Source organism: Nycticebus coucang, chromosome 3, assembly GCF_027406575.1.
Source record: "Nycticebus coucang isolate mNycCou1 chromosome 3, mNycCou1.pri, whole genome shotgun sequence".
Classification (NCBI taxonomy): domain Eukaryota; kingdom Metazoa; phylum Chordata; class Mammalia; order Primates; family Lorisidae; genus Nycticebus; species Nycticebus coucang.
Window position 1 is genome coordinate 65,190,389 of NC_069782.1, and position 249,994 is coordinate 65,440,382.

At 48.5% G+C, this 249,994-nt stretch overlaps 12 protein-coding genes, 1 non-coding gene and 3 pseudogenes across 55 annotated transcripts; 6 read left to right on the plus strand and 10 right to left on the minus strand.

The window, feature by feature from the left end:
• Positions 1-1,490: 1,490 nt before the first annotated feature.
• On the plus strand, positions 1,491-3,611 carry SWSAP1 (SWIM-type zinc finger 7 associated protein 1). The gene is made up of 2 exons (XM_053586528.1): positions 1,491-1,739; positions 2,553-3,611. The coding sequence occupies exons 1-2, from the start codon at positions 1,491-1,493 to the stop codon at positions 3,069-3,071; spliced, it is 768 nt and encodes a 255-aa protein (XP_053442503.1). The 3' UTR covers positions 3,072-3,611.
• A 270-nt stretch (positions 3,612-3,881) lies between these two features.
• On the minus strand, positions 3,882-10,195 carry EPOR (erythropoietin receptor). 3 transcript variants are annotated; one of them, XM_053586506.1, is made up of 8 exons: positions 9,913-10,195; positions 8,886-9,021; positions 8,321-8,499; positions 8,079-8,236; positions 7,494-7,647; positions 7,323-7,410; positions 5,942-6,029; positions 3,882-5,847 (listed from the first exon to the last, which is right to left on the minus strand). In XM_053586506.1, exons 1-8 carry the CDS (start codon positions 10,025-10,027, stop codon positions 5,236-5,238), a joined length of 1,530 nt encoding a protein of 509 aa, XP_053442481.1. In that variant the 5' UTR covers positions 10,028-10,195; the 3' UTR covers positions 3,882-5,235. The 3 variants fall into 3 exon arrangements, with proteins under 3 accessions (XP_053442481.1, XP_053442482.1, XP_053442483.1); XM_053586507.1 differs by having other exon boundaries at positions 9,245-10,019; XM_053586508.1 differs by having other exon boundaries at positions 8,886-9,452; positions 9,913-9,943.
• A 2,884-nt stretch (positions 10,196-13,079) lies between these two features.
• On the minus strand, positions 13,080-32,688 carry RGL3 (ral guanine nucleotide dissociation stimulator like 3). Of its 9 annotated transcripts, none has more exons than XM_053586472.1 (19): positions 32,553-32,685; positions 32,005-32,118; positions 31,027-31,241; positions 30,799-30,852; positions 30,411-30,622; positions 22,815-22,957; positions 22,507-22,722; positions 21,837-21,940; positions 21,646-21,730; positions 18,609-18,659; positions 18,420-18,506; positions 18,250-18,282; positions 18,058-18,179; positions 16,826-16,921; positions 16,668-16,736; positions 16,482-16,578; positions 15,424-15,624; positions 15,222-15,336; positions 13,082-13,644 (listed from the first exon to the last, which is right to left on the minus strand). In XM_053586472.1, exons 1-19 carry the CDS (start codon positions 32,583-32,585, stop codon positions 13,526-13,528), a joined length of 2,166 nt encoding a protein of 721 aa, XP_053442447.1. In that variant the 5' UTR covers positions 32,586-32,685; the 3' UTR covers positions 13,082-13,525. The 9 variants fall into 9 exon arrangements, 8 of the variants coding, with proteins under 8 accessions (XP_053442449.1, XP_053442447.1, XP_053442448.1 ...); XM_053586473.1 differs by having other exon boundaries at positions 13,083-13,644; positions 15,424-15,576; XM_053586474.1 differs by lacking the exon at positions 32,005-32,118 and having other exon boundaries at positions 13,080-13,644; positions 32,553-32,645.
• Positions 32,689-32,909: 221 nt separating this feature from the next.
• ODAD3 (outer dynein arm docking complex subunit 3) lies at positions 32,910-43,174 on the minus strand. 10 transcript variants are annotated; one of them, XM_053586489.1, is made up of 13 exons: positions 42,684-43,174; positions 41,311-41,432; positions 41,125-41,202; positions 39,629-39,799; positions 39,442-39,543; positions 39,217-39,342; positions 38,954-39,076; positions 37,789-37,941; positions 36,737-36,897; positions 36,482-36,638; positions 34,124-34,279; positions 33,591-33,675; positions 32,910-33,403 (listed from the first exon to the last, which is right to left on the minus strand). In XM_053586489.1, exons 1-13 carry the CDS (start codon positions 42,925-42,927, stop codon positions 33,285-33,287), a joined length of 1,797 nt encoding a protein of 598 aa, XP_053442464.1. In that variant the 5' UTR covers positions 42,928-43,174; the 3' UTR covers positions 32,910-33,284. The 10 variants fall into 10 exon arrangements, 9 of the variants coding, with proteins under 9 accessions (XP_053442464.1, XP_053442463.1, XP_053442472.1 ...); XM_053586488.1 differs by having other exon boundaries at positions 32,910-33,406; XM_053586495.1 differs by having other exon boundaries at positions 33,271-33,403; positions 34,237-34,279.
• Positions 43,175-43,367: 193 nt separating this feature from the next.
• PRKCSH (protein kinase C substrate 80K-H) lies at positions 43,368-55,087 on the plus strand. 7 transcript variants are annotated; one of them, XM_053586501.1, is made up of 18 exons: positions 43,368-43,501; positions 43,924-44,081; positions 44,284-44,400; positions 44,998-45,093; positions 45,184-45,241; positions 47,450-47,567; positions 48,910-49,039; positions 50,997-51,081; positions 51,701-51,779; positions 52,321-52,407; positions 52,669-52,827; positions 52,905-53,007; positions 53,473-53,542; positions 53,789-53,878; positions 54,130-54,204; positions 54,288-54,387; positions 54,470-54,632; positions 54,757-55,087. In XM_053586501.1, the coding sequence occupies exons 2-17, from the start codon at positions 44,003-44,005 to the stop codon at positions 54,614-54,616; spliced, it is 1,593 nt and encodes a 530-aa protein (XP_053442476.1). In that variant the 5' UTR covers positions 43,368-43,501; positions 43,924-44,002; the 3' UTR covers positions 54,617-54,632; positions 54,757-55,087. The 7 variants fall into 7 exon arrangements, with proteins under 7 accessions (XP_053442476.1, XP_053442474.1, XP_053442473.1 ...); XM_053586499.1 differs by having other exon boundaries at positions 43,381-43,518; XM_053586498.1 differs by having other exon boundaries at positions 43,476-43,612.
• A 273-nt stretch (positions 55,088-55,360) lies between these two features.
• On the minus strand, positions 55,361-79,220 carry ELAVL3 (ELAV like RNA binding protein 3). Of its 3 annotated transcripts, none has more exons than XM_053586520.1 (7): positions 78,774-79,220; positions 68,561-68,780; positions 68,197-68,300; positions 62,949-63,102; positions 62,579-62,804; positions 60,321-60,359; positions 55,361-58,865 (listed from the first exon to the last, which is right to left on the minus strand). In XM_053586520.1, the coding sequence occupies exons 1-7, from the start codon at positions 78,780-78,782 to the stop codon at positions 58,535-58,537; spliced, it is 1,083 nt and encodes a 360-aa protein (XP_053442495.1). In that variant the 5' UTR covers positions 78,783-79,220; the 3' UTR covers positions 55,361-58,534. The 3 variants fall into 3 exon arrangements, with proteins under 3 accessions (XP_053442495.1, XP_053442493.1, XP_053442494.1); XM_053586518.1 differs by having other exon boundaries at positions 55,361-58,886; XM_053586519.1 differs by having other exon boundaries at positions 55,361-58,886; positions 68,561-68,777; positions 78,774-79,139.
• Positions 79,221-81,602: 2,382 nt separating this feature from the next.
• On the minus strand, positions 81,603-99,799 carry ZNF653 (zinc finger protein 653). Of its 3 annotated transcripts, none has more exons than XM_053586486.1 (9): positions 99,377-99,799; positions 92,507-92,550; positions 91,091-91,306; positions 84,723-85,343; positions 84,396-84,576; positions 84,184-84,295; positions 83,529-83,643; positions 82,205-82,304; positions 81,603-82,018 (listed from the first exon to the last, which is right to left on the minus strand). In XM_053586486.1, exons 1-9 carry the CDS (start codon positions 99,655-99,657, stop codon positions 81,841-81,843), a joined length of 1,848 nt encoding a protein of 615 aa, XP_053442461.1. In that variant the 5' UTR covers positions 99,658-99,799; the 3' UTR covers positions 81,603-81,840. The 3 variants fall into 3 exon arrangements, 2 of the variants coding, with proteins under 2 accessions (XP_053442461.1, XP_053442462.1); XM_053586487.1 differs by having other exon boundaries at positions 92,507-92,546; positions 99,377-99,511; XR_008379059.1 differs by having other exon boundaries at positions 81,972-82,018; positions 82,205-82,377.
• A 208-nt stretch (positions 99,800-100,007) lies between these two features.
• ECSIT (ECSIT signaling integrator) lies at positions 100,008-124,071 on the minus strand. 7 transcript variants are annotated; one of them, XM_053586510.1, is made up of 10 exons: positions 123,983-124,055; positions 123,607-123,779; positions 113,218-113,368; positions 112,991-113,109; positions 108,882-109,299; positions 108,190-108,413; positions 101,367-101,424; positions 101,074-101,222; positions 100,837-100,942; positions 100,008-100,365 (listed from the first exon to the last, which is right to left on the minus strand). In XM_053586510.1, exons 4-10 carry the CDS (start codon positions 113,084-113,086, stop codon positions 100,118-100,120), a joined length of 1,299 nt encoding a protein of 432 aa, XP_053442485.1. In that variant the 5' UTR covers positions 113,087-113,109; positions 113,218-113,368; positions 123,607-123,779; positions 123,983-124,055; the 3' UTR covers positions 100,008-100,117. The 7 variants fall into 7 exon arrangements, with proteins under 7 accessions (XP_053442485.1, XP_053442486.1, XP_053442490.1 ...); XM_053586511.1 differs by lacking the exon at positions 123,607-123,779 and having other exon boundaries at positions 123,983-124,070; XM_053586515.1 differs by lacking the exon at positions 113,218-113,368.
• LOC128580989 (ribosomal RNA-processing protein 7 homolog A-like) lies at positions 117,221-119,026 on the minus strand (annotated as a pseudogene).
• Positions 124,072-127,488: 3,417 nt separating the features above from the next.
• LOC128582874 (uncharacterized) lies at positions 127,489-127,643 on the plus strand (annotated as a pseudogene).
• Positions 127,644-139,984: 12,341 nt separating this feature from the next.
• Positions 139,985-147,096, plus strand: CNN1 (calponin 1). Its single transcript, XM_053586525.1, has 7 exons — positions 139,985-140,234; positions 142,186-142,307; positions 144,837-144,903; positions 144,981-145,118; positions 145,272-145,382; positions 146,093-146,239; positions 146,321-147,096. Exons 1-7 carry the CDS (start codon positions 140,172-140,174, stop codon positions 146,564-146,566), a joined length of 894 nt encoding a protein of 297 aa, XP_053442500.1. The 5' UTR covers positions 139,985-140,171; the 3' UTR covers positions 146,567-147,096.
• A 2,280-nt stretch (positions 147,097-149,376) lies between these two features.
• ELOF1 (elongation factor 1) lies at positions 149,377-155,410 on the minus strand. 5 transcript variants are annotated; one of them, XR_008379062.1, is made up of 5 exons: positions 155,257-155,410; positions 150,552-150,685; positions 150,313-150,383; positions 149,858-150,041; positions 149,377-149,702 (listed from the first exon to the last, which is right to left on the minus strand). XR_008379062.1 is itself a non-coding variant. In XM_053586529.1 (4 exons), the coding sequence occupies exons 2-4, from the start codon at positions 150,665-150,667 to the stop codon at positions 149,977-149,979; spliced, it is 252 nt and encodes an 83-aa protein (XP_053442504.1). In that variant the 5' UTR covers positions 150,668-150,685; positions 155,257-155,410; the 3' UTR covers positions 149,377-149,976. The 5 variants fall into 5 exon arrangements, 3 of the variants coding, with proteins under 3 accessions (XP_053442504.1, XP_053442506.1, XP_053442505.1); XR_008379061.1 differs by having other exon boundaries at positions 149,833-150,041; XM_053586529.1 differs by having other exon boundaries at positions 149,377-150,041.
• Positions 155,411-164,837: 9,427 nt separating this feature from the next.
• Positions 164,838-168,506, minus strand: ACP5 (acid phosphatase 5, tartrate resistant). Of its 4 annotated transcripts, XM_053586522.1 has the most exons (7): positions 168,363-168,451; positions 168,077-168,146; positions 167,108-167,193; positions 166,604-166,864; positions 166,296-166,423; positions 165,813-166,158; positions 164,838-165,431 (listed from the first exon to the last, which is right to left on the minus strand). In XM_053586522.1, exons 4-7 carry the CDS (start codon positions 166,862-166,864, stop codon positions 165,189-165,191), a joined length of 978 nt encoding a protein of 325 aa, XP_053442497.1. In that variant the 5' UTR covers positions 167,108-167,193; positions 168,077-168,146; positions 168,363-168,451; the 3' UTR covers positions 164,838-165,188. The 4 variants fall into 4 exon arrangements, with proteins under 4 accessions (XP_053442497.1, XP_053442498.1, XP_053442499.1 ...); XM_053586523.1 differs by lacking the exon at positions 168,077-168,146 and having other exon boundaries at positions 168,363-168,506; XM_053586524.1 differs by lacking the exon at positions 168,363-168,451 and having other exon boundaries at positions 168,081-168,317.
• Positions 168,507-188,849: 20,343 nt separating this feature from the next.
• On the minus strand, positions 188,850-189,844 carry LOC128582531 (40S ribosomal protein S4-like; annotated as a pseudogene).
• Positions 189,845-195,149: 5,305 nt separating this feature from the next.
• On the plus strand, positions 195,150-195,253 carry LOC128582756 (U6 spliceosomal RNA). Its single transcript, XR_008379201.1, has one exon. It is a non-coding gene; the product is annotated as a U6 spliceosomal RNA (small nuclear RNA).
• An 819-nt stretch (positions 195,254-196,072) lies between these two features.
• On the plus strand, positions 196,073-223,479 carry ZNF627 (zinc finger protein 627). Its single transcript, XM_053586509.1, has 4 exons — positions 196,073-196,194; positions 214,705-214,831; positions 215,041-215,101; positions 217,010-223,479. Exons 1-4 carry the CDS (start codon positions 196,192-196,194, stop codon positions 218,244-218,246), a joined length of 1,428 nt encoding a protein of 475 aa, XP_053442484.1. The 5' UTR covers positions 196,073-196,191; the 3' UTR covers positions 218,247-223,479.
• The last annotated feature ends 26,515 nt before the right edge of the window (positions 223,480-249,994 follow it).

The following is a 249,994-nucleotide window of genomic DNA, read 5'->3' on the forward strand; positions in this document are numbered from 1 at the left end:
CTGTATCCCAGTGTGTTCTGGTGTGTGCTGTGCAAGTGTAGGGATCTATGAGTGTGAATGCAGGACAGAGTGTGTATGGGATGCTTTTGTCACAGCAGGGTAGGGTGATGGAGATTCTGGAACTGGAATATATGAAGAGATGCCATAGCATGGGTGTGTGTGTAGAAGGGTGTGGGGATGCCCAGCTGTGTGAGTGGGTGTGCTGGGGATGTTGTGAAGCTGTTTTCTGATGCCAGAGAGAGAGAGAAAGCTCAGGAAATCTCAGTTCTGCCCTGCTTCTGGGTCTCCAGGCAACAGCACCACTTTGAAGTTACCAGGAGACAAGGTTGCCAGGGCAACACAGGCATGAGTGGCAGCGGGAGAAGTCTGGGTGAGGACAGCCATCCAGGGATTCTGATCACTCACTGTTCCTCCCTAGCTCCCAGTTCCCCATCAATCCCACTTCCTTCATTCATTGATTTAAGGAGCATATATTTGAGAAACTGCAACGTACTAGGCACTGTTCTGGGTGCCAGAGAGACAAATACGAGCAAGACAAGCAAAGTTCCTGCTGTGTCTCTTTCAGTCTTCCAGACCTCATCTCTTTGTTTCTCTTGTTCCTTTCTGTGGCCTGTGGTTCTGCCTACCTCTATACCAGTAAGATCCAAGAAGCCCCCAGGGCCAACGAGGAAGTAAAGTTGCTCTTGGAGACCGCCATTGGTGTTCTGCGGTCCCAGGTACACACTCATGTGTATCTACTTAAGTGCACAGAAAGACAAGTACTCGGGTGGCTCCTGTGGCTCAGTCGGTAAGGCGCCGGCCCCATATACCGAGGGTGGCGGGTTCAGACCCGGCCCCGGCCAAACTGCAACCAAAAAATAACCGGGCGTTGTGGCGGGCGCCTGTAGTCCCAGCTACTCGGGAGGCTGAGGCAAGAGAATCGCTTAAGCCCAGGAGTTGGAGGTTGCTGTGAGCTGTGTGAGGCCACGACACTCTACCGAGGGCCATAAAGTGAGACTCTGTCTCTACAAAAAAAAAAAGAAAGACAAGCACTCAGCTCATCCCTCCCTCTCTCTCTCAGCTGACACCAGCAGAACCACACAAGGACACATGCCCATCACTCTATTTCACAAGCGCCCTGTTTTGCAGGTGTGCAAAGTGAGGACAGGAGACTTTACAGTAATATGTCAATGGTTTGGACCTGCTCCCTCCCAAATCTCAACCTTCATATTCTTCTGATTAGTTCACAAAAACAGTGTTTGTGCTACTTTTGCCAGCAGTAGCTTCCCTCAGGAAAACGTCTCATCCATGTCAAACGCCCCCGTTTCCTCCACGCTCAGACCAGAGGCCTTTGCCCATTCGCCAAGGGAGAAATTAGCCAATCTAATTTTGATGGACAGATCCAAGGACCAATGAAGAAACTAGGTGCATTGTAACCAATGAGGCCTCCCCTTCGGCGGGATTAAGGCTAAAAATGCGCCGCCGATTGGACAGACAGAGATTCGTTGCGAATGGCGGAGACACTGAGGCGGGTGCTAAGCCGGGGTAGCGCGGCCTGTCCCGGAGAGGAGAACGCGGCTGATGCCGGACCGCCTTTGCTACTGCTTGGCGCTCCAGGTTCTGGAAAAACAGCGCTGCTGTTCGCAGCGGCCCTGGAGGCGGCGGGGGAGGGCCGAGGCCCAGTCGTCTTTCTGACCCGTAGGCCTCTTCAAAGACTTCCCTGTGGTACCGGAGCTGCGCTGGATCCAATGCGGCTCCAGGTAACCACGGAACGGGAGCAGAGGCGTACTAGCCCGTGGTGGGGCGGATCGCGGATTGAGTGACAGGCACGTAGACCAATGGTGGGGACGGGGGCAGGGAGCGGTGGAATCAGGAATGCGTGAGTGATGGGCCTATGCAGAGCTTAGATAAGATTGAGTTGGCGAAGTTAGGTAAAGGCAGTGCGGGTGGGGTTGGGGCGAACAAGGGTTACAGCTAACTAAGCTTGAGTATAGTCTATACCGAGGATGGGATCAGAGTGGGAGCGGGTTTTGCGAGGAAACATTGCCCTTGAGATTTGACAAAAGAACCGTGACTTCCCCTCAATACCTGGTAGCGAGTAGTACTGGAAAGAGGGGTGAATATAAGAATATTTGACCGCTCTGTGCTGCCTCATCCTGGAACCAGCTGCCTGGGGAGTGAGAATTTCGTCCAGGAAAGTATGCAAAGAACCAGGCTTGCCATTGCGGGGAGTTTGGCTTCTTCTGTTGACTGTATCTGGGCTCTTTTCTTTTCTTTCTTTCTTTTTTTTTTTTTTTGTAGAGACAGAGTCTCACTGTACCGCCCTCGGTAGAGTGCCGTGGCATCACACAGCTCACAGCAACCTCTAACTCTTGGGCTTACGCGATTCTCTTGTCTCAGCCTCCCGAGCAGCTGGGACTACAGGCGCCCGCCACAACGCCCGGCTATTTTTTTTTTGTTGTTGCAATTTGGCCGGGGCCGGGTTTGAACCCGCCACCCTCGGCATATGGGGCCGGCGCCCTACTCACTGAGCCACAGGCACCACCTGGGCTCTTTTCTTTTCTTCCTTCTAGAAGATACGCTTCCAGTACCCACCCTCAACTCGAGAACTTTTTCGGTTCCTGTGCTCCGCCCATGAGTCCTCAGGGCCAGCCCCCTCCCTTCTGCTTCTAGACGGCCTGGAGGAGTACCTCGCAGAAGACCCCGGGCCTGACGAATCCGCCTACCTGGCTGCCCTGCTTCTGGACACAGCTGCCCACTTCAGTGACCGGATTGGGTCTGACCGGGTCTGTGGCCTCGCGGTGGCTTTCCAAACTCAGGAGGAGGAGCCCGATAGTGGGGATTCCCTGCATCTGGCGCTTCTGCAGCGGTATTTTCCTGCCAGGTGCTGGTTACAGCCAGATGCATCAGGTCCAGGAGAGCACCGCATCCGGGCCTGCCTGGAGCCAAGCAGGCTGGGCCCCAGAACAGAGTGGTGGGTGACTTTTCCACCACGTGGAGAGATGACAGTCACCCCCTGGCACATGCGGGCTGGTGATCCCAGCTCAGACGAAGGTTCACTCTGGAGGGTACCTCTGAGCTTTGGTGTGTGACAACTTTTACATGCCCTAGTTTCCCATGGCTGGAATATTTACCTCAGAGACGTGTACAAATTCAAACACCTAAAGAATGTAAAGTACTTTTTCTCTTTAAAACAGTGTTACCGGGTGACGCCTGTGGCTCAAGGAGTAGGGCGCCAGTCCCATATGCCAGAGGTGGCGGGTTCAAACCCAGCCCTGGCCAAAAACCACACACAAAAAAAAAAAAAAACCAAAACCCACAGTGTTACCATGTATATATAATGCCCAGTGAACTTTATAAAAAGTTTTGTTATTTTAAACTTTATAAAAAAGAGTTTAATGATAAATGTAATCTTCTGAGATTTCTCTTTCTGCTCAACGTTGTTACAAAGATTCAGCCACATTTTTTCCATTCATTCCTTTTCCCTTATTGCATAGTATTCCACGAATGATTATACCCCAATTTATTCATCAGATTAAACTGTTTACTGCTGTGAACATTCTTGCACACATGTCCTGGTACATGTGTGTTTTCAAGGCACATACCTAGAAGTGGAACTGGTAAAGAATAAGGCATGCTGGGCGGCGCCTGTGGCTCAGTGAGTAGGGCGCCGGCCCCATATGCCGAGGGTGGCGGGTTCAAACCCAGCCCCGGCCAAACTGCAACAAAAAAATAGCCGGGTGCTGTGGCGGGCACCTGTAGTCCCAGCTACTCGGGAGGCTGAGGCAAGAGAATTGCTTAAGCCCAGGAGCTGGAGGTTGCTGTGAGCTGTGATGCCACGGCACTCTACCAAGGGGCATAAAGTGAGACTTTGTCTCTACAAAAAAAAAAAAAAAAGAATAAGGCATGCGTATGTTCAGCTTTCTTAGGTTATGCCAAACTTTTGCCGGGAGTAGTGGAGACAGGGTCTTCCTCTGTCCCCCAGGCTGTAGTGCAGGGACCTAATTATAACTGCAGGGACCTACAGTTCACTGTAGCCTTGAACTCATGAGCTTGGATAATCCTTCTGCCTTAGCATCTCAAGTAGCTGGGATTATGGGTGTGCACCACTATGCCTGGCTAATTTTATTTTTAGTTTTTTGTAGAGATAGGGTCTTGCTATATTGCTTAGCCTGATCTTGAACTTACTGTGACCTTAAGTAATCCTCTGGGCTTGGCCTCCCAAAGTACTGAGATTACAGGTATAAGCCACACGTCTGTCCATATGCCATACTTTTTCAAAGTAGTTTAAGCTAGAATTCCCACTCAGTCACTTGATGACACTCAGTGTCATCAGAGTGTTTACTTTAAACGATCTGAATCAGAGTAATGCCCTATGAATTGTTATTAGTGGCAAAGACTAGCTAGAGACTAGCTTTCTTTTCCCTGGGTGTACAAGTAAATGACATTTCCCAGGCTTTCATGATGCTAGGTGGGGTCATGTGACTTTCTGGCCAATGAAATTTGAGAAAAAGTGATAAAAACCATTTCTAGGCCAAATCCCTAAAATGGCCTGTGGAATATTTGTTTTCTCTTTGCTTGTTGACTGGCAGAATGTAGAAGTTTCATCTAAGGATGCCAAGGTGACCTTAAAGGAAGATGTAGCTACAGACTGGAAGAATCTGGATCTCTGACTCATCTCAGAGATGGCTGCCCATCTGTTTGACTTGAGATGAGAGAGAGGGAGACTACTTAATGTCTTAAGCCACTAACATTTAGGGCTATTTGTTATGGCAGCTATTGTAATTTACATAGATTAGTTTACTTTATTACTGTTTAGTATTTAGATTGCAGTTTAGTATTTAGACTGAGCTCAATGACTTTAACTGCTGTCCTATGGCCTAGGCCCAGGGAAAGGTGGAGCTAAAAGGGTATTTATAGAAGTAATGGTAGAGGGTGGTGTCTGTGGCTCAAGGAGTAGAGCACCAGCCCCATATATTGGAGGTGGTGGGTTTAAACCTGTCCCTGTCCAAAAACTGGGCGGGGATGGGGTGGGGGGTAGATAGAAGTACTGGTTAAAAAAAAAACTTACATATACGCGTGTGTGTGTATTTTTTTTCTTTAGAAACTATACATATTTATAAATACTGCAAGTTTGTGACTACTTGAACAGGGCTCTAGCCCTGAGGGAGGCCTTGCTGTCATGTTCAGTAAGTCTTGAGCTTGCACTGGCACTTAGGGTCATATTTAATACCCAATGGTCTGCATGCTGGTGTCCTAAGAGCAGGTCACATAGCCAGGGTGTAGAGCCTCAGGGGCTGAAACAAGGCTGTTCTCATAAGGATTAGAGCAGGAGCCATCCAATGAGTCCCCTTGTACTCCCTGGGAGCTCCCTGAGCTGTAGTCAGTTGAGATGCCAGAGTCAGACACCACAAGATACAGGTACTTTAGGTGGGGTGGGCTGGGGGGCAGCTCAGAGGGCAGTACCCGAGGGCGCAAAAGCTGAGAGCTAGGGTCCAGGATGGTATACTCAAAGCTGGCAGCTGAGGCCCCTTCAGGGTTGGGCTTTAAGGCCAAGGCAGATGAGCAGGAGGATGCTTCTGAGCCTTCATCCATGGCTACCGTGTCCACACTGGCACCAGGACCTGGGAGGTCTTCACTGGGTGGGGTCTGCGGCAGCAGCCACTTGTCCAGTACCAGGTAGGTGTCGTGGGCATGCTTACTGCCCACATGCTTCAGCAGGAGCCCCTCATCGTCTGCCCCTGGCTCCACTGCCTGTGTCACCCCCCAGGACCGCTCAGAGAGGATTTCCAAGGGGGCAGGTGGATCCTCTGTAAAGGGGGTGCAGGGACTCCACCACACGCAGCCATCATTCTGATACAGCCACAGCTGAAGAAACAGCACCAGCCTTCTCAGAGGCCTGGGGTTTGGCCACAAGAAGCAGGGCAGCCCCAGGCCCTGAGGAGACAACCAGGCCACATACCTGGAAGTTACCCTTGTGGGTGGTGAAGAGGCCCTCAAACTCACTTTCGGGGCTTGGGATACCAGGCCAGAACTTCTGCTTCAGAGCCCTGTTGAAGCCAATAGATACAGGCACATAGACATGAGTCACTGAACACGTACCCATACGTGTACCCCCTTAGCACCCAATCACAGCAGCCCAGGAACTCCTGGTCCCTGAGATCACAACAGAGGAAGAAGGGTGCATCAGGCTGGGAAGTAGGTGCTTGGGCTGAAACATCAGCAAGGCCCCATAGAAGGGTAATTGGAACAGGGTTTTGAAGGGTGCATAGAAATTCAATATATTCTGACCCATACTCCCTCTAAGCCTGGCCTATGCTTTGTCTGTAGGTCTGTGATGAGTTCCCTCATCACCCCTTTCTATGATTCCCCAAGGCATTCAGAATAAAATCCAAACTCTGCTGCACAACCTTGCAGAATGCCCTGTCATCTCCATCACTTTATAATCTGCCACTCTCTACGACACACTGCTCTAGCCATATGACTATTCTTGCTTGAATGTTCCAAACTCATTCCCACCTCAGGGCCTTTGCACTTGCTATTTCTTCTCACTTTTCATATGACTGCTTCCTTCCAACCTCAGGTTTCTGTTCTGATGTCACTTCCTTCCAGGGAACTTCCCTGACCATCCAGTTCTGTTCCCACCCCCTGTTTGCTTTTGTGATGTCACTCATCACAATATGTAATCAAATATTTATTGGTTCCTTGCTTGTTGACTTGACTATGAGATCCACAAGGTCAGGGACTTATGGTCAAGGTCTGGCTTGTTCTCCACTTCCTTTCCAGTGCCTAGCACGTACCTGGCACTCAATGTATTTTCCAGGCAAGTAAATGAATAGGGTCACTAGAAACAACTAGAAGATTGCTTAGTGGACAAGGGAGGAAGGGCATTCCAGGAAGAAGGAACAATAGGTGCAGAGGCTTTGGGGTGGGAAACAAATAGTATGTACTTGGAAATACAGCTACTGTCAAATGGCTGATCAGATCATAAAGTGTCTGAGGAACTTAACAAAGGGGTAGGGCGGTATTCAGGGGCTTCAATCTTTCCATTAAATCCATCTGGTTGATTTTACAAAGTTGATGACATTGGGTAAAGGAACTACCCAAGAAACCCAAAAAGTGGCAGCTGCTAATGTAGAAGGAAAACCAAGTGAATGACCCCAAGGGCTGAAAATTTTAAGAGGAGTCTGGGTCTGTTCTGGCATGCATCCCTGCCCAGCCACTGACTCTTCACTGTGTGAACTTGAGCAAGTGCTGGCCCCTCTCTGAGCCTAGGTTTCCATGGTAAAAGAAGGTCGTCCGTGGGGAGGAGTCTGAGACAGGTGCCCGAATAGGGGGCTCACCGGTGGTGTGAGCGCAGGGCGAGCACGGCCAGCAGCAGCAGGATGAGTACGAGGATGAGCGAGAGAGTCAGGATGAGGGGGTCCAGGTCTGGGAGACGGGGAGGAGATCAGGGCGGTAGGTTTGCCCAGTCTTTCTCCCCAGCCCCTCCGGCACCCTGCCTGGGACCTCACCACTAGCTGTCAGCAGCGACGCAGGCTCTGACCAGGCGCTCCAGAAGCCCCCGAATGTCGGTTCGGCCATGCGCGCACGGACAGCGAAGGTATAGCGTGTCTGGCCCCGCAGGTTGCTCAACACGCACTCAGTGCGGCCTTCCAGAATCTCGACCTAGGAGCAGGACCCAGTTGAGGGCGGGGACGGAGGCGGGGCGGGGGAAGTAGAGACTAGCACTTGAGGGCGGGCTCTGTCAGGACCAAGCCAATCAGGGAGAGGAAGGACAAGGGGAAGGCCAAGCGTTGCATTGAGACCAACGAGAAAAGGGGCTTGGTTCGTGAAGGCTCAGGGCCCACCAGGGCAAGAATCCCAGGTAGCAGGTGGCCGGACCTGGACTATTTAAACGCCGGGCCAGGGCACACAGGAGCCGGATCTTGGAGAGTGAGAGGGGTTGGGGCTCCGGCGGATTGAGGAGGCGTTGGGAAAGAGGCTATGTGGATGGGCGTGGAGCTGCTTTGGGCGTCAGAACAATGAGACAATGCGATATGGGCCGTCAGGGGCGGGATCTCGAGGGGCGAGGCCATGGGGACTAACTTGGGCCTCACCCTCTGAGCACCCCCAGCGCCTTTGCCAGCGGAGACGTCCACCTCGTAGCGGATGTGGGTTGTCATAGGTGCCCCAGGCGGCGGGAGCCAGCGCAGCACCACGTGGCCGCCCTCGGCGGCCAGCCGCGCTAGCAGTCCCACGGGGGCGTCCAGGAGCACTGCCGAGGTGAAGGGAGGTTGGTCTGGTGGGCGAAGACTTAGACTCCCTACCATGACCACTCTCCAATTCCCCACGCGCTTACCCACTTCATTGACATGGATGGTACGGCGATAGCGCGGAGTGACCGAGGAGGCTGCTGTGACGAGCAACTCCAGGGGCACGAAGCTCGACGTGTCTGCCGTAGGCAGCGAGCACCAGAAGCGCACCATGCCACCACCCGTGGGCGCCTGGTGCAGGCGACACGGCTTCCATGGCTCACCTCTGTGTGCCCAGGGACCCGGGAAGGAAGGGAGCAAGTTGGGAGAGGAAACCCGGGAGAGTTCGCTTTGCCTGGATCCTGGGGGCTTAGATACTACCACGAGGGGGCACCCCAGTCCCGACGTAGTGATGCCTCAGCTTCGATTTGGAAGGGTTGTTGTCCCAGCCCTGAAGTTTGGGTTCACGTTCCAGTGGTGATCAAGGGAGTGTAGCAGCCCCGGCCAATAGTGGGCGTGTCAGTCCTGGCCCGGTGGGCTTCCCACCAGTGACCACGACTGGACGCGCTGTCTGGCCTTAAGCACCAGGCGACATCCAGGGCTACGACCCTCGGGAAATTGTACCCCGCCCGCCCCCTCCACACGTGGGGGTGCCTGTCCCGTCAGACTTACTCGACCTGGTAGGAGAAACTGTAGTTGTTGGGGCCCACCCCAGCGCTTGCAACTTCCTCCCAGAAGCACACCAAGTCCTCCAACCGCTCGGTGAAGCACAGAAGCTCTTCGGGCCTGCGGGTAGCCAGCAAGGCCGCTGGGGAGGAGGACAAAGGGACAGGGTCGGGGACCGGGCCCTTCCTCTGGCCACAGCCCCTTCCCCCGCCTCCGGCCGTCTGTGCGGACTCGATAAGAAAAAGCCCAGCTCCGCCCTCGCCCCACCCCCTAGATGGGCCCCTCAAGGGGTCACAGAGGTGATGTCCCCCAACTCCCAAGGGCAGATCGCTCGCCTTATTGTCACCACCACCACCCTCACGCACACACACACTCCCACCCCGCGGCGGGCTGAGCTGGGCGCAGCCCTCAGGACCTTGGAGTCGGGGTGCTAGCCCCGCCCCAGCCCTGGACAGGCACTCCCAGGGGTGTGCGCAGAGGAGGCGTGCCCCCTATCCGCCCCAGCAGGCTCCCAGCCACCCGATAGCGCCAACCGTGTTCTGCTCCCTTCCTCCACAGAGCGAAGCAAGGCATCTGGGGACGCATACAAACCGTGTTTATAAGTCACTTTATGCCCGACCCCTCTAACTGGGACCCTGGCTTTATCCTCTCATTGGAGGGTCTGCTAGATCCCATCTCCTCAGGGACATGAGCCCCATGCGTGCTCTGTTAGGATTTAGTAGGTCCCAGACCCTCTGAAAGGATTAAAAGAGGAACTTTAAGCCCCTCTCTAGCTTCTCCAGGAGGAGATTTAGACCCCAGCATACCCGACGAGGACCCATTTCTTGGGGTTCAGATGCCGGCTCTGCCCCCCACGATCCAGTTAGATGCCGGCTATGACCCCAGCATACCCGACGAGGACCCATTTCTTGAGGTTCAGATGCCGGCTCTGCCCCCTCCGGGTACGGTCCCCAGGATCCAGGCTGGGAGTTCAGGCCCCAAGAATTGTCCTTCAGGCTTTAGTGTGGGTGTCCACACAGAGCTGCATCCTTACCTTTGCTCCCAAACTTAGGGTCTGGGAGGGTGGGTGGAGGTGCCCAGGCGGCCCCCGCCAGCAGGAGCCAGAGGGAGCCCATCCGGGGCCAGAGGAGCTTCCAACGGTGGTCCATGACGCAGCCCCTGCTGCTAGGGGTCCAGGGCTCCAGCCCCTCCGTCCCCGCCCTTGGCACGGTCCACAGCTGGGTCAGCAGCTGCCTCGGCCGGACACAGCTGACCTGACCCTTCCCGACCTGGAGCCTCCTAGTGGCAGCTCCCTCCAGTGGGCGGGGCCGGTACCCCGCTTGGGCAGAGATAAGCGCTTGGCGGGAGGGGGCAGGGGATCTTATGGGCCTAGAGGACACTTGGCGCGGGAGCAGGGGAGCGAGAACATCCCCAGTTCTGCCGTCAGACACACTCTTTTGTTATGTGACCTTGGACAGGTGACTTACCTTATCTGAGCTTCAACCTTCTCATCTGTAAAAATCTAGCCTGGCACATAACAAATATTCCAAAAACATGTAAACTACTGATATTATCATGCTGATCAGCATCACTTCCCACTTTGGAAATAAGTAAATAATTCTTGTAACGACTAGCATGTGAGTGTTTGCACAGTGCAAGGGCTGGGCTGCCGTACAGAATGTACAATAGAGTCCTGTGTTTGTATAAATTACTCATCCTGGAGTATGAGATTTCATTTATTAACTTTTGAAACAAAATTTTTATATTGCTTATATTTTTATACTCTTGGTATTTTATTTTATTTTATTAATACAAGGAACCTGAAATTCTTTTCTAATCCAGAAAGTAGTAATGAAAAAAAACAAACATAAAAACAGCCAGGCAGGCTTGGCGCCTGTAGCTCAAGCAGCTAAGGCGCCAGCCACATACACCTGAGCTGGTGGGTTCGAATCCAGCCCGGGCCTGCCAAACAACAATGACAACTACAACCAAAATATGGCCAGGCGTTGTGGCGGGCGCCTGTAGTCCCAGCTACTTGGGAGACTGAAGCAAGAGAATCGCTTAAGCCCAGGAGTTGGACCTTGAGCTGTAATCCCACAGCACTCTACCCAGGGTGGCAGGTTGAGGCTCTGTCTCAAAAAAAAAAAAAAAAAATGGCCGGGCACAATGGCTCACATCTGTAACTCTAGCACTCTGAAAGGCGGAGGCGGAAGGATTGCTTGAGCTCTGGAGTTCGGATCCTCAGCAAGAACTAAACCCCCGTCTCTACTAAAAATAGAAAAATTAGCCAGGTGTTGTGGCTGGCGCCTGTAGTCCCAGCTACTAGTGAGGCTGAGGCAGGAGGATCTCTAGAACCCAGGAGTCTGAGGTTACTATGAGCTGCATTGACGCCATGCACTCTAGCTTGAGCATGGGAGAGACTCTATCTCAAAGAAAAAAAAAGTGAAATTGGCTCAGCGCCTGTGGCTCAAGCGGCTAGGGCGCCAGCCACATACACCTGAGCTGGCGGGTTCGAATCCAGCCCGGCCCGCCAAACAACAATTTCGGCTGCAACCAAAAAAAAAAACATAGCCGGGAGTTGCGGTGGGCGCCTGTAGTCCCAGCTACTTGGGAGGCGGAGGCAGGAGAATCGCTTGAGCCCAAGAGTTGGAGGTTGCTGTGAGCTGTGAAGCCATGGCACTCTACCCAGGGCGACAGTTTGAGACTCTGTCTCAAAAAAAAATAAATAAATAAAAGTGAAATTATTCACTTGGGCTAAGCTTATCAAACTATGGTAATCACCTACACCTCTGTATGTGTCCTAGGGGAGGAGGCAGGTCCCTCTTTGGGCTTGCCTGTGTCAGACTAGCAAATCATAGCATTCCATTCTCTGGTGGACTGTGATTGGTTCAGGCTGGACATGTGATCCAAATGGCTCCAATGAACCTCAATCCTGGGACTTTAGTTGCAGTTACCCGAAAAAGGATGCTTCATTCTATTCCCTACTGAGGTGGGCAGGTGGAAGAGCTGGGAGTGTCTGCCACCAGGAGGGAAGAAATTGCCTGATGGTGAAGCTAACATGGGCTCTTACACTGTTCTTTCCCTGTAAGCACTTCCTCTACAAGTACTGTGCTCATTACCTCACTTCAGTTGGGCATGCACCCAAATGTCACCTCCACAATGAAGCCCGCCCTCATCACTCTGTTAAAAATGGCAACCTTCCACTCCACACTTTCTGGGGCTATTAAACAGATTTTTTTTTTTTTTTGTAGCGAAAGAGTTTCATTTTATTGCCCTCAGAGAGTGCTGTGGTATCACAGCTCACAGCAACCTCCATCTCTTGGGCTTAGGTGATTCTCTTGCCTCAGCCTCCTGAGTAGCTGGGACTACAGGTGCCTGCCACAACCCCCAGCTTTTTTTGCTGCAGTTTGGCCAGGGCAGGGTTTGAACCTGCCACCCTCAGTATATGGGGCTGGCGCCCTACCCACTGAGCCACAGGTGCCGCCCTTAAACAGATTTTTAATTTCAAATTAATATGTGGGTATGAATTTTAGGTTACATTGTTTTCGATTCTAAGGTAAAGTTGAAATTGTAGTTGAGCCCCTTCACCCAGGGGGCGAGCTGAACACCCTCACACTGTGCAAACTGGCTTTCCTCCTACCCCCTTCTCTCCTCTCCCTTGCTAGACTATATTTGTGTTTTTTTCTTTCATGTGGGCATGTAATTGTTTATATATTGGTTTCATATTAGTATTGAGTATACTGGATACTTAATTTTTTTTTTTGAGACAGAGTGTTACTTGTCGCCCTCAGTAGAGCGCTGTGACATCACAGCTCACAGCAACATCAACCTCTTGGGCTTAAGCGATTCTCTTGCCTCAGCCTCCCAAGTAGCTGGGACCACAGACACCTGCCATTATGCCTGGCTAGTTTTTCTATTTTTCGTAGAGACGGGGTCTCACTTTGCTCAGGCTTCAGGCTGGTCTTGAACTCCTGAGCTCAGGTGATCCACCTGCCTTGGCCTCCCAGAGTGCTAGGATTATAGTCACAAGCCACTACATCTGGCCCAGGACAAGAATTTTTGATCCTTTCATCTATGGTTGTATCCCAGCACCTGGAATGGGCCTGGCACATAATAGAAGCTCCAGAACTATTTTGTGGAGTAAAAGATGAAAGGAAAAGCAAGCTGGGAGACTGTAGAGAAACAGTTGATCTTGAGTTAGCCACTAGGTCCAACTGTGCCTGAATAACCCTGCATTTACAAAAAACTGAAGTCAATGAAAATCTCTTCAGGAAATTGGCCTTTGGACTGTGTGTTCCTGAGTGGGGCAGAGCCATGCCTCACCATGCCCTCTCTTAGGGCTTTTAATTTTTCTGTTTTTGGTCATTGTTTTCTATTTTGATAAAAGATGAACATGGCACACAGATATAGAACAAACAAGACTGATTCATGTTTGATAACTTTGGTTACTATTTTCTTCCACAACTGTCAGTTTTGATGTCTCCAACAGTTATAGGATTTCTCTGGGGAAAGATGCCCCAGTCCCTTCTATGAGATGGAGTTCTCCACCATGGCTTCTACTGTGGATAGAAGGTTTCCAGTTGAACAGCTCCTCACCCCCATAGTGATAGAAGCCAGGTCCCAAGCTGCCCATGGGGTCTGTGTTCTGGAGTGAGGAGAAGCCTGCCTCAGGTTGGGGAGAGAGATGGGGTATGCCTTCTCCCATCTTTCTGCCGCAGTATGAAGTCTCCGGGGGCAGCTGGACTCATTGCATAGAAGACATTGGCATTGTCAGGGATCAGGAGTTCTGGTCAGAGATGGAGGCGATGGTGATAAGACAGCCCAATTTTGTGTCGTCTTCTATTATTCATCCTAAGGCCTGAAAAGCCTTAGTTCCCCTTTCAGCCAGTGCTGAGCAAACCTTATTCTCTTATCCTAGGGAACCTGAACACCTCCCCACTCGAAGGCTGTACAACGTCATGTTTTTCCCCACCATAAACCTAGGCAAACTCCTACCATTCCCCAACTCCATGGAGTCTAGACAACCTGCAAGACTACAAGTTTGGATAAACTCAGGCCCCCACCCCAAACAACTTCCTGTCCACCCCACTCCTCCTCCACAACCACTTCCCAGCCACACTTATGCTTCTCTCACCATGAACTTGGACCACTTCCCACTTCCAGCCTGCACAAACTTGTGGCCCTCACGCTTGACACTGGAACAGCCTCAAGTATTCTTACTTAATGTCCATGCCCTTCAGTATGAACAACAATCAACCTCTGTGTGTGTGTGTGTGTGTGTGTATGTGTGTGTGTGTGATAGAGTTTCACTTTGTCACCCTGGGTAGAGTGCTGTGGCATTACAGCTCACAGCAACCTCAAACTCCTGGGCTCAAACGATTCACTTCCTCAGCCTCCCTAGTAGATAAGACTACAGGCATCTGCCACAACGCCCGGCTATTTTTAGAGACAGGATCTCGCTCTTGCTCAGGCTGGTCTCGAACCCGTGAGCTCAGGCAATCCACCCGCCTCAGCCTCCCAGAGTGCTAGGATTGCAGGCATGAGGCACCATGCCCAGCCCAAGAATCAACCTCTTGCTTCTCTCTATCAAAGACTGGAAAACTGGGCGGCGCCTGTGGCTCAGTGAGCAGGGTGCCGGCCCCATATACCGAGGGTGGCGGGTTCAAACCCAGCCCCGGCCAAACTGCAACAAAAAAATAGCCGGGCGTTGTGGCGGGCGCCTGTAGTCCCAGCTACTCGGGAGGCTGAGGCAGGAGAATCGCCTAAGCCCAGGAGTTGGAGGTTGCTGTGAGCTATGTGATGCCACGGCACTCTACCAAGGGCAATAAAGTGAAACTCTGTCTCTACAAAAAAAAACAAAAACAAACAAACAAAAAAAAAAAGACTGGAAAACTTCATGCTGCCTTATGCTGAGTTTAATGTGATTTGATCCGTTCCTAGCTCAAGTTCTGGTAACCTCAGGGTCATCATGGAGAGCCTGGACAAACTCCTCATAAATCCCAGCCCAGACCCCACTCAGGCTGACCATGAACAACCTCATGAGCTTACAAACTTAAGGTCAGATAATCTTCTATGCTCCCTTCTCTCATTTGATCCTGCTTAATCTCATTGCACCATAAATCCTAGGAAGACAACTTTCAATGACTCTGTCACACTGAGCCAGGATAACCTGCTGGCCCTACATAATTGAGCCACAGATATTTTAAGTCCTCTTTTCTCCACTTTGCATCTTACCTCTACTCTCTTCCTAAACCACCTCATGGCCCTGTAAGCCCAGGTAACCGTGGGCTCCATCCTTGATACTGGTCCATCTGCCACCCTCCCAGCAGCCCCCAACCTGAACTCCAAGCTGTCCCTGCTCACCCTTGTCCCCAGGAAGGACTTGGAAGAGCTGGTAGTCATGGGCCCAGGGCTGAGACACATTGTGCTTCTGCAAGGCCCGCAGTACCACACAGGGGGCTTTGTCCTGACTAGTAAGCTGGAAGAGAGGGTGGGAGTTGAGGTGTCAGGGTCCTAGCTCCCAGGGCAAGGCAGTCCCCAGCAGCCCCTGGGATGAGCCCCTCACCAAGATGCTCCGATACAGGTTTCCATGGTCGTTGTCAATGCTGACACGGATGACACGGGCTTCCAAGCTCTGCTGACCCAGGAGAGGGATTCGAGGGCTACTCAGGGGCAAGGCCAAGGGTCGAGAATCTGGAAGGTCCAGGCTCAGGGGAAGCTGCAGGCAGTGGGGGTGGAGGGGTGCAGCCTTGCTCATCTGCAGATGCTGAGATGTGGGAGGGCAAAAGCATCCACCCAACTGATGTATTTATTTTAATTTTTTTAGAGACAGGATCTTGCTCTGTTGCCCAGGGTAGAGTACAGTGGTACCATCATAGCTCACTGCAGCCTTGAGCTCCTGGGCTCAATTGATCCTCCCAGAAATTTGCTGGGATTATAGGCATGAGTCACCATGCCTGGCTTCCAATGGTGTATTTATTTATTTGAGACAGAGTCTCACTATGTCATCCTTGGTAGAGTGCTGTGGCATCACAGCTCACAGAAACCTCAAACTCTTGGGCTGAAGTGATTCTCTTGCCTCAGCCTCCCAAGTAGCTGGGACTACAGGTGCCAGCCACAATGCCTGGCTATTTTTCTGTTGCAGTTGTCATTGTTGCTTTAGCTGACGCAAGCCAGATTCAAATCCGCCAGCCTTGGTGTACATGGCCAGCGCCCTACCCACTGAGCTACAAGTGCCGTCCAGTCCCTGTTGTGAAAACAAACATGTATATGGCCCATATACACACAAACCCACATTCACATGCAAGGATTCCTGTATACAATCATATAACCACAATTGTTGTATACCTACAGTGTGTGTCAACAAACAACTACCCCCAGTCCCATGGACACACTCAGGTCCACATTCCTCCTACAGGTGTGCAGATTTCTAAGAACACATAGCCTCAAAAAAGTGTGTGATTGTACCCAGGCAGTGGGGATATGCACCCAGTTGCATGGACACCTGGAGTAATTAGCCAGTCTCATGGAGACACGCTTGGCCTTGCACTCCTGTGTGCACATGCACACACACATACACACACAGCCCATCAACCCACATGCACAGACAGGCAGTCTTGGTACCTTGGTGCTGGGGCTCTGGGGCCCTGGGGAGGCTGGAGGACTGCCAGGAGGAGGATCCTTGGTTCTAGGACTCGATGGGAGGGATGCTGGGGACAGACTGAGGGGAAACGCAGAGCCCAAAGTGGAGTGGCCACCCTGACCCCTGATCTCCCTGTATATAGTCTCTTCACCAACCAGGAGGCTCACCTAGAGGTGGGTGATGATGGATCCCCAGGACTCCCACCAGGGGATGAGCCTTTCTCTCGGGACAGCTTCCTGAGGGTGGATGCAGGGGATGAGGTGGTGGCAGAAGCAGCCGCCCCTAATAACTGCCCACATCACCCTACGCATGCCCCAAGACTCACGCACTGAGGCGCTTAGTGAGGCTGATCCGCTGCCGGACACGTGGGGAGCTGGGGCAGGAAGCGGCCGGAGGCTCAATGACACGGGAGACTCGGTAGCTGAGGGGTGGAAGTGGGAATGAGGGTGGGTAAGGCCGGGAAGCACAGGAGATGAAGAGATAAGGGTGAGAATCAGTCAGGAGATACGTTTTTTTTTTATTTATTTTTATTTTTTATTTTTTTATTTTTATTTTATTTTATTTATTTTATTTTTTTGTAGAGACAGAGTCTCACTGTACCGCCCTTGGTAGAGTGCCGTGGCGTCACGCGGCTCACAGCAACCTCTAAGTCTTGGGCTTACGCGATTCTCTTGCCTCAGCTTCCCGAGCAGCTGGGACTACAGGCGCCCGCCACAACGCCCGGCTATTTTTTTGTTGCAGTTTGGCCGGGGCTGGGTTTGAACCCGCCACCCTCGGTATATGGGGCCGGTGCCCTACTCACTGAGCCACAGGCGCCGCCCAGGAGATATGTTTTGGGTGTAAGAAGGGAACAGCTGGGTGGCGCCTGTGGCTCAAGGAGTAGGGCACTTGTCCCATATGCTGGAGTGGTGGGTTCAAACCCAGCCCCGGCCAAAAACCACACACACACACAAAAAGAAAGGAACAGCCAAAGGTAGAGCCCCAATGTCAGGGTCAAAGTAGTAAATGAAGGTTGTTGAGCCAATGGGTTTTGGGGGGATGAGACAGGATGGCTAGACAGCAGGTCATACAGGGATTTGAGGTGGGGAGAGAGATAGGCATCCAATCAGGTCAAGGTGAAAGTTCAGGGTCAAATTGGGATCAGGTCATCTTTGGTTAGAATGAAAGGTTGAAGTACATAGAGAAATAAACATCAAGTTGGACTCAGTGACTCAGAACTTAAGGTCAATGATTAGGGTCAGAAAGCCAGATGAGGGGTCACAAATGGGGTCTGGATCAGACAGGATCAAAGCTGAGGAAGAGAATACATGGGACAGTTAACTGGAATGCCCAGCTGATCAAAGCCAGAAACTCACATGCAGTCAAAGTTGAAGGTCACAGTCAAATCCGGGCCCTTGACTGGGCTACAACTAATGCAAAGTCACAAATTGTCTGAGAGGAAAGCAAGACTCAGTAGAGGGTCCTGAGAAAAACTGGAGACGTGCATGGGATGAGTAGACCCTGTATGTGACTGAGGTTCAGCTGGGATGAGGCTGGGGCAGGTCACAGGGGTGTTACCTCTGCTCCTCACTGAGCTGGCGCTGGGCATGCAGGGTGGCCACGATAGTCGGGCAGGGACTCAAGCTGTAGCTGCGACAGCGCCTCTGCAGCTGCTGTATGCGGGCCAAGATCTCCCACTCCTGGGGAGGTGGCCTCTGAGATCCTGCCCCTGCCCTTTCCCCCCTCAAACCCCTCCACCCCTCCACTCACCTTTCTCCTCTTCTCAAAGTTAATTAGATCCCCCTGGAGGCAAAATTTGTCTGAACTGCAGCCTCCAGCATCAAGGGTTAAGGGTCAAGGTCAGGGGTTGGGATGTGGGGAGCCCAGGGTGCTGGGGGCAAGTGGAGCTGAGGTCAGGAGTCAAGGGTCAGGGATCAGACCTCTAACATGTCCGGCAGAGCTGTGTCCAGCATGACCAGGTCCGTGAGGAAGGTGCCAAGGTAGGGAACAGGGCCTGGGGGTGTCCCCTTTGGACAGGGCCCCCAAAGGTCCGGTCACTGTGTGCCATCATCCTCCACACCCTACCCTGAGGGTCCCGTTTGTCCCCTTCCCCAAACCATGTCACTCACTGAGGTTCCTTTGGGGGTGTCCTCCTCTCGGGGTCCCTCGCTGGTTTCTTCCTGGAGGAAAGAGAAGGGCTGAGCAGCCCTGGGTCACCTTTGGCCCTTTCTCAAGGAAGATGCCTAGAGACCTGTCATATGTACCCATCAGGCTTTCAGCAATCACAAGCCAGTGGTGATGGTCCAACCCAAAGAGTTGGACCACTCTGGGTGGGAGGGAGACAGGGAAGGAGGAGATAAACAGCATGGGCAGGCCCCATGGGAGCTGGAGTTTGTGGGTGCTATTTCTGCTGGGCCAGACTTAACACAGAAGAGAATTGTTATATGCACTGGGCATCCCCTGGGAACATCCTGAATTTGTCTTCATAGTGTCACTCTGCTGCATAAATATACATTCATTGGGCAGTCCTTCGTGTCTCCCCTTTGGATGTTGAATACCCCTGGAGCAGGAACTGTGTCTGTCTGACTCATAGCAGAGCATGAACAATGCCCAGCGCATAGTAGGGGCTTCAGGCAGTACACCTTGTTTCTGAGCCCTCATTATTTCAGACATTCCTTCACTAACAAGATATTTATTAGCCAGGAACAGTGACTCATGCCTGTAATCTTAGGCCTTTAGGAGGCTGAGGCAGGAGAATCTTGAGGACAGGAGTTCAAGACCAGCCTAGGCAACATAGCAAGACCCCATCTCTTAAAAAATGAGATATATGAGCTCAGGAGTTCAAGACCAGTCTGAGCAAGCATGAGATCCCATCTCTACTAAAACTAGAAAAAATAGCCAGTCATCATGGTGGGTCCCTATAATCCCAGCTACTTGGGAGGCTGAGGCAAGAGCATCTCTTGAGCCCAAGAGTTTGAAGTTGCTGTGAGCTATGACACCAAGGCACTCTACCAAGAGTAACAGAGTGGGGCGGCGCCTGTGGCTCAGTCGGTGGGGCGCCGACCCCATATACCGAGGGTGGCGGGTTCAAACCCAGCCCCGGCCAAACTGCAACCAAAAAATGCCGGGCGTTGTGGCGGGTGCCTGTAGTCCCAGCTACTCGGGAGGCTGAGGCAAGAGAATCGCTTAAGCCCAGGAGTTGGAGGTTGCTGTGAGCTGGGTGAGGCCACGGCACTCTACCGAGGGCCATAAAGTGAGACTCTGTCTCTACAAAAAAAAAAAAAAAAGAGTAACAGAGTGAGATTCTCTCTAAAAAATAGAGGGTGGCGCCTGTGGTTCAGTGGGTAGGGCACTAGCCCCATATACCAAGGGTGGCGGGTTCAAACCCAGCCCTGTCCAACTAAAACAGCAGTGACAACTGCAACAAAAATAGCTGGCGTTGTGGCAGGCACCTATAGTCCCAGCTACTCAGGAGGCTGAGGCAAGAGAATCACTTAAGCCCAAAAGTTGGAGGTTGCTGTGAGCTGTGATACCACAGCACTCTACTGAGGGTGACAAAGCGAGATTCTGTCTCAAAAAATATATATATATAATATTAATATAATATTTGTATGTGCATATATATTAGCCTGGCTTGGTGGCATACCAAGCTAATCCTATTAGCTGCTCAGGAGGCTGAGGTAGGAAGATCCTTTGTGTTTGAGACTGCAGTGAGCTATGCCCAGAGTTTGAGGCTGCAGTCACCTATGATCACTGCCCTCTAGCCTGGGTGACAGAGCAAGACTCCGTCTTTAAAAGAAATGTTAAAAATAAAAATACAGGGTGGCGCCTGTGGCTCAGTTGGTAAGGCGCCGGCCCCATATTCCGAGGGTGGTGGGTTCAAACCCAGCCCTGGCCACGCTGCAACCAAAAAATAGCTGGCATTGTGGCGGGCGCCTGTAGTCCCAGCTACTCGAGAGGCTGAGGCAAGAGAATCGCTTAAGCCCGGGAGTTGGAGGTTGCTGTGAGCTGTGTGAGGCCACGGCACTCTACCGAGGGCCATAAAAGTGAGACTCTGTCTCTACAAAAAAATAAATAAATAAATAAAAATACATATATATCTTTAGATAACCTGTTGTATGCCATGAGCTATTCTAGGTGCTGGGTAAGTAACAGTGAACAAAAGAGACAAAATTCTAGCCTCATGGTATGACCAGCAGTGAGGGAGCAATAGCAACAACTAAGGTAAACACATAATATGACAGACAGAGCCATAAACCTGGAGCCAGAGTGGGGAGTGTGGGGATGATAAGGATGCACGGAGGGACTCTAGGAGGTAGGGGCATTGGGGCAGAGACTTAAAGTTTTGTTTTTGTTTTCAGAGATGACCTCTCTCGCTGTTACCCAGGCTGAAGTGCAGCGGCAGCATCATATCTCAACTGCATCAAACTCCTGAGATCAGGGTATCCTCCTGTCACAGCCTCCTAAGTAGTTGGGACTATCGAAGCATTCTACCATGAACAACGAATTTTCCTTTTTTTAATTTTTTCTTATTTTTCTTTCTTTCTTTTTTTTTTTAGAGTGGGGATCTGACTGTGTTGTCCAAGGTCATCTTGGACTCCTGGTCTCAAATGACCCTCCTGCTTCAGTTTCCCAAAGTGCTACAGTTACATGCATGAGCCACTGAACCCAGCCACCTGTGGGAGTTCATTGATCAAGTTGCATACACAGTTTGAGGGGTTGAGAATGTTCTAGGGGGAGGGAACAGCCTCCTTTCCTCCTCCCCTCCATCTATTCTACATTCAGTTTAAGAACCAGAATCTGATTGCCTATAAATAAACTAGACTTGCTGGCACACAGTTTTTAGTTTTGCTTATCAAGGTAAAGCCCCCAGTGCAAATTTCTTTTTTGTTTTCCATTGTGTGCTATGATTCTGGCCTTAAGTAACCTTTTCCTTGTGATTTATTCTGTTTTGTTGAATGAATAAATAAGGCAGCCACTGTGAACTATAACGCAGGAAGAAGAGGAAATTAAAACGTGAGGCTATCCACGGACAAGGGAAAGGTTATTGCTGAGGTGCAGAGAAAGAAGACTGAATGTTTTGACATCAAGAAGGTGGTTCCCCCTGACTGACCCCAAGTCCTTCTTCCTAGATCTGGAATCTGCTGGGTCCGCATTTGTCTATACCTGGGAAAGAATCTCTCTGCTGCTGAGGTGGTTGTTCTCATCTGAAAAAATCTGGGAAAGTTTCCTGAAAGTGGACAACGGTTCCCTGTGGGTGGAGGGGGAGAGACAGGAAAGGAGAGTGTCAGGGGTCAGCAGCTGGGAGGGTCAGAGATGCTGGGGTGGCGTGTGGGAGGAGATCCAGGCCTGCTCACCGGCTCACGGCCCCCCAACTGCGCTTGAGCCGGTAGATAGGGTTAGACTGCAGGGCGGACAGGATGGCTCGCAAGGAGGAGAAGTTCCGCAGCTCTCGGCAGCGCTGGGCGAACAGAGGGGCGCTGGTCAGACCTCGTGTCTGGCCTTTGATCCCATGACTTGGGATGCCAGAACAGACACCGATGTCACCCGCCGTCTGACAAGCTACGGAGGATTCTCCCTCCTCCCTGGGTGTCCTGTCCTCTCTCCCTCGGGCCCCAGCTGCCCCTCCAGCCCCTTACTCGACCTTGGCTTCTCCCGTACCGACTAGCTTCTTACTTCTCCCAGGCTTGCCCACAGCATCTGTCCCAGACCCAGAGAGCTCTTCCCTGAACCCAAGTCACACCCCCAGGTGTCAATTTTCTACCCTGTTCCCCTCCTACTCCTGGGCGCGCACCCATTCTTCCTCTGGAGCCCCCACTTCTCCCTCTTCTTCCAAGTCTGAGGCTCCTGCCCTTCTCTCCCCAGTCTCTTTCTGCTCCAGCCCCACGTCCTTTCCCTTAGACACCTCCCTCTAGCCCTACCCATCTCTCGTTCCTGGGCCCAGTCCTTCCACTTTCTGTCCACCCAGTGACTCCATAAGGCGGCTAAAGGCTCCGCCCCGAGTCCAGGCCCCGCCCCTCAACGCACCTGGGCAATGCGGATCCACTTCTCCAGCCGCTGCGCCCTCTGTGGGGCGGCCAGGCCTGGCTCCCCAAGCACCGAACCCAGCACACAGCCAATGACCTTGTTGAACTGGGTTACGGTGGCGCGCACAGTGGGGCAGACGCCGGCGGCCCCAGGCCGATCCCGCTGGGACCACACGGAGCCCAGGCACTCACAGGGCCTCACCCGCGAGAAGAGCTCCTGGAACAGGGGTAGGGTTAATAGAATTGGTGCCCAGTGGGATCTGCCCTCAACCCATTGCACCATATCCTGCCCCAGGCCCTGGTCCTCACCACGTCCAAAAGAGTCAGCTGCTCAGCCACCTCATCTATGCTGAAGTCCAGGAGCTCAGGACCGTCCTGCACAAGGCCTTCCTCTTCCTCCAGGAAGCCCTCCTGGGAGGCTGGGCCAGGGCTTTGGGCAGCTCTAGGAGGTTCTAGGGGTGAAAAAACTCAAGTTTTGAATCCAAGACTGGCTGTCTGACCTTGGGCTAGAATTTTCCAGCCTCTGAGCCTCACTTCCTTGTAAAATAAAGATTTCCCTGGATGTTTTTTAGTTTTGTTTTGTTTTTGGACAGAGTTTCACTTTGTTGCACTTGGTAGAGTGCAGTGGTGTCATAGCTCACAGCAATCTCAAACTCTTGAGCTCAAGCGATTCTCTTGCCTCAGCCTCCTGAGTAGCTGAAACTATAGGCATCCACCACAACACACAGCTATTTTTAGAGCCTTGCTCTTGGTCAGGCTGGTCTTGAACTCCTGAGCTCAAGCAATCCACTTGCCTCGGCCTCCCAGAGTGCTAGGATTACAAGAGTGAGCCATCGCACCCAGCTTCTGGGTTTTTTTTTTTTTTTTTGTAGTTTTTGGCCGGGGCTGGGTTTGAACCTGCCACCTCTGGCATATGGGGCCGGTGCCCTACCCCTCTGAGCCACAGGCGCTGCCCGCTTCTGGGTGTTTTTAAGGATAACATGCATTGAGCACCTAGCATAGATTGACTTGGTAACTCAGCACACTACCCCAGTGAGGAAGGTAATATTATTTATCCACTTTTTACAGGTAAGGAAATTGAGGCATGGAACAATTTGCCTTAAGTTAGACTTTCAATAAAAAACAGGGCAGGGCGGCAGCGCCTATGGCTCAGTGAGTAGGGCCCCGACCCCATATACCAAGGGTGGCAGGTTGGAACTTGGCCTCAGTCAAACTGCAACAAAAAAATAGCCGGGTGGGGCAGCACCTGTGGCTCAGTGGGTAGGATGCCAGCCCCATATATCGAGGGTGGCAAGTTCGAGCCTGGCCTTGGCCAAACTGCAACAAAAAGCCGGGCATTGTGGTGGGCACCTGTAGTCCCAGCCACTCTGGAGGCTGAGGCAGGAGAATCACCTAAGCCCAAGAGTTTGAAGTTGCTGTGAGCTGTGATGCTATAGCACTCTACCAAAGGCACAAAAGTGAGACTCTGTCTCTAAAAAAAAAAAAGAAGAAACCAAATTCCTTGACAGATCGTTTTTTGGGGTTTCATTTGAAGAAACAACTGTTTTAAAAAAAAAAGAGAGAGAGGCTCCACACCCATAGCACAGAGGTTCCATCACCAGCCACGTACACCAAGAGTGGTGGGTTCAAACCCATCCCAGGACAGCTAAACAATGACAACTGCAACAACAAAAAAAATGCTGGGCGTTGTGGTGGGTGCTTGTAGTCCCAGCTACTCAGGAGGCTGAGGCAGGAGAATTGCTTAAGCCCAAGAGTTTGAGGTTGCTGTGAACTGTGACACCACCGCACTCTACTGAGGGCGACATAGTGAAACTCGTCTCAAAAAAAAAAAAAAAATTAGAGAATGTGGAGGATTTGAATATGGACTGGATTTTTTGTTTTTCTTTTCTTTTTTCTCTCTCTTTTTGTTTTAGAAACAGAGTCTTATTTTGTCACCTCGGTAGAGTGCTGTGACGTCACAGCTCACAGTAACCTCCTGCTCTTGGGCTTAGGTGATTCTCTTGCTTCAGCCTCCTGAGTAGCTGGGACTACAGACACCCGCCACAACGCCCGGCTATTTTTTGTTGCAGTTTGGCCGGGGCTGGGTTTGAACCTGCCACCCTCGGTGTTATAGGGCCGGCACATACTCACTGAGCCACAGGCGCTGCCCACTCTCTCTTTTTTTTTCTTTGAGACAGAGCCTCACTTCGTCACCCTCAGTAGAGGGCCATGGTGTCATAGTTCATAGCAACCTCAAACTTTTGGGCTCTTGCTTCAGCATCCCAAATAACTGGGAGTGCAGTCGCCAGTCACAATGCCCAGCTATTTTTAGAGATGGGGTCTAGCTCTAGCTCAGGCTGGTCATGAACTCCTCAGCTCAAGCAATCCACCTGCCTCGACCTCCCAGAGTGCTAGGAGTACAGGCATGAGCCACTGCGCTTGGCCTTGGCCTGGCTAATTTTTTCAATTTTTAGTAGAGTTGGGATCTCACTCTTGCTCAGTCTTGTCTCAAACTCCTGACCTCAGAAATTTCCCCACCTTAGTCTCCTAAAGTGCTAGGATTACAAGCTTGTATCACCATACCTAGATATATTTTAATATTAAGTATTGATGATTTTACTGGAAATGATTATGGCCATGAAGGTTATGTTAAAAAATATCCTTGTCAGGGAGGCGCCTGTGGCTCAGTGAGTAGGGCGCCGGCCCCATATGCCGAGGGTGGCGGGTTCAAACCCAGCCCCGGCCAAACTGCAACAGCAAAAAAAATAGCCGGGCGTTGTGGTGGGCGCCTGTAGTCCCAGCTGCTTGGGAGGCTGAGGTAAGAGATCGCGTAAGCCCAAGAGTTAGAGGTTGCTGTGAGCCGTGTGACGCCACAGCACTCTACCCGAGGGTGGTACAGTGAGACTCTGTCTCTACCCAAAAAAAAAAAAAAAAAAAAAAAATTATATAAAAAAAAATCCTTGTCAAATCTTTGTCCAAGGTGCATACCCAAAATATTTATGTAGGGTGCCAGCCCCATATGCTGGAGGTGGTGGGTTCAAGCCCAGCCCTGGCCAAAAACTGCAAAAAAAAAAAAAAAAAAAAAACAACCAAAATATTTATGTATGAAATGACATAAACCTGAGATTGTTTTATTTTATTAATTTTTTGAGACAGTCTCACTTTGTAACCCTTGGTAGTGTGCTGTGGTGTCATAGCTCACAGCAACCTCAAACTCTTAGGCTCAATCAATCCTTTTGCCTCAGCCTCTCTAGTAGCTGGGACTACAGGTGCCTGGCTTTTTTTTTTTTTTTTTTTTTTTGTGGAGACAGAGTTCCACTTTATCGCCCACGGTAGAGTGCTGTGGCGTCACACAGCTCACAGCAACCTCCAACTCCTGGGCTTAGGCGATTCTCCTGCCTCAGCCTCCCGAGTAGCTGGGACTACAGGCACCTGCCACAGTGCCCAGCTATTTTTTTTGTTGCAGTTTGGCCGGGGCCGGGTTTGAACCCGCCACCCTCGGTATATGGGGCCGGCGCCCTGCTCACTGAGCCACAGGCGCCGCAGTGCCTGGCTTTTTATAGGGACTGGGTCTCGATTTTGCTTTTGAACTCCTGAACTCAGGCAATCCACAGAAATCAACCTCCCTGAGTGCTAGGATTACAAGCATTGTGCCACTGAGCCTGGCCTGAGATTTGTTTTAAATTCATCCCGGGCCAGACATGGTGGCTCAGGCCTGGGAGGCCAAGATGGGTGGATTGCTCTGAGCTCACAGGTTTGCAACCAGCCTGAGCCAGAGCAAGACCCCTTCTCTAAAAATAGCCAGGTGTTGTGGTGGGTGCCTGTAGTCCCAGCAACTTGGGAGGCTGAGGCAAGAGAATCGCTTGAGCCCAAGAGTTGGAGGTTGTTGTGAGCTATGATGCCACGGCACTCTACTGAGGGTGACAAAGTGAGACTCTGTTTCCAAAAAAAAAAAAAATTATCCTAAACCAGCTAGACTTGGTGGCTCACACCTGTAATCCTGGCACACTGAGAGGCTGAGGTGGAAGGATTTCCTAGACTCAGGAGTTGCAGACTGCCTGAGCAAAGGCAAAACCCTGTCTCGACTAAAATTAGAAACAATTAGTTGGGCACTGGGGTGGGCACCTGGAGTTCCAGCTGCTCTGGAGGCTGAGGCAGGAGGATTACCTGAACCCAGGAGTTTGAGACTGCTGTGTGGTAGCCTGATGCCAGGGCACTCTAGGCTGGGCAACAGAATGAGATTCTGTTTTTAAATAAATAAATAAATAAACAAACAAATAAAAAAATCAAATCATCCTGAACATTTTTCCTAGTCAAATCAATCATTGTCAAAGATGGGTGACGGGTGTCTGTCTGTTGTTTATTCCATTCTCTCTACTTTTGTATACGTCTGAATTTTTCTTTCTTTCTTTCTTTTTTTTTTTTCAGAGCCTCAAGCTGTCGCCCTGGGTAGAGTGCTGTGGCATCACAGCTCATAGCAACCTCCAACTCCTGGGCTCAAGCGAGTCTCCTGCTCTGCCTCCCAAGTAGCTGACTACAGGCACCCGCCACAATGCCTGGCTATTTTTTGGTTGCAGCCATCATTGTTGTTTGGCGGGCCCGGGCTGGATTCAAACCCACCAGCTCGGGTGTATGTGACTGGCGCCTTAGCCGCGTGAGCCACAAGCACGGAGCCTGAATTTTTTTTTTGTTTTTTTGTAGAGACAGAGTCTCACTGTACTGCCCTCGAGTAGAGTGCTGTGGCGTCACACGGCTCACAGCAACCTCTAACTCTTGGGCTTACCGATTCTCTTGCCTCAGCCTCCCGAGCAGCTGGGACTACAGACGCCCGCCATAACGCCCGGCTATTTTTTTGTTGCAGTTTGGCCGGGGCTGGGTTTGAACCCGCCACCCTCGGCATATGGGGCCGGCGCCCTACTCACTGAGCTACATGCGCCGCCAAGAGCCTGAATTTTTCTATAGGAAAAAATACACCCAAACCAAAGATGTTAAAATGAAGTAGCTGGTGAGGAGGTGTATACCTGCAGTCCCAGCTACTTGGGAGGCTGAGATGAGAGAATCATTTGAACCCAGAAGTTTGAGGCTATAGTGAGCTGTGATCTCGCCACTGTTCTCCAGCCTGAGTGACAGAGCCAAGACCCCCTCTCTAAAATAAAATATATATGGCCAAGCATGGTGGCTCATGCCTGTAATCCTAGCACTCTGGGAGGCTGAGGTGGGTGGATTGCTTGATCTCAGGAGTTTGAGATCATCCTGAGCAAGAGCAAAACCCCATCTTTACTAAAAATAGAAAAAAGATAGCTGGACGTCATTGCTGGCACTTGTAGTCCCAATCTACTCAGGAGGCTGAGGCAAGAAGATTGCTTGAGCCCAAGAGTTTGAGGTTGTATGATGCCATGGCACTCTACCCAGGGAGACAGAGTGAGACTATGTTTCAAACAAACAAACGAATAAATAAATAAGTACAGAGGGTGTCCCAGAGCCTGGTACAGAGTAGATGTTGAATAAATGTTCATTTTTCCCCCCTGCCCACAGGGAGGCTAGAGCAGCACTTTCCATAAAATATTCTGCAATGGGGGCGACGCCTGTGGCTCAGTGAGTAGGGCGCCAGCCCCATATACCGAGGGTGGCGGGTTCAAACCCGGCCCCGGCCAAACTGCAACAGAAAAATAGCCGGGCGTTGTGGCGGGCGCCTGTAGTCCCAGCTGCTCGGGAGGCTGAGGCAGGAGAATCGCGTAAGCCCAAGAGTTAGAGGTTGCTGTGAGCCGTGTGACGCCACGGCACTCTACCGAGGGCGGTACAGTGAGACTCTGTCTCTACAAAAAAAAAAAAAAAAAAAATATTCTGCAATGGTGGAAATGTATCTATCTCTACTGCCCAGTGTGGCTGCGGAGCACTTGAAATGTGGCTAGGGAGACTGAAGACCTGAATTTCTATAATATTTTTATTTAATTTAAATTAATTTTTTTTTTTTTTCGTAGAGACAGAGTCTCACTTTATGGCCCTCTGTAGAGTGCCGTGGCCTCACACAGCTCACAGCAACCTCCAACTCCTGGGCTTAAGCGATTCTCCTGCCTCAGCCTCCCGAGCAGCTGGGACTACAGAATTTAAATTAATTTTAATAGCCACAGCAGCTAGTGGTTACCACATTGGACTATGAAGTTCTATGATTTGGAATTAACTGGTGAAACCCTGAAGGCAGGAGAAGCCACTGGAGTACCCAGGAGGGAAGAAAGAGGGATAAAAACATGTAAATAACTGAGACTCTGTCACCAGAGATAGAGAAGTGGCTACTACTCTGTAAAGCAGAGAGGAATGTAGTCACTTTAATCTGGGGATTAAAGGATAAGGATTAGGGATGAGATGCTTTTGTGATATGGATCAGATCAAACACAGATGGGTGAAACATGATACTTTATAAGCAGTATACAACCGTTCAGTTGGCTAATCCATGTTGCTCCTGCCTCTGGAGACAGCTGGGGACAAGACTGACAGGCTCCCCCTCTCTTGCATTTACAGTCTATGGAGATGAGCAAAAGCCAGGAATCAAGGAAAGAGAAGTCATCGGTGCTATGAAGAAAAATAAGAGGCTAGGACAACAGTATTGCAGGAGGTCAGAGAAAGCCTCCCCAAGGAGGTGACATTTGAACAAAAGACATGAATGAGATAGTGAATATTTTTCCTTACCCCAAAAACACAGGGTTGGCAAACTTTTTCCCCAAGGGCCAGATAGTTTTCCAGACACCCTTTACAAGAAAATGTCTGTACGACTTCTTGTACACATTTTTTAAAATTATATTTTAGGGATGAGGTCTTGCTCTGTCACGTAGGCTGGAGTGCAGTGGCACCATCATAGCTCGCTATAGCCTCAAACTCCTACCACCTCTGATTCTCCTTCCTCAGCCTCACAATTAGCTAAGGACTCCAGGTGAGAAGCACCAGAGCTAGCCACTTCTTATATACATTTTAAGTAGTAGATACCTAATACGTAAAATTCAGTGATAAATAGGGCGGCGCCTGTAGCTCAGTGAGTAGGGCGCCGGCCCCATATACTGAGGGTGGTGGGTTCAAACCCAGCTCCAGCCAAACTGCAACAAAAAAATAGCCGGGCGTTGTGGCGGGCGCCTGTAGTCCCAGCTACTCAGGAGGTTGAGGCAGGAGAATCGTCTAAGCCCAGGAGTTGGAGGTTGCTGTGAGCTGTGTGACGCCACGGCACTCTACTGAGGGCGATAAAGTGAAACTCTGTCTCTACAAAAAAAAAATTAAAAAAAAAAATGATGAAAATACTGTTTGCCAAACCCTCATTGTTTGTTTACTGATCATGTTTCCTAGGGAACGGGAAACCTCTGTCCACTGTTACGTGCCCAGAGCCTGTAGCTGAATATTTGTTGAATCAATGAAGAACCCTGCAAGGTAACTACTGTCACCATCTCCATTTTGAAGCTAAAGAAACTTCGGAGAGGTGAAATGATTTGTCAAAAATCATACAATCGGGCGGCGCCTGTGGCTCAAGGAGTAGGGCGCCGGTCCCATATGCCAGAGGTGGCAGGTTCAAACCTAGCCCTGGCCAAAATAAAAAAAAAAAAAAAAAAAAATCATACAATCAAATGGCAGTACTGCGATTTGAACCCAGGTCCCTGTAGCTCCTTGGAGAAGTGGTAATGGCATAATTTGTGGCAAAAAACACAGGGCATTCTGGCCCAATGGAGTAGTATCTTTGTAGTTAGGAGGAGGTAGGGAAATACTTGACAAATTCTTATTCTTCGATAGTCTTCAGACAAAGAATTATCCATTTTACAGGTGGGAAAACTGAGGCTTAGAGTTATTTAATAAAAATCTTGTCTTAGAGTAGAGAGAAAGCCCATGGGGGAGGAAGCACGTAGGAAAAGCCTTCTCAGAGAGCTACCAGTGTTCCAAACTCCTCACCTGCCCACAATGGGAGCTGCTCCTCTTCCTGCTCTCGTTCAGCCTCCTCCAAAAAGTCTTCTAGAAGCTTCTCTGCCTCTTGGGCCTCAGCACCCCCTGGGGCTGCCCAGCCCAGAAAGGTTCGGACACTGCTCAGGTCTGAGTGGGCAGGTGGGTCTCGGAAATCCTGAGGGTGATCACGCAGCCAGGAACCCAGAACAGATACCACAGCCCTGGGCAGAGTGGCAGGGCCTCAGAGCTCTGCCTGGAATGGGGGACCTGGAAACTGACTCTTTCATTACTTGACCCACAACTCTCAAGTTACTCAACCTTCTAGCCCTCAAGACTGACCACTGACATTTGACCTCTAGGATCCCTCCACTCTCCCACCCCAATGGGGGAGACCAACCTTAGGTTCTTGTTGAAGCTTAGATCTAGTCCTTCTGTCTTCTGGATCTGTACCCTACAAAGAGGTGCCCCCTCATCAGGTGAAGAAGTGAGGGCTAAGGGGCTAGAGAGGGATTAGGAGGAAGGCTTAGGGGCAAGGGGATATTTTTTGGCTCCAAGTTTGAAATAATGGGGGGGAGCCCAGGTGGAGTCTAGGGTGGGAACATGGAAGTTTGGGGTCAGTACTGACCCAGGAGGTGGTGGTGGTGGTGTTGGTGGCAGCAGAAAGCCCAGCACCTGGGCAGTGGGCACAAAGGCCCGGTGGGTGGCCAGGAAGGCTGGCATGAAGCTTGGGTCCTGCTCAGGGTCTCCAGACACCAACTCTCCTATCAGCTTCTCCAGCCGCGCTGCCCTCAGTGTCCTCACCTTGCTGGTGCGATAGTGGAGGAAGGTGTCCGCAGTGGTCTGTGTGTATGGGGGTGGAAGGGTGGCCATGAGAGACCATGAGCTGCCCCCAGCACCTCTACTCCAGCCATGTCCAGGGCTGGCACCATTCTTGCATGGGAGTCCTCTATATCCTGGCCTCTCTATGTTAACTAGTGTGATGAAAATATGTCAAATGGTCTATAAAACCAGTGTATGGTGCCCCATGATCGCATTGATGTACACAGCTATGATTTAATAAAAAAAAAAAAAAGAAATCCTGGCCCCTGAAGTTCTTATTTCCTCCGCCCACAAATAACTCCAGCAACCTGCCCTGGAAAACTTTGTCCTCCTCAGGTTCTGCTCTGTGCCCTCCCTTCACTTGGCCAACCCCCACACTGAGACTGCTCTCAGCCCTCCAGTCGTGCTTCACTGGCCAACTCGGCCCTGCCCTCTGCGTCACCTACATTCAGCTGGCTGACTCTAAACCCCACTTCTAACTTTCCACTCCGGTCCACTAAACCTGGCTTTCTCTGTCTTGCCGTCCAGCTCTGCCCTTGCCTGGTTGTCCTGGGAACTGAGTAGCCATCGCCTGGCCACACCCCAGTCTCTGGATCTACTCCACTTACCTGGCCACCCCAGGTCCCATTCTACCCTCACCTGGTCGCCTCTAGGTCCCCCCCTTCCTGGGGCCCCCTGCACCTGGCAGCCCTAGTTCGTTGTCCAGCTCCGCCCTCGCCTGCCTTTAGCCTCACTCTCGCTGGGTCGCCTCCCATCCCTGGCCACCTTCCAACCCCTTCCTCACCTGGCTGCCCCCAGGCCCCTCTCCTGGGCTTGAGCGCTGACTGCGCTGCCGCCTCAGGGAGACACTGTACACCGCACCGTCCTCGGTCTCCTCGCCCCAGTCCTGCAGCGGCGCCTGGAGGTGGAGGCAGGCTCAGGGGCCACGCCGGGAGTAGTCCTGGGCCCTCAAATCCCTTAAGCTGCGTGGGCTCTGGCCATTTCTTCCAGCTCCTTCCCACGCCCCCTTCCCGTCCCAGACTGAAACTCAGGTCTCAGGCCTGGGTCCCAGGCTAGGCCCCTCCTCACTAAAGGTACCCTCGTCCCAGATCCTAAGGAGATGGGGTGGCATTTGGGGATGCCCTAAGGTCTAGTCTCATGGAATATGTCAGTGGTCCCTCTCCCAGACGCGCTCAGAGACCCCCCACCCCCATCCCTAAGAGGAACCAGCCTCTTCATTGGGTCAATAGCCGTGAGTCCTCAGGAGGTGATTCCAAGGGTAAGATCCGCCTGAGTTCCTGGACCTGGGGTCACCAGGGATGTCCAGGGCGCTAGGAACCCCTGTTCCCTTACCAGGGCGAGTTCCTTGCCCGCTGTCTGCTCCATGGCACTCGCCCGTTCCTTCCCGTGGCGCCGCTGAGGGAGGCGGAAGAACCGGCGGGTGGCGGGCAGTGGCCCGGCGGGGCGGGGCGGGGCGGGACTGACCGGGCCCACGGCCTTCTGATGCCTCCCGTCCGACCCCAGCGCCCAGGCCAATCCGAGAGAGCTCTGGGCTCTCCGGATAGGTGCCTATCAATCTGTCCCCCGGTGAGGGGTCTTTTCTCTACCCTCCCCCACCTTCCAATAGGATGCTAGTGTGTGTAGCTAAGTGGAAGCAGGTCTTGGTTCCTGGCGGAAAGTCCTCTGTCCTCAGGAGGGAAGGACTAGCCTGCCCCAAGTGTAGGGGTATCTCCCATTCCTCTGGAGAGAAAGGAAGGGGGAACTGTGTCACCGCTTCATGCAAGTCCTCGCGTCCCAGATTGGAGCCTGGGTTTTGAGGGGTAGCTCTTGGGCGGTACAGGGTCAAGAAGAGGCGAGTATCAGTCGGCGACCTTTATTGAGCGATTCCGAGGCCAGCGCGACCCGGCTGGGAGATTTACTGTGGGAACGTCCGGCCTGGCCCCCTCCCTCTCCTCCGGCGCTGCCGGTCTGCTCTGCTCCGGGTTCAGGCTGCATTCAGCCCATAAGGGGCCCCGTGGGGCCACGCTGGGCCCAAAGGGGACTCCCAAGGGGGCCCCCCGGCGCCAGATGAGCGGCCGGGTGAGTCTAGGACCTCCGCGAGCGACTGCGTTTCTTGATTCGGCTTTCAATTAGTTTCTGGGAACGGATCTTGAGCGCTGCACGGTTCACCACCTCGCTGTCCTCATCCTCACTCTCTTCTTCGTCTACTGGAGACATTAGGGGGTGGGGGTGATGGGCGGGATGTCGGGATACAAGTCCCCATCCCTGGCTCGGATTTCTCTTCTTAGCCTTTGTCCCCCAGCCCCCTTGCCCTGAGCCAGGCATCAGACCACCCCCTGCTCCTCAGCCTGGGGCCTCAACCCCACCTCTTCCCCGCTCCTCCATACTAACCAAAGAATTTGTCCTTAGCGCTGACAAGGGGCAAGGTGATGCGGGTGTTGTACTGGGGCAACTTTCCCTCTAAGGTGGCATAGAACTAGATGGGGAGGGGGGCAGGAGAGAGGAGTGTGAGGGGGCAGAGGCCACAAAGAAGTTCCGTTCTCCCTCCTCCGCAGCCTATTCAGAGACATCCCGACTCCAGAGAGAGACTACTGCCCACTCCTATCCTTCCTTCTCAGCTCTACCCCTCATGACTCAGGCCCATCTGTGGTGTCTGATGCCCTGTCCCTAGGCCTCTTGAGACTGACCCTTGATCCCCCAGCTGCAACCTCTGGTTTTCCAGGTCCTGCCTGCAGCTCTTCTGGCTTCTTTCTCTCCCTTGTGACTCAGGCTCACCCTCAAACTTTCCTTGTTTGTCCCTAAGGCTCCTTTCTGGCTCATCAGCCTCCATCTTGGCCTCCCAAGGGTTACTGCATCCAGCTCGCTGGTTTTTCCACTTATCTACACCCTCAGCCCCACTTCCTGGCCTCTGGCTTCAGGAACACCTCTCGGTCTGCGATGTGGCGCAGCATCTCCGGCAAGTCCTGGCTCTGGAGCTGCCCCTGCAGTTTCAGCAGCTTTTCCTCCACCAGGCATAGCAGGTTCGGCAGATAGTCACCTGCCTTGGGATCCAACTCCTTTTCTGCGAAGCTGCTCTGCTCCTGCGGCCAGAGATCCAGGGGGGGATCAGGGCCTCTGTAGGGCTCCACTCAGGGAAAGGTCTTTTCTCTTAGGGGTGGGGCATTTGAGGTAAGAGCCACCCATAGGTGTAGGTGCTAGATACTGAGGGCGGGGACTCTGGAGTCAAGGCATGCCTGTGAGGGCAGAACCTCTGAATTCAACAGAGATGTGAAAAGAGTGGGGGACTCTCTAGGTGGGGGTCGGATAGTTACTCCTGAGAGGCCATTGTGGGGATGGTCTTCTAAAACACGCGTCTCTGGGCTTGGCGCCTGTAGCTCAATGGCTAAAGCGCCAGCCACATACACTGGAGCTGGTGGGTTGGAACCCAGCCAGGGCCTGCCAAACAATGACAACTACAACCAAAAAAATAAAAATAAAATAGCCAGGTGTTGTGGTGGGTGCCTATAGTCCCAGCTACTTGGAAGGCTGAGGCAAGAGAATTGCTTAAGCCCAAGAGTTTGAGGTTGCTGTGAGCTGTGATGCCACAGCACTCTACCGAGGGTGACTCTGTCTCAAAAAAAAAAAAAAAAAAAAGTGTCTCTGGCTTGGCGCCATAGCTCAGTGGTTAGGGCGCCAGCCACATACAACGGGGCTGGTGGGTTCAAACCTGGCCTGGGCCTGCTAAAACAACAATGGCTATTACATCTAAAAAATAGCCAGGCTCCGTGGCGGGCGCCTGTAGTACCAGCTACTTGGGGGGGAAGTGAGGCAAGAGAATCGCTTAAGCCTAAGAGTTTGAGGTTGCTGTGAGCTGTGATGCCACTGCACTCTACCAAGGGCGACAAAATGAGACTCTGTCTCAAAAAAAAAACGTGTCTCTGGGTGGTGCCTGTGGCTCAAAGGAGTAGGGTACCAGCCCAATATACTGGAGGTAGCAGGTTCAAACCCAGCCCCGGCCAAAAACTGCAAAAAAAAATGTGTCTCTGCAGAGAGTAAGATGGGCTTGTCCTAACTCACCAATCCATGACTGGAGTTGGGGTCTCCGAGATTTTGTGTGGGGGCTGGGTGGCCCTCTACCATGGGGATGGGGCTTCAATCTGGGTAGTTTCATTTATTTATTTTTTTTTTTGAGACAGAGTCTCACTTATTAACCCTTGGTAGAGTGCCGTAGAATCACAGCTCACAGCAACCTCCAAATCCTTGGGTTTAGGCAATTCTCTTGCCTCAACCTCCCAAGTAGCTGGGACTACAGGTGCCCGCCACAACGCCCGGCTATTTTTTTGTTGTTGTTGCAGTTTGGCTGGGGCTGGGTTTGAACCCACCACCCTCGGTATATGGGGGCCGGCACCCTACCCACTGAGCCACAGTCGCCACCCTGGGCAGAGTTTCTGAAGTCTTTTATTTCTTTTCCTGAGAGTCTCACTCTGTTGCCTAAGCTAGAGTGCTAACTCACAACAACCTCAAACTCCTGAGTTCAAGAGATCCTCCTGCCTTAGCCTCTGGAGTAGCAGGAACTACAGGTATGTGCCACCACACCTGGTTAGTTTTTCTATTTTTTTTTTTTGAGACAGAGCCTCAAGCTGTCACCCTGGGTAGAGTGCTGTGGCATCACAGCTCACAGCAACCTCCAACTCCTAAGCTCAAGTGATTATGCTGCCTCCGCCTCCCAAGTAGCTGGGACTACAGGCGCCCGCCACAATGCCCGGCTATTTTTTAGTTGCAGCCGTCATTGTTGTTTGGCAGGCCCCGGCTGGATTTGAACCCGCCAGCTCAGGTGTATGTGGCTGGCGCCTTAGCTGCTTAAGCCACAGGCGCCGAGCCTTTTATTTTCTTTTTTGAGATAGAGTCTCATTTTTTTGCTCTGGGTAGAGTGCCACCGCATCACAGCTCACAGCAACCTCAAACTCTTGGGCTCAAGTGATTCTCTTACTTCAGCCTCCCAAGTAGCTGGGACTACAGGCACCCATCACAACGCCCGGCTATTTTTAGAGGTAGTCCTGTTCTGGCTCAGGCTGGTCTCAAACGTGTGAGCTCCGGCAATCCTTCGGCCTCCTAGAGTGCTAGGATTACAAGGCATGAGCCACTGTGGAGGGGCTCCCACTGTGGGCAGGGCCTCTGATGTCCAGGACTGAGGAGGGCTTGGACTCCCTGGGTAGGCCAATGTGGCAGGAATCCCATCTGAGTGACTGTGTCTGTTAGGTCTTGCAAGGGTCTGGTGGGGCTTCCTCAGGGCTCAGGCCTACCACGGTCACATGGCTCAGCTTGCTAGCCAGGTGCTCCAGACTCTCCTTGGCAGTTTGCATGGCCCTCAAGGCACGATCCAGCTGCTCCTGCGCCTCAGCATGCCGCTTCTTCTCCATCTTAAGGCGCTCCTCCATCTCAGTTTGCAGCTTCTGTTGGCTGTGGGGAGCAGGGAGGTCATCTGCCTGGGGATGGCTGGTGCACAATGGACCCCTGCACCTTCCACGCACCCCCCTCAGGGGACTCTAAGGCCTAACCTCACCAGCGCAGCCTCTCCAGAGTACTTGAGATCTTCAAGTTCCCGTTGTAGCCTCAGCTTCTCTTGCTTCAGCTTCACCAGTGTCTGCTCATTCTCCCTCTTGAGCGTCTCCAACTGTGCGAAGGTGTCTCCCTGGGCCAGGAACCGCCGCACCACCGACTGCAGGCCACCCAGCCCCCAGTAAGAGCTAGGGCTTAGGGAGGCAGGCACGCACTCCTCCTCTCCCTCCACCCCCCAGCACACAGGACAGGTGGTCAAAGATAGTGGCTTTGGCATAGAGATGTATGTAGACTGTGGGCTGGAGTCAGAGATGCTTCACGGTGTGCAGTCCCTTTATGTCATTTTTTGCAGGGCCCTTCCTGGTCTGTATAAGGAATTTGAGTCAGCCAAAATCAGCATGTGGGGGCAGCAATGGAGCTGAGCACAACTTCTTTTCAAAATCAACATGCCAGCAACTTCTGGTGGCAAATCTCACCCAGCCTGCCAGGCCCTACTGCTAGAAAAAGGCTGAGCCTAGGTGGTCCTCAGAGTTCAGAGTTCCACACTTCTATGAGTGGAGCCCATAGAAGAACAGGGAGTTGGAGAACACCCAAAGGGGAGAAACTGGGCTATGAGGCAGCATTTGTTGGCAGGATCCAGGCACCAGAGCAGGACATGGCCATCTTAGAATATTTCAAGGAAGAGTATAAAGTTAAGAACCCCATTTCTCCAGATCTGAATTTGGTATTGGGTTATCTACCATGTCCCAGGCCATCCTACAGGTGCTAGAGACAAAGAACAAGAGAACTACCAGTTCTCCTAGAACTGACAAGCCAAACAAGTCAGTGAGGTGTAAGAACAGAAGGTGGGGGAATGATGGCACACATAGACAAGTGAGGGTTTTACTATGAAGGGTAGCAGATGAACTAGAAAGAGAGAGAAAGGATGTCTCTGCAGATGGGAGTAGGTTTGTGTACTGAAGAACTGACCCTGCAGAGAGGGGAGGTGGGGTAAGTCTTTTTCTCCAGCTTGGGCAGGGCTGGGGCATCTAGGGCTGCAGGCAGCACTCACATGCGTTTCGGCTGTGCCAGTGGCATCCTTGACCTTGCCAAAGATCACCTCCATCTGGTACATGCTCCATCGTTTTCGTAGCTCCTCCTCCCTGGCATGCTGGGTATCCTGGGTAGTATCATCGGATTGCAGCAGCAGATGCTCGCGCTGAGTCTGCTCACAGGTTGAGGTCAGGGCCAGGGTCAGCTCAAAGACAGGGTTTAGGGCAGAGGCCGGGGAGGGATAAAGGTGGCTGGAAGGAAGGGCAAAGGCTTGGGGCCAGGGAAGGGCACCCAGTCTGGGAGATGGGACAGGGCCTTGGTACCAGCTGGGTGAGGTGCCGAGTAAAGAGGGGGCAGGGCCTTAGGTAACAGCTGGGTAGAGGCAGGATCACATTTAAGACCGGAGTCCGGGTGGCGCCTGTGGCTCAGTCAGTAAGGCGCCGGCCCCATATACCAAGGGTGGCGGATTCAAACCCGGCCCCGGCTGAACTGCAACCAAAAAATAGCTGGGTGTTGTGGCAGGAGCCTGTAGTCCCAGCTACTCAGGAGGCTGAGGCAAGGGAATCGCTTAAGCCCAGGAGTTGGAGGTTGCTGTGAGCTGTGTGATGCCATGGCACTCTACCGAGGGCCATAAAGTGAGACTCTGTCTCTACAAAAAAAAAAAAAAAAAAGACTGGAGTCCGAGGGCGCTGTCCCATATACCAAGGGTAGTGGGTTCAAACCTGGCCTCGGCCAAACTGCAACAACAACAAAAAAATAGCCAGGCGTTGTGGCAGACACCTGTAGTCCCAGCTACTCAGGAGGCTGAGGCAAGAGAATCGCCTAAGCCCAAGAGCAGGAGGTTGCTGTGAGCTGTGACGCCACAGCACTCTACCTAAGGCAACAAAGTGAGACTCTGTCTCTAAAAAAACAAAAAAGATGGTAGTCCTAGTCAGATGAGGAAGGATGGGGCTAGCTGGTGAGTAAGGGGAGGGCTGGAGGCCTCCATGGTGCCAAAATGGGGCAAACAACAAGGAGGGAGGGGAAGGCGGGTCCAGGATATGGGAGGAGTCCTTACATCAAGTGGGGGGAAGAGAACAGAGTTAGGGAGAACTCTCAAGAGTTGGGAAAAGGTCTTGGATCTGGGAAAGCCAGGTCAGGGTGGACTGGGCTGGGTTCCCAGCCTTGCCCCCTGGGTGCCGCACCTTACGTTCCATGCGCTCATTCTCCAGTTTCTTTTCCTCTGCACGCTTCTTGCACTCAGTCACGTAGCGCTCGCGCTTCCTGCGCTCTTGTAACACAGTCTCCTCCAGATACTGAAGCTGGTTCTGCAGAGGATCCAGAAAAGCAGGGGGAACGGGACCAGCTGGCATCTACCGTGGCTCGCAGCAGGGTGCTGGGAGATAGAGGGAAGGGGCTCCAGAACCATGGCAGTGGGGCAGGACACCCAGGGCAGGTGGGGCCGCACCTTGGCAATGTCCCGGGCATTGAGGGCCTCTTGGTTCACCACGTGCAGTTCCTCCAGCTCGTGTTTGGTTCGCACCACCTCAGCCTCCATGGAATCCAGCCGGTTCTCCAAGTTAAGGCTCTCCTCCTGGGGTGTAGGGTGGGGCAGGCCTGTGACTGACCGCTGTCCCCGTCCAGGCTTGCCTTCCCTCTTTGCCTTGCCTTCCCGAGCAGTCCTAGTCCCTACCTGTAGATAGGCTTTGAGATGCAGGTACACACCAGTAATGTGTTCTGCCTCCTCTGCCTTCATCCGGGCCTTCTCCAGTCGGTTCTCCAAGTTCCGCATGGTCTAGAGGGCAGCAGAGCTGGGCTGAATTCCTACTGCCCTCAAATCCTGTCCCAGGACTCTGCCTCACAGGCCTCACCAGCCATACCTTGGCTACCTCTGTGTTGCTGTCTTGCGCCTCGGCCATCTCCAGGTGGCGAAGGCGGTACTGGAGCTGCAGCTCCTCCAGCCGGCTCTGCCGCAACACAACCTGGTGCCGCAGGGCATTGAGCTGCTTCACCTTCTCACTCAGCCGGTAGTCCAGGTGCTCTAGGGCTTGCTGCAGGGAGGGAAGCGAGAGCAGGGGCAGGGCCTGAACCCCTACCTAGTCCTTCCCTCATTTTGTGACTTCCAGGATACCCAGTCTCCAGTTTTTCACCCGTATCTCCCTAGCCACCCCATTCTCCATTTGTCTTTGGGGAAAGAGCCTGGGGCTCTTCTCTCTGTCCTGGTGATTTTTTTTTTTTCCTTGGAGACAGAGTCTTACTTTGTAGCCCTTGGTAGAGTGCCGTGGTGTCATAGCGCACAGCAACCTCAGACTCGTGGGCTCAAGTGATCCTTTGGCCTCAGCCTCTCTAGTAGCTAGAACTACAAGTGCCTGCCACAATGCCTGGCCATTTTTAGGGATGAAGTCTCACTCTTCCTCAGGCCGGTTTCTAACTCCTAAGCTCAATCTACCTGCCTTGGCCTCCCTGAGTAGTAGTATTAAACGTGTGAGCCACCACACCTGGCCTCAGTTTCAGGGTTTACACTGAAGACACCCAACTCTAACCTCCCCTTTGAACTATAGGCTCATATATCCAAACATACACTGCTTTCCAGATCTCTCCACAGGTACCTCAAAATCATCACTTCCAAAATTAAGCACCTGATTGTTCTCCAAACCTTCCCTTCTCACATCTTCCCCATTGCAGATCATGGCAGCTTCCTCCTTCTCAGGATTTGAGCCCACAACCTTGATCTCATCTTCAACCCTTTTTTTTCCTCTACTAACTATATCCAATTTGTTAAGAAACTCACTGCTCTATTTCACAGGTTATCCTTGAGATCGCTTTCATTCCACTGCTATTGCTTTTATCCTAGTGTAGCCAAACACTATCTTTTCCATTTTTTTAAAGGGCCAAGTCCACTCTGTCACCTTGTGTGGAGTGCAGTGATGCAGTCATAGCTCCCTGCACCCTTGCATTCCTGGGCTCAAGCAATCTTCCCACCTCAGCCTCCTGAGAAAGCTCACACTGCCACATTTAGCTAATTAAAATTTTTTTTTGTGTGGACAGGTTCTCACTATATTTCCCTGACTGATCTGGGACTCCTGACCTCAAGTGATTGTCCTGTCTCTGCCTCCCAAGGTGTGGGATTACAGGTGTGAGCCACTTTGCACAGTGGATATGAGCTTTTTAGAAGTGGAGACTTGGTCTGTTTTTTCACCACACCTAATATCATGCCAGGTACAAGGAAAGTGTGTAGTAAAGATGTAATTGAGCACATGGATGGTGGCTTGCATGGAAAAAGGATTGGAAAAAGTGGGACTAGAGGTAGGGAGTCCAGTGGGGAGGGGACCCAGGCTGGAAATGAAGGGGTTTGTAGGATGAGAATGGAGCAAACCTGGCCTGTCCTATTCTTCAGATATGGCTTCTCTGACTTCCATTCCTGAATCACTGCCTGGACCACTTTCTCATCTCTCTGTGAAGGAGAAGATTCCAATCACTTCTCACCCAGGCCACCTCTACCTGAGGCCAAGCGCTGGCCCCATGTACCCTGGAATCCCTTCACCTGCCTCTGTACCCTCACCTTGAGCAGGTCTGTCAGCTGTAATTCAAGTGCCTTATTCTCCTCATGGAGTTGATTAATGGTTTCCTGGTTCTTCTTGATGTTCCACTGGGAGCTCTCATAAAAGGCCTTCCGGTCCCCCTCTAGGGAGCAGGTGAGGTGGGCAGACACAGCTCAGTGTCATTAGGTGGGTGCAACATCCCAGAGGGAAGATCTTTTTGCCATCGTCAACTTAACATTATAACAGTACAGTCATCCCTCAGTATATGCAGAGGATTGGTTCCAGGATCCCTAAGTACACCAAAATCCACACATACTCAAATCCTGCAGTCAGTCCTGCAGAATGTGGATATAAAAAGTCAGCCCTCTACACACTTGGGTTTTGCATCCTGAGAATACTGTATTGATCCTAGTTTGGTTGCAGATGCAGAACCCATGGATACAGAAGGGTAACTATATTTATTGGGGGGAAAAAAACCTGCATGTAATTGGACCTGCAGAGGTCAAACACATATTGTTCAATGATCAACTGTACATCACTTTGAGCATGTATTATGTGTTGGATGCTGCACTAAGAATTTTCCATGTACCATATACCCTATGCCGATATGCACATATCTGTATGCATAGCATACCCATTTCACAGATGATAAGCCTGAGGTTCAGACTGGTTAAATGGTTCAAGGTTGCATTCAACCTTGAATGCAACCCACACTTTCAACAACTATCCAAGATTGCCTCTTAAGAATAACCAAAATAATAATAATGATAATGGCTTACACCTATGGATTCCTCAACCTTGTCACCACTGACATTTGGGCTGGATAATTATTTGCTGTGCAGAGCTGTTCTGTGCCTTGTAGGATGCTGACCAGCAGCTTGCCCTCTACCCACTAAATGCTGGTAGCAGACCCTCCAACAGTATGACAACCAAAGATGTCTCTAGACATTGCCAAATGGTCCCTGAAGAGCAAAATTACCCTCATCCATTAAGAACCAATGATTTGCATTTTATAGTGTTACGCTCTACCATGTGCCAACCATTGTTCTAGGAGCATTACACATTTCAAGTACCTATTTTGTACGGTTACTATCCCCATTTAACATATGGAGAAACTGAGAGACATTAGGTTACTCTCAGTCCCTCAAGAAAATCTGGCTTTAAACTATGTTCTTTACCATCACATACATAATACAAGAGCTGAAATTACATTAAAGAATGAAATACAGTCCACTCAGTGCTGAGTTGAGGAGAAGTTTTAAAAGGCAGATGAGAAAACCATGGCCACCTAGACCAATGCTGGTGAAATGCCTTTATCACATTATGCCTGGTCAGAAGACTGCGTGGACCCAGTTGACCCCTGACCCTTCTGTGCTCCCTGGAGCCATCTTACCTAACAGTTGTATCTTTCTTTGCAACTCAGCCACCTGCAAGTGCACAGAGGGCTTCCCTATACCACGGCGGAAGGATCCGACCTTGAAATGGCGAGGAGACCAGGCCTGGACCGCGCCCTTGCTTCGGGGGTGGCTGGGCTTGGCTGAAGCCTTCTTGTGTTTGGCCTTGGAAGATGGAGTCGTAACCTGGTCCTGAGCAGGAAGGGCGTTGGCGGAGGCCGCCCTGCAGAGGGGAGACGTCATGACTGGGTTGGAGCCGAGGGCTCCTGGGAGCTAGGGGACAACTAGGAGTCTGTCGCCCCTGTCCACGATCTGTCAGCTCGGGTTCCTCAGGCTCTGGAAATGCACTTTTCGACCGCTTGGCGGGGCCTCGCAGCATCTCCCAGTTGCTAGGTAACCACTTCCCCTCCTCCCTCCAGTGTTTCCATGGAGACCACCGGCGTTCGATGCCACTACTCTCATTGGCTGACGCTACGCTGAGGGGCGGTCCCAATAGAGGGCGGGGCATACTCGAGCCCCAGGCTAGCAGCGGGTACTTTGTAGATCACGTGCTCATCCATTTTCCTTCCTTTCCTTCCTCTGCCCGGGGTTCGCAGGCACTTTTCAGGGACTTTTATTTTCCGGCTTTAGTAGCTGCCACTCCCAAAATGGAGATACGCTGCGCCGCCATTAAGAGCAAGCTTTCAGGATTATCTTCTTTTCTCTAAGGCTTTACAGTCCTGCCCAAGATGGCCGTCTGGATTCTGGCACCGCCCCTCCGCCCTGCGCTTGCCTCTCCGCGCATGGCGGCTCTGAGCCGCGGTTCCCGGTACGCGACGTAAGACCGGAAGTAACGTATGCAAGGCTTTTCCGCTTTCTTTCTACAGCAGGAACCGTGGCTGCTGGGCAAGAGGGGCGCGGTGTATACTGACCTTTGCCTCGGCCTCGTGTAGGTGAACTAGCCAGTAGGAGGGCATCTCACTTATCCTACAGTGGACAGCCAGAGGGTTCGTGTGTGTTAGGCCCTTTGGCCTATTGGCGGGAACTGGGCCGCATTGAGCACTGGGAGTGGAGGTTTTGAGGTCCCCACCATTGTTTTGAGCAAAGTAAGACTTTCCTCCGCTGGCCAGGATTGGAGAGACTAGTCTCTCGTCCTGTATCAGAAGCAAAGTGAGCCCTCATTGTCCAGAAGCCGTGGAGGAATCCAATTGGCTGGAAGTAGCCCTCTCCCACTGACCGGGCGCCCTTTTCTTGCTGCAGCGTGGAGTCACAGTGCATCTCTCCGCAGCCTGTTTCCTCCGATAGAACCCGTTTCTGGGCTCAGAGCCTCCAGTAAAAGATGTTGATGCTGCCGCTGCTGCTGCTACCCCTTAGCTGCGCAGTGGAGGTCAAGAGGCCCCGGGGCGTCTCCCTCACCAGTGAGTCTTGTTCATCTTCCCGCCAGGCTGAAGTTGGGGGTAGGGTGTGGGAGGGGCCAACCTTTGTCCTTGGGATAGGCATTTGCAGCCTTTTGCCTCAGTTTCGCAGCAGTGTTCAATTGGTGGGCTTGGGGGGAACAGAGGTGGTATTTGGTGGAGAAGGCCCCTTTCTGCCTCGGGCTGAGCTTCTTACCCCCACAAGACCATCACTTCTACGACGAGTCCAAGCCTTTCACTTGCCTGGATGGTTCGGCCACTATCCCCTTTGATCAGGTCAACGATGACTACTGTGACTGCAAGGATGGCTCAGATGAGCCAGGTGAGCTTTTTCTCTATTCATTCATCAAATATTTATTGATTGCCTGCTGAATGCCAGGCCCTGCCTTTACATGGCTCCCAGCTGAGTGGGTGGAAGCAGGCGCAAAATTCAGTGTTAATGGCTAGGGTACTTGTGGGAGCACAGAGATGCCCTTTCCCCACCAGCATGGGGGTCAGGAAAGAATTTTCAGAGGAGGTTAGGTTTCAGCTGAATCCTGAAGGTACTACAGACGGAGGGGCCAATCCCCAGAAGTGGGAGACAGCAGGGCAAAAGATCAGTCAGTCTGGAGACGGAGATGAAGGTGGGGACCAGGCGCCAGTAGCTCACACCTGTATTCCCAGCACTGTGGGAAGCTTGAGATAATACAATGACTTAAGGCCAGAAGTTTGGAGACTCTGTCTTTTGTGAGGGGAAGCAGGAGAGAGCATTGGAAGGTTATTTCAGGCCCACAGCATGCAGCTCTTTGCTTCCCTTGGTTGTTCTTATCTTTCTTTTGCTCTGTGCAAGCATATGGTTATTTGGGTTATAACTGGGTGAATGGGGACATTTCTGGCCCTGCATGGACACTGTAATCCTCCCCTTCTTTGTTCCTGACAGGTACAGCTGCCTGTCCTAATGGCAGCTTCCATTGCACCAATACTGGCTACAAGCCCCTGTATATCTCTTCCAGCCGGGTCAATGATGGAATTTGCGGTGAGCGAGGACGCATCATGGTAGGGGAACGAGAAAGTGGGCGGGGAAAGGTACTGCCAGGTCTGATTTTGGCCCTTGCTTCTGTCTCAGACTGTTGTGATGGGACAGATGAATACAACAGCGGCATCGTCTGTGAGAACACCTGCAAGTACGTGGGTGACAGTACCCCTCCCATTGCTCCATCCCCAGATTTAGCTGGGTCCTACCCAGAGAATCAGGCCTACTCTCTTCTGTTTTTGGCTTTTGAGTGCTCATTCTCTGCCAGTTGCTTTTTGAATCCTAATCACTGACTTTGCGTTTAGTGTAAAAGCAAATGTAATTATTTCCCTCATCAATAAATGAGGAAACTGTAATTTAGAAAGAGAAATGACTTCCCCAGGGTTGTCACATAGCTAGGAGATGGCAGAGCCAGGACTCAAACCCAAGTCAGTCTAACTTTTGACTCTAAACTTTTTTTCAGGTGATGCCTGTGGCTCAGCCCCATATACCGAGGGTGGCGAGTTCAAGCCCAGCCTCGGCCAAACTGCAATAAAAAATAGCCGGGTGTTATGGCGGGCGCCCACAGTCCCAGCTACTGGGGAGTTTGAGGCAAGAGAATTGCCTAAGCCCAGGAGTTGGAGGTTGCTGTGAGCTGTGACGCCACGGCCCTCTACCCAGGGCAACATAGTGAGACTCTGTCTCAATAAAAAAGAAAAATTTATTTATTTATTTATATTTATTTATTTTTTTAGAAATAGAGTCTCACTTTATCACCCTTGGTAGAGTGTTGTGGCGTCACAGCTCACAGCAACCTCCAACTCATGGGCTTAGGCTATTCTCTTGCCTCAGCTTCCTGAGTAGCTGGGACTATAGGTGCCCGCCACAATACCCGGCTATTTTTTATTGCAGTTTGGTCAGAGCCGGGTTCGACCCGCCACCCTCAGTATATGGGGCCAGCACCCTACTCACTGAGCCATAGGCACTGCCCAGTAAAAGAAACTTTTTCATTTGTTTTTGTTTTTTGAAACAGAGTTTTACCCTGTTGCTCAGGCTAGAGTGTTGTGGCATCAGCCTAGCTCACAGCAACCTCAAACTCCTGGGTTCAAGTGATCCTCCTGCCTCAGTTTCCTAAGTAGTTGGGATTACAGGTACCTACCACAATGCCCAGCTAATTTTTCTAGCTTTAGTAGAGATGGGGTCTCACTGTTGCTCAGGATGGTCTTGAACTCCGGAGTTCCAGGGATCTTCCCACTGTGGCCTCTCAGAGTGCTGGCATCATAGACATGAGCCACCACACTAGCCCTGACTCTAAACTTTTAAATGTCATGTTCTGTAGCAAGACCTGAAAACTTAAACACCCACAGGAAGGTAATGTAAACAAAAGAAGCAGGTTGAGGGCGGCTACAGCTCAGCGGGTAGGGCGCCGGCCCCATATACCGAGGGTGGCGGGTTCAAACCCTGCCCCGGCTGAACTGCAACAAAAAATAGCCGGGCGTTGTGGTGGATGCCTGTAGTCCCAGCTACTCCGGAGGCTGAGGCAGGAGAATTGCTTAAGCCCAGGAGTTGGAGGTTGCTGTGAGCTGTGTGATGCCACGGCGCTCTACCGAGGGCCATAAAGTGAGACTCTGTCTCTACAAAAAAAAAAAAAAAAGAAGCAGCAGGTTGAGTATCAGGTGGTAGGCAGTTTCTAAGGGGAATGTGGCATCTAAGGAACAGCTGTGAGGTCAGGAGTTCAAGATCAGCCTGGGCAATATCAAGACCCTGTTTCTACAAAAAAAAAATTAAAGTTGAGCCAGGTGTGGTGGCATGTATCTGTAGCTATTCAGGAGGCTGAAGCAGAAGGATCGCTTAAGCCCAGGAGTTTGAGGTTGCAGTGAGCTGTGATAACAGTACTGTACTCTATTCAGGGGAATAGCTGTTTTCAACTTCAATTGAGAGGGCTTGATTAGTTTTCAAAGGAGTCGAAAGTCCCAGTACTTAACCTAAACTTGGTCTTGATTTCAGATCTTTTAAGTAGAGAATGGATTGAGCACAATTCACTTATTGGCCAGCTTGTCTTGTTATGTAGGAGTCTGATATGTTTTTTTTCTCCATTTCTTTCTGGGAGCTGCCTTCTAGCTCCACCTCCTAACACTCCCTAGTCCCTTCCCTGACCCAGGGGTGGGCAAATCCTGGCCTCTGTTTCTGCTCCTAAGGATTGGGATGAAAGGTGCTGAGGTTGAGAGAGCCTGGAGGGTTGGGAGGAGAGTTTCTTATTTTTCCCAACATGGTTGGTGGTGGAAGGGTCAGTAGGTGGGTTGAACCCTTTTTGGAAGAGGTAGACCTGGTGGACCCTGAATGCCCACTGTTGGTACCTATGTGTCCGTCCCCAACCCAGAGAGAAGGGCCGTAAGGAGAGAGAGTCTCTACAGCAGATGGCAGAGGTCACCCGCGAGGGGTTCCGCCTAAAGAAGATCCTTATTGAGGACTGGAAGAAGGCCCGAGAGGAGAAGCAGGTGGGGGAGGGGCGGGGGCTGGAAACTGACCTAGAACCATCTGGGCATTGAGACTTCGAGACATGAGCTGGCAGGATCCGGTGGGGTTTACACCTGCCCTGACTAGCAGTGTCCTGGGGCAAGTTACAACTTGCCTGTTCCTTGCTTTCCTACGTATGCACTGGGCATTTAGTTCTTAGCTAATTAGTTCACAGGTAGGAGGCAGTCATCTCAAGTATTGATCAGGGCTTTGGACATTAGACTGAGGAGGGCTAAGGGCCACTGATACTTCCTTGGAGCAGGAGGGATGCTTCACATCCTGATTCTGTAGTTCTTTTGTCTGTAAGATAATCTGATGACCATACAATAGGGGAAGCAGGTGAATGAGACAACATCAGCAGCTGGATGAGTTCAATAGGGTGGGTATGTGGGGTCCCTAGGTGTGTGTCTCTCCTGGCGGGTGGGTGTCCTCAACACTGCACCTAAGCTTCTGCTCTACCTACCAATCTTAGGCTCCAGCTTTGTTTTCTTGTCTAAGGACGGTTTCAGATCTTTTCCACCCATGTGGCCAGTGAGGTTCTTCCCCAAATTCAGGGGATAACACAATCCCCCTGAATTTTGGAGATACAAGAGGAGCTAGGTGGTGATACAGCTCCAAGTGACTTTTGCTTTCCAGGGAGGTGGGAGGATCTTGACAGGAGGCCAGACTAAAGTGTCTGCATAGGTCTTGGGATAAAAGCAGTGCCCCAGGGGATTAGGGTAAGGCTTTACAGCTTGTGGGCCCCATCCCTGAATCAGAGCCAGTCTAGCACTTGATGTGCTGGACTGGCACAGGATGTACTGTGTCTTGGACAGGAGGCTGGAACCAGACCTGGATCTACCTCAAGCAGATTATCATCTAATGGAAGGGACAGACAGACAGAAAGCCCACCCCCCAGGGCTGTTGGGCAAAGGGAAGTTCAGGGCTGTGAGGCGGAGAAGAGGCACTTGCCTCATTCCTTTCTCTTTCTGTCTTGGGGAAGGAGGCAGGAAGGGCTTTCTGGAAGTATCTAAACTAGAATCGGGGTAATTTGCATGTAGAGTGTTCTAGGCTAAAGAAACAGCATGTTTAAAAAACTGGAGGCAGGAAAGTTTTGGTGTCAGAGCAATTGGATCCTAGAGTTTAAGTTATGGGTAGAGCATATGGGGCTGGAGAAGCAGACAGGCCCTGATTACCTGGGGCCTTGTGGGCAATGGAGACCCAAGGAGGTGTGTGTTTTGGAACAATTGCCCAGCTTCCCTGGGAAGTAAAGACAGTGGGGGCAGACAGTGGGGGAAGAAGCAGAGCAAAGGAGAGGTGGTCTTTTGCCTTCTGCCCACCCAGCAAAAGCTCATTGAGCTCCAGGCTGGAAAGAAGTCTCTGGAAGACCAGGTGGAGATGCTGAGGACAGTGAAGGAGGAGGCTGAGAAGCCAGAGAAGGAGGCCAAAGAACAGCACCAGAAGATGTGGGAAGGTATGTCCTGGCTGGCCAGAGTACTCGCCCTTCACTTCTGAACAGGAGGTCAACCTGGGCCTAGGAGTCTCTTGTTCATTATTTGTTATCATCATCAGCTGATTTTTGATCATGGTGCCTCATTTTCTTGTGTATCTAGTTATCTTTGTCGGTCATCATGTTTAAAACTTATTTATAGGAATAATATTCAACCCAAGAAGAGAGGTTCTCTAAAGAGAATCTTTTTTTTCTGTCAAGTGGCTAGAATCATTGCCATTCAGGCATTCTCCTAGAATCCAAATTTAATGTTTGAATTTCCTGCAAACATTCAGGCAGTGTGAGAACTGATGTGTGCTGGGTTGGTTATTTCTGATCCAGTCTGTCACTGAGGGGGCAGCCTCCTGGGTTATTGGGGGATCTCCTATACTTTGGATTTTGAATCCAGTCCCCCTTAACCCCACAAGGTCTTATTCAAACAGGCATCCAGATTTGCCAGGTTTGGCACAGTCCTTTAGAGCAAAGTGACTTTTATATTTCCTTACCTTCCAGAGTTCCTGGTTTGCCCTGGCTATATCTTTTACCTTAGTTGGCTTTAAAAAGATGATTCCTTATGCTTTAACATCTTTTGCTATTGATAGGTTGTGTTGCCATTAGGGGAAATGGGAAGCCTTGTTCCTCATTGTTAGTCCCAGGATGCTCAGTGTGTTCCATGGATTAGAGACACACTGTGGAAACAGGACAGAAGGGGGAGGTAGGGTGGATGGAAAACCACTGCAAAGCAGTTAAAGGACAGAGCATTGCTAGAAGGATTTGAAGGCGTGGTCCTAGCTACCTGCAAGGCTGGAAACGAGGAACTAAGTGTCCATTGAGAACCAGGACAGCCCCCTCTCTAAGGCCATGCTATTAATTGGTGTCTCTCTGGGTATCCACTGCATTCTTGCTTTCCTGCTGACTGGCTCACCCTGATTTCACATAACAAGTAGTTCAGTACATCCAGTGAATATTTGCTGAGCCCCTGTTGTCTGCCAGGCATACTTCTGATGCTAGCAATATGGCATGGGACAAAGCCCCTGCCTCCAGAAGGAGGAGTGAGCCAGGCAGCGGGAACAGGTACAAAGACCCTGAGGTAGCTGCCCTCAAGTGATTAGGGTTCTTTTGACATGTGTGACAAAAATCCAGCTTGAATCCACTTCATCAATAGAAGCTTCAGGTCCATTGGGAGTCTGCCCCTTACCTTGGGACTCTATCTCTCCTACCTGTGCCAGCATGACCACAGGAGCCAGGCCTTTCTCCTCCCAGGTTGGCAGCCCCAGCAGATAGAGAACACCATTTTCCCAAAAGCCCCAGCACAGATCCCAGGACAGGTTCCCATTGTTTCAATCTGGATCCCATGACTATCCATGAACTAATCCCTTGGAGCCAGGGATTACAATGCAGGTTTTGATTGGGTAGGCCTGGGTCACATGTCCATCTCTGGAGGCAGGAGATGGGATCTGCAGGCCCGACTGGGGGTGGGCAGTGCCTGCTATCTCAGCACTTTGGGAAGCTGAGGCAGGAGGATCACTTGAGCCCAGGAGTTTAAAACCAGCCTGAGCAACATAGCATCTCTGCAAAAAAAACTTAGAAAATTAGCTCAGCTCACCCACCTGAGCCTCAAGGACCCCCTCAGGCCCTCATCTGTGAGAGGGCCAGTGTCAGCCAGGTCTTTGGGGACACTTTGAGATCTCCTGAGGTAACCCAAGGTTCTGCAGAGGAGGCATCAGCTGTTATTCTGTTTGCAGAGGATCAAGTTGAAGCCTGATATACAGTAGGCTCTTTACCCCTTTACCCAGGGTAGGTGGAAATGAGGCAGGCAGAAGAGAGACCATCTGTAAACAGCAGGTGCCCTGTGGGGTACTGGTGGAGGGTGGAAAGTAGGTTTTGAGGTGGTGGGACCCAGTAGGTAGGGCCCAGGGTGACAGAGCTGGCCCCTCCACAGAGCAGCTGGCTGCCACCAGGGCTCAGAGGGAGCAGGAGCTGGCAGCTGATGCCTTCCAGGAACTGGATGACAACATGGACGGGTTGTGAGTGTCCCTGAGCTGGACCTGCATGTCCTGGCCCTAGGGTCCCCTCTCCCATCACTGTTTAAGAGATCAGCCACAGTCCCTCTGGGTCTTCTACCACGTGGTCTGGGCTGACCCAGCATCTGTCAGATCAGGCCTCTGTGTATTCATGCATGAGATGGGGTTAGAATCTCTGGATGACGGGGTAAGGACACCTCCTTACCTGGGTATGGAGCCTAGTCTGAGTGCTTGGGTCTAGGGATCAATTAATTACATTTCATACCAACTCTGTGGCCGGTTTGCTTTGGCCGAAGCCAGCTCAGGGCTGAAATCCCAGCTGTCCTGAAGTTGTTTGGTCCCCTGGTGGAGGGTGGGTTCTTGAGGATCATGGGGGATGCAGGGGCTATGCCCTGGTTAGTGGTTGGGGTGGGGGCAGGATGGGGTGCCTGGCCCAGCAGGAGCTGCCCCTCCTGGAGCTGTCGGGCTGGATTGATGTCCTGGCTCTGGACCCTACCTCATTGCAGCTTCCTGCACTCCCTACCCTCGAGGTCCTGAAACAAGTTTTGGGATGGGACCTGGATGGGGAGGACAGGCTGTGCAGTGACCCTGGCCTCACCTACCTACCTGCCCTACCCTGCAGAGTATCCGTGGCTGAGCTCCAGACCCATGTGGAACTGGACACAGATGGGGATGGGGCACTCTCCGAAGCAGAAGCCCAGGTACCTTGGCTTTCCTTAGTCTTGGAGTTTCTAGGAAGCGTTGCCCTAGGGTAACCTCAGGGCAAAGGAGGGAACAGCAGTCCTGGGCTGTCCCCTTGGGGAGCTCTTGGGGGTGCCTTAGTTGGTGTGACTGGTAGCTGTCCAGGGCCACTTACCCCTGCGGGTGGGACCTGGGCTGGAGCCAGTCAGGCTAGAGCTCCTGTTTCCTATGCCTGCCCCTCCCACATGCTCCCAGTCCCCTCAATTATGTACCCTACTCCTCTCTCTGGGGGAGGTGCTCTCTGCTCCTGTGTAGTTTCTCCTCCCTCCATCTTTCCATCCCTCTCTGTCTCAGCTTCTCCCCTGCGCCTGGGTCTCTTCACCCTGGGCCCCTCCCCTCTCAACCGCAGACTTGTGCTGCCCCCTTTCAGTGGCAGCACCTCATCCCTCCCCACCCAGGGCAGGGCACAGAGCCTGGCACTGCAGCCCAAACGCCAGCAGTATACCAGGTTGGAGTGGCACAGAGAGGCCATAATTCTGACACCACCCCTGCTGCACACAGACCCTCCTCGGGGGTGAAACGCAGGTGGATCCCGCCTCCTTCTATGACCGTGTCTGGGCTGTCATCAAGGACAAGTACCGGTCTGAGGTCAGTTGGGGGTGAGGAGGGCACACACTGTGGTCCTGCCCCTGCCCTACCCCCAGCGCCTCACAAAGGAGCTGCCTCCAGTTCTGGCAGTGGGCCACCCTGGCCAGCTGGGCACCCTTCACAGAGGCTTCTCCCTCCCCAGATGGCTATGCCTTCCCATAGGCCGCTCAGTGCGTGTGGACCTGGGGTGGAAGGGCAGGTGGGGACAGACCCTGAGTCCACAGCACCGACTACTGACTACCCTGCCTGCCTGCCTGCCAGGCACTGCCTACTGACCTGCCAGCGCCGTCTGCCCCTGACGTGACAGAGCCTAAGGAGGAGCATCCCCCAGTGCCCTCATCACCCACGGAGGAGGAGGAGGAGGGGGAGGCAGCTGAGGAAGAGGCTGAGGAGGAGGAAGAGGAAGAAGATGATTCCGAGGTGCTGGGGGAGCAGCCCAAGGTATGTGTCTGGGGGAAAAGGGGTGGGGGCAGCCTTCTGACTCTACCCTTCCCCAGGAGGCCCCATCCCCGCTTGGCCCCCCCCAGCCTGCCAGCCCCACTGCTGCCCAGGAGGACAAGATGCCGCCCTACAGTGAGCAGACACAGGCCTTGATCGATGGTGAGTGAGGCCTCAGGTGGAGACAGCTCTGCATGTCTTGCCTTGGTGGGATCTCCGCACAGCTGGGGAGAATTAGTGCCACCTGGTCTGCCTTCCTCCACCGTGAGCTTGGCTGGCTTCTGAGCAAGCCTGGGTGTCTTGGGAGGCCTTGGGGGCGGACTGGGGCCTGAGGCAAGCCAGTACCACCCTCTCGGGCCCCAGGGACCCGCTAGCCTCTCCATGGATTGTGGCTTGTTTGTGTCACCTCTGGTAGGCTAGAAGCCAGCCAGGCCCCAGGAGCCTGGGCAGTGGGGTGGGGCTTCCCTGTGGCTGGCAAGATCCCTGAGCCCTTTCTGGGCTCAATCCTTGCACAGGGCAAGCCCCAGTGGCAGGGGGATGCATGTACACCCATGGCACCTCCTTGCCATCTTCCTGAATGGGCATGGGGACACCTGACATCTATGTCCTCCCCTTGTACTACCCCAGCTGCCCAGGAGGCCCGAAACAAGTTTGAGGAGGCTGAGCGTTCCTTGAAGGACATGGAAGAATCCATCAGGTACCAGGGCCTGAATCACGGTGGTGCCACCTGTCCCCAGCATTCGCTGCTGGACTCCCGAAGGAGCTGGGGACAGGGAGTCACCCAGGCAACCAAGCATTGGGCGGGTCTGGGTTCTGCAGGGAGGGACCCCTGGAGGCCACAGGGGAGACAGCCTTGAGTGGCCCTTCACTGCTCTACCCAGCCCTCCTGTGTCACACTTCGGTGTCCTTGGTTGCCTCTGAACCCTTCACCCTCCCCTTCTAGGAACCTAGAGCAGGAGATTTCCTTTGATTTTGGCCCCAACGGGGAGTTCGCCTACCTGTACAGCCAGTGCTACGAGCTCACCACCAACGAGTGCGTCCCCCATGCCCATCCTCTCCCCACACCCTCCATCCTCAGGGTAGGGTGGTGGGGGATCCTGAAGGAGTGGTTTGAGGGGAACACCCATGTGCTTCAGGGAGAAACAGAAGCCTCAGGGCCAGTTGGTGGAGTTTGAGGCAACCCCTCCTAAGGGACTTTGAAGATACAGGGAGAAGTTGTGGGGAGGAGGCCAGGGTCCCCATGCCCCCACCCCACCCCCACTTACTAGTCCTGTGCATCCACAGATACGTCTACCGGCTCTGCCCCTTTAAGCTGGTCTCACAAAAACCCAAACTTGGTGGCTCCCCCACCAATCTTGGGTGAGTAGGCTTGGGCTGGGCTCTGCCCCCTGACCTCTGCTCCCTGCAGCCAGCTGGCCCTCAGCACCCCCACTCTTCCACAGCACTTGGGGCTCATGGGCTGGCCCTGACCATGACAAGTTCAGTGCCATGAAGTATGAGCAGGGCACAGGCTGCTGGCAGGGCCCCAACCGATCTACCACGGTAAGTGCTTGCCTGGCTGGGGAAGTAGGGGAAGACCCTGGACCGGCTGAACCCACCAGAGCACCTGCCTACCCCATCACAGGTGCGCCTCCTGTGCGGGAAGGAAACCGTGGTGATCAGTACCACAGAGCCTAGTCGCTGTGAGTACCTCATGGAGTTGATGACACCAGCTGCCTGCCTGGAGCCACCACCTGAGCCACCAGCCGATGGTGACCATGATGAGCTCTAGCCACACAGGCGCAGAGGTGGGGTCCCAGCTGCCTCATTTTGGGTGGGCAGCAGGGTTTGAGGAAGATTGACTCATATCACCACGACCCATACCTCTGTCCGTGTTCCTAGCATTCTAATGTGGTCTCCCTTCCACCTCAGAACCTCGAGAAGGCATAAAAGCAGCCCTCAGCTCTTGTGCCCACCTGCCCCTGTGTCTGTGGATCACTGATCAGACCTGCCTCTGGGTCTCCTGCTCTCCCTCATGGGGGCAGGACCCTCGTGGACTTCGTGTCTTGCTCTCGGAGCCCAGGTGGGGCTGAGCCATGTTCCCAGGCCTCAGTGGCCTGCAAAGATGGGATAAAGGAGCTCACCCTCCCTGGGCCCCCCACCCTAGTGGCCATGCCCCTGCCCACTGCCTGGTCTCCCCTCCTGGTGGGGACACGTGAATGACTGTGACCTCAAACCAATAAATGTGATCCCCCCACCCAAACTCAGCTGTGTCTGCCTCACTGTTGGGAATGGGCATGAACTTGGGCAGGGGTAGGCTGAGGGCCAATCCCAGGAAGATGCCCATCAGATGGACCCTGAACTGCTTGCATCTGTACTTCCCTCTGGGTCAGTATCCCACCCTCATCAGTGCTGTGGGGAAACCACAGGTTCCCTCCTGGGGCACAGCTCCTGCTCCAGATGAGACCCAGGCCCAGAGGGACAGCAGCCTGGGCACTGTCCCACAGGACACTTCATGTACAACCACCCAAAGCCGTAAGATTCAGAACTTTTATTTTCTGGCATGAAAAGTACAAATAATTAAACAATTCCATGTAAAAGTCTGTTACCGCGGCCAGGCCTATAATCCTGGTAATAAATAGTCTAAACGCAACGCAAAAGTGTTGGGTTGTGTTTTTTTTTTTTTTTTTTTGTCTTTTTTTTTTTTTTTTTAAACAGTTCTTTATCACCTCCAACATGGACTCTGTCATGATTTGAAACCTTCCAAATAAATAATGGGATGAAGGGAGGGCTGGAGGGGCTGAGCCCTCTCCCCACAGGCCCTGCCTGTCTCTGCCCCCAGGGACGTGGAAGACCCAAGGCCTCCTCTTTTCCTGGGAGCCCTGGCCTGGCCCCTTGGGGTGACAGGCTGGCCTCCAGGGTGGGGGCTTGGCTGGGCTGAGTTTAGTGTTTTAGAAAATGAAGTCCCTTCCCAAGTCTTGGGGGCTGCAGGCCTTGGTTGGGGGTGTGGGGAGGTGCCCCCTATCTGGAGCCTGGCTCCCCCAGGGCAGGGGACAAAGCCAGCCTTTATTGCTCAGACGCCTCCCACGGGGACGTGTGTTCCCACGTGTGGAGGGCGGAGAGGAGAGAGGCCTCAAGAAAGCAGGGGAGAAGGGTGGACCCACTGGGGGGAGTCTCTGCCCTGCTTCAGGGGAGAGGGCAGGGAGGACTTAAAACCACAAGAATAAATAGGTTCATGTATCAAGAACAAGCTAGGGTTTTCACCAGCTAAATAGGACTGAAAAAATTCTCAAGACAAGAGCAAAAATAATCCCATTAAGACCCCGGACGTTGCTGGCCCTGGGGACTGCCCCATGGAGCACACGCCCCCGGGTGCCACTTGGCTACCATTACTGTTATTAATAATTATTATTACTTTAATGATTCCACTTCCCCTTTTATAAATAAATTAGGCATAACCACGTCTCAGCAAAACTTAAAGAAACAAAGAGAACATCATCGTTCCTTTAACTTGCAAACTGGATGAAGTAACAGAAATATACACAGATGTCCTTACAGGGCAACAGGAATAATAAATAGTTAACATAGCAATAAGTTAAAACTACAAGAAGCTAAATTCAGCAAAAAAGTACAAGAAAGTTAACTGGTGCCAGTTTATGTCTTTTTTTTTTTTCCTTTTTAGAAAAATTTCTGTGTTTTTTTCCTTGTCGCTTATTTTTCTTCTTTGTGTTTTTTTGTCACTTTTCTGATTTTTTTTTTCTTTTTGTTCCTTGCAGCAGAAGCTCCACAGACGTTTAATAACAACACCGGGAGGGGTAGGGGAGAGAGAGCTGGACAGTCAGATAGGGCCATGGCCAGACACCAAACGTGGGGACATGGGGGTGGGGGCAGGAAAGCAACTCAACTGTAGCTAGAGTTGGGGTTTTGCGATTCTCAGTTCTGACTGGCCTGTGCGGGAGTGGGGTTCAGGGAGTGGTTCCAAGGACTCCAGCCTGTGTGGCTTCTGTTGGAATTTTATTATTACTTTTTTAAAAAGAAAGAAAACTACAGAGATGCAAAGTCCAGACAGAAGCCAGAGCTGGAGCTTGGGAGGGGGGCTGTGTCCATTGCCTTCACCGATTTGAAAAGAAAAACCCCAACAAACCAAAAGGGGGTAGGTGGGTGACAAGTGGACAGGAAGGTTCATAGGGCTAGGCCCTGGGCCCATCCACCCTGGGGCTGGCGAGGAGTGTTCGGTGCTGCTGCCAGGGGAGGCCTGGCCCAGTGGAGGAGGCTCAGAGCTGGGCCTTCCTGTTGGCTTTGCGGGCCATGCAAGGCCTTGGCCCAGGGAGGCTTAGCCACAGGGACAGGGGTCCTTTGGCCTCAAGTGTTGTGGGTGGGTGCTGCCTCCAGCCCACTGTGATGCCAAAGTGGAACGAGGTATTGTGTGTCTGGGTGCATGGACATTGTGTGTGCACGCCTGTGTTCATGGGCGGCAGGGAGACCACCAAGGGTCCAGGAGAGAGCTCTGCAGAGAACCTGCGGGAGGGGTATGGGGGGGACCAGGAGGATGTGGTAGTGACCAGGCAGGGTCTGGGGTGGGACCTCCTACCTGGGTCTGTGGGGATGCTAAGGGCATGTCTGTGTGTCCCTGGGTGGTGTGTGTGTTTGTCTGTGACTGGATGTCCAGATTTGATGTCCAAATATATCTGTCTCAACTTTCATGTGTGTACGTGGGCTGATGGACGTATTCTCATACCCACATGTACATGCCCACATACATCTGTGTCCGAGTTTGCCCATATCCACCTTGCTGTACCCCCAACTCCTGTCTCCTTCTGTCTAATCCTGTCCACATGTCTGAGTTTGGCCAGTGAGTCCCCTCAATGTGTCTGGGGGCATGTCTCTGTGCTGCTGTGTGTCCCCGAGGTATGAGTGTGTCCCCCGTGTGTCTTTGCATGGTTGTTTCTCTGTATGGCCCCCCCACGTGGACTCTAATCAGCCCCCATTCCCTGACACACCCCTGCCCCAGTTGGTAAACATAACCTGCCAAAATATTTTCTTTTTTTTTTGTCTTTTTTTTTTTCAAGTTCAAGAATCCCCAGTAAAAATTCTCCACGAGGTCTTTTTCCCTTTTTACAAAAATAGAGTTTTTCTTAAGACCCCTCCCACCCACCCCACCCCCTTTTTTTTCATTTTGTTTCTGCTTCCTGCCCTATCCCTGGCTCCCCACGTCCCACCAAGGGGGCCCTGGGCCAGGGGTGCCCACACTGCCTCCTCTCCTTTCATTTTTTTGGGGATTTTTAAACCTGTTCCCCTCCCCAAGCCCACCTAGGAGTTGGGAAGGCCTGGGCAAGGGGGCCTGGGAGGTCACCCCCATTAGTCCCCAAGCCATCCCATGAAGGGTGGCCAAGGGTCAGGTAGTGGCACACCTCTGCTTTCTTTTTAGCCAAAAAAAGAAACAAAAACCTTCACCATGAACCAATCCAAGACAAGAGAGTGACCAGCTCAGCCTGGGGTTGGGGCAAGAGGATGGAGCAGGGACCCCCGGGCACCGGCATTCCCGGCACACCCTCCCATTCCCCCAAGTGCTGTGCTCACCCTGTGGCTTCACAAGGATGTGGGTCCCTCACGTCGTCCGTGGGTCTGCCTGCGCTGTCTCTCTCGGGCCCCTTCTCTCTTTCTCTGCTGCCCGGGGAGGGGTGGGAGGACGGGCGGGGAGGGCAGTGGCTCAGGCCTTGTGCTGTTTGCTGGTCTTGAAGGACACCTGCAGCACACGCTCGCCCAGGCGGTAGCCATTGAGGCTGGCGATGGCCATGGCCGCCTCGTCGTAGTTGGTCATGGTGACAAAGCCAAAGCCCTTGCACTTGTTGGTGGTGAAATCACGGATGACCTTGACATTGGTAACTGCCCCGAAGGGCCCGAACAGCTGCCACAGCACGCTCTCGTCTGCCTCGGGCGACAGGTTGTACACGAAGATGCACCAGCCGGCACCTGCTGCACCCCCTGACAGGCCCACGCCAGCCAGGCCGCTCATGCCATCGATGGCGATCGGCGAGAACCTGGCGATGAGCGACAGGGGACTACTTTGGGGGTCACGCGGGCTCTGCCCTGACCCCCCACATGCCTCTAACTCCTTTGGACCCCTGATACCTTCAGGACTCCTGACTGTACTGTGATGCCTATGCTGGTCAGGAGGGCCCCATCTCTGACCCTGTCTGTAACCCCAACTCTAACTCACTGAGGACCCTGTCTTGACCTCTGACTCTCCCTGAACATTATGCTGCATGACCCCAACCGCTACCTAACCCTGTGACCTTTGGTGCAGTTGGTCCCAACTCTCTATACGACTCTGGCTGCTGCCCTCATGTGTCAGGAGGCCCACTCCCAGAAGTCACCTTCTCAAGGCAGCCTTTGACTTCACCACGTGACTCACCTGGACTCCCTGCCCCCTCCAGCCTTTTCCTGTCCAAATCATATCTCCGCTGCTGGCTCCCTCTCCCTGTAAGGGCTTGTGCCTGCCTATGCCCAGAGCTCAAGCACAGCGCCTGGCTGGCACTTAGGAGGTGTTTCTTGAGTGAATTAACGAAACCCTCCAAAGGCGTTTGTCAAATGAATTACCGAAAGGACAGACAGAATTGTCCTTTCACGTTCACCTAACCAGACTCAACTCCTCAAGTAGAGGGAGGACCCCGAGGACCTGAACCACTCTCTCCCTCCTCTGGGTCTTTGCACAGGCTGCTCCTGCCTGCTGCTGGAACTCCCTTTCCACTCAGCCCCTCATCTTGAGGTCTCTGCACTGATGTCACCTCCTATGGGTGAAGGGAGTCCCTACTGTGTCTCCATCATACCTCGTCAGTGTTCATTTACCTGTCCCCTACCCATCTAGACTGAGATCACAGAGAACAGTAACAATAATCACAATAGCAGCTATGTTTTATTGAGCGCTCACTAAATGCTTGGTAACTTTTCACGTCCCCCCAAGTCCAAGCCTGGCCGGAACACATAGGGTCGCCAGCCCTCGGAAGAGGGCCTGGCTGGGACTCAGCACGTGCTCAACAGCTTGTCACAAAATAAACATGGAGACCTTCACAAGGTCAGAGTTGCGTGCAGTGCTATGCTATGGGGGCCTCAAGGTTTGTCCTCGACTTCAGGGCACATGGGGTGATTCTGTGACCCTCAGCAATGATGATTAATAGTGGCAAGGGAGGAATTCAGGCACTTAATGTGAGAACACAGAGCACGTTGTATCCTGGGCAATGCTGCCTGTCATTGGTATAGAAAAAAGGAACTAAAGAGAGCCTCTACAAGAACCACACATTTTTATAGCAGCTCTATGCCACAGAGCCTCCAGAGAAGCAATCTTATAGGGCAGAAAGGTCCCAAGAGCAGCACTTCTGGGAACACCGGACATGGCTACTCCCAGACCCGGTTAGACATGGCTAAGCTGGTGGACTTGGGAGCATGAGAAATAGGGCTGACAAAGGGTAGGGATAATGGGCTGGGGGCACTGTTACCTCTTCACTCCATAGGCCATGTTGAGCAAATTGTCCAGCCTGCAGAGGCAGAAGCAGTGGTCAGAAGTGGCCTCTGAATGTGCCCCCATGCTGTGATGACATGGGCCAACAGCCTGCCTTCCCTGCCCCCACCCAGCAGGCATGCAGCAGAGCCCTGCCCCCACCCGCCTGCCTGCTCCCCGCCCGGCTGGACACCGCCTGGCACGGAACCGCAGTCACTGGGGCACTGCCTCTTGCCTGCACTGCTGTCCTCGTCCTCCCCCTCCCAGACGGCATATCCATCAGGGCCTAGGGGCTGTGATCTCTGGGGAAGGATAATTCCTAACAAAGGCTACAGTAACAATCCCAGCCAGCTCTTTTGGACCACTTGGGTGGCCAGGGGTGGGACAGAGATAACTTGCCACAGACATCCAGGACCCACAGAGGCTTCCATTATCTCCCATTTGAGTGGCTATGAGCACCAACTCATTCTGGATCCTGGGTTTGGTCTCTTCGATGCTCTGCTTGGGCAAAGCAAATTACATCGCTTCAAGGTCCCCGTTTAGAAAATGTGGACAATACATGCCTCAGGTTGTGCTAAATAAGTGTGTCTAGCATGCGACAGGCACTCCTGAAATGTTTGGTGTTATTATTAGCATCACAGATGAGGGGCTGGGCATAGGGGGTACACCTGTAATCCCAACCAAGGTGGGAGGATCACTTGAGGCCAGGAGATCAAGTTCAGCCTGGGCAACAAAGCAAGACCCTAATCTTTACAAAAACTAAAAAAACGAGCAAAATGTGGTGGAAGGCACCTGTAGTCCCAGGTATTTGGGAGGCTGAGGCAAGAGGATCACTTGAGCCCATAAGTTTGAGGTTTCTGTGAGCTATGATTGCAGCACAGCACTTAAACCTGGATGACAGAGACCCCCATCTCTTAAAAAGGTTTTTTTTTAGAGACAGAGTGTCACTTTGTCACCCTCAGTAGAGTGCTGTTCACATCACAGCTCACAGCAACCTCCAGCTCTTGGGCTTAGGTGATTCTCTTGCCTCAGCCTCCCAAGTAGCTGGGACCACAAGTGCCCACCACAATGCCGGGCTATTTTTTGTTGCAGTTTAGCCAGAGCTGGGTTCGAACCCACCACACTCAGTATATTGGGCCTGTGCCCTACTTACTGACAGGTGCCGCCCTCATAAAAAGTTTTAACATAATTAAAAAATAAAAAATGAGGCTGGTCTGATGGTAGTGGGTTATCAGAGCTTATTAACATTAGTGTCATGGGCCGGACATGGTGGCTCACATCTGTAATCCTAGCACTTGGGGAGGCTGAGGCAGGTGGACTGCCCGAGCTCAGGAGTTCGAGATCATCCAGAGCAAAGTGGGACCCCATCTCCACAAATAGAAAAACTAACTGGGAGTTGTGGCAGGCACCTGTAGTCCGAGCTACTTGCGGGGCTGAGACAAGGGAATTGCTTGAGTCCAGGAGTTGGAGGTTGCTGTGAACTATGATGCCAAGGCACTCAACCCCAGAGCAACTGAGTGAGACTCTGTCTCGATGAATAAATAAATAAATAAATAAAAATAGCTGGGCATTGTGGCAGGTGCCTGTAGTCCCAGCTACTCAGGAGGCTGAGGCAGGAGAACTGCTTGAACTCAAAAAGAGTTTGAGGTTGCTGTGAGCTATGACACTACAGCACTCTACTACCATGGCACTCTACCGAGGGTAGCAAAGTGTGACTCTCAAAAAACAAAAAAAAACAAAACAAAGAGAAAACATTAGTGTCACTAAAATTGGTATTCAACCTCCTGCTGCTAAATTTAACTGGCTTTAAAAAAAAAAGAAAAAGAGGGCGGCGCCTGTGGCTCAAAGGAGTAGGGCGCTAGCCCCATATGCCGGAGGTGGTGGGTTCAAACACAACCCTGGCCAAAAACTTCAAAAAAAAAAAAAAAAAGAAAAAGAAAAAGCAGCAGCCTATGGTAAGAGGGAATATAAGAAAAAGATGAAAAGAAAAATGAGTGACCAAAGCTGGACCCCAATGAAATTGACTCCAAAATCCTTAATGCCAATAATGCCAATCATAGTGGTCAGCACACATGGAGTGCCTGCTGTATATGAGGGCCTGGCCTTGGCACCAGAAAGATCCACCACTTTGCTGGTGTGGGCACCATCCAATGACTCCCCACTCTGCAGGAATGGGCTTTAGGGAGGGAAGCCACAAGCCTGGGGCTCTGGCCTGGGAGCCTGGAGTGTTTCTGGGTGGGTCTCCAGGGAGCTCACCGGAAGCGCTGCGTCTGATGGTGAAGGGGACCTGCGTAGCGGCGGGCAGATGACTGGTAGAGGTGAGTGAGCAGAGCCTGCCCTGTCTTCTGACTCGGGTTGTTGGCGAACTTGACCGTGATGGGCTCAGCTGCACCCAGTGGCTTCTGCCCATTCAGTCCTTTGATGGCCTCTTCAGCCTCAATCCTCTTGTCAAAGCGGATGAATCCCACACCCCGAGAGACACCTGCCATGGTGAAAGGTTGTCCTACCATGAGGACTCTGTCCTCTCCTTCACTGCTACCTCCTCCCCTACTTCCTCCCAGTTTCTCCCTTTCTGTCCCACCTCGCTGCTTCTGCCCAGCACCTGCCCCTGCCCTGGCAGCCTGACCTGTGACCTGGTCCACCAGGATGCGAGAGGTGATGATGCGACCGTATTGGGAGAAGAGCTGCTCCATCTCTTTCTGGCTCATAGTCTTGGGGAGCCCACTGACATACAGGTTAGCATCCCGGATGGATGCTGAACTGGGTCTGGCATAGGACACCTGGGTGAGGGGGCCAGATGGATGGGAATGAGAAGACTCATGTCGCAAATGGAGAGACTGAGGCCACATCCAGCTTGCCACAAAGTCCCAGAAATACCTCATCATCCATTCACTTAATAAATATCTCTTGCATCACCATGATTGTGGCTGAGCCAGGCATGTGGGAGGGGACACAGTAGTTGTGATGACAATGTGTTCCTGCCTGAATAGAGTGGTGAGGGGGACTTGCTGCCAGAGGAAGTCACATGTCTCCCAAATAACCAGCTCACACTCCCATATTATTTTTATTAGACACAGGGTCTTGCTTTGTTGCCCAGACTGGAGTGCAGTGGCACAATCATAGCTCACTGCAGCCTCAAACTCATGGGCTCTAGGGATCCTTCTGCCTCAGCCTCCTGAGTTGCTGGGACTACAGGCGTGGGTCACCATGACTGGCTATTTATTTACTTATTTAGAGACAGAGTTTCATTCCATCGCCTGGGCTAGAGTGCCATGCCCTCTGCCTAGCTTACAGCAACCTCAAACTTCTGGGCTCAAGCAATCCTCCTACCTCAGCTGCCCAAGTAGCTGTGACCACCACACTCAGGCATGTGCCACTACACCCAGCTTATTTTTCTACTTTTTTAGTGGAGTCAGGGTCTTGCTTTGCTCAGTCTTAAACTCCTGAGCTCAAGGGATCCTTCCACCTTGACCTCCCAAAGTGAGTTACCATGCCCAGCCTAATTCTTCTATTTTTATAGAAATGGGGTCTCACTATACTGCCCAGGCTGGTCTTGAACTTCTGACCTTAAGTGATCTTTCCACCTTGGCCTCCCAAAGTGCTGGGACTACAGGTAAGAGCCACCACTCATGGCTAATTAAAAAAAAAAAAATTTTTTTCCTAGAAATGAGGTCTTGCTGTGCTGCCCAGGCTGTCTTGATCTCCTAGCCTCAAGTGATCCTCCTGCCTCAGCTTCTCAAATCACAGGCATGAGCCACTGTACATAGCCTTGAACTTAAGTTTGATGAGTTCATCAACACTTCATCACTCCTTTGGACAGTGAGTAAGTTGGGGACATGGGCCCCCTTTCTTCCAGTATACTATGCTGGATCCCCACCAGGGACACTCAGGTCTTTAGCCATCTCCATGCTGGTGACTCCCAAACATTGTCCCCAATCTGCACTCCTGCACCTGCCTCCGGTGTCCCATGTGAGGGTGTCCAGGGCACTTTACACTCAGCGTAGCCACAGCAGTTCACAACTGCCTCCAACCTGCCCTGACTTAGTAACAACTGCTCCATCCTCCTGAGTATTCTTGTTCCCAGTTTGGGTTGTCCTGAAAACCTCTCTTTCTTCCCACTCACCTCCAATCCACCATAAATCCTGCAAGCTCTGCATTCCTTCTTATTCAGAATCTATATACTTCTCTCTCCTTCCAACCAGCCTACAACATTAATCATCAGGACAGGTGCAGCAGCCTTGGCCCTGTCCCTCCTCCCACCGTTCGTTCCCCCCACAGTAACCAGAGGGCGATTGTGAGCACAAGAACCAGGTCCTGTCTGGGGTCTGCCCAGAACAGTCCATGGCTCTCACTTCCTCAGCATTAAGGCCAAAGTCCTCCTCTGGGCTCACAATGCACTGCATGCTCTCCCCTATCTCTTCCCTGCCCTCATCTTCCTTTAAGCCACATGTTTTCTCTGTTTTTTTCTAAACCCACCAGGTATGTCTGAGCCCCACGGCCTTTGCATTTCCTGTTCTCTCCGTCTGGAGCTCTCTTCCTCCTCTTTCTTCTCCAAAGTCTCAGTTGAAATGTCCTCCCTGTCTTCTGCCATTTGAGTTTGGTGTCTCCACCTCCACCTCTACTATTTTCTCTCAAAGCACTCCTCTCAGTTGGGAATTAGACATGCTTTAGTTTAATCATTCAATCCATGTTATTAATTGTGGTCCAACCCAACAATGAAACTCTCTCTGCCACTGTTTAAAAAATGGTGGCCATGTATATTTACTTCCCCAAAACAGTGGTGGGTATTGTAAAGTAAGATAAAGAAAAGTCTATTTATAAAGCAGTGAGGATTATGTGACCCCCATCTCATTGTGTGTTTATCAATATCCTAGAAATGTGGCATGGAGGCCCTCCCAAAATGCTGGGTGAGTGATCTGCCACTGGGTGGAGAAGCGGAGCATGAACGACCCTCCTCCTCATTTTAATTTTCTATTTCTTCTAAATTAACCTCTGGGTAGACAAGGGTCATTGTTGAGGGCCTGCCTGTTGTGAGGGACAGTGAGTTGTGAGGGTGTACTTTGTTCATAGAAATAACCAATTATCCCATATTGTCTAGTGGTTTGAAAAAAAAAAAAGAAAGAACAAATTTTTTTTTGAGACAGTCTCACTTCTTGCCCCAGGCTACAGTGCTGTGGTGCCAGCCTAGCTCACAGGAGCCTCAAATTCTTGGGTTCAAGCAATCCTCCTGTCTCAGCCTCCTGAGTAGTTGGGACTACAGGTGCCCATCACAATGCATGGCTAATTTTTCTTTTTTTGGTAGAGACAGGGTCATGACCTTGCTCAGGCTGATCTCAAACTTCTGAGATCAAGCATGCTCCTGCCTTTTGAGGTGCTAGGATTACAGGTATGAGCCACCGCATCTCATCTGGCCAGAATTCACACCTATAATCCTAGCACTCTGGGAGGCAGAGGCAGGAGGATTCTTGAGCTCAGGAGTTTGGGACCAGCCTGAACCAGACTGAGGCTTTGTCTCCACTAAAAAGAGAAAAACTAGCTGATCATTGTGACAGGCATCTGTAGTCCCAGCTACTCAGGAGGCTGAAGCAAGAGGATGGCTTACGCCCAGGAGTTTGAGGTTGCTGTGAGCTATGACGGCAGAGCAATTTAGCCTGGGGCAACATAGTGAGACACTGTCTCCAAATAAATAAGTAAATAAATAAAAATTTTTAAAAAGTCAACAAAATAGAGAAACCAGGTCAGGGTGAATTCGGCTTGTGGCCGCAGGTGGGGGGGATTCTGATTAACATAATTGTGTACACCAGAAAATAAAAGACAAACACATTGGCCTGTTGTTTCTCTAATAGTAGTTTTAAAAACCATGGCAGTGTATTTGTATTTGATGGTTTTCTCTCTTCCCTATGGAGCTGGAAGCCATGAGGGGTGAGTACTTGCTGATGGATCAGGTTTGGAAGTGGAGGAAAGGAGACCTGCGTGGGTTTTGGTGTTTGGCATCATCAGTAGCACAGAGTAGATTTTTTTTTTTTTTCTAGAGACAGAGTCTTACTTTATGGCCCTCGGTAGAGTGCCGTGGCCTCACACAGCTCACAGCAACCTCCAACTCCTGGGCTTAAGCGATTCTCTTGCCTCAGTCTCCCGAGTAGCTGGGACTATAGGCGCCCGCCACAACGCCCGGCTATTCTTTTTTTGGTTACAGTTTGGCCGGGGCCGGGTTTGAACCCGCCACCCTCGGTATATGGGGCCGGCGCCTTACCGACTGAGCCACAGGTGCTGCCCAGCACAGAGTAGATTTTTGTTTTGTTTTGTCTAAGTCCTGCTCTGTCACCCAGGCTGGAGTGTTAGTGGTGCAATCATAGCTCACAACAGTCTCCAACTCCTGAGCTCAAATGATCCTCTCACCTCAGCCTTCTAAGTAGCTGGAGGTTGTGCCACCGTGTCTGGATAATTTTTTTATTTTTTTTGAGATGGGGTCTTGCTATGTTGCCCAGGCTGGTCTCAAACTTCTGGCCTCAAAGGATCCTCCCAAAGTGCTGGGATTACAGGTGTGAGCCTCCATGCCTGGCCACAGAGTAAGTTTTCATGGGCCTTTCCCATCCATCTAAGACATGGGGTCCCCAAGGGCAGGGACAGGCCAAATTCCTCCTGTGTCCCCATACTGGGTGAGGCCCGGTACACGGCAAGCAGCTGGCAATCTTTTTGGTCAGCATCTACCAGAGCAGAAGTGAGTCTTAAAGAATTTCCAGAACAGGTCTCAGAACCACACACTCGTCAGGCCACCTGCCACACAAGTGCACAATGCCACACACGTTCTCCCCCTAATGAGGCACAGGTAGACACACCCATACCACATCACCTGACACACATTCAGCCAGAGGCAGACAACCCCTTTTCATTCCCCACCAGGTCACAACTGAAGTCATAGTGCCACAAAGCACCTGCCAAATAAACACCAATTCCCACAGACACATAGGGAAACACCTAAAGTCTTACATAGCCAGAACCACTCAAGGACAGCCACTCTGTGGACACTGTGTCCCACAAAAACTTCGTCCCAGCCAGAGCCACAGTGAGTTACGAGACACCTGGACCATAAACACCACATTTCACAGTTCAGGGCAACACACACATGGGTGCACACATGCACACGCACACACATGAAGCGTCTCTCCATCACACTATGGTCACTAGGGTCCACCCTCATGCCCTGGGGTTTCTAGGTCTAGTTGGCCATGGAGGGCCCACTGGGTTACAATACGATTTCCACCCTCTGTCCCCTCATCAGGGAAAAGGAAGAGATTCCTGCAGCTCCATTCCCACCTCCAATTGGGGGCCAGATGGGCACCCCACATCCCAGCCTCCCCCAGGGTCCAGAAGCAGATTTGCAGGGCAGAGCCCAAACACCCCCAGGCAACCTAGAGAGGGGGGTTTCCATGGCGATCCCCCCCAGGGAACCTGTGCTAGTAAGGTCCCAGCTGCAGCTGCTGAGGGGAGGTCATGGAGGAGGGGCCCACCCCTAATCCCGCCCTCCCAGAACCTAATTAAGTTTCAGATGGCAGATGGGTCCCCACTCCATTTCCATGACAAATGTGGGAGGGCCAGCTCATAGGACCCTGGTTGCTGTCCTACCTCCAGGCGGTAGCTAACTCACTGAGCCTCCAGAGAAAGTGGGGCTGGTATTGTCCCCATTGCCAGGTGAGGAAATTGAGGTTCAGGGAGGCAAAGCTATTGCTATCCCCTCCCCAAGGGGTAGCCTGGCTGGGATTCCTTGGAGGAGTTGGAGCGGAGAAATGGATATGTGGAGGGGTGGGGGCAGTGGAGGCCTGGGATAGTCCAGGTGGGCAGTCATTGGGGGGACTAGGGAATGAGGTACCAACCTTAATGGTCTTCGTCTGCAATTTGAGGCCGTTGAGGGTGTTGATGGCTTTGTCTGCATCGCTGGGGTCAGAATAGTTCACAAACCCGTAGCCAAGGCTCTGCCCTGTGGGCAGGACCAGGATAAGGACCTGCTAACTTGTGTTCTCCTGAACCCAGGCCTGATAGACTGACCCCTCCCCACCAAGATCCCACCCTCATGAGTTTCCTAGACATCTTAGACCTAGAGTCCCACCTGTTTCCATCACTCCTGAGACCTTTACTCAGGGCCAAACCCATCTCCCCATCAAATCTCAGGTCCCTAAGCCGCCTCTTGCCCCTGTTAGCCTTGAGACACCCATGAGGGTCACACCTGCCCCATCACACCTGTGATCTTGTCCCGAACCAACTTGCAGGACTCAATGTCACCAATGCTGCCGAAGAGACTCTTGAACTCATCCTGGGTCATGTTCTGGGGCAGGTAGTTGACGATGAGGTTGGTCTTGCTGTCATCAGTGGCTCCATTTGTACCAAGGAGTGGCCCATTGGGCAGGGCTGGGCCGGCCGGGCCCCCCCCGACCTGAGACTCCATGGCCCCCAGTATCTGCTGGAGACAACAGGTTGCACCCACTCACTGCCCAGTCCCCACACCAGGGACTTGTGGGGAATGAGGAGTGGCTCAGTGGTGACAAAATAGCCATGTCTAATAAGAGCTTTATCACGGGCAGTGGGGAGTATAGGAGAGGACACCTAATTATTGTAATAATCTCTTCAATTTATCAGAAAAAGCACTGGGCAAAAAAAAAAAAAAAAAAAAAAATCACCTGATGTGATTTTACTGCGAGAAATTCTGTCCATAAATATCATCTATGCAAACAGAGGTCAAAATCAATCTATGCATTTTTAGAATAAAAATGAACATTGTCTTCAGAAGAAGAAATCTAACACTTTCAGTAGCTTTGAAACTCCCACATGCCCTTTCCTAATCTTATTTCCCTCCTTCCACCAAACATAATTCCTATCTCAAATGTGTTAACATTTCTTTTGCTTCATGCAGATTTTTCCTAGGAGGTATTTACCCTCATAGATTTCCCATTGAGCTATTTTTTTTTTTTTTTTGTAGAGACAAGAGTCTCACTTTATAGCCCTCGGTAGAGTGCCATGGCCTCACACAGCTCACAGCAACCTCCAACTCCTGGGCTCAAGCGATTCTCTTGCCTCAGCCTCCCGAGTAGCTGGGACTACAGGCGCCTGCCACGACGCCCGGCTATCTTTTTGGTTGCAGTTTGGCCGGGGCTGGGCCTGAACCCTCCACCCTCGGTATATGGGGCCGGCGCCCTACCGACTGAGCCACAGGTGCCACCCAGAGCTATTTTGTTTTATTTGTTTGTTTGTGTTTTGGTATAACAAAAAAATCTGCAAATAATGATAATTTTATTTTCTCCTGTTATTTATTTTTCTTGTCTTATTGCAGGGGCTACAATGTGATAGTGGCTTCCTCATTCTTGATGTTAAAGGACATGATTTAAACATTGCACAGCTAAACATCTTTACTACAGGTTTTTTCTAGATGGCCTTTATCAGGTTAAGAACATTTTCTTTTATTCCTAGTATCTTAACAAGATTTTGTTTTGAGGGGGGGACAGAGTCTCTTTGTTGCCCTCAGTAGAGTGTCATGGCGTCACAGCTCACGGCAACCTCCAGCTCTTGGGCATAGGCAATTCTCTTGCCTCAGTCTCCTGAGTAGCTGGGACTACAGGTGCCCGCCACAACGCCCGGCTATTTTTTTTTGTTGCAGTTTGGCCAGGGCCCGGTTCAAACCCATCACTCTCGGTATATGAGGCTGGCGCCCTACTCACTGAGCCACAGGCACCGGCCCTTTACAAGATTTTTTTTTTTTTTTTTTTGTAGAGACAGAGTCTCACTTTATGGCCCTCGGTAGAGTGCCGTGGCCTCACACAGCTCACAGCAACCTCCAACTCCTGGGCTTAAGCGATTCTCCTGCCTCAGCCTCCCGAGCAGCTGGGACTATAGGCGCCCGCCACAACGCCCGGCTATTTCCTTTACAAGATTTTTTAAGAAAAGAATAGATCTGGGGCGGCGCCTGTGGCTCAAAGGGGTAGGGTGCCGGCCCCATATGCTGGAGGTGGTGGGTTCAAACCCAGCCCTGGCCAAAAACTGCAAAACAAAAAAAGGATAGATGTTGAATTTGTTTGTTTTGTTTGTTTGTTTTTGTAGAGACAGAGTTTCACTTTACCGCCTTCAGTAGAGTGCCATGATGTCACAAGACTCACAGCAACCTCTAGCTCTTGGGCTTCTGGGATTCTCCTGCCTCAGCCTCCCGAGCAGCTGGGATTACAGGCGCCCACCACAACGCCCGGCTATAGATGTTGAATTTTATTGAAAAATTTCTACATTTATGGAAATGATTCTTTAGCTTCAGTACATCAATGCCATGAATTATATTAATTGATTTTCTAATATTAAGCTAACTTTCCTGGAATAAATCAAACTTGGTCATGCACATTGTAGTTTTTTCTCTTCCTTCCTTCCTTTCTTTCTTTCTTCTTTCTCATAGCCCACAACAACCTCAAATTCTTGGGCTAAAGTGATCCTCTAGCCTCAGCCTCCTGAGTAGCTGGGACTACATGTGTCCCCCACCACACCTCACTAGTTTTGTTTTTCCTATTTTTAGTAGAAACAGGGTCTTGCCCTTGCTCAGCCTGGTCTTGAACTCCTGAGCTCAAGCAATCCACTTGCCTCAGCCTCCCAGAGTGCTAGGATTACAGGCATGAGCCACCCTGCCTGGCCTGTAGTTTTTGTTTATATACATTGCTTGACTTAATTTAATGAGTATTTTTTGGGAGGTTCTTTGTTTAGTATTTTTTACACCTATGTTCAGGAAATATGATTTTTTTTTTGAGACTGTCTCATCCTATCATGTTGTGGTGTCAGCCTACTTCATAGAAATCTCAAACTCCTGGGTTGAAGTGATCCACTTGCCTCAGCTTCTCTAGTAGCTGGAAGTACAAGTGCCCACCACAATGCCCAGCTAATTTTTCTATTTTTTTTTTTTGTAGAGACAGAGTCTCACTTTATGGCCCTTGGTAGAGTGCTGTGGCCTCACACAGCTCACAGCAACCTCCAACTCCTGGGCTTAAGCGATTCTCCTGCCTCAGCCTCCCGAGTAGCTGGGACTACAGGCGCCCGCCACAACGCCCGGCTATTTTTTGGTTGCAGTTTGGCCAGGGCCTGGTTTGAACACGCCACCCTCGGTATATGGGGCCGGCGCCCTACCGACTGAACCACAGGCGCCGCCCTAATTTTTCTATTTTTAGTAGAGACGGGGTCTCGCTTTTGCTCAGGCTGGTCTCCAACTCCTGAGCTTAAGGGATCCTTCTGCCCTGGCCTCCCAGAGTGCTAGGATTATAGGCATAAGTGACCTTTCCCGGCAGGTATGCTGTTTTTATTTAATTCACACAAAGATTATAAAACAGTGATTTTCAACTAGTTTGCCATGAAAAATTTTAAAGATCATTATTTAAATTATTTTGATCATTAATTAAATTAAATTATAAAGTAGTTTATAGCAGTTTTTTTTAACCTTTTGAGACAAAGTTTCACAGCCTGGCTCACAGCAACCTCAAACTCCTGACCTTAAAGCAATCCTCTTGCCTCAGCCTTCCCAAGCACCTAGGACTACAGGTGCCCACCACAACACCTGGCTAGTTTTTTTATTTTTGGTAGAGATGGGGCCTCACTCTTGCTGAGACTGGTTTCAAACTCCTGAGCTCAGGCAATCCATCTGCCTCAGCCTCTCAGCCTTTACTTTTTTTTTTATCAATATAATTTAAAAGTGCCATGGAAGTTTAACTATAGGTTCAAGTGTGCCATGCAATAAAAAAAGTTTGGACAACACGGCTGTAAAAGGTAGAAGTTAACTTTGCTATGATGGATGAGGAACCTGAGGCTCAGAGATGTTAAGGAACTTGCTAAAGTCACATAGTATATCAGTGTGGCACAGGAACCCAAATGCAGCCATTTCCAGACCTACTTTTCAGACTATGACAGTCAATCAGGATGCTACTGGCTCTGACCATTCACCATATGTGTGTCCTTGGACGTACTCCTTGGGCCCTCTGTTTAACTTTCTTTCTTTTTTTTTCAGAGATAGAGTCTTACTTTGTCACTCTTGGTAGAGTGCTATGAGGTCATAGCTCACAGCAAACTCAAACTCCTGAGCTTAAGCAATTCTCTTGCCTGAGCCTCCCAAGTAGCTGGGACTATAGGTGCCTGCCACAAAACCTGGATATTTTTTTAGAGACGAGGTCTTCTCCCGGCTCAGGCTGATCTTGAACCTGTGAGCTCAGGCAATCCACCCTCCTCGGCCTCCTAAAGTGCTGGGATTACAGGTATGAGCCACCGTGCCTGGTGCCTCTGTTTAACTTTCCTACTAAACACAGAATAATTGGTAATGGCTATAGAGGAGAATTTTAAAGCCATATCTGGGCTTAGCTGGAGACCTTGCTGAGATTGATTTGCATTGCCTGTCATAGGATCAGGAAGGCCAAGTAGCCAGCATTTCCATATGTCATGGTTGGCAATTAGATTGCCCTCACTTGAAAACACAAATTAATTGGTAGAGGCTTGCTAGAGGGGTGAACTAAGAAGGATGCAGAAACCACATCTAGTTTCAGCAGGAAAGACCACCGTGATTGATTAGTAATGTCTGCTGGGGCCACAGAATTATAAATAGCCAGCAGGTAACTTTCATCTCAGCGATCGTTGGCTCAAGATCCAACAGCATAATTGTTCCCAAATATTGGACAGTACTGTATGTCAGCCCCTGTCCAGAGGACTCTATGTGCAATTTTTCTCTTTTTATTCAAACCCTAAAATGCGGAATTTCCCAGCCAGGTGCAGTGGCTCATGCCTGTAATCCTAGCACTCTGTGAGGCTGAGGCATGAGGATCCCTTGAGCGTAGGAGTTCAAAACCAGCTTGAGCAAGAACGAGACCTTGTCTCTACTAAAAATAGAGAAAAAAAAAATTAGGTGGGTGTTGTGGCAGATACTTGTAGTCCCAACTACTTGGGAGGCTGAGGCAGGAGGATCATTTATTTATATTTATTTATTTTTGAGACAGAGTCTCATTAAATTGACTTTGGTAGAGTGCTATGGTGTCACAGCTCACAGCAACCTCAAACTCTTGGGCAAGCGATTCTCTTGCCTCAGCCTCCCAAGTAGCTGGGACTACAGGTGCCTGCCACAATGCCTGCTATTTTTTTGTTGTAGTTGTCATTGTTGTTTAGCAGGCCCAGGCTGGGTTGAAACCCGCCAGCCCTGGTGTATGTGGCAAGCACCCTAACCACTGGGCTATGGGCACCGAGCCCAGGACGATCATTTAAACTCAGGAGTTTGAGGTTCCTATGAGCTAAGCTAACACCAGGGCACTCTAGCCTGGGCAACAGACTGAGACTGTCAAAAAAGAAAAAAAAAAAAAAAGAAAGAAAAGAAGAAAGGAAGGAAGGAAGGAAGGAAGGAAGAAGGAAAGAAGAGAGTTTCCCTCCCCTACCCAACTTCCACTTAATATGAGGAAACTGAGGGTAAGAGATATTTTAAAAATTGCCGGGGCAGCGCCTGTGGCTCAGTCGGTAGGGCGCTGGCCCCATATACCGAGGGTGGCGGGTTCAAACCCAGCCCTGGCCAAACTGCAACCAAAAAAAAAAAAAAAAAAATAGCCGGGCATTGTGGCAGGCGCCTGTAGTCCCAGCTACTCAGGAGGCTGAGGCAAGAGAATCACTTAAGCGCAGGAGTTGGAGGTTGCTGTGAGCTGTGTGATGCCACGGCACTCTACTGAGGGCCATAAAGTGAGACTCTGTCTCTACAAAAAAAAAAAAAAAATTGCCAAAGACTGGGTGGCACCTGTGGCTCAAAGGAGTAGGATGCCGGCCCCATATGTCAGAGGTGGCGGGTTCAAACCCGGTCCGGCCAAAAAACAAAACAAAACAAAAAAAAGTGCAAAAAAATTGTCAAAGACCAGGCAGCATATCAGTGGTGGAATAGGAGTTTGCATGTGAGTTCCCCTCAGCCAGAGTCTGTATTTCCTACTTGCACTGCCAACCAAGACTGGTTGGTAGCTTTGACATTTCCCAGCTGTGTCTCCTCAGATAGACCACTTACTGTTTCTGGGCCTCTGCTCCATTTTGCTATAAATTACAAATTACAGACACAGTGAGCCTAGAGAAGGATCTATAAGTCACACGTGGGTATTGCTAGACAGCACTCTGGGATCAGTTAGCAATGTCTGCCACAGGCACAGCCATAGAAATTTGTCATGTCCACCATCCCTGCCTCTTTTTTTTTTTTTTTTTTTGAGACAAAGTCTCGCTATGTCACCCTTGGTAGACTGCCGTGGCATCACAGCTCACAGCAACCTCAAACTCTTGTTTTAGCAGGCCCAGGCCGGGTTCGAACCTGCAACCCTCAGTGCATGTGGCTGGTACTGTAACTACTGTGCTATGGGGGCTGAGCCAATACTGCTACTAATAATCATTTCATGACACTGAACATCTATCATGCACCAGGCATGATACCCGGTGGGAAGCATTTCAAGGCATTATTTCAATTGTTCTCCCAACCATCTTGAGAGACGGAGAACACATTCTCCATTTTGCAAGTGAGGAACTGAGGTCAGAGACATTGGGTGATATGAATGAGAAACTTGTTTTCAAACCTGAATCTGTTTGACTACAGAGACATTTTCAGCCAGTGTCTTGAGGTGGCTCTGTCTCCTTATAGCCATGTATTGTCAGGGATAATCTTTGGTCTTCTTTGGACCTATATTTCCTTCCCACTTACTCTTATACAAAGAATGGAATAGACGATTAATTCTCCTACATCTCCAGTCAGCTGAGAGTGGCTGGGTGGGAGGGATCTGGAGTAGTACTCTGAAGATACAGCCAGGCTCATGAGGAACGTGCACTGGGTTGATTACCAATCTGCCATAGGTGCCTGCAATGAAGCAGCAACACCCATTCCACAGATCTGCATTCCAGTCTCAACATTTTTATTTTACTAATAGGCTAGCCATAGGCTATGAATTCACAATGTGCCAAACAAAATTCCTACCTGAAACTTCCATGTCAGTCTCCCAATGTTGAACATTATAAGAATCTTTTCATTGAACACATGAGGAAATTGAGTTTCTTTCTTTCTTTTTTTTTTTTTGAGACAGAGTCTCAAGCTGTGGCCTTGGGTAGAGTTCCGTGTCATCACAGCTCATAGCAACCTCCAACTCTTGGGCTTAAGTGATTCTCTTGCCTCACCCTCCCAAGTAGCTGCAACTAGAGGTGCTCACCATAACACCCGACTGTTGTTGCAGTTGTCATTGTTTATTTATTTATTTTTTTGGCCAGGGCTGGGTTTGAACCCACCACCTCTGGTATATGGGGCCAGCACCCTACTCCTTTGAGCCACAGGTGCTGCCCAAGCAGTTGTCATTGTTGTTTAGCAGGCCCAGGCTGGGTTCAAACCTACTAGCCTTGGTGTACGTGGCTGGCGTCCTACCAATGAGCAATGGGCACTGCCAGGAAATTGAGTTTCAATGAAATATTTGCACAAAGTTCAAAAGGGACATGCACAAGGTTAATATAAATGGTGGACTGAGAAACAAATCCAGGATTTGGACTGTAGTGCCTGCTCTCATAACCAAAAAGCCAATAATATAAAAAAAAAAACTATAACAGCAAAGTGAGGCTGAGTACCTACTTTATGCCATGCTCTGGAACATGGTAACATTTAAACTGACTGTGGTGGAGTCTATTCATTCAATTCAACAAATATTTACTGAAGGCTATCATGCACCAGCTGCTGATGCCACTCTTCTCACTGTTGTTGTCTGTCATGTCGCCTTTTGGGGCCTCTGTCCCTCCAATGAAGGTATAGCACAGAGTCTCCCATGTATAAAGATGGATTCTGAATTCTCATCCAGGCTCAGTGACATTCTTCTATGATGGGTTGATAGTATTTTTTATAGGAGCTCAAATAAGCAATCAGAAGTATATAAGTGCCTGCTTCTAGAAATGCTAGAACACAGTTTTTGAACCTCCACTGAGCATGTGCTGTTTTCCTTGACTTCCCGCGGTCACACTGAGAGATGGAAACAGTTTGCTCTGTTTCTCAGAAGGAGAAACTGAGGGTCAGTCAGGGGAACTTGCCTAGGGTGACAGGAGGAGGTAGAATGGGTGGAGTCAGCATTTGTCCCCTGATCTGATGACCCCTGAACCCCCAGAGTTACCAACTGCCCCTCCCCCAATGCTGTCCCCAAGTTGGATGGAGTGAGGTGATTGGATAAGTCAGACTCAGGTTCATGGGGCCTGGCTGATTAATCTTGCCTCCACCCCCCTTCCTCCCTCCCATCTGTGCAGGAGCTTAGCGGAACCAGTGTCGCCTTTCCTATGAGCCAGCTGAGCCGATAATGGAGATCAGATTGGAGCAAGCCACACCTGCCCTGCCTAAGCTTACAGTGAGTGTGTGACCTGTGAGAGTGGCAGCATGAGCATATTAGAAACCTTGAGGACTGGTCCCAGACAGATGAGGGGTTAATGTCAAAGAAGGAGGAGGGCAAGAGTCTTCTTTCACATCCTCTGGCTTTTCCAAGTCTCTGTTTCTATGAGCTTTCTCATCTTTCAGTTTCCCTCTGCCTCTCTCCTCTTCTGTTTTTCTCTCCTCCCCTGTCTCTCCCTCTCATTGAACCCTCCTTATCCATTTCCCATCCCATCAGTCTCTCTCCAACTCTTTTTCACCACTGCACATACATCTGACATAGGGATTTTGCAGTGAGCACACCTGAGCCCATTTGCTCCCTCAACCCTCCCACATTGGACCCCCTTGGCGGGGCGCCCCTTGGCCCCAGTCACAGTGAAGACGACTGGATACCTGTGACAATAAGGCATTGAATGGCTACACATGCTAAGGCTGGGCCACCACGTGGTGCTCACTGCGCATCCTACTTCTAGGTCCTTCCTCCACACCAATGGATTCCCTGGCTTACACCCTGCCTGTCGCCTGCTTGAGTAACTCCCCCACTCCATTGGAGAACCCAGGCCCCCAAGGGCCTCAAGGCCCTTGTGTGACCTCTGACCACACCCTCTTCCCCTTTGTGCATTAGTTTCCCTTTTTCAAATGGAAGGGGGGAGTTCTGGAGTGCTGGACTGTAGGAATTCTGAGGGTCCTCAGGAGGCCATACTCCCTTCCAGACCTGGATGAACCGCAGGAGGCTCAGAGAGGGGAAGGAGTCGACCTGAGGTCAAACAGCAGTTGAGCCTAGCCTGACCTCTGGGGCTTCATTTCTCAGAGCCGGGTGGGAAATGCCCCCACCGACTGAGTTGACCACGACTCGTAATAGAGGCCCGGGAAGAGACACAGTGTACAGAGACCCACACACGCAGAGACTGAGAGATAGGAAGAGTGGAAGATTGGGGCCCGGGCGCCGGGACCAGACAAAGGACGCGCGGCGGCTAGAGAAGCAGAGTCGCGCGGCAGGAGTGGGGGTGGAGCAGGGGTGGGGCTATAACCGGCCAGCCCCGCCCGCGGGATACGCCCCGGCTGCAGAGTGGAAATCTGAGGGCTCGGGCGAGGCCAGGCCCCCAGGGCCAAGGGGCGGGGCCTAGATGGGCGTGACAGGGCGTGGCTAGACAGGGCGTGGCTGGGAGGGAGGGGCCGTGAGCTCGGGAGCTGACCAGCTCCGTGGCTGCTGAAAGCACCAAGCACCGGGCGAGTGGCGCGGGCGGGCGCGCTCAAGGTCACCTCGCGGCCCAGAGCCCTGGCGGGGTGGGGCTCTTGGACCCGGCATAGGGGTACAGTCTCAGCCCCTTACCCCTCACCCCATCTCCCGGGGTGACGAGGGCCCAGGACCCGAGAAGTCTTCCCGCCCCCCCCGCCCCACCGCGGGCCCTGGTCTCCCCTCCCCCTCCCCGCAGCTCGAGGCACCCGCGTGAGGCTACGGCCCGCGAAGAAACGCCGAGAAACAAAGGGACGCGGTAGAGGCGGCGGCGGGCCCGCGGGGCCTCCGGGCGCGCCCCCTCCTCTCCCCTCCCCGCTTGCCGCAAGGTCGACGGGCTCGAGGACGAGACGCCCGCCTCCCGGGCGCGGCCAAGGCCCGGGGCGCGCGGTCCGACGCCACCCGCTTCCTCAGGGCACTCGGGATGCCTTGCCGCTTTGGCCTGGCCCAGCACCAGTGATCAGGGCCCTGCGTTTGCCTGGGCAGCCTGCGGGGTCTGGGCCTGGATGGAGGAAGCATCCTCCGCCGCCGCGGCCCCTCCCCCATTAGGCCCGTTGGAAAGAGAGCAATCCCGCCTCCAGGGCAGCGTAGGACGCTCCCCGAATCGCAGCCCATCTCCTCACATCCTCTCAGTGCAGGCTTTAAGCTCCCTCAGCACTCTGGGCGCGGCCCTGCCCACTCTCAGACCCCGAGGCTCGGTCCTACCCCCCCCTCAACCTGGGCCTAGCTAGGCCTGGTCCTACCCCCCCAATCTCCGCGGAGACAGGGCCCAACCCCTTGTCGCCCCGGTTCCCTATCGGCGACAGGAGGATACCTACAGTGACCATTCTTGTGTGCCCGGCGGGCGCAGTCCGTGTTGAGGGCGGATCCGGGGGTCGTACTCTCCTAAGGGGGCGCCCGATACTCACGCCGGGGTCCTGCCCGGGCGGCCTCTGTTGCGGCCACTGCAGAAGTGGAGATGAAGGCGGCGGCTCCCTCGAGGGCCAGGGACGGGTCCGAGCCCGGGGATGCGCGCGCGGATGACCGGGCCCCGGGGTGGCCTTCGGGTGGCACGGGATGGAAAGAGAGAGCGGGCGCGGGGTTGAGAACGCCCCCTGCGCGGCCCCGCGGGGCCCGGGGAGGTTGCGCTTCCCGACAGAGATCGCGGCTCTCTGTCCTTCGCCGCCGCCCCTCGGTTGGGCCCGTCCGGTCTCCGGTGCTCAAGTCTTCTCCCCTCGCCCACCCTCCCACCCTCCCTCCGGCCCGCGCTGCGCGTTCCGCGCTCTGGGCCGCGCCGCCGCCGCCCCCAGCCCTTTATAGCAGCAGCTGCCGGCGTCCGCGTAGCTTATTGGCTGCAGTGACTGAGCCCCGCCTCCTCGCGACGCCCGACGGCGCGGCAGGTGTAAGAGAGCTAGCGCTGGCCAGGACTCGGCATCCCCTAAAAGCTCATCCTGGGTGCTCGGGTTGTCAGATTTGGGCCTTTCTTCCCTCGCATTCTCTGCTTGCTGGCTTAGCAGTCCTTCTTGGGCAGGTTTTCTGCTCCGGTGACAACGGATTCCCCTCTTCGGTCTAGCATATAAAGCTGGAGGAGCCAGAGAGGGGATCCGAGTGATCGCCTGGAGGCACTGTCCACCAAAGAGACTGGAAGGGGACGCAGAACCAAGAATTTAATAGGCAGAGATCTGGCACCCCAGATTTGGAGGCACCAGTTGCAGCCCCCTTCAAGGCCATGGTGGGAGGGTGGGGGATGGCTAGGATGGCCCTAGTCTACCTGCTGGAAGCTGGAACCCTGTGGATTTTTGAGTGGACTAGGTACCTTTTGGGTTCAAAAGGTGGGTACTGCACCCAGTGCAGGGGAACTTCACACTGCTCCGAAGGGGTGAAGAGGTCTGGGGACCAGAGATCCAGACAATCCTCACTGGTGACCTGTAGCTTGAGAAACCACGGATTCTTCTGGGATCCCATAAAACTGGGGTGGGCAGATCTGTCATGTAAATAACCTGGCCTTCTGGGCTCGTGATTGGTCCTCCTAACAGTGGAATCTCGCGACCTCTCAAACTAGGGGGCACTTGGCCTCTTGCTAAGGCGTTGGGGGTCGCGCAGCCTCTTTTGGTGCTCGGGCAGATATATATTCACGTCGGGGCCGCAGGGAGACGTGGGAACAAGCATTCACTTGGGCAAAGGTGCCTCCAAGTGATGCTTCAGCACACAGAAAGCTGTCCAACGGCCAGGTCCACGGTGCTGGGGGCTGGGTAGGCCAGACCCCATAGATGGAAAGTCGCAGCCCCCGCCCTATCCTAGTTCTCACACACCCCTTTAGTCTCCAGACCATCAGAGTGCCAACAGCGAAAAGAACCCAATTTGCCCAATCAGGGACGGCCCTCGAGAAAAACCAATTGCGGAAGATGCCCTAGAGATTGAGCCAATGAGAACGCGCGCACCAGAGGGCGCTACCACGCTAATGGCGAGGGCAGGCCAATCGCAGTGGCCCGCGCAATCCGGGCGGTGGCAATGCAGGTCCCCAGGTGGCTTCTCTTGGGCTTGCCAGGGCGCCCTGGCTGCCAACGATAAAGACCCTGAGCGACAGTCTGTCTCCCACCTCGTGTTCCTCCCGGTTCCAGTCGAATTGGACGCCATGCCAGGAGGGAAGCTACTCTTGGGCACGCAGATTTCGCTGCGGTTTCCATGGAAACTGCCGGCTCCGGTTGTGCTAGGAGAGCAAAGGGGACCAGCCTCCGGAGAAAGGGAGCCTGCCGGGGCGGCGCCAGCAGCCGGACTCGCTTTTCCTCGCTGAGTCTCCGGTCCCCTGATGGGACAGTCCCGGGCCCGAAGTGAAAATTGAGGCTTAGCTGTGTCCACTCTGCCCCTGCCTCCCGCCCCACCCTCAGCTGATGAAGATCCAGCGGGGCCAATCTGCGCGTGGCGCCACCGGGATCCCCCGGGCACGTGCCCGAGCTCGCGGCTGCTGTCCCGGGATCACGTGGCTGCGGCCACCAGGGCCTACACGGCTTGCGCGCCATCTGGTGGCCACGCATTACTCCCTCCCCCCTCTCCCTAGTGGCCTGCAGGAAGAGTCGCCTCAGCATCCCCCTCCGGGAAATGGGGCCAGAGCAGCCGAAGCCAACTTCCCTCTCCCCGCGGTTTCCTGTTCTGGGAACTCGCCGAGCTGTTTCTACCTCGGGGTTTTGGCACTTCCTTTGGCCTGAGATTTCCCTCCTCCAGCTTTCTTCAGGAATGGGTCTGTCATTCTGGTCTATGTGCAAATGCTGCCTCCCCAGAGGCCCTCCTTGACCAGACCTAAACAGCATCCCTGTTAGTCAACACACGGCTATTTTCAGCACAGCGCTTGTCACCAGCCGCAGAAGTGTCACTTAGGGGTTTACCGAACATCTCCCTAACTAGTCGTGGGGCTGAGGATGGAGGATGAGTGTTCCTCAAGAGATAAGGAACTGACATTAGGATCCTGAGTCATGGGAGATGCCCAGAGGCCCCAGGACCTGCACCCTTGTCCAGTGGGAGTACAAGCTGTGTGGGGCTGCCCAGTTGAGAAGGCGAGAAGAAAGAGACGACAGGTAGGGACTACTCCCCTGCCTGGCCTCACTCAGGAAGGGACCTGTGTTGGAGACAGAGGGGCCCAGACCCAAATCATCCAGGCCTAGGGAAGGGCATCTCCTTTCTCGCTCTTTAATCTCAGTCTGCTCTCTAGAAACAGTTCCAGCAATGCAGCCCCAGGCACCAGCTCCTGGACAGGGCCCGATGGGGGACCTGCCCAGGGAGCCCAGCCCTGTGGCGGCGGGTATGGAAGGGGTGCCTTCTTCCGGCCTGCGGTCCAGGCGGCCCCGCGGCTGCCCTGGCCTGGGCATGGTGTCCCAGCAGACGAATAAATACAGGCAGTAATCAAGTGGGTCAGGTGGCCTTATGGTCTGGGTGGCTTTTGAGCGTGTGGAACTTGACGCTGTCCAGCTTCTCAAAGCGCTTTCCGCAGCGCTCGCACGTGAAATTGTACTGCACCTCAGCAGTGTGCTTCTTCATGTGCCAATTGAGGGACGCGCGCTGCCGGCACTGGTAGCCACAGATCTCACACCTGCCAGAAGCCAGTGATGGCAGTTGGGAGGGGTCAGGGGTCGGACTGCCATGGGGCGGGGCAGGCCACAGAAAGGGGTGGTGACCTCTGGAAGGAAAGCAAGGGTGTGCACGGAACTGCCCCTGGGACTTCCCGGGATCCCCTCCCTCTGGGTCTCCTCGCAGGGCAGGGTGGCCTGTTACTTACTGTAGGGGTGTCTCGCCAGTGTGCGTGCGCCGGTGTACCTCCAGGTGGTTCTTCCTCTTGAAGGACTTGCCACAAGTCTCGCAGGTAAATTCACGGATACCTGGGGGGCGGCGGAGACGCGGGCCTGAGGACGCTGCTGTCCAGGGAGGGGGCGGCAGGGTGTCTCAGATGCTCTGCAGAGATGGAGTAGTGGCCCATCTCTCCATGTTTCTCAGGCCTCTGGGCACAGGTGGACTAAACCCCACGTTCTCCCCGTGCAAATGCCAACTATAATAATGACAGCTCACTGCCTAGCCTGAGGCTCAGAGAGACTGCCAGTGGGTCTGAATTTGTTCCCAATATTTGATCACATAAAAATCCAAAGTTCTGGCCCATCCAAAAACCATTACGTAGCTAGGCACAGGCACCACACCCTCTCCAACCTGTCCCCAGCCCATATGGAAGACCCACATCACTACTACCAGTGGAAACAGAGGTGTAGTCCAATGCCCATTGTCCTACCCTGCCCAGCTGTCCTCTTTGCTGCTACCTGGCCTGTGGCTCCAGGTAGTACTATAGGAAAAACTCTGGTGGTGTCATTTTTTTTATTATTATTTTTTATTTTTGGTGGTGTCGTTTTTTTGGCATTCAGTATTTCTGTCATGTTTGATGTGATTTTTTGTTTGTTTTAAATCAATATATTTTCCAGCAAAAAAAAAATAATAATACAATTGCTTTAAAAACTAACATGATAGGCTGAGCGTGGTGGCTCACACTTGTAATCCTAGCATTCTGGAAGGCTGAGGCAGGTGGATTGCCTGAGCTCATAGGTTCCAGACCAGCCTGAGCTAGAGTGACACCCCACCTCTAAAATGGCCGAGTGTGGTGGAGGGCACCTGTAGTCCCACTACTTAGGAGGCTGAGGCAAGAGAATCACTTGAGCTCAAGAGTTTGAGGTTGCTGTAAACTATGATGCCACAGCACTCTACTGAGGCTGACAAAATGTAACACTGTCTCAAAAGCAAAAACTAACATGACAGGCATTCTGGAGACTTATTGGAAGGTGGGTCACTGTCCCAGCTTTGCCATGGAGCTGCTTCCTAAGTCCCCCATGAGACCTGCTCATGGGATCATGGGGAGGTGAGAGACAGCTGGCTCCTGCCTAAGCTCCTACAATTCAGAATAGTGGGTGTCACTGTGACTCCCATAGCTCCACCTTACCGACCACATGGAGGAAGCTCCAAGAGGGGCAGTCCTAGGCCAGGGACCTGCCTGCCCCAGCCCAGACTCCCAGGCCCATGCTTTTGTGGTTCAGCTTAGGCCAGCAACCTGGCCAGGACCTAACCTGAATGGATGATCATGTGCCGCCGCAGGTGGTTGGATAAGTAGAACTTCTTGCCACAGCCAGGGTGAGGGCACACTTTGGTCTTCCCTTTGCGATGCACAAGGTTGACGTGGTTCTGGGGGTGAAAGGGGCAGGACTAGGCACTATGACCCAGTTGGGGGCACTCAAAGGTGGGGAGAGGCAGGTTTTGTGGATGAGCCTAGTCTGGAGAATGCCTTTGCCTGCTTGGAGACTCCTAGGGACATAACTGGGGTCAATGGCAGCTTTACTGTACGACTACTATGTCAGGCGCTAGGCTGGAGCATCAGTCAACCCTATGAAGGGGCCAGCTTTTAGCCTAGTTTATAGCCCATATCTTACAAGTGGGCAGTGCAGGGGTGGGCCTGGATTACAGGGCTGTGAGCCCCCCAGCTGTCCCTTTGCTCCATGCTATGCTGCCCCCAGGGCCTGGAAACAGGCAGCCCTGATTCATTCATTCCCTTGTCCTTTCATTCTTTAACTCACTAGAACCACCGGGGGCCCAGCCTACACCACCAGGCCTGGCACTCAGTGGATGTTTCCTGCATGAGCCACCCTGCCCTGCCCATACCCTGGCCTATAGGCTGCTGGACACAGAAGCAGGCCCTACCCAGGCTGCTCCAGGTGGAGGCCTCACCTGGAAGCTGCTGAGGGCTACGTACACCTGGCTGCAGCCCTCGTATGGGCAGTGGAACATCTCGAGCAGACCATCAGCATCCATCACCCGTGACCGCTTGCTTCGCCGCCTCCTGGAGGGGAAGGGACCATGACATCAGGTCTGCCACACTAGGCAGGCTTGGGGCCTGCAGGCCACTCCTCACCTGTGCCCTTGCCCACCCCAGCACCCACTTCTCGGGCTCCTTGGGGATCTCATAGATGATAGCTGACATGTCGCTGCTGTCCAGCTCCTCTCCATCGGCCTCTGCCTCAGGCTCTGCACTTTCAGGCACTGTTGCTGCCATTTCTGTAAGCTCGGGGGCCACCGGCTCCTCCTTCTTCTCTTTCTTGAGCACATATGGGTCCTCCTTCTCTGGGGGGGGGCAGGGGGGGGTACACAGGGCAGGTGTCCATGGGGGAGTAAGGCTGCTGAGGAGCTCACTTCAAGGGCCACTCCTTGCCCTCCCCCTCCCACGTCCCACCCAACCCTTGCCAAAGGCCACGGCAGGCCCCCCAGACCTTTCTTGGTCTCGATGCCTGCTATGGTGGTGGCATCCATGGTGCTGGGCTGGCTGCCCTCAGGCTCGGTCTGGGTGTAGGCCGCCACACCCTCCATCATGGCACAGGGCACCTGCTCGCCCAGGCCACTACTGGGGGTACCAGTGCCTGCTGCCATGTTGAGATGGATGCCCTCAGCCGTGAGGGCATCATAGCCGGGGCCCGCGATGATGATCACCTGCGAGCCGGGTACCATGCCTGGCATGGGGCAGCTGGCCACCACCTCGCCCAGTGCTTCCTGGGGCACATTTTCAAAGAGGGTGCTGGAGCCTGCACCCACTTGCACGGGCACCGGCACACACACTACTGTCTCCAGGGCTTCAGGCCCACTGCCTGCTGGGTTGGGGCACAGGGGGGTACCCTGCTCGGCCAGACTCTCCACGTGGTGGATGTCAAAGGGGATATGCACCCCTTCCTGAGTGATAAGCCCGCTGCTGCCCACTGGGCTGGTGGGGGTAATTGCCGCCGCTGCTGTCACTGCTGCTGTGACCTTGACCAGCTGGCTTTCAGGGGGGTCATCAGAGTCTGAGCCAGAGCCCGAGCTGGTCGAGTCAGAGCTGCCAGCCACCAGGCCATTGCCCACTGTGGAGACAGAAGGAAAGGGATGGTTATGATAGTAGCAGCAGTAGCTGGTTTTTATGGAGGGTCTCCCAGGAACTGGACATTAAGACCCTCCTACTGACAGAAACAGCAGCTACTTTTCAGTATCCCTCCCCAACCACACAAGGTACCTGGCTCAGCTGACTGCTCCTATTCCTGGAGATACTCTCCTCTTTGGCTCCTAGTCCCACACTCTAGCTTCCTGGGCCCTCCCTGGCAGCTTCTTCCCAGCCCTTTTGGCTCCTGCCAGCCCAGAAGGCTCGGGCTGGGGCTTCTTCTCAGCACTCAACTCACCCACAGGGTCTTACCCCACACTGACTGTGCTAAAGGCCACTCTTTGATTCTCAACACCATTCAGTTGTAACACTATCTACCTGGAGTGAGTGTCACATCCACAAGTTAGAGGAGTCAGTCCCACCAGATTGCATCCACTTCAAATACCAGCTGTGAGCCCTGTATGTCTGACCAACTGGCTATGAACTGAGGGTTCCCACAATCCCTTCTTTAGGTTTAAGAATTTGCTAGAACAATTCAAAGATAATAGCTTTATTACAAAGAATATCATTCAGGCACAGCCAAATGGAAGAGGCACAGAGGGCACGGTATGGAAAATAGTGTTTCTGTGCTCTCTCTGGGAATACCACTCTCCCAGCACCTTAATGTTTCTACCAACCTGGAAGCTCTCAGAATTTCATTGATCAATAGGTTTTTTTCAAAAAAAAATCTTTTTGAGGGTCTCACTCTGTCACTGAGGCTGGAGTGCAGTGGTGCAATCATAGCTTACTGCAGGCTGGAACCCCTGGGCTGAAGTGATCCTCCTGCCTGAGCCTTCCAAGTAGCTAGGACTACAGGAGTAAGCTACCATGTCTGGCTTTGTTCTAGAGTTCTTATAACTTGGCTGGGTGTGGTGGCTCATGCCTGTAATCCTAGCACTCTAGGAGGCTGAAGCAGGTGGATTGAGTTTAGGAGTTTGAAAAAAACTAGCCAAGTGTGGCTTGAGCCCAAAAGTTTGAGGTTCCTGTGAGCTATGATCATGCCACGGTACTCTACTCAGGGTGACAGAGTGAGACTCTATCTCAAAGAGAGAAAAACAGGAATTCTTATAACTTGATCCCACTTTCCTGTCCAGTCCTTGGAGGTTGAGGGATGAGACTAACAGTTCTTTGCTCTGATCATGTGTTTGGTCTCTCTGGTGACCAGCCCCATCCAAGAGCTATCTGGGGTCCTATTGCAAGTCACCTCATTCATTACCTTAGACAACTCAGGCTGTTCCAAAGGAGCTCCTTATAGAAGGGGCTTGTTATGAATAACAAAAAGAACTCCTATCACTCAGGAAATTCCAAGGATTTGAGGAGCTCTGTACCAGGAACTGAGGGCAAAAACCAAACGTATATTTTTATTATATTGCAACCATGGCCTGGTGACTCTGTGTGTATAGCTCCTGCCTGGATCTCCTCATTGAGCTATAGATTCTTTCATCTCACAGCTTCCTCCTCTACTACCCAAGAGGGTCTCAGGGATATCTCTGACTCAGATCTGTAACTCCAGGCTCTGAATCTTCCCTCTAAACCCCCCCTGCACTGCTCACGGGTAGTCCATCCCTCCAGTGTGTCCAAAGTCCTGGGGCTATCCTTTGACTTCCCTCTCTCTCTCACACCCACTTTCAATCTGTCAGCAAAACCTGTGGCAACCAGCAGCACTATTGTTTCTCCCCTCTTTCCAGCAGACATGGGTCACCACTGCATCCTCCCACTGCCAGGACCAGTGTAATATTATATTCTCCTGGGTCCTCTGGCTCCTGAGAACCTGCTTATTACTGCCTGTGAAAGACACAGGGAACAGATGCTCACCAAATCCACCTCTTCCTCCTGGCACCTAGGCAAACTACATTTTCCAGCATCCCTTGCACAAAAGTATGGTCACGTGTCTGAGTCCCAGCCAATGGATGTGAGTGGACACAAGCCCCAGGACTAAGCCTCTACCTCTCTGTCCCTCCCAGCCAGCCAAGATCCAGAAGGAGGCTGGAGTCCTGAAGGCAAGACCCTGGGTCTCCAGATGAAAGGCAACATTTGGGTTAGAAGCACTTGGCTAGAGTGTATCTATGTCAGCAGCTGGCATTCCTTTAATGATAAGTTCCCAACTCACTTGGTATAGCAGCCAAAGCACTTGCTGTGGCTATACACCCCATCACTTCTTGCCCTTACCTGTTCTCCACTCCCATTCTGTCCTATAGAGCCTTTGCAATTCCCACTTCCTCTGTGGAAGCCTCTTCTCTCAGACACCAAGAGGGCTCCTCCATTACCTCCATCAAATGCTTCATCAAATGGTATTTTTGCAGGAAGGCTTTCCTGACTACCTGCCTCAAATAGTTCCCTTCTTTTTTCCGTTTTCCCCAAAGTACTTATCACCTTCCAGTGTTCTCTGTATTTGACTTATTTATCTTGTTTATATCTGTGTCCCCTCTAGAATGTAAACTCCACAAGCACAGGGGCCCCTATGCAGAACTCCCAGTGCTGAGAAGGCTGTCTGGTCCCCAGTGAGTGTGTCCCATAAATGAAGCATCTCAGGCCAATGCTAGGGTGAAGGCAGAGGGCACTGACACTTCAGCCAAGTGTTTGGTGCTAAAGCCCACACACAGGGAGAAACTAGGGACAGGAAAAATGAACAGCTATTGCTTCAATGACACACTTGTAACACAGTCTGGGGACTATGTGTCCTACAGCCCCAGAGGTTCATGTGGAGAGCACAGACTGCTCATGTCAGATCCCTCCACCTATGTGAATCAGACACCTATGGCATCTACTTTGGGCATGTTTGGGGTCCTTTTACAAATGTTTATTTCTATTTATTTATTTGCTTGTTTATTCATTGACAGAGTCTCACTTTGTTGCCTTGATAGAGTGTCGTAGCTCACAGCAAACTCAAACCCCTGGGTTTAAGTGATCCTCTTGCCTCAGCCTCAGCCTCACAAGTAGCTAGGACTATAGGTGCCAGCCACCACACCTGCTAGGTTTTCTATTTTTACTAGAGATGGGGTCTTGCTCTTGCTCAGGCTGGTCTTGAACTCCTGAGCTTAAGCAATCCACCCACCTCAGCCTCCCAGAGTGCTAAGATTACATGCGTGAGCCACCACACCTGACCTATTACTTATTTATTTATTTATTTATAGACAGAGTCTCAAGCTGTCACCCTGGGTAGAGTGCTGTAGTGTCGTAGCACACAGCAATCTGCAACTCTGGCTCAAGTGATTCTCTTGCCTCAGTTTTTCTATTTTTTTTTTTTTTTTGTAGAGACAGAGTCTCACTTTATGGCCCTCGGTAGAGTGCCGTGGCGTCACACAGCTCACAGCAACCTCCAACTCCTGGGCTTAAGCGATTCTCTTGCCTCAGCCTCCCGAGTAGCTGGGACTACAGGCGCCCGCCATAACGCCCAGCTATTTTTTGGTTAAAGTTTGGCCGGGGGCCGGGTTTGAACCCGCCACCCTCGGTATATGGGGCTGGCGCCCTACCGACTGAGCCACAGGCGCCGCCCAGTTTTTCTATTTTTAGTAGAGATGGGGTCTCACTTTTGCTCAGGCTGGTCTCAAACTTGTGAGCTCAAGCAGTCCACCTGTGGTGGCCTCTCAGAGTGCTAGGATTACAGGAGGGAGCCACTGAGCCAGACTCTTTTTATTTTATTTTATTTTATTTTTTCAGGTTTTTTCTTTTATTGTTAAATCATAGCTGTGTACATTAGTGCAATCGCCTGTACCCATTCTAAGATGCACCATAGATGTGGCCCCAGATTCTTTTTATTTTTTAATGCTCTCTTTCTATATTTTTTGAGACAGTCTCAAGCTGTCACCCTGGTTAGAGTGCTGTGGTGTCACAGCTCACAGCAACATCAACTTCTTGGGCCTAAGTGATTCTTTTGCCTCAGCCTCCCAAGTAGCTGGGACTATAGGCACCTGTCACAACACCCAGATATTTTTTGGTTGTAGTTGTCATTGTTGTCTTAGCTGGCCCAGGCCGGGTTTCAAATCCGCCAGCCTTTGTGTATGTCGTCGGCACCCTACCCACTGAGCTACGGGCACTGCTATAACTATTTATTTTTTAAGATCCTAGATAACATGTTGAATTTCTCTTTCTCTCGCTCTCTGAGTAGCTGGGACTACAGGTGCATACCACTGTGCCCAGCTGAGTCTTTAATGAGTAAATACATGTAAAGACTTAGGACAGGAGGGAGCTCAAAGTAGACACTCTGGAAGTTTCCTATTAGCATTATTACCATGTGCCCTGGACCTGGCTCCACTCTTGATGACCCCAAGGTAGCAGCAGAGTTGGAGATAAGAAGGATAAGCCCTCCTAACTAATTTCTCCCCATCTTGCCATGTGCAGGGTGGGCTGAGGCCACTGGTGCCACCCTAGGGAGCCGGCAGTCACCTAAATACTTAAGGGACAGGGTATGCATTTGGGTCTACCCAGCTGCAGCATGTGGCTGTTAAGGTTGATGCTGGACTTCTCTTCAGGTAATAACGACATAATGACAGAATAGCCCCAGTGAGGGGTTAGCCTTTGAGAGGGGTGGGGCTGTTCCAGCACCGAGCAGGTAAGGGGTATTGCTGAGAGAAAAGGGCTGGGATAAGGGACAGGTACACAGCCACATCCCTCCCTACCACCCATCCAGCAAACCTAGCTAATCAAACACAGCACTCATTCCCAAGAGCCCAAAGTTGGGTTGGGAAGCAAGGGGGATCCTCTGGATGTCACTTCCACCCAGTCTGACCCATCACCAGATGGACCAGTCAAGTTACTCCTGGGGCCTTTGACAACCAAAGTGGGGTTGATGACAGGGCCATGGGGGAAGAAGATTCAGAATGACTCATGAAGGGCCTGGAGTGGCACACAGTAACAGGCAGGAAGAATGGGGTGCTGGTCCCTGAGTACAGGACAGGGCAGCTGAGGGGCTGCTGCATGCTGGGAGCCTTGCTGACATGCTTAGGGATGGCTATTGGCGAGGGTGCCCACTCAGAACACCTCTCGCCCCTAGCTTCCCCTTGGCCAACTGGGATGCCACCTGCTCTAAGATGCCTGCCAGTGCCGGCTCAGCCCCAATGGCTGCCCTATTCTCAGCCCTGGCAGGGATGCTGGCAGCAAGCCCCACCCTCCTTCTCATAGCCCATGCCAAGCCCTGAGGCAGCTGGCAGCCCCCTCACTACCCACAGGGTATCCTGTGCCTCATTTTGGATCACTGAGTCCCTCCAGCCCTCTGGGATGGCAGGGAAGGAGACAGGAGAAAGAGAGGAGGAGCATGGGACAGAGAGAAAACCACAAATCAAGGGAGGGGAGAGAGGGGAAGAAAAGAAGGAAGCCTGAAAGGACGGAGGGCAAGAGAATGTGACTGGGAGTGACAGCACCCGAGAAAGAGCACAGAAAATAAGAAAGGCAAAAGCAGCCACCTTGCTGAGGCCACTCCCAGCATGCCTGCCCCTGCCCCAGCTGCCCACCGGACTCCTGCCCAGGATTGGCCTTGGGCACAGATGGACAAACCGTTTTGTAAAATGGGGACTGCCTCTCCTGCTTGGACTCAAAAGACAGCAAGTCCATGAAGGGCTCAGCCTGTCCTGCCCTGTCTGCACTTGGTCCCTGAAGGCAGTGCCAGCACCGCTGTAGCTGCTGTTCTGTTTACAATGGTGGTCAGGAGCCCCCCAGACACTTGTGGTCCTGTGTGCCCTTGCTCTGTGGACCCACCTTTGTCACTGTCAGGATCCGAGTCACTGAGTGGCTTTAGAGGTGAGTGCAGGTCCTGGAAGTATCGGTGGCCTGCTTCACACTGCCACACGGCTGTAGTGTACAGGCCGAAGGTGGGGTCCAGCTCGGCAAGGTGTGGCTCATAGGGACAGCGGTGCTTGTGGTCCTCATACCAGATCACCATGTTCTTCAGGCAGTTCACGTTGCGTCGCCGTCCTGCAGACAGAGCCAGGGCAAGGCTCAGTCCTCCATGGTGACACATCTGGTTGAGCCAGCTAGGCCTTATGGCTCCCCATGGGTTGAGATGCCCTCTTGAGCCCTGCCCAGGCCTGCACCCAGTTTACAGAGCAGAAAACTAAGGCCCAGAAAGGTGAGACACACTCTGGAGATAATAAGGACCTGTTAGGTCCTTACCATCCTTCAACTCCTGCAGTGTGTTCCCCGGATGGCTACCAAAGGGCACTTGTGAACAGCTGAGTCATGGCTGGTCCCTCCTCAGCTCAGAATCCACCACAGGTCCCACCTCCAAGGGTAAAAGCCAAAGAACTCTCCTCGGCCTATAAGCCCCACTCTAACTTGTCACCTCCTCCCACTCCTCCCTTCCATCACTCCATTCCAGCCACATAGCCTTTGCACATGCTGTGCCTGCTACCCCAAAGGTCCACCTTGCTCCCTCCCACTTCACTCAGGTTTCCCCCCAAATGTGCCCTCCTCTGAGAGGCTACCCCCTCCCACAGTCACTCCAGCTGACCTGACTTTACTTGCTGTCCCTTTTCTCCTGGTAGCCCCTAGATGCCCCTGTGGCTACTGGTTTATGTGTGCCTGATCTGTCCCCTCCCCTAGAAATGTCAGTTCCTCAAGGGCAGGGACATTTATCAGTTTTATTTCTCTTGTCCTTGTGGTGCCCCCACAGGGCCTGGCACACAGTAGAGAGTAAATGCGAATGCTGCCAAGGAGTGGGTGTGGTGGAACCAAACTGCCTGGGTCAAATCCTGGGAGGGGAGGGGCTCACTGCCACCAGACACCTTCCCTGGACAGCTGCTTTCACCCCACTAGACATGGCCCAAGACTCCCATTCCCAGGGCTCACAGCTGTGCAGACTGAGGTTGTTTGGACATCCACTGACAAGTAGCTGGGGGACAGGAGGGACCGACCACCCACGTATCTCTCCTATCCAGGCTGGCACAGGACACCCCCCATAGGCCTTTGCACAAGCTGCTCCCTCTGCCCAGCTCTCCCCTAGCTGATTCTTATGCAGGAAGCAGGATATGACCCAGAGATTCACAGACCTGGGTTTGGGGGTCTAGTTCTGCCACATTCCAATTGTGCCGCCAAGAGTGGTGACCCACCTGGTCACCAGCATCCTTACTCACTTCTGGCTCTCCCCACCCACGGCAGGGTTAGGACTCCACTTACTTTTCTTCCGCTTTGGCTTTTTGGGGACTTGCTCCCAAGGCTTCCTGCAACAGAGAGAGGCAGTGAGGATGAATGTGGGACCAGTGCTGGGCCTGCGTCCTGACTGATAAGTGATGACAGTGGCCATGCCCACTACTACTCCTGTTCTGGAGCAGAATGGAAACTTCCGTTTTCCTGTATCCCTTGCTCTAGCAGGCTCTCACTGGGAGGCTCTCTCCTTCACTGACATCAGCCCTCGGAGTGGGGTCTAGAACGGTCACCATCTCACAGAGAAGGATACCATCATCATCTCACAGGGCATGATACTACCCGCCCTGGGTTCCATATTCAAGGAGCAGAGAAGTCAGAAAGGGGATAAAGGAAGTCAGTGTGCAGCAGAATTCTGAGACAGCCTCCACGAATCTCCTGGGCAATCATGCCCTACATAATTTTTTCCCCATGAGTTGGGCAGGCCTGTAAGTATGCCTGGGTACCACTTCTTGCTTAGGTGACCCCGAGTTAAACAAAAGGTAGAGTATTAAGGTGGGCCTGATTTGATCAGGAGAGTCTTTTTTTTTTTTTGTAGAGACAGAGTCTCACTTTATGGCCCTCGGTAGAGTGCCATGGCATCATACAGCTCACAGCAACCTCCAACTCCTGGGCCTAAGCGATTCTCTTGCCTCAGCCTCCCAAGTAGCTGGGACTACAGGCGCCCGCCACAACGCCCAACTATTTTTTGGTTGCAGTTCAGCCGGGGCTGGGCTTGAACCCGCCACCCTCGGCATATGGGGCCAGCGCCTTACCGACTGAGCCACAGGCGCCGCCCAGGAGAGTCTTTAAAAAGCCTGTCACCTGCTGAAGGCAGAGATTGGAAGCTGGGAGGGTGAAGGCACCTGTGGAGAGGCCACGGGGCAAAACTCAATTAAGTACTGAACTGGGTTTGGTGCCTGTAGCTCAGCAGCTAGGGCGCTGGCCACATACACCATGGCTGGGAAGTGTGAACCTAGCCCAGGCCTGCCAAACAACAATGACAACTACAACAACAACAACAAAATAACCGGGCATTGTGGTGTGGGCACCAGCATTCCCAACTACTTGGAAGGCTGAGGCAAGAGAATCTCTTAAGCTTAAAAGTTTGATGTTGCTGTGAGCTGTGACATCATGGCACTCTACATAGTGAGCGACATAGTGAGAGTCTGTCTCAAAAAAAAAAAAAAAAAGTGTTGACTGAAAGTGACCCTGGACAACCAGCCAGCAAGACAGCAGGAACTCAGTCCTGCAACTACAAATAAATGAATTCTGTCAACAACCTGAGGGAGTCTGGAGGTAGATCTTTTCCAGATGCACTTTTAGATGAAGACATAGCTGGCTGATACCTCAATTTTAGCCTCATGAGACCCTGAGCAGAGGATCCAGAGAAAACATGCTGAACTCCTGACCCACAGAAACAAGCGATAATAGATTTGTGAAGTTTTAAGCCATCAAGTTTCAGATCATTTGTCAATGAGGCAATAAAAGACTTCTAGAGGCTAGGCATGGTGGCTCACACCTGTAAGCCTAGCACTCTGTGAAGCTGAGGAAGGTGGATTGCTTGAGCTCACGAATTTGAGACAAGCCTGAGCAAGAGTGAGACACCATCTTTACTTTTTAAAATTTTTATTTATTTATTTTTTTGAGACAGAGCCTCAAGCTATCACCCTAGGTAGAGTGCCATGGCATTACAGCTCACAGCAACCTCCAACTCCTGGGCTCAAGCGATTCTCTTGCCTCAGCCTCCCAAGTAGATGGGACCACAGGCGCCTGCCACAATGCCCGGCTATTTTTTGGTTGCAGCCGTCATTGTTGTTTGGCGGGCCTGGGCTGGATTCGAACCCGCCAGCTCAGGTGTATGTGGCTGGCGCCTTAGCCGCTTGAGCCACAGGCGCCGAGCCCCATCTTTATTAAAAATAGGAAAAACTGGCTCTGTGCCTGTAACTCAAGAGGCTAAGGTGCCAGCCACGTACACCAGAGCTGGCGGGTTTGAACAAGCCTGGGCCTGCCAAATAATGACAACTACAACCAAAAAATAGCCCGGCGTTGTGGTGAGCACCTGTAGTTCCAGCTACTTGGGAGGCTGAGGCAAGAGAATCACTTAAGCCCAAGTGTTGGAGGTTGCTGTGAGCATGACACCACAGCATTCTACGCAGGGCGACAGCTTGAGGCTCTGTCTCAAAAAACTAGGAAAAACTAGCCAGGGGTTGTGGCAGATGCCTGTCGCCACAGTTACTCAGGAGGTTGAGGCAAAAGGATTGGTTAAAGCCCAAGAATTTGAGGTTGCTGTGAGGTATAATGCCACAACACTCTACACAGGGTGACAGAGTAAGAATGTCTCAAAAAAAAAAAAAAAGACTTCTTTCTAGAGTTGGCCTCAGTACCTGAGCTGCCCACCCAGGTTGGCTGAAAGCCCTGGGGGAAGACTGTTGGACTCATCCTGGCATTGCTAAGGACCCTGCCCTAGATGCTAACTGTCAGCTCTACAAGGGCCTTGGCCCAAGTGACTGCCCTGTTTCGTGGGCCCTGCTTCTCCCACCCCCAGGCTTCTGACCTAACAGGGCTGTCGGGCTGTAGCAGGCACTGCCTCCTAAACTGAGGGCAGGTACTCTGACCCCCCCACACCCCCCGCCACAACCTGGGCTGCCTTTTTGCCCTTCTTCTCTGCCCTAGCTACAGGCTCCTCTGTGAACTCAGGCCTAAGTGACCTCACCTCTCCTGTGCCTCAGTTTCCCCACCTGCAGTGTAGGGTCATAATAGCACCTTCCTCACGGGGTTGGTATGACAACATTAAAAGCTTGGCATGGGCTTGTAGCGCTATGGTTAGGGTGCGGGTCATATGCTCTGGGGCTGGTGAGTTCAAACCTGGCCTGGGCCTGCTAAACAACAAAAATAGCTGGGCATTGTGGCAGGAGCCTGTAGTCCCAGCTATTAGGGAGGCTGAGGCAAGAGAATCGCTTAAGCGTGAGTTTGAGCTTGCTGTGAGCTATGACGCCACAGTACTCTACTGAGAGTAACAAAGTGAGACTCTGTCTCAACAACAAAAAGCTTGGCATGGCCCCTGGCACTTTAACCACTGCTCATCAAATGGTGGCAATGATCATTATGATTATTAATATTTTTGTGAAGCCCAGCTTCTACCCTTGACACACAATCTTGACAATCTAGTGTATTTGTCAGTAAAACTGTCCACCCCTTCTGACTCCTGACCACTCCTTTAACAACTCCTCTAACACCCATACCAAGTTTGGTCCCCAGGACACAACCTTGGGCCCTTCTCTCCCATCTGCCCTGCACTCCCTTGCCCTGTCCCAGCTGCCTCTACCCTTCCCACAGATCCACCATCTCCTCCAACAGCCCAGCTGGCTGCCTAGACCCTCATCCAAATCCCAATCCCAGTGTTCACATTCACTTGCACCCACTCACAGCTGGGGACTAGGGCTGCCACATAGCAGTGGGGGTAGGCTCAGACATCAGCTAGGTCTGAGTTCAAGTGTCAGCTGTGCTATCAACTGCCTTAGTGACCTTGACCTTAGGTTTCCTCATCTATAAACTGGGGATCACAGCACACAGGGCTGCCATGGGGATTAAGCAAGGTCATGTGTAACAGGGTGAAGGCCACATTTCCCTGCCCACTTCTCCAACCTATGACTCCTACACCTCCATGACTCCTAGCAGAAGCCACTGGCACGTAGGACCACAGACGCTGGGGTTTCGTGGGCCCTGTCTTTGTAATCCTCGGCCATTTGCTTTTACTCTTCATTCCCACTAGCATCCAAACACACTATTATTTCTTCCATCTTGGATTAAAGGAACCTTGGCCTCTTTCTCTGCCAGCTCTTGCCCCATGTCTTTGACTCCCCCCTTAGCCTGAGTTCTCTAAACTCACTGTCCCTATGTCCTTCTGTCCATCTCCCTTGATCTCCTCCACTCCTCCATCACAGTCATCAAGGACAGACAGTTTGCTCATCCCAGGAACATCTGATGTAGTGGATGTTCCCTTCCACTTGGGCTCCTGGGTACAGTCCTTACCTGGTTCTCCACTGGCAGGAGGCTGTCTCTTCCCCCTCATCTCCCTGAATCCCCTGAGCAAGGAGAGTGTGCCAAGCTTGGCCTGTGTTCTCTGTCTAAAAGCATCCCCTTAAAAATTTTGATCACGACATGACCTTGATCTTGATGACACCCAAATTCAGATCTCCAGTCTGACTCTCTCCCTACTACAACAGTGCAGCTTCAGGCTCCTCCTGGACACCCCATAAAAGGACTCTCAGAGGCATCTCACATGTAAGCTGTCACCTTGCCCCCAAAATGCCCCTTCTAAGTTAGTAGCAACTGCAACCTTTCAGGTGCTCAGACCCAAATTTCAGGATACTTCTTTCAGATCCACATCCAGCAGCAAACCTTTGTTGGCCAGCTTTTTGTTTCCTTCCAGACAAGGTCTCATTATGTCGCTGAGGCTAGTCTTGAACTCTTGGGGTCACGTGATGCCCTCACCTCAGTCTTCCACATAGCCACCACACACAGCTAACATTATGACCTTAAATTCAACCCCACTCCTCCCCATGGTCCCACCTGGGTCCAGGCCAGGTCATCGCTCATCTAGACCCATGTACTTGCCTCCTTCCTGGAATCCTGATTCCTTCCCATCCTCACCCCCCTCAAGTCTCTAAGTTAATATAATTCTTTTACTTTTATTGTGGTTTAAATTTTTTAATGTAAAAAGAAAAGTTCAAACATACAGAAAACTGGATAGTAGTACACTGAACCTCTCTGGACCCATCACCAGCTTTAACAACTGTGAACTCTTGGCCAACCTTGTCTGAACCCAAATCCTGCTCTTTCATTGTGCCATACACACTCTGGAGTGTGTTTCTTTTAACATACAAGCCAGAATTATGTTACTTCTCTGTTTATTTATTTATTTTTTGTTGTTGCAGTTTTTGGCTGGGGCTGGGTTTGAACCTGCCACCTCTGGCATATGAGGCGCCCTACTCCTTAAGCCACAGGCACTGCCCATTGACTTCTCTGTTTAAAATCTTGCACTTAAGCAAATCAAATATACTTCACAGGGCTCTCACTGCACTAGGAGGGAAAACCAGAGTACTCTTGAAGCACACAAGTCACTGCTCAACCTGGCCCATCACCTCTTTGTCCTGCTTGCTCACTGTACTCTAGCCAAACAGGCCCCCTTGCTGTCTGTGGCACATACCAGGGAGGGGCCCGCCTCAGAGCCTCTGCACTTGTTATTCCTTGTTTCAAAAATTTTCCCCCGGATACCTACATGGCCTTCTTGGGTCTTTTCTCAAATGCTATGTTCTCAATGTGACCTTCCTCGACACACTATATTAAATTTCCAACACACACTCCCGAATTCTCTTTGTCTATTTTTTTGTTTGGTTTTTGAGGGATTTTTTTTGAGACAGAGTCTCACTCTGCTGCCCAGGCTACAGAGCTGTGGCATCAGCCTAGTTCAAAGCAACCTCTAACTCCAGGGTTCAAGTGATCCTCCTATTTCAGCCTCCCAAGTAGCTAAGACTACAGGCACCTACCACAACACCTGGATAATTTTTCTATTTTAAGTAGAGATGGGGTCTCACTCTTGCTTAGGCTGGTCTTGAACTCCTGAGCTCAAAAGATCCTTCCATCTCAGCCAGAGTGCTAGTGTTATAGGTGAGAGCTACCTTGCCAGTCCTCTTTCTCTATTTCACTTTTGCTTTTTCCATAGCATCTTTCTGTCTCATGTGTTATATAAATTGATACAAATTGCTTATTATGTTTTTCGTTCCCAGTAGACAAGCCTGTGGACAAGCCACATCCCTTTGCCCAACAGCATGTCAGCTCCATGAGGTAAGTATCCTTGCTGGTGCTTTCAGCATTTCCAGTCCTGCTCTTGGGCATATAAACTATTCTGCTGCAGAGAGGTACACTTCCGCAGGATCTAGATGATTCTTGACCTTCAGAATTTTCCCATAAGGAAATACGAGAACAGGTGCTTCTGAAAACCTGGGCGGAGAAGGATTTCATTTCAGCAGTGACAGGCAATAAACCTTCTCCTCCTCCTCATCGCCATTGTAACAGCTAATACTCAGACTGCTCACTAAGTGTCAGGTACTGGTGTAAGCGCTTTGGATATTTTAACTCCCTTCATCCTCACATCAACCTGTAACACAGTAAGGGAAAAACTCTATCCACAACTGTCCTTCTCAAGACTGAGGTTTTGCAAAGAAAAGTCTCTGCCGTTCAATTGACCAGCTAACTAACTCTGGGCTTCCTATTCACTTGAGTCTCTTTAGGCTGAATTACCTCCCAAGAACCAGGAGTTTTAGGGGACCCCACTCCACATTGTGAGGGGTCCCTCAGGTGTGTGGGGCCTAAAGTGATGGGAAAGTGGCCATATGCAGGCCCAGATGGGACACCAGAACTTCATGAACGGCAGAAATGGTTGCCTAGTTAAGAGTCCCAGTCCAGGTAGTGGGTTTTATTGCGGTTTAAGTTTTTTAATGTAAAAAGAAAAGTGAAGGGGCAGGGTTGCCCCTCCAGGAACCGGATAGTTACAACGCCTGGAGGTGTGACCAGTCCTAGCATTGAGCAGCCAGAGGTCTAGCAGGCGGGGCCAAGGACCCAGAGGCAGGCCGAAAGCTGGGCGCCCCCTAGGATTGGGTAGTCGGAGAGGAGGCGGAGTCACGCGCCAGGCGCGTCCTAGGACCTGCAGCGCGAGACTCTAGCCCGCGCCCGGCCCCTGGGCGGGGCTCGCAGGTGCCTGGGACCCAGTCACTAGACAGAAAGGGCGGGACCAGGCTCGGCGGGGGATGGGGACATCTCCGCCCTCCCTTCCTCCTCCCTCGGGCCGGGCCCCCTCACCCGTGGCGACCGCTACGCTGGCCGCGCTCCAGCGAGATGAGGTAGGCGGCGAGCTTGGCGTCGCTCCAGCCGCTGCGGCGCCGCAGGTCCACCCAGGGCCCGTGTGCCTCGCCCAGGTACACGCGCCGCACGTCGTACTTTTTCCGGGACTCGAGCCGACGTCGAGCCCGGTCCGACTCCGTGAGCCGCGGCCGGCCCCGCGCCTTTCGGTTCGCTGCGCAATCCTCGCCCGCGGCCTCCCCGCCTGCGTTCGCCTCAGCCTCCGGCGCCCTCTCCGCCATCCCCCCCACCTTGGTTACCAGCCTCCCCTGTTGTTAGGAGCCCGACCGGAAATGGCGTGCATCTTCCGCGCCGTCGGGAAATTTCTCATGGTCTCACTGCTCCGCGGCGCCAAGAAGGACACCGGGAGCAAACATTGCGCATGCGCGCTATTCACTTGCCTCTCCGTTGGCCCTTCCTTTGGTTAAACTTTATAATTTCACTTAGAGGGGAGGACTGATGGTTTGTGAGCAGCTTTGAGAAAATAGAACCAGAAGAAGCCATATATCCTTGGCGTTCTCACCTGCCAATCGCTGGCAGCCTGAGATACTGGGGAAGTGATGCCACACTGCCAGAGAGGAGGTAAGGCAGCTCCAAGCAGGACAACTTTTATTTGCTGTCCACTTAAAGGTCATCTCATGGCTTCCACACCAGTCCATGCCCTCCTCGGGCCATAGTCTGTGCCCTGCGACCTGCTCAGTCTCAACTCTGGCCCTGCTGCTGTCGCTGCACAGTGTGTTCTTTCTCTTGGCCCTCAGGTGATGGTGGGGGTTGCTCCTCCAGCCCTGGGGAGGTTGTCAGGAGCTCCCCGGTGGACCCCGCCAGGCGGAAAACCACAGGGATCTGGGCCAGGGCTGGGTTGGTCTCCTGCAGGCCCAGGATCCACTTGGCCAGTGTTGCCTGGTCATGGGCACCTGCCATGCACATGGCGAAGATGGGGCCTTCCTCCACTGTTGAGAGAGATGGATCCTCAACAGTTTGTGCCATGGATAGAAAGACACCCCTTTGAAGTACCTTAATCTCCCTTTCACTTTCTTGTGCCTCCAGATTTTTGCACAAGCTTAACCCCTTTTCCAATCCACACTTCATCTGGGTGTTGCATGGCTCTTCCAGATTCTGCCAGGAAGCCCTCCTAACCCCTTCTGGTGGCTAGGTGGCATACACTTTCCCAAAATGTACCTTCCTGTTTCCCCACTGACCCAAGGGAGTAAGTCTGTTCTGGTTACACTCAGTCCCCAGCACACTCCATAAATGTGTGCCCAAGGACTGACAGGCATGGGTGGTCTCAGGCCTGGAGCCCCTGGAACACATGATATATGCATGGGAGGGGGAAGCAAATGGGCTGTCGAGGCCCATCCCTTTAGCCCAGAGGCCACCCTCATTCTGGTGGTGTCTGGAGTCCTGCCTGTCCTTGTTTTTACCTTCATCAATGTCAAATTCATAGTCATCCCAGCTGCTTCTCGCATACTCCAGGTCCAGCTGCATTGGATAGTAGAGGTTCCACTCCTCTGGGATCTCTTCCCCTTCCTACTCCAAGGTGGGAAGTACAGGCAGGGTCAGATCCAGGGCCTCGTATCACACCACCCAGCCTCTAGCATGAGGCCTCAGGGTGGTGCCAACCCATTCCCCAGCCCCTCACACATGCTTTAGGCCCTTACCCTCTCCTCAGGAGGTAGCAAGTCAGCTCTGAGGATGTGGTAATAGACACATTTGTTGCGAAGCCACAGGGAGAAGGGGCCCTCAACAAAGACAGGTCGGGCTGGGTTGTGGCGGGCCAGGGCAGCCTGCTGATCAGGACTTTGGATTCCTGATGTGAAAAAAGGCATGCCTTTGTGCCCTGGCTGAGGGGCTCTCCTCAAAGGCCAAAGGAGCCCACCCAGAAGATCCAGTGAGAACCCCAAAGGGCCTAGGACACATCAGAGACCTAAGTGCCCCATGCCTGGGGCCTTACCTACAATGTGGGGCTTGGTGGGATCCGATGCACCTGTGGAGTTGTTGGACACAGGCATCTGCAAAGAACAAGAGGGGTGGAAGCTTGTGACCCCAGCACCTGCAGAGGAGCCAGGACAGAGAAATGGAAAGGTGGATTCTAGTAAATAAAGGATACCTCCACTGGACATAGCACTCAGACATGTCTTTACCTCTGATCTATCCCATTTGTTAAGAGCCACCAACATTTAAGACACTCAATGGTGAAGGAACCCTGGAGCCAGTGCACTTGCCTTAAAATTATACAATCCTGGCTTTGTCTCATCTGTGTGACCCTACACAAGTCACTATACCTCAGTTTCTCCGACTACAAAGTGAGGATAATAACGCATACTTCAGATGATTCTAAAATGCTTAGAACAGTGCTTGCCATGTCATAACTAGTCACTGCTTGTGAATTAAAAAAAGAAAAATATTGGGGGTGGCGCCTGTGGCTCAAAGGCGTAGGGTGCTGGCCTCATATGCCAGAGGTGGCAGGTTCAAACCCAGCCCTGGCCAAAAACTGCAAAAAAAAAGAAAAACATATTGGCTTGGAGCCTGTAGCTCAATGAGTAGGGCGCCAGCCACATGCACCAAGGCTGGCGAGTTTGAGCCTGGCCTGGGACTGCTAAACAACAAGGACAATTACAACCAAAAAATAGCCCGGCATTGTGGCGGGTGCCTGTAGTCCCAGCTACTCGGGAGGCTGAGGCAAGAGGATTGCTTGAGCCCAAGAGTTTGAGGTTGCTGTGAACTGTGACGGACGCCATGGTACTCCACTGAGGGTGAAATAGTGAGACTCTGTCTTAAAAAAAAAAAATTTCCCATGCATAGAATATCCCAGGAAAGGCTCGGTGCCCATAGCACAGTGGTTACATGCCAGCCACATGTGCTGAGGGTGGCAGGTTCAAACCTGGCCCAGGCCAGCTAAACAATGACAGCTGTTAACAACAACAAAAATAGCCGGGCATTGTGGTGGGCACCTATACTCCCATCTACTTGAGAGGCTGAAGCAAGAGAATCACTTTAAGCCCAAGAGTTTGAGGTTGCTGTGAGCTGTGATGCCACAACATTCTACTGTCTCAAAAAAAAAAAAATCCCAGGACAGTGACACAAGAAGCAATGACAGATTGAACCTCTGTATAGGACAGGATGGGGAGGAATACCCTTTTGTATCTTTTTAATTCACAAAGGCTGACACTTGTAATAACAGCACTTTTGTGGGAGGATCACTTCTGGCAAGGAGTTTGAGATCAGGCTGGGCAACATAGTAAGACCACTATCTCTACAAAAAAAATTTTCTTTTTCATAAATTAGCCAGGTTGGGAGAAGTGGCTCATGCCTGTAATCCTAGCACTCTAGGAAGCCAAGGTGGGGGGATTACTTGAGCTCAGGAGTTTAAGACCAGCCTGAACAAGAGCAAGACACTCAGAGGTCCTCAAACTTTTTGAATAAGGGGTCAGTTCACTGTCCCTCAGACCGTTGGAGGGCTGGACTATAGTTAAAAAAAAAAAAACTAGGAACAAATTCCTATGCACACTGCACATATCTTATTTTGAAGTGAAAAAACAAAACAGGAACAAATACAATCACACCGCCTCATGTGGCTCACGGGCCGCAGTTTGAGGACCCCTGTGAAGTCTTTATCTACCAAAAGAAAAAACTAGCCAGGCATAGTGGCATATACACTTGTAGTCCCAGCTACTTGGGAAGCTGAGGCAGGAGGATTGTTTCAGCACAGGAGTTTGAGGGTATAGCAAGCTATCGTGACTCCACAGCACTGTAACTAGAACAACAGAGTAAGAAAAAGAAACAATAGCAGCTGGGAATGGTGGCTTACGCCTATAATTCTAGTCCTTTGAGAGGCTGAGGCAGGTGAATTGCTTGATCTCAGAAGTTTAGGATCAGCCTGGGCAAGAGCAACACCCGGTTTCTACTAAAATTAGAAAAACTAGATGGGCATCATGGTGGGTGCCTATAGTCCCAGCTACTCAGGAGGCTGATGCAAGAGGATGTCTTGAGCCCAAGAGTTTGAGGTTGGGCTGGGTGCAGTGGCTCATGCCTTGAATCCTAGCATTCTGGGAGGCCGAGGTGGGTGGATTGCTTGAGACTAGCCTGAGCAAGAGCAAGACCCCATCTCTTAAAAAAAAAAAAAAAAATAGCCATGCATTGTGGAGACTGCCTTAGTCCCAGCTACCTGGGAGGCTGAGGTAGGAAGATTGTTTAAGTCCAAGAGTTTGAGGTTGCTCTGAGCTATGACACTATGGCACTCTACATAGGATGACAAAGTGAAACTCTGTCTCAAAAAAAAAAGTATGAGGTTACTGTGAGCTATGACACCATGGCAACTCTACCTAGGGCAACAGAGTGATGTCTCAAAAAAAAAAAAAAGTGCAAACCTGTAGTCCCAATTACTCCAGAGGCTGAAACAGGAGAATTACATAAGGACAGGAGTTCAAGGCTGCAGTGAACTATGATCATACCACTGTACTGAAGCCTGGGCAACAGAGGCACACCCTATCTTAATTATTTCTTTTTTTGTAGAGTCTTACTTAGTTGCTCTCAGTAGAGTGCCATGGCATCACACAGCTCACAGCAACCTCCAACTCCTGGGCTTAGGCAATTCTCTTGCCTCAGCCTCCCGAGTAGCTAGGACTACAGGCGCCCGCCACAACGCCCGGCTATTTGTTGCAGTTTGGCCGGGACTGTGTTTGAACCCGCCACCCTCGGTATATGGGGCTGGCGCCCCACCCACTGAGCCACAGGCGCTGCCCAATTATTTCTTTTTTTGCCATCTTTAAAAATTAAAAAAAAAAAAACAACAACAGGCCAAGCATAGTGGCCAGGAGTTCAAGGGTTAAAGTGAGCTATGATGACACCACTGCACTCTAGCAGGAATGACAAAGCAAGATTGTCTCAAAAAATGAAGAACTGCATGATGATATAATTAAAATGGAAAATCAGTATAAATATACTTACCGTTCAATGAAAAGGCCCAGAAGTAAGACATAGATTTTGAAACTATCTCCAATATCAGGACAGTATATACATGTTCTATACCCTGCCTTTTGCAGTTTTCACTTAATAATTTGGCTGGGAGGCCAGGCCCAGTGGCTCATAACTATAATCCTAGAACTCTAGGAGGCGGAGGAGGAAGAATCTCTTGAGCTCAGGAGTTTGAGACCGGCCTAAGCAAGATTCAGAGGCCATTTCTACTAAAAATAGAAAGACTAGCTAAATGCGGTGGCACAGGCCTATAGTCCCAGCTGCTTGGGAGGCTGAGGGAGAAAGTTGTTTTAGCCCAGGAGTTGAAAGTTGCTGTGAGCTATGATGTCACCACACTCCAGTCTGGGGCAATAGAGTGAGACTCTGTCTCAAAAAAATAAAAATTTGGGTGGCGCCTGTGACTAAGTGGGTAGGTCGCTGTCCCCATATACCAAGGGTGGTGGGTTTGAACCCAGCCCCTGCCAAACTACAACAAAAAAACAGCCGAGCGTGGGCGGCGCCTATGGCTCAGTGGGTAAGGCGCTGGCCCCATATACCGAGGGTGGCGGGTTCAAACTGGGCCCCGGCGGAATTGTAACAAAAAAATAGTCGGGCGTTATGGCGGATGCCTATAGTCCCAGCTACTCGGGAGGCTGAGGCAAGAGAACCACCTAAGCCCAGGAGTTGGAAGTTGCTTTGAGCTGTGTTAAGGCCACAGCACTCTACCAAGGGCGAAAAAGTGAGAAAATATATATAATTAAAATTAAAAAGAATAGCTGGGGCTGGGCCCAGTGGCTCATGCCTATAATCCTAGCACTTGGGAGGCCAAGGTGGGTAGATTGCCTGAGCTTACTAGTTCAAGACCAGCCTGAGCCAGAGAGAGACCTTGTCTCTAAAAATAGCTGGGCGTTGTGGCAGGTGCCTGTACTCTTATCTATTTGGGAGGCTAAGACAAGAGAATCACTTGAGCCCAAGAGTTTGAGGTTGCTATGAGCTGTGACACAGCATAGCTATGGGCACTCTACTGAGGGCGACAAAGTGAGACTGTCTCAAAAAGAAATGTGGTCCATCTCTGGAAAATATGCAAAATATGTGCTCCAACACTTGTTCACTGCTCAATTTTTTAGTCAAAACATATGTGTATTTTGTAAAATAGTTAATTTTTTTTTTAAGAGACAGAGTCTCAGTATGTCACCCTCAGTAGAGTGCCGTGGCGTCATAGCTCACAGCAATCTCAGACTCTTGGGCTTAAGCAGTTCTCTCTGCGTCAGCCTTCCAAGTAGCTGGGACTACAGGCACCCACCACAATGCCTGGCTATTTTTTTTGCAATTATCATTGTTGTATAGCTGGTCCAGGCTGGGCTCAAACCCGTCAGCCCCAGTGTATGTGGCTGGCGCCCTAACTGGTGAGCTACAAGCGCCAAGCCTCAAATTTTTTTTTTTTTTAGAGACAGAGTCTCACTTTATTGCCCTTGGTAGAGTGCTGTAGCGTCACAGCTCACAGCAACCTCCAGCTCTTGGGCTTAGGCGATTCTCTTGCCTCAGCCTCCCAAGTAGCTAGGACTACAGGCACCCCCCACCCTCAGTATTTGGGGCTGGTGCCCTACCCACTGCGCCACAGGCACCGGCCTGCTTCATTTTTTTTTTTTTTTTTTTTTTTGATACAGAGTCTCACTGTGTTGCTCATGACATCATCATAGCTCACAGCAGCTTCAGACTCTTGGGCCCAAATTATCCTCTTTCCTCAGCCTCCTGAGTAGCTGGGACTACAGGCACCCATCACGATACCTGGCTAGTTTTTCTGTTTTTAGTGGAGACAGGGTCTCACTCTTGCTCAGGCTGGTCTCGATCTCCTGAGCTCAAGAAATCCACTGGCCTCAGCCTCCCAGAATGCTAGGATTACAAGCATGAGCCACTGTGCCCTGCCATAAAATTCAATTTTATTTCATTTTTTTAAATTGTGTTCAGGGTATAAGATTTATTATTTTTATTCTTCTTCTTTTTTTTTTTTTTTTTGAGACAGGGAATTGGTCTGTTGCCTAGGCTGAAATACAATGTCATCATAGTTCACTGGAAGCTCAAACTCCTGGGCTCAAGTGATCCTCCTGCCTCTGCCTCCCAAGCATCTGGGACTACAGGTTTGTACCACCACACCCAGCTGATTTTTTTTTTTTTTTTAAGAGTCAGGGTCTCAGGGTGGGAGCAGTGGCTCATGCCTGTAATCTAGCACTCTGGGAGGCCAAGGTGGGTGGACAGCCTGAGCTCATGACTTTGAGACCAGCCTGAGCCAGAGGGAGACCTCATCTCTAAAAACAGCTGGGCACTGTGGCAAGTGCCTGTAGTTCCAGCTACTTGGGAGGATGACGCAAGACAACTGCTTAAGCCCAAAAGAGTTTGAGGTTGCTGTGAGCTGTGAGCCCATGGTACTCTACCAAAGGCAACAAAGTGAGACTCTGTTGGAAGAAAAAAAAAAAAGAGACAGGGTCTCACTATGTTGCCTAGGCTAGCGTCAAACTTCTGGCCTCAACTGATCCTCTGGCTAGAGTGTCCATCCCTCTTCTTAAGACCTCTGCATGGCTATCTCCATCAACCGACAGGTTGAAGACCAAGCTCTTTAACACTATGTTCCCCAAGTCCTGTACCCTGAGCCCTGGCATACACTGTTCCCTCTGCTCACAGTGCTTACCTCATCTCCTCCAGGAAGCCCTCCCTGTTTACTGCATTCTCTGGGCTATCATAGCACCCTGGGATTCTCCAGATCAGAATCAGTGGCTCCAAAGGAAACTGTTATTTGGGGCCAGTTTCCAGGACCAGATAGATGACAAGGGCTACAGGAACTCAATTTGGACTCACTCATGTGACCTGACATGAGTAAGGGTCCCTAGGACACTGGGGCAGGGATTGCTGTTATATTCAGTCATTCAACAAACCACTGCTGAGTGGTCTTGCACCACCACTTGCTTTTGCAAGACACTGTACTAGGCCTTGGGAGACGTGAGGGAAATACTGGGAGAGGGGTGGTAGCAGAAGCCAGGGGCTGTCATGGTCTAAATGTTCATGTCCCACCCAAATTCGTATGTTGAAACCTCTCTCCAATGCCACAGTATTAAGAGGTAGGTTGTTAGCTGCCCTCATAAGTGAAATTACTGCCCTTTAAAAGAGACCTGAAGGGGCCTATCTGTCCCTTCCTGCCATGTGCCATCTATGAAGTAGAAAAGCAAGCCCTTACCAGACACCAAATCTACTAGGACCGGGATCTTGGCTTTTCCAGCCTCCAAAACTATAAGCAATAAATTTATGTTTATAAATTACACATTCTAGGTTGGGAATGATGGCTCACACCTATAATCCTAGCACTCTGGGAGACCGAGGTGGGAGGATCCCTTGAACTCAGAAGTTAGAGACCAACCTGAGCAAGAGTCCCTGTCTCTACTGAAAATAGTCAAACTAGCTGGGTGTCGTGGTGGGTGCTTGTAATCCCAGCTACTGAGGAGGCTGAGGCAGAAGCACCCCAGGAGTTTGAGGTTGCTGCAAGCCAGGCTGATGCTACAGCACTCTAGCCTGGGCAACTAGGCTCTTTAAAAAAAAAAAAAGTATTCATTCTATAGTGTTTTGCTATAGTAACCTAAACAGAGTAACACAAAAGTTAAGCTATGGCACTCATTCAGGGCCATATAGAATCCTTTGCAGGACTCAAGCAGGGAATCAGGCCTGGTTCTATCACAATCACTCTGGGTAACTGAGGGGGAGAAATTTCTCAGGGGAGAAACTGTGGGGCCTGGCCTGGGGTGGTGCCTGAAGGCATGGGCAAGAGTAAATACCTGGTAGATGGTGACCTTGGCACTAAGGTCGGGCTCCATGTGCCGCAGGCCCAACTGGGCCAGATCCACAGGATCCTGGGGCAAGTCTCGGGGAATGGGGAAGGGGTTGATGTTCTTGAATCGGGGGAACCACAGCTTCATGCGCAAATACTTAAGCATGGGGTAGCTTTTTCGTCCAAATATCTGAATCAGCAGGAACTCAGTCTCCTTGTCAGGCATCACCCCTGTGCCAAGCAGATGCAAGAAGAGCCTCAGGGAGGGAAGGAAAGGAGGGAACAAAGAGGGGAAATGGAGAACACTGAACTCAGGGAATTGATCACGGAGGAGGAGAAAAGAATCAGGGAGTGTTATAAAGGAAATGTCAGAGGGAGGTGAGAAAGAGATGAAAGACAGAAGGCAGATTGAAAGGCCGGGCATGGTAGGTCACGCCTATAATCCCAGCAATTTGGAAGGCTGAAGCAGGAGGACTGCTTGCGGCCAGGAGTTCAAGATCACCCTGGGCAATGTCTCTTAAAAAAAATAGTAAATATACTAATAACTTAATTTTCAAAAAGAGAGATTAAGAGAGGGTGGGGAGCAAGACAGAGGGACACCAGAGCCATGGAGGAAGAAGGGACCCCACACCAGGGAGGGGGTCTGCCAGCTGTAGGGCAGCCTACACCCTAGTCCCAGGGCTAGCCTGCCGACCACACCGTTATTTTCCATCTGCTCCAGGACGGCAATCCCGCACTCCTGCTGCCGTGGGTAGTGGACGAAGATGCGCTGGATGATGTTTCGAGGCCGGAAGACCTCCTTGGGGAAGACATCCAGCAGCAGGTTGTACACGGCCACGTCGCGCTCCACGCCGTACTCCTGCATCTTGCGCAGGGCCAGGTAGATGAAGTCCACGTGGCCCCGCTTGCGCACATTGCGCTGCCCAAAGCTCTGCACGGCCTGCACGAAGCTCGCCTTGTCCCGCTCGCCACCCGGCGCCTGTCTGAACAGGTCCTCGTGGGGCGCCAGGGCCCTAATGGGCCTCCGCTGGAGCTCAGGTGGGCCTGGAACCAGTGACAATTCGGAGTTGTGGGCAGCTATGCTACGATGGAGGCCCCGAGGGGGCTGGGGAGGCACCTGAAGACAGAGGAACACTGCTGGAGTCTGGCACCTCCCAGTGTCAGTGGGAGGCTGCTGGACTGGCTCTTTCCAGAGACAAGAGTTAGCTACAACCTAAAGGCCTCCAAGAAGCATGTACCTGTGGTTACACACCCAAGATTATATAGTATTTCTAAGTGTGATAAAACACGGTGCTAGGTAGCCAGGCGTAGTGGTTGAGAGCCTGTAGTCCCAGCTACTTGGGAGGCTGAGGCAGGAGGAGCACCTAAGCCTAGGAGTTTGCAGTGAGCTATGATGGTGCCACTGCAATGTAGCCTGGGCAACAGAGTGAGACTCCAGCTCCAAAAATAAATAAATAAATGAAAATAATATAAAAAAGAAAGCCAGACACAGTGGCTTACACCTATAATCCTAGCACTCTGACAGGCAAAGGTGGGTGGATTCCTTGAGCTCAAGAGTTCTAGACCAGCCTCAGCAAGAGTGAGACCCCATCTCTACTAAAATATAGAAAAACTAGCCAGGCAGTAGCTGGGTATGGTGGCTTACACCTATAATCCTAGCACTCTGGCACACCAAAGTGGGTGGATTTCTTGAGCTCAAGAGTTCCAGACCACCCTGACAAGAGCAAGACCCCCATCTCTGCTAAAAATAGAAAAACTAGCCGGGCGTTATGGCAAATGCCTGTAGTCCCAGCTATTCAGGAGGCTGAGGCAGGAGGATCACCTGAGCCTGAGAGTTTGAGGTTGCTGTGAGCTATGACACCAGAGCACTCTACTCAGGGTGACTCTCAAAAAGAAAAAAAAAAAAAAGAAAAGAAAAAGGCTGAGCACAATGGCTCATGCCTGTAATCCCAGCACTCTGGGAGGCCTAGGTGGGCGGATCACCTGAGCTCACAAGTTCGAGACTAGCTTGAACTAGAGTGAGACTCTACCTCTAAAAATAGCAGGGCGTTGTGGCAGGCACCTATAATTCCAGCTACTTGGGAGGCTGAGGCAAGAGAATTGCTTGAGCCCTAGAATCTGAGGTTGCTGTGAACTATGATGTCACAGCACCCTACTGGGAGCGACAAAGTGACACTCTGTCTCTCAGTTTGAGTATCTTCAGCCAGGTGATGTTCACATCTCACTTGATGGTTTGGGTATCAGTTTCCCCATTGTTCTGATGGTGCCTCCCTGGGATCAAGAATGTCTTATTATCTAGAGTAGGGACAGCATATTGCTAGAAGTTGGCCAGATCCCTCTAGAATACAAGTTGGTAAATCATGGCCTACATAGCATTTCCAGCCACCCATCTGCTTTTGTAAATAGTTTTATTGAAACACAGCATGCTTTTTTTTTTTCTTTTTTTTTGAGACAGAGTCTCACTGTGTCCCCTCGGTAGAGTGCCATGGCGTCATAGCTTACAACAACCTCAAACTCCTGGACTTAAGTGATTCTCTTGCCTCAGCCTCCCAAGTGGTTGGGACTATAGGCACCCGCCACAACACCCAGCTACTTTTTTGTTACAGTTGTTTAGCTGGCCCAGGCCGGGTTTGAACTTACCACCCTTGGTGTATGTGGCTGATGCCGTAACCACTGTGCTACGGATGCTGAGCCATACACACAGCATGCTTTTTCATGTATGAATGGTCTGGGGCTGCTTCTGTGCTGTAGCATAGCACAAAGTAACTGTGAGTAGCTGTAACAAAGATCATGTGGCCGCCCATAAAGCTGAAAATATTTACTATCGGACCCAATATAAAAAGTTTGCAACCCTGCTCTAAATGGTACCGTAACAAATTTTTCTTTCTTTCTTTCTCTTTTTTTTTTTGTTAGAGACAGTCTCACTCTGTCACCTAGGCTGGAGTATAGTGGCATCATTCCAGCTCGCTACAGCTTTGAATTCCTAGGCACAAGCCATCCTCCCACCTCAGCCTCTCCAGTCACTGAAGTTTTAGGCATGAGTGACAGCTCCCAGTGCAACATTTCTCATTTTATTTTATTTATTTTTCTTTTTTGAGACAGGGTCTCACTCTGTCACCCAGGCTGGACTGTAGTAGCACCATCGTGGCTCACTGTAACCTCAAACTCCTGAGCTTAAACAATCCTCTCTCAGCCTCCTGAGTAGCTTGGGAGTACAGGTGTACACTACAAGGCCCAGATAATTTTGTTATGTTTTATAGATATGGCGGTCTAACTATGTTGCCCAGGCTGGTCTCAAACTCATGACCTCAAGCAATCCTCCTACCTCAGCCATACCAAGTGCTGGGATCACAGGTGTAAGCCACCACTCCTGGCTCTTATTTTGATTTAAATGGAGTGTTTAAATTAGAATGGACATAAAACCATCTATAAAAATATATAGCTAACAAGATCCAATGTTTACCAAACACTCTTCCTTTCTAGCCACTGTTGAGCACTTTATAAGTGTGAAACTTTACAGCCGTCCTATGGTGAGGAGCGTGCTTCCTGTACCCATTTTACAGATGAGAAACTGAGGCTCAGGAAGATAAAGCGGGATACATGATGTCAAACAGTTGCAAAACAGCAGAGCTGAGATTGATAAGAGTGTTCTCAATCCCTCTGCTCTGCTGCCTCTAACAGCTACCACATGTCTTATTTTGACAAGGTAATGGTAAGCAAAGAAAAAAAAAAAGTTGACTGGACACAGTGGCCTGTATTCGTCAGCACTTTTGGAGGCTGAGGCAGGAGGTCTGCTTTAGCCCAAGACTTTAAAACCAGCCTGGGTAGCACAGCAAGATTCCAACTCTAAAAAGTGAAAAAAAAAAGGGCCAGGTGCAGTGGCTCATACCTATACTCCTAGCACTCTGGGAGGCCAAGGCAGGTGGATAGCTTAAGCTCAAGACTTCGAGACCAGCTTGAGCTAGAGCAAGACCCCATCTTTAAAAATAGCAGTGCATTGTGGCGGGTACCTGTAGTCCCGGCTACTTGGGAGGCTGAGGCAAGAGGATCACTGAAGCCCAAGAGTGTGAGCTTGCTGTGAGCTATGTTGCCACAGCACTCACCTAGGGTAACACATTGAGACTCTGTCTCAAAAAAAAAAAACAAAAAACAAAAAACTACAGGTGGTATATTTATACGGTAAAAATCAGAAAGGAAGCCAAAGAATGCCCAAAGAAGGGGAAATACCACATAAGAAATAATGTAAATGAAATGCATACACAGGACCAGGCAGAAGTATTCAGTAGGGAACTATTTTTTTTTTTTTGTAGAGACAGAGTCTCACTGTACTGCCCTCGGGTAGAGTGCCATGGCGTCACAGGGCTCACAGCAACCTCTAACTCTTGGGCTTACGCGATTCTCTTGCCTCAGCCTCCCGAGCAAGTAGGGAACTATTAATATCACCATCATCATCGCCATTGTTATCTATGGCTGTTGGTCTGCTTGTGCAATTGGGTCACTTTGGATTTGGGGAGGAGGTTCAGTTTTCTGCCCCTCCCCCATCTTTATAAATGAATGCAGGAACTACCCACAGTCATCTCCAAATCCACTGAGCTCATGCATCTCTATTTGCAAAGTCACCTCCCCCCGTCCCCCCCCCCCCCCCCCCGCACCTCTTAAAATAAATTAGGAACCTTCAGTGGGCCCTCAGCACAGACAGGCCAACACAGACCCACAAGAGTTGGCTCACTAGGTGAATTCTAAAAGTGTTGGGAACAAATCTCAAGCCTTCCTCCCTCCACCCTGACAACTATTCAGCTGGCGGTTACCTGAGAGATGGGAGCTCTAGTGAGGGTAGCCCCGCAGATGCCTCCCCAGCTCTTAGAGAGGCCTCGGGCTAGCAAGATGGCTCGGACCCAGCTCATGCCTCTGTTTGCCAGACAGTCACCTGGCCAAGAGAGAAGATTCAGCATCAACCTGGCAGCCTACCAGCTAATAGAAACAATAAGATCACAACATGGCAGAGGATGAACTCCAGACTGCACAGCTAACTTACCAGCTCCTATGGTTTTCTTATTCACAAGACAGATTTCGGTGACTGTTACAATTAAAGATCTCTGTTCTGGGGCGGCACCTGTGACTCAGAGGAGTAGGCGCCAGCCCCATATGCCAGAGGTGGCGGGTTCAAACCGAGCCCCGGCCAAAAACTACAAAAAAAAAAGATTTCTGTTCTGCTAGCTCAAACCCTTAACTATTTCTTTTTTTTTTTTTTTTTTTCTCGGCCGGGGCTAGGTTTGAACCTGCCACCTCCGGCATATGGGACCGGCGCCCTACTCCTTGAGCCACAGGCGCCGCCCAACCCTTAACTATTTCAAAGAATTTGTTCCTAGGCTCGGCGACCGTAGCTCAGTGAGTAGGGCGCTGGCCACATACACTGAAGCTGGTGGGGGGCCTGGCCATATACACTCAAGCCTGGCCAGGGCCTGCTAAAACAACAGTGGCCACTGCAACCAAAAAATAGCAGGTGTTGTGGCAGGTGCCTGTAGTCCCAGCTACTCAGGAGGCTGAGGCAAAAGAATCACTTAAGCCCAAGAGTTTGAGGTTGCTGTGAGCTGTGATGGCACAGCACTCTACCGAGGGCGACATAGTGAGACTCTGTCTCAAAAAAAAAGAGAGAATTTGTTCCTAGAATGTCCCCACTCTGTACTGGATACTTTATCATGCTCTTTTTATTTTTTAAGAGATACTGTCTTACTCTATTGTCCAGGCTAGAGTGTAGTAGCACAATGGTAGCTCACTGCAGCCTTCAACTCCTGGGTTCAAGCAATCCTCCCGCCTCAGTCTCACCAGTAACTGGGACTACAGGCATTTTGTAGACATGGGGTCTCACTATGTTGACAGGCTGGTTTGGAACTCCTAAGTTCAAGTGATTCTCTTGCCTCAGCCTCCCAAATGCTGGGATTACAGGCGTGAACCATCCCACCTGGCTGAATCATTTTTTAAAACAGTTTTACTCACATACCATAAAATGCAATGGTTTCTTAGTATGTCTACAGAGTTGTGCAACCATCATTACAACCCAATTTTACAACATTTCTATCACTCCAAAAAGAAATCCTGCACCCATTAGCAGTCTCTTCCCATTTCCCTCTTGCTCCCAATCCCAGGCAACCAGTAATCTATTTTCTCTATAGATCTAGCTACCCAGGCATTTCATATAAATGGAATCATAAGAGGGAGGCGCCTGTGGTTCAGTGAGTAGGGCGCTAGCCTCATATGCTGAGGGTGGTGAGTTCAAACCCGGCCCCGGCCAAACTGCAACAAAAAATAGCTGGGCGTTGTGGCGGTGCCTGTGGTCCCAGCTACTCAGGAGGCTGAGGCAAGAGAATCGCCTAAGCCCAAGAGCTGGAGGTTGCTGTGAGCTGTGACATCATGGCACTCTACCGAGGGCGACAAAATGAAACTGTCTCTAAAAAAAAAAAATGGAATCATAAAATAGATGCTCTTTTTTGACTGGCATCTTTCTCTTGACATGTTTTCAAGGTTTATCCATGTTGTCGCATGGTTGAATTTCATTCATTTTAGTTGCCAAAAAAACTCCATTTAAAAAAAAAAAAAAAAAACTCCATTTTTTTTTTGTAACGGAATATAACCATGTTTTCTATGGCTATAACCATGTTTTATTTATCCATTCATCAACTGATGGACGTTTGGGGCTCTTCCCCAAATGTTTTTGACTGTTATAACTACTGCTGCTATGAACATTCCTGTAGAAGTTCTTGTGTGAACATATATATATACTTCTCTTGGGTATATATATACTTAGGAGTTACATTGCTGAGACATATGGTAACTGTATGTTTAACATTTTGAGGAACTGCCAGACTTGTTTGCCAAAGTGGTTGCCCCATTTTACATTCCCAGCAGCAATGTATAGTTGGCCCTTGAACAACATGGGTTTGAACAGCACAGATCCACTTATACTTGGACTTTTTTTCAATAAACATTACACTGAGTATACCTTCCCCTCCTTCCACCTGTAGTCTACCTTTTCTGCCTCTGCTACCCAAGACGGCAAGACCAACCCCTCTGGGGGCATCCATAGCTCAGTGGTTAGGGCGCCAGCTACATGCTTCAAGGCTTGTGGGTTCGAATCCAGCCCAGGTCTGCCTAACAATGATGACAACTACAACAACAAAAATAGCTGGGTGTTGTGGCAGGCACCTGTAGTCCCACCTATTAGGAAGGCTGAGGGAAGAGAATTGCTTGAGTCCTAGAGTCTGAGGTTGCTGTGAGCTGTGATGCCATAGCACTCTACTGAGGGCAACATAGTGAGACTCTGTCTCAAAAAAAAACAAAAGTAAATACATTTTCTCATCCTAGAATTTTCTTTTCTATTTTCTTTCTTTTCTTTTTCTTTTTTTTTGAGAAAGAGTCCCACTCCTTTGCCCTGAGGTTCAATGCTGTGGCATTATCATAGCTCACAGCAACCTCATACTCCAGTACTCAGCTTTCCTCTCACCTCAGCCTCCCCAGTAGCTAGGTCTATAGGTACCCACCAAAACACTTGACTAGTTTCTTTTGTTTGGTTGTTTTTTTTTTCTGAGACAGAGTCTCACTTTGCCCTGTATAGAGTGCTATGGTGTCATTGTAGCTCACAGCAAGATCAAAACTCCTGGGCTTGAGCAATCCTCTTGCCTTAGCCTCCCAATAGTGGGGACTACAGGTGCCCACCACAATGCCCAGCTATTTTTTTAGAGATGGGGTCTCGCTCTGGCTCGTCTCAAACTCATGAGCTCAGGCAATCTACCCACCTTGGCCTCTCAGTGTGCTAGGATTATAGGCATAAGCTACCACACCTGGCAAGGATTCCAATTTCTCTACATCCTCACTGACACTTTTTTGTCTGTCTTTTTGATCATAAAAATCCTGTTGGGGTGGCGCCTGTGACTCTGTGGGTAGAGCACCACCCCCACATACTGAGGATGGCAGGTTCGAACCCAGCCCCGGCCAAACTGCAACAAAAAATAGCCAGGAGTTGTGGTGGGTGCCTGTAGTCCCAGCTACTTGGGAGGCTGAGGCAAGAGAATCACCTAAGCCCAGGAGTTGGAGGTTGCTGTGAGCTGTGACGCCATCGTACTCAACCAAGGGCGATAAAGTGAAACTCTGTCTCTAAAAAGAAGGAAAAAAAAACACCCCATCCTGTTAGGTGTTCAGCATTTGTTCGTGTGATTATTGGCCATTGTACATATATCATGTCCACGAAATGTCTCTTTAGATCCTTTATCCCTTTTAAAAATCGTGTAACGTATCTTTTTATTATTGAGTTGTAAGAGCTCTTTTTATATGTTCTGGATGGATACTACATCCTATGATTTGCAGATATTTCCTCCCTTTCATGGTTTTTTTTTTTTTTTTTTTTTTGAGACAGAGTCTTACTTTGTCACCCTGCATAGTGGGTGTGGGCTCAAGTGATCTTGCCTCAGCCTCCCATATAGCTGGGACTACAGGTGTCTGCCACATTGCCTGGCTATTTTTAGAGACAAGATCCTGCTCTTGCTCAGGCTGGTCTGGAACTGATGAGCTCAAGCAATCCACCTGCCTCAGCCTCCCAGAATGCTACGATTACAGGCATGAGCCACTGTGCTCAGCCTTTCTTTTAAGAGTTTTATACTTTTAGCTCTTACCTTCAGGTCTATGATCTATTTAGAATTAATTATTGGGTATAGTATGAGGAAGGGTTTCATCTCATATGGATATCCAGTTATCTTAGTACTGTTTGTTGAAGACACTAGTCCCTTCCCATTTTATTGTCTTGGCGCTCTTGTTAAAAGTCAATTAACTAGGGCGGCGCCTGTGGCTCAGTGAGTAAGGCGCCGGCCCCATATGCCGATGGTGGTGGGTTCAAACCCAGCCCCGGCCAAACTGCAACAACAAAAAAATAGCCGGGCGTTGTGGCGGGCGCCTGTAGTCCCAGCTGCTCGGGAGGCTGAGGCAAGAGAATCACATAAGAGGTGAGGTTGCTGTGAGCCGTGTGACGCCACGGCACTCTACCGAGGGCAGTAAAGTGAGACTCTGTCTCTACAAAAAAAAAAAGTCAATTAACTACAAATGTAAAGGTTTATTTCTGGGCTTGCAGTTCCGTTCTATTGATCTATATGTCTGTCCCTATGCCAGTACCACATTGTTTTGATTACTATAGCTTTGTAGTTTTGAAAGCAAAAAGTATGAGTCATCCAATTTTGTTCTTCTTTTTCAAAACTGTTTTGGTTAATCTAAGTTCTTCACAATTCCACATAAATTTTAGAATCAGTTGTCAATTTCTTTCTTTTGTTTTTTTTTTCTTTTTTTGAGACAGAGTCTTACATTGTCACCCTGGATAGAGTACCGGCATCACAGCTCACAGCAATTTCAAGCTCTTGGGCTTAAGCGATTCTCTTGCCTCAGCCACCCAAGACTGAGGCATCTGGGACTACAGGTGCCCACCACAACGCCCGACTATTTTGTTGTTGTTGTAATTGTCATTGTTGTTTGGCAGGCCCGGGCTGGGTTCAAACCTGCCAGCTCCGGTGTATGTGGCCGGCACCCTAGCCACTGAGCTATAGGTGCTGACCCCAGTTGTCAATTTCTTTCTTTCTTTTTTTCTCACATTTTTGAGGCTGTTTCACTGCCAGCAGAGGCTTTTTCAGTGAGGGACAGGGAGCACAGGACAGATCATTAATCTGTATCATTGAGAGTAGAGTCTGGAGCCCAGAGACAGAAGCAGCCACGTCCTGAGGACCAAGTACTCCTGGGTAGGTCTGGCCAGCACTGGGCCTGGCCTGTTGAAGCACAAGGACTGAGAGGTGACTGTTTTTCACTCCCCATCCATGTGGATTCGGAGATTGGGCTAGCGCCTGTTTCAAGTGTAGCCTCCCAGGGGCATGCTGAAGGCCCTGCCCAGCACTTTTTGGAGACTACCAGTAGAGTCAGAACTTGCGTTGAGCCCACATCAGTTTAATCCTCTGCTTGTCCTCCTTGAACTTCTTCTGCAGCTGTGCTAGATGCTTCATCTTGGACTCAAGGTGCTGCCAGGCATAGAAAATGAGCAGTTCCTTGTGGATGGCTTCCATCTCTCCCTCTCCAGCACCTGCAGGCTGGCTGCCTTCATCCAGGGAAGCACAGGCCGCCAGCCCAGCAGGTCACCTTCACCCAGCCCTTCTCATCAGGGACACCTTCCTCCTCCTTGGCCTTAACCTCCTCTTCAGCTATCCTCTGGTTGTATGCCTCCATAAACATGTCCACTTTGACCCTTAGGGCCTCAGGGTTAGGCACAAAGTCGGAATAGTCACTGATCCACTTGCAAATGCCACTCTTCAAAAGATGACTGTCGACACCAGCAAAGGGCCCATCAGGGTCAAGGCAGCTGACACTCCACCTGGCTTCTGAAATACCACATAGGCTATCTGGAACCCCGGAATAGGCTTGGGGTGAAAATACTTAGACTTTGGGCTCAGCACCTATAGCTCAGGCAGGTAAGGAGTCAGCCACATATACCAGAGCTGGCAGGTTCAAATCCAGCCTGGGCCAAAAAATAGCTGGGCATTGTGGCAGGTGCCTGTAGTCCCAGCTACGTGGGAGGCTGAGGCAAGAGCATCGCTTTGGCCCATGAGTTTGAGGTTGCTATGAGCTGTGAAGCCACCGCACGGTACCCAGGGTGACAGCTTGAGAAAAAAAAAGAAAATACTTAGACTTTGGATTCTTTAGGCTCTCAGCAAGGTCTGACTTCTCCTATTAACTGCCCAGACTGGAGCCACAGGAGGACAGCAGACGCTCAAGATCCCCTCTGCAGGGTCCCTCTCGACATGCTTCTTCCTGTGTACCATCTTGCTGACATGACTCAGTTGTCAATTTCTGTAAAAAAGCCAGCTGGGGGCCAAGTGTGGTGGGCCACCTATAATCACTCTGGGAGGTGGAGGTAGAAGATCACTTGAGGTAGAAGATCACTCTGGAGGTTGGAGACTAGCCTGAGCAAAAGCAAGACCCATCTCTACTAAAAATAGAGAAAATTTTCCTGGGCGGCACCTGTGGCTCAAAGGAGTATGATGCCAGCCCCATATACCGGAGGTGGTGGGTTCAAACCTGGCCCCAGCCAAAAACTGCAAAAAAAAAATTATTTTCCTGGCATGGTGGTAGGCACCTGTAGTCCCAAGTACTTGGGAGGCCAGGAGTCTGAGGTAGGCTAAGGCCAGAGGACTTTAGCCTGGGGCAACAGCGGCGCCTGTGGCTCAGTGAGTAGGGCACCGGCCCCATATGCTGAGGATGGCGGGTTCAAACCCAGCCCCGGCCAAACTGCAACAAAAAAAATAGCCGGGCGTTGTGGCGGGCGCCTGTAGTCCCAGCTACTCGGGAGGCTGAGGCAAGAGAATCGCTGAAGCCCAGGAGTTGGAGGTTGCTGTGAGCTGTGTGACGCCACAGCACTCTACCGAGGGCCATAAAGTGAGACTCTGTCTCTACAAAAAAAAAAAAAAAAAGAAAGAAAGAAAGGGCTCGGCACCTGTAGCTCAAGCGGCTAAGGCGCCAGCCACATACATCAGAGCTGGCGGGGTCGAATCCAGCCCAGGCCTGCCAAACAGCAATGACAACTACAACCAAAAAATAGCTGGGTGTTGTGGTGGGCGCCTGTAGTCCCAGCTACTTGGGAGGCTGAGGCAGGGGAATCACTTAAGCCCAGGAATTGGAGGTTGCTGTGAGCTGTGTGATGCCAGGACTCTCTACTCAGGGTGGCAGCTTGAGGCTCTGTCTCAGAAAAGAAAAAAAGCCAGGTAGGATTCTGACAGGGATTATGTTATTGAATCTGTAGATCAATTTAGGAATTACTCATTTCTTTTCTTTTCTTTTTTTAAACAGAGTCTCACTATGTTGTCCTGGGTAGAGAGCTGTGGCATCACAGCTCATAGCAACCTCAAACTCCTGGGCTTAAGCAATTCCCTTGCCTCAGCTGGGACTACAGGCACCTGTCACAACGCCCAGCTATTTTTTTGTTGTTGTTGCAGTTGTCATTGTTGTTTAGCTGGCCTGGGCCAGGTTCAAACCCACCAATCTCGATGCATGTGGCCAGCACCCTAACCACTGAGCTACGGGTGCCGAGCTGAATTATTCATATCTTAAAAATATTATCTTATGATCCATGAACTTGGGATATCTCTGTTTATTTAGGTGTTCTTTAATTTCTCAAAATAATGTTTTATAGTTTTCAGCATACGAGTCTTTTTTTTTTTTTTAGGGAGAGGGTATTGCTCTGTCACCTAGGCTGGAGGGCAGTGGCCCAATCTCAACTCCCTGTAACCTCAAACTCCTGGGCTCAAGTGATCATCTCACCTGAGCCTCCCAAGTATCTGGGACTATAGGCCCATGCCACCAGACCCAACTAATTTTTTTTTTTTTTTGTAGAGGCCAGGCACAGTGGCCCATTGCCTGTAATCCTAGCACTCTGGGAGGCCAAGGCAGGAGGCTCCTTTCAGCTCAGAAGTTTGAGACCAGCCTGAGTAGTAGACTTCATTTCTACTAAAAATACAAAAATTAAGGCTGGGCACAGTGGCTCACGCCTGTAATCCTAGCACTCTGGGAGGCTGAGGTGGGTGGATCACCTGAACTCATAAGTTTGAGACCAGCCTGAGCCAGGCCAAGACCTCATCTCTAAAAAATAGTCGGGCATTGTGGTGGGTGCAGCTACTTGGGAGGCTGAGGCAAGAGAACTGCTTGAGCCCAAGAGTTTGAGGTTGCTGTGAGCTGTGATGTCACAGCACTCTACCTAGGATGACAAAGTGAAACTCTGTCTCAAAAAAAAAAGAAAAGAAAGAAAGTAAAATTAGCTGGGTGTTGTGGAGGGTGCCTATAGTTGTAGCTACTCAGGAGGCTTGAACCCAAGAGTTTGAGGTTGCTGTGAGCTAGGCTGACACCACACCACTTTATCCTGAAGCAAAAGAGTGAGACTCTATCTCAAAAAAAAAAAAAAAAGAAAAAAAAATTTTAGAGATGGGGTCTTACAATGTTGCCCAGGCTGGTCTCAAACTCCTGAGTTCAAGCAATCCTCCTGCCTTGGCCTCCCAAAGTGCTGGGATTATAGGCATGAGCCACCACCCCCAGCCCAGAATTTGCATTTTAACAAGAGTCCCTGATATCTCCTATGTACATTAAAATCTGAAAAGTGATGATCTATGCGCTGAAGATTCTCCAATGTTCATCTCTAGTCCTGAGTCCCAGTCTCCATATCTAACTGCCATTTTGGCATATACCCAGGAATTACAAACTTAAATTTGTTCTAAATTGATATTCCTGCTTCAACTCATTCCCTCTATTGTAGCCAATGGCACCATCATTACTACTCATTTGGGCCACAAACCTAGAAGTAACTTCTAAGTGTACTGTATTTGTCCCTCTCTCACCCAATCCATCAACTAATCCTGGTGACTATTTCTAAAACTTGCCAAATTCACCCCTTTCTCTCTGTCTGCAGGCCACCACCCCAGTCTATAACCTCTTTACTAGTGATCTACCCAGCCTCCCACTTCTGCCCTTCCTGCCTTCAATTCGTTTTTCTTGCCATGGCCAGAAGGAGCTTTTAAAGATGTAAATTGAAACCAATGCTTTCTGCCTTTAATCATGAATCACATTTTTAAAATCAGATAGGGCCTTTCTTTTCTTTTTTTTTAATTTCTCCCAGTTTTATGTACTGGGAAGGTGTTGGCCTCTACTCCCTGGTGCAACTTCCAGCCTCATTCTACAATAAACTAGCCAGCAGCCGCAGTGGCTAACAACTATAATCCTCTGGGAGGCCAAGGAAGGCGGATTGCTTGAGCGTAGAAGTTCAAGTCCAGCCTGAGCAAGAGCAAAACCCGGTCTCTACTAAAAATAGAAAAATTACCTGGGCGTCCTTGAGCAGGTGTCCCAGCTACTTGGAAGGCTGAGGCCAGAAGATCGCTTGAGCCCTAAAGTTTGAAGTTGCTGTGAGCTATGACACAAGGGCACGCTGCCCAGAGTAACAGAGGGAGACTCAATCTCAAAAAAAATAAATAAATAAAATAAAATAGAATAAAATAAAATAGCCCCCTACCCTTAGGCTGAAACTTTACCTTCTCTCTAAGGAAGAAGACACGCGAAGTTAAAACTATCAAGACGTGGAAAGGGAATGAAGGATTCAGAAGTCAAAAAGAGTAGGAACCACCTCTTTTTCTTTTTGAGATAGAGCCTCAACCTGTCACCCTGGGTAGAGTGCCGTGGCATCACAGCTCACAACAACCTCAAACTCCTGGGCTCCAGTGATTCTCCTGCCTCTGCCTCCCAAGTAGCTGGGACTACAGGTGCCCGCAACAATGCCTGGCTATTTTTCTTTTTTTGGTTGCAGCTGTCATTGTTTGGCGGGTTCAGGCTGGATTGGAACCCACCAGCTCAGGTGTATGTGGGCTGGTGCCTTAGCAGCTTGAGCCACAGTTGCCCAGCCAGGGCCTCTCTTTCTAAACTCAACTCCTAACACTGGCTGCTCAAGCGACAATCTCTCAAACAAGCGAACTTTATTCCAGGGTCAGAGCCTTTGCACTTGCTTTTTTTCTGTCTTCCTCCAGATCTGCCCATGGTCATTCAAGTCTCTATTCAAATGAGAGGTCCCTTTCCCGGCATTTAAAAAGCCCTCATGGGGGCGGCGCCTGTGGCTCAGTGAGTAGGGCGCCGGCCCCATATGCTGAGGGTGGCGGGTTCAAACCCAGCCCCGGCCAAACTGCAACAAAAAAAAAATAGCCGGGCGCTGTGGCGGGCGCCTGTAGTCCCAGCTGCTCGGGAGGCAAGAGAATCGCGTAAGCCCAAGAGTTAGAGGTTGCTGTGAGCCTTGTGACGCCACGGCACTCTACCGAGGGCGGTACCGTGAGACTCTGTCTCTACAAAAAAAAAAAGCCCTCATGGGCTCAGCACCCATGATGGCACAGTGGTTATGGCCATGGCCCAAGCCACATAGACGGGGGTGGCGGGTTCGAACCCGGCCAGGCCAGCTGAACGACAGTGACATGTGCAACAAAAAAATGGCCGGGCGTTGTGGGGGGCGCCTGTAGTCCCAGCTACTTGGGAGCTGAGGCAGTATTAAGCCCAGGAGTTGGAGGTTGCTGTGAGCTGTGACGTCACAGCATTCTACCAAGGGCGACATAGTGAGACTGTCTCAAAAAATAAAAAGCCTTCGTCATTCACCGTAATGAATTTTTAGCAACTATCGATAGGTATCTGAAATCATCTTTTTCGTTCATTTCTGACTTGTTCAATGTCTGTTCCCCACCTCGACCCCCCGCCAGGAAACAGAGGATTTTGTCTATCTTTCTCATTGCTGTTATCTCCAGCATCCGGGACAATACCTGGTATACAGTAGGTGCCAAACAAATATCGACTGAATGGGAATAAGCGCTAAGTTTCTACAAAATACCTATAAATCGGGCCCCCGAGGTAGAGTATACGTGCAGGAGCGCTTGAGGCTGGCTGCCGGGATTCTGGGCCCCTTGGTGAAAACAGATAGACACGGGTTCCAATTCCCGCTTCGCTGCTAAGTTATGGCTTGAGCTCTGGCAAGGGCCTTAATCTCTGAATCATTTGTCTCACCTGCAAAAGCGAAATCAGGGGCATGAGGAGGCGGGCACAAGGCGAGCTGCCTTTATTCGCACGCCCTCGTCTCTACCACAAAAGGTCATGGCGCCTGGCCCAGCAGCTAGATCCCTTTGTGGTCGCCTTCCCACGCCTGCTGGCCCGGAACGGGACGCCCTGGAAACTAGGAGTTCGCGTTCCCCTTTCTACACACGACCTACCTACTCACGCGGTCAGTCGTGGACTTAAGGCCGGCTGGTCTTGCTGCTGGGCGCCGCCATGATGCCCCACAGAGCGTCCGGGTCACGGCCGCCCGGGAGACAGCAAATCGCGAAAGCCGGTGTAAATATTTCCCGCCCATAAAAAGACTAACGCCAATAGAAAAGCGGAATGACCTTGCTCCCGCCTCATTAGGAGCAAGGCCCCGCCCCTAAAGAGGCGGGCCTCATACACCACCGGGGAACCGGGCAGTTTGGCCCAGGAAGAAGGCGCTGTACGGTTCGTATTCTGTGAGGCTGGTCCTAGGACTCTTGTGAATCCAACCACAGGCCCCGGTTATCCCTCCTGAAATGCAGAGATGAATTATTAAAAGGTCAACAAATGCAATTTATTGAACATTTACTGTGTGAAAGGCACAGTTCTAGTCTCTGAGGATAAGCGGCTGACATTAGTGAAGGAGACAGGGTCTGGTAGCTCTGGGTTAGTGCTCTCCACTGAAATGGGCCATGTATAATAATTAACCTCCTAGGATTTTTTAAACTTTTTTTAACTGTTATTTGTATTTATTTTATGTTGCATCTATTCCCGTGCCGTAAGTTTTTATTTCTTCAGTTCCTTCTGGGATATCTTTTTCTTCTGTGCTCCCTCTTCTGGTTTGGGAACAATTTGTTCCTTTTCAGTAAGGATCATCTCCATGTGGCAGGAGAACACATGTATGGGTTAATGTGACCATGAGCTCTGTAAGTTCGGCGACGCATCTTGGGTGCTTTGTTCACTTGGATATGCTGAATGACCAGAGAATCTACATCTAAACCCTTAAGTTCAGCATTACTCTCTGCATTTTTAAGCATATGCAGCAAAAATTCAGCACTCTTTGGGCCACTGACCCTGTGTCCAGCCCCACTGTTTGGCCTGGGCACACCTACCAACTCCACCATTGTAATGTGGGAATGGTACACATTGTTTCTTTAAGGTGACATCCTTCAGATACTTAGTGGCTTTTCGTATTTGCATACCCTTGATGGCCTGGGCAGTTTCCATGTGTGTTCTTAAAGTGAACATGAAGATTTGAGCTTCTTGACTTGCATGACTTTGTGGGGTTTTCTGGGTCAAGTGAATAGCGAACCATTTTCACAGATCACCTCAGGCCTCTTAGGGAAAGAGAAAACTTTTTTTTTTAAGATAGGGTCTTGCTGTGTTGCCCAGGCTGCCATCAACCTCCTGGGGTCAAGCATTCCTCCCACTTCAACCTCCTGAATACCTGGGACTACAAGTACAGGCCACTTGGTTGGTTTCCACAATAATTTTTTTCTTTTTGAGATCTAATTGAGTTAAACTGTTCAGAGCATCCATACAGGTATGTGCTATTGTTATTACAAGACTTCACTCTGAGCATCCCTCATTCCCTCCCCAACTAGGAGGGCTAGAATCTAGTTAGACACTTTGGCCATCACTGAGGAATGAGGCTTCTGTAGGGAGTATGTGTTCATGATTGTGTCCTAGGGCCACGATGTCCATGTCAGTATGGTGGTCTGCTAATAGTGTGGGGTTTTTTTTTGTTTTTTTGGGGGGTTTTTTTTGGCCAGGGCTGGGTTTGAACCTGCCACCTCCAGCATATGGGACTGGTGCCCTACTCCTTGAGCCACAGGCGCCGCCAATAGTGTGGTTTTTTAAAATGTGTTTTGTCAGTGTCTCAAAAACTCTTAACAAAGGTGTGTGGGTCTGTATGTGGCTGTGTGAGTGTGGGTCAAGGATGGTCCTCATGTGTGTCAATGTGAGTCAAGCCAGTATGTTGGTGTGTGTGATAGTATAGTGTGTCAAGATAAGTGTGTGTGAGTTCTTGTGTGTCCATGTGTCAGCTGCATGTACATCTGTATCTGTGATAGCTTGAGATGGCTGTAACTAAGGGGGAGTAGAATTTGTCTCACAACTGGAGGATTGGCAATATTTGTGTCAACATTTCCAAGATTGTTTCCATGCCTTTTGTTTGTTTGTTTTTTGTTTTTTAGAGACAGAGTCTCATTTTGTCGCCCTTGGTAGAGTGCTTGGCATCACAGCTTACAGCAACCTCCAGCTCTTGGGCTTAGGCTATTCTCTTGCCTCAGCCTCCTGCGTAGTGGGACTACAGGCACTTGCCACAATGCTCAGCTATTTTTTTGTTGTAGTTTGGCCGGGGCCGGGTTTGAACCCTTGGTATATGGGGCCGGTGCCCTACTCACTGAGGCACAGGCACCACCCTGTTTCCATGCCTTAATGTCCCAAAACACCAGCAGGTCAACCATGTTTGTGACAACTTACATGTCACTGACTTGTGGATGATTGTGTCCCACTGTTGAGACACATGTGGTTGTGTGTGATACAACATGTCTGTCTGTGTGATTGTAGGTCTCACTACCAATGTCTATGACTATATGAGTATAACTCCACACGTGCATAATTATGTTTATTACAACACCTGTATTTCTCTGCGTGACCCTATGTCCCAGAAATGATATACTGGGTCTGACCATGCTAATTCTGGGACAATCTTTAATGTTATGGGACTCTGTGTGGGGGTACCCAAACATTAAAGTGTGTTTAAAAAGTCTTGTGTGTCTTTGGCATATATTGGTATGATTGTCCCCTGCTGTTGGTGTGTCAGTGACAGAATATGACAGTGTGTGTATGTGATAGTGTCTCATTATTGCTGATTCTGGGACTGTGTCCAGCCATCCATGTGTGAGTCTGTGTCTACATTTGTTTGATTATACACATGACCATAGTGGGCGCTATGATTTGTCTTTGTAGTGCCCCATGTGTATATCTGTGTGTGATTGTGTGTCTCATCTCCAAGGTGTACCCAGAGGTTCTGTATCCCTAAGTGTGTGTCCTACTGTTGAGGTACATGGGTTGTGTGTGACATACCATGTCTGTCTATGTGTGATTGCAGTTGTAGCATCTGAGTCCCGGAATGCATACCTCTTTTTTCCTTTGTGCACCCAGGGTTGTGATCTCCTAATAATCTTGCTTTGAGGCATGGTGACATTGAGATGGTGCAGCTGGCTGTAGGAGCTAGGCAGTTGTGCAGAGGAGGTGCCCAAGGGCTTGGAAGTGGTCATAGCACAACAAATACCTTGCCCAAACCCATGATGCCCCTCTTCCATGGTTTGCTGTTGTGTGTTCTGTAGCATCCAGTCCCCCTAGGAGATCCTGGGGTCCATGAAAATTTCAGGAGTGAGATTCCAGGTACCGCAGTGGGCAGGGCTGGAGGGCGTGGACACATGAAAGAGAGTCGTGGTCTAACTTGCCCCTGGCCCTCAGTTCTTTTTTGGTACAGCCTGCTCTCTGTGGGGACAACCAACATTAGCCCCATTCTAAAAGTTAGCTGGGTCGGGATGAGCACCCTCTCCTTCATTTCCGTCTCTGCTCTGCACTCCTACAGTGGCAGGGAGCTGGTAGCAAGGAGAGGGGGAACATTGTTGAGGGTATTCAGGTGAGAAGGGTCCCCTCTGGAAACTTTCTCAAAGTAAGGTTGGCCCAGGAGAGATGCCATAATCATGAAGGTGGTTTTCCCAGGGCAAGGCTTATCCACTGCACTCTGGATGTGCTGACCCCTGCGATTTCCCCAAATGTGGAAACTGCATAATTTGTGGTAGTGGGGGATTGTGTTCGCACTAAAACAAAACAAAATAAAACAAAACAAACAAAACATGAGGTTGGCGTAGTTCAGGCCCACTGTCCTGCTCTACCCCACCCTAAGGCAGAAGTAGATTAGAGCCTTGACCCCACCATGCCAGCTCCCCACTTTCCTGCTCAGAGCCCTCCAAGGAGGGGGTGGCCACATGAAAGAGGGGCATGGTCTAACTTGCCCCTTCCATGGACCTGTGCATCTCACCCCATGTACTCACCCCACCCATGAGGCTCATGCTTCTGGTAGGTGGGACCCAGCTGGAGACGGGGATCAGGGGACATACTCAACAACCCTCTGCTCACTTCTGACCCTTGCTCCCGTCCAGACCTGGTGTAGATTCTCCTCAGCAGAGGGAACAGATGCCTCCATGTTACCATGTAATTTCTCTTTGGCTTCTACCACATCCCGTAAAGACCCCTGGAGACACCACATCTCCACACCCCTCACCCACATGTACTGAATACCTACTGTGTGCTTGGTTCTGCAGTGCCAGTTTTGGAATCCAACAGATTTCAATTGAAACCCCAGTTCTGCCCCTTGGGCATATGACTTTCTCTGGGTGAGCCTCAGTCTTTGCCCCTGTAAAATGGAGATTATAAAAACATTTCATTGGCTTGGCGCCCATAGCTCAAGTGGCTAGAGCGCCAGCCACGTTCACCAGAGCTGGTGGGTTCGAATCCAGCCCTCGCCCACCAAACAATTACAACTACAATTTAAAAATAGCCAGGCATTGTGGTGGATGCCTATAGTCCCAGCTACGTGGGGGGCTGAGGCAAGAGAATTGCTTAAGCCCAAGAGTTTGAGGTTGCTGTGAGCTGTGACACGGCATTCTACTGAGGCTGTCTCAAAAAACAAAACAAAACAAAAACACATTTCATAAAGCAGTTGTGAAGAGTGCGGCGCCTGTGGCTCATTCGGGAAGGCGCCGGCCCCATATACTGAGGGTGGCGGGTTCAAACCCAGCCCCGGCCAAACTGCAACCAAAACGTAGCCGGGCATTGTGGCGGGCACCTGTAGTCCCAGCTACTTGGGAGGCTGAGGCAAGAGAATCACTTAAGCCCAGGAGTTGGAGGTTGCTGTGAGCTGTGTGAGGCCACGGCACTCTACCGAGGGCCATAAAGTGAGACTCTGTCTCTACAAAAAAAAAAAGCAGTTGTGAAGAGGAAACAAGAAAATGTAAGTAAAGGGCTTAGTTGACCTGCCCAGTGCTCATGCCTGTAATCCTAGCACTCTGGGAGGCCAAGGTGGAAGGATCACTTGAAATCAGGAGTTTGATGTTGCAATGAGCTGTATATAATGCTCCTGTTGCATCCTGGCTGGAGTGACAAAGCAAGACTCTATCTCAAAAAATAAAATAAAAAATGAATGTCTTAGGGTAGTGCTTACTACATGGTCAGTGCTCAATGAATAGGAGTGGTTATTATGTATTTTTTACTTTTTTGCAGAGATGGGATCTCCCAATGTTTTCCAGACTTGGACTGCAGTGGCATTAAGTGATCTTTCTACCTTGACCTCTTGAGGAACGGGGCTTACAGATATGAGCCACCACACCCAGCCTTATTATTTTATTTTTGAGATATAGTCTTACTCTGTTGCCCAGACTGGACTCCAGTGGTGCAATCATAGTTCTCCCTCACCTTGAACTTCTGGACTCAAGTGATCCTCCAGCTGCAGACTCCTTTGTAGTTAGGACCACAGGGGCATACCACCATAGCCAGCTAATTTTTTAATTTTTTGTAAGATAGAAGTCTTGCTATGTTGCCCAGGTTGGTCTCAAACTCCTGGCCTCAAAGGGATCTTCTGAGTATCTGGGACTACATGTGTGAGCCACCATCCCACCTAGCCTATTATTATTTTTTATTATTCTATTGTATTCTCTTCACAGAACTTATCACTTACCATAAGTTCTACGAGGCACGGGGAGTTTTTGGTCTGTCTTGCTGTGTGCAGTGTCCCTTGCATTACGGACAGAGCCTGGAACATGCTAAGTGCTCAATAAATAATGTTTATTTAAAAACGCACAAATTCCCCAAATGTGGAAACTGTATAATATGTGGTAGTGGGGGAGTGTGTTCACAGTAAAACAAAACAAAATAAACCAAAAAAACGAGGTTGGCCCAGCTCAGGCCTACTGTATGCCTCTACACCACCCTAAGGCAGAAGTAGATAAGAGCCTTGACCCTACCATGAGCCACACGAAAGTGATGTTTGCCTGTAGTCCCAGATACTTGAGTGGATATCCCTGATGCTTGACCCAACCTTTAAATCCTGGGAAGGATTTAAGTCCAGCACCATGGCTCATGCTGTAATCCTAGTACTCTGGGAGGCTAAGGTGGGAGGATCCCGTGAGCTCAGGAGTTCCAGACCAGCCATCGAAAGAGCGAGACCCCATTTCTAAAAAAAAATTTTTTTTAATCCTAGCAACTGTTCCTTTTTGTTGGATTCTGTGTGCTTCTGCCTTTGTCTGTTCATCTGGGGTTTTAAAATAAGCCCCATATAATTGCCTTCTACACAGCTGACTGATCAACCAGCCACTGCCTTCCCCCATCTTCACCCAGACTCAGAGCTGGCTGTGCCAACTTCTGTCTGCTCACAGCCCTCTGTCAATGTTTGGGTACTTCAGTTGGGGAATATATAGAGGTCTTCCTCCTCCTCTCCTGCATTCCCCTCCGACTCCCTCACCCCTGACTCCTGTTCTCTGGTCCATAAGTGATTCTGGAGTATAGGAGATTGCCCCTGAAACTCGCTAGTGGTTAGTGGTGAGTGATGTGGTCATGGCTGTAGTCTATGCAGTTAGCATTGCTGTGGTACCTTTCTAACATTCAGAGAAGATTAAATTTGACTACATTTTCCTGGATATTCCCAACATCCTGTGGATATAACACATTAGGCTGTCCAAGATTTGAGGCTTGCTGCCTACCATGGGTTCTCATGACAGCACAGTGAAAGGGAGGCTTCCATCCCCAGAGCAGAGTGCGGGACAGGACTGAAGTGACATAGACAAACTGTCCTCAACCCTGCTGCACACCTGGACCCACTGCCAAAGGGTAGGTGTCTGAAATGGTTCAAATTCCCTCAAGCTCTTATTGAGTGCCTCTTTTGTGTCAGGCATTATTATAACATTGAGGAACAACAGTGCACAAGTAAAGATTCCTGATCTTGGTGAGACGACATTCTTTTTTTTTTGAGACAAGAGTTTCACTATGTCGCCCTTAGTAGAGTGCCGTGACGTCACAACTCACAGCAACCTCAAACTCTTGGGCTTAAGTGATTCTCTTCCCTCAGCCTTCCAAGTAGCTGAGACTACAGGCGCCCACCACAATGCCCACCTATTTTTTGTTGCAGTTGTCATTTTTGTTTAGCTGGCCAGGGCTAGGTTCGAACTCACCACCTTCAGTGTATGTGGCTGGCACCGTAACCACTGTGCTACAGGCACCGAGCCAGTGAGATGACATTCTATTGGGGAGACAGACAAAAGACCCTTATTCTGTAGAAATATTTTATTTTCCAAATTTTTGTTTCGTTATTTATTTTTAAAGAAATATTTTATAGCTTGAGATTTGTGGTGATTATGCAGCTGTGTATGTAAGTACAAATCCTTTAAATTCTCCATTAAAATTTGTGCATTTTACTTTGTGATAATTTGATCAAAAGAAAAGGCTGGACAATGGCTCACACCTGAAATCCCAGCATTTTGGGAGGCTGAATCAGGAGGATTGCTTGAGTCCAGGAGCTTGAGGCCAGCCTTGGCAACACAATGAGACCCTGTCTTTATAAATTTTTTTTTTAATCAACTGGGCATAGTGACGTGTGCCTGTAGTCCCAGATACTCGAATGGTTGAGGTGGCAGGATCCTTTGAGGCCAGGAGTTCAAGGGTTCAGTGTACCTATAACTATGCTGGTGGGTAGTCATGGCATTCCAGCCTGGGCAACATAGCGAAACCATATTTCTAAGAAAAAACAAAGAAGTTTAAAGTGAAACAGAAGAAGAGAGGAAGTGCAAGAGGGCTTTTCAGTCTGAAATCAGGTGAAGTCTGAAGTCCTAACTGAGGTGGCCTTTGAGTAAAGAAAGACCAGGAGGAAGTGAGTGAACTGTCTGGATATTTGGCAAACACTTTGGACATAGGGAAGACCTGCAAAGACTGTGAGAGGCTGCAGCAGAGTAACTGAGGGGGAATGTGATAAGATGAGGTGAAATTTGGGGTGGGCAGCCTTCTGGGCTCCCCTAGGGAGCAGCAGTTTTAGGCTGTTAATAACCTACGTGGATTAGCACATAAAATAGACCCCTGGAGTCTCAGTGGCCCTAGGGGAAGAGGGTTATCTGCCATTTCTGCAGTCCCTGAGCCTGAATGGCACAGTGAATGAGCTTGGGGGCTAAGACAGGGTCCACTACCCTTAGGATGCCTTAACAATTCTGCCCAGCTGCAAAACATCCGTCTCATCAGGACTCCTGTGATTGGCCAAGCTGAGTGGACCTGTAGCCAATCAGCTGCCGGTCCAGAAAAAGTCACGCACCCATCCCTGGCAAGTTGACAGCCACATGGACCTCGGACCACAGCCTTCAGAGCTCCCTCTCTTGTCCTTCTCTTGATGTAGTGTAATGGCTTTGCTTTCTTATTTATTCTCCCAGAAGTAGTCTCTTTAAATACAGGTATTTACATATTTTATGTGCTGTAATATGATGTGTGAGGCCCCAGTGCAGACGTTAAAACATGCCTTTCTGGAAACAACCCATGAAAACTGGGAGCAGCTTCACAGTGGAGGATCCTGGCAGGCACCATCATAACTGAGCGACGAGGTTAACATCAACAACAATGAGTCATACTGACATCATGAAGCCCCTGGTATGATGCACTCAGATGCATCATCACCTCTCTGGTATCCTTGCCAGTAATGCAAAAACCTCAATCTAATTAAGACAAACCAAATATACAGATAGTCTTTAAAATAAGTGACTAGTACTCTTCAATAGCGTCTAGGTCATGAAAGACTGAGGGACTGTCCACAGCCTGTAGGAGTCTAAGGAGAGATGACAATTAAGCCCAATGAAGCTGGGCGAGTTTCCACACATCTGTAGTCCCAGCTTAAACAGAAGTTTAAGTCCAGCCTAGGCAACATAGTGAAAGTCTGTCTCTAAAAAAAAAAAAAAAAAAATTAAAAATAAATAAATAAAAATAAATGCATGGAGGGATCTTTAATTGGATTCTAAACAGAAAAAGAAGTAGAAAAACTGAAGAGAGGGAGAACAGGGGAGGGAGGAAGAAATAGGGGAAAAAAATAAAAAGAAAAAAAACCTGAAGAAATTGAATCCAGTCTGTAGCTTATTTGCAGTACTGTATTGTATCAAAGTTGATTTCTTAGGTTTTTCTTCTTCTTCTTTTTTTTTTTTTTTTGTAGAGACAGAGTCTCACTTTATGGCCCTCGGTAGAGTGCCGTAGCATCACACAGCTCACAGCAACCTCCAACTCCTGGGCTTAAGCGATTCTCTTGCCTCAGCCTCCCGAGTAGCTGGGACTACAGGTGCCCGCCACAACGCCCGGCTATTTTTTAATTGCAGTTCAGCCGAGGCCAGGCTTGAACCCTCCACCCTCGTATATGGGGCCGGCGCCTTTCCGACTGAGCCACAGGCGCCGCCCAGCTTTTTCTTTTTTTTTTGAGACAGTCTCACTATGTCACCTTCGGTAGAGCTCTGGTGTCACAGCTCACAGCAACCTCAAACTCTTGGACTTAAGCAATTCTCTTCCCTGAGCCTCCCAAGTAGCTGGGACTACAGGTGCCAGCCATAAATAACGTCCGGCTATTTTTTTGTTGTAGTTGTCATTGTTGTTTAGCAAGCCCAGGCCAGGTTCAAACCTGCTAGCCCTGGTGTATGTGGCCAGCGCCCTAACCACTGAGCAACAGTGCCAAGCCAATTTCTTACTTTTGATAAATGTACTATTGTGATGTAAGCTCTGAAAATTAGGAGCAAGCCCGGTGAAGTGTATATGGGAATTCTCTATACTACTTTTGCAACTTTTCTGTAAGTCTAAAATTATGTCAAAAAGTTAAAAATACCTGGGCATGGGGCAGCACCTGTGGTCATATGGGGCCCCATATGCCAGAGGTGGCAGGTTCAAACCCAGCCCTGGCCAAAAAAAAATACCTGGGCATGAAATCCTGAAATCCTAGCACTTTGGGAGGCTAAGATAGAAGGATCACTTGAGGCCAGAAGTTCAAGACCAGCCTGGGCAGCATAACAACACTCTCTAAAAAAATTTTTTAAAGGCCAGCCCCAGTGGCTCATGCCTATAATCTTAGCAATCTGGGCAGCTGAAGCAGGAGGATCCCTTGGGCTCAGGAGTTCAAGATCAGCCTGAGCAAGAGCGAGACCCCATATACTAAAATAGAAAAACTGAGGCAAGAAGATTGCTTTAACCCAAGAGTTTGAGGTTGCTGTGAGTTACAATGATGCCACAGCACTCTACCCAGGGCACAGAGTAAGACTCTGACTCTAATAAATAAATAAATAAATTTAAAAAATTAGCCAGGCATGGTGGTACATGCCTATAGTCCTATTTGGGAGGCTGAGGCTGAAGGATCACTTGAGTCCAGGAGTCCAAGGCTGCTAAGTGAGCTAAGATTGATTCCAACATTGCACTCTAACCTGGGCAACAGAGGGAGACCTTTATATTAAAAAAAAAAAAAAGTCAAAAACAAACCAGCTGGGTGAGGTGGCTAATGCTAGCACTTTGGGGAGGCAGCTGAACTGCTTGAGCTCATAAGTTCAAGAGCAGCCTAAGAATGAGACCCCTGTCTCTACTAAAAATGAAAAACTAAGGCAAGAGGATCACATGAGCCCAAGAGTTTGAGGTTGCTGTGAGCTATGATGCCACAGCATTCTATCAAGGGTGATAACGTGAGATTTAGCCTCAAAAAACAAACAAACAAACAAACCCAGGAAGCAGGCACTATTAATATGCCCATTTTGAGGAGGAAATTAAGGCACAGAGAAGGTAAGATACCTGTCCAAAGCTACACAGCCAGAAAGCACCAGGACATTCCTCAAACCCACAGGATGTTGTTCTAGAGCCCCCACTATTAACCACAGCCCCATGGTGTTTTCATTTAGCTCAGAGTGCTGCATTTTTCACATCTTTGTCTGTGTCCCTTGTCCCCCATTGTTGAATGACTTGTTATGACAAGGCTACAGCAATAAATGTTCTTGCACATATGTCATTCTTCGCACCTACTCTTTTTTTTTTTTTTTTTGAGATAGAGTTTCATTTTGTTGCCCTTGGTAGAGTGCAATGGCATCATAGCTCACAGCAACCTCCACCTCTTGGGCTTAAGTGATTCTCTTACCTCAGCCTCCCAAGTAGCTAGGACTACAGGTGCCTGAAACAATGCCTGGCTATTTTATGTTGCTGTTGCCACTGCTGTTTTAGCTGGCTGGGGCTGGGTTCGAACCCGCCACCCTCGGTATATGGGGCTGGCACCCTACCCACTGAGCGACAGGCGCCACCTGTTCACACCTACTCTTGTACTTGGGAATATTCTAAGAAGGAAGATAGGCTAGTTCAGAAAGTAAGAACATTTCTCATTTGGAAAACTATCAACAAATGCCCACAACCATCAGCAATGTTCCCACAGCCTCCCCTACATTGTGTGTTATCTAGCATTCTGATTTTTGCCAATGTGATAGTCACCCATCTGTTTTCTTAAAATAACTCTTTTGGCTAGGTGTGGTGGCTCATGCCTGTAATTCTGGCACTCTGGGACACAGAAGCCTGTGGATTGTTTGAGCTCATCAGGAGTTTGACACCATCCTGAGCAAGAGTGAGACCTCGTCTCTACTAAAAATAGAAAAACTGGCCAGAAATAGTGGTGCACACCTGTAGTTCTCAGGAGGCTGAGGCAAGAGGATTGCTCAAGCCGAAGAGTTTGAGGTTGCTGTGAGCTGTGATAATGCCCAGCACTCTACCCAGGGCAACTCTGTCTCAAAAAAAAAAAAAACAAAAAACATCTCTTGTTCATCTGAATGTTTTTCCTACAGAGCATCTCCTTGCAAAGTTTAAGACTATACAAGAGATTGAGCAGTTTTGGGCCGGGGCCGGGTTTGAACCCACCACCTCTGATATATGGGGCCTGTGCCCTACTCCTTTGAGCCACAGGTACTGCCCCTCAATAAACTGTTTTTGAGTACTTGCTGCATGCAGGCACTGTTTTTGGCACTGGGGATAGAAAAGTGAACAAAATAGGCAAATCCCTGCCTCCCACGGCGTTTTCATTCTCAGAGAATGAGATAAATAATAAGCAAATACATATGTAAGATGTCAGGAGATGATAAGAAAAAAGCTGAGAAAGAAGAGAGAGTGGTGGGAGCAATTTTTTTATTTTGCCTATCCTCCTCCTCTGTCTAATCAGAGAAATTTTCTAAAATCACTTTTCACTTCTATTTATTTATTTATTTTTATTTAGAGACAGAGTTTCCCTTTGTCTCCCTTGGTAGAGTGCCATGGTGTCACAGCTCACAGCAACCTCCATCCTCCTGGGCTTAGGCGATTCTCTTGCCTCAGCCTCCTGCGTAGCTGGGACTTCAGGCGTCCACCACAACACCCTATTTGTTTGTTGCACTTTGGCCGGGGCTGGGTTTGAACCCCCCACCCTCAGTATATGGGGCCGGTGCCCTAACTCACTGAGCCACAGGCACCGCCCATTTTTATTTATTTTTTTAAGAGATAGGGTTTTGCCCTGCCACCCAGGCTGGAAACTGGGAAGTTTTCTGGACTCAAGCCTGGTCCTCCTACCTGTGCTTCCCAAGTAGTAGCTGGGACTACAGGCATTTGCCACCATGTCTACCTAATTTTTTCTTTCTTTCTTTTGAGTCTCACTTTGTCACCCTCTGTAGAGTGCAGTAGCGTCACAGCTCACAGCAACCTCAAATTCTTGGGCTCAAGTAATTCTCTTGCCTCAGCTTTCCATGCCTGTCACAATGCCCAGCTATTTTTAGAGATGGGATCTTGCTCTTACTCAGGCTAGTCTCAAATTCCTGAGCTCAAGCAATCTACCTGCTTCAGCCTCCCAGAGTGCTAGGATTACAGGCATTTCTTTCTTTTTTTGTTTTATTTAATTTATTTTTAATTTTTTTGAGACAGAGTCTCACTATGTTGCCCTTAGTAGAGTGCTGTGGCAAGAGTAACCACAAACTCTTGGGCTTAAGTGATTCTTCTGTCTCTGCCTCCCAAGTAGCTGGGACTACAGGCGCCCGCCACAACGCCTGGCTTTTTTGTTGCAGTTGTCATTGTTGTTTAGCAAGACCAGGCCGGGTTTGAACCCACCGGCCCTGGTGGATGTGGCCTGCGCCCTAACCACTGGACTATGGGTGCCATATTTTTTTTCTTTTAAGACAAGATCTTGCTATGTTACCCAGGCTGGTCATGAACTCTTGGCCTTAAATGACCCCCCACCCCCGCCTCAGCCTCCCAAAGAAGACCATGAACCACTGCATCAGGCCCTAAAATTAATTTTTTTTTTTTATGGAGGTAAAAATACCCACTGTCAAGTGCAAACAGTTAAGTGAACAGCTCCTTCCTGCTCACCCTCTCACAAACAGGGTTTGGGGGATGCTATTATTTTAGGGTAGGTGGTCAGGAAGGGCCTCTCTGAAGAGATGACATTGGAGCAGAGAATGAATTCAGGAAGAAGTCATGCAGGCGTCTTGCAGAATGTGTTCCACGTGTCAGGAACTGCTAGTACAAAGGTCCTGAGGTGGGAATGTGCTTGAGGACTCCAAAAACGCATCTGGAAGGATCGGGAAGGAATAGCAAGGGCAATATGACACTGGGAGAAGGGCTGTGCCTCTCTGAACCTCGAATTTTCTTATTTATAAGATAGGCCTAAGAGTTTCCACCCAGAGAACAGTGGTGAAGACGAAATGAAATTGTGCATGTTATAGTGTCTGGCATAGAGTGAGTGTGCCTGAAAAAGAGGCTGTTAGGATCAACAGCCTCAGCCTGTTTTTCTGGAGGAGAGAGCTAGGCGAGGAGAACAGTGCCAAGGTAGGATGCCGCAGGGTGGGCTCTCAGCTCTTTCCAAGACACACAGGTACAAAGGGGTGTGTGCGTTTTTTAAGTGGTTCTGAGCATCAGGAAGGTCTTGGGGGGGGTCCCCTAAAGTTAAGAGGAAGCACAGCTTCTCTTTCAAGATTGTCCTGGATTCCTCGGGAAACTGTTCCTTACAAGATCTGGCCCTTCTCATTTAGACAGGAAACTGAAGCAGAAAGGGGCTTGAGTCTGAAAAACTCCAGAAAGGAGCTGAGTAGGGGATTTGACAAGGGCAATCAGCTATGGGGGAGTCCCCTGGGATTGGGGTCTTGCGATGGGCTCACTCTCCTTTTGTCTGCCTCTATACCCATCTCCTAGACAGACACGGAGAGAGACAGACAGCGACGTTAACATCAAGATAGAGAAACAGAATGACTCAAAGAGACTTGGAACAGAAGCAGAGATACAGAGATGGAGGTTTAATGGAGAGAGCGTAGAGACCTAATGATTAGAGAAAAACAGAGGCAGAGTTGAGGCAGAGACAACAGCAGAGACAGAAAAAGCCTTTATGACCCAGCGACCGAGATACTGAGGCAGACCCACAAAAATCGGAGGAATGAGGCTGACCCATAAAGGGCTGCCCCCTCGGGGGTATCCAGGTCTGCCCTGTCGAGGGGAGAGCCAAGAGGCTACCCTACCCCGCCCCCGTCATGCCCGGGCCATGACTAGAGAGCCCCAGCGGATTCTATAAATGGCCAAGCGGCTGCGGACCGTGGGGCGGGGCGGAGTGACTCAGCGTGTGACGTCTCTGCCACCCGGCCCCGCCCGCCCGCTCCCTCTCTGACCGCCAGGGGGCGCGAGCGAGGCGCTGGTTCTCTTATGCGCATTAGCGACCTGTGGCCCACGGAGGGCGGGTCAGAGTGCGCAGCGGAATCTGAGAATTTGAATCCTAGCTTCGCCCCCCTTGTGTTGTTTGACCTTAACATTCGGCTTCACCTCTCCGTGCCTCACTCAGACCCCATCTCCTAGGGCTGCACTGAGAAATGAGTTAACAGATCTGAAATAATTAGTACACAGCGGGTGCTACATGGTTGCTGACTTTACGCATTTTAGGGTATCTTTAACATATCATGATGCACCATCAACTAGTCCTTAGCATATTGCCTTAGCTCAGTGGCACTAAAAGGATAGTGATCTTCCACCCCCATCTGGGGACATTTGTCAATATCTTGTAAAATGCTTGTCAAAACTAATGGGGTGCTGCTGGCATCCAGCAGGTAGAGAAGTCCAGGGATGCCTAAGGCAGCCCCCACCAGGAGGAATTACCCAGCCTCGACTGTCAACAGTGCTGAAATTGATAAACCCTGCATTAGCTCATAGCTAAGGATTATGGGACTCAGGCTCAAATTCTACTCACTAGGCAGCTGTGTGACACTGGGGAAGTGATTCTATGCAGCCGTGCCTCAGTTTCCATACCTGTAAAGCAAGTGTAATCACAGCATTCACCTTTGAGGGTGTTGTGAGGATTGAGTGGATACAAGGCCAGACCTAAGGCTGTTGTCACTTGGGCATATCACAGCCATGACCTTAGCACATGGCATGTCCTTATATCATTAGTGGGTGCCAGGAAGTTGATGTGTTGTCCTAGTGTCACCATCATGGCCTTGATATATGTGGATATGTCATCCACCCATGTTGTCTGGGGTGAAATCTGGCTAGGTGGGATTACTTGACAGGGACATAGTTCCCTGGGATGTGACTACACAGTCACTCCACAGCTCAGATCCAGGATTTCTGCTCCCCTGGGTGCTTATGAGAGGCTGGAGGGGACAGAACTGGGGTGCTAGACCCTCAGCAGAAAGAATGCTATCATCTGAGTCCTTTCCTTGTGCCAAGAACTGTGCTGGTCACATCCAAGGCATTATTTCTTCTGATCATCACAACACCTCCAATAAGTCAGGCGCTGTGATTAGCCCATTTTACAGATGTGGCTATAGAGGCTCAGAGAAGAAAGGCACTTGCCTAAGGGTATAGACTATAGGTATCTAGAGTTAAACCCAGGATAGTACTCTGTAAACTACAACAGGTGACAGTCCTGCCTCAAAACTGGAGAGAGACAAAGAACTTAGAGACCCAGCCAGAGACCCAGTAGACAGTGGGCAGCAGGGATGACAGAAGAAGGTTGGTCTGTGTATGATCAAGCCCCCCTAAGAATAATACAGGCTGCCCCCCTAGGTGGAAACAATGATACAATCAGCTCCCAATACCAAGGCCCTGACATCACAAGGAGGGGCTGCCGAGGTGGAGGGTGCTCCGCCCCTTGGCAGGCCCTTATGGCCAATGGAATGGCCTTAGAAGAGACCCAGGCGCGCCTCCGGAGCTTCAAAAACGTGTGAGGAGGGAAGAGGGTGCAGTTGGAGCTTCAGCTGCTGCATCAGTCCTCAGCGTCAGTGCCACCGTCAGTGCCACCACTGTCCCAGCCACAGCCCACCGGCCAGCATGTCCTCTGCTCACTTCAACCGAGGCCCTGCCTATGGACTGTCAGCTGAGGTCAAGAACAAGGTAGGGCTGCAGGGCCTCACTAGCCTGGCCACACATCTTGCCAGGCTGTTGGTGTTCTCTGAACCCCCTCCTGCCTACCCCATGTGACCTAGAACCTGAGAGGGGGAGAGGGAAAGGAATGGGGCAGTCACTGCCTTGCTCCCCCTTGGGAACCTCTCAGAGCTCTCAGCTACTGTTAGGGGGTGGATGGGGTACTGGGAGGGGGGGACACAGCCATACATAAACAGAGAGGGTCAGTCTACTGCAAAGCTCCCTACCTGTGAGTCCTCTATTAACCTTTTGTGTTCCTGGCTGGGAGAGGGTTGTTGGGGGTAAGATTCATTGATTTTTTTCCATACCCCCAGTCTTAAAAAGATATTGGGGAGTGCTTGAGAGCTGGGGTTCCAGGGAGGTGAAGCCCATAAACTGGGGGAGATGGTGAGGGTAGAGAGAGACAGCAGAGGAGGAAAGGGGGCTCCTAATTGTTCAGCTAGGAAGACACCCAGACACTGCCTTCATTCCATGGATGGGTAAACTGAGGTTCAGAGAGGAGAGGCAAATTACCCAGGTAAGGCAGGCACAGAACTAAGGCCCTGGACTCATCCCCCTACACCAGAATGGGGTCAGGTATCCAGGGTAGGGAACTTGGTGTTCCCACCCCACTGGAATCCCCGCAAGAGTGCTGCTGGGAAGAATCCCAGCCCCATTCGACAGAGAGGAATACTGAGGCTCAGGGAGGCTTTTCCCAGGATCCTACAGGGAGGGAGTGGGGAGGTGTTGCAACCTGGATTGGGGGATCCTCAGGCTGGAGTTGGGTGCGAGTGGGGGGCGGGGGCTCTGACTGGAGAGTGATCCCTGCGCTGCCCCCTCCCCCCACTGCCGCCGTCCTGGGGCACAGAGCAGCCACGCCATATAAGGAGGCCTCAGGGAGCCCCAGCCACGCTATATAAGGGCTGGTTTGCTTTATAAAGCTGGGCTGGTGGGGAGGGGGGCGGCAGGCTGGGGCCAGGTGAGGGGGCTGCCCCTCCCACCCAGGAGATGGGGCAGCACTATCCCCCCGGGACAGGGAGCCTGGCTGAGCTGGGGAGGAGGGTTCTGGAGAAACCGGAGGGGGAGGGGGAGAAGGGGTGAGGATAAAGAGACGAGAGCCTGAGACACCAGAGAGATAGTTGGGGGAGGGTGAGCCAAGAGCCAGATAAGACTGAGAGACAAGGATAGAGAGGTAGAGAGGAGCAACAGACATGGCCCTTCCCCCCATGAGAGGCCACAAACCTGGATTCTGGAGAGAAAAACCTAGGGAGGCAGAGATGCCAGATTCATCAGCCCCACCCATGGCCAGACAGCACCCAGAGAGAAGGGGACCCCAAGACTAGGCCAAGGAAAGACAGGGCTGGGTGAAAGACAGAAACATACAGAAATGCAAGGGGTGGGGGTGGGGGGTAGGACAAAGGCCTGATCCCATCCCTAGCCAGAGAAAGAGCCAAGGAGATGGAGACTTGGAGAGACATTGAGAGACACAGATGTAGCACAGAGCAGTCTGCTGCAAGTCAGCACCAGAGGTACCTCCTAGATGTCCTCCCCTACCTGGGTACCTTCTCCTCCAACAGGGGACTAAGGCCAGGGGAAGATAGCCCCAAGTTTGGCCTGGAGAGGGAACCAGAGACCAGCGCTGCCCCTTGCACCTCAGGGTCTAAGAATCTGGCTGTTCACATCCAGCCCCCCTTGCCTACACTCCTTGGTGCCAAACCTCAGAATGCCCGGAATGGCCCTCTGGGCAGGTGCCACCTCAGCTCTGGCCCTCAGCCCCCCCCAGAGACCCCCCCAACTCCTGCTCATGGACGCTGGGGTAGAATTGCCTTAGTTGGAAAGGGATGTGGAAGATGAGGCTGAAGGAGGCTTAGATGGGACCAAAGGAACCCAAGCCACTCCCCACAGTGTTCTCACGGCCTCCTCTGTGACCCCCCACCCTCAGCTGGCCCAGAAGTACGACCTCCAGCGGGAGCAGGAGCTGAGAGAGTGGATTGAGGGAGTGACAGGGCGCTGCATTGGCAACAACTTCATGGATGGCCTCAAGGATGGCATCATTCTTTGCGAGTAAGTGGGGTGCTGATGGCCTAGATCTTGCTTGGGCTGCCCCCAACCCAGATACCCATCTCCATATGGCCTCTCAACCCCTCAAATGACCATGAGCTGAGAGCTGGGTCAAACAGTTTATATTGGACGCCTGAGAACACTCCTCTGAGGTGAGAGGACTGAGGGAACCGTGCCCACTTGGCAGGCAAGGAAAACTGAGGCTCAGTTGGGTAAAACATGTTGCTTGAAGTCCCACGCTGTTTCAGTGGCAGTGACTCCAGAATCCTAACCACCATGCTACATAGGGCAGACCCATCTGTGGCCTCCATAGTCCCCAGAAAGAGCAGTCATAGCTAAAAGGCAGCTGGCAACAACAGATGTTCATAGCTGACTTGGACAGGTGAGGGATGTGCCGCAGGGATCTAAGTAGTGCCTAGTTTTCTATACTCCCTTCAGAAGGCATAGCTCTGAGTCCACTGCAGCCCTAATGCTGAGTGGGGTCCTATCTGCATCTCTGTGTCTGACCCAGGGCTGGTGACCCAAGCACCCTTGGGAAGCTTTCTGAAGGGGCAGGCTCCCTAAGCCCCAGGTGCTGGGGAAGGGTATCGGGGGTCTTTATCCTGTTCCCTCCCCATCTACTAGGAACAAAGAATTGGGGCTTTTGGAGGGGGTAGCATACTGGTGGCCTCGCTCAGACAAGAGGGCTGCTCAGCCTTCAAAGATTAGAGAGCCAGCCACCCATTCATTCATGCAATTCAGGCTCAGGAGAAGGCATTGTGGGCAGTGAATGAACAGCTAGGAGCAAGTAGGAGCCCAAGCTTTTGTGGTGGGATCAAATCACCTCGTGATCTGGGGAAAAGGGGAATGGGAGGGGCAGGTTTTGGGGGGTGCTGTTTCTTAGAGAGTGATCTGGGAGGCTTTCTGAGGTGACATTTGAACAGAACCTTGGATAAAGGGAAAGAGGGGGCCAGGAGTTCTGGGAGATGCAGAGGGGACAAAGGCCCAGTGGTAGGAGCGGGCTTGGGGTGTTCAAGGAACACGAGGAGGCTGGTGGGCAGCACTAAGTGAGTGAGGGAGAAGAGGTCACAGAGTGAACCAGGGAACAGACACCAAGGAATTAGGATTTGATCCTGAAGGCAATGGGGAACCAATGAAAGATTCTGAACTGCAGAATTAACTTGAATTATTTATTTATTTATTTACTTTGAGACAGAGCCTCAAGCTGTCACCCTGGGTAGAGTGCTGTGGCATCACAGCAACCTCCAATTCCTGGGCTCAAGAGATTCTCTTGCCTCCGCCTCCCAAGTAGCTGGAACTACAGGCGCCCGCCACAACAACCAGCTATTTTTTGGTTGCAGCCGTCATTGTTGTTTGGTGGGCCTGGGCTGGATTCAAACCCACCAACTCAGGTGTATGTGGCTGGCGCCTTAGCCACTTGAGCCACAGGTGCCAAGCCAACTTGAATTATTTTAAATGCCTATTCTGGCTGCTGCATGAGGAAGGGTCCGTAGAGGACAAGGTGGAAGTTGGGAGCTGGTGAAGAGGCCACTACCAAGAGCCCAGGAGACAGGTGGCAGTGGCTTAGACCACAGCAGAGTTGGTGGGTGGTAGTGGGTGGGCTTCTGGATGTATTTCGAAGGCAGAGAGGACTGGAGCTGTGGCTTACGCTTGTAATCCCAGCACTTTGGGAGGACAAAGCAGGATTGCTTGAGGCCAGGAGTTTGAGACCAGCCTGAGCAAGAGTGAAAGTCTGTCTCTACAAAAAATCGAAAAATTTGACCAGGCACGGTGGCTTATGCCTGTTATGCTAGCATTTGGGAGGCCAAGGAGAGTAGATTGCTTGAGCCCAGGAGTTTGAGGTGCAGTGAGCTAGGATGATGCCAGTGTACTCCAGCCAGGGCAACAGGGTGAGAGACCTTGTCTCAAAAAAAAAAAAAAAAAAAAAAAGAGAAAGAAAGAAAAGAAAAGGAGACATATGGATCAGATGTGGGGCTCTGAGAATGTGAGTCAGGGGCAAGTTCAAAGGCTTGGCTGAGCACCCAGAGATTGGTAGGAGTGGGGTAGGTTTGAGAGATGGCCATGGAGGAAGCTGGGTGGACAGCAAGAGGCAGGAGCTGCAGGGAAACATGGGGGTGCACATGGATGGTACCTTGAGCCAAGAGACTGGACAGGATCATGCAGAGGGTATGTGGTCAGAGAAAAGGCCTGTTTGTACATGTGCTGCTGAAAGAGCACCAAAAAGGCCTGTTTGGGCTCCCCACTGTCTGCAAGAGAAAAGGATGCTGAGAAGTGGCACCAGAGAGCCCTGGGGAAAATCAGGAGACTCAGACATAAGGAGCCTCTCTCATGGGGATCTGAGTCCAGCTCCCCTGAAGTTGGCATCCCACCTGTGTGTGCATGGGTAGTTTGGAAGGGCTGCAGCTGAGATCTGGCTATGGGGAGGTGACACAATTGTATGGTGTGGGCTACCCATTGTCACTGTGATGCCCTGCCAGCTGGGCTGGAACAATAAGGGGCATCCTTCTTACTCCCATCCCCCATTCCTTGTAGGTTCATTAATAAACTCCAGCCAGGTTCTGTGAAGAAGGTGAATGAGTCCACCCAAAACTGGCACCAGGTAAGCCCAGGGTCAACCCCTTTTACCCCCTTCCTTGCACACAAGCCCCCCACCCACCACTGACTGCCTCTCTCCAGCTGGAGAACATTGGCAACTTTATCAAGGCCATCACCAAGTACGGGGTGAAGCCTCATGACATCTTTGAGGCCAATGACCTGTTTGAGAACACCAACCACACCCAGGTGCAGTCCACCCTCCTGGCCCTGGCCAGCATGGTAAGTGTGGGTTATGGCCTGGAGCAGTGGGCAGTAGGTGGCCACTCATGCCCCTGAGCTCAGTGTGAGGGGCAAGTGCTGCCAAGGGTCTCCAAGAGGACAGTACAACCTGGAGTCCCTCCCTTGGGATCCCACTCTCCTTACTCCACCCAGGCCAAGACAAAAGGAAACAAGGTGAATGTGGGGGTGAAATATGCAGAGAAGCAGGAACGGAAATTTGAGCCTGAGAAGCTAAGAGAAGGGCGGAATATCATTGGACTGCAGGTACTGCCCTTTCCCCATGGAGGAGGTCAGAGGGCACCCCTGGGCCCTGAGCTTTGGGGAAAAGGATATTTGGCATTAACTAACCTGTAAGTGTAGCACAGAGCTCAGCATCTCTCTCTCTCTCTTTTTTTTTTTTTTTTTTATTGAGACAGTCTATGTTGCCCTTGGTAGAGTGCCGCGGTGTCACAGCTTACAGCAACCTCTTACAGCTTACAGAAAACTCTTGGGCTTAAGCAATTCTCTTGCCTCAGCCTCCCAAGCAGCTGGGACTAAAGGTGGCCACAACATCTGGCTATTTTATTGTTGTAGTTATTATTAGTTGTTTAGCAGGCGCAGGCCAGGTTTAAACCCACCAGCCCCAGTGTACATGGCCGGCACCCTAACCACTGAGCTACGAGCGCCAAGCCTCAGCATTTTCTACTTATAAACTTCCATTAACAGCTGTCATGGGAGGTACTGCTACCATCACCCCTTTTCTACAGATGAGAACACTGAGGCTCAGAGAAGCTAGCTTCTTTTTGCCTGATCTTTCAGTTCATGCATAGCGGGGCAGGTCTTGAACCCTAAAAGTTGATCCTATACACGCCCACTCTGGGCCTCAGTTTCTAATCTGAAAATGGAACAGTCCCTGTCCTCTGATGTCAATTACTTCTCATGGCCCTTGATGAGGCTCTGTAATCCTCGGTGCGATTCTCCCTGGGGCTTCCTAGATGGGCACCAACAAGTTTGCCAGCCAGCAGGGCATGACAGCCTATGGCACTCGGCGCCACCTCTATGACCCCAAGCTGGGCACAGACCAGCCCCTGGACCGGGCCACCATCAGCCTGCAGATGGGCACCAACAAGGGCGCCAGCCAGGTAAGCAGGGGGCCACAGGGTATGCCAGAAAGGCTTACACCCTTGGCAGTCCCCACAGCCTGACCATACTGCCCTCCACAGGCCGGCATGACTGCGCCAGGGACCAAGCGCCAGATCTTTGAGCCTGGGCTGGGCATGGAGCACTGTGACACACTCAATGTCAGTCTGCAGATGGGCAGCAACAAGGGGGCCTCGCAGAGGGGCATGACTGTATATGGGCTGCCACGTCAGGTCTACGACCCCAAGTACTGCCTGAATCCCGAATATCCAGAGCTAGGCGAGCCTGCCCACAATCACCACCTGCACAACTACTACAACTCTGCCTAGGGGCTACGGGCCTTCCTTGCCCTCCCTGCCCTTCCCACACCCCCGCAGGGAGGCTAGCTGCTGCTCTTGGCTGGGTCTAGTGACCGCTAGGCCCAGTCAACCCCCTCTCCCTGCATGGCACCCTCCAGCCCACTTGGCACCTGCCTACAGGGTTAGAGTTTGGTGAAAGCAGCCTGGGGGCCTATGTGGGGGCCCTCCCTTGTAGTGCTACAGGGTCCAACATAGAGCTGGGTGTTCCCAACAGCACCCAAAGGATGCACTGAGCAAAGCTATTCCAGCTATCTCCTCACTCCCTCACAAGTGGGTACCCCAGGACTAGAACCCGCCCCCCAAGCAAAGCCCCCAGAGCCCAGGCTCGACCTGCCCCACCCTGTCCCTGCAGTGGGAGCAAACTGCATGCCCAGAGACCCAGCGGACACACGCAGTTTGGTTTGCAGCGACTGACGTACATGGATGTGACAGCAGCGTTTGGAACGCAAGCACTTTCTTTTTTCTATTTCACTGGAGCACAATAAATGGCTGTAAAATCACTTGAGGCCTCGAGCTGATGTAGGAAGATCCATTGAACTAAGGAGTTCAAGGTTACAGTGAGCTACGATTGGGCCACTGCACTCCGGGCTGGGCCAGAGTGACGTCCTGTCTTTCTCTTAAAAAAAAAAAAAGGCATACTTGGGAGAGCTAATATGTATACAGCCTCACACACACACAATGCCCAGCAGATGTCCGGGGCCGGGGCCGGGAGGGGGGGACGGACTGTGGGTTGTGGTGACAAAGAGCCCAAGCACTGGTACAAGCTAGATACGATGTAAATCCTGTAGCTGCTGCTCACTGGCTAGGTGACCCTGGGGAAATACTCCTCCATAGGCCTGTTTCCCCATCAGGAAAATGGGAACAGTAAGCCCTGCAGGGTCAGGGGAGAGCTTAAATGAAATGACATCCCAGACAGGGAGTGATTTTCCAAACCCTGAGCTGCTGATGGGGTTCAGGCACTGACAATGAAGAAAGACAAAGAGCAGGGGGTCCTAGTGACTGGGTAAACTTTTTAGGCCTGGATTGAGGGAGATGACAGGCACTTCCAGCCAGGGTGCCAGCCTTACTGACTGGCAGAGGGCAGCCAAATAGCTTACCACGGGGCAGGGCTACCTCTGTGCACCCATCTCACTCCCAGCACCCTCAAGACTGAACCTGGCGTTTAGGCTGCCAGCCCAGGGCCCTAGTAGGCTGTGGACAGGGCCCCAACCTCATGTTTTAGAGGGATCCCTGCTATACCTGTGAGGACCAGCCACCCTGCCTGGAGGCCACCAAACATCATGGTTCCAGGGAGAAGGTATAAAGCAGTGGAGATGGGGGCAGCACAGAACCATCTTTTCCATCTCCCTCCCCAGGGAGGGATCCCCTGTTCCATGTCATGGCTAGAACATGGAGATCTGCAAAGACAGACACCAGATCTGCAGATGCATACAGCTCCTAGGGCCTCGGAAACCAGATTCCAGGCACTCTTGGTGTGGCTACTACAAGTCCTGCTCCCCAGGGGCCAGTGCAGGGAAGCTCTGCTGAGGACCCACGCCTGGCCCAGGGCCCTGCATTCTTAGGAAAACAGTACCATATTAGCACTTGGCCTGAGACTGGGGTGGGCAGGCTGCAGGCAGTGAGCCCCCTTCCTGCTGGATCCCAGATGGCACCCCACAACCCACATGCCTTTCTTCCCCTCTTCCTACATCTGCTGGCTCTTGCCAGGCTGGGGACCTTACTTGGAGCCTTGCAGGAGGCAAGATTGCCAAGGAGAATGTCGTAGCAAGGTGTGTCCAGCCACCAGTCTGGTAGCCAGAAATTCTGGGTCAGTTCCACACCTCCCCTAGTCGTTCACACTTGTCCCTGCCCTGGCTGGGCCCCAGAGCTATTCTAACTGTGCCTGGCACTTCCATCCTCAGCACAGCCCCTGTGGTTGAAAGGTTCTTTCATCCCTCCTACAGTATGACAAGGATGCTTAGGCACATATCACCTGCTGCCCCAGCTCAGGAGGCTGAGTGGAAGAGCTGGATCTGCCTGGGCTGCTGGGCATTGGCATCCCCATTACCCGTGCGACCATCTTGAGGGCACGTGCAGCCCTCAGGAGGTGCCCACTGTCAGCTGCGAGCGTCCTACTCCTGTGTGCCCTTTCCAAGAGTCCTCATCTTCCTTGGAAAGAGGTCCCTTTCACGGACTGTTCTTCTCCCATATTCCATCACTGCCCACAGGCTCCAGGGCAGCCCATGAGTGGGTCACTCAGCCTAGACCCTGAACTCACAGAGAAGTCAGACTGTGGGATCTAACTCAGAAGTCAGGCTTCTGCATTCAAGTCCCACCCCTGCCACTTCCTGGCTATAGAACCTAGCCCAGCAACCTGCCCCATCTCTGGCCTCAATTCCCTCATCTTTGAACCTGGAGTTACTCTGGCACCTGCCCACAGGGCAGCTATCAGGATGCGGGCAGGAGTGACACTAGTTAAGGCCTTAGAGCAGAGTTGGGCACAGGGCGGCCCTGGAGCATCACCTCCTTGGGCCATCCCTCCAGAAAGTGCCTCCACTGCTCCTACTGTCTCAACTCCCCCATAACGTTTTTCACTGTGACTGCTGTGACACCTGGCCAGATGTCTGTCTGGTACATCAGTGGCCAATCCATCCTGAATGCTTATTGAGTGACTAAAACATAGGACAGTTGGCAGGACTGACCAAGTGGGCCTTGAGGGTGGCCCCCTGAATGCATTAGCCTGTACTCCTCCTCCTCCCTCCTGGCTCTAGGGCATATACAGAACTTGAAGAATCATGATGGCCAGGATCTGCAGCAGCTGCTTTATTTAAGGGCCTGTTACTGGCAGCTATACCCGACCCCCTCCAAAGGCAACTGACATGAAATGAGGCTTCCCAGTTAGCACAGGGGAGCTGGCTGCCTGATACGACCCAATCAAGGGACCTTGGTGACAGTGGCTTTGAATCCCAGGTCATGGGCATCTGAAGGTGGGGAAGGTCAGGAAGTCCAGGTGAGGTGCTGGTGAGGTGGGTGAGAAGCCCCACGTGGTCCCGCTCTAGCCTCTCCCAGGCTTCCCTTGCCTAGAGTGTCAGGAAACTGGTCCTCCCAGGAGCTGGGGGATCTGGGGCTGGAGAAGGGAACAAAACAGAGGCTTCTGGGGCCAAGTGAGGCCAGTTCAGGCCCCTCAGGCCCAGAAGCCCCTCAACACCCAAGCACAAGCACACCCCCACAGCTAACATGCAGCCCCCCAAACTCACACTAATACCCACTCCATCCACACACATGGAGGGCTGTGACAATCCTGGACCCACACCCTGAACCCCTGGAATGTCTCTGGTGTGGAACCACAGGGGTGGGTCCACGGCAGGCAGAGCTGCCCAGGGGGTGGGCCTTCTGCATTGCTACTGATTGGCCGCCTCGCAGGCATCTATCCAATCGCTGTACACATCCACGGGTTCTGACAGATCTGAGCCACTTAGGTCAAGGGTGACTGAAGGCATTAGAGCCCTGCCCTGCAACTTCTCTTCCAACCCCACCCTCCATGAATCAGTCAGTGACTACCTGATCCTCTGGGTAGCCACAGCCCTATACCAACATACACAGTAAGGCCAGAGGAGTAGAAGCTGCGTTCCAGTCCCTCACCCTTGGCCAGGTGTCCTAAGCAGTCTATCCTAGGCATGACAGCTCTGGCCACCCTGTCCTCACTCCCTAGAAAAATCCTGGTTTTCCAAGGATACATGTGATGGGCGTCTGAAATTCCTCTAGGCACACGGTACAAGAGATGACTCCAGTATTGCGGGCACGGTCCCTGAAACAGGCAGAGGCAGAGGGACTGGTGAGCAATGAACCCTGAACCTGTGGATGACAATGCCCCAAGCAGGGACGTGAGGGGAAGAATGAGGGATGGTGGGGAGGAGGGAATGGGGAGCTCTGGGTACCCCATGAGGCAAGATCCCACACCCACTTCCCCACTTACATTTTCACGTCACAAGATTTCTCGTGGTTGCAGAAGGGGCAGGTAAACTGGGTCTCAAGGGTCCCTGTCATCTTCTTCTTGGGTGGTGGCTTCCGTTTTGACTTTCTGCGTCCCATGTCTGCAGGTACGTGGACCTGCAGGGTTGGGGCAAAAGTCAGTGGCTCACAGTCTTGTGCCACTCTCCTCCTTGGTGCTCCAGGAAGCTGGCCAGAACGAGGGCCTGGCAGCAGCCCATTGTAGGGGGAGGACATGCACAGTGGCATCCAAGCCTCCAACTCTGAGGGATGAGGCTTGCAGTCCCTGGGCAGGACAATCCCAATGTGCTCTGGACAGGAAGGATGAGGAGAAGCTCTAGCCCTGGCTCCCTCTACTCACAGCATGTCCAGGGCAGGTTACCTAAGCTCTCTGTGCCCCAGTTACCTCATCTACACAATAGAGAAGAGATCACTATCTCAGAGGAATCTTGTGGGGCTGGCATAAGGAATGCAAATGTAAGTTAAGGGCTTAGCAAAAGGGCCCATCCCACCCATTGCTGGCACCTGTACTAGGAAGTTATTGTTCCTTGAGGGGACAACAAAGACTACAAAGACTACAGGCTAGATCAGGCCACGCCAGGCCAACAGGGCAGAGCTGAGCCAAGTCTAAGTGCATAGGAGCTGGTGATTTTATTCTGGCTGGTCCTCTTACAGGTAAACATGCACAAGGAGTGACATTGGGGGGATCTCACAGCCTCCAGATGGGACCACTGGGCAGCCTTTCCACAGATGACAGGCTGCTAGACAGAGAGGTAAGTGGGAGGGTTCTGGATGTTTGGGATGGGTCTTGGAAGCCACGAGGAGTAAAAGGATAAAAATCACTATATGCTTTGTAGGGATGGAAGTATGTGAATCACAAGTCTGGATGAAGATGAAGGCAGAGCCAGGGCAGGACATGGGGTGGAGATAGAAGACCAGCCTGGGCAAGACCTCTGTCTCTACCAAAAATAGAAAAACCAATTGGGCATAGTGGCACATGCCTGTAATACCAGTTACTTGGGAGACTAAGGCAAGAGAATTGCTCAGACCCAAGAGCTTAGGATTGCTGTGAGCTATAATGACACCATGGCACTTAATCCTAGGGCAACAGAGAGAGAGACCATCTCAAAGAAAAAAAAAAAAAAGGAAGAGACAAGTCAACAGAGTGGGACAGGGTCACAGTTGGTGGGTATAGAGAAAAAGTAACTAACACACAGGAAGGACAAGGGGTTGAGGAAAATGATAGGGCGATCATGTGGCAGAGGGACATCTAGGGACAGATTTTGTAGAGACAGCTGGGTAAGGAAATAGCAGCAGCTACCACTGAGCTACCACCGAGCCTGAGACTGTGTTCATGGCTCCGCGTTTGCCACACCTGGTCCTCCCAAGGTGGCTCCACAGACACATACCCCACCACCAGTTCTAGCACTGTTCCTCCACAACAGGGCAGGTCAGCAGCCCACCAGTTTGCCCAGAATCAAGAGCAGAGTTTTATTCATAATTAGTGATAATTCCCTATGTAACAGCCTCACTCTTAACTGTATGTGGTTCCGATTTACCGAGTAAAAAGAAGAAATCAGAAGACAGCACCTAGGACCATCCACGTGGCCTTCTCTCTTTTACTACAGAATTATGTCAATGTTTGTTTCCCACAAAACAACTTCTTTACTCTGCCCTGGATCCTGTCCCCTTTTCCTTCAGCAACATCAAATTTTCAGCTCTACTACTGACAATGCTTGTTACTACCCTGTTTCCCCGAACTTATTTTAAGGTGTGCTCCCAAAGATGAGCTAGGTCTTATTTTCAGGGGACGTCTTATCTTTCCTGTAAGTAGGTCTTATTTTCGGAGGATTTCTTATTTTCGGGGAAACAAGGTACTTCTCTCATCATTTGACAAGGAAAAATAAAACACCTTTTCATCCTTTTCTAGCTACTACCTGTTTCTCTGCAGGCATTTCTAGTGTAAAACTGTCTACCTTTTCTCCCATTCTCTTCTGTATCCCTCATTCCACCTCCCCCCCCCCAATAAGGTCAACAATGGCTCCATAATGCCCCCTCCACCCTCCTCCCACCCTGGCCACATGGTTCTCAGGACCCCACACTTTCCCATGCTGTCACACTGGTAGCTTTGAGCTTCCTTAGCTCCTGCTTCTCCATTAACTTCTTTAATAATAAGAGAGCCCAGGAGCTCAGTTTTTGAACTGAGCCCCCTCTGGCTCTATTTACTTCCAGATCCTGGAGATCTAACCCAGCCTCAGGGCTTCATGCCTCCTCTACACTGATGACTCCCACTTTTCCAGCCTCAATGTCTCCCCTGGACTGCAGTCTTGCTGGTCTACCTGCCTCCGCCACACCTTCACTTGATCTCTCTCTCTCTTTTTTTTTTTTTGAGACACAGCCTTAAGCTGTCGCCCTGGGTAGAATGCCGGGGCGTCACAGCTCACAGCAACCTCCAACTCCTGGGCTCAAGCGATTCTCCTGCCTCTGCCTCCCAAGTAGCTGGGACTACAGGTGCCCGCCACAACGCCTGGCTATTTTTTGTTGCAGCTGTCATTGTCGTTTGGTGGGCCCGGACTGGATTTGAATCCGTCAGCTCAGGTGTATGTGGCTAGTGCTTGAGCCACAAGGAGCCTTCTCTTCTTTTTTTTTGAGGTAGTCTCAGTCTCATTATGTCGCCCTCGGTAGAGTACCCTGGTGTCACAACACAGCAACTTCCAACTCTTGGGCTTAAGTGATGCTCTTGCCTCAGCCTCCCAAGTAGCTGGGACTATAGGCGCCCACCACAATGCCTATTTTTTGGTTGTTGTCATTGGTGTATAGCAGGCCCAGGCTGGGTTTGAACCCACCAGCCCCGGTGCATGTGGCCGGCACCCTAACCACTAAGCTACAGGCGCTGAGCCCATTCACCTATCTCTTAACAAATGTTTATAAGCAGCATGCCCAAAATTGAACTCCTGATGCCTCAACCTTCTCTCCTGCTGTCTTCCTGAGCTCAACTAATAGCAACTCCATCTTTTTTTTTTTTTTTTTTTTTTGAGACAAAGCCTCAAGCTGTCGCCCTGGGTAGAGTGCCATGGCATCACAGCTCACAGCAACCTCCAACTCCTGGGCTTAAGCGATTCTCTTGCCTCAGCCTCCCAAGTAGCTGGGACTACAGGTGCCCACCACAATGCTCAGCTATTTTACTCTGTCTCAAAAAAAAAAAAAAAAAAAGAAACCTCTAACTCAAACTCAACACCTTTCTCTCTCACTTCCCTTGTCATATCCTGCCCTGCCCTTGCTCTTTGACCTGAGAAATATGCCCAGTATCTGACTCCTTCTCACCAACTCCAGGACCAGTACCATGGTCTGAGTCAGGGTTGTCTCAGGCTCCTCATTGGTCTCCCTGTGTCTCAATTTCACCCACCACTGTCCAAATGTAAATTCCAGGAGAACAGATATTTTTGTCTTTTCTTTGTATATTCAGAGCCTAGAATTGTTCGTTCACAGCACAGAGGTGGTGCTCAACAAATTTGCTGAATGAATGAATGAGTGGACAAATTACTGGTCCTGATACTAATGCTGCAGCAAACAAAGCAGGCCAGGAATCTATTCTGGTGGAGGATGACAGACCCTTAACAAGCAAACTAAGAAGCAAAATGATCCCAAGTATTTCTTAGTGCAATGAGGTTAATAAAATGGGCTAAGTGAACATCTCAGAGCAGGGATACCTCACATAAGAGGTAATCAGAGGGACCCTTTCTGAGTGTCGCTTAAGCTCAGGCCTAACTGATGAGAGAAGGCAGCTATACAAAATGGTCTAGGCAGATGGAATGACAAGTGAAAAGGCCCCCAAGGCAGAATAAGCTTTTTTCTAGAAAAAGAAGAGTAGTGTGGCTGCAGCTCAGTGAGCAATGGGGAGAAAGGTACAAGATGCAAAATAAGGAGACAGCATCAGTTAGAGTTCAGGAGACACAGAAGGCAGAGCAAACGAAATGCAGCTTTGTATGTAGCCCATCCTCTCACCTGCCAGGGCAAGTCTGCCCTGCCCTTCAAAGCCTGGCCCCCATGACTAGCTGCAAGAGAACCACCTGCCGATGGGGTGGAAATGCTCGAAAATGCACATCTTTGAACCTATCCCCAGATCTCCCCACTAGAATGTCAGCTGTGTGCAGACATGTTTTAGCCACTGCTGAATCTCCAATATGTTATTGTCTGGTATACATTAAGCGCTTAAAAACTATTCGTTGAATGAATAGATAAGTCTCCTAACATAGATGTCTCTATGAATGGGCCCCAGAATCTCTCATTTTACCCTGTGGCCATAGCCTCACACGACAGAAATGGGGTCTGGTTTGCGCAAAGACTGCAGAGGCCTCGGCCTTTCCCGGGGGCAACGTTAAAAGTACTCCAAAGTCAAAGTACTCCAAAGGGGGCTGGAAGAGTGTCCTCTGATGGGACACAAGGCGGCGGGTTGGCGTTTCCTCCAGGCTCACCGGGGTTTCAGCGTTACTTCCAGCCAGCAGCCCGCAGGACCCAGGTGCCTGAGTAGCCGCGCTTAGAGAGCTGGGGTCCGGAAAAGTCAGTCAACCCGACCGAACGTCCTCAAATCCGCAGCCTGCGGCGCCTCCTTTAAGACCCCATGAGCTTCAGTAGGAAAGCGCCCACTCCAGCCCGACCCGGACCCAACGCCTGCCCGCGCGAAACGTCACCTGCACTCGCCTCCTCTGGTTGCAAAGGCCTGTTCACCCGGGAGACAGTGACATCCGGCTCCAGGCGGAAGCGGAAATCCCTTTCTTTTCAGGTCCCGCCCACCTGCGACCAAGACTTCCTGTCGAGGAGCACTGCTCTCTGCAGCTGCTTCTCCGTGCGTTTGCGTACTCAAATTCCGAGTTCGGTGGCAGGGTCTCGGTGCGCCTGCGCAAGAGCTGGAGCCTATTTACACTTGTTTTGTTCCCGGCTAGTACTTCTGGTTAGAACCCAGGAAGGGCGGTTCCCGCGCTTCAGGAGCTGTGAGCTGGGAAGGCAGCCTTGTCATAAGCTGCACCATGTTCCTGGGCATGTCTCAGCTGTGTTCTCTCCTCCTCATTTCCAACCCCAGCACACCTAGGTTTCTCCCACCCTGGACACTCTTTAAAATTGAGTTCCGATTTTAGCAGATTAGAAGGGGGATCCAAGAGCCTGCTTTTCTACCTCGCTCCCAAGTGACATACATGCAAAATCTGGTCGGCGGACCACACTTTGCCCAGGTAATAATAGATGAAGTTGGTTAGGCAGGCAGGGTCCAGATCACAATGGGGCCTTGTAGGCCATTTTAAGGACTTTTATTAGATTTTTGAGCAGAGAAGTGATGTTTGGTTTGTGTTTTAAGGAACCCATTCCTGTGCTGAGTGGAGAATACTTGGATGAGGGGACTAGCAGACCATTTTGAAAGCCATAGCAATAGTTGGATGAGAGGTGATGTTGGCCGGGGCTAGACTTATTATTTTTTATTTTTTTATTATTATTTTATATTGTTAAATCATAGCTGTGTACATTAGTGCAATCAAGGGGTACAATGTGCTGGTTTCATATACAATCTGAAATACACTCATCAAACTGTTCAACATAGCCTTCATGGCATTTTCTTAGTTATTGTATGTAGACATTTGTATTCTGCATTTAGTAAGTTTCGCCTGTACCCATTCTAAGATGCACCGTTGGTGTGGCCTTACCCATTACCCTCCTTCTGCCCTAACCTCCCCCCTCCCTTCCCCTTCCTTGGCGCTTTCCCCATATTCTTGTGCTATAGTTGGGTTATAGCCTTCATGTGAAAGCTATAAATTAGCTTCATAGTAGGGCTGAGTACATTGGATACTTTTTCTTCTATTCCTGAGATACTTTGCTAAGAAGAATATGTTCCAGCTCCATCCATGTAAACGTGAAAGAGGTAAAGTCTCCATCTTTCTTGAAAGCTGCATAATATTCCATGGCATACATGTACCACAATTTGCTAGTCCATTCGTGGGTCAATGGGGAGACTTATTATTAATGGATGAAACCAAGCTCTGTTTTTGGAGCTGGAAGAGTGCGGCAAGACCCACAATTCCCGCAATCTGTTAGAGAGTCCAGATTTAAATATAAAGACTCAATTAGGACACTTCAGTGCAGTGGTGAAGGATGTGTAGGTTTCAGGGCACAGAATGCTGGAGGGAGGTTCTAAATTAGCCTGAGGTGGCCAGGGGCAGCACATCAGGGCTGTAATCCTAGCACTCTGGGAGGCTGAGGTGGGTGGATTGCTTGAGCTCAGAGCTCAAGCCTGACCAAGAGGAAGGCGTTATAGCAGGTACCTGTAGTCTCAGCTACTTGGGAGGCTGAGGCAAGAGGATTGCTTGAGCCCAGGAGTTTGACATTGATGTGAGCTATGACACCATGTTGCTCTGTCTCTCTCAATCAGTAAATAAAATAAATTAACCAGAGGCCTGCTGCGGTGGTTCACGCCTATCATCCTAGCACTTTGGAAGACCAAGGTGTGTAGGGAAGATCACTTGAGGCCAGGAGTCTGAGACCAGTCTGGACAACATAGTGAGACCCTGTCTTGAAAAATAAATAAAATAAAAACCTAGTCTGAGAGGTGATATTTCCCTGGGGTGGGGGACCAATGCTCGGGTTAAAACCTGAAGCCTGACCCAGTATTAAACAGGCAAAGGTAGCTTCTATAAAACAGGATGGAGGCCGGGCATGGTGGCTCACGCCTGTAGTCCCAACGCTGTGGTAGGCTGAGGCGGGTGGATTGTCTGAGCTCAGAGGTTCAAGACCAGTATCAGCAGCAGTGAGCCAGAGTAAGACCCCGTCTCTACTAACAACATCAAAAACAGTAATCCCAGCACTGTGGGAGGCTGAGGAGGGAGAATCGCTTGAGCTCAGGAGTTCGTGACTCGCCTGAGCGACAGTGAGACCCCGACTCGTGAAAAAAATGGAAAAACCCAGCCGGGCGCCGCGGCGAGCGCCTGTAATCCCAGCGGCTTCCGGAGGCTGAGGCAGCGGGGTGCCTGCAGCCGGAGTCTGAGGTTGTGGTGAGCTACCAGGCCCACTGCACTCTGCTCAGGGGCATAGGGTGGGACCCTGTCTCAACAAAAAAAAAAAAAAAAAAAAAATCAAAAACAGCCAGCACCACCAGAGGAAGAAGAAAATCAACAAAAAAGGAGTACTTCAAACAAAGAAGAATGAACAAGCAAACTGAAATTAAAAAAACAAAAACAAAAAAAAAAAACTTAGGATGGAGTGAAGCACAAAGCACAGTAAAGGGTGAGTCTTGCTATGTAGAAAGAACCCTAGGTGCTGCCTCTTACTCAGAGGAAGAAGACTCGGGAGGTAATAGGAGGGAAAGGATGTTAAGGGTTGTGTTTGGGCCTTGGCCCTGATATTCGTGAAATAAACAAAAGGAAGTGTGAAGCAGACCATTGGACTTGGGAGTTTAGAGCTTAGGAGAAAGATCTGGGTGGAATTTTGAGAGTCATTAGTATGTGTCTCTGAGAGTTTGAGGATGAGGAAAGATAATTAACAATTGAGTTTGGCAAGTGTTTGGTCACTGGGGATCCTGATAGAGATGTTACATTAGAGTTTTCAGAAAAATAATTTCACATTTATTTCAAATATAGATGCTTCTTGACTTATGATCTGGCTACATCATCATAAGTCCATCATAAAGGTAAAAAATAAATAAATTTTTAAAAAGTTCAAAAATCTTCAAGCAGAACCATCATAAGTTGACTGTCTGTAGAGGAATCTCCAAGATGTCCCCTAGGGGGCAGTGTTACCCTCGAAACTACCCTTCTGGAGATCATTTCAGGGCTGTACAATCTGGAATGCACACAGGATGGTATCATATTGTACAGTTACCCTGCAACTTGCTATTTCCACTTACTGGTCTGTACACATACAGGTAACTTGTTTATAGTACCACTCTGCTATTGTGCATCCAGCTATTATCCTACTGGACAAGCCCAGGACCTTTCAGATATTTGCCACTACGATAATTGCAGGGCAAGTCCTTGGACCAACATCCTTGAGACTGGATCTTTATTGTGAAGGATGGTTTTTCAAAAATGACATTTCTGGGTCACAAGGAGTATGTAATTTTGAATTTGCTTATGATCGCCACATTAGTTTTCCTTGTTTCTCTCCTTTCCTCCCCTCCCTTCCTTCCTTCCCAGCTTTACTGAGACCTAATTGACCAAACAAATATTAACTGCTCACATTTAAACTATGGAATTGCATGTTTTGGCATACATGTGTGCCCGTGAGCTATCCCCACAATCAAGACAGTGAATATATCCATCACCCTAAGAAAGTTCCTCATGCTCCTTGGCGCTGCTTCTTTACCTTGCTATACCCTGGCCCCAGCTGATCTGTGTTTGGTCAGAACATCATACAATGTGTAGCATTTTTAGTTTGGCTTCTCAGTGTGAGACCCATCCATTTTTATATTTCAGTAGTTTGTTCCCTTTTTTTTTTTTTTTGGCCGGGGCTGAGTTTGAACCCACCACCTCTGGCATATGGGGCTGGCGCCCTACTCCTTTGAGCCACAGGCACCGCCCAGTTTGTTCCTTTTTAATTTTTCTTGTTTATTTGTTTATTTATTTTTGAGACAATCTCACTTTTCACCCTTGGTAGAGTGCCACGGCATCATAGCTAACAGCAACCTCAAACTCTTGGGCTTAAGTGATTCTCTTCTTCAGCCTCCCAAGTAGCTGAGACTATAGGCACCCGCCACAACACCCACCTGTTTTTTTTTTTTTTGGAGACAGTCTAACTATGTCACCCTTGGTAGAGTGTCGTGGTGTCACAGCTCACAGCAATCTCAAAGTCTTGGGCTTAAGCGATTCTCTAGCCTCGGCCTCCCAAGTAGCTGGAACTATAGGCACCCACCACAATATCTGACTATTTTTTGGTTGCAGTTGTTACTGTTGTTTAGCAGGCCTGGGCTGGGCTGTAACCCACCAGCCTTGGTGTATGTGGTCGGCACTTAATCACTGAGGTATGGGCATCCAGCCAACACCTGGCTATTTTTAGAGACAGGTTCTCACTTTACCTTAGGCTGGTCTCAGACTCCAGAGCTCAGGCAATTTACTTGCCTCAGCCTCCCAGAGTGCTAAGATTACAGGCATGAGCCACTGTGCCTGGTCTTAATAATAATAATTATAATAATTATTATTTTTTGAGACAGAGTCTCACCATGTTGCCCTCGATAGAGTGCTGTGATGTAACAGCTCATAGCAACCTCAAACTCTTGGGCTTAAGCGATTCTCTTGCTTCAGCCTCCCATGTAGCTGGGACTACAGGCACATGCCACAACGCCTGGCTATTTTTTGGTTGCAGTTGTCATTGTTGTTTAGCTGGCCCTAGCTGGGTTTGAACCCACCAGCCCCAGGGTATGTGGCTGGCACCCTAACTGCTGAGCTACAGGTGCCAAGCCAATAATAATAATTATTGTTAGAGACTATGTCACTCTATCACCTAAGCTAGAGTGCAGTGGCGTCCTCATAGCTCACTGCAAGTTCTAACTCTTGAGCTCAAGTGATCCTCCTGCCTCAGCCTCCCAGAGTGCTAGAATTGAAGGTGTGCCCTGCCTGTTACTGAGTAATAGGATGTATTACACTTTATTCTTTTGCTTGTTGATGACTTGTTGCATTGCTTGCTTCCAGTTTGGGACAATCATGAATAGAGGTGCTATGAGCCCTCAGAGCCTTTCAGGTGAAGAGTGGCAGAGGATGCCACCCCAAGATATGCCACTTTAGTATACAGTTTATTCTGAGCTAAAGGCACTTGAAATGCAGCAGGTACAAGAAAGGTACACGGACCTCCCTCTTTTATTCTTGAAACGGAACATGGGAGATGTTCTCCTTATATTAGAAGGAAAATAATATTTTTTTCATAGGAAGACCAGGAGTCAAAACAGAAAAATCTGTACAAACAAACCTTGTTAAACTAATTTTTTTTTTTTTTTTTTGAGATAGAGCCTCACTATGTCACCCTCAGTAGAGTGCCATGGCGTCACAGCTGATAGCGACCTCAAACTCTTGGGCTTCAGTGATTCTCTTGCCTCAGCCTCCCAAGTAGCTGGGCCTATAGGCTCTCACCACAACACCCAGTTATTCTGTTGCAATTGTCAGTTTCTTAGCTGGCTCTGGGTGGGTTTGAACCTGCCAGACTCAGTGTTTGTGGCTGGCGCCGTAACCACTGTGCTACAGGCACCAAGCCTGATTTTTATCTTCCTAGTTTTTTCTACCATTAACTAACTGCCACATTTAGTATCACATTTTCATAATTTACTACTCTTTGTCCAGTTCACATAAATGTTTGTCTTCAGTTCCTTTGGAGGGCTCCTGTATCCCATTAAATATATTTGTATGCATTTTTCCTATTAATATGTCTTGTGTCGGTTTAATTCTTAGACATAGCCAGAGACCTAAGAAGGCAGACAATGAATCCTGCCTCCCTTCCATGAGTCTTTGTGTGGGTTCATTCCCATCTTTTCCTGTGATCCTGTGATTTATTTTTACACTGAAATATTTGATTCCTCTGAAATTTATTTTTGTAGATGGTCTAAAGTGGCATTCAGGATTTGTCTTTTTCCAGGCAAATTGACAAGGCAAATATGTACCTTTTTTTCCCTGTGAAGTCGAAATGCAATGTCACCTTGAACCTACATCATGTTCTTTTTTTTTTTTTTTTTTAAGAGATGTGGGCGGTGTCTCACTCTGTCGCCCAGGCTGGAGTGCAGTGGTGTGATCATAGCTCACTGTAGCCTCGAACTCCTGGGCTCAAGTCATCCTCCAGCTTCAGCCTCCTGGCTGGTCCTTTGTGCTCAGTAAAAGTGTTTGGTTGGATGGAGGAGCTTGGCCTGGTTTACAGTCCCCAGCCCTAACTCTGATCCCCGGTGTGACAATGAATGTATCACTTCTTCTTTCTATACTCTAGGCCCTGGGAACAGGGATGTTGGGCTAAGGTGATCTCTGATTCAGTCTCCTGCCTGTCTGGAGCCTCTGAGTCAGTGGGAAGAGGAAGGTTGGCCATGAGCTCCCCAGACAGTTGTGGTTAAGATTGAGGGCCTACCACTTTTTGGCATAAGCCCAGTAACGTCACTTAAACTGTCCCATCTAAGAGAAATATTGTACCAAAAATAAAGCAAAACAAAAACCAAACCCACACTGTCTAAGCTTTTGTAATGTCCTCTGAGAAACAAGGATGACTTTTTTTTTTAAGAAACAGAGTCTCACTTTGTCACCCTTAGTAGAGTGCCGTGGCATCACAGCTCACAGCAACCTCCAAATCCTGGGCTTAGGCGATTCTCTTGCCTCAGCTTCCCGAGTAGCTGGGATTACAGGAGCCTGTCACAACACCCAGCTATTTTTTGTTGCAGTTTGGCTGGGGCCAGGTTTGAACCCACTACCCTCAGTATATGGGGCTGGTGCTCCGCAACAAGGATGATTTTAGCCCCTGCCTCAAAGGTCAAGATCAGAAGTGATGGTAAATGACAGCTGGAACAAACTCAGGGCTGGCATTATGGTGAGCAGCTTATAACAAACGCAACAGTTCCTGTCTCCAGAAGTAACCTCAGTTATGGTTTTTTTTTTGTTTTTTGTTTTGGCCCAGGGCTGGGTTTGAACCTGCCACCTCTGGTATATGGGACCAGCACCCTACTCCTTTGAGCCACAGGTGCTGCCCTGTTTTTTTTTTTTTTTTTGAGAGTGTAGGCTAGAGTGCAGTGGTACAATTATAGCTTATTGCAGCCTCAAACTCCTAGACGCAAGTGATCCTCCTGCCTCAGCCTCCCAAAGTGCTGAGAATGCAGGCAACTGCATTCAACCCACAGTTATGTTCATTTTGTTCAGCTTCATTTCACTTAGCCAGGCAGGCAGCTGGAGCCTCACAACTCAGTCCCTGCCCTGTAGCAGCTGAAGTGGTGGTTGAAAGTCACCATAGGAGCAGTTGCTGTGACTTGCCCAGTGCTACTGGCTTGGGCTGGGTGGGGTGGATATTACTCAACTCTCCCCCAGAAGGGAACTAGGATTCCCTGCAGCTATCAACTCAGGACAAGCACTTGGCATTCTGTGTTAATCATAAGAAACAGACCCTGAGAAATCCCACTTCCACAAGTTATCCTGCATACATACTTTTACATATGTACAAAAGGATTGTTGCAGGGATGTCCACTGAAGCTTGTTAGTAAGAGGAAAAGATTTGGGTGGCTCCTGTGGCTCAAAGAAATAGGGCACCATCCCCATATACCGGATGTGGCGGGTTCAAACCCGGCCCCGGCCAAAAACTGCAAAAAAAAAAAAGGAAAGATTTGAAAGATTTGCCCTCAAGGGACACCAGCAAGGAGCCATGATATTAGGCAGAAGCCTGATGGGCTGTCAGGTGATTTGCTCCAAAGAATGAATTTTAATATATACCATAAACATGTCTGCACACGTACGAAAGACATTTTACAAGGTCATTGATTGCAGCGTTGTTTGAGGATTGCAAAATTGTTGGGCGTAATGCAGGTGACCCTCAGTACATGGCTAGTTAGTGGTTCAGCCACACATTGGGGTCTCCAAAGTCACAGGAAGAATGAGGAAGCTCTCCCGAGGAATGACGAGACAGAGCTATGGGTGTAACAAGCAAACCAATAAGATAGAAAAGGAAACTTTGGTGCTGATGGAAATGGTGTATATCATTTTTTTGTTTTTGAGACAGTTTCACTCTGTCACCCGGGGTAGAGTGTTGTGGCATAATAGCTCACAGCAACCTCAAACTCGGGCCAAGAGATCCTCTTGCTCAGCCTCTCAAGCAGCTGGGACTATAGGTGCCTACCACAACACCCAGCTGGTTTTCTACTTTTAGTAGAGATGAGGTCTTGTTTTTGCTCAGGCTGGTCTCGAACTCCTGAGTTTGGGTGATCCACCCACCTTAGCCTGCCAGAGTGCTAGGATTACAAGTGTGAGCCACTGCACCCAACCAATGCTATATATCTTGATTGTGATGGTAGGTTTGTAGATGTGTACCTTTATCAAACTTTTCAAATTGGGCTGGGCACAGTGGTTGATGCCTGTAATCCCAATACTTTGGGAAGATGACTTGAGCCCAGGAGTTCAAGGCTGAAATTAGCTGTGATCGATTATGCCACTGCACTCCTGCATGGGCAACAGACCAAGACCCCCTGACTCTGGAAACAAACAAAAAAGCATGTTTCAGTTCAATAGAGAACTGGAGAGGAAAAAGAGTCCCATTTGTTTTCATTTGAATTAAAAAATACTGAGGCTGGCTCAGCGCCTGTGGCTCAAGCAGCTAAGGCGCCAGCCACATACACCTGAGCTGGCGGGTTCGAATCCAGCCTGGGCTCGCCAAACAATGACGGCTGCAACCAAAAAATAGCCAGGCATTGTGGCAGGCGCTTGTAGTCCCAGCTACTTGGGAGGTGGAAGCAGGAGAATCGCTTGAGCCCAGGAGTTGGAAGTTGCTGTGAGCTGTGATGCCACAGTACTCTACCCAGGGGGATAACTTGAGGCTCTGTCTCAAAAAAAAAAAATACTGAAGCTGGCACCATGGCTCATGCCTGTAATTCTAGCACTCTGGAGGCAGGAAGAACTGTTGAGGGCAGGAGTTTGAGACCAACGTGAGCAAGAGCAAGACCCAATCTCTACCAAAAATAGAAAAACTAGCCAGGTGTTGTGGTGGGTGCCTATAGTCCCAGCTAATAGGGAGGCTGAGGCATGAGTATTGCTTGAACCCAGGAGTTCAAGGTTGTAGTGTGTAATGATTGGTCTGTGAATAGCCACTGCACTCCAGCCTGCCTAGAAGGATGCTGCCTCTGCCCCACCTCTAAAATAAATTTTGTTTTTTTGCAGTCTTTGGCCAGGGCTGGGTTTGAACCTGCCTACTCCGGCATATGGGGCCAGCACCCTACTCCTTTGAGCCACAGGTGTCACCCAAAACAAATTTGTTGTTGTTGTTGTTGCAGTTTGGCCGGGGCTGGGTTTGAACCCGCCACCCTCGATATATGGGGCTGGCGCCCTGCTCACTGAGCCACAGGCGCCGCCCCAAAACAAATTTTTTTTAAAGGGAATGTTTTTATTATGTAAGCATCAACTGTAGAAGGAAAGAAGCTGACTAGTGATGGGTGACTCTGGGGAAGAGGGTACTGGGAGCATTGCAGACTTGGTATCCAGGGAAGACTTGCCTCTGCCTTCTTTCTGCTTGGTTTTTACTTAAACGTCTGTGGATGAGGCTAGTTTGTTATGAGAGATGGACACACAGAGGATACAACATGCGTGTGACACTTGTGTAGCCTTGGCAACTATTCTTTTATTGAATGTCAGAGACAGAAAGATGCTTGATTCAGGAGGATGCTTTCCCTCTCTGTCCCCCAGTCTCCAAACTTCAGCTGAGGCAAGCTGTAGCCACAGAGAGTGGCACTGCAACTGGGACACATGTCCATGCCTATTTCATATAGGTGAGCATCTGTGCCACGGGTACCACATAGTGACACAGCTCCTTTTTGCGGCCAGCACCACCGACCCAAGACAAAGCTTGCCCCAAGGTTCCCATAGAACCCACCCACCCAGCAGTGGGGACCTCTCTGCCCCAGGCCTGGGAGCCAGGCTCTCGTGGGTGTTCAGGGCCTGGGTCGCCTCGGCAGGCTGGTCTTGAAAAGGGACTTGCCCGAGGCCTCAATGTAAGTGATGCTCATCTCTTTAGGGCTGACCTCCACGTAGGTAAAGCCACCCAGCGAATCCTCGGACCCATAGTGGAAGCGCAGGTAGCCATTGGGGACCTTGTGCTGGTGCCGTGTAGAGGAGTCCATGAAGTTTCCTGCCCCGCTTAGCACATAGCCCACACCATTGTCATCCTGCAGGTACTGCAGACAGAGGGCGCATGGTTGGTGGATCCCCCAGCCTTGAATTAGGGTTGACCAGGGGCTCCACCCACATCTGCCTCAGGTCCAGAGCCAGGTCTGTCTCTAATCACAGGGTCGCCTTGAGATACATAGTCTCTCCTGGCCTTAGTTCCCAACCTACAGGAGTGTGTTAATCCTATTTCGCGCGTAGAACGCTTAGTTAGCAACTGGTAGATAATATTTTGGCTTTTGGGGGACTTTGCAAAAGATTCTGGTTAGAAAGATAGAATTTGAGAGAGCATACAGACATTCAAAAGACCACAGGAGGACCCCAGCCCTGTGGACATTGGCCAGGGTGTGGACCCCTCCCCTGGCTTCCCATGCCAGCCACAGGGCCCTCACCTGCAGATTATGATCATGGCCACACAGGTAGGCAGTGACCCCGTGTGTGGCTAGCAGGGGTCGCAACTGCTTGACTAGGCAGCGGGTGGGCCCGTGTTCGGCTATGGACCACACAGGGTAGTGGCCAGCCACAAGCACATAGTCCTCCTTGGCTGCTGCTAGCTGTTTCTTGAGCCAGGACAGCTGTGTGCGGGCCACTGCCAGGTTTCGGGGCCTCTCAGGTTGCTGGCTGAGGAAGTCATCTGAGTTGCCACATATTGCCACAGTGTCCAGCATGAAAATGGCCACAGACACATTGGTACGTGGGATCTTGAAGCGCAGGCGGTAATAAGGGCTAGGAAAATTCCTGTGGAGGGGGAGGATAAAGAGGGTGTGGATGCACATCTTGGGCACAAAAGCTCCACAGTCAGTCAGCTTAAGCCACGGTGTCCTTTTGTCCCACCGAGCATGGGTTTGGGAGAGGAGGACCTGGGGGAGGCTCACCAACGCTTGGAGATCTTGGAGTAGGCAATCTGTGCTGACACGTTGCCAAGGTGGTCATGGTTTCCAGCCAGCACATACCAGGGCACATTGCGAAGAGGGCGGTCAGAGAACACATCCTCAAAGGTCTCCTGCAGCAAACAGAATGGGCACCCCCAGCCCCAGCTGGTGTCAATACCAAGTCAAGGGCTGAGAAGAAGGGAGACACTGAGTATTCCAGGTGCCCAAAGATGCCCCATCGTTTTCCCTCTTTCCTCTCCAGAGTGGCTTCTCCTTACTGCCCCTCTCCATCCCCACTGTTGGGCACAGACCTGGAACCTCTTGTCATTGGCATCCTGCACACCAGTGAAGTAAAAGTTGTCCCCCAGGGACAGGATGAATTCTGCACCCAGGTTCTGCACAGTCCTGGCAATCTCCTTGGCATTGGCCATTTCCCGGGCAGTGTGGAACGGGGCATTAGGAACACCTCCCCAGTCACCCATAGCCACAAAGCGCAGGGCAGGGGTGGCACTGTCAGCCACGGGGAATAGCAGTGAGGCTTGCAGGATGAGCAGTGCTGGCAAGGCGTCCATCTGGGAGGGGAGAGATGAGCACTGGGTGTTCCAGGCTGTAACAAGGGCAACAAGCCCTTGAATTCCCCTACCTGCCCTGCTCCAACAGAGGGGAAGACCTTGGTGTCCTAGTTCCAGGGACACAGCTCCATGAACTGGCTTAGGGGGATCTGCGGGCGGGCAGGCTCCACTTGGGGGGAGGCAGGAAAGGTAGCCCTGCAGGCCTGTTCCACAGTCCCTCAGGCAGACCTGCCCGGCACTCACCCTGGGGAAGGCACAAGCCAGTCAGTGGGGACTCCAAGAGGCAAGTGGGCTCCAGGACAGAACTGGCAGTCACTGAGCCTTTATTTCTTGGGGAGGAAGCAGATCATTAGTGAGGATGATACAGTTTCTCCAAGGACTGTTCCAGGGGCCCTCCCCTTTGGGTCATGTGAGGCCTGGACTTCCCCACTTCTGGACACGGGATCAGGGCAGAAGCTGGGAATACACATACAGTAGTGCCAGCCCACCCAGCCTCTGCATCTAACTGAAGGGGCTTGTGTCTTGGGCCAGAGATGCCATGTGTTTCTACATAGTTCTGTGTATTTGTGTGTGCGTGTGCAGCACACAGGCTGCAGCTCCTGTGTTATGTGCCCTCCCTCTCTGATTGTGTGCTTGTCTGCATGCACCTGGGTGTGTCTGTTCTCTGTGCGCAACTGAATGTGGGTGCATAGGTCTCTGCACTGTGTCTTGGAATCCTGAGTCCCTGCAGTTGTGTACTCTGAGCCTATGTGGCCTCTCTGTGACTCCTGCCTCACTTCTCATATGGCTCCAGATGGGAATCTTTGTGGATGGGGCTTTATGATTGTAACTGACTGAGTTCCCATGTGTTTTGTCTGTATTGTGTCTTAAAGGTGAGTTGTATGACTGGCGTGTGATGTGTGTTTGATCACATCTGAGTACAGACTGTGTGTATGTCTGGTCTTCTCCTGCCCCCACCCCCCACACAACCCACAAACTCAGAAAAGGTAGCAGCCTCCCTTTTCCAGGAAGTCTGCTTCCTCTACCCCTAATTCCCACGCAGGAGGAACCTCAGCAGGAGGCAGCTGGTGACAAGCCATGTGACTGCAGCTTTTGACCCTCAGCAGCTGCTAGCAGCCATCCCCAGCCACCCCCACCCTCCCAGGCCCTGCCATGGGACCAAAGCCTCCCAGAGAAGGGGCAGGCTGAGCGGAGGCAGTGGGGCCCCTGCACCTGCCAGTCTGATCTGCTCCTCCTCTGAACTGGGCGCCGCTGCGACACCACTGACAAGTCACTTCAGCCCCTGCCAGCGCAGATGGGAGAGTCGTCTTTCAACACCGAGGACACCGGCCCAGAGAAGGGCGGTGACTCGCCCGGGTCACCCAGCACGCAGGCTTCCTGTTTGTCTCCCCCAACCAAGCCCCGCAGCTGCGACACCCAGGAAGGAAGTGGGTGACCAGGCAAGGCTGAGACCCCTCCCCCGGGTACGCAGCGCCGCGGAGGACCGCACGAATCTTACCTGCCGTCGGTGGGGCAGGCGCTGTGGCAGGAGCCCAGCTACAGATTTGGGCGGCCCCGACTTTAAGGCGGCGCCCCGCCGGTCCTGCCCGCGGGCCGGGACCGGCCCAGGTGAGCCCGAGGAGGGCGGGCGCCTGGGCCTCTCCGCCCTGGCGCTGCCTCCAATCCCCGTCACGCCTCCTGGGCTCAGGCTCTGCATCAGTAAAATGGGCTGATGAACCCCAGCGGGCAGCTCAGACACTTGCACTAGGGCTACTTGGGCCCCCACTTATTTCAATCCCCTGTTCCCCCGACGCTAGCTGGGAGCCGACGCTAGCTGGGAGCCGCCACCTACCTGCCTGCGATACTTAGGAGCCCACCGCCCCAGGTCGTATCGCTGCATTGGGTTAAACTGTGCCTGGCTTTTGTAAGGTCTGTCATTTTCAACTTCAGTTTACTGGTCTTTAAAATGGTTGTGATGGGAGGTCGGTGCCTGTGCCTCAGTAGTTAGGGCGCTGGTCCCATATACCGAGGGCAGAGGGTTTGAACCTAGCACCAGCCAAACTGCAACAAAAAAATAGGCGGGCGTTGTGGCAAGCACCTGTAGTCCCAGCTACTCAGGAGGATGAAGCAAAAGAATTGCCTAAGCCCAGGAGTTGGAGGTTGCTGTGAGCTGTGACGCTACAGCACTCTACAGAGGGCGATAAAGTGAGACTCTGTCTCTACAAAATAAAAACAAAAAACAGGGGCGGCGCCTGTGGCTCATGGAGTAGGGCGTGGGTCCCATATGCCAGAGGTGGCAGGTTCAAACCTAGCCCCGGCCAAAAACCAAACAAACAAACAAACAAACAAAAAAACCAGATATATATATATATATATATATATATACCACCTCCACCCTCAGAGCTGGAGCTTAACTTGTCTCCTTGTCTCCCGAGTAATCCCCCCTCTTCCCTTTTTTTTTTTTGAGGCAGAGTCTCACTTGGTCGCCCTTGGTAGAGACCGAGGCGTCACAGCTCACAGCAACCTCAAACTTTTGGGCTCAAGCAGTTCTCTTGCCTCGGCCTCCCAAGTAGCTGGGAGTACAGACAACTGCCACAACTCCTGGCTATTTTTAGAGAGGAGGTCTCTCTCTGGCTCAGGCTGGTTTCTAACCCATGAGCTCAGACAATCTACCTGCCTCTGTCTCCCAGAGTGCTAGGATTACAGGCGTGAGCCACCACGCCCTGCCTAGTTCTCCCCCTTTTGTGTGTGTGCTGGACTTAGTGACGCCCATGGAAAGAATAGAAGATGCAAAAACAAAATATAGCAACTACAGGAGCCAGGCCTTGTGGCGTGGGCCTGTGGTTTTAGCTAGGTGGGAGGATTGCTTGAGCTGGGCAGCTTAACAAGACACCCCTCTCCCCAAAAGAAAAGAAATTACAAGCCTGGCGTGGTGGCTCACGCCTGTAGTCCTAGCACTCTGGAAAGCCCAGGCAGGTGGATTGCCCTGAGCTCAGAGGTTCAAGACCAGCCTGAGCCAGAGTTAGACCCCTGTCTCTACAAAAAAAAGCCGGGCGTTGTGGTGGGTGCCTGTAGTCCCAGCTACTCAGGAGGCTGAGGCAAGAGAATTGCTTAAGCCCAACAGTTGGAGCTTGCTGTGAGCTATGATGCCTTAGTACTCTACCGAAGGCCACAAAGTGAGACTCTGTCTCAATAAAAAAAGAAAAGAAAAGAAATTACAATGGACAAACCTGGTAGACCCACCTTAACCAAATGCTCCAGGTAAATGTCCTACTGATATCAAGTGGCCCTGCTCTAAGACACCTCACCCCTCTGTGGTTTCTTCCTGAAACCTATAACTAGTCAAATCATGAGAAAAATACGAGAGAAACCCACATGGAGAGACAGTCTGCAAAATATCTGACCAGCATTCTACAAAAGCATTCTAGTCATGAATAAGAAGGAAAGAAGGCCAGGGTAGTAGACAGTGCACACCTGTAATCCTAGCATTCTGGGAGCCTGAGGTGGGAAGATCCCTTGAGACCAGCCTGAGATAGAGCAAGGTCCATCTCTACTAGAAAAGAAAAATTAGCTGAGTGTGGTGGTGGGTGCCTGTAGTCCCAGCCACTCTGCAGGCTGAGGCAGGAGGATGGTTTGAACCCAGGAATTTGAGGTTACTGTGAAGCTTGGCTGATGCCACAAGAGGACCAAAAAAAAAAAAAAAAAAAAGTTTGAGGAGCTGTTACTGACTGCAAGAGACCAGGGAGACATGAGGATTAAATGCTGTTTAGGACACTGGAGGGTATTCTGGATTAGCAAAAGAGCATTTGTGGAAAATTGGTGGGATCCAAATAAAGTCTGGAGTTTTGTGAACAGTGACAGGACTGAGATGTGTATCTTCTTGGCTGGTGAGGTGGCTCATGCCTGTAATCCTAGCATTTGGGAAGCTAAGGTAGGAGGATCACTTAAGTCCAGGAGTTTGAGGCTGCAGTGAGCTATGATGATGCCACTGTACTCTAGCCGGGGCAATAAACTGAGACCCCGTCTAAAAAAAAAAAAAAAACTACCTGACATTTATTGTGCACCTATATGCCAAGTATTGAGTGACATAGGAGTGAATAAGACAGACACAAAACCTATCTTCGTGGGGTTGACATACCAGAGGAATTTATATTTTGGCTATTAATTCCTTTCTTTTTTATGTGTGTGTAGGTTGTTGTAGGTAAGAGACATGTTCCTTTTCCATTTATACTTTATATCCTGTTTGGATTTTCTCCTGAAAAGCCTAGTCATTTTGTCAGTGGAATAAATGCAGACTTCTTCCTAAAATATCTATAGTTGAAATGTAAACATAACCCAAAGCGGAGGGGCTCCTGTAGTCCCAGCTAATGGGGAGGCTGAGGCAGGAGGATGGCTTGAGGCCAGGAGTTTGAGACTAGAGAATATAGTGAGACCCCATCTCTAAAAGCAAACAAAATCTGGTTGATCCTGCCGGTAAAACAAACAAACAAACAAAAAAAACAATACAGGGAACAGAGAGTTACAGCAAATTCAGAGGAGTGGTTATTTCACTAAGGAGATAGGGAGAGAAATGGAGTTGGGGCTAGGAGATAAGGGGTGGGTTGGGAAAGGGGCATTTACTATATCCCTCCTATTTTCTTTCTTTCTTTGTTTTTTTTTTTGGTAGAGACAGAGTTTCACTTTATGGCCCTCAGTAGAGTGCCATGGCATCACACAGCTCACAGCAACCTCCAACTCCTGGGCTCAAGCGATTCTCCTGCCTCAGCCTCCCAAGTAGCTGGGACTACAGGCGCCTGCCACAACGCCCAGCAATTTTTTGGTTGCAGTTCAGCCGGGGCCGGGTTTGAACCCGCCACCCTCGGTATATGGGGCCGGCGCCTTACCAACTGAGCCACAGGCGCCGCCCATATCCCTCCTATTTTCTTTCACAAGAAATAAAAAAATAAATATCTGAAGCAGTATGATCTAATATTAACATTTGCTTCTTCATATGGTGGGCACAGTGTGTTTTAGGGATTAGCTACTATGCTTCCTGTATTTTGAGGTCACACAAAATTATAATATTTGTTATATTTATTATCTTATTGTGCTACATGATCTTTATAGAAAAGTTGGAAAATGCTGAAATGTACAAAGGAAAAGATTATTACAGGCAGAAAGAGAAAGCATCCATTAATTTTTCTATGCCTGTGTTTGTCTTCAGAAAAATGGAATACAATTGGTTGTATAACTTTTTAATTTGTGATGGCACTTTTTTTTTTTTTTGTCGGTTTTGACCCGGGCTGGGTTTGAATCCACCACCTCCGGCATATAGGACCGGCGCCCTATCCCTTTGAGCTACAGACGCCGCCATGATGGCACTTTTTTAATTAAAGAAGCATTTTTTTCATAAGTTTGTTGGTCATTTATCTTTCTTCTTCAGAGGAGGTTCTGTTCATGTCTCTTGCCTAAATGATAAATGGGATTGTTTGCTCTTTTTCTGTTGATTAATTACAGTTCTCTGTAGATTCTGGTTATCAAGGCTTCGTCAGATTTGTAACATGCAAATACCTTTTCCCATTCTGAAAGTTGTCTGTTTGCTTTAATTGTTGTGTCCTTAGCGGTGCAGAAGCTTTTTAGCTTAATTAAGTTCTATTTATTTATTTATTTTTTTGAGACAGAGTCTCACTATGTTGCCCTTGGTAGAGTGCAGTGGTGTCACAGCTCACAGCAACCCCAAACTCTTGGACTTAAGCGATTCTCTTGCCTTAGCCTCCCAAGTAGCTGGGACTACAGGCACCTGCCATGACGCCCGGCTATTTTTTTGTTGTAGTTGATTAGCTGGCCTGGGCTGGGGTTGAACCGCCACCCTTAGTGTATGTGACTGGTGCTGTAACCACTGTGCTACGGGTGCCGAGCCCATTTATTTATTTTTGTTGTTGTTGCAATTGCCACCAAAGTCTTCTTCATAAAATCTTTCCCCAGTCTAGTATCATCGGGGGCTTTTCCCATGCTTTCTTCTAAGATTTTTATCATTTTGTGTCTTAGATTTAAATTTTTTACCCATTGTGAGTCATTTTTGTAAGTGATGAGAGGTGTGGGTCCAGAAAATCATTTTACCATGTGGACATTTGCACTAGAATGTTTATTGCTGCTCAGTTCATAGTCCCTAAGATGCGAAATCAACCCAAGTGCCCATCAACCCATGTAGGGATTACTAAACTGTCGCATATGTATACCACAGGATAGTATTCAGCCGTGAAAAGATGGTGACTGGAGTTGAAGAATATTCTCCTTAGTAAAGTATCACAAGAACGGAAAAGCAAGGCTCAGCGCCTGTAGCTCAAGCGGCTAAGGCACCAGCTACATACACCAGAGCTAGCAGGTTTGAATCCAGCCTGGATCTGCCAAACAACAATAACAACTACAACCAAAAAATAGCTGGGCATTGTGGCGGGCACCTGTAGTCCCAACTACTCAGGGGGCTGAGGCAAGAGAATCGCTTAATTCCAGGAGTTGGAGGTTGCTGTGAGCTGTGATGCCACCACACTCTACCCAGGGTGACAGCTTGAGGCTCTGTCTCAAAAAAAAGATAAAAGAAAAAGAATGGAAAAGCAAGAATTCTGTGTACCAATATTAATGTGAAATCAGTACATGAACAACTAAATGCCCACTGGAGAGAGAAACAATTAAATTTGAGTCAGGGGAGGAGGGCGGAAGGGGGGATGGGTGTGCTCTCGCCAAATGGGCACATGGAAGCATGTATGGTGCACCTCCTGGGTGAAGATAACCATGTGGGAAATGGAATTCTCATAACCCGGACAAGAGTGCAGCCATTTTAGAAAAACGGGTCTGAAGACAGAAACCCCACTCCCCAGACTCCTGGAGGGCTTCAAGGCCAGAGTTCCTGGAAACGACCTACCCACCCTAGCTAGTACAAGGGGTACAGCTGTAATCCTGACCTGCACTGGCAAGAAGCACCCGCACTTCCACATTCCAGCTATACTGATAAGGCTTATAAAAGGCTTTAGCGACTGTGTGGGAGCTGAGCTGACACCTGGTCAGATTCCATTCTCATTTCCCTCTCTACTTAAGTCTTTCCTTGTCCCTGGACTGACCTCCTCTCCTTTCTTGCAGACTCTCACTCCAGTTTTATCCCTCTCATTAAAGAAGCACAAAAGCACGTGCACAGGATCAAAATGAATAAACGAGATCTTGTGCAAAGCATGTAATAAATATTTGTGGATTTTTAGTTGTATCTCTGGTCTCCTCCAGGGTTCTTCTCTGTTGCTTCTCCTTTCTTTTCTCTCTGTCTCTCTCTCTTTTTTTTTTTTAGGAGACCAGGTGGGCTCTCTTGCTCTGTCACAGCTGGAGTGCAGTGGTGAGATTACAGCTCACTGGAACCTTGAACTCCTGGGCTCAAGCAATTCTTGCTCAGTCTCCTGAGTAGCTGGGCTACAGGTACATGGTCCCCCAGGTTCTGAATAAACTCTTTTCTCATCATTCATCCAGGAGAGCTCTCTTTGGCTGATTTTCTGTGGGGGTGGGTCAGCATTTGACTCAAAGCCTCCCTCTACCTCCAACCCTGCCCATTTCCCAGCACCAACATCAATCCCACATGTTAATCCCATGCTTGAGTTCCTCCTTTGGCTACTCCTCTGGGTCTCTCTCTACCCTCTTCTTCTTACCCAACCCTTTCTCTTCCCCCTTCCCTCCCCTCCTCCTCTCTCCCTTTCTCACCCTATTGCTGGCTCCTCAGACCTCCTCCCTTTTCTTTGAAAGTCTCAGATGCACTCTGACCTCAAGGTCTGGGCATCTTTTGTTTGTTCTTCCTTCTATTTAAGTTCCTATTGTATTCAATTTCCCTTAAGATATTTAAAATGCACCACCCTACCCCCAGCCTCCTTTCCTTTTCCTCTTTAGTTTTCTTTTTCTTTTCTTGTGATATGGTCTCCCTGTGTTGTCCAGGCTGGTGTGAAATTCTGGGGTCAAGAGATCCTCCCAACTCAACCTCCCTAGTAGCTGGGACTACAGGCACCCTTCACTGTGCCCAGAAAATTTTGCCCATTTTATTTTCTTAGCTTATTATTTTTTTTGAGACAGAGTCTCACTCTGTTCTGTGGGTAGAGTAGAGGTCATAGCAACCTCAAACTCTTGGGCTCAGCCTCCCTGTTGTAGGAAGACAAGGCTCAGTGGAGAGAAAGAGCACAGAGCACTCAAACACTGTGTTTAGAAGAGGAAGAGTTTTATTCCAGCTGGCAGAGCTACAGTAGACAAGAATCTCAAAATGGCCATGCTCCCTGACTGGCTCAGTCTTCTATCTCCAGTCAAAAAGTTCTGGCCCACACTACCTTTCTCATTGGTCAATTTGAATCAAGCTAGAGAAGTGGGATTGGGCTTTTACAGCACTGAGGCATTATAGAAGCAGAAGTGTTTCCAGCTCCCAGGAAATTAAGTTTCTACAGATTCCTAAGAGCTGAGTCATTAAGGGGAGGATGTCACAAGTGTATCCTTGGGGTCTCCTTGAGACAATCTCTGTTCCCTTTTTTTCCAGGTATCCTCTCTCATTTCCTCATTTGAGACTCCCCCCCCCCCCCATATATATGTATTTTTTTTTTTTTTGAGACAGAGTTTCAAGCTGTTGCTCTGGGTAGAGTGCCATAGTGTCACAGCTCACAGCAACCTCAAACTCTTGGGCTTAAGTGATTCTCTTGCCTTAGCCTCCCAAGTAGCTGGGACTACAGGTGCCGGCCACAATGCCTGGCTATTTTCTTTTTTTTTTTTTGCAGTTTTTGGCTGGGGCTGGGTTTGAACCCACCACCTCCGGCATGTGGGGCCGGTGCCCTACTCCTTTGAGCCACAGGTGCTGCCCAACCCAGCTATCTTTTGGTTGTAGTTGTCATTTTTTGTTTGGCAGGCCCAGGCTGGATTCGAACCTGCCAGCTCCTGTGTATGTGGCTGGCACCCTCCCCGCTTGAGCTACAGGTGCCGAGCCTATATATATATATTTTTTTTTCTATATATATTTTAATTTGGGGTCTTATTATCTTGCTCCTGTAGTAGCCTACAGTGTTGTTTTTTTTTTTGATAGAGTCTCACTATGTCACTCTGTGGCATCACAGCTCACAGCAACCTCTCTTTGGGCTTAAGTGATTCTCTTGCCTCAGCCTCCTAAGTAGTTGGGATTACAGGTGCCCGCTACAACGCCCAGCTATTTTTTTGTTGCAGTTGTCATTTTTGTTTAGCTGGCCTGGGCTGGGTTTGTACCTGCCACCGTCCGTGTATGTGGCCAGCACTGTAACCACTGTGCAACGGGCGCTGAGCCTGTAGTGTTTCGTATAGAACACATATGATGCGGTGTTTTTTTTTTTTTTGATTGACACCTGTACCAATTATCTAGTGTATAGCCCTGACTACTAGTAGGAGGGAATAAGTAAGCAAACTCTGGTGATGGCTTGTACTCTTCCCAGTAAGGTTTTTAATTCTCTAAGGGTTGAAAACGAATCTCTCCACAGGTTTGGAAGGCTTTACCCATTCCAAGTTTGCACTGGGACATAGGTCAATGTCTGGGTTTTTCTTTACTATGCCTCATATGACTTTTACTTGGTTATTAATTTGCAAGACTAGCTTCAGGGGTTACCCTGACCCATAGAGCAATCTGTCTCCATTACTCTTTTTTTATTTTATCTATTTATTTTTTCGAGACAGAGTCTCGAAGTTTTACCCTGGGTAGAGTGCTGTGGTGTCACAGCTCACAGCAACCTCAAACTCTCGGGCTTAAGCAATTCTCTTGCCTCAGCCTCCCAAGTAGCTGGGACTACAGGTGCCCACCACAACGCCCAGGTATTTTTTGTTGCAGTTGCCTTTGTTGTTTGGCAGCCGGGGCTGGATTTGAACTCACCGGTGTATGTGACTGGCGTCCTAGCTGCTTGAGCTACAGGCCCTGAGCCCATTACTCTTTTTTTTTAAGCACGATATTTCTTTTGCTCTAGTCCTCACTGTCTCAGGTGCCTTCTAGCATACATTTTCACCTTTCAGATTCGACTTCACACCACTTTTCTACAAAACCTAAAGCACAGAGGTATTTCTTTTCTTTTTCTTTTTTTTTTGTGGCTTTTGGCCAGGGCTGGGTTTGAACCCACCACCTCCGATATATGAGACCAGAGCCCTACTCCTTGAGCCACAGGCACCACCCATGCACAGAGGTATTTCTTTCTTTCTTTTTTTTTTTTTGTAGAGACAGAGTCTCACTTTATGGCCCTCGGTAGAGTGCCATGGCATCACACAGCTCACAGCAACCTCCAACTCCAGGGCTTAAGCGATTCTCTTGCCTCAGCCTCTTGAGTAGCTGGGACTACAGGCGCCGGCCACAAGGCCCAGCTATTTTTTGGTTGCAGTTCAGCCGGGGCGGGGTTTGAACCCGCCACCCTTGGTATATAGGGCCGGCACCTTACTGACTGAGCCGCCGGCGCCTTACTGACTGAGCCACAGGCCCCGCCCAACACAGAGGTATTTCTGATCTGTCCTATAGTTTCTTTCCCAGCTCCTTCCACTGGCAGCATCTTTGCAGGGCACTGCAGGCATTAAACTTCAGAGTCACCTGGCTGGACTTTCCTATTTCCCTGGTCTGGACCAGCATTCAGATTTTAGGAACTGTGACTCCTCTGGGGTCCTCTACCCAGGCCTTAATTGTACCATGGTGGGGGGCTCTGTGAGGTTGTAATATACATATGAGGTTTTCACCTTTCCTTGTGTCACATATTGAGTACTGTGTCTGATTACGAGTGCAAGCTCCCTTCTGAGTGCCTTTACATTCATAAAAGCTAAAAGAGAGATACCTTTTATCCTATCTTAGTGGTGTGGGTGCACAGATCAAATTCCTTCTTCCCCTTTCCCAAAGTTCAAAGTCCAATTAAGACAAGTCCTGCACAGAATTTCCTCAGGCTTCAGCTGGGCATTGACCAGCCAGCTCCTGGTATGTGGCTGGAGCAGGGCATGTCGACCACCTCAAGAGTTACCTTGTACAGGTTGGGCTGGATATGTTTTTGCTTCTCAGGTGTGCAGTGAAGCTCTCTTCACCCTGCTCTGATGGATCCAGGTGAGGATCCCTTCCACCTTTGCTGGCGTGAGTGTGGTCAGGATGACAGTACAGGGTCCCTTCCACCTTGGTTTGAGGGGGACCAGGTTCTGATCCTTGACCCAGACTTGGTCCCCTGGAGAGAAGGGGTATACAGACACGAAAGACTAAACAGAACAAGATTAATTATCCAAGTGGAGATCTTCCTTGCTACTCTTCCTAGGGCTTCCAACTGCTTGTTCAATTTAGACTCTCCCAGTTCTTTTAGAAGTCCCTGGTAAATTGTGGAGGATTGATGGAGGCCTGTTACACATTATTTCCTAAGGGGAGTACTATGACCTCTTAGAAGGGGTACATTTAGTATTGAACAAGACCAGTGGCAAGGCCTGTACTCGATTAAGCTCTGCTTCCTGGCAGAGTTTACTGATTCCTGCTTTTATGGTTCTGTTCATATGCTCTACCCTGCCCAAGCTTTGAGGCCTATACGCCACATAGTTTCTAGGTGATATTCAAGGCTTTGTTATTTGTACTATGTCTGTTATGAAGGCCAGTCAGATCCAATCTGGAGTGGTACCCTACACCATGGGATGATTTCTCTGGGCAACACAAGCCCTCTTTATCCTGGTGGGGAAGGCTTCCATCTATACAGAGTATGTGCAAACCAGAACTAGTAACTACTGGTTTCCTCCACATCTGGACAACTCAATATAGTCCATTTGCACATCTTCAGAGGGGGCTTCCCTGTAGGACTGAATTTCAGGCGGCAGGGATGGTTTTTGTTTAGCACTGTGTTGGTTGCATGTCACACAATGCTGGCTGACTTTCTTGGCAAGGGTGGCCAAGAGGGGAATGTAGAAGTATCTCCCCAGAAGCTTCTTAATTTTTTTTCTTCTGTCCTAAGTGCATGGCCTCATGCATACAACCTCTATAACTAACCTGGGAATTTTATACAGTAAGCTTTGGTATTTGGTGAGGCATGAGTTGGTCAACCAATGGTGTCCTTTGGTGTTCATAAGAGTGACCACTGTGCATGGTATGGTACCTACACTCTTAAGTTATGTCCCAAAGTCAACTTACCAGCCTCTTGCACCAGCATGGCAGTGTCTTCAAGTGTTCTTAGGCACAGGGCCATCCTTTGGAGACCCCATAAAGTTGCTTAGAGGGAAAAGCAACTGGTTTTGCCCAGGATCCTACATTCTGGGTGAGCATCCCCCAGCTTTCTATTTCTTTATGATACATACAATTCAAAAGGCGTGGCCAGAATAGCCGGGCATTGTGGTGGGCGCTTGTAGTCCGAGCTACTTGGGAGGCTGAGGCAAGAGAATAGCCTAAGCCCAAGAGCTGGAGGTTGCTGTGAGCTGTGATGCCATAGCACTCTACTGTGATGCCTGACAAAGTGAGACTGTCTCTAAAAAAAAAAAAGGCATGGCCAGGTCAGGGAGGCCTAGTGCCAGGGCCACCTGCAGTTTTTCCTTTAGCCTCTTGAAGGCTTTTGTTTGGCCAGATTTCCACTCAGTTGGTCCTTTTCCTCCCCCCTTTTGTGGCTTCACATAATGGTTTGGCCAGTCTGTATGTTTCACACAGTCTTTCATAGAAATCCCCAGGGCTTTCATCTGGCTTCTGCATGACCTCAGCCACCTTTCATATGTTTGTGGCTTTCTGGCTTCCCTACACTGACAGGGATGAAGTCAAGGTTGGGTTGAGGGTCAGAGAATGAAACCATTTATCAGTCACCTATAAATATCTACAAGTTCTGGATTTCAAGGCTGAGGTTTGCACAATGAGAACATTAGTATTCTTATTTACAGACTTAGCACAGTTCTTAAGATAATACTTAGTTTTAAAAATCCCTACAGAACTAATCCAAAGTTCTGGGCAATTCAAGTGAATATTCCTGAACATCAGTTGGATGTGGGGCCACTCATGGGGCTGTGTTGCAGCCATGCTACTTACTGGGAAGTTTTTATTCAGGTTCTAATTTCTCCTGAGTTATCTTTATAGGCACAGCAGATAGTGTTAAATTATTAAAATACTGCACAATTTTTTCCAGTGTAGCCAACAGGCAACCTTTGTTGATTTGAGCCTTAAGGCTTCAACAGGGCAACATAGTGAGACTCTGTCTCAAAAACAAACAAACAAAAGCCAAATTTAGAGTTTTGATTTTGGAAGATTTGTGAAATATAAAAGGCTTAAAAGGTTTGTGTTCAAACAGGATCATAAGCCAAAATATTCTAAAGGCAGGGCGGCGCCTGTGGCTCAGTCAGTAAGGCGCCGGCCCCATATACCGAGGGTGACGGGTTCAAACCCGGCCCCGGCCAAACTACAACCAAAAAATAGCCCGGCATTGTGGCGGGCGCTTGTAGTCCCAGCTACTTGGGAGGCTGAGGCAAGAGAATCACTTAAGCCCAGGAATTGGAGGTTGCTGTGAGCTGTGTGAGTCCCTGGCACTCTACCGAGGGCCATAAAGTGAGACTCTGTCTCTACAAAAAAAAAAAAAAAAGATTCTAAAGGCAATACATAGCCAACTGAATCACATGCAAATTCCTTCACAAATTTCCTTCCATGAACCTTATTTAGCGTGCACATACAATTTACAAACATTGTAAGACTTCTGGTTTGGTCTGCCTTTCACATTCTTAAATAGCCATCCTGTTTCAGGACAAAATTTACCACACGAATCATTTCTTATGAAATGCCATTTTCCGGGCGGCGCCTGTGGCTCAGTGAGTAGGGCGCCGGCCCCATATGCCGAGGGTGGCGGGTTCAAACCCAGCCCCGGCCAAACCGCAAGAACAAAAAAAAAAAATAGCCGGGCATTGTGGCGGGCGCCTGTAGTCCCAGCTGCTTGGGAGGCTGACGCAAGAGAATCGCGTAAGCCCAAGAGTTAGAGGTTGCTGTGAGCCGTGTGATGCCACGGCACTCTACCAAGGGCGGTACAGTGAGACTCTGTCTCTACAAAAAAAAAAAAAAAAAGAAATGCCATTTTCCTTTCTGTCTAATTTTTCTTACTCTCAAAAAACCACTTTTCAGGGTGGCACCTGTGGCTCAGTGGGTAGGGTGCCAGCCCTATATACCGAGGGTGGTGGGTTTGAACTTGGCCTTGGCCAAACTGCAACAAAAAAATAGCCAGGCATTGTGGCAGGCACCTGTAGTCCCAGCTACTCCAGAGGCTGAGGCATTTAATGTTCCTAAGCCCAGGAGTTGGAGGTTGCTGTGAGCTATGATGCCACAGCACTCTACTGAGGGTGACATAGTGAGACTCTGTCTAAAACAAACAAAGAAACAAACAAACAAAAACACTTTTCACAAAACAGGATCACACTTTACTATCAAGTTAATTATTCACTTGGCTAAACTGATAATTAGAAGATTTAAAAGACAGAAATCTTATTCTTTGAAAAAGATCCCAAACAATTTAAACAACCAAATTATTACATTTTACAAATGAGAGATATTTCATGGAACATAACATGACTTTAAGGTTTTAAGTTACCGAAAAATGTTCTGAGACCACAACATAGGCATCATTTATGATGTCTTTTCATTGCCCCCCAAGTCTCACATAGCCATGTGGCATCAAAGATGATTGAAAAGGCTAGGACCTGTGTCTTTAATTCATTAACCAGGTGCAGAGTTCAAGACAGAAAGCAGGAAATTGGAACATCTAGTTTCTCTCAGAATAGCCAGGGTGCAAAGTTGGAGCAGGGAAGAAGGGGTCATGTTGGCTGGACTGTGCCCTGTAGCTACTGGCCTAAGTATGGGGAACATGGCCCTTAAGCCTCACCATAGCTACTTCTCTTGACCTCCGAATTCAGAGACTCAAAATCAAGAACATAAACTTCTAGCCGGGCGTTGTGCCAGGTACCTGGAGTCCCAGCTACTTGGGAGGCTAAGGCAAGAGAATTGCTTAAGCCCCAGAGTTTGAGGTTGCTATGAGCTGTGACAGCACAGCATTCTACCAAGGGCAACAAAGTAAGACTCTGTCTCAAAAAAAAAAAAAAAGGAACATAAGCTCACAGTCAAATCTAGCAAATTTAGAAACATTACAGAGGTGGCAGTTTTATAATTTTCAAACATTTAAACTTTAATAAGAGGTTTAAAACTAATTTTATCTCGAAGGATACCACAATCACCTCATCAACAAGGCATTTGAGTCATTCCTGCTCATACAAAATTCTCAATCTCCCCGGAGACACAGTTACCACATAGTCTTCTGTAAACCCTTTCTTAAAATGCTTCAGCACAGTTTCCAACAAGGTGGGCTTCTATGTGTTTCCCATTTCCTTCCCTCACACAAACCACAAACACATCACAAATGGAGTAAAAATGGGGTCACAGATGGGATAAAAATGGGGATATGGACATGGGGAGGTCACAAAATCAGTTCACCCTGTGCGGGGGGAGGCCAAAGCCCTGGCTGTCGTTATCCGTCTCCCAGCACTCACACACAAACAATTCCAACAGTTCCTAACCTGGGCAGCCTCAGCCACATAGCCATCTGAGGGGTCCTACATTTCCCCGGTTTGGAACCAACACTCCCCTCTGAGCTGTGAGGGGAAGTCAGAACTCCAGCCTTGGTGTCCGTGTCAGTCACACCACACCACAGTCATATACCTCTCACAGCCCTGCTGGTGATCTAACATCTAGGGTTGGTCAGACCCCCTCATCCACTCAAACATAGTGGGCCAGACTGATCCTTCCTTGCCTCAGGTGTCTCCCAGTACAGGTGCCAGTTCCTGCCTGCCAATTGCTCCCAGTACTTGACTCCTCAGAGACCTGCCAAGGGGTCCTTTCTCCTCCCAGTTGAGGTGTCCACACTGGAAGGCAAAACTGTTGTCCCTAGATTGCTCAGTGGTTCACGTAGTCCATGCTGATCAGGGCCCCCCACCATGGGTGTCCAAAGGATTGGCGGCAACCACCAGGTACATCTGAGCCTGTTCTCTCCTTGGATGGTCTCGCTTCCTGGTCAGGGAACCAGAAATATTGCAGGAAGATAGACCCAATTGAGAAAAAGAGCACCCAAACACTTTGTTTAAAAGAGGAAGGGCTTTATTCCAACAGGTGGAGCAACAGCGTACAAGAATCTTAAAATTGAGGCTGGATGCAGTGGCTCGCGGCTATAATCCTAGCACTCTGGGAGGCCGAGGTGGGTGGATTGCTTGAGCTCTCGAGTTCAAGACCAGCCTGAGCCAGAGCGAGACCTCATCTCTAAAATTAGCCTGGCATTGTGGTGGGTGCCTGTATTCCCAGCTACTCAAAGAGGCTGAGGCAAAAGAATCGCTTGAGCCCAAGAGTTTGAGGTTGCTGTGAGCTGTGACATCACTGCACTCTACCAAGGGTGACAAAGTGAGACTCTGTCTCAAAACAAACAAACAAAATTCTTAAAATTGCCTTGCTCAGGCAGTGCCTGTGGCTCAGTGGGTAGGGAGCTGGCCTCATATACCGAGGGTGCAGGTTCAAAGCAGGCCCCAGCCAAATTGCAACCGAAAAATAGCCAGACGTTGTGGCAAGCACCTGTATGCCCAGCTATTTGGGAGGCTGAGGCTAGAGAATTGCCTAAGCCCAAGAGCTGGAGGTCGCCGTGAGCTATGACGCACTCTACCTAGGGTGACATAGTGAGACGCTGTCTCAAATAAAATAAATAAATAAATAAATACATAAATACAATAATTAAAAAATAGAAATTTAGGGGGTGCCTTTGGCTCAGTAGGTAGGGCACCAGCCCCATATACCGAGGGTGGCAGGTTTGAACCTGGCCCTGGCCAAACCGCAACAAAAAAATAGCTGGGCGCCTGTAGTCCCAGCTACTTGGGAGGCTGAGGCAAGAGAATTGGGTTGCTGTGAGCTGTGACGTGACAGCATTCTACTGAGGGTGATAAAGTGAGACTCTGTCTCTACAAAAAAAAAAAAAAAGAATGCCTTGCTTCCCGAATGGTTCAGTGTTCTCATCTCTGGTCAAAAAGTTCTGGCCTACAGGTACCTTCCTATTTTTTTCTTTTGTTTTTGAGGCACAGCCTCAAGCTATCGTCCTGAGTGCTGTTATATCACCACTCACAGCAACCTCCAACTCCTGGGCTTAAGCGGTTCTCTTGCCTCAGCCTCCCAAGTAGCTGGGACCACAGGTGCCTGCCACAACACCCATCTATTTTTTGGTTGCAGCCGTGATTGTTGTTTGACTGGCCCATGCTGGATTCAAACGCGCCAGCTCAGGAGTTTGAGCCATATGCGACGAGCCACAGGTACCTTTCTAATTGGTCAGTTTGAATTAAGCTGGAGAAGTAGATATGGGCTTTTATGGAACCATGGACTTTTTTTTTTTTTTTGTAGAGACAGAGTCTCACTGTACCATCCTCGGGTAGAGTGCCATGACATCACACGGCTCACAGCAACCTCTAACTCTTGGGCTTACGCGATTCTCTAGCCTCAGCCTCCCAAGCAGCTGGGACTACAGGCGCCCGCCACAACGCCCAGCTATTTTTTTGTTGCAGTTTGGCCAGGGCTGGGTTTGAACCCACCACCCTTGGCATATGGGGCCGGCACCCTACTCACTGAGCCACAGGCGCCGCCCAGAACCATGGACTTTTACAGAAGTGGTAGCAAATATTAGTTTCCACATCCCCGGAAATTTTTACAGATTCCTAAGAGCTGAGTCACCACAGGGAGGACCTCACAGGTGTATCCTTGGGGTCTCCTTGAGAAGACCACTGTTCTCTTAGACCTCACTTTTTCTGGGTATCCTCTTTCATTCTGAGTAGCTAGAACTAGGCTGGGTGTGGTGGCTCATGCCTGTAATCCCAGCACTCTGGGAGGCTGAGGCAGGTGGATTGCTTGAGCTCACGAGTTTGAGACCAGCCTGAGCAAGAGTGAGACCTTGTCTACTAAAAATAGAAAAACAGAGGCAGCAGGATCTCTTGAGCCCAAGAGTTGGAGATTGCTGTGAGCTATGATGACGCCATGGCACACTATCCTGGGTGACAGCTTGAGACTGTCTCAAAAAAAAGACATGAGCCAAATAGCTGGGTCTACAGGAGCCTGCCACCACATTCAGCTAGTATTTTTTTTTTACTGTTTAATATTTCTTTCTTTTTTTTTTATTAAATCATAGCTGTGTACATTAATGTGATCATGGGGCACCATACACTGGTTTTATAGACCGTTTGACACATTTTCATCACTCTGGTTAACATAGCCTTCCTGGCATTTTCTTAATTATTGTGTTAAAACATTTATAGTCTACATTTACTAAGTTTCACATGTACCCTTGTAAGATGCACTGCAGGTGTGGTCTCACCAATCACCCTCTCCCACTCCTGGGCGGATGGAGGGTGATTAGTTTTCTATTTTTAGTAGAGACAGGGTCTCACTCTTGCTGTGGCTGTTCTAGAATTCCGGGGCTCCAGTGATCCACCTGCCTCAGCCTCCTAGAGTGCCAGGATTACAGACACCTGACCCAATTTTGCCCATTTTAAAATCAATGTGTTTGTTTGCTTATTACAATAATTTATAATTCTTTTTTTTTTTTTTGGCTGGGGCAGGGTATGAACCCGCCACCTCCGGCATATGGGACCAGCGCCCTACTGCTTGAGCCACAGGCGCTGCCCATAATTTATAATTCTTAATCATGTTTAAAAAACTCAAGCCACCATGAGATTTATTTATTTATTTATTTTTTTATTTTATTTATTTATTTTTTTGTAGAGACAGAGTCTCACTGTACCGCCCTCGGTAGAGTGCCATGGCGTCACACGGCTCACAGCAACCTCTAACTCTTGGGCTTACGCGATTCTCTTGCCTCAGCCTCCCGAGCAGCTGGGACTACAGGCGCCCGCCACAACGCCCGGCTATTTTTTTGTTGCAGTTTGGCCGGGGCTGGGTTTGAACCCACCACCCTCGGCATATGGGGCTGGCGCCCTACTCACTGAGCCACAGGCACCGCCCTATTTATTTATTTTAAAGAAACAAGGGCTGTTGCCTGGGTACAGTGGCTCATGCCTGTAACCCTAGCGTTCTGAGAGGCCTAGGAGAGCAGCAAGAAGTTCACTTGAGGTCAGGAGTTGGAGACTAGCCCCAGCAAGAATGAGTTCCCATCTCTATTAAAAATAGAAAAATTAGGGCGGCACCTGTGGCTCAAGGAGTAGGGCACTGGCCCCATATACTGGGGGTGGTGGGTTTAAGCCCAGCCCCAGTCAAAAACTGCAAAAAAAGGTGGAAAAATTACCTGGGAGTTATGGTGGGCACAGGTGCTTGGGAAGCTGAGGCATGAGGATTGCTTCAGCCCAAGAGTTTGAGGTTGCTGTGAGCTATGATGACAATAGGGTACTGTACCCAGGGTGACAGAGTAAGACTCTGTCTCAAAAGAAAAAAAAAAGGCAAAGAAAAGTAAAGAAAAAGAAGGAAACCAGGTCTCTCTATGTCACCCAGGCTGGAGTGAGATCATAGTTCACTGCAACCTTGAATGGGGGTTCAAGCAATCCTCGGGCCTCAGCCTCTGTAGTTGCTTGCGCCACCACACCCTCTGATCTTCTCTACAACTCTTACCAGTGCCTGACAAACCACACACTAGTTTATCCTGTTTGGGGTCTGTCTTGTGTTAAAGAATGTGTCATTAGGTGTTATTCAATGACACTTATTGAAGCTGGGAAAGGAAGACTTTACTCAGGGTCACAGAGATAGTTGGTATTGCTACTGGGGTCTTGCAGTGCGGGAGGGAGATTAGACTCAATTCTGAATACAGCAGAGCAGGTGGGAACTTATAGCCAAGGAGCAGGCTGGGGGTCAGTGAATGGAAAATTACTAAGAGGAAATATCAGGGATGAGGAGGTTTCTGGCTAAACTGACCTAACAGCGTTCTTGCTAAAGACTAAAGACACCTCTAGTGGATTGGTGGAGGGTGAGGAACCTGATCAGATATAGAAGGTGGGGAGGTTATTACCAAACTGACTTAGCAAGGTTCAGCAAGGGTCTTTGCTAAAACTGGATTTTTTTTTTTTAGAGATAGGCTTTTACTTTGATGCAGGGGGTGTCTCAAAGAAGGGAGGAAGTCCCCCTGAATCTTCCAAGTGCGGTTCTTTTCTTTTCCTCTCTCTCTCTGTCATCATAGCTCACCGCAGCCTTGAACTCTTGGGCTCAAAAGATCCTGCCTCAGCCTCTCAAGTAGCTGGAAATACAGGCCTATATCACCATGCCTGGCTAATTTTTCTATTTTTTGGTGGAGATGGTGGTGGTGGTGTGTCTCATTATGCTGTCCAGGCTGGTCTCAAACTCCTGGCTGAAGTGGGTGGCCTTGCAAAAAATTTGCAGAATACCTAATTCTGCAATTTGCTAGTTGTATTTAAAGATCAATCCTGTAGGTTTTTTTTCAAACAGGCACCCTACCTCATGGGAGTTCTGTTTTGCACAATTTCTGAAATAGGCTGAACAGACAGAAAAGAGAAATAAAATTTTCTCTCTCAAAATTGTTTTTGAAATCTGTTTTTCATGGAGTTCCTCAGTAAACAATAGGGACAGAGTTTCAGGCTACAGACATTTGCACCTGTTAGGTAGATAGTTAGAAATCCAGCTCTCTGGCGGTTCCCGGAGCACAGTGGTTACGGTGCCAGCCACATGCACTGAGGCTGGCGGATTCGAACCCAGCCTGGGCCAGCTAAACAGCAATGACAACTGCAACAAAAAAAATAGCTGGGTGTTGTGGCTGGCACCTGTAGTCCCAGCTGCTTGAGAGGCTGAAGCAAGAGAATCACTTGGGCCCAGGAGTTTGAGGTTGCTGTGAGCTGTGACACCATAGCACTCTACTGAGGGAGGCATGGTGAGACTCTGTGTCAAAAAAAAAAAAGGAAGAAAGAAAAAGAAATCCAGCTCTCCTAGGAAAAAAGTACAAGGGCGGGGTGGGAGAAGTAGGTCCCCAACTTAGTGCCACTCACCTTAATTTTGTCCCAGGCAATTACTGACACCTGGGGAAGAGGGAACTCTCTACCAATCTACCAATCAGAACTTAATGTGCCAACTGCAAGTTTGTAGAAGACTCTTTAACCTATGGGTCAGTCTCATAGGCACAATAGTCTTGCAGGTGACTGACAATAGGTTTAAGGCTAATTATCATGTCATTAGCTTAAATCTACATTGCAGTCCACACCCTGGCAATGGAGTCTCAGAGAGGCTCAGGGGAGGTCCTCATGTGTCATAGGACTCAGGTTTCATGGTGACCTCTGATCCATTAGGTAGCCCCAAACCAGGCAATGTAAAAGAGAACCCCCAGCCATATTCAAAGCCCTTTGCCTTTTCCCTTGTCTCAACAATGGAGGCACATTCACCATCTATGGCGAATGTATCTTGCTCTGTAAGCCTATATCTTGCTAGTTAAGGGTCAGAGGTCCCAGTTCCCAGAATCCAGTTGACCTAGTTTGATTACTCCATTGAGCTAAAAAGTTCATCTGAGGTACAGCAGGATTGAAAGCAAAATTTGAAAGGTGTAAATGATGGCATCCAGGGACAAGGCCACAATGGAGAGGTTTGGGCCAGCTTTACTGAAAGTGAAGGGTGACAGGGTGGCGCCTGTGGCTCAAGGAGGAGGGCGTCAGCCCCATATGCTGGAGGTGGCGGGTTCAAACCCAGCCCTGGCCAAAAACTGCAAAAAAAGAATAAAAAGAAAGTGGAGGGTGACCTGCCTGGGCAGTGCAACGATGGTGTCTGTGCCAAAAGAACAAAAACCCTTTTTATATAGGTGGTCAAATTCCACAGCTTGCCTGGAAAGTTAGGGCCCATTGGGTGAACTTCTGGGTGGTAGGGCTAACCAGATCTTTTTTTTTTTTTTTCCATGCTGTATTATCTTCAATTAAGCACAAAGACCTTTTAAAACATGTCACCAGGTGTAGAGACCATTCACCCACTGCTCTGTTTGGCTGCCAGTCTCTTGTCCCTCTCCTCAGCAATGGTGAAGCGGATACCTTTTCCTCAGGGAAGAGAAATCCATGGTTCGTTACCTTTGCCAATAACAAAAACGTTGGAGAGGCGAGTGGCAAAGGCCACACTGGCATCTTTCACGTGAACTACATCAAAAGACCCAGGATGTCTTTCTCTGTTGGTGATCACACTAATTCTTCCCGGGTTAGCACCGCCAGTCACCACACACAGGTTACCTGTGTCAAACTTGATGAAATCAATAATCTTGCCAGTCTCCAAATCAATCTGAATGGTGTCATTCACCTTGATGAGGGGATTAGGATAGTGGATGGTACGAGCATCGTGGGTCACCAGATGAGGGATTCCTTTTGTGCCCACAAAGATTTTTCTCACTTTGCGCAACTTGTACTTGGCCTCTTCAGGTGTAATACGATGAACAGCAAAACGACCCTTTGTGTCGTAAACCAGACGGAAATTCTCTCCAGTCTTGTCAATGCTGATAACATCCATAAAAGCAGCAGGATGGGTTATATCAGTTCTGACCTTGCCATCAATCTTAATGAAGCACTGCATACAAATCTTCTTTTTTTTTTTTTTTTTTTTTTTTGTAGAGACAGAGTCTCACTTTATGGCCCTCGGTAGAGTGCCATGGCCTCACACAGCTCACAGCAACCTCCAACTCCTGGGCTTAGGCGATTCTCTTGCCTCAGCCTCCCGAGTAGCTGGGACTACAGGCACCCGCCACAACGCCCGGCTATTTTTTGGTTGCAGTTTGGCTGGGGCTGGGTTTGAACCCGTCACCCTCGGTATATGGGGCCGGCGCCTTACCGACTGAGCCACAGGCGCCGCCCACAAATCTTCTTTACTTCATCTCCTGTCAGGGCATACTTAAACCTGTTCCTTAGGAAAATGATGAGTGGAAGACACTCTCTCAGCTTGTGGGGACCAGTGGACGGATGAGGAGCAAACACGCCGGTCAATTTATCCAGCATTCAATGCTTTGGAGCTGCTACCCGCTTCAGATGCTTCTTGGGACCATGAGCCATGGCTGCGCTAGGCACGGAAAGAGGATCTGCCAGATCTTATTTGTCTTTGTCTTAGGAGGAGAAGAAGGGGAAGAGGAGGGCAAAGGGTTTGTGTGGCTGCTTTAGGCCCCCAACAAAAATGAGTGGAAACTTGAAAATAAAACTGTAGCTGGGCATGGTGGCCTCATGCCCATAAGTCTAGCACTCTGGGTGGCTGAGGTGGGTAGATCATCTGAGCTCAGGAGTTCTAGACCAGCCTGAGCAAGAGTGAGACTCTGTCTCTAAAAAAGAAATAGCCGGGTGTTGTGGCAGGCATCTGTAGTCCCAGCTACTTGGGAGGCTGAGGCAAGGGGATCACTGGAGCCCAAGAGTTTGAGTTGCTGTGAGCTGTGATGCCAGTGTACTCTACGGAAAGCGACAAAACAAACAAACAACTGGAGTAGCAGAGACAGCATGAATAGAAAGTAAAAGTAACCTGCACAAGTTTCAATGTAACAAAGAGAAATTTTACTTAGGAAGAACAAAGAGAAAGTTTAGAGCATTTCCAGAGAGAGTTGGAAGTGGATCCCTCTCAGGATGGGAGAAGAGGTAAAAGAGGGAGTCACAGAGGCAGTGCAGGGGCCTCCTCCCACCTTCTTGGCTACATCCCTTGATCGGATTGGCTCCTCTAGAGTTCAAAGGAAGTCTGTTACTGTTGTGGATAGTCTGCTAGGGAGACAACCCTTAGCAACATTCCAGTTACCCAAGGTGAGATCTGCAGCTCTCTCACATCTTGTCACAATGCTCAAGTCACAACAAAAACTAAGGACGGTTTTTTTCTACTTCAGGGTCTCTGCACTTGCTGTTACCCCTGGACTATTGCTCACTTCCATCTCCTACAGCAGCCACAGAAGTAAGAGCCTACAGTTAAAGAAGGTGACAAATTTGAGGATGTGGTTGGTCTGAGTCATATTTTTACAAGATTAGTGTGGAAAACGGTAAACTGGAAACAAATATCTATTTAAATATTGAGAAAGAAAAATCTTTTCTCCGGGGAATATTAAGTTTCTTCAAATGATCAAGGCCAAGCTCGGCGCCTGTGGCTCAAGTGGCTAAGGTGCCAGCCACATACACCTGAGCTGGCGGGTTCGAATCCAGCCCGGGGCCCGCCAAACAACAATGATGGCTGCAACCAAAAGAAAATAGCTGGGTGTTGTGGTGGGCACCTGTAGTCCCAGCTACTCCAGGAGTTGGAGGTTGCTGTGAGTTATGATGCCATGGCACTCTACCCAGGGTGACAGCTTGAGGCTCTGTCTCAAAAAAAGAAAAAAGCAAACAAACAAAAGAACAAATTACTTCTTGAAGCCACTTCCTATGCAGTCCTCAGAGCAGATAGTCATAAAACGCCACATGTTCTGTTTAAATGTTTAGATGGTTCAACAATGTATAGCCAATCCATAGATAATGTTATTTTTGTAAACCAGTGAGATTTGGGTTTTCGTTTGTTTGTTTGTTTGTTTTGAGACAGAGTCTCACTACGTTGCCCTAAGTAGAGTGCTGTAGCATCATAGCTCACAGCAACCTCAAACTCTTGGGCTTATGTCATTCTCCTGCCTCAGCCTCCCAATTAGCTGGGACTACAGGTGCCTGTCACAGCACCTGGCTATTTTTTTTGTTGTTGTTGTTGTTGCAGTTGTCATTGTGGTTTAGCTGGCCCAGGCCGGGCTTGAACCCATCAGACCTGGTGCATGTGGCTGGTGCTGTAACCACTGTGCTACAGATGCTGAGTGCTGAGCTAGCTTCTGAACATTTTGATTATTTTAGGTTGATAATCTGTGTCTGTATTTACATCTATCTCTACATCAATCTGTCTTTTTTTTTTGCAGTTTTTGGCCAGGGCCAGGTTTGAACCCGCCATCTCCGGTATATGGGGCTGGTGCCCTACTCCTTTGAGCCACAGGCACTGCCCATCAATTTGTCTTTATCACTATGTCTTGATTCTAAATCACAAGCACTCTGGTCAGTACACACCAAGATGAAAGTATGAGACCAGATGCTCACGCCTATAATCCCAGCACTCGGGAGGCTGAGGTGGGTGGATTGCCTGAGCTTGTGAGTTTCAGACCAGCCTGAGGCAGAGAGAGACCTGGTCTCTAAAAGTAGCCAGCTGTTGGGGCAGGTGCCTGTAGTGCCAGCTACTTGGAAGGCTGAGACATCAGAATTACTTAAATGCCAGAGTTTGAGGCTCAAGATGCCACAGCACTCTACCAAGGGTGACAAAGTGAGACTCTGTCAAAGAAGAAGAAGGAGGAGGAGAAAGTATGGTGCAAACAGAACCAAATTAGAAAATGGTAGCCCGGGGTGGCACCTGTGGCTCATTGGTTAGGGCGCAGGCCCCATATACCGAGGTTGGCGGGTTCAAACCGGGCCCGGCCAGAGCTGTGATGCCACGGCACTCTATGTAGGGCGACAGGTTGAGACTCTGTCTCAGGAAAAAAAAGAAAAAAAGAAAATGGTAGCCGGGCATGGTGATGAATGCCTGTGGTCCCAGCTACTCAGGACGCTGAGGCGGAGGATGGCTTAAACTCAGGAGTTGGGGAAACCTCAGTGAACTGTGATTATGACACTGTACTCTAGTGGCAGCAGTCAATCAAGGCCTGGTCTCTAAAACAAAAAAAGTCATGGGTGGCGCCTGTGGCTCAAGGAGTAGGGCGCCGGTCCCATATGCCGGAGGTGGCAGGTTCAAACCCAGCCCCGGCCAAAAACCACAAAAAAAAAAAAAAGTCATATCAGACATGTTTTCTTTTTCCTCTTTTTTTTTTTTTTTTTTTTGAGACAGAGTGTCACTCTGTCATCCAATATAGAGTGTTGGGTAGAGTGCTGCAGTGTCACAGCTCAAGCAACCTTAAACTCTTGCCTCAGCCTCCTAAGCAGCTGAAACTACATTTGCCCTCCACAATGCTGCTGGTTTGTTTTCTTTCTATTTTTAGTAAAGACAGGTCTCGTTCTTGCTCAGGCTGGTCTTGAACTCCGTTGCTCAAGCAATTTGCTGACCTCAGCCTCCCAGAGGGCTAGGATTACTGGCATGAGCCACCAATCCTACCCCAACCCCGCTTCTTTTTTTTTTTTTTTTTTTTTTTGAGACAGAGTAAGACTCTGTCGCCCTGGGGTAGTGTCATGGCATCCTCAAAGCTCACAGCAACCTCAAACTCTTGAGCTCAAGCGATCCTCGTGCCTCAGTTTCCCCAGTAGCTGGGCCTAAAGGCGCCAGCCACAATACTCAGCTAATTGTTTTTCCTATTTTATTAGAGACAGGGTCTCACTCTTGCTCAGGCTGGTCTCCAATTCCTGAGCTCAAGCGATCCTCTCTCCTCGGCCTCCTAGAGTGCTAGGATTACAGGCGTGAGCCACCGCACCTGGTCTGATGCTCCCCTTTTAAAACAGGGTCGGGGGATGTGATGTAGTGGGCGAGGAAGCTCTGGGAACTTTGTGTGACCCAGCAGCCTTTTCAGACATTTTGACTGTCCACTGCTGCCCCCGCGTGGTCACAGCCAGACAAGCAGTACCTTCCCGCGGATCCCATTTCTTTCTTTCTTTTTTTTTTTTTTTTGAGACAGACCCTCAAGCTGTCGCCCTAGGTAGAGTGCTGTAACATCATAGCTCACAGCAACCTCCAACTCCTGGGCTCAAGCGATTCTCTTGCCTCAGCCTCCCAAGTAGCTGGGACAACAGGCGCCCACCACAAAGCCCCGCTATTTTATGGTTGCAGCCGCCATTGTTGTTTGGCAGGCCAGGGCTGGATTCAAACCTGCCAGCTCAGGTGTATGTGGCTGGCGCCTTAGCCACTTGAGGTACAGGCCCTGAGCCCCCATTTCTTGTCTAATGAACAAATAAATGTTCCCTCCATCTCCCTGTGTACTGGGCCAGTGCAAGGTGTGGAGGATCCTCTACTATCCAGCCAGAGATTGCCTCATCAGAATTCCTGAGGGCAGGATGAGTGGGATATACAGGATTGAGAGGTTTGTAGGATAATGTGATGAGCTGCCAGTTTCCTTGGGAAATTGCAAACCAAGTCTGCTCTGGAGTGATTCTCAGAGGGTCTTCAGGTAGCCCTGAGCATGAACCAGGATAAAGTCTTGTTAAGCCAACCCTGGCTGGGATGGGGGTCTGCCTCACTCACTATGAGCTGTATGGCTTGCTGCCCCCTGGGGTCCCATCAGTCAGCACCCGTGAGCTGCATGCATGTTCCCATCTTGTGGGTGTCATTGGAGTGATCAGCTTTCCCCATGCCTGTCCTGCTGGGACAGGTGGGTCACAGAGGAGGTGAATTATGCCCTGACAGTGGGACGGGATACATGGAATGAGTGACTGATTTCCAACTTGGAGAATGGGAGGACAGGATGGTTGTGGCGGGTCAGGCTGGTCATCAGCCCTTTCTATTGAAGGAAAGTACTACCAAATCCAAAAAGGTGGGGGGGGGGGAACCAGCCATGTAGCAGCACCTCTCGCCCCCTACCATAAGAATGTGGCCTTTGTAACTGTTCCAGGAAATAGCCCCAAGCTGAAGCAGATAACCGGTAACCAGTTCTGAGAAAAGAGCTAAGCAAATGTTTAACTGCTGATCTTGTCTTAAGACAGATGTGTAATGAATCAGAGTTCTTCTTATCTGGAAAGCCCCTGCTATGTCTGCTACCCCTCCCTACCTTGTTTTGCCTTTATAAGCTTGTAAAACCTGCTGTTCGGGGCTTGACTCCTCTGCTCCTGAGAGAGTTACGAGTTAAGCCCCAGCATGCTGGAATAAAATCCTCTTGCTGATTGCATCAAGTGCCGTCTCTTGCGGTTGATTGGGGTCGTTGTCATTCAGGACAGAGTGGGGGGTCCTGTCCCAAGTCTTTCACTATCACTTAGAAGACAGAACTGGCCTTTTATTTTTCGTTAGGAGGAAAAAGACCTTCTACCAAAGCAGGAAGATCCAACAACAAATGGCCACTCACCTTTCTGCACCTCTCTGCAACTACTAACAAGCAGGGGACATGTCCCCAATATTTGGATGACAGGGTTCCTTTTTGCCATCCTGGCTCCAAAAGCTGCATGAAAACTGCTGGTGGAACTCATACATAGCTGCCCGCTATGGAGCTGGGAGGGCAGAGTAGGTAGCTGCTACTGAATTAAGACTTGAAATTGACCAAAATTTACGACAATTTATCAACCAATCCCAATCCTTTTACTGGAAGTTGAAAATTTTCAATATACCCCACAGTTCCAAAATAGCTACATCAGTCAGTTCCTGCCAGTGGAATTGTTTTCTAGATGTGAAGACAGATTGTTCAATAATTCCCAGTCTGCCGTGCTTGCTTCAGCAGCACATATACTAAAATTGGAATGATACAGAGATTAGTATGGCCCCTGTGCAAGGATGACACCCGAATTCACGAAGCCTTGCATGTTTTTGAGCACATTGTGAGGGTGTATAACACGCCCCCTGGGTAAGGGACTCTTCTATAAATGGAACTTTACCCTGGAAGTTAGAACAATGTAACCTAAACATTGTACCCTCATATTAATTTGAATAAAGTTAAAAAAAATCATTCCCAGTCTGCCATCTTCACTGAATCCTCTGACCCGAATTTTTATACTACAGATTATTTAGGGTCTCTTCCCACACGTTACGTCCACAGAGAGTGTCTCTCACCCCAGTAGTTACTCCTGCTTTTTCCCATGACAGGAAGATATGTGAGGAAACGTTGGCAAGCCTCATCTCAAATTCCTGACCCCAGGAGGATATCTGGCTTTCCCTCCTGTTCCATTCTTCTCTGGCCCATTCTGGACTCCCCTCCTGCTTTGAAGCGAGGGGATGGCTCCAAGCATTGAACAGTGAATATGGAATTCCCTGCACACACTTGTGACCCCGCGTCCAAGAGGAAGACTAGGGAAGAGAGCCCACTGAGTGCAGGAAGACGACAAAGCCCATTCTGTCAAGCTAGGAGGAGCGAATTCTTTTAAAGGCAAATAGCCCTGAGGCGGGCTGTGGGGGAGGAAGCCAGGACTGAGGGGCAGTGGCTAGAACCTGTCAAAGCGGCTCTACACGTTACGCCTCCCAAGGCTCCTCTAGACAAACACGCCTGGGAAAGCGGAGCCCGAAGCTCTATCCAACCAGGGGAGTTGGGGCGGGGCCCTGCGGACTGTCAAATCAGACGCGCCCCTGGAGAGGAGGGCGGGGCCCTACACTACCCTACCGAGCCTTTGTTTCTCGCGCCCGCCCACTTCGGGCTGGCGTCTAGGTTTCTCCCGGAGGCCCCGGTGTCTCCTTCTCAGACTCCGTAGCGCCGAGCTCTGCCCCGGTCGCGGGAATCTCAGGGAGGACACCGGCCCACCCTGGGAACCGGAAGATGGTGAGTGTGCGGGGCCGGGCATCCCCAGACGGGCCGCAGGGGCTGCTTGGAACAGTCTGGAACCGGCTGTGGCGGGACCCGGGCCTTCCCGGTTCGCTCCGGAATCTGCGGACCCGTGTCTGCGCTGGCGCAGCTCGGCCCTCGGTCCCCCGGGGCCTTAGGGTGGGGCGGGGCCGGCAGCAGGGCCCGGGCGTTCCACCCGGTCGAACGCCGCGACCTCGGCCCCGGAGCCCTCTTTGGGCAGCTTTGCGGCTGCAGCCCCGCATGTCCCCAGATTGTGTGGTGACGGCCGGAGGGTCGTCGGGGGAGGGTCTGACTCGGGTGTGGGGGTCGTGCGTGGGCTGCGGTCTGTGGGGTTCACGGTTCCTCCTTTGTCCTGTTAAAGATTAAACGGAGGCAGTGTTAAAAAGTAAAGAGTTTATTTGAGCAAACAGCGATTCACGAAGGAGGAACACTCAGTTATGGTTTGTGGTTTGGGAGCCCACTGGAGGGGCTTGAAGGAAAGAATTTTATTAGGTGCATGAGGAGCAAACCTAATTCGGTACTTCATTGGTTACAGTTAGGTAGTCGCCTCATTTGGTCCATCCTAGTGGAAATTTTCTGGTTACGTATGTAGTCGAGTTAATGGGAGGTTGTGGTTGGTTAAGCCTAAATTTCTTTTCCCTATAAATTGGTGATTTATAAGAATTTCATTTGAGTTAAATTTTGGTTTTCTTGGGTAGGAAACCAAATGGCACTGTGACCACGTCAATCAGATTATCTCCTAATTAATTATTTTTAACACTCTCCCAAGAGGACTGATTTTCTCCTGTGTCAAATCCTCTACCTTATTTTGTCACCCTAACTCTTACTAGAATTACTGGTTCCTTTCCTGCATTCCTAGATGCCAACTTCCCCTCACCAATTCACAACGTTATTAGCTATTTGTCCTTTATTGTACATTTGTAACTGATGAAGTAGGGTAATTGTTTATCTTTTTTTCAAGGAGTAATGGATGGCTTTTGAAAATATTTGTTTTCTGTTTTTGAACATTTCGCATGACAGGAAAACAGAGAATAACCACCTGACACTCTGCTTTTAGGAATCTTTGCGTCTCTCCTCTTTTCATCATTCCTAGGGAGAGACACTTTATCGGAATGTCTTCAGGTTGAGGTTCCCCTTGGGAAACTTTACAGGGTGATGTGTTCTCAGCCCACACTCTGTCTTTACCTAGTCCTGGATTTCAGAACTGTGTGGGTTGACCCGCGGTGCTCACCCTGTCTCTTGGAGGGTCTAGTGAGTATCAGCCCCTGGGTCTTTCTTCCCAGAGGACAGCCTGCAGGGTATGGCTGGGTCCTCTGTAGGAAGCAGCTTTATGTCCTAGGGTGGCAGGGGTCTGCTGGTATACCCTTCATCTCAATAGACCACTCTGTAGGGCACTCAGCTTCCATTCTTGGGGACACATTGGTGGCCAGTCAAATAAATGAATGATGGTATTGTGGGGAAAGACATGATTCTTATCCTCTGCATTTTCTCAGACTAGTGAAGGTAGAAAAACAATCCTAAAGAACAGGAAAACTCAGCCAATTGAAGTGATGCAAGAACTTGAACAGCAGAATGTACTTTGGGCACAGGAAGCACCATGCAGTGTCTCTTAGGAGGGTGGTCAGTGAGTACTTCAGTGAGCAGAATGGGGGTGAGAAGATGTCTCCTATGATAGGACCTGACACCTGACACAGACCTGTCTCTGTTCCTAGTGGGCATTGCCTGTTCCCGAGTTTGTCCCTTGAAAAAGACTTGTTCGCTTATTGCAGTTTCAGTTTTTTAAAATTAAATTTTATTTTATTTATTTATTTATTTATTTTTGCAGAGAAAGAGTCTCACTTTATGGCCCTCGGTAGAGTGCCGTGGCCTCACACAGCTCACAGCAACCTCCAACTCCTGGGCTTAAGTGATTCTCTTGCCTCAGCCTCCCGAGTAGCTGGGACTACAGGCACCCGCCACAACGCCCGGCTATTTTTTGGTTGCAGTTTGGCCGGGGCCGGGTTTGAACCCACCACCCTCGGTATATGGGGCTGGCGCCTTACCGACTGAGCCACAGGCGCCGCCCAAATTTTATTTTATTTTTTTGAGACAGAGTCTCACTTTGTCGCCCTTGGTAGAGTGCCGTGGTGTCATGGTTCACCCCAACCGCTAACTCCTGGGCTCAAGCAATCCTCTTGCTTCAGCCTCCCGAGTAACAGAGTAGCTGAACTAGAGGCACCAGACCACAACATCTGGCTATTTTTTATAGAGATAGGTCTTGCTCTTGCTCAGGCTGGTCTCCAACTTCTGAGCTGAAGCAGTCTGCCAGCCTTGGCCTCCTAGAGTGCTACAATTACAGGTGTGAGACAGGTGGATTTCAGAAAAAAAAAAAAAATTAAATATCTAGTTTTATACTACATTTGTCAAAAATTCTTGTTTACCTTTTTTCTTCCCCAGAGGGAAGAATGTATACTAAGTTTCTCATGTCTGTTTTTTTTTTTTTGAGACAGAGTTTTACTATGTCTCACCCTCTGTAGAGTTTTCCGGCATCACAGCTCACAGCAAACTCCAACTCTTGGGCTTAAGAGAGTCTCTTGCCTCCGCCTCCCAAGTAGCTGGGATCCACCTCCCAAGTAACTGGGACTACAGGCACCCACCACAACGCCTGGCTATTTTTTTTTCTTTTCTTTTCTGGTTGTAGTTGTCACTGTGGTTTGGCGGGCCTGGGCTGGGTTTTGAACCTGCCAGCTCTGGTGTATGTGGCTGGTGTCCTAGCCACTGAGCTACAGGCACTGAGCCAATGTCTGTTCTTTTTTGGTAGCATGATTTCAAGTGAATTCCAGGACTTAACTTTGGGCATGCTACCAGAGAAGAGAAATAGGGTAAAACTCTCTTGTATTATGGCTGCAGAAAAACACATTTCCACAAATAAACGTGGTAGATAGGTTGGTGAATTACAAATATTCACCAAAACGTCAGTTCCTCTGCTGAGTTTAATGCTAAGTCCATCTGAGATCGGGCATGGCAATTCGTAGAAGTGTTCACATATAATTTTCTTTCTTTCTTTCTTTCTTTTTTTTTTTTTTTTTGAGACAGAGCCTCAAGCTGTCATTCTGGGTAGAGTGCTGTGGCATCACAGCTCATAGCAACCTCCAACTCCTGGCCTCAAGCAATTATCCTGCCTCTGCCTCCCAAGTAGCTGGGATTACAGGTGTCCGCTACAACGCCCAGCTATTTTTTGGTTGCAGCCGTCATTGTCGTTTGACGGGCCCAGGCTGGATTCGAACCTGCCAGCTTCGGTGTATGTGCCTGGTGCCTTAGCCACTTGAGCCATAGGCACCGAGCCACACATAATTTTTTAACATATGATTTGTCATAACAGAAGTAATGAAGGGGTGCGTTTATTATCTGAAATGGTTGAGGGATGAAATGTAAATGTCTTAACAATTTCCTTCCCTGCTATACAAATAAAAACTAAGATTGAGTGATTTCCTTGGAGTCTTTAAACACTGGGCATTCTCTTGTTTAAGAGTAAGTGAACAGCCTTGACTGGGGAGCAGAGGCCCAAGACCAGTGACTGCAAGTTCAGGCCAATCTTGAGCCTCCAAAAGGAGGTCATTGCAGGTCCAGTTGGCTCTTCCTGGTGAGTCTCCCTTGCAAGTGTCTGAGCTGCTCAAATGACCTTTGGAAGAGCCCTTTTTTTTTTTTTTTTGTAGAGACAGAGTCTCACTTTATGGCCCTCGGTAGAGTGCCATGGCCTCACACAGCTCACAGCAACCTCCAACTCCTGGGCTTAAGTGATTCTCTTGCCTCAGCCTCCCGAGTAGCTGGGACTACAGGCGCCCGCCACAACGCCCAGCTATTTTTTGGTTGCAGTTCAGCCGGGGCCGGGTTTGAACCTGCCACCCTCGGTATATGGGGCCGGCACCTTACCGACTGAGCCACAGGCGCCGCCTTTGGAAGAGCCCTTTATACTGAGAGAAGCTCAGAGCACTGGAAAGCTGGGGACCTACAGGCAGAATGGGTTGGTGGTAATACCCTGTTTGAGTTTGTAATTGTTATTATCCTGGTGCTGTTTCTTGGACATTGTCAAATGAAACGCATCTGGATTTAGGTGAAGGATAAAGGAGCACAGCAAAAGATGGAAAGCACCAAGTATAAGATGTGCAGGCATCTCACAGGTTAGGCAAAAATGGTTTTCATGCATAGGGAGAAATGAAGGTTAGAAAGAAAGGGGGAGGAAGTGGGCAGGATGGCCCAGAGGGATCATGATGGAGGGGTTGACTGCTGGCTCAAGGATGGGTTAAAGTTCAGGGGACTGTAGGAAGGAGAAAAAAAAATTTCTTGCCTTTTCTTTTTTTTTTTCTGAGACGGAGTCTCACTCTGTTGCCCTTGACAGAGTGTCATGGTTTCATTACCTCACAGCAACCTCAAACTCTTGGGCTTAAGCGATTCTCTCACCACAGCCTCTCAAGTAGCTGGGACTACAGGCACCAGCCACAACTCCTGGTTCTTTTTTTGTTGCAGTTGTCATTGTTGGTTAGCTGGTCTGGGCTGGGTTTCAACCTGCCAACTTTGGTGTTTGTGGCTGGAGCTGTAACCACTGTGCTACAGGCGCCCAGCCTAATGTTTCTATTTTTAGTAGAGACAAGGTCCTGCTCTTGCTCAGCCTGGTCTGGAACTTCTGAGCTCAAGCAATCTGCCGGGCTCCCAGAGTTCTAGAATTACAGGTGTGAGCCATCTCACCCAGCCATGAAATTGAGTTTTAGTTGGTGTTTTCTTTTTTAAATTTTTAGCAAGTCTGTATTACCACAAATATACCATTATTATGATGTTCAAAAGGTTTTTTTTTTGTGTGTGTGTGTGTGTGTGTGTGTGTGGTTCTTAACCTCCATTACACACATACTGTCCTGTCTGATGCTGTGGTTCACCCAATTTACTCTCATTCCACTGCTTATGGGAATTATGATCTATCAGCTTGGCTTTTTGTTTTTTTTTTTCTTTTTTTGAGACAGCTTCACACTTTGTCACTCTGATGCTGTGAGCGTCATAGCTCACATCAACCTCAAACTCTTGAGCTCAAGCTTTTGCAGGAAGACGAGGCCCATTGGAGAGAAGGAGCACCCAAACACCATGTTTATAAGAGGAAGGGCTTTATTTCAGCCGGTAGAGCGAATGGCAGTCAAATTCAGAATGTCTGAGCTTCCCTGCCTGGGCTTGGTCTTTCCCTTTTTATCTCCAGTTAAAAAGTTCCAACCCAGGCTCGGCGCCTGTGGCTCAAGCAGCTAAGGCGCCAGCCACATACACCTGAGCTGGTGGGTTTGAATCCAGCCTGGCCCACCAAACAACAATGACAGCTGCAACCAAAAAAAATCACCTGTAATCCCAGCAACTTGAGAGGCGGAGGCAGGAGAATCACTTGAGCCCAGTAGTTGGAGGTTGCTGTGAGCTGTGATGCCACCGCACTCTACCCAGGGTGACAGCTTGAGGCTCTGTCTCAAAAAAAAAAAAAAAAGAAAAGAGGGCAGTGCCTGTGGCTCAAGGAGTAGGGCGCCGGTCCCATATGCCGGAGGTGGCAGGTTCAAACCTAGCCCTGGCCAAAAAAAAAAACCAAAAAAGAAAAAGAAAGAATGGTACCTGTGGGTTGGAACTTTTTTTTTTTGAGACAGACTACAGGTGCCTGCTACAACACCCAGCTTTTTTTTTTCTTTAGCGAGAAAGTCTCGCTCCGGCTCAGGCTGGTCTTGAACTCCTGAACTCAGGGCAATCCACCCACCTCGGCCTCCCAGAGTGCTGGGATTACAGGTGTGAGCCACCGCACCCAGCCTATTTTAAACATCTTGACTGCATGTAGTATGTGTTATAATTGATAAACCAGTATATTACATTTGATGATGATGAGAATTGATGAACAGATGTATTAAGGTTCACTGTGTGATATGGTTCTATGAGTTTTGACAAATTAATGTGTATCCAACATTGCAGTCTTATACAGAAGAGTTTCAAATCCCTACAACCCTCTTGTGTTCCACTTAATCATCATTCCTCCCCTTCCTTTATCCCCCCTACCCCACTCCCTGGCAATCAACCTATACAGTTTTGCCTTTTTCAGCATGTTCTATACTTGGGGTCATACTGTAAGGAGCCATCTTAACAGGCTTCTTTCACATAGCACTATACATTTAAGGCCTTTCCCTGTCTTTGTGATTTGATAGCTAATTTCTTTTAATCACTAATAATATTCCACTGTATGGATGTATCACAGTTTGTTGAAAGGTACATCTTGGTTGCTTCTAGTTTTTGGCAATGATGGATAAGGCTGCTAAAAATGTTCATGTGAAGAGTTGTGTAGACGTCAGTTTTTTTTGAGATAGAGTCTTACTATGTCACCCTCACTAGAGTGCTGTAGCGTCACAGCTCACAGCAACCTCAAACTCTTGGGCTCAAGTGAGTCTCTTGCTTCAGCCTCCCAAGCAGCTGGGACCACAGGCGCCCACCACAACACCTGGGTGTTTTTTGCAGTTGTCATTATTGTTTCGCTGGCCTGGGCTGGGTTAGAACCTGCCACCTTTGGTGTATGTGGCTGGCGCTGCAACCACTGTGCTATGGACACCAACTCTAGACGTCAGTTTTCAACTCATTTGGGTTAATACCTAGAAGTGTAATTGCTGAATCTTATAAGACCATGCTTATCTTCTTTTTTTTTTTTTTTTTTTGCAGTTTTTGGCCAGGGCTGGGCTTGAACCTACCACCTCTGGCATATGGGGCCTGCGCCTTATTCCTTTGAGCTACAGGCGCCGCCCCATGCTTGTCTTCTTAAGAGCATGCTAGATTGTCTTCCTATATGGCTACAGTGTTCTTCATTCACACCAAACTGTGGATGAGAGTTCCTGTTGGTACATATTTTCATCAGCATTTGGTAGTGTCAGTGTTTTGGGTTTTGCCCATTCTAGTAGGTAAATGGTGGTATGTCATTATTTTTATTTGCAATTCCCTAATGACATATGATATTGAACGTCTTGTCATATTTTTTCTAAATATTTTCTTGCGTAAGGTGTCTTCGCAGAACTTTTGACCATTTAAAAAAAAATAGCTACCAAGTGAAGCAATGGGAAAAGGAAGAAAATAATCTGTAACTGGGCTGAGTGTGGTGGCTTACACCTGTAATCACATCACTTTGAAAGGCTGGGTTGGGAGGATTGCTTGAGGCCTGGAGTTCCAGACCAAGCGATCCTCTTGCCTGAGCCTCCCAAAGTTCTAGATCACAGGTGTAAGCCACCATGCTTGGCCTTCCAACTTCATTTTTTAATATGTGGACATTGAGTTATTCCAGCAGTACTTTTGGAAAAACGTCCTTTTTTTTTCCATTGACTAATCTTGGCAGTATATTAAAAAATAATTTTACTGGGTGGCACCTGTGGCTCAAGGAGTAGGGCGCCGGTCCCATATGCCGGAGGTGGCAGGTTCAAACCTAGCCCTGGCCAAAAACCAAAAAAAAAAAAAAATAATAATAATAATTTTACCATATATGTGTGGCTATCTTTCCGGGCTCTCTATTTGAATGGTCTATATCTCTGCCTTTATGACAGTACCAAACAGTTTTGATTACTATACAATTGAGTAATTATTTGAGAATATTTACATCAGTATTGATAAGGGCCATTTGTCTGCATTTTTTTTCTTGTTTTGTGAGTGTGTGTGTGTTTTGAGACAGAGTCTAACTCTGTCGCCCTGAGTAGAGTGCTGTGGCATCATAGCTCCTAACAGCCTCAAACTCTTGAGCTCAAGCAATCCTCTTGCCTCAGCCTCCCAAGTAGTGGGGACCACAGATATATGCCACTATGCCCAGTTAGTTTTTCTATTTTTATTTTATTTTATTTTAGAGATGGAGCCTCAAGCTATTTTTTGGTTGCAGCTGTCATTGTTCGGTGGGCCTGGGCTGGATTCGAACCCGCCAGCTCAGGTGTATGTGGCTGGCACCTTAGCTGCTTGAGCCACAGGCACCGAGCCTAGTTTTTCTATTTTTAGTAGAGACAGGGTCTTGCTCTTGCTCAGGCTGGTCTCAAGGAATCCACCCACCTCGGCCTCCGAGGATGCCAGGATTAGAGGCATGAGCCACCGCGCCTGGCCTCTTGTGTCTTTTTCTTTGCTGTTAGCTTAATTTTGGCCTCATAGAATGAATTGGTATTAATTCTTCCTTAAATGTTTGGTAGATTTTAGCAGTGAAGGTATTGCGTTTTGGGCTTTTTCATTTGTTGGGTGTATTTTGATCATTGCATCAATCTCTTTTAATAGTTGTAGGTCTGCTGGGATATTCTATTTCTTCATGAATCAGTCTCAGTAGATTGTGTGTTTCTAAAAATTGTCCACTTCATGTCACCACATTTGTTGGTTCTTTAATATGGTGTGAGGCAGACTTCTATTGAATGTCCCCGTTAGTACGCAGGAGCCTTGCTGATGTGGAGGTAAGGTATGGGGAGATGGGAAGCATTTCATTGACTTATGATTTGGCCTCACTTTAGGAAGCTTGTATCCTTACATTGTGATTTTTTTTTCTTTATTGTTGGAGATTCATTGAGGGTACAGTAAGCCAGGTTACACTGATTGCAATTGTTAGGTAAAGTCCCTCTTGAAATCATGTCTTGCCCCCAGAAAGTGTGACACACACCAAGGCCCCACCACCCTCCCTCCGTCCCTCTTTCTGTTTTTCCTCCCCACCCATAACCTTAATTGTCATTAATTGTCGTCGTATCAAAATTGAGTACATAGGATTCATGCTTCTCCATTCTTGTGATGCTTTTCTGAGAATAATGTCTTCCACTTCCATCCAGGTTAATATGAAGGATGTAAAGTCTCCATTTTTTTTTAATAGCTGAATAGTATTCCATGGTATACATATACCACAGCTTGTTAATCCATTCCTGGGTTGGTGGGCATTTAGGCTGTTTCCACATTTTGGCGATCGTAAATTGAGCTGCAATAAACAGTCTAGTACAAGTGTCCTTATGATAAAAGGATTTTTTTCCTTCTGGGTAGATGCTCAGTAATGGGATTGCAGGATCAAATGGGAGGTCTAGCTTGAGTGCTTTGAGGTTTCTCCATACTTCCCTTCCAGAAAGGTTGTAGTAGTTTGCAGTCCCACCAGCAGTGTAAAAGTGTTCCCTTCTCTCCACATCCACACCAGCATCTGCAGTTTTGAGATTTTGTGATGTGGGCCATTCTCACTGGGGTTAAATGGTATCTCAGGGTTGTTTTGATTTGCATTTCTCTAATATATAGAGATGATGAACATTTTTTCATATGTTTGTTAGCCATTCGTCTGTCATCTTTAGAGAAGGTTCTATTCATGTCTCTTGCCCATTGATATATGGGATTGTTGGCTTTTTTCATGTAGATTAATTTGAGTTCTCTATAGATCCTAGTTATCAAGCTTTTGTCTGATTGAAAATATGCAAATATCCTTTCCCATTGTGTAGGTTGTCTCTTTGCTTTGGTTGTTGTCTCCTTAGCTGTACAGAAGCTTTTCAGTTTAATGAAGTCCCATTTGTTTATTTTTGTTGTTATTGCAATTGCCATGGCAGTCTTCTTCATGAAGTCTTTCCCCAGGCCAATATCTTCCAGTGTTTTTCCTATGCTTTCTTTGAGGATTTTTATTGTTTCATGCCTTAAATTTAAGTCCTTTATCCATCTTGAATCAATTTTTGTGAGTGGGGAAAGGTGTGGGTCCAGTTTCAGTCTTTTACATGTAGACATCCAGTTCTCCCAACACCATTTATTGAATAGGGAGTCTTTCCCCCAAGGTATGTTCTTGTTTGGTTTATTGAAGATTAGGTGGTTGTAAGATGTTAGTTTCATTTCTTGGTTTTCAATTCGATTCCAAGTGTCTATGTCTCTATTTTTGTGCCAGTACCATGCTGTCTTGAGCACTATGGCTTTGTAGTACAGACTAAAATCTGGTATGCTGACGCCCCCAGCTTTATTTTTATTACTAAGAACTGCCTTAGCTATACGGGTTTTTTTCTGGTTCCATACAAAATGCAGAATCATTTTTTCCAAATGTTGAAAGTACGATGTTGGTATTTTGATAGGAATGGCATTGAATAGGTAGATTGCTTTGGGAAGTATAGACATTTTAACAATGTTGATTCTTCCCATCCATGAGCATGTTATGTTCTTCCATTTGTTAATATCCTCTGCTATTTCCTTTCTGAGGATTTCATAATTTTCTTTATAGAGATCCTTCACCTCCTTCGTTAGGTATATTCCTAGGTATTTCATTTTCTTTGAAGCTATGGTGAAGGGAGTTGTGTCCTTAATTAGCTTCTCATCTTGACTATTATTGGCGTATACAAAGGCTACTGACTTGTGGACATTGATTTTATATCCTGAAACATTACTGTATTTTTTGATGACTTCTAGGAGTCTTGTGGTTGAGTCTTTGGGATTCTCTAAGTATAAGATCATGTCGTCAGCAAAGAGGGAGAGTTTGACCTTCTCTGCTCCCATTTGGATTCCCTTTATTTCCTTGTCTTGCCTAATTGTATTGGCTAGAACTTCCAGCACTATGTTGAATAGTAAAGGTGACAGAAGACAATCTTGTCTGGTTCTAGTTCTGAGAGGAAAAGTTTTCAGTTTTACTCCATTCAGTAAAATATTAGCTGTGGGTTTGTCATAGATAGCTTCAATCAGTTTTAGAAATGTCCCAGCTATGCCTATACTCTTCAGTGTTCTAATTAGAAAAGGATGCTGGATTTTATCAAATGCTTTTTCTGCATCTATTGAGAGGATCATATGATCTTTATTTTTGCGGATAACGTTTATGGACTTGCGTATGTTAAACCAGCCTTGCATCCCTGGGATGAAACCTACTTGATCACGATGAATGACTTTTTTGATGATAAGCTGTAATCTATTGGCTAGGATTTTGTTGAGAATTTTTGCATCTATATTCATGAGTGAGATTGGTCTGATTGTTTGGGTCTTGGTTTTGGCATCAGGGTGATGTTTGCTTCATAGAATGTGTTGGGGAAAATTCCTTCTTCCTCAATTTTTTGGAATAATTTCTGCAGTACAGGAATAAGCTCTTCCTTGAAGGTTTGATAGAACTCTGGTGTGAAGCCATCTGGACCAGGGCATTTTTTGGTTGGAAGATTTTTTTATTGTTTCTTTAATCTGAATGCTTGAAATTGGTCTTTTCAGGAGCTCTATTTTATCCTAAGAGCTAAGCTCTATTTTCATCCTGGCTAAGTCTAGGGAGAGGGTGTGATTCCAAATTTTTTTTTTCAGAGTTTTTTTTTTTTATTAAATCATAGCTGTGTACATTGATATCATGGGGCATCATTCACTATGATTCCAAATATTGATCCATTTCCTTCACATTGTCAAATTTCTGGGCATGGAGTTTCTGGTAGTATTCAGAGATGATCTCTTGTATCTCTGTGGGATCAGTTGTTATTTCCCCTTTATCATTTCTTATCACTGAGGTTACTAGAGATTTTACTTTTCTATTTCTCGCTAGTCTGGCCAATGGTTTATCTATTTTATTTATTTTTTCAAAAAACCAACTCCTTGTTTCATTAATTTTCTGAATGATTCTTTTGTTTTCAATTTCATTGATCTCTGATTTGATTTTGGATATTTCTTTTCTTCTACTGAGTTTAGGCTTAGATTGTTCTTCTTTTTCCAATTCCATAAGATGGCTTGTGAGATTGTTGATGCGCTCTCTTTCTGTTTTTCGAATGTAGGCATCTAAAGCGATAAATTTTCCTCTCAAAACTGCTTTTGCAGTATCCCACAGGTTTTGGTAGCTTGTGTCTTCATTGTTGTTATGCTCAAGGAAATTAATGATTTCCTGTTTTATTTCTTCCTGCACCCATATGTTATTCAACAGAAGATTGTTTAATTTCCATGCCTTTGTGTGGGGTCGAGCGTTTTTGTTAGAGTTGAGTTCCACCCTTAGTGCCTTATGGTCTGAGAAGATACAAGGTAAAATTTCAATTCTTTTGATTCTGTTGATATTTGTTTTGTGTACCAGGATATGATCAATTTTGGAGAATGTTCCATGGAGTGATGAGAAGAATGTATATTCTTTATCTTTGGGATGGAGTGTTCTATATGTGTCTATCAAGCACAGTTGTTCTAGCGTCTCATTTAAATCTCTTATATCTTTGTTTAATTTCTGTTTAGAGGATCTGTCAAGCTCTGTAAGAGGAGTGTTAAAGTCCCCTGTTATTATGGTATTATCAGATATCATATTGCTCAGACTGAGTCAGGTCTGTTTCAAGAATCTGGGAGCATTTAAATTGGGTGCATAAATATTTAGAATTGAAATGTCTTCTTGTTGTATTTTTCCCTTGACCAATATAAAGTGACCATCTTTGTCTTTTTTGACTTTAGTTGCTTTAAGTCCACATGTATCTGAAAATAAGATTGCAACTCCTCTTTTCTTCTGAATTCCATTTGCCTGAAAAATTGTCTTCCAACCCTTGACTTGGAGTTTTAATTTGTCTTTTGAAGCCAGGTGTGTTTCTTGCAGACAGCAAATGGATGGCTTGTGTTTTTTAATCCAGTCAGCCAATCTATGTCTCTTCAGTGGGGAATTCAAGCCATTAACATTTATTGAGATAATTGATAAGTGTGGTAGTATTCTATTCATCTTATTTTGTGAGAGTCCATTGCTTAGTTTTATCTTTTGCATCAGTGTGGAGGTTAGGTTCTGTCCTTTAATTTCTGAGTCCTCACTTTGCTGCTGATCCATTGTGATGGTCAGTGTGCAGAACAGGTTGAAGTATTTCCTGTAGAGCTGGTCTTGTTGTGGCGAATTTCCTCAATGTTTGTATATCCGTAAATGATTTGATTTCTCTGTCAATTTTTAAGCTTAGCTTAGCAGGGTACAGAATTCTGGGCTGGAAATTGTTCTGTTTAAGTAGATTAAAGGTAGATGACCATTGTCTTCTTGCTTGGAAAGTTTCATTAGAGAAGTCTGCGGTCACTCTGATGGATTTGCCCCTGTAGGTCAACTGGCGCTTACTCCTGGCAGCTTGCAGAATCTTTTGTTTTGTCTTGACTTTGGACAGGTTCATCACAATGTGTCTTGGAGAAGCTCTGTTAGAGTTGAGGTGACCTGGGGTCCGATATCCCTCTGAAAGCAGTGTGTCAGAATCTTTGATGATATTTTGGAAATGTTCTTTTGTAGTATTCTCTAGCATGGCTTCCATTCCTTTGGGGCATTCTTCTTCCCCTTCTGGGATTCCTATAACTTGTATGTTGGAACGCTTCATAAAGTCCCATAATTCTGACAGTGAACGATCTGCTTTCTCTCTCTTCTTTTCTGCCTCTTTTACTATCTGAGTTATGTCAAGAACTTTGTCTTCTACCTCTGAAATTCTTTCTTCTGCATGGTCTATCCTGTTGCTGATACTTTCCATTGCATCTTTAAGTTCCCTAATAGACTGTTTTAGTTCCTTCAGGTCTGCTATATCCTTTTATATTCTTCATATTGTTCATCTCTTATTTGATTCTGTTTTTGGATTTCCTTTGGTTATTTTCCACTTTATTAGCAGTTTCCTTCATTGTTTCTATCATTTCTTTCATTGTTTTCATCATGTATATTCTAAATTCCCTTTCTGTCATTCCTAACATTTCTTTATAGGTGGAATCCTCTGCAGTAGCTACCTCATGGTCCCTTGGTAGGGTTGTTCTGGACTGGTTCTTCATGTTGCCTGGAGTTTTCTGCTAATTCTTCCTCATGAGTGATTTCTTTTATCTGTTTCCTTGCCCTAATTTTCCTTTCACTTCCTCTTGCTCTTTAAGTTATCGTGCCTGTGGAGTAAGGTTTCGATGAGTCCTTTTGGTACAGGACCAGAAGGAGGAGAGGGTTGAAGAGCAAGAAAGGGATAAAAGAAAGGAGGAATGAGCGAAAAGAAAAAAAAAATAGAGAAAGGAGAGTGGGTGGGTAAAAGGTATATTGACAAAAAGAAGAGAGGCACAGAAAGAGGGAGACAGAGCAATATAGGTGTACAGTAGGGTACTTTGACACAACCTTAAAAAATCCCCACCTTCTGGAGGTGCCCAGTTGGGTGGTTCCCTTGAGGTTAGCAGCTCTTTGCTAACCTGATCAGACACAGTACCCCACCTCCACCAAGTAGAGAGGAAAGACAAAAATGTTAAATCAAACAAAAGCAAACAGAAAACTTTACGGGATAAAATTGGGTGAAAAACCAAACAATAGGGGTAGAAACACTAGCAAAAATGAAGTTCTAGTTATTGAAAAAGGCAACAATGGGAAATTATAATTAAACTAGAAAAATTGAGGAAGAAAAAATCTGTACGGAAAAGGTTGAAATTAAAAAACAAAACATCAACAACATCAAACTAAACAAATAAACAAAAAACAACACAACCAAAAACAAAGCAGTATGTCTGTTGTTGAATATTGTCTGGGCAACACGTGGTCTTCTGGAGTATGAGATGTTAATCACAGTGCTGATATGACTGGAGGCTGCTGATTTCTCAAACCCCAATGGGTAGACACCCTAAATCTCTCTTCAGCCCTCTTAAAAGGCACTTTGAACTTGTAAACTTGCTGAGCAGAAGCTTTCTCAGGAAAGTGCTTGTCGCTGGAATCACTGCTGAAATGGCTATCTACTTACTCAGTGTGCCAAAACTGGTCTCACTCTGCCCCTGAGGGTTAGGGCTGTAAGGCGGCTTAGTCCCCGCCCTTAGGCTACTCAGTCACTAGGTTAACAGCTCCCTCCCGATTCTTGCTCTGCGACCCTGAGGGCGGAGCTTGCCAGGGCAGATCACTCACAATGGCTCCCTGTGGCCCACAGCCAAACACTATTAGCTCTGTCTGGCTCAGTGGCTCAGACTGGGGCCCTAGACTATGGCCAAAGTTCTCTGCACTCCCACTAAGGCTCTCCCCAAGGCAGTTCAACTGAGTGCCAAGTCCAAAGACACCAAAACAGTTCACAGGTAAGGCCTTTCCGGTTTGCAGTCTCGCTGCTACTGTACTTACAGTTGCCGGCGGGTTTAGACCAATTGAGCACATGCCACCACTTGCCGGTTTTCCACTGTTTTAGTCCTCCTCTTGGGGTGCAGAAATCTCTCACTGACTCCCTGTATCCTCACAGAGATGATTATAGGCATATCCCACCAGCCAGAGATGCCTGGAGTCCTATCTCCCCAGACTCACAGTGCCCAGATGCATGGAAGCTATTACTCAGCTACCATCTTGCTCTCTCTCCTACATTGTGATTTTTATAAGTACTTCTCATCCTGTTCAGGCAGGAAGGATAGAGGGGAATGGAATTAGATATTTCCCCAGGACGTTTGGTTCTGGTAACATCCCAGTTGATAGGCTTCTGGGAAATACTTGGTTCTGAAGGCAATACTTAATAAGAACAGAATTCTCTGGGTCTATTTCACAATGGCTACTCTTTCTCTCCTCCTGCTGGAGATAGGATGTTGATTTTTCTCTGATTTTTCCCGATGAGAACTGATAGACTTTCTGGCGGTAAACCTTATGAATGAGTTGGGACTGGGGCCTTCTGGATTTTTACCTCTTAAACTTGTCCACACTCAGCCTTCAGTAATTCATTATTTACAATTTAGCTTTTCCTTTCCCTGTGCTGTTCACTGCTTTGTGAATAAGCATTTCTTAGGATACATTTTCAGGACTCTTAATGCTAATATTTCTCTGCCCACTAGTCACTACATCTTTGTTACGACAGGTGGTACAGACCCATTGTACAAAGAGACATTAGGGGTGCCCCATGTACCCTCTCATCCACCAATAAGAGGCATGCTTCCTCCCATTCTTCTGTTATTCTACCAAGTAGTTCAATTCTAGCATCAGAATTGCTATGTGAGGGGAAGTGAAGGTAGGTGATGACCACCAAATCATGCAACAAATATTTGGAGTACAGAGCAGCATGGGAACTTCATTTTCATTTTTAACATATACATGTGTTTATTAGGTTTCCACTTTTGCCTTCACAGAATTAAAAAGCCTTAACAAAACAATGATTAAGATAACGACTAGAAACAAAAACCTCATAAAGAACAAATGAAGATACATACATTCAGAAATCAGACGATTGCTGCATTGAGATATTAAGCAATAATAATAATGCAAAGAAAGTAACATTCACATTGTCAAATGAGAGTATGTCTATTATAGAATGCTTTGATTTTGAGGTTCAATAGGGAGTCATCAGTTAAGCTCTTCTTATTTTTTTCCTAAAGTCTCAAAAAATAGACAACTAATATTTATAAATAAAAGATAACTTCAAAAGACAGATCATGCCAAATCTTTTTTTTTTTTTTTTTTTGTAGAGACAGAGTCTCACTTTATGGCCCTGGGTAGAGTGCCGTGGCATCCACAGCTCACAGCAACCTCCAACTCCTGAGCTTTCTCTTGCCTCAGTCTCCCGAGTAGCTGGGGCTACAGGCGCCCGCTACAACGCCTGGCTATTTTTTTGGTTGCAATTCAGCCGGGGCCGGGTTTGAACCCACCACCCTTGGTATATGGGGCCGGTGCCTTACCTACTGAGCCACAGGTGCCGCCCCATGCCAAATCTTATAGACAAAAGAAAAAGAAGAAATACTTCAAAATCATTCTACTTAATCTGGATACACCTGATATTAAAATTGGAGAAAATATATTATTATATAGGGGAAATTACAAACACATTTCACTTTTAAATGAGGATGTAATATCCTAAACAACATATTAACAAGTTGAATTAAAAATTAATGTTTAGGTTCGGTGCCTGTGGCTCAAGCAGCTCAGGCGCCAGCCACATACACCTGAGCTGGCAGGTTCAAATCCAGCCCGGGCCCACCAAATAACAGTGACGGCTGCAACCAAAAAATAGCCGGTCGTTGTGGCGGGCGCCTGTAGTTCCAGCTACTTGGGAGGCGGAGGCAGGAGAATCACTTGAGCCCAGGAGTTGGAGGTTGCTATGAGCTGTGATGCCACGGCACTCTACCCAGGGTGACACCTTGAGGCTGTGTCGCAAAAAAAAAAAAAAATGTTTAAGTAATGTACTTTGGTAAAAATTAAATCCAATTTATGTGAGAATTAGTTACTATTTTCTTTTCTTTTCTTTTCCCCCCCTCACCTCCTCTCTCCTTGTTTCCCCTTCCCCCATGCCTCACTGTGTCATTAATTGTCCTCATATCAAGGTTGAATACGCAGGATTCATGCTTCTCCATTCCTGTGATGGTTCACTAAGAATAATGTGTTCCGCCTCCATCCAGGTTAGTACAAATGCTGTAAAATCTCCATTTTTTTAATGGCTGAATAATATTCCATGGTATACATATACCACAGCTTACCAATCCATTCCTGGGTTGAAGGACACTTAGGCTGTTTCCACATTTTGGCAATTGTAAATTGGGCTTCGATAAACAGCCTAGTACAATTGTCTTTATAATGAGAGTTTTTTTCTTCTGGATAGATACCCAATAATGGGACTGCAGGATCAAACAGGAGGTCTAGGTTGAGTTCTTTGAGGTTTCTCCAGAATTCCTTTCAAAAAGGTTGTACTAGTTTGCAGTCCCACCAGCAGTGTAAAAGTGTTCCTTTCTCTCCACATTCGCGCCAGCATCTGCAGTTTTGAGATTTTGTGATATAGGCCATTCTTGCTGGGGTTAGATGATATCTTGGGGTGGTTTTAATTTGCATTTCTCTAATAATTAGGGATGATGAGCATTTTTTCATGTGTTTGCTAGCCATTCGTCTGTCTTCTTTAGAGAAGATTCTATTCATCTCTCTTCCCCATTGATGTATGGAATTGTTGGTTTTTTTAAATTGAAGTTCTGTGTAGATCCTAGTTATTAAGCTTTTGTCTGATTCAAAATATGCAAATATCCTCTCCCATTGGGTAGGTTGTCTATTTCCTTTGGTTGTTGTCTCCTTGGCTATACAGAAGCTTTTCAGTGTAATTAAATCCCATTTGTTTATTATTGCTGTTGTTGCTATTGCCATGGCAGTCTTCCTCATAAAGTCTTTCCCAGGCTGATATCTTCCAGTGTTTTTCCTATGCTTTCTTTGAGGATTTTTATCATTTCATGCCTTAAATTTAAGTCCTTTATCCATTTTGAATCAATTTTTGTGAGTGGAGAAAGGTGCAGGTCCAGTTGCAGTCTTCTACATGTGGATATCCAATTCTCCCAGCAACATTTATTGAATAGGGAGCTTCCCCCAGTGGACACTATTGTTCGGTTTATCAAAGATTAGGTGGCTGTAAGTTGTTGGTTTCATTTCCAGGTTTTCTATTTGATTCCAAATGTCCATGTCTCTATTTTTGTGCCAGTACCATGCTGTCTTGACCACAATGGCCTTGTAATACAGCCTAAAATCTGGTATGGTGATACCCCCGGCTTTGTTTTTATTACTAAGAACTGCCTTAGCTATAGCATGTGAACTTCTTAAGAATAGAGTGTAGATCTCCACTGCTGTCAGTCTCATCCACCCTCCTCTATACATGTGGGTTGTTTCAGGATCCACTGGTCTTTGAAGATGTGGCTGTGAACTTCACTCTGGAGGAGTGGGCTTTACTGGATCCTTCCCAAAAGAATCTGTACCGAGATGTGATGGAAGAAACCTTCAGGAATCTGGCTTCTATAGGTAAGGATGGCAGCACTCTTTCACTTAGTGAATTAGAGAACAAGTGCATCTTGCTCATCAGGGCTGTTCTGTGACTTGGCACATGGAAAGAGAATACTTTGGTTCATAAGTCAGGCATGGTTGGCCACAGTGTATCAGGAACACAGAATGTAGTAGTTTTTTATGATTTTGTGCTTATTAATAATGATTTTTCTGGGTTTACATTTTAGGAGAAAAATGGGAAGATGAGAACGTTGAAGATCAGTATGGAAATCCCAGAAGAAATCAAAGGTAATTTGCACTCACAAAAGAAAGCAAATTTCCATAAGTGAATTTTAGAGGGTCAGATATTTATTTATTTATTTTTTGAGATGGAGTTTCACTCCGTCACACTGGGGTAGAGTGCCATGGTGTCATCATAGCTCACAGCAACCTCAAACTCTTGGCTCAAGTGATCCTCTTGCCTCACCCTCCAAGTTTAGCTGGGACTACAGGCATCCGTCACAATGCCCAGCTAATTTTTTCTAGTTTTAGTAGAGACAGGGTCTCACTGTTGCTCATGCTGGTCTTGAGCTCCAGTGATCCACCTGCCTTGGCCTCCCAGAGTGCTAGGATTATAGGTGTGAGCCACTGCACCAGGCCTAGAAGAACAGATACTTTTAAAAACAAGAAAACAAAACAGATAAGCCTAGCTTCACATTTATTTTTTATTGGAAAATTTTCTCAGAAACATAAAGTTAAGGGAGACCCAGATGTTCAGTGTTTGTGAAACAGTTCAGTGGTAGACAATGCTATGAAACCTCATGTGAATATATAAGTACACATACATATTTTTTATTTTTTGAGATGGGGTTTCACTTTGTCTTCCAGACTAGAGTGCTATGGCGTCATCATAGCTCACTGCAACCTTAAATTCCTGGGCTCAAGAGATCCTTCTGTCTCAGACTCCTGAATAGCTGGGAATACATGCAATGCACCACATGCTTGGCTAATTTTTCTATTTTTTGTAGAGTCGGCATAGATGTCTCACTGTGTTGCTTAGGCTGGTCTTTTTTTTTTTTTTTTTTTTTTTATAGAGACAGAGTCTCACTTTATCACCCTCAGTAGAGTGCCGTGGTGTCACAGTTCATAGCAACCTCCAACTCCTGGACTTAGGTGATTCTCTTCCCTCAGCCTCCCGAGTAGCTGGGACTACAGGCAACTGCCACAATGCCTGGCTACTTTTTTTGTTGCAGTTTGGCCAGGGCCGGGTTTGAACCTGCCACCCTCAGTATATGGGGCTGGTGGCTTACTCACTGAGCCACATGTGCTGCCCCTGCCCCCCCCCTTTTTTTTTTTGAGACAGAGTTTCACTATGTCATTCTTGGTAGAGTGCTGTGGCATCACAGCTCACAGCAGCCTCCAACTCCTGGGCTAAAGTCATTCTCTTGCCTCAGCCTCCCAAGTAGCTGGGACTACAGGTGACCACACAACGCCCAGCTATTTTTTTTTGTTGTAGTTGCCATTGTTGTTTGGCAGGCCCGGGCTGGGTTTGAACCTACCTGCCCTGGTATATATGGCTGGCACCCTAGCTGCTGAGCTACAGGCACCAAGCCAGCTGGTCTTTTTTTTTTTTTTTAAATTAATTAATTATTTTTTTTTTTAGCTGAGGCTGATCTTAAATTCTTGGCCTCAAGTGATCCTCCCACCTCTGCCTCCAAGTGCTAGGATTATAGGCATGAGCCATTGTGCCTGGTCTGAATATCATTTTTCCTTTTTTTTTTTGTGTAGAGACAGAGTCTCACTTTATGGCCCTTAGTAGAGTGCTATGGCATCACACAGCTCACAGCAACATCCAACTCCTGGGCTTAAGTGATTCTCTTGCCTCAGCCTCCCAAGTAGCTGGGACTACAGGCGCCCGCCACAACACCTGGCTATTTTTTGGTTGCAGTTCAGCCGGGGCTGGGTTTGAACCCACCACCCTCCGTATATGGGGCTGGCACCTTACCGACTGAGCCACAGGCGCCGCCCCCTGAATATCATTTTTCGATAATAGGTGTGGTCATGACATCCTGCAGTACTTAGTCTATTCATAATCAAATAATTGAGGCAGGGTATAAAATCTATACTTTCCCAGAGGAAAATAGGTGCAATACCTATTAATAAATACAAAATCATTTATTAACATATCACTAATAATGTGTTTCTTATTTTTTGTAGGAGTCATATTTTAGAAAGACTCTATGAAAGTAAAGAAGGTGGTCAGTGTGGAGAAACCTTCAGCCAAATTCCAGATCACATGCTGAACAAGAAAACTCCTCCTATAGTAAAGCCATTAGGAAGCAGTGTGTGTGGAGAAGTTGGCATGAGTCATTCATCCCTTAATAGGCACATCAGATCTGACAGTGGGACCAAACCAAATGAGTATCAGGAATATGGAAAGAAGCCATATAAACGTAAGCAATGTGAAAAAGCTGTCAATTATCACCACTCCTTTCCAGCACGTGAAAGGACTCAGTCTGGAGGGAAACCCTATGATTGTAAGGAATGTGGAGAAACCTTCATTTCCCTTGTAAGCATTCGAAGACACATGGTAACACACAATGGAGGTGTACCTTATAAATGTAAGGTGTGTGGGAAAGCCTTTGACTATCCTAGTTTATTTCGGATACATGAAAGAAGTCACACTGGAGAGAAACCCTATGAATGCAAGCAATGTGGGAAGGCCTTCAGTTGTTCCAGTTACATCCGAATACATGAAAGGACTCATACTGGAGATAAACCCTATGAATGCAAGCAATGTGGGAAAGCCTTCAGTTGTTCCAAGTACATTCGAATACATGAAAGGACTCACACTGGAGAGAAACCTTACGAATGTAAACATTGTGGTAAAGCCTTTAGATGTGCCAGTTCTGTTCGAAGTCATGAAAGGACTCACACAGGAGAGAAACTTTTTGAATGTAAGGAATGTGGGAAGGCCTTGACTTGTCTTGCAAGTGTTCGAAGACACATGATAAAGCACACTGGTAATGGACCTTATAAGTGTAAGGTATGTGGCAAAGCCTTTGATTTTCCCAGTTCATTTAGAATACATGAAAGAACACACACTGGAGAGAAACCTTATGAATGTAAGGAATGTGGGAAAGCCTTCAGTTGTTCCAGTTCCTTTCGAAAACATGAAAGAATTCACACAGGAGAGAAACCCTATAAATGTACAAAATGTGGGAAAGCCTTCAGTCGGTCCAGTTACTTTCGAATACATGAAAGAACTCATACTGGAGAGAAACCCTATGAGTGTAAGCAATGTGGGAAAGCCTTCAGTCGATCCACTTACTTTCGAATACATGAAAGAACTCATACTGCAGAGAAACTCTATGAGAACCCTAACCCTAGCCCTTCAGTTGTCCCAGTTCCTTTTATAAGCATGAATGGAGTCACACTGAGAGAAACTCTATGAAAGTAAGAATTTTAGACAATTCCTCTCAGTTTCTTTTGAATGCATGAAAATATTCACAGCAGAGAAAGACCCTATGAGATAATTGGCTTTGAATTATGAGAAGCTTGGATCTCTGAATTGTCTTTCGTCAGTGTTGGTAGTGTTAGGAACTAGATTTACCAGAATCCATTGCACTTATGATTCCTTGGTACAGTTCACTAGTAACTATCTTCCATGAGATTTGAAAGGCAGAAGTGAAGAAGGCATTAGTCACAGTTTCAAGACACCATCCAGGGAGACAGCCAGATTCATGCAAGCTGTGCAAACACCTGTTTACAGCCCATTTTTCCTGATTCTTTGGCTTGCCAATCAAGAGTATCCTTAAACTACTTGACTTCCATTTTCTTGGAGGTACATGTCTCCAGAAGTCCTAGACTGAGTATCCTCAAACTCCTGGCCTCAAGTGATCCTCTGGTTCAGCCTCTTGACTTGCTAGGATTACAGGTGTGCACCACCATGCCTAGCCCCACACTGAACATCCATCTGCACTGTGGTTTGCCTTCAGACATTATCCGTGGTTGTGTACTAGGCAACCAATTTAGACTGACACGATTGGGAGTATATTCTCCAATACTTAACTCACCTAGTCTATAAACTGAATTGATATAAGGTCTAATTTGTGTAGTAAGCACCTTTGTTCATACTGGTAGTGACTGTTCCTGATTGAGCATGACAGCTACAATGCTACCATCAAAACCAACTAGATGGGAGCTTGTTCCTGTACAGTGACTGGTCTCATCCTGTACTTTCTTGTAAGAGTAAGCGTCTTCTTATCTTTAAGACTGTGGGTGTTTCCTGTCACAGCTGAATGTAATATCTCAATTTATCTTCAGTTATGTTTGATTGTATGTGATGAAAAACAATATGAATTTTTTATTCAAACAAGGTTTTTGTGCATGTTTCTTAGAAATATTTTATGAACTGTTTTCACTCTTGGAAGTGGTCAAGTTTATAATTTTAGCAAGTTATTTGTAAAACATTGTGAAGTCAGTATTACCATGTGCATACAATATCAGGAATTTTTTTCTCATGTAAATGTTACTTTTCATGCTTATATAGTTACAACTTTTATCTTGATAGGAATTTGTCATGTACTCGCAATATCAAAATTAAATCATACTGTTGTGTGTGCCTTCTTGCTAGAGACCATAACTATTTCCAAAAGGGTATAATAAATTGTAGTAATAATTAAGACCACAAATCATAAATGATTGTGTGGTTTATCAGTAAGAGAGTACTCAGAAGAATTACTTATAAGATTTGTTCTTTTTTTTTCTTTTTTTTTTGTAGTTTTTGGCCAGGGCTGGGTTTGAACCCACCACCTCCGGCATATGGGCCCAGCGCCCTACCCCTTTGAGCCACAGGCACCACCCCAAGATTTGTTCTTATTTTAGGTTGATTCATTTCTATTCAAGGAAGGAAGTCATTTTTATGTATTGGATGCAGTGAAAGGTAAACTTAGTTCTATCCTTGGTAATCATAATCTTACCTGGAAGGGAGAAGGCATAGAGTAGAGGTAAACCTAATTCATGAGAAATAACCAGTGAGTCACGTTATTGAGAAGAGGGGAAATTTGTGTCTTTTTTATGATTTGGAATATGTTCTTTCCACCAGTTTCTTTTTTTATTAAAGATTACTTTTTTCATTAATGATGTTCTAGTACTAAGAAGTTTTACAGAATTCCCTTGTATTCATCTTGATCTTTCATAATCACTGGGGAGGATTATCTCATGTTGCAGATATGTGACATGTTTATCTTCAACCATGTAAGACTTGGCCTTGTGTCTGGGCGAGGCTTATGCCTGTAATCCTAGCACTCTGGGAGGCTGAGGTGGGAGGATCGGTGGTTGAGCTCAGGATGCTGTGACCTAGGCTCACACAACAGCATTTTAGCCTGGGCAAAAGAGTGAGTCTGAGACTCCGTCTCAAAAAAGAAAAAAAGAAAAGACAGCCTGGTGAGGATAAACCAACTCTGGAGCTTTTAGGCCCATTTTTGCTGTTATTATTTCTGAATGCTTAAATATCTTTTACAATGTGTCAGACACTCTTTTTTATTGTGTACCTCGGGCAGCGCCTGTGGCTCGAGTAGGGTGCCGGCCCCATATGCTGAGGTTAGTGGGTTTGAGCCCAGCCCCAGCTAAAAACTGCAACCAAGAAAAAAAAAGAACCATTGTGTACCTCAATTGCAATATATAAATTTACTTATTCCTTAGTAAGTTATGTAATACTTTATAATGGCTCTTCTTTATGAAAGCTGAATGAGGCCAATGCGTTTGGGTAAATTGTTGGAATACAAGCCTAGGAAGGAATGAAGTTAGCATCGCCATTGCAATCAAATCTTTCTTGCTCAGATAACATGCTTTTTATCCTAATTTGACCACTGTCCTCTTAAGCCAGGATTGTAAAGTAAAAAGCAACATGCAAAAGTTAGTTATATATTTGTACACTAGCATGGAGTAATCCAGACACTTCGTTGAAGATATCCAGCAAGCTCCTGTACAGAAAATTCCTGTTGAAACTCCTCAGAGTCCAGGAGAGCAGCAGTGACCAAGCCCTGCCTATATGTGGAGATGACATATTTGGGCCCAGGTAATGTCCCACATGAGTGAAGGGTGGCTCCATTGGCTGTCAGATAGTAGAGGGAGTCAAGTGGATGGAAGAGATGGCAATGTCAGAGTATGATGCTCCTGATACCAACCAGCATCTTATCTTTCTCCCTTGAAGGCCAAATCCAGTTATAGCACTTGCCACAGAATAGGAACACCACTACAAACATGATTCTCCAAAGCATGCATGTGGCTGTGTTAGGATGACTGTTGGAGCATAAGGAATTATGGAAGTACAGAGTGAGGGCATAATAGGACACAGCCAACAGCCTGGTTATTGGCTTTGACTATGGAAGTATCTTGAAGCTTTACAAAATCCCAGCAATCACCCCAGAGAGGACCTTGATTGAAGTACTGGCCCAATGAGTGTTAATAAGCCTGGAAGCTCACCGCTTTTGGAAGGCAGTGATGTTTTTTCTATTTTAGTTCTGATGCTTACAGGTGTGTCCAACCTGCAGCTCACGAGTCTTGTGCAGATTATAGGAGGACTTTTTTGCTTATCTGTGGTGGCAGATAACATGAAAATTATACATGGATCTATTCTTTTGTTCATCAGCGTTTGTGTATTTAATGTGTGGCCCAAGACAACTCTTCCAGTATGGCACAGAGAAGCCAGAAGTTTGGACACCCCTGATAGGGCATATGCTGTTCTGTATCTGGTTAGAAAAGCAACATTGTGATTTGTGAGTCTTAGCAATTTAGAATCAAAAGTTATTTTGGTGCTTCCTTTTGGTCGAAGATGCCATCTTCTGGTAATTCACCAGAATGATGAACTCAAGGAAAAGAGGAGAGGCACTGATGTGCGTTCTCTAGGCCTTTCAGAAAACATGGAGTTGTTCCTTTGGCCACATACACGCAAATCTAGTAGATGTCAAGAGTATGGGTACTACAGGCATGCCAAAAAGGCATGCTACACAGATGTCACAGGGCAAAACTGGAAGAGCCTGTAGTGTTCCCCAGCATGCTGTTGGCATTGTTGTAAACAAAAGCAAGATTCTTGCCAAGGGGATTAATGTTGGTGTTGAGCATATCAAGCACTCTAAGAGCTGAGATGGCTTACTGAAACATGGGAAGGAAAATGATCAGAAAAAGAAGGAAGCCAAAGAGAAAGGTGCCTAGGTTCAACTGAAGTGCCACGCAGAAAAGTTCACTGTGAAAACCAGCAGAAAGGAGATGGAGCTGCCAGAACCTATTCTGTATGGATTTACAGCATAATAGACATTCAGCGTAGCACACCGGAGAACCAGTTGAAAGGAGCATGAGGTGCTGGAACTTACAGCCTATGAATTCATGGAAGAATAATAGGTGTAAAAAAATAAATGGCTACTGTAAAAATATTACTCTTCGTTGAATAGAAGGGTGGTGTCCCCTTCCTCAAAGAAATGTTTAAAGCAAAAAGAATTTTTTATTGTTTCAGGTTAATTAAGGATACAAAGAATTAGGTCACAATGTTTGTATTTGTTAGGTAAAGTCCCTCTTATAATTGTGTCCCTAAATCTTACTTTATTTATTTATTTTTTTTGAGACAGAGTCTCACTCTGTTGCCCCAGGGTAGTGCTGTGGCATCAAAGCTCACAGCAACCTCAAACTCTTGGGTTCAAGCAATCCTCTTGCCTCGGCCTCCCAAGTAGGCGGCTGCCACAATGCCCAGCTGTTTTTAAGAGATGGGTCTTGCTCTTGCTCAAGCTGCCCTTGAACTCATAAGCTCAAGCAATCCACCCGCTTTGGCCTCCCAGAGTGCTAGAATTACAGGCATGAGCCACCTTGCCCACCCTGCCTCACATTTTTATTTATTTATTTTATTTATTACTAAATCATAGTTGTGTACATTAATGCAATCATGGGGCACCATTCACTGGTTTTATACACATTTGACATATTTTCTTTTCCTTTTTTTATTGTTGGGGATTCATTGAGGGTACAATAAGCCAGGTTACACCGATCATTTGACATATTTTTATCACACTGGTTAACATAGCCTTCCTGGCACTTTCTTAGTTATTGTTGCCTCACATTTTTATTTTTATTTTATTTTATTTTATTTTTTATTATTAAATCATAGCTGTATACATTAATGTGATCATGGGGCCCCATACACTGGTTTTATAGACCGTTTGACACATTTTCATCACACTTGTTACAATAGCCTTCCTGGCATTTTCTTAGTTATTGTGTTAAGACATTTATATTCTACATTTACTAAGTTTCACATGGACCCTTGTAAGATGCACCACAGGTGTAATCCCACCAATCACCCTCCCTCCACCCATCCTCCCCCCTCCCTCCACTCTCTCTCCCCCTTCCCACTATTCTTAGGTTATAACTGAGTTAATAGCTTTCATGTGAAAGCCATAAATTAGTTTCATAGTAGGGCTGAGTACATTGGATACTTTTTCTTCCATTCTTGAGATACTTTACTAAGAAGAATATGTTCCAGCTCCATCCATGTAAACATGAAAGAGGTAAAGTCTCCATATTTATTTAAGGCTGCATAATATTCCATGGTGTAAATATACCACAATTTTTTAATCCATTCATGGATTGATGGGCACTTGGGCTTTTTCCATGACTTAACAATTATGAATTGGGCTGCAATAAACATTTTGGTACAAATATCTTTATTATAATGTGATTTCTGGTCTTCTGGGTATATACCTAGTACAGGAATTATAGGATTGAATGGCAGATCTATTTTTAGATCTCTAAGTGTTCTCCAAACATCTTTCCATGAGGAATGTATTAATTTGCATTAATTCTACCAGCAGTGTAGAAGTGTTCCCTTTTGTCCACATCCACACCAACATCTCTGGTCTTGGGATTTTGTGATATGGGCTAATCTTACTGGAGTTAGATGATATCTCAAACCTGGCCCTGGCCAAACTGCAACCAAAAAATAGCCGGGCATTGTGGCGGGTGCCTGTAGTCCCAGCTGCTCGGGAGGCTGAGGCAAGAGAATTGCTTAAGCCCAGGAGTTGGAGGTTGCTGTGAGCTGTGTGAGGCCATGGCACTCTACCGAGGGCCATAAAGTGAGACTCTGTCTCTACAAAAAAAAAAAAAAGAAATGTCCCTTCTATACCAATTTTCTTAAGTGTTCTGATCATGAAGGGATGCTGGATATTATCAAAAGCTTTTTCTGCATCAATTGAGAGAATCCTATGGTCTTTGTTTTTTAATTTGTTTATGTGCTGAATTATACTTATAGATTTACGGATATTGAACCAGCCTTGATACCCTGGGATAAAACCGACTTGGTCATGATGTATAATTTGTTTGATGTGTTGCTGGATTCTGTTTGTTAGGATCTTGTTGAATATTTTTGCATCTATATTCATTAGTGATATTGGTCTATAATTTTCTTTTCTTGTTGGGTCTTTTCCTGGTTTGGGGATCAGGGTGATGTTTGCTTCATAGAACGTGTTGGGTAGTCTTCCTTCTTTTTCTACATTTTGGAATAGGTTGAGTAATATAGGTACTAGTTCCTCTTTAAATGTTTGGTAGAATTCTGATGTGAAGCCATCTGGTCCCAGCCTTTTCTTTTTAGGGAGATTTTGTATGGTTGATGCTATTTTAGAACTTCATATAGGCCTGTTCAATATTTCCACTTGATTATGGCTAAGTCTTGGAAGGTGATGTGCTTCCAAGCATTGGTCAGTTTCCTTCAGATTTTCATATTTCTGAGAATAAAGTTTCTTGTAGTATTCATTAAGGATTTTTTGAATTTCTGAGGAGTCTGTTGTTATTTTGTCTTTGTCTTGTTTCTGATTGATGAGATTAGAGATTTTACTCTTTTTTTCCTGGTTAGGTTAGCCAAAGGTTTACCTATTTTATTGACCTTTTCAAAAAACCAACTTTTTGATTTATTTATCTGTTGTATAATTCTTTTGTTTTTAATTTCATTTAATTCTGCTCTAATTTTGGTTATTTCTTTTCTTCTACTGAGTTTGGGGTTGGAATGTTCTTCCTTTTCCAGTTGCTTGAGATGTCCCACTAAGTTGTTAACTTCCTCTCTTTCCGTTCTCTTGAGGAAGGCTTTCAGAGCTATAAATTTCCCTCTTAGGACTGCCTTTGCGGTATCCCAGAGGTTCTGATAATTCGTGTCTTCATTGTCGTTTTGTTCCAAAAATTTGGCAATTTCCTTCTTAATCTCTTCTCTGACCCAGCTATCATTCAGCATAAGGTTATTTAACTTCCATGTTTTTGTATGAGTATGCAGATTCCTATTGTTACTGAGTTCAACTTTTATTCCATGGTGGTCTGAGAAGATGCAAGGAATAATTTCTATTCCTTTAAATTTACTGAGGTTAGACTTGTGACCTAAGATGAGATTGATTTTGAAGTATGTTCCATGGGCTGATGAGAAGTATGTGTATTCAGTTTTGTTGGGATGAAATGTTCTGTAGATGTCTGCTAAATCCAAATGTTGGATGGGTAGTTTCAAATCTAAAATTTCTTTGCTCAGCTTCTTATTGGAGGATCTATCCAACGCTGCCAAAGGAGTGTTGAAATCTCTGACTATTATGGAGCTGGAGGAAATCAAGTTGCTCATGTCTGTTAGAGTTTCTCTTATAAATTGAGGTGCATTCTGGTTGGGTGCATAAATATTAATAATTGAAATCTCAGGTGGCGCCTGTGGCTCAGTCAGTAAGGCGCCGGCCCCATATACCCAGGGTGGCGGGTTCAAACCCAGCCTAGCCGGGCGTTGTGGCGAGCGCCTGTAGTCCCAGCTACTCGGGAGGCTGAGGCAAGAGAATCGCCTAAGCCCAGGAATTGGAGGTTGCTGTGAGCTGTGTGAGGCCACGGCACTCTATCGAGGACCATAAAGTGAGACTCTGTCTCTACAAAAAAAAATAATTGAAATCTCATCATATTGAGTATAATCCTTAACAAATATTAAGTGACCATTCTTTTTTTTTTGGCCCTTGGTAGAGTGCCGTGGCATCACACAGCTCACAGCAACCTCCAACTCCTGGGCTTAAGCGATTCTCTTGCCTCAGCCTCCCGAGTAGCTGGGACTACAGGCGCCTGCCACAATGCCCGGCTATTTTTTGGTTGCAATTTGGCTGGGGCCAGGTTTGAACCCGCCACCCTCGGTATATGGGGCTGGTGCCTTACCGACTGAGCCACAGGCACCACCCTAAGTGACCATTCTTATCCTTCCTTACTTTTGTTGGTTTAAAGCCTATTGTGTCTGCAAATAGAATTGCAACACCTGTTTTTTTCTGATTACCATTTGCCTGAAATATGGACGACCATCCTTTCACCCTGAGTCTATATTTATCTTTTAAGGTAAGATGTGACTTTGTATGCAACAAATATCTGGCCTGAGTTTTTGTATCCAGTCAGCTAACCTGTGCCTCTTTAGAGGACAGTTCAAGCTGTTCACATTAATGGAGAATATTGATAAGTCTGGTAAAATTTTGCGTATTGAGTTTTTTGAAAGTCCAGTGCCCATTTTTAATCCTTTTGCCACTGTGGAAGTTGGAGTTTGATCAAAAGTTTCTGAGTGAGTTTACTTTTGTGGTAGAGGATTGGGCTGGTCATTATGGAGGATAGGTCTGAGAATATCCTGAAGAGCTGGTTTGGTTATGGCAAATTTCTTCAACATATGAATGCCATTAAAGTATTTAATTTCTCCATCATAAATGAAACTCAGTTTAGCTGGATACAGGATCCGGAGTTGAAAGTTATTTTGCTTTAGGAGATTAAAAGTCGATGACCACTCTCTTCTGTCTTGAAAAGTTTCAGCAGAGAGATCTGCAGTCATTCTAATATTCTTCCCTTTGTAGGTAATGGATTTCTTATGTCTGGCTGCTTTCAGCATTTTCTCCTTCATATTAACTTTAGTGAATTTAATTATGATATGCCTGGGGGATGTCTTATTCAGATTGAATCATGCTGGAGTTCTGAAACTGTCTGCTATCTGAATTTCAGAATCTCTTGGCATGTCTGGAAAATTCTCTTTCATAATTTCATGGAGAAGGGCCTCTGTGCCTCCCTCGGTATATGGGGCCGGCGCCTTACCGACTGAGCCACAGGCACCGCCCCATTTGCAGATTTTTGTAAAGCAAGGTCAAAAAAGAAAAGAAAAATCCTTAGAATAAATGAACTTATGTTGAAAATATGATGTTTTAAGGAAAAATCTTGTGAATTCCTGTGCCAACAAATTAGTACCCAATTCGTTTATTATAGCCTGAAATTTTATTGAAAGGATATAGCAGTTTCAAATATCAACATAAGTTATCATATTCTTTCATTTGCTGTTTGCTCCTTAAGTTTCTACACATATAAACTTTTTGAATCTTTCATACACTGTATATGTAAGACCATGGTTAAAAGTAATACAAAAAGGCTTAGCATGGTGGCTCACGCCTGTAATCCTAGCACTTTGGGAGGCCAAGGTAGCCTAAACAAGATTGAGATCCCTCCCTACTAAAAATGACAAATTAGCCCCAGGCACTGTGGCACACAACTAATTGGGAGACTGAGGCAGGAAGATCACTTGATCCCAGGAATTTGAGGTTGTTGTGAGCTATGATGATGCCATAGCTTTGACAACAGAGTGAACCTCTGTCTCAAAAAAAAAAGTAATACAAAAGTATTTTGAACACACAATATTAAATTTAATTCTCAAGAAGTGCTGTAAGAAAGAAGCAATTTGGTTATACATAGAAAAGAGAACTATGGCAACTCATCAATAATTGAATGGCAAGGAAGATGGAATAATACCTCCTATTCTGGCTTGGCACCTATAGCTCAAGCGGCTAAGGTGCCAGCTACATACACCAGAGCTGGTGGGTTTGAATCCAGCCTGGACCTGCCAAACAATAATGACAACTGCCACCAAAAAATAGCTGGGCGTTGTGGTGAGCACCTGTTGTCCCAGCCACTTGGGAAGGCTGAGGCAAGAGGGGGCCACAGCTTGAGGCTCTGTCTCAAAAAAAAAGAAAAAGAAGCTCCTGTTCAGACACTCTACAGGTTGAGAAGTACTAGCTCTCCTAGTAGGGCCTTTTAGGCTTGGCGTCTATACTCAGTGGTTAGGGAGCCGGCCACATGCACCGGGGCTGGTGGGTTTGAACCCAGGCAGGGCCTGCTAGAGAACAACAAAAACAACAAAATAGCTGGGCATTGTGGTGGGTGACTTTAGTTCCAGCTACTTGGGAGGCTGAGGCAAGAGAATCGCTTAAGCCCAAGAGTTTGAGGTTGCTGTGAGCTGTGATGCCATGGTATTCCACTGAGGGTGACATAGTGATACCCTGTCTAAAAAAAAACAAAAAAAAATGTAGGGCCTTTTATAATGTATAGAACTGCCTGAGATCATCTGATTATATGTCCTAGTTAGCCAAGATAAGTTCTTGAGTATTTGTGTTATCCCTGCATAATTTTTCAGAGCAGCTGTTCCTCTTGTCATGGGTGTCCATGTTTGAGCAGTAAATATATAGTAGAACCACTGTATGTTGATCACCAAAGGTACTATAACAAACTGGTCAACATAAGGAGGTGGTCAACATAAGACACTAGAAACTAGGCCTTCTATACTGATAGGTACATATGGTACATGTCTGGCCTATGAAAATTAAGTCAACCTTAGCCGGGCGTTGTGGCGGGCGCCTGTAATCCCAGCTACTTGGGAGGCTGAGGCAAGAGAATCACCTAAGCCTAGGAGTTGGAGGTTGCTGTGAGCTGTGTGACGCCACGGCACTCTACCAAGGGTGATAAAGTGAGACTCTGTCTCTACAAAAAAAAAAAAAAAAAAAAAAAAAAAAAGAAAATTAAGTCAACTTTAGGAAATGGTCAATGTAGGGAAGTGGTCAAGTATGGAGGTCCTACTGTATATGGGTATCATTATTCATAAGCTAAGTTGGGAGGGGGGGTTGTTTGTTTTGTTTGAAAACTATGTTTCCAGATCACAAAAATGTAAGGAAGGAGTAAGGCAATGCCTATAACCCCTTGGTTGCACATCTTATCTTCCCAGTCTGCACATCTTTAAATACTTTGTACAGCACCAAGTTTATGCTGTCTCCTCAAGCATCTTCTCACATCCTACCACCTGCAGAGTATAGTATTGACGAGGAGGGAAGTTATACATATGCCCCATTCACAAGGCAGGGCTCCCCTCCAGTTACTGAAACTTAACTGGTGGTTTTATAGATTTTCTAAAACTCTCAGGAACAAATGGGTCATAGATAAATTATGTCTGCACAAGTCCTAGAGTCATTTAACTTACAGACTTGTAGTGTCTAAGGTCCTTTTATTTTCTTTTCTATTTTTTTGGAGACAGCCTCACTTTGTTGCCCTCAGTAGAGTACTGTGCTGTCACAGCTCACAGTAACCTCAAACTCTTGGGCTCAAGGGATCATCCTACCTCAGCCTCTCAAGTATCTGGGACTACAGGCACCTATCACATGCCCTAAAGTCCTTTTCTTGTCCCCAGTTAAGTCCCAGGTTGCCTGTGGCACCTGGGCTTCTGCCCCTGGGGCCCTTTATCCCAAGGTGGCAATAGAGAAGGGGCAGGCCAAGCTGGATTCGGTGGCTCACACCTGTAATCCTAGCATTCTGGGAGGCTGAGGCAGGAGAATCGCTTGAGCTCAAAAGTTTGAGACCAGCCTGAGCAGAAGCAAGACCCCATCTCTACTAAAACTAGAAAAATTAGCCAGGCATTGTGGTGTGTACCTGCAGTCTCACTCGTTGGGAGGCTGAGACAAGAGGATTGCTTGATCCCAGGAGTTTGAGGTTGCTGTGAGGTAGGCTGACACCACAGCATTCTAGCTTGGGCTGAACAGAGTGAGACTGTCTCAATTAAAAAAGAGAGAGAGAGAGAATGAGAGAGAGAGAGAGAGAGAGAGAGAGAGAGAGAGAGAGAGAGAGAAAGGGCAGTCCAGGACAATCATGAGGAATAAAGTCTTTTTTGGGTTCAGATCAAGAGTCCATGGGTTTTGCGGAGCTCCCTGTATTTGTCAGTTTTTTTCTCCATGTTCTTTTCAGCCTGTTTCTGTAGACTCATGAGCTGCTTTTTCTTCTGGTAGTTGATCAGATTTCTCCTTCCTCTTCTCCTCCTGGGTTGCTGTCACTGTCTGGCACTTTTAGCCAACCTTGTGTTCCAGGCATCCTCAGGTAGGCAAACTTTCTCATAGGCCTCAGATGCACAACCTTGAGGGCAGTAGGAACCACCATCTGCTTTTTATTGTCGTAAGGTGATGGGATCTCATCAGACAGTTGATGGGATCAACATCAAACAGTTGTTCAGGGAGTTTGGCCTCACTTGGTCTTGTGGAATAGCATGCCTTGAGTACAATCCACCAGAAAATGTGGCTGAGGTCACGGACAGGGTGGTGTTCATGTGTGTCAACGAAGGCCAGGTACTCTCACTTGTTTCTGAAGAAACTGCCAGAAATGTTGATGTCCTTGCAATGAAATGTTGCAAGAAGACAAGGCCCAGTGGAGAGAAAGAGCACCCAAATGGGGTGATTAGAAGAGGAAAGGTTTGGCTGGGCATGGTGGCTCACGCCTGTAGTCCCAACGCTGTGGGAGGCTGAGGCAGGAGGATTTCCTGAGCTCAGAGTTTTGAGACCAGTATGAGCAGGAGTGAGCTAGAGTGAAACTCCATCTCTACCACAAAAAAAAAAAAAAAAGCCAGGTGTTGTGGCGGGTGCCTGTAATCCCAGCTACTTGGGAGGCAAAGGGCAAGAGAATCACTAAAGGAAAAACAGACAAAAAAGAAAATAAGAAAAAAACAAAACAAAACTTCAAACTAAGAAGAGTGAAAGCCAGCTGAAATTGAAAGCGCAAATAAAAAATAAAAAATTCATTAAAAAAAAAAAGAAGAAGAGGAAAGGCTTTAGTTCAGCTGGCACAGCAATGGCACAGAAGAATTCAAAATGGCCACGCTCCCCGACTGGCTCAGTCTTCTCTGTTATCCCCAGTCAAAAATTTTTGGCCCATGGGTACCTTTCTCATTGGTCAGTTTGAATCAAGCTGGAGAAGTGGGCTCTGGGTTTTGCAGAACCATAGGTTTTCACAGAAGTGGAAGCAAGCATCAGCCTCCAAGTCCCAGGAAGTTAAGTTTTTAAAAATTCCTAAGAGCCGAGTTATCAGAGGGAGGACCTCACAGGTATATCCTTGAGAAGACCTCTGTTCTTTTAGACCTTACTTTTTCAGGTTATCCTTTCTCATTCCTCCCTTTTGAGACTCCATATATATTTTAATATGGGTCTCAATATCAGCTTCCTCCTGCAGGAACCAGTAGTGTTTCATATAGAACAGTGTGATACAAGAACAGAGCCATTAAAGCAGGAATTGGTAAACTCTGCCAAGAAGCAAAGCTTAATTGGGTACAGGCCTTGCCACTGGTCTTGTTCAATATTAAATGTACCCCTTCTAAGAGGTCGGGGTACTCCCATTAGGAAATAATGTGTAACAGGCCTCCACCAATCCTCTGCAACTTATCAGAGACTCCCAAAAGAACTGGGAGAGACTGAATTGAACAAGCAGTTAGAAGCCCCAGGAAGAGTAGCAAGGAAGATCTCCACTTGGGCTATTAACCTTGTTCATTTAGTCTCTTGTGTCTGTACATCTTTTCTCTCCAGGGGACCAAGTCTGGGTCAAGGATCAGAACCTGGTCCCCCCTCAAACTGAGGTGGGTTTTACTCAGTTGGTCCTTTTCCTCCCCCCTTTTGTGGCTTCACATAATGGTTTGGCCAGTCTGTATGTTTCATACAGTCTTTCATAGACATCCCCAAGGCTTTCATCTGGCTTCTGCATGACCTCAGCCACCTTGCATATTTTTGTGCCTTTCTGGCTTCCCTACACTGACAGGGATGAAGTCAAGGTTCTGCTAAGGGTCAGAGAATGAAACCATTCAGCAGTCACCTACAAATATCTACAAGTTTTGCATTTCAAGGTGAAGGTTCGCACAGTGAGAACATTTTGCAGTCTTAGCACAGTTCTTAGGATAATACCTAGTTTTAAGAGTCCCTACAGAACTTATCCAATGTTCTGGGCAATTCAAGTGAATATTCAGGTTCCAGTTTTTCCTGAGGTGTCTATATAGACACCGCAGATAGCATTTAATACAGCACAAATTTTTCCAGTGTAGCCAATAGGTGATCTTTGTTGAGTCTTAAGGCTTCAGAGCAAAAATAACTACTGTATATAATTTTATGTTGTTTGCCCAGTCCCTTAGTCCAGTTTAACAGATCAGTTTAGTTAAATAGCTATGTCTCATTTTATGAGCTGGCATTTCAGACAAGGCTGGAATCTAATACAGGTGGGCCACGGGTTTTTTCTTTTGAACCATTTTTCTCTGTCTAATTTCTCACTTTATTGAAAACAAATTATACCAGAACTAATTTAATTGCTAAAATAAACTGTACTTTCAGCATACTGGGTCTGATTATTTGCATAAAGTGCAGGAAAAATAATTATTAGCCATTTAGGCTTTTCATTTATTTATTTATTTATTTATTTATTTATTTTTGAGATAGAACCTCAAGCTGTCACCTTGGGTAGAGTGCCGTGGTATCAAAGCTCACAGCAACTTCCAACTCCTGGGCTCAAGCGATTCTCCTGCCTTCACCTCCCAAGTAGCTGGAACTACAGGCACCCACCATAATGCCCGGCTATTTTTGTTGTTGTTGTTGTTGTTTTTTTTTGTGAGTTCTTTTTTTTTTTTTTTTATTGTTGGGGATTCATTGAGGGTACAATAAGCCAGGTTACACTGATTGCAATTGTTAGGTAAAGTCCCTCTTGCAATCATGTCTTGCCCCCATAAAATGTGACACACACCAAGGCCCCACCCCATCCCTCCGTCCCTCTTTCTGCTTCCCCCCCATAACCGTAATTGTCATTAATTGTCCTCATATCAAAATTGAGTACATGGGATTCATGATTCTCCGTTCTTGTGATGCTTTACTAAGAATAATGTCTTCCACTTCCATCCAGGTTAATACGAAGGATGTAGTCTCCATTTTTTTTTTAATGGCTGAATAGTATTCCATGGTATACATATACCACAGCTTGTTAATCCATTCCTGGGTTGGTGGGCATTTAGGCTGTTTCCACATTTTGGCGATTGTAAATTGAGCTGCAATAAACAGTCTAGTACAAGTGTCCTTATGATAAAAGGATTTTTTTCCTTCTGGGTGGATGCCCAGTAATGGGATTGCAGGATCAAATGCGAGGTCTAGCTTGAGTGCTTTGAGGTTTCTCCATATTTCCTTCCAGAAAGGTTGTAGTAGTTTGCAGTCCCACCAGCAGTGTAAAAGTGTTCCCTTCTCTCCACATCCACGCCAGCATCTGCAGTTTTGAGATTTTGTGATGTGGGCCATTCTCACTGGGGTTAAATGGTATCTCAGGGTTGTTTTGATTTGCATTTCTCTAATATATAGAGATGATGAACATTTTTTCATGTGTTTGTTAGCCATTCGTCTGTCATCTTTAGAGAAGGTTCTATTCATGTCTCTTGCCCATTGATATATGGGATTGTTGGCTTTTTTCATGTGGATTAATTTGAGTGCTCTATAGATCCTAGTTATCAAGCTTTTGTCTAATTGAAAATATGCAAATATCCTTTCCCATTGTGTAGGTTGTCTCTTTGCTTTGGTTGTTGTCTCCTTAGCTGTACAGAAGCTTTTCAGTTTAATGAAGTCCCATTTGTTTATTTTTGTTGTTATTGCAATTGCCATGGCAGTCTTCTTCATGAAGTCTTTCCCCAGGCCAATATCTTCCAGTGTTTTTCCTATGCTTTCTTTGAGGATTTTTATTGTTTCATGCCTTAAATTTAAGTCCTTTATCCATCTTGAATCAATTTTTGTGAGTGGGGAAAGGTGTGGGTCCAGTTTCAGTCTTTTACATGTAGACATCCAGTTCTCCCAACACCATTTATTGAATAGGGAGTCTTTCCCCCAAGGTATGTTCTTGTTTGGTTTATCAAAGATTAGGTGGTTGTAAGATGTTAGTTTCATTTCTTGGTTTTCAATTCGATTCCAAGTGTCTATGTCTCTGTTTTTGTGCCAGTACCATGCTGTCTTGAGCACTATGGCTTTGTAGTACAGACTAAAATCTGGTATGCTGATGCCTCCAGCTTTAATTTTGTTACTAGGAACTGCCTTAGCTATACGGGTTTTTTTCCGGTTCCATACAAAATGCAGAATCATTTTTTCCAAATGTTGAAAGTACGATGTTGGTATTTTGATAGGAATGGCATTGAATAGGTAGATTGCTTTGGGGAGTATAGACATTTTAACAATGTTGATTCTTCCCATCCATGAGCATGGTATGTTCTTCCATTTGTTAATATCCTCTGCTATTTCCTTTCTGAGGATTTCATAGTTTTCTTTATAGAGGTCCTTCACCTCCTTTGTTAGGAATATTCCTAGGTATTTCATTTTCTTTGAAACTATGGTGAAGTGAGTTGTGTCCTTAATTAGCTTCTCATCTTGACTGTTATTGGTGTATACAAAGGCTACTGACTTGTGGACATTGATTTTATATCCTGAAACATTACTGTATTTTTTGATGACTTCTAGGAGTCTTGTGGTTGAGTCTTTGGGGTTCTCTAAGTATAAGATCATGTCATCAGCAAAGAGGGAGTGTTTGACCTCCTCTGCTCCCATTTGGATTCCCTTTATTTCCTTGTCCTGCCTAATTGTATTGGCTAGAACTTCCAGCACCACGTTCAATAGTAAAGGTAACAGAGGACAACCTTGTCTGGTTCCAGTTCTAAGAGGAAAAGCTTTCAGTTTTACTCCATTCAGTAAAATATTGGCTGTGGGTTTGTCATAGATAGCTTCAATTAGTTTTAGAAATGTGCCACCTATGCCTATACTCTTCAGTGTTCTAATTAGAAAAGGATGCTGGATTTTATCAAATGCTTTTTCTGCATCTATTGAGAGGATCATGTGATCTTTATTTTTGCCTCTGTTAATATGGTGGATAACGTTTATGGACTTGCGTATGTTAAACCAGCCTTGCATCCCTGGGATGAAGCCTACTTGATCATGATGAATGACTTTTTTGATGATAAGCTGTAATCTATTGGCTAGGATTTTGTTGAGAATTTTTCCATCTATATTCACGAGTGAGATTGGTCTGAAATTCTCCTTTTTGTTTGGGTCTTTTCCTGGTTTTGGTATCAGGGTGATGTTTGCTTCATAGAATGTGTTGGGGAAGATTCCTTCTTCCTCAATTTTTTGGAATAATTTCTGCAGTACAGGAATAAGCTCTTCCTTGAAGGTTTGATAGAATTTGGAGTGAAGCCATCTGGACCAGGGCATTTTTTAGTTGGAAGATTTTTTATTGTTTCTTTGATCTCAGTGCTTGAAATTGGTCTGTTCAGGAGCTCTATTTCTTCCTGGCTGAGTCTAGAGAGAGGGTGTGATTCCAAATATTAATCCATTTCCTTCACATTGTCCAATTTCTGGGCATAGAGTTTCTGGTAGTATTCAGAGATGATCTCTTGTATCTCTGTGGGATCAGTTGTTATTTCCCCTTTATCATTTCTGATTGAGGTTACTAGAGATTTTACTTTTCTGTTCCTCGTTAGTCTGGCCAATGGTTTATCTATTTTATTTATTTTTTCAAAAAACCAACTCCTTGTTTCATTAATTTTCTGAATGATTCTTTTGTTTTCAATTTCATTGATCTCTGATTTGATTTTGGATATTTCTTTTCTTCTACTGAGTTTAGGCTTAGATTGTTCTTCTTTTTCCAATTCCATAAGATCTCTTGTGAGATTGTTGATGCACTCTCTTTCTGTTTTTCGAATGTAGGCATCTAAAGCGATGAATTTTCCTCTCAAAACTGCTTTTGCAGTATCCCACAGGTTTTGGTAGCTTGTGTCTTCATTGTTGTTATGCTCAAGGAAGTTAATGATTTCCTGTTTTATTTCTTCCTGCACCCATCTGTTATTCAACAGAAGATTGTTTTTTTTCCATGCCTTTGGGTGGGGTCGAGCATTTTTGTTAGAGTTGAGTTCCACCTTTAGTGCCTTATGGTCTGAGAAGATACAAGGTAAAATTTCAATTCTTTTGATTCTGTTGATATTTGTTTTGTGTACCAGGATATGATCAATTTTGGAGAATGTTCCATGGGGTGATGAGAAGAATGTATATTCTTTATCTTTGGGATGGAGTGTTCTATATGCGTCTATCAAGCACAGTTGTTCTAGGGTCTCATTTAAATCTCTTATATCTTTGTTTAATTTCTGTTTAGAGGATCTGTCAAGCTCTGTAAGAGGAGTGTTCAAGTCCCCTGTTATTATGGTATTATCAGATATCATATTGCTCAGACTAAGGTCTGTTTCAAGAATCTGGGAGCATTTAAATTGGGTGCATAAATATTTAGAATTGAAATGTCTTCTTGTTGTATTTTTCCCTTGACCAATATAAAGTGACCATCTTTGTCTTTTTTGACTTTAGTTGCTTTAAATCCACATGTATCTGAAAATAAGATTGCAACTGCTCTTTTCTTCTGAATTCCATTTGCCTAAAAAATTGTCTTCCAACCCTTGACTAGGAGCTTTAATTTGTCTTTTGAAGCCAGGTGTGTTTCTTGCAGACAGCAAATGGATGGCTTGTGTTTTTTAATCCAGTCAACCAATCTATGTCTCTTCAGTGGGGAATTCAAGCCATTAACATTTATTGAGATAATTGATAAGTGTGGTAGTATTCTATTCGTGTTATTTGGTGAGAGTCCATTGCTTAGTTTTATCTTTTGCATCAGTGTGGAGGTTCGGTTCTGTCCTTTAATTTCTGAGTTCTTACTTTGCTGCTGATCCATTGTGGTGGTCAGTGTGCAGAACAGGTTGAAGTATTTCCTGTAGAGCTTGTCTTGTTGTGGCGAATTTCCTCAGTGTTTGTATATCCGTAAATGATTTGATTTCTCTGTCAATTTTTAAGCTTAGCTTAGCAGGGTACAGAATTCTGGGCTGGAAATTGTTCTGTTTAAGTAGATTAAAGGTAGATGACCGTTGTCTTCTTGCTTGGAAAGTTTCATTAGAGAAGTCTGCGGTCACTCTGATGGATTTGCCCCTGTAGGTCAACTGGCGCTTACTCCTGGCAGCTTGCAGAATCTTTTCTTCTGTCTTGACTTTGGACAGGTTCATCACAATGTGTCTTGGAAAAGCTCTGTTAGAGTTGAGGTGACCTAGGGTCCAATATCCCTCTGAAAGCAGTGTGTCAGAATCTTTGGTGACATTTGGGAAATTTTCTTTTATAATATTCTCTAGGATGGCTTCCATTCCTCTGGGGCATTCTTCTTCCCCTTCTGGAATTCTTATAACTCATGTGTTGGAATGCTTCATAAAGTCCCATAATTCTGACAGTGAACGATCTGCTTTCTCTCTCTTCTTTTCTGCCTCTTTTACTATCTGATTATCTCAAGAACTTTGTCTTCTACCTCTGAAATTCTTTCTTCTGCATGGTCTAACCTGTTGCTGATACTTTCTATTGCATCTTTAAGTTCCCTAATTGACTGTTTCAGTTCCTTCAGCTCTGCTATATCCTTTTTATATTCTTCATATCGTTCATCTCTTATTTGATTCTGTTTTTGGATTTCCTTTTGGTTATTTTCCACTTTATTAGCAGTTTCCTTCATTGTTTCCATCATTTCTTTCATTGTTTTCAACATGTGTATTCTAAATTCCCTTTCTGTCATTCCTAACATTTCTTCATAGGTGGAATCATCTGCAGTAGCTACCTCATGGTCCCTTGGCGGGGTTGTTCTGGACTGGTTCTTCATGTTGCCTGGAGTTTTCTGCTGATTCTTCCTCATGAGTGATTTCTTTTATCTGTTTCCTTGCTCTAATTTTCCTATCACTTCCTCTTGCTCTTTAAGTTCTCGTGCCTGTGGAAGTTGTGGGTGGGTTTAGACGGATTGAACACACGCGACCACTTGCCGGTTTTCCACTGTTTTAGTCCTCCTCTTGGGGTCCAGAAGTCTCTCGCTGACTCCCTTTATCCTCGCAGGGGTGATGATAGGCAGATCCCACCAGCCAGAGATGCCTGGAGTCCTATCTCCCCAGACTCATGGTGCCCAGATGCAAGGAAGCTGTTACTCGGCCACCATCTTGCTCTGCCCCATTGTTGTTTTAGTTGTCATAGTTGTTTGGTGGGCCAGGCTGGATTACGAACCCACCAGCTCAGGTGTATGTGGCTGGCACCTTAGCCACTTGAGCCACAGGCACAGAGCCTTTTTCTTCCTTTTAAAATTGGCTTTGCTGGAACCTTTTATAAGGAATGTTAGGTTAGACGTGAAAGCTTTTCACAAGCTCAGGTTTCATCTGTGCCATTAGATACCCATATACGTTGGGTAAATTCATCTTCTCTTGAGGTCCCAAAGCAAACTGTGATTCCCAGACCTGTCAGAAAGTGATGTTCTTTACTCACAACAGATCAGGAAAAATTATTTTTTATTTTTTTGCAGTTTTTGGCAGGGGCGGGGTTTGAACCCGCCACCTCTGGTGTATGGGGCCAGTGCCCCACTCCTTTGAGCCACAGGCACCGCCCTATTATTATTATTCACCCCCCACCCCGCACTTTTTGGCTTGGGGCTGGTTTGAACCGGCCACCTCTGGCATATGGGGCCGGCACCCTACTCCTTTGAGCCACAGGTGCTTCCCAGGAAAAATTATTGATGAAGTATCTGGCCAGACTTTCCAGTGGGCTTTCTTTTTTTTTTTCTTTTTAGAGACAGAGTCTCACTTTATCACCCTCAGTAGAGTGCTGTGGTGTCACAACTCACAGCAACCTCCAACTCCTGGGTTTAGGTGATTCTCTTGCCTCAGCCTCCCAAGTACCTGAGACTACAGGCACCCGCCACAATGCCCAGCTAGTATTCTGTTGCAGTTTGGCTGGGGCTGGGTTTGAACCCACTACCCTTGGTATATGGGGCTGGCGCCCTACTGACTGAGCCACAGGCACTGCCCTCCAGTGGGCTTTTTTATTGGCCTCATAAAGTCAACCTTAATTCCTTAACATAGTCTGCACAGCTCTGAAAATGCTATTCTAGTAAAAGCCTTGGTAAAATAACCAGTGCCTTTCATCATGTCCTATAGATTGAAACAGATTCTTTTATTTTTGTTTTTTTGAGACAGAGCCTCAAGCTGTCACCCTGGGTAGAGTGCCGTGGCATCGCAGCTCACAGCAACCTCCAACTCCTAGGCTTAAATGATTCTCTTGCTTCAGCCTCCCAAGTAGTTGGGACTACAGGCGTCCACCACAATGCCCAACTATTTTTTGGTTGCAGTTGTCATTGTTGTTTGGCAGGTCCAGGCTGGATTTGAACCTGCCAGCTCTGGTGTATGTGGCTGGTGCGTTAGCCGCTTAAGCCACAGATGCCCAGCCAGAATTAAACAGATTCTTTTTTTTTTGCCAGGACTGGGTTTGAACCCACCACCTCAGGCACATGGGACTGTGCCCATTGAGCCACGGGCACCACCCACAAAACAGATTCTTATTGAACTTATGTAAATAACTGCATTGTCAGAAATTAAGAATACTTAAAAATGGTTTTCAAATTTTGGAGAAATCAAGGAGAGAGAAGAAATAAATGTTTCATAGCTGGGCATTGTGGCAGGTGCCTGTCATCCCAGCTACTCGGGAGGCTGAGGCAAGAGAATCGCTTAAGCCCAGGAGCTGGAGGTTGCTGTGAGCTGTGATGCCACGGCACTTTACCGAGGGCCATAAAGTGAGACTCTGGCTCTACAAAAAAAAAAAAAAAAAAAGAAATAAATGTTTCAAATTTTGCTCATAGGGCTCAGCGCCTGTGGGCGCTGGACACATACACCTGGACTGGCAGGTCACTGCTAAACAATGACTACAACAACAACAACAACAAAAATAGCCAGGCATTGTGGTGGCAAGTGCCTGTAGTCCCAGCTACTTGGGAGGCTGAGAGATGAGAATCACTTAAGGCCAAGAGTTTGAGGGTGCTGTGAGCTGTGATGCCACAGCATTCTATTGAGGGCGACATAGTGAGAAAAAAAAATTTTTTTTTTGCTCATAAACACCTACATTGTCAAAGGCTACAAAAAGCTTAAAAGATAGAAAATTGTTTTATTGACTTCTGGAAAACAGAACACAGAAAGAATCAGCAATGTTTCAAACAAAAAGCCATAACAAATCAGCTTAATTCCATGTAACTGGTTTCTCTTCTGTTTCAAGTTAGGTTAGCAATACTCATGGACATGTTAGCTTTCTTTTCTTTTCTTTCTTTTTTTTTTTTGAGACAGAGTCTCACTATGTCACCTTGGTAGAGGGCCATGGCGTCACAGCTCACAGTAACCTGAAACTCTTGGGCTTAAATAATTCTCTTGCTTCAGCCTCCCAAGTAGCTGGGCCTACAGGCGCCCACCACAACACCTGGGTACTTTTTGTTGTTGTTGTAGTTGTCATTGTTGTTTAGTAGGCCTGGGCTGGGTTTGAAACTGCCAGCCCCAATGTCTGTGGCCTAACCGCTGAACTACAGGTGCCAACCCCATGTTATCTTTCTAAGTAAAGTACTGGATGTTTGCTTCTAGTTCAATGGTATTTAATCTCCAGAGTCTTCTGGAATTTGAATTTAAGAAAACTTGTGAGTCTTTTCTACTACTTCCTTGAAGGACAAACTTTGGACTTTGCAGTTACAGAAACACTTTGTGAGATGAATGAAAATTATTACTGACAACATACACTAAGACAGACCAATATTTTATAATATTAGAACATACATATAAACATAATCTACAGAAAATTAACCACTATTTCATATTTGACAATATTTTCTATACAGTTTTAACATACCAAATAAGCCTAATATGTCTTTGTTAGACTTTCAGTGGTCTTAATATTTGCAAAAGACCAAATTTAGAGTTTTGATTTTGGAAGTTTTGACAATTATCAAAGGCTTAAAACATTTGTTCAAACAAGATTACAAGCCAAAAGATTCTAAAGGCAATACATAGTCCACTGGATCACATGCAAATTCCTTCACAAATTTCCTTTTATGAACCTATTCAACCACACAGATAATTTACAAACACTCTAAACCTTCTGGTTTGCCCTGCCTTTCATTTTCTTAAAAAAAAAAATTCTGTTTCAGGACAAAAGATACCACACAAGATCCTTTCTTACACAATGCCATTTTCCTTTCTGTCTAATTTTTCTTACTCTCAAAAAAATCACTTTTCACAAAACAGGATCACAGTTTACTATCAAGTTAATTATTCCCTTGGCTAAACTGGTAATTAGAAAGTTTAAAAGAATCTTATTTTGCCAGGCGCAGTGGCTCACTCCTGTAATCCTAGCACTCTCAGAGGCCGAGGTGGATAGATTGCTTGAGCTCACAAGTTCAAGACCAGTCTGAGCAAAAAGTGAGACCCCATCTCTACTAAAAACAGAAAAACTAAGGCAAGAGGATCACTTGAGCCCAAGAGTTGGAGGTTGCTGTGAGCTATGACACACACACACACAAAAGGAATCTTATTCTTTGACAAAGACTCAGTTTCCCAAACAATCTAAACAACCAAATTATTACATTTTACAAATTAGAAACATTTTATGGAATGTAACATTGATACAGGATTTCCCCTACTCAGGGCTGGACAGGGACCCCCTATTCTTTAGGCCCAGATGAGCTCAGAAATCAGACCCCCATATCTAGGCACAAACTGGCCTCATCCCCTGGGCTCTAGCAAGGTCATGAACAAAGCAGCCTGAAACGTTTGTGGGTGGTTTCACCTTGAGTAGGGAGCACATATCCTAATCCCTTCCCTCAGACAAAAACTGCAAAGACCTAATAACCTTGCCCCAGGGGAGGGACTGCATTCATTCATCAATACACTCATTAAGTTTGTAAAGGTGTTTTCCCACCTACTAAGTCCTGGCCAAAGTGTAATATAAACCTCCAGACAAAGGAAGATTTTGACTTGGGTCTTACTTGCCCTTTGCCAGAAGCTCTGGCACTTTTTACTCCTTCTGCATTCTTTTCTGTCTAATAAAATCTTATCTTACCACTGATCTGTGGTCTGGGTTCATTCTTTAAATCACTGAGATCAAGGACCTACTGAAGAAGAAATTTCAGTAAAGTAATAACATGACTTTAAGGTTTTAAGTTACCAAAAAATGTTCTGATACCACAACATAGGCATCATTTCTGATGTTTTTTCATTGCCCCCCTAAGTCTCACCTGGCCATGTGGCATCAAAGAGGCTGAAAAGGATAGGTCCTATGTCCTTAATTCTTTTACTAGGTGCAGAGTTGAGGCCAGAAAGCAGGAAACTAGAATCCAGTTTCTCTCAGGATAGCCAGGGGGCAAAGTTGCAGCAGAGGAGAAGTGGCCATGTAGGCTAGACTGTGCCCTGTAGCTGCTGGCCTGAGTATGGGGAATATGTCTCTCACCATAGTTACCTCTCTAGACCTCAGAATTCAGAGGTGTGAAATCAAGAGCATAAGCTCACACTCAAATCTAGCACATTTAGAAATATTACAGAGGCAGCAGTTTTATAATCTTCGAACATTTGAACTTTAATAACAGATTTATAACTAATTTCATCTCAAAGGATACCACAATTGCTTGACCAACAAGGCATCTGAGTCATTCTTGCTCACATGAAGTTCTCAATCTCCCCGGGGTCATAGTTACAACATAAGTCTCCTGTAAACCCTTTCTTAAAATGCTTTAGCATAGTTCCCAATGAAGTGAGCTTACCTGTGTGTTTCCCATTTCCTTCCCTCAGACAAACCACAAATGCGTCACAGATGGGGCAAAAACAGGGCCACAGATAGGGTAAAAACTGGGATATGGCCAGGGGGCAGTCACACAATTGTTTTGCCCTGTGAAGCGGAGGTGGTGGAGCCCCCACCTGTTGTTACTTGTCTCAGTCAGTCTCCAAGCACTCACAAGTACACAATTTCAACCCATTTCCTAACCAGGGCAGCTTCAATTTCCCCCTTCAACTGCCACGTTAGCCATAGGAGGCGGTACCACAGTTTGGAACCAATACTCCCCTAGGCCCTGTGAGGGGAAGTTGGAACCCCACCCTCAGTGTCCATCTCAGTCACAACATACCCACACTCTTTCATGTCTCCCACATATCCAGTCAGTGATCAAAGGGTTGAGGAGACCCCTTTTCCACCCAAATTAGTGGGCCCCGACCAGTCCTACCTTGCCTCAGATGTGTCCCAATGCAGGAGCCAGTTCTTTGCGGTGTTTTTTTAATTTTATCTATTTATTTATTTGCAGTTTTTGGCCAGGGCTGGGTTTGAACCCATCACCTTCGGCATATGGGGCCGGCGCCCTACTTCTTGAGCCACAAGCACCACCCATCTTCATGGTGTTTGACTCCTCGAAGACCCACCAAGAGAGTCCTTTCTCCGTCCAGTTGAAGCCTCCACATAGGGATGTGAAACTCATCTCTGGTGCTCAGTGGTTCATGTAGCCCAGGCTGATGAGAGGCCCCTGTGGGTGTCCAGAGGGTTGGCACAACATCTAGGTGCGTCTGAGCCTGTTTTCTCCTCAGATAGTCTCGCTTCCTGGTCAGGGAACTAGAAATGTTGCAGGAAGAAGAGGCCCAATGGAGAGAAAGAGCATCCAAACACCGTGATTAGAAAAGAAAAGGTTTTAGTTTACCAGTGGAGAGACAGCACAGAATTCACCCCAGCGGGCTTAGTCTTCTCTTTTATATCCCCAGTAAAAAATTTCTGGCCCAACTGACCTTTCTCATTGGTCAGTTTGAATCAAACTGGAGAAGCAGGCTCTGGCTTTTACAGAGCCACAGGCTTTCACAGAAGTGGAAGCAAGGGTCAGCCTCCAGGACCCAGGAAATTAATGATAGAGTCAAATGTAGGAACCCTGCCCAAATAGGGTAGACCTGCCTAAAAGAATCAACCCCCTTCCCTTTCCCACCAGATGTCCCACCTAGGAAAGGTAAACAGGCCAATCCCCACCCTTCCAAAAGATGTCCAACACAGGAAAGAGAATGTCTTGATTACCACTTTTCTGACCTTTAAACCCCACCTCCTTCATCTTTATCCATGTGCTGACTTCTTTCTTGAACTTAGTTTGCCCTCACTGGGTTGGAATAAAAGGCCGATGTTGCCCACACAGAGCCTGGATCCTGTTTTCCTTTCATTTCGAATCTCGGAATAATCTTTTGTTTTTGGTCTTTGACCTCTCAGTTAAGTTTTTACAAATTCCTAAGAGCTGAGTCATCACAAGGAGGACCTCACAGGTGTATCCTTGGGATCTCCTTGAGAAAACCTCTGTTCTTGGGGCAGTGCCTGTGGCTCAAAGGAGTAGGGTGCCGCCCCATATGCCAGAGGTGGTGGGTTCAAACCCAGCACTGGCCAAAAACTGCAAAAATAAAATAAAATAAATAAAAAGAAAGAAAACTTCTATTTTCTTAGACTTTAATTTTTCCAGGTATCCTCTCTCAGCACAACCATCATCTTACAGCCCAGCAGTACCTGCCCACTAGGCAGCTCAGGAGATGGCATCTGTAATCTGCCCCTCTGCTCTCTTTGGCAGTCACCTGGGAACGTGTTCAGTTTTTTTGGGGGGGTTGGGGGAGACAGTCTCACTATGTCACCCTTTGTAGAGTGTCATGGTGTGACAGCTCACAGCAACCTCAAACTCTTGGGCTTGAGGGATTGTCTTGACTCAGCCTCCCAATTAGCTGGGACTACAGGTGCCTGCCACTGGAAGGTTCCAGATCCAAGGATAAAATCATTCAAAGATTCAAGATGAAAGGAAAAGGGAGATCCAATTTGTGCAATTAAAGTGGCTTTTATTCCACCTGGAGGGCTGGTAGGGTGAAATTCCTGACTAAGGAGAAATCCACACATGGGCTATGGTGGACAGGAATTTAAAGGGTTAGGACCACTAGGATTGGTCTGTCCATAGTTTTACCTGGGCAGGTAGGTGGGACAAGGTTAGGGGGGGCCTGGATTGGTCCATTCGCTATTTCCTGAGAGGGTTGGTAACCCTATTCTATCATTCTCAACTTCCTAATCTATTATAAGGAGGCTGGTGATGGGCGTGGCTTCTCTCAGGCTGCTTCCTGCAAGAGGAGGGGGCTAAGTGCACTGCCTGTTAAAAGAAAAATGGGAAGGGAAAGGGTAGTGATGTTTACAGGAATACTTCTGGATTTTCAGTCTGAGTTGGTTGATATTCAGTAAGGAGAGGATATGAGCAGTTTTCAGATGACTGCTCAATAAATCAAGAGATGAAGCAAAGAATTGCTGATCTGTAACTGAGAATGAGAAGGATTATAATTAGCGACTTTATCATCGATCAAGGTTGATAGGTAGGGGAGAAAGGCCAGAATCCCCAGGAGGGGTAGCCAGAAGGAAAAAAAGAAGGAAGAAGAAAATTGGGTTTCTTCAGGGAGAAAGTCTCGGAAGGTGCCCTGTAGTCACAGATTTTTAGAGGCTTCAAGGAGGTTGTTCCTACTTTGAACATGTGAGAGTAGCCAGGCATCCTGAGAAAAGTTATAGAGCAAAGGAAAATATCAGGGAGGAATGTTACACATTTATTAGGAAGTGGATTCTTCAGGGATCCTGGTGAGTTTAAGGTGGCGGGAGATGGTGCTTGCAACTTCCAGTGATAGTTCTTCAGTGTTGGAAGTTTTTCTGTAGGACACAGTTTTGTTCGGGATCAGTGTATTCAAACTGGGGTGTCCACAAGGTGAACAGCCATGTAAAGAACTGTGTGAGGGCCTGTCCAATGAGGAGATAAAGTCTTGTGGGGCAAGAGAGATTTGAGGAGAACTTGTTGCCCTGCCAACTGGTCTCTGATTTTCTCTGCTGGGGGTTGGGGTAGGAGCTGGTCTATTGTTTCCTAAGTTCATTCCTGGATTCCTGGAGGGTGAGAAAACAGTTTCCTATGATAAAGTCTGGAGGGGTTCCAGGGCCCAGAACAATAGTTCTGCCATACATTATTTCAAAGGGGCTATAAAAGAGGGGTTTGTGAAGGGTGGAGTGAAGGTGGAGTAATGCGATGGGGAGGAGCTTAATCCAATCTTATTTGTGTTGGAGTACTGATTTTGTGAGATGTTATTTAAGGATGCTATTGGTCTGTTCTACTTTTCCTGATGATTGGATTCTGTAAGGCACATGTAGATGCCACTGAATTCCTAGGGCTTGTGAGATTTGGGAGGTGATGTGACTAATGAAAGCTGGGCTGTTGTCACTCTGAATAGAGCTAGAGAGACTGAGTCTAGGAATGAGGTCACCACCTTTACAGTGAACAATGGCAATTTCCTTTGGAAGTGTAGCTCCATTTAGGAGGTCTTTAATGAGTGTGGTATAGATGATATAGGAGCCTTGGGTCGTAAAGAATCCCCTTTCTTGCCATATGGCTGCATGGTGAGTTGTAAGGCTTCAGTGAGGACTAAGAGTTCTGCTTGTTTCGAGGAAGTGCCCGCGGTCAGAGTAACAGAGGTGATAATGTGGGAAGAAGACACAATAGCAAAACCTGCCTTGGCAATAGAGTGAGCAGTGGGCTTAAAAGAACTGCCATCAGGGCAGCGCCTGTGGCTCAGTGAGTAGGGTGCCAGCCCCATATACCTAGGGTGGCTAGTTCAAACCTGGCACCAGCCAAACTGCAACAAAAAAATAGCCAGGCATTCTGGTGTGCACCTATAGTCCAAGCTACTCAGGAGGCTGAGGCAAGAGAATCACTTAAGCCTAGAAGTTGGAGGTTGCTGTGAGCTGTGTCACGCAATGGCACTCTACTGAGGGTGATAAAATGAGACTCTGTCTCTAAAAAAAAAAAAAAAAAAGAACTGTTATCAATAAACCAGGGACCTTCAGGATTAGGTAAGGGAAAAAGAGAAATATTTGGAAAAGGGTGTAGTGTTACAATAGGATCTAGAGGGAGGTCAAATTGAGAGAATGGAGGAGTTGTTGGGGAAGGTTGGAGAGAAGCAGGATGGGTAGTGAGAGGTGGGAACCAGCGGGAATCGTCAAGGTTTCTTGCAATTTTCAGAGAATATCTCTACCTAGTAGGGGAACATTATATGAGGGAATAATAAGGAATGAATTTGAGAAAGAGTGTCCAGATAGTATGAACCATAAAGGTAGAGAACATTACCATCAATACCCATCACCGAGATCTCTGTCTGTTCTAAAGGACCTTTATAAGATGGCAGCATGGAAAAGGTTGCTCCCATGTCTATTAAAAAAGAAATTGGCAGGCTTGGTGCCTGTGTCTCAAGCAGCTAAGGCACCAGCCACATACACCTGAGCTGACAGGTTTGAATCCAGCCTGGGCCTGCTAAACAACAATGATGGCTGCAACCAAAAAAACAGCCGGGTGTTGTGGCAGGCACCTGTAGTCCCAGCTACTTGGGAGGCTGAGGCAGGAGAATTGCCTGAGCCCAGGAGTTGGAGGTTGCTGTGAGCTGTGATGCCACAGCACTCTACCCAAGGTGACAGCTTGAGGCTCTGTCTCAAAATAAATAAATAAATAAATACAATGAAAAAGAAATTGGCTTACCTTTCACTAGCAAAATATCCCAGAGTTTAGACTTTGCTATTATCCAGAGGGCACTGTGATCCTCTCGGAACCATGAATCTTCAACACCTAGGCCCAGAAGGTCGGGAAATTCAGGCACATTTTGGGTGCATCCACGAACCAGGTTCTCAGGAGAGAATTTAGCCCCCTTCTGGGAGTGTCTGCAAACCAAATTCTCAGAAGAACTTGGGCAGTTAAACCTCCGATGAGGGCCTCTGCAAGCTGGACATGGTTTGTGGGGAAGGTTTGGCTTTGGGCATAGTTTTGCCTAGTGACCTGTCCTGCTGCATTTAAAACACAGTCCTGGGGTAGCACCTGTGGCTCACTGAGTTAGGGCGCTGGCCCCATGTACCAAGGGTAGCGGGTTCAAACCCAGCCCCGGTCAAACTGCAACAACAACAAAAAACTAGCTGGGTGTTGTGGCGGGCGCCTGTAGTCCCAGCAACTCGGGAGGCTGAGGCAAGAGAATCACCTAAGCCCAAGAGCTGGACGTTGCTGTGAGCTGTGACGCCATGGCACTTTACCCAGGGCAACAAAGTGAAACTCTGTCTCAAAACAAACAAACAAACACAAAAAAGCATAAAAACCACATTCCTGAGAGAAATCTCATTTTTTCAGAGTACCCTGGGGAATTCTGAGAAACTGCCGGTTTTGTCTGATGGCAGAAGCCAATAAATGAAAATTTGAGAGCTGCTGCCCTTTTTTTTTTTTTTTTAGACGGAGTCTCATTATGTCGTCCTCGGTAGAGTGCATGGCGTCACAGCTCACAGCAACCTCCAACTCTTGGTCTTAGGCAATTCTCTTGCCTCAGCCTCCCAAGTAGCTGCAACTACAGGCACCTGCCACAACGCTTGGCTATTTTTTTGTTGCAGTTTGACCAGGGCCAGTTTCGAACCAGCCACCCTCGCTATGTGGGGCTGGCACCCTACCCAATGAGCAGCAGGCCTCACCAGTGTATCCCAATTCTATCAGCCATAATGCCTGGCTATTTTTTTTGTTGTTGTTGTTGTCGCAGTTGTCATTGTTGTTTAGCTGATCCGGACTGGGTTCGAACCCGCCAGCCTCAGTGTATGTAGCCGGCACCATAACCACTGTGCTACAGGTGCCAAGCCTCTCTCTCTCTTCTTATTGTTGACAGAGTCCGGCTCTGTCACCCTGCTAGAGTTCAGTGGTGTGATCATAGCTCACTGTAACCTTGAACTCCTCTTAGCATTGCCTCATTGCAGGGTCCTATCAGATCATGCCTCATCACCCTCGACTATAAAACCAGCCCAACCAATCCTCTTGTTTTGGGGCACTCTGCTTTCAGAATTATCCCTGGTGTGCTTATTACTTGTGTTAAGAAACTAACTTTGCTGGCTCGACGCCTGTAGTTCAAGCAGCTAAGGCGCCAGCCACATGCACCGGAGCTGGTGGGTTCGAATCCAACCCGGGCCCGCCAATAAACAACAATGACAACTACAACCAAAAAAATAGCCAGGCATCGTGGCAGACACCTATACTCTCAGCTACTTGGGAGGCTGAGGCAAGAGAATCGCTTAAGCCCAAGAGATGGAGGTTGCTGTGAGCCGTGTGATGCCACGGCACTCTACCCAGGGCGACAGCTTGAGACTCTGTCTCAAAAAAAAAAAAAAAGTAAAAAAAAAAAAAATTAACCTTGCTATAACCATTTTGGCTGTCTATTGGCTGTGTCCATTTTTTTTTTTTTTGAGACAGAATCTCACTATGTTGCATTCGGTAGAGTGCTGTGACATCACAGCTCACAGCAACCTCAAACTCTTGGGCTTAAGCGATTCTCTTGCCTCAGTCTCTCAAATAGCTGGGACTACAGGCACCTGCCACAACGCCAGGCTTTTTTTTTTTTTGTTGTTGTTGTTGCAGTTGTCATTGTTGGTTAGCTGTCCTGGGCTAGGTTCAAACCCACCAGCCTTGGTGCATGTGGCCGGTGCGGTAACCACTGTGCTACAGGTACCGAGTCCTATTTTTTTTTTTTTTTTACATAGTGTCTCACTCTGTTGCCCAGGCTAGAGTGCCAGGGCATCAGCCTAGTTCACAGCAACCTCCAACTTCTGAAGTCAAGCAATCATCCCGCCTCAGCATCTGGAGTAGCTGGGAAGCACCTGCCACATATGGCTAATTTTTCTATTTTCAGTATAGAGGCAGTCTTGCTTTCCTCAGGCTGGTCTCCAACTTCTGACATCAGATTGATTCTCCTGCCTCAGTCTCTCAGAGTGCTAGGATTACAGTTGTGGGCCATTGCACCAGCCTTGGCTGTATCTATTGACTTGATACCCTGCAAGTGAAAGAATCTCTTTCTGTTTGGGAGATTATACAATAATACCCTGCAGAAGGGACAAGAGGGTATGTTGACTTCCCAGAGTTAAATCGTTAAGTATCCTGGCCCCATTACCAGGTTCTGATCCATTCTGGGGTTCATTTCAGCAGTCTGGCTCCCAAGCTTGGTAATATATTTAACCTCCTGAATGGTGGTATGTGAACTGTGGGTGCAGCAGGCTGCTTATCTGAGTTGGTTCAAGTTTTTGCATCTCTTTTGAGACCTTTATAAATGTGGTAATGCAAATCCAATTTTTCGGTACATTTAATGATTTTATTATG

Coding starts and splice junctions, on each gene's coding strand:
- ODAD3 (XM_053586488.1), bottom strand. CDS start 42,927: ATGACGTCTCCCCTCTGCAGGGCGGCCTCCGCCAACGCCCTTCCTGCT. Junction 39,343..39,441: donor ATCTCAAAGCCTATCTACAG/GTAGGGACTAGG, acceptor CCTACACCCCAG/GAGGAGAGCCTTAACTTGGA. Junction 33,676..34,123: donor GCCACATCGCAGACCGAGAG/GTGTTCCTGAAG, acceptor CTCCCCATCTAG/TTCTATGCCACCTTAGAGGG.
- EPOR (XM_053586506.1), bottom strand. CDS start 10,027: ATGGACCACCGTTGGAAGCTCCTCTGGCCCCGGATGGGCTCCCTCTGG. Junction 6,030..7,322: donor GCCCTGCGCTCACACCACCG/GTGAGCCCCCTA, acceptor TGGCTTCAACAG/GGCTCTGAAGCAGAAGTTCT. Junction 5,848..5,941: donor CCCACAAGGGTAACTTCCAG/GTATGTGGCCTG, acceptor CTGTTTCTTCAG/CTGTGGCTGTATCAGAATGA.
- ELAVL3 (XM_053586518.1), bottom strand. Junction 62,805..62,948: donor CCTGGTGGACCAGGTCACAG/GTCAGGCTGCCA, acceptor TCACCATGGCAG/GTGTCTCTCGGGGTGTGGGA. Junction 60,360..62,578: donor CATCAGACGCAGCGCTTCCG/GTGAGCTCCCTG, acceptor CTGCCTCTGCAG/GCTGGACAATTTGCTCAACA.
- RGL3 (XM_053586472.1), bottom strand. CDS start 32,585: ATGGAGCAGACAGCGGGCAAGGAACTCGCCCTG. Junction 18,507..18,608: donor ACACCCCCAAAGGAACCTCA/GTGAGTGACATG, acceptor CCCTGTCCAAAG/GGGACACCCCCAGGCCCTGT. Junction 16,737..16,825: donor CTCACTAAGCGCCTCAGTGC/GTGAGTCTTGGG, acceptor ATCCACCCTCAG/GAAGCTGTCCCGAGAGAAAG.
- ZNF627 (XM_053586509.1), top strand. Junction 214,832..215,040: donor CAGGAATCTGGCTTCTATAG/GTAAGGATGGCA, acceptor TTTACATTTTAG/GAGAAAAATGGGAAGATGAG. Junction 215,102..217,009: donor AATCCCAGAAGAAATCAAAG/GTAATTTGCACT, acceptor TATTTTTTGTAG/GAGTCATATTTTAGAAAGAC.
- PRKCSH (XM_053586501.1), top strand. CDS start 44,003: ATGTTGATGCTGCCGCTGCTGCTGCTACCCCTTAGCTGCGCAGTGGAG. Junction 52,408..52,668: donor AGGACAAGTACCGGTCTGAG/GTCAGTTGGGGG, acceptor CCTGCCTGCCAG/GCACTGCCTACTGACCTGCC. Junction 54,388..54,469: donor GCCCCAACCGATCTACCACG/GTAAGTGCTTGC, acceptor ACCCCATCACAG/GTGCGCCTCCTGTGCGGGAA.
- SWSAP1 (XM_053586528.1), top strand. CDS start 1,491: ATGGCGGAGACACTGAGGCGGGTGCTAAGCCGGGGTAGCGCGGCCTGT. Junction 1,740..2,552: donor TGGATCCAATGCGGCTCCAG/GTAACCACGGAA, acceptor TCTTCCTTCTAG/AAGATACGCTTCCAGTACCC.
- CNN1 (XM_053586525.1), top strand. CDS start 140,172: ATGTCCTCTGCTCACTTCAACCGAGGCCCTGCCTATGGACTGTCAGCT. Junction 145,383..146,092: donor GGAATATCATTGGACTGCAG/GTACTGCCCTTT, acceptor GGGGCTTCCTAG/ATGGGCACCAACAAGTTTGC. Junction 146,240..146,320: donor CCAACAAGGGCGCCAGCCAG/GTAAGCAGGGGG, acceptor TGCCCTCCACAG/GCCGGCATGACTGCGCCAGG.
- ACP5 (XM_053586523.1), bottom strand. CDS start 166,864: ATGGACGCCTTGCCAGCACTGCTCATCCTGCAAGCCTCACTGCTATTC. Junction 166,424..166,603: donor CCAATGACAAGAGGTTCCAG/GTCTGTGCCCAA, acceptor TGTTTGCTGCAG/GAGACCTTTGAGGATGTGTT. Junction 165,432..165,812: donor GCCATGATCATAATCTGCAG/GTGAGGGCCCTG, acceptor CTCTGTCTGCAG/TACCTGCAGGATGACAATGG.
- ZNF653 (XM_053586486.1), bottom strand. CDS start 99,657: ATGGCGGAGAGGGCGCCGGAGGCTGAGGCGAACGCAGGCGGGGAGGCC. Junction 91,307..92,506: donor AAAGCCAAAGCGGAAGAAAA/GTAAGTGGAGTC, acceptor CTCTGTCTGCAG/GACGGCGACGCAACGTGAAC. Junction 82,019..82,204: donor ACTGGCGAGACACCCCTACA/GTAAGTAACAGG, acceptor GGCTTCTGGCAG/GTGTGAGATCTGTGGCTACC.
- ELOF1 (XM_053586529.1), bottom strand. CDS start 150,667: ATGGGACGCAGAAAGTCAAAACGGAAGCCACCACCCAAGAAGAAGATG. Junction 150,384..150,551: donor AAATCTTGTGACGTGAAAAT/GTAAGTGGGGAA, acceptor TGCCTGTTTCAG/GGACCGTGCCCGCAATACTG. Junction 150,042..150,312: donor ATTTCAGACGCCCATCACAT/GTATCCTTGGAA, acceptor TAAGTGGCTCAG/ATCTGTCAGAACCCGTGGAT.
- ECSIT (XM_053586513.1), bottom strand. CDS start 113,086: ATGAGCTGGGTCCGAGCCATCTTGCTAGCCCGAGGCCTCTCTAAGAGC. Junction 109,300..112,990: donor CTAGAGCTCCCATCTCTCAG/GTAACCGCCAGC, acceptor CTCTGTCTTCAG/GTGCCTCCCCAGCCCCCTCG. Junction 101,223..101,366: donor CACCAAGCCCCACATTGTAG/GTAAGGCCCCAG, acceptor TTTTCACATCAG/GAATCCAAAGTCCTGATCAG.